Source organism: Acipenser ruthenus, chromosome 3 (genome assembly GCF_902713425.1).
Source record: "Acipenser ruthenus chromosome 3, fAciRut3.2 maternal haplotype, whole genome shotgun sequence".
NCBI lineage: Eukaryota > Metazoa > Chordata > Actinopteri > Acipenseriformes > Acipenseridae > Acipenser > Acipenser ruthenus.
The window spans coordinates 12,382,506-12,670,863 of NC_081191.1; the positions used below are offsets into that span (position 1 = coordinate 12,382,506).

Here is a 288,358-nt window from a genome sequence, read left to right on the forward strand (position 1 = left end):
CCTTTCTGCTCCCTCCTATCTCCAGACTATAATTTCTCCTTACACCCCCTCTCGCCCCCTCCGCTCCTCCACCACTGGCAGATTAGCTGTACCCTCCCCACCCCCGGCTCCCCTGCTTCCAGAGCCTGCTCCTTCTCCACCCTTGCCCCTCAGTGGTGGAACGACCTACCCATAGAACAGCCTCAGGACTGCTAAGTCCCTGGCCACCTTCCGGCGCCTCCTTAAGGCACACCTGTTCAGACAGCATCTGTAAACCTCACAACTCTCGTATATACTGGACTATGGCACCCAGTACTTGCATCAGCTTGTACTTGCACTGAACTGCTCCATACCTTGCCGCATTCTACTACTGCTCTTAATTATAACTACTTCCTGTATCTTGTACTTGATTTTACTCTTATAGGTAACTATACTCATGTTTTTTTGTAATTGCTCTTATTTGAAATCATTCTCATCCATTCATTGTACTTACTACGTGCTCATATTGTACTTTACTCGTCTAAGCAAGTAGTTAGAACTACTGCACTAACAGTTAAACTACAATGTGATAGGTGTTACAGAAACTTGGTTATCTGAGATTGATGGAGACATATATAACATTAGTGGGTATACACTGTATAAGAAAGACAGGCAGGACAGAAGAGGCAGAGGGGTAGCGCTATACATAAAAAATAGTCTTGCAGCCCAGGTGTTAAATCTGAACGAAGAAAACAACGTAGAATCAATATGGGTCAGAATAATGGACAAAAATTCAAAGGGCATAATAGTAGGAGCATGCTATAGACCGCCAAATTCAGACGCCAAGCAAAATAATCTGTCATACAATGACATTAGAAATGCGTGTAGCAAAGGAGAAGCCATACTAATGGGGGATTTCAACTCGGTGGGGAGCACGACGGACGAAATTGAAATGGTGGAAATGACAAATGACTGCTTCCTAACGCTATTTGTCAAAACAGAATTACTAAAACAGAGGTCAGAGAACCATTGTTGAAGTGCTTTTTAAAACCCCAAAAGTAATGGCTAAAGCTAAGGTTTACAATTTTAGAAAGGCAAACTGTGAAGATATGAAACAGAGACTAACAGAAATAGATTGGAGTAAAATAGAGAAAACATCCACAGAAAAAGGATGGCTGTTTTTTTTTTTTTTAATGTAGTACTAGAGGCACAAAACAATTACATCCCAAAAGTAGACAAATCTAAATCTAAAACAAAATGGCCTTTAAAAGGGACCAAAATCAAAGTACACAGAAAGAGTACTTGGAACTGCAGCGCTAGTCAAAAAGGAAGGCCAAGAGAGAGATAGAAATGAACATTGCTAAGGGGACCAATTCCAAAAAGTTTTTTCAATATTGTAACAGCAAGAGAACATTCAAAGAGGAGGTTAATTGTCTAAGAGATGCAAATTGCAACATCACAGACGAAGAGAAAAAAAATAGCAAATATATTAAATGATTACTTTTCACAAGTTTTTACAAAGGAGGATATGGACCGCATGCCCCACATGTCAACCTGTTCCTATCCTGTTTTAAATAACTTTAGCATAACCGAGGCAGAAGTGTTAAAGGGACTAGGAGCTCTTAAAATAAACAAATCCCCTGGGCCGGATGAGATCCTCCCAATAGTACTCAAAGAAATGAAAGCATTTATTTACAAACTGCTAACCAAGATCATGCAACAGTCTCTTGACACAGGGGTTGTATAACAAACTGGAGAATTGCAAACGTAATACCGATCCACAAAAAGGGAAACAAAACCGAACCAGGTAACTACAGACCAATAAGCCTGACTTCTATTATATGTAAACTTATGGAAACTATAATAAGATCCAAAATGGAAAATTACCTATATGGTAACAGTATCCTGAGAGACAGTCAGCATGGTTTTAGGAAAGGGAGATTGTGTCTAACTAACCTGCTTGATTTTTTTGAGGATGCGACATCGACAATGGATAATTGCAAAGCAAATTACATGGTTTATTTAGATTTCCAGAAAGCTCCTGCATAAAAGATTAATTCTCAAACTGAACGCAGTAGGGATTCAAGGAAATGCATGCACATGGATTAGGGAGTGGTTAACATGTAGAAAACAGAAAGTACTGATTAGAGGAGAAACCTCAAAATGGAGCTAAGGTAACCAGTGGTGTACCACAGGGATCTGTATTAGGTCCTCTGCTATTCCTAATCTACATTAATGACTTCGATTCTGATATAGTAAGCAAACTTTTTAAATTTGCAGACAACGCCAAAATAGGAGGAGTGGCAAACACTGATGCAGCAGCAAAGGTCATCCAAAATGATCTAGACAGCATTCAGAACTGGGCAGACACATGGCAAATGACATTTAATAGAGTAAAGTGTAAGGTACTGCATACAGGCAATAAAAATGTGCATTATAAATACCATATGGGAGATACTGAAATTGAAGAAGGAATCTATGAAAAAGACCTAGGAGTTTATGTTGACTCAGAAATGTCTTCATCTAGACAATGTGGGGAAGCTATAAAAAAGGCCAACAAGATGCTCAGATATATTGTGAAAAGTGTTGAATTTAAATCAAGGGAAGTAATGTTAAAACTTTACAATGCATTAGTAAGACCTCACCTAGAATATTGTGTTCAGTTCAGGTCACCTCGTTACAAAAAGGATATTGCTGCTCTAGAAAGAGTGCAAAGAAGAACAACCAGAATTATTCCCAGTTTAAAAGGCATGTCATATACAGACAGGCTTAAATAACTGAATCTATTCAGTCTTGAACAAAGAAGACTACGCGGCAATCTGATTCAAGCAATCAAAATTCTAAAAGGTATTCAAATGTTGACCCAAGGGACAGCTGCTACTGTTGGAGCAGGGCATTGGAGAGATTGAGAGGACCCTTCTGGGTGGTGCACTGGTCGCAGCAACGGACAAAGGTCTCTAAGGTCTTGACGATGCTGAAGTGCTTTGTAGTTGGTCCCCCATGCACGGTCCTCTGACCCGTCACCATCCCTTGCTAGGCACTGCCCCACCACTAAACAGTGAAGCAGTGGTGCCAGCTCGGCATCCAGATCCTGCAGGCACTGGAGCTCACCCTCAGGTAGCTCAAGCTAGGGCTCCATGCACACAGCAGCAGAACTTAGCCGCTCATTAGGGGTCTGCTGTGCTTCTTGCTCCTCCAGCTGTGCACAGTGTCAGCTCGGTGCTGTAAGGAGTAGTTGTACCCTTGCACTCACTGTGGCTCTTTCAGCCCATTGTTATCCAGGACCTTCTTCAATCAGTTTCCTAATTACTTCATTGCACATCTAGGTTCAATTAAATAATAAAAGTCCATGTTGGAACAAGGCTCTTGGCTATCAATTCAATATTTAGGTGCATGGCTGGAAAAAGGTCTTTACCTTGAATGGTTTGAGTTACAAGTGAGTATTTCCAGGACCAGGGTTTGGAACCACTGGCTTAGAGGATCCTGGTATATTCTACAGTTTAGAAATGTTTATGAAATATAATTTTAATCACATCGATACCGAATGTCTTAATATTTTCAGCAAGCTGACCACATAAGACTTGTTTAGAAACATTATATTTAGGGGTTCTGTTTTTCTGTTTTTCTGAATTTCATTTTTCGGTGCTTATTTTTTATGTAAATCGGCTTTTTTCAAGGCTTTCGCTTTTTATATACCGTATGAAATTTGTGTTTTCGGTTACTTTCCAAAATGTTTGGGCTGATTTTTCTGTCAAAATATGTATAGTAGTAGCTCGACAGTACTTGCACACTTAGTTGTACCTTCTTTCCTTTGCTGTCTTCCACAACGAAATCCCTATGGTCATGGGCACATTCTTCTGTGGTTTTTGTGTGTAGGCATTTTTTTATATTTCGCCACAATTTGCAATTCTGTTTTAAATCTTCAGTATCTTAACTGTAATACAGCTTTAAGTCCCGGGAACAAGCCTCCATTCCTAATTGTAATCTTGTTTTAAATCTCACAAGCGGTCTCCATTAGAAATGTAGGAATGTACTGCCACTCAGTAGTTGGGGTGGGTTTAAAGTATTCAGAACAAATCAATGATAGATTACAAGTCAGGAAGGAGGAACAATGCCCAGCTGCACTGGGAAATGTAGTGTAGCTTGCAGACCTATAGAACGTTACAGGATATTGATTGATATGCAAGGGTCCTATGGGGGGTTTCGCAGGTTTTATTTGGATTGTGATAGGCTGACTCCCAAGTGGGTGAGATAAGGGAAGGATTAAGTAAGCACACTTAGGGTTCTCCTGGGCAGAGTTAGTTAGGTAGTGATGAGTATAGACTGGTACGCTATTTGTAAAAACCAATAAGGAATTAAACAGATCCTGATACTCACAATGTTCTCGTTTGAGTCATTCCTCCCGAGCACCCGGGGTAATGTTACACTGGTGTGGGAATAACTTTGCTTGGCCTGATGTCTGATTAATCCGGGTGAGATTCCACCCAACCCACGGTTTGGAGAAGGTAATTCGTCGATGTTCTGAGCACCTCTGACAGGAGCAAGACCACGGGCACCCCAGGCCGAGCAGCCAGAGAACGCAAGGCAGAGAGAGGTCCAACAGCCAGTTACCAAGAGAGCACAGGATGAGATAGCTAAGGATAAATTTATAGAAGCACTCGGTGAAACCCATTTTAGGATGCAGGTTAAATTGAGAAATCCCCTGACTTTGAAGCAAGCCGTGGGGTGTGCCAGTCGAGCGTTTTCGATGTTTCAGAGCGACATGGAGAGAAAGAAAATTTCTAGGCAGCAACGTGTAAATGAAGAGGCGGTCCCTATCGGTGGTCAGAGTGTGGTGGCCATCTTTGAGAAGGGCAATGATGACATCAGTTTCCAGCTTCAGCAACCCTCCAACACCATCCTTGTGAAGGGCAAACCAGAAAAACAGCCTGATACAATAATACAGCCTACTTTTATGCCAGTTAACCCCACATTTACCAGCAATACTGCAATGCATTACAATCACCAAGTACCTCCAATTATTTTAATGCAAAATAATAACCAGAAAATGGGTGGGAATAACTTTGCATGGTCTGATGTCATGAAGATTAACCCCTCGTATGCCAGCGATCTGACAGTTCAGAAAACCCAAAAGATGGCGCCCTTGCCCGTATCGCCCATCTTTCAGCAAGGCCTTTGGGGAAATTGTTTTGCTGGCCTTGAGTCCATGGTACCCCAGCTTAATCCTGAAGTGAATGCCATGTCTAGCAGCTGTGGCCCTGATGCTAGAAGCCTTGCATGGATGATGTTGGCAACATGACTGTTGCAAACATGGCCAGTATTGTGGAAGCCTTGAGGGATGAACAGTGATTTTGTGGTCCCCGCCCACGTGTGCCAATCTCCTGCTGGACATGTGGGAGGCCTGGGCATCTCAGTCGTAACTGCCCGACAAAGCACGCTGGACCCCAATGTGGGGAAACTAAAGAGGACCAGGCTAGAGGGGCAATGCCTGGTTCATGAAAATCCATAGGCCCGGAGTTAGAAAAGAAAACTAAACCGCAGCGAATGACAGCGAAGTTCCCTGCAGGGCCTCTTCCTCCAGGCCAACAACAGTCAGCTGGACATGACCACAGACAAGCTGACATTAGGGAGTGTAGGGCAGCATTTTTATGTGGGGCTGATGTGCAACAGAAAAAGGGACAATGCCGGCATTATGGGGATGGAGGATATAGAGAGAGGGGGGCTGTTGCCAGAGGACCTGAGGAGTGGGTATTGCAGGTAGAGCTGGTAAAAGCATGTTTACAACTGGGCATGGCCTGTGGCAGTTCACAATAATGCCATTTGGCCTCTGCAATGCTCCAGCGACCTTTGAACGATTAATGGAGCGGGTCCTGGATGGGCTGCCCTTGTCTTCCTGCCTGGTGTAGGACGACATCCTGGTGCATGCACCTACAACGAGTTGTGTGCCATGAGAGCAATCAGTGATGAGAGTGGTTATCTCCGAGTGGTCGGCAGAGCAGAAACAGGAAATGCAGGAAGCCGACAGTAACATTGCGCATCTTCTGCAATGAAAAGGAGTTGGTCAGCGACCATCATGGGAAGAAATTGCCACATATGGAGAGCGGGTGAAGGCGCGGTGGGATCAGTGGGACTGCCTTGAGCTGAGAGAGGGAATCCTGTCGCGAAGATGGAAGACGCTGACGGGGGACCGTGTTGTGTTGCAGTTAGTGGCTCCTGCTGCTGGTTCCCTCATTCCTCCAGACAGCACATAACTTGCTCTCATCAGGTCATTTTGGAGTGACGAAGACACAGGCTCAGGTAAGACAGCATTTCTACTGGGCCCGGTGTCACCAGGACGTGGATCAGTGGCGCCATTGCTGTGATGCCTGTACAGCATGCAAGGGTCCCCGACAGCGGGGTCACGCCACTATACACCAGTACAACGCTGGTTCCCCAATGGAGAGGGTGGCCATTGATGTGTTGGGACCCCTGCCAATGTCAGAGAAAGGTAATCGCTACATTTTAATTGCCATGGATTACTTTTCCAAGTGGCCTGAGGCCTACGCTGTACCAAACCAGGAGGCGACCATCATTGCTGAGGTCCTGGTTAATAACTTCTTCTCCCGATTTGGTGTGCCAGGAGATTTGTATAGCTACCAGGGGCTAAATTTTGAGGCGGAAGAGTTTCTAAAGGCCTGCAAGCTATTGCGCATCCAGAAGACACGCACCACCCTGTTCCATCCCCAGAGCGACGAAATGGATGAGTACTATAACAGGACCCTGGAGACACAGCTGTCAGTAGTTGTGGAGGTTCATCAGAAAGACTCGGATGTCCATTTGCCACTCCTCCTGACGGCATACAGAACTGCCGTTCACCATACGAGCTGCCATTATGTTTGGGAGGGAACTTCGGACACCCATTGAGTTTTAATGCATTCGGGGATGAATGTATCTGAGATGGGGGCAGTGTAGCATGCTATCACACCCATAGAGGTTATAGAGAAAAGCAGACCTATGGCACGTTACGGGGTATTGATTGATATGCGAGGGTCCTATGGGGGGTTTCGTGGGTTTTATTGGGCTATGATAGGAGGCTGACTCCCAAGTGGGTGGGATAAGGGAAGGATTAAGTAGGCACGCTTAGGGTTCGTCTGGGCAGTGATGAGTTTAGACTGGTATGCTATTAGAGCGGGCCAGTGTGTAAAAACCAGTAAGGCATTAAACAGATCCTGATACTCACAATGTTCTCGTTCGAGTCAATCCTCCCGAGCACTCGGGGCAACGTTACGCTATTTTTTATAATTTTTTTTTTTTTTTTAGTACAGTGTAGCAGGTTTTTTTTTTTTAATGGGAAAGTGGTGGTCAACGTGAATTGATTAATCATTTACACTGTCAAGTGTTTATTGGTTATACAGATTTCATTTTTTTAAATCAAAATCAGAAATCCCTAATTACATATTTAAAAATAAAAAATACACTATATATATATTGAAGTGTGTGAAAGTATTGTTTTTTTTTTTTTTTACTGTCTCTAGGGCAGTTAGCATCTGTTGCCAGTTCCTTTGCAAAGTGAGGTTGGAACCTATTTAAGCTGAGTGAATCTACTAGTGGTCAGTCTACAGGTAACCAGTGTCTGAGGCAGATAGGTAAGTTTCTGCTTCAATTAATTTTAAATTAACTACATTCAGTAACATTGTAAGGTGGTGTTTGAATTAGGTGAGGTAGTGTGTGATTAGTACCAGGTGAGTGTGGTTAAATTGAATAGAGGTTTATTTGCTATTTGATTGGTTTCCACACAGTTTCGTTTTTTTTTTCCCCACCCAGTTGTTATATTAGTCAGGCAGGCTATTTGTGTGCCAGCACGAAGCACCAACAAACCGAAGCGCCTCAACAAAAGAGCCGGGAGTCTAGCTGTGGGAGTCCAGCAAGGGGAGGCCTGTGCCGAGACGCTGTTGGAATAGATCCGAACCTAGCAGCGCCCTGGAAGATGCCATCTACTAGTCAGGTCTGTACCCTCCACCCCATCGCTCCCACTGTGCCTATTTGTGTTGCCTGTCCTGCTATGTCTCTCACATCCCTGTTCTGTCCTCTTGCCCTCGTCCTCTGCCCTCTCTCCGCCGCTGCTCCTCCAACCCCTCTAACCTCATCCCTCTGCCTCCCCCCCCCTCACTCTCTCCCCTCCCGCACTCTCTCTGGTGCACTCTGGAACTGTCACTCTTCTGCTAACAAAGATGATTTCATTTCTGCCTTTGCCTCCCTCCTCTCTCTCGATTTCCGTGCTCTCAATGAAACCTGGCTGTCCCCTGATAACACTGTAACTCCTGCCGCCCTGTCCTCTCTCTACGTCCTGTCCCATACCCTGCGTCTCACTGGACGGGGAGGTGGGACGGGTCTTCTCCTCTCTCCCTCCTTACTCTTTTCTGTCCCCTCCGACCTCTCCTCACTCTCTGTTAACACCTTTGAATTTCATGCTGTCCAACTAACTTCTCCCTGTCAACTCCTGCTAATTGTACTGTACCGTCCCCCTGGACCTCTTTCTCACTTTCTTGATGAACTCGACTATCTACTCTCCTCCCTCCCCTCTCTGTCTACCCCAACTGTCCTGTTAGGTGACTTCAATATCCATCTCTCCAACCCCAGCCACTCTGCCGGATTCCTCCCTCTCCTTCACTCCTTCGACTTCTGTCTCTCTCCATCCCCCCTACCCACAAAGCTGGCCGTCAACTGGACCTCACCTTCTCCAGGGCCTGCTGCCCCTCCACCCTCTCTGCCACCCCCCTGGACCTCTCTGATCACTATTTCATCTATTCTTCTCTGTCTCTCCCCTCTCTCCCTGCTCCTCCTACCCCCACTGTCACCTCTCACCGTAACCTCCGCTCTCTTTCCCCCTCTGTCCTTGCCTCCACCGCTCTCTCACCTCCCTCCTATCGACTCCTTCTCCCAACTCTCTGTAGACTCTGCTACCTCCACCATCTTCTCCTCCCTCGACTCCCTCTGTCCCCTCACCTTCCGACCTGCTCGCCCCTCCCCTCCCCAACCCTGGCTCTCCTCTGTGCTTTGCTCAGCAAGAACCACACTGCGATCTGCTGAAAAGAAATGGAAGAGAACCAAACTCCCTGCTACCCTAGACCTCTACCGCACTCTCCTCTCCTCCTTCTCCTCTGCTCTCTCCTCTGCTAAATGTACTTATTTCCAATCTGTAATCCAAGCCTCCACCAACAACCCCCGTAAACTATTCTCTACCTTCTCGTCCCTCCTAAACCACCCTCCTCCTCCCTCCTCTATCTTCTCTGATGACTTTGTCTCTTTCTTCTCTTCTAAAATCTCAGCTATCCGCAAACCCTTTAACACCTCTCCCCCCCATCCCTTCCCGTTCCAACACCTACACCCACTGCATCCTCTACTAACTCACCCTCCTTCTCCACCTTCTCTCCCCTCTCAGACTCTGTCCTCTCCTCCCTGCTCCAGGGTCACAAACTCACCGTGTGCCCTGGACCCCCTCCCCACTCACCTCTTTCAAGTTGCTGCACCTGCTCTACTTCCCTTCATCTCCTCCCTTCTCGACCCCACCTCCCTCCAGAGCTACCGTCCTGCTCCCTCATACCCTTCATCTCCAAAACCCGCGAGCGGACTGTTCACTGCCAGCTCTCTGCTTTCCTGTCCAACCACTCTCTGCTCAACCCTCTCCAATCTGGCTTCCGTTCTGCTCACTCCACTGAAACCGCCCTCCTGTCTGTCACCAACTCACTAAACTCTGCCCGAGCTGGCTCTCTCTCCACTGTCCTAATTCTCCTCGACCTCTCTGCTGCCTTTGACACTGTCGATCACTCTATTCTACTATCCTCTCTTGCTGACCTGGGGATCCTGGCACTGCTCTGGCCTGGTTCTCCTCCTACCTCTCCAACTGCACTTACCAGGTAACCTGGCGTGGAGCAACCTCCACACCTTGCCCTCTCTCAACAGGAGTCCCCCAAGGGTCAGTCTTGGGTCCCCTCCTGTTCTCTCTCTACACCCACTCCCTTGGCCCCCTCATCGCATCCTATGGTTTCTCATACCATTTCTATGCTGATGATGCTTAGATTTTCCTCTCATTCCCCACCTCTGACTCCACCATCCCCTCCTGTATCTCTACCTGTCTGTCTGGTATCTCCTCCTGGATGCACTCGCATCACCTCAAACTCAACCTCTCTAAATCTAACCTCCTTTTCTTTCCCTCCTCCCCTCCTCTGATATCTCTATCTCCGTTCCTCAGGAATCTACCACACTCTCTCCCTCCTCCTCCTCAGCTAAGAAACTCGGAGTAACCCTGGACTCCTGCCTCTCTTATTCCCAGCACATCTCTCTGGCACGCACTTGCCGATTCTTCCTGAGCAACATACGAAGAATCCGACCCTTCCTCACCAACTACGCAACCCAGCTCCTGGTCCAGGCCCTGGTACTATCCCGCCTAGACTACTGCAACTCCCTCCTGGCTGGCCTCCCTGCGTCCGCCACCTGTCCGCTCCAGCTCATCCAGAACTCCGCTGCTCGTCTGGTGTTCTCTCTGCCTTGCTTCTCCCACGCAACTCCACTGCTCCGCTCACTCCACTGGCTCCCGATCACCGCTCGCATCCAGTTCAAGACTCTTGTACTAGCCTACAGATGCCTTGACCAGACTGCACCCAGCTACCTCCAGACCCTCATCTCTCCCTACACCCCCACTCGACCTCTCCACTCCTCCTGCACTAGAAGACTGGCTCTACCTCCTCTACGCTCCCCTGCCTCCAGAGCCCGCTCCTTCTCCAACCTCGCTCCGCAGTGGTGGAATGACCTTCCTACAGATGTCAGGACTGCCCAGTCCCTAACCACCTTCCGGCACCTCCTCAAGACTCACCTCTTCAGACAGCACCTGTAGAACTCCTCTTTTCCCTCTGGACACTTATTACTCTTCCTTAAATGTGCTTTACTTGCTCTTATCTGCCCCCTATTTTGCTGCATGTAATCCTGTACTTTAGAGTACTGTAGTATTTTGTATTTAATTATATCCTGATGTAAATATCACTGACACTGTTATCTGCTCCGGTATTGAATCATATTTTGTTATACTTGTACTTGCTAGAACCAAAGTAATTGTATTTTTATCTTGCTCTTAATTGTATTATTACTTGGACTGTGATTCTTGAAATGTATTTTTGTAAGTCGCCCTGGATAAGGGCATCTGCTAAGAAATAAATTATATATACAGACATGCTCAAATTTGTTGGTACCCTTACAGCTCATTGAAATAATGCTTCATTCCTCCTGAAAAGTGATGAAATTAAAAGCTATTTTATCATGTATACTTGCATGCCTTTGGTATGTCATAGAATAAAGCAAAGAAGCTGTGAAAAGAGATGAATTATTGCTTATTCTACAAAGATATTCTAAAATGGCCTGGACACATTTGTTGGTACCCCTTAGAAAAGATAATAAATAATTGGATTATAGTGATATTTCAAACTAATTAGTTTCTTTAATTAGTATCACACATGTCTCCAATCTTGTAATCAGTCATTCAGCCTATGCCTGTGCTGTTTGGTATCATTGTGTGCACCACACTGAACATGGACCAGAGAAAGCAAAGGAGAGAGTTGTCTGAGGAGATCAGAAAGAAAATAATAGACAAGCATGGTAAAGGTAAAGGCTACAAGACCATCTCCAAGCAGCTTGATTTTCCTGTGACAGTTGCAAATATTATTAAGAAGTTTAAGGTCCATGGAACTGTAGCCAACCTCCCTGGGCGCGGCGGCAAGAGGAAAATCGACCCCAGATTGAACAGAAGGATAGTGCGAATGGTAGAAAAAGAACCAAGGATAACTGCCAAAGAGATACAAGCTGAACTCCAAGGTGAAGGTACGTCAGTTTCTGATCGCACCATCCGTTGCTTTTTGAGCGAAAGTGGGCTCCATGGAAGAAGACCCAGGAGGACTCCATTTTTGACAGAAAAACATAAAAAAGCCAGACTGGAATTTGCTAAAATGCATATTGGCAAGCCACAATCCTTCTGGGAGAATGTCCTTTGGACAGATGAGTCAAAACTGGAGCTTTTTGGCAAGTCACATCAGCTCTATGTTCACAGACGAAAAAATGAAGCTTTCAAAGAAAAGGACACCATACCTACAGTGAAACATGGAGGAGGCTCGGTTATGTTTTGGGGCTGCTTTGCTGAGCCTGGCACAGGGTGCCTTGAATCTGTGCAGGGCACAATGAAATCTCAAGACTATCAAGGCATTCTGGAGCGAAACGTACTGCCCAGTGTCAGAAAGCTCTGTCTCAGTCGCAGGTCATGGGTCATCCAACAGGATAATGACTCAAAACACACAGCTAAAAGCACCCAAGAATGGATAAGAACAAAACATTGGGCTATTCTGAAGTGGCCTTCTATGAGTCCTGATCTGAATCCTATCGAACATCTATGGAAAGAGCTGAAACTTGCAGTCTGGAGAAGGCACCCATCAAACCTCAGACAGCTGGAGCAGTTTGCTCAGGAAGAGTGGGCCAAACGACCTGTTAACAGGTGCAGAAGTCTCATTGAGAGCTACAGGAAACGCTTGATTGCAGTGATTGCCTCTAAATGTTGTGCAACAAAATATTAGGTTAGAGGTTCCATCATTTTTGTCCATGCCATTTTCATTTGTTTTATTATTTACAATATTATGTTGAATAAAAAATCAAAAGCAAAGTCTGATTTCTATTAAATATGGAATAAACAATGGTGGATGCCAATTACTTTTGTCAGTTTCAAGTTATTTCAGAGAAAATTGTGCATTCTTCGTTTTTTGTGGAGGGGTACCAACAAATTTGATCACGTCTGTATATACCGTAGTTGTGTCATTGTGCTGCCCCCACGAGGAACAATGATATATTACATTTTATTACCTCACTTTAAAACAAACAAAGATCGTTCAAAAGTCAATGTTGACCAGATATGGTGGCTTCTCATTCTCCCTGCTTTAACGCTGCAGAATGTTTTTCATATATTCACTGTTTTTGCTATTATATACTGTGTATACTAGTACGGCAACACAACAGCATTTATAACGTGACGTGCTTAATATATAACCTCGCAGTATTTTTCAAATAGAATTAAAGACAATAATGTTCAAAATAATGTAGTCTAACAGGAATTATACACACACACACACACACACACACACACACACACACACACACACACACACGCACACACACACACACACACACACACATATATATATATATATCGTTTTCAGCAGTGGACACTCAAAACTGAGTATATTTGAAGCGCAGGCTAGTGGGTTGGTTCGGCGTGTGACAAAGGACAATAAAAAGAAGGATCGGACAAACTCCCATAATTTTTTAGTCTTAAACATTTTAAATGTATGATCATTTCTAGCGCTTGACACAAACCTGTAACTTAACAGTGTAAAATTGTGTAGTTTTATTGCCTTGCTTTAAAGTTAGTTGTGTTCCTACTGCCGCCTACCATACCAGATCTGTAAATGTATTGCGTAAGGGAAGCGTACTGTTGAATATTTCGCCCAGTAGAAAATAAAAAAACTAGCGTTGTTCTCATACTGCAAGGTGTCCCTTCGTTTTTGTTTATTTCAATTTCAGGTCGCGAGGATACACATATAGCTAGCTATATAAACTGGGTGTCGTAAACATTAAATACTTTCTGTACTGATGATTATAACTAATTATACGTTACATACACGCATTAGACTAAATTATTGTAAAAGTAATGACCACATTTGAAATGCTTCAACATCCAACCAGTTCAGATCAGTGACAGAATTTATGAAATCCTCAATGATTTTGGACGTACCCAAAGCCTGCGCTGTAAAGCAGATGCTTCAACATCTGTCCCAAGAGTTAGCTCCCATCTAAGCCCCGCCCACTATGTCCGATCCCTTCTATTATCCTTGCATGTGACCCGGAAATGTTAAATCACACAATACCCTGAACGTCAGACGCAAAGAGCAAAGAAGGATGGGACGGTTGTTGGAAGGCTGAAACTTTTTATTTCATACGGTTGTTATCTTTCTTTGTGTTTTGTTTTTTCAAGATGTAGCCGTTTTATGTATATTGTTTCCAGCTAAATGCTTCCTGCGTCTACTTTTACTGTAAGTACTCTGTTTTGTTATTTGAAAATGTTGTTTATATTTGTAAACAATGCTAGTCTGTTTAGAGAGGTTAAGAGTTAATTTCTGCAAATGTGTAACCAACACCCATACTGTGTAACAAGAACCTTATTTTAAATTGGCGTACTGTTCATCCTGCTGTTTAATCCTAAATAGAGGGAAATGTTGTGTGCAAGGCATTTTGGCATTGATCCGTGTTGACAGCTGTATATACAGTAGCGGACGGATACTTTTTATAGAAATATATTTATATTCCCTTCGTAAATAATTGTAAAAACTCCTCTAAATGAAAAATGCATTTTTCTGATGCATTTAAGAAGTGTGCATGCCATTCATATCCCTAAAATCCTTGCTGCAGTTATGAAAACAAAATAATACAAAATTAATAGGATGAAGTACCACTGTGTGGGGGTGGGGGGCGTAATATGTAACATAAACAAAATCCCTAAAGGATTTTAGACTTTTTAAATCAAGCACTAAATTGCAGTGTCTAGGGCTGACTTATTGCCATATTGGTTGGCTAGTCAAGGGGGAATGGTTGGATCTTCTCAGAACCCTTGTTACAGTTCTCTCCTTAGTCTGAGGGTGTGCTGTTGGGAAGGGCCTTTGCTTTTCATTTCAGAGCTGATTCACTAAACTTTTGTAAATGAATGTGCAAACATAAATAATTACATCTGATATGTGTTTGTTTTTTTTTGTCCCGTGCTGTTGCTTGGGAATTTGTTGATGGTTTGTTATATTTGTATTTTCATCAGCACCACATATAATGGGGTTTATCAGCAATGGTACAGCATTATGCAAGTACTTGCACTAAGGCAAAGCCAAAAGACTGGAGGCAACTGTTCCATAATCAGAATCATTTCCAATGTTGAGCATATTAAAGTGATGTTAGTATTTCCTTTTATTTAACAATTTTGGTCTATCTTAAGTTTTTATTCATCCACTAGACCCGATGTGTGTGCGGCAGTTATGACAATATACAGCACCCTAGTGCAATGTAGATGATTTACAGTACACACATTGAGTAGTTAATGTTACTAAACATCAGTACACAGAAATGTTTGAATGATGGCACCCCTAGATCATTACATCCACAAATGTTGGATTTAAAACCTTATAACCTTCAATTTACATGAAGCCGGGTTCTTAGGGTTGTACCAGGACAATTCTTTTTAATTTTGAGTGTACCTTTTACTTAAAACTGTTTGTATTTTTTTATTGCACGTTATAATTACCCAATTCAAAGTTTTTGTCCTTTTGACTACTGACATTGGGATAACAAATAAAAAATATGAAAAAATTTCCATTGAAAGGTCAGTGTGTCTGCCTCACATCTCCAACATTATAGGAAGCTATGAACAAACTAAAGTCTTTTTGAGATCTTGTTTCTGCAATGTAGCCTCTTGTGGAAGATTAAAGGAGACTTGAAGGGGTGACATTGCTTCATTGCTTTTCAAATTAAATGGATTTTATATACAGGATTAGTGCAAATCATGGTCTGTGAAAATCATCAATCAGTTTGGTGTACATCGGGGGTGTTTGGTGATTCTACATCTTATTAAAACAGGAGAATCCTATTCTTGACTATTCAGTGAGAAATAGAATGTGTTGGTTGTAAATACTATTGTTTTGAAAACTGGTCTTGCAGTGTAACATTATTTGTTTTAGTTTATTTATTTAGGTGTGGTGAACCTCAGTAAACACAGTCTTAATGATGCCTAAAGGGAACTGAATCCACTCGAGCACCATGGGCAACAAGGATAACCTGGAGGACGTGTTTGTTGTTGTGATTCGACCAAAGAATACTGCAAGTCTCAGCTCCAAGGAATATAGAGCAAAGGCTTATGAAGTAAGCTTCTAAGAACAAAGTTTCCCCAATGTTGTTTTTAGCTTTGCTGTTTTTCACTATAATACTGTTGTAGATTTTATATTAAACTACTCATTCTGCACAAGTATGTGAAATAACTTATTATAACTTAACAGTACTGAAACCTGATTGGCTGAGTTATTGAATCTCTGGAACCACTTGTTCAGTCTTGATGATGACAGTTTGACAAAGGTTTCAACTTCAGGTAAAAGCCCTTAATAACCGTATCTTATTAACTTTACTGCCAGTTTAAACAGTTAAATAAGTATAATATAAAAGCAAATTGATTTAAAGAGAAGTTGGAGCATAAAAAAGTCTGTAAAAACTGTGGAAAGTTTTATCAAAATACACTTGAGCTGTACATTTTGAAACAGGAAACTGCAATATGTGATAGGATGCGCCTTAATGGGTTTCATCTGGCTAAGGTTGTAAATGAGTAACAAGATTGTCAAGAGCATGAAGACTCTTAATAAAAATGAAATGGATAAATCTGTAATTGTCTAGGTATAGTGTGCCCTTGCTCTGTGTAAGAAGGTCTCTTTAATAAGACCTGTTGGGTGCTTTACTCCTGTTCAGGCACCCCTCACCTATGGTATATTATTCAAGATATTACTAGTTAAACCGCTAGTCAACTGTATCACATTGTAATGTACATTACACTGTAGCGTTATGTGATCCAGTTCTTGGATTTCTGGGAGCCAGAAAATCCTGGAATCAAAGCCCAGTGTCCTTGCACTTCAGGCTATCCACATTGAAAAATTAGGTAAAAGCAGTGAAACATCCTGGTTAAATAACTGCCTCCTATACACACTCCCTACCCCTGTGTGTACTGGTAGATATTTTACAGACTAGAATACAACATGGAGATTATTGTTTCTGTATGGAAAAACAAGGGAGTGGTTTCATCTTTTATGAGGAAAGTCACCCCATGGGAAACACAACAGTGATCTTGGCTTTAAGGGAAGGCAACATGAATGTCATGATATTAAAAGTGACGGATATGTATTTTTGTGTCCTATAAAATACATATATGTTTGGGTTAAATTGTGTTCTTAAAATGTGTTTTTTTTAGGTGGTCTACGTTAAGGGCTTCTTCAGTGTTAAGAGTTTGAATTAGATTGTTGTATTCTGATATAAACAACCTCCCCTGGTAAAAGAAAACATACAAAAAACGAAAATGTGCATGACTCTTTGTGATTTGTAAGGGCTACCCCCAATCTACAGAGATAATTGTGGTACTTTGTTAGATTCTTCTGTTAGAAGTTCCATTAGTAGGAAAGGAAAAGAAAAGGAAGAAAGTGCTACTAGGAACCAAAATTCATGGGGATGGAGATACCTCTGGGTCCATTTTGGAGTATGTGTATGAGATAACCAAACCCATATCCACGAACAACCAAGGGTTCAAAGGCAAGTGTTATCTTTTTTAATGGTTTTAAATAACGTACTATAATCAGCAAGGTATTGAACTATGCAAAAACTATTTTCTAATTCCTTCTGTTTACTGGTTATGAATTGTATTTCATCACAATTATTCTAATCCATGTCTGCTGTAATGTGTAAGGCCCTGTGAAAATCGCGAAAATTCTTTAAAATTCACAGCAGTGTCATGGGTAAAGTATTGTATTTTGCGGAATGTGCACAGAACTATTTTATAAATTATGTGTACAGATTATTATTTTTTTAAACATCAAATATAGAGATAATTGCACTGACATCATCAAAATCAACGTCAAAGTTATTCAAGCATTTTACAATAGCTTGTGAAACGATGTTGTAAATTAACAGCCTGTAGGTAAAGTGTATCTGCAAGGACAGCTTTCAGTTCTAGTACATCAGATGCATGTTCACCATTTAGGTCTTGCAAAATAAATACAATGTGTAAACCATACTGATCTTGGGCATCAGTCGACTCGTCAGTGACCTCTGACAAGCAACCAGACCTTTTTTCCAATTCCTTAATGTGATACTCTGCAACTTTTAGGTAAGTATTCAAGTCTCAGCTGGGCTGATGAAGGAATCGCTTCACCATTTGCTACACTCAGTCTGAAGAATCTGTGGAAATTTTGGTTGTACAATTTTTCAAGAGGGATATTTGTGCAAACAAATGCCTCTGCCAGTGCAAAATGTACTGTTTCGTGCTTCAGTTTTCAGTGGACTTTTGGAACATGTGAAGTCAGTTTTTTGTTTTTTTTGCAAGTAAAGCAGTCTCAGTACTGCTCTGGATTTCCGCCTTTCTCTTTCGATGAGTACTTGAATCTAAATGCCTGTCAACGGTAGCGATCTACAGTAACGTTGCAGGACGTACAGAACAGCTTACCTCCATCACTGTGTAAAACTCCTGCTGGATACTGCTTTACGTGATCTGCTGCAGACACATTTTTTGCCTTTTTATAGACATCCATTTTCGCAGTATTGGGCTAATTTCACGATTTCCGCTCAGCCCGCAAAATCGCGATTTACACAGGGCCAAAGCTGCACTGCACCGTGAAATAAAGCTGTCCATTTACTTCAGTCTATTTTATTTATAAGAATTTCACACACAGTAGAAGTTATGCAAAAATGAGCTAGCATAATGACGTTCATTAGCAAAATCATCACAATTTAGTGATGTTGAAGATGCAGTTGCATTCTCATTAGGATGGAGTGTTTTATTAGAAGTTCTAAACACCACCCTAGGATTTCTGCATCTTTCTGTAGATATACTTGAATAGCAGCTCATCCTGACAGATAAGAGCATGTTTTATAGGTAAAACAATTTAGTTTCCAGATCTTCTTGCGAACAGTGAGACCAGAAGACCTCCACTTCCGCTTAAATCTGTGCGCAGTTTGTTTCAAATCTCTCAGCTGATCTGTATACCAGGGAGAGGAATGGCCATGAGATATTGCCTGAGTTCTAAGAGGGGAAGCATGATCAGTAGTCGCAGACAAATAGGAATTATAGTCTGCCTCCTCAATCAGTCAGGCAGACTTGGAGAAAACAGTTAGGTTATTCAACACACGTAAAGATTCTGAGATAGGTACAGCTTTATAATTTTCTGGTGAAGTAATAAATGTGTTATTTAATTATAAAACTTTATCAACCAAGCTATTTCCAACAGAATTACACCAAAATCATGTCTCTATCTCAAATGGGTCCAGAGATGCAACAATTTGGACCCTATGATCTACTTTTTCATAATTCTTACTGAGTGCTTGTTGATGCCCTATTCATATCCCTCTAGGTAAACGTGTGGTGCACATAAAGAAGTTCTCTCTTGGAGAGAATGCAGGAAAAGAAGCATCACTTTTCATTGTACCAATTACCATTAAAGGTGAGGAACTGTATTTTGGTGTTTTCGGGTTATACATTTTGGCGCAGTCCCGATAAATAAAATAAGACTGGTAAATAAAACACATTTTTAATTAAGTTTAAAAAAAAAAAAAAAGTAATTTTAATCCTTTTGATTTGCAGACAACATTAAGAGTGTTTATTGCCCTGGAAGTCCACGTTTTTACTGCTTACAAGACATCATGCGAGTCTGCAGTGAAACCAGCACTCACTTCTCAACCATTACTGCCAGAATGTTAATCGCTTTGGATAAGTAAGATTCAATTGAAGTGGCATTGGGGGGGATGTTGACTTTACTTGAATTTGATCAAAATAAGTCTTTCTGTAATAAAAATGGTTAGTTTAATGAGAATTGCACAGTCAGTATGGTGAGAGACTGTCCTTGGCAGATTAGCGATATTTTATGAATACCTAATAGGGGATTTAACAGCATTGTTGCGAAGCTGAAAATAAAGTATTACATGCCAATGGAACCAGCAATAAGTAATACAGATATTAATGACCGCAAGGGGCAGTTATATTGACCAGTTAATTTCTGTACTGTATGTAGACCCTCTTGTATCTCATCTTTACCATTTGTTGATCATTTACAAGTCAAAACCAAAAAACAATTAAAATAGATGGCTTTATTTAATTGCTCAATTTTGTAAACCTGCTTCCTCACAGATGGCTTGCAGAACAGCACAATGTATCCCTTGCTATACCAGCTCTCTTCAGACCGGCCCCTGCAGAGAGGATCAAAACCAATGTTAGCAACCCTGCTTACACAAACGAGACCAGCCAGTCAGAAGACACGCAGCACGTGGGCTACACTGCTCTAGAGATCAAGAGTAAAATGATGGCGTTGGAGAAAGCAGACATGTGCATTTACAATCCACTTTACGGCTCCGATCTTCAGTACACAAATCGGGTAGGTAGCTGAAATAATAAGTTTAAATAACCCTACATATCCAAAAGAGCATGCATCCTGGTGTGTAGAGGGTAACATGTTTCAGTCATGGCTTAGGCATTCATTTGACTAGATACAAATTATTATTATTTTCTTTTTTTGCAGGCAGTTGTTTTTCATGTTTATGCTGTGCATGTTTTCTAACCATTAATATTCATGATCCAATATGTGCTATATAATGAAATCCCAATCAAATTTGACAGTCTTGATGTACACTCTGATTGAGTAACTTATGTATTTACAGGTGGACAAGGTGGTCATAAACCCATACTTTGGTCTTGGAGCTCCAGACTATTCTAAGATCCAGATTCCAAAGAGGGAGAAATGGCAGCACAGTATGAGCAGTGTCACAGAAGACAAGTGAGTGATTGACTGAATTTGCAGCACAGGTAACCAAACTCCACACTCTTTATCCACAATAGCAGTGGCAATGAGAGCTACACATAGCCTGACCAACATGCATAAGCATGCCTGAAGGGACTTACCTCTTGGGAGGTGAAGGAGAATCTTTGGACTTTGAGAGGTTCCAGTGCCAGTAATGCCTAATTTGTGTTTTTTATTTGTTTTTTTTTCCGGTGGTTTATACTATTATTTAACCTGCCAAAGGACCTGGATTTAAATCCACTTTTTTTTTAATAGTTATGGACTTTTCTATTATAATTTTGTCTACAATGCAACACTGTTGGAAAGACTTGCTTTAGTCTACTCTTCAGCTGGCTGTATTATAGGTTTAATTATTTAGAATTAAAAAAACAAAAACTGAAGTGCATTTATACTTGGTAAATCGGAGGCATTCTCTCTGAAAAGCACTGTTTTCTTTGATTATATCCAGAGAGCATCAGTGGGTTGATGATTTCCCACTTCACCGTAGTGCTTGTGAAGGAGATACTGAATTACTCAGCAAGCTCCTGGACAGCGAGTTTTCAGTCAATAAGCTGGATAGTGATCACTGGGCTCCTATTCATTATGCCTGTTGGTAAGTACATGAAAATATTACATGCATTTACAGAAACATTCACAGTATTCATTACTGTAACCTCAGAATTATACACCATCATTTTTAGCAATGTTGGATAAACAATATTATTGCATTGCATAATTATAGTGCGTAGCACAACCAGCACTCATTTAAGTTATTTAATGAAGATTAATTTATTAATATCATGTTTTGTGCTTGTATTCAGCATTTGTTTGGTTTGTTATTGATTTTCTGCAGGTACGGAAAGGTGGAGGCTACAAGGTTGATACTAGAGAAAGGGAAATGCAACCCTAACCTCCTGAATGGTCAGCTCAGCTCCCCCCTCCACTTTGCTGCTGGAGGAGGACACTCTGAAATAGTCCAACTTCTTTTACGGCATCCTGAAATTGACAGAGTAAGTTACAAATCAGTTTCTCTTTCAGTGTAAAATAACAATGTTTAACAAGCAGGTAACATATTAACACATATGAGTGTATTGTCCGTGACCAATGTATTTTAGTTGTTGCATAGCATCTAGCATACCATTTAACAGAGTGGTTGCCATATTTTGAATGCCTCTTTAGTTCACTACTAAAACTATACACTATAAACATTGACCAGCCGACTACTAGCCTTGTTTCACGTAAAGTGCTGGTAGATCTGTGTAGCATGTCTCAGCTGAAGAACTGCAACCTCTACACAGCACTACAAACTACTTTTATGATAAATGACTGAAAGTTTTGAAGATTCATATTTAAAATAAATAAATAAATAAATAAATAAATAAATAAATAAAAGTTTTCCATAATATTTGTTTTGCAAAATAGGGTTATCTTGAGATTTATTCAGCATCACCACTGCTTATAAAATTAAATAAACCCTGTTAAATCTGGCCTTTGCTATTTTTGGTTATTGTACATATTTATTGACTGTCCTTATCACAAATTCTGTAGATTTGTATACTCTTTCTGACAGTTTTCAAACTTGCTCTTGTTTCCATTTGCAGCACATTATCGATCAGCAAGGAAGATCGCCTTTACAACTGTGTGAAGAGAATAAGCAGAATGAGTGGGAGGGAACAGCTGAGCTACTCCAGCAAGCCATGAGCAAACCAGTAAGGACACTTTTGACATTAGGTCTGTCTTAGCAAGTGTGGTTTACAGTGCATGAAAAAACAAACAAATGTAATCCTTTTTTTATTTTATTTTTTAAAGTATGAAAAGGTTAGAATTTACCGCATGGATGGGTCATACCGGTCTGTGGAGCTGAAACATGGAAATAACACCACTGTTCAACAGATAATGGAGGGTATGAGGCTGTCCCAGGAGACCCAGCAGTACTTCACTATCTGGATATGCTCTGAAAACCTTAGTAAGCAAAACACATACTGCATTTTGTAAACTTTAACTTTTTAAATTGTAAAAAGATATTTTAGGCCAGTCAGGGGTGTAGTGGGGCGTTGCTCTATTCCTTTATTTTTTTAATTTTTTTTGTGGTGAGGCTCTGCTAAGCCACTTCTTACCTAAAGTCAATACAGTATTTTATTTTGGTATTTACATGTAATAAATAGACACTTTTCCTGAATCCTGGCCTCTTTGTTGCATAATGTTAACTACTGTCATTCAGTGTCAGACCGCTCCGTCTCACAGTACAGGTATCTCCTAGTGATGTAAATGAATAGCAGAGTTGACGTTATCGGGAGTTAATCAGTAACCTAACAAACCAAACAACCACGTTATAAGTTCTCTTCCAATTCCTGATACTTTTCTGTACGTATTCTTTTGTAGTAGAAGCCACTGGAGAGTTGTGATAGGCGTCCAAAATTACATTCTTGTTTTTGCACTGAAAACTAGTCTTGTTTGCATCCATCTAACAATCCTGGAAGGTGCAGTATTAAAGTATTACGTATTTGAATAAATGAACATTACAAATTTGCCACAGTATCTACTATTAGACCCATGTAAATCATGTGTCCTCTTGCTTAGTTCAGAAAGTTGATATTGAAAATACTTCTCATTGAAACATTTCTCTAAGATTTGACTTTGTTTATTTTATACTATACAGTGTCTGTATTGTGTAATGTATGACGTGTGTGATGTTTCTGCCACCAGGTCTTCAGTTGAAGCCATACCACAAGCCGCTCCAGCATGTGCGAGACTGGGGAGAGATCGTCACTGAATTAACACTCCTGGATTCCCACCGGGAAACACCACAGCTCTTTTTACGTAGAGATGTGAGGCTCCGGCTGGACATTGAGAAAAAGGTTTGAAAATAGAAAAAAAACATTTTGTGTGTGCGTGCGTGTGTGTGTGTATATATATATATATATATATATATATATATATATATATATATATATATATATATATATATATATATATATATATATATATGTATATATATATATGTATATATATATATATATATATATGTATGTATGTAATTATATATATATAATTACATACATACACACACACACACACACACACACACATACCCCTCGTTATATTGCCTCGTTAATATCATACTGTTATATACACACGCATTGCACAATATCACAAAACAAATTAAATATCTATGCTGAAGCGGTGTTTATTTTAGCCAACAAGGTGTTAACTTGTGGCAGCAATGCACACATTTATTAAATGTGTACGGATGAATCTACCGGTTAAACTAATGATCAACTAATGCATAATCAACTAATGCACATACAACTGATCAAAAATTTGAATCGAGCGACAGCCCTAATTTCAATATATACTTTGTGTGTACGTTGTTCTGTGTTTTTTTTTTTTGTTTTTTTTTTACTTTGTAGTTAAGTCTTTACGATGTTAAAACGTTATTTGCTAATTTAGGGTTTCTTTGCTTAGAAAATGCTAACCAGGGCTGTCACTGTACATCATAATGTAATATAAATAGTATGTGTGTATGCAGATATGGTTTAGAAGTTTCAACACTGACACCTGCATAGCATTTAAACGTTCATAAAAATGTACCAAAAGCACATGCCTAATATACACTGTTGTAAGAGGTTTGATTTCTTCTAAAAAATAATTAACCTTCTTCAGATAAAGTCAATCAAAAATAGTTTATTCAGGAATCAAAATGCAAACCGGAACAAAGCAAATCAAATGTGATACATCAGTGATCTCACATACATCAGTGATCTCAGCTGATGGTGTTCTGAGCTGGCATCAGTGTAGATGTTGTTTACTTCTGAGCTGAGCTTTCATGGCATCAGAGATGTTGGCTTTTTCCTGAGCTGGCATTCCACAGAGATGTTAGTTTCTAAGCTGGCATCAGTGTAGATCTTAGTTTCTGAGCTGAGCCATAAAAATACTTCGTACAGCACAGATGGACAGCTAGCTTACGTAATTTCCTTATTTCCCTAGCATGATGCATGGTGTGAGACAAAGCACATTAAAAGGTAACGTTTGTTTCTTCTTTACCAATGTCAGCAGATAACAAGAAGTTACATTTAACAACAATGACATGAATTGTGCTCGATTCTCACAGTCAGTATAACACTGTACCCATGCATCACAAGGTTGAATGACAGGGCTGGTGATCGCAAACTACTGATGTGCACCAGCTATGTACAGCTTAATTAAGAGTTCATTAACCCTGCCTTGATTCAGATATTACATTAAACACAGGAAAATCACACACTCTTTACAGACAGTTTCAATGATTTATTTACTATTTAAATGGGAAGCATAGTGGAAAGGAACAAAGGCTGATGAAACAATGGAACGATGTGTACACTGCCCCACATAAGGTGCGTGTTTATCAGAAAAGGCCTACGTGTTCCAATAGTGTGTTGTTATGCGTTCTGTGAAACTGGCCTAAAGTTATAGAGTGTCACTTTTAACAAAAGTAAGTTAGAACCAGTTTTAATTGGTTTGATTATGGTTTGCATATAAGCTCAAAACAGCTTATTAAGCAGAAACAAAGGTTTTATCATCCCTCGGAGGTCACAGCTGCACTCCAAGTTCTGAAAAGCCAGTTACTCCATACATGGGTGTATTTCGGGTCATGTGCCAAGCAACAGAGCTACAAAGTCGGCAATACATAGGCAAAATTCTATATATTTAAAACGTATTTATGACTCGTAGTTTTACTGCCTTCAAGCTGTTTGTGTGCAGTCCATGTTGCTCAATAACATACAGTTCAGCAGAAAAAGTGTCATTTTGAAATGTCACTGCAAGATATGGAATGTATTCTGCTGATCCAGGAAGTCCATTCAGGTGTATGAATGGATGAACAATGCTTGAAAAATGGGTTACATTTTCATCCTCTCCTCCTTTTTTCCACATTTATAATAAATAAAAAGCAATCTGTTTGGTTTAAGAACAAATACTTCAATTCAAATTATATGTCTCTACTGTAAAAAGTTTATATTAAATAGGTCTGTGTCTTTTTTCATTCCAAAGGTGGAAGATCCACTTTCTATTCTTATCCTGTTTGATGAAGCCCGACACAGCCTGCTGAAAGGGTTCTTTCCATCACCAGACAGCAAGCTAATTACACTGGCCAGCCTTCTGTTGCAGATCGTCTATGGAAACTATGAGAGCAAAAAGCACAAGCAAGGATTCCTCAAGTACGTACTGTTTAAAGACAGTGCCAACATGGCCAATTTACACTCAAATATACAGTAATTGACTGGTGTCCATTAGCCCTCCTATGTACTTTTAATTTATTGAAAGCAAACCTTGTTGTTCAATCCCATTGTTTTCAATTCCCAAAAGTAGTTTTAGCTGTAGGGACTAGGGATGCAAGTTGGTTATAATCGGTTCGATTTTTTTGTATCAACTATTTATTCTGTTTTTGACATCCAATCGGTTTTCAGTAAAACTGAAAAACCGAACCGTTTGTGCAGCCAAGGGAGCAGGACATACCATTATTACACACATGTTGTTTTAACTGACAGATAAGCTTAATAGTGTTATTGCATCTCTCTTACCAATTTATTATACAACTAGACACCATGTAGAAAGAATAAAATAATGTATTAATAGACATTAAACTTTTTATTTCATATTTTCATTGTCACTGCAGTCGGTTGAAAGTGGCAAATCACGTGCCAGCTCACAATTGCATATATAAAAATTCCAGCTTCAGCTTTTCACGTCTTAGGATGCATTTTTTAACAAAAGGTTTTAGTTAGGGTATGCAGGCTGTTTGCTTGTGAAAACAGCCCTAGATATCTGAATACGAGACTATGAAGCAGCGGTTATCCCTACCGAGGGCCATTAGAATCTATCAGGTAAAATTATTAAGGTATTGTATTTTAATATGACAATCTATATGCAGCAAAGTGTGTGATGAGGGTGTCCGACAACTAACAAACATCTTTTGAGATCCGAAAGGATGAAAACAGGCTTGAATATGCGTGCCTCACATATAATGAGGACACAAACTCGCCTCAAGATCCGGCTTCAGCATCCATTGCAGCTGCTCTGCTGCCTTCCTCAGTGTTATTTGAAACTCACTATAAATGTAGATGTGTAATTTATTTAATAAGTGAACAATACATTTAAATTAAATTAAATGTGGAACTATATTACACTGCAGATGTAGCCACAATAAAGTTTCTGATTTTGTCTTGATTTAAAAGGTGTTTATTATTTTTATTCCCCCCAAATGACAGGTAGCCGTGTTTATAAGCAGTATAAACGAGGGATGGGAATTTCAAATAGTTTCCTATTCGAAATCATGGGGGCAACATTTCCGTGTATTCGAATACCCGAAATACTGACCCATCCCTAGTGTAAACCACTTCGGGCTGTGCGGTTCCGATGGTATATACCACTTCTGGGGTGGTTAAAGGCCCTTGGGGTGATTATATATCATGGGAACCGCACAGCCTGTTGTGGTTTTATTTATATATATAATATAAAAATCAGGATTCGGTCAGTCACAAACAAAAATATCCATTTTGTGATTTTGAGCATTTAGCCTACAAATTATCAAAGAACGAAATGAAAGGTTATTGACCGAATCCTGACTGAGTGTTATATATAATATATATTTTTTTATTTTAACAGTGAAGAAAATCTCAAATCTATTGTGCCAATCACCAAACTAAAAAGCAAAGCACCCCATTGGACAAATAAGATCCTTCTTGAATACAAGGTTAGTTTTTTAAAGAATGTTATTATGCTTGTTAATAGATTAATACGATCTAAAAAACAACACAAGTCAGTAAAATATCTAAGAACAATAGTGATCTGAATACTCTACATTTCAAACTGTAGATTTGCATATTTTATTTTTTAATGATGATGGGATAGGACAAATGATGTCTGTGAGTTGCTATAGCACTGATGTGAATTAGTATGGCTCAACCAAATGTGTCTTAACAGTAATGTTAATTAAAGCAAAGAGTATTTTCTGTGCTATAGCAGTCCACATTACTGCTATTAAAAAAAAAAAAAAAAAAAAATCTGTTTCACTAGTAGATATATTTTTTTGTTTGTTTCAGAGCCTCAGTACCAGTGAGGGTGTCAGTAAGGAGATGCACCACCTGCAACGCCTCTTCCTACAGAACTGCTGGGATATTCCCACATACGGAGCAGCCTTCTTTACAGGGCAGGTGTTCACCAAAGCCAGCTCCAGCAATCACAAAGTCATCCGAGTGTACGTGGGGGTCAATACGAAAGGACTACTCCTTATGAACATGGAAACCAAGGTATCTGGGGGGAAAAATAACAAAACTTCAGACAACCTACAATTATAACTTCTTTTTTTCTATTTAAATTATATATATATATATATTTATATATATATATATATATTTTTTTTTAAACACTCCTGTATATGCTATTAAATGCTATTAAACACGTACCGTAACACAGCATATTAAACTGACAACGTATTGGACTACAGATAATCTAAAGTTGTTGATATAGATACATTTAAGAAGTATAAACTTCAGTGTGTTTTATTTCTTGTATTTATTGTCATCCCCAGGCTTTGCTTATTAGTCTGAAGTACGGCTCCTTTATGTGGCAGTTGGGGGAGGCAGATCATTATTTTCAAGTACACAGCTTGGAAAATAAAATGAGTTTCATAGTGCACACCAAACAGGTAAAAACACAGCGGTTGTTTTAATCTAAACATTATGTACATAACAACACTGTCAACAACACTGCTTACAACGGAATTGCATGTCAAAAAATAGAAACAACCAGCATAAAAGTGGCTATGATTGCAACGACGACCCCGAAGGGAAGGTTCTTTTCAAGAATTTGGGAAATGGGGGCTCCCGAGTGGCGCATCCAGTAAAGGCGCTCCTCGCAGGATGTGCTCTATAGCCTGGAGATCGCTGGTTCGAATCCAGGCTATGTCACAGCTGACCGTGACCGAGAGTTCCTAGGGGGCGGCGCACAATTGGCTGAGCGCTGCCCGGGTAGGGAGGGCTTAGGTCGGCAGGGGAATCCACGGCTCACCGCGCATCAGCAACCCCTGTGGCCGATAGGGCGCCTGTGGCTCTGCAGCGGAGCCGCCAGATCTGTGTTGTCCTCCGGCACTATAGGTCTGGTAGCATTGCTGTGGATCTGCAGTGCGAAAAATGACGGCTTGGAAGGAGCACGTTTCGGAGGACGCGTGTTCCAGCCTCCGTTTCCTGAGTCGGCGGGGGGGTTGCGAGCGGTGAGCCGGGGATACAGATAATAATTGGGCATGCTAAATTGGGGTGAAAACCGGGGTAAAAATAATTGGCGACGACTAAATTTATAAAAAAAAATAAAAAAATAAAAAAAAAAAGAATTTGGGAAATGTATGTTCCAAGTGTGGAATGCATGGTAGGGGAAGGAAAGTGCCAGTTTGCCTCAATTAACACTGTACCTGGGTCAAACTGTCTCAAATTCCAGCAGCAAATTGAAGAATCACAGTTTTACTGAGAATGAAGTGAACTTCTGTAATCCTGTTGCAAATATTATGTTAAGAAAAGCTGTCGCACAACATCAAAATAACAAGGGCCAATAAAAAATAAAGAAAAATGTATGTCAACTACAGAAAAGGTACAGAGCAGCAAGCAGAACTCTCATTGTAGCTCAATCAATAATGTCTTTGCTTAAGATTATGGCATCAAATCCTGCTGTCAAAGTACTGTAAGTACTTTCAGTGTAGTAGTAATAGCCTTTCATTAAAAATGCCTTGGTTAGCAGTTAAGAATTGTAAATTGTTTATCAGACACATTTTGTTTTAATTTGAAGTTCGTATTGCAGTAAAGCTATGATATTGATGTTTGCATTGTCTGAGTGAGGAGGGGCAATCCTAAAACAAAAAGCATAAAAGGTATGTGATTAAAAAAAGAAACAGTTAACCATCCTCAGAGATAGGAAAAAACAAGGTCAAGTAGACTGCTCCAGTAACATCTGCTGTAAACCTGGTTCTTCATTGAGTTGGTCAAATAAGAACGTTTTCATAATATCATTCTACCTTTTTAATGCAATATGCATTTCATTCGTGGTATGGTTCTTGTGATGCATAGTGCAAAGTAAGCATTCCTTTAGATTTGTTCTATAACACAATCTTGTCTGATATGGATATGATGCTCAAATTCCACAGCTAATTTATGACCCATATAATATATAAATAATTATGTAGTTGTGTGGGACTGTGTTTTCAAAAATATATTGCTGATATGGGCAACATACAGTAGGATACAACAAAGGTAAAGTAATGTGTTTTATGTAAACTCTCCAGGGTGTTCTGTAATTCTTTACTAAAAAAATAAATTAGAACAAAAAGGCAGAGGCAAGCGGGAACAAGTGGAGCCAGTAAACAATTAAGAGTTCCAGAAAACAGATAACGTGTAGCTAAATATAAATAAGCTATGGCCAGCAATACGTTATTGCTACGATGTGAATATGTACCGAGCATCAAAAGAAACTTATCTTATTAAATGATGGACATTGACTGAATGTTTTTGGTTTCTTTTTAATCACTTGATCATTCATCCTTGACCATGACACACTTGAGTGACTATTACTGAAGCATATGCATTTAATCACCTAATTAGTGAGACAGTTGGACACTGGATAGGGAGTGATTTCAGCTGTTGAATTGCAAGCTTGAATAAAAGCAATAAAGAAAATCACAGAACAAAAACAATGTGCCACGTGTGTCAAGAGAGCAGCACCTTCGTGCAATCGGCATGTTAAAGGCTGGACTAGGGCAGCGTACTGTGGCTCGCCGTCTTGGGTGCTCGAGACGGTATAACCAGACACACTCTGTCAATGACCGTCCACGAATTGGGAGATCAAGAGTCACAAAACCTGCCCAAGATCGACAGGTCATTTTGCAGCATCTTCGTGATGTCAGTTGTTAATCAGCACAATAAAAAGTCACTGCACCTGCTCTAAAACAGAGTTTGTCATTTTTCGATCACATCTAGTGAATTTTATCCAAATATAAGTAAGTTTCTTTTGATGCTCAAATATAAGTGATACGTTTCTTTTGATGCTCAGTGTATTTTCTTTTTTCTTTTTCAGAGCTGCTTGCTGGTAATATAAAGTTTTGCAGCTTTGCTACCTATCATAAGATAATTTATAATTTAACTGTTGTAAGTGTGATGTTTAACAGCATTGGATCTAATAAACATGTGGATATTGCTGGAAATATGTACTGCATCACATTTAAAAACCTTAGATTTTTGAGCCCTGAATTTAAAATGAAAACTGTATAAACCACTCATTGTCCTCTGTTTTTTTTAACAGGCAGGACTTGTTGTCAAGCTGATCATGAAGTTAAGTGGACAGATGATACCAAACGAAAGAAGTATATCAGAAAAATATGCATTTGGATAAAAATGTCAGCAAGAAGTGTAGAAAGATCTAGTGATGAATAACCTTTCAACGCTGCAGAATGAATAACCTTTCAATGCTGCAGAATGAATACATTTTTGGTCATATCTCATGTTGGAATCCATCATTGTAATTATTGGAAGAATGACTGACTGGAATCGCACTGTTCCAGATTCCACTGTATTGCTAAGTGGAGCTTGATTTAAGGAAAGTTATGCAGTTATTTAAATTAGTTTTAAACATGTTTTGTTTTCCATATACTTGTTATATAAACGGAATATTCACATTACAGTATAGAGTTATTCAGACATCCTCATTTGTGGAATATCTAAAGTACTCTGAAAGTTAATGGAATATCCTCGATATAACTTTATTATTATTTTGTGTTTGTTGCCTATCATTTGAACATGTTCTTAAAACAGTGAGAAGCCTGTAAATATGTAAGTACATTTTTTTTTTCTTTTCATGTATTTGTTAATTCGATTTTATTAATTCAATTTTACTTAAATTCAAAAGGATTTTGTCTTTATCAAAACTATTTATTTTCTGTTGTAATTTTTAGAATTATTGTAAACTGTATTTAAGGTAATTCCAGTGTTTTCTTATAAGGATCATACTTGGTTTTTACATTTCTTGTAAATAAATGTTGCCTATAGTATGTTCACAGTGTCTTTTTGTTTTATTGTTTCTTTTATAAAACAAATGAACTCTTGATTGTAGTAATGCAGAGTATACTTTTGTCACATGTATTTTTAATGGGGAGGATAGGTATATTTTAAGATTTCATTTTAGTTGTCTCGGAAGATTAAAGTCCTACACAGTTACTATTTCAGTTAAATATTGTATCTTAATAAGGCAGAATCAAAGGTTCCCAATTCAATGTAAATAAATTGAATTAAAATACACAGATTAAAGCTTCACTTAATATATTTAATATATCTGTTTGTCAAATATGCTAATGTTAGTGCTCCAAGTATCAGATAAAAAAATAAAAAAAAAACACTTTTTGAAAAGTAAATGAGTTTGTTTATTCAGAAGTTACAAAATTCAATAAAAAAAAAATGAGCATTATCAGAACGGCATGCAAAGAACATTTTAAATTCAATAAACTGTATAATTAACATATCTGTTGAAGACTTACGTCATATGATGATCGTCCAGATTTTATAGAAATTAATTAGAAGTTTTCCTAGACACGGCTTAGCTGTTTCGAACAATTGTACTTAAAGTTGTCTTAATTCAAGCAGATAAAGGATTATTTTCCCAGTGATTTACGGGTTTAGTTGCAATTTTAAGCAATGGCTTACAATTACCAAAACGTTTACCTCAGATCTGCTATTAAACACAGTTGATGTTCGTCCGTTTTTCTTGGAATGTTCCGATTTAAAGTTGCTTACAATAGATTGAGTTTTTAATACATAGCGTTTTTGGCAATAAATCGATCTTAACAGCATTCAATGTTAAAAATGAACAGGAAAAAAACGATGACATAATTGAAACTATATAAAATAGGTGATTTGCTTAAATATATTTGCACTACATCACATATTAAAAAAAAAAAAAAGAAGAAAAAAAAACGCGTCTAATATATCCTGGTTTATATTTTTTATATTGGTGGGTTAGTCCTCATGATCAGCCTACGGTCACTTGCTCACTAAACTAATTACCTGAATAGTTAGTACTTGGGACTGGTGTTGTTCAATTCCCGGGGATATTCTAGTCCCGAAATGACTCTTCTGCAAGTGGATTAAACCACTGACTGAAATAGGACCGTTTGCATACTGCTGGTTTGTCAACAGAATCGTTCAAATTTAGACAATTTCACTGCGCAGCGAGCAGGTCTATAAAGCCTTTCATTATTAACAACGCGTACGTTAAAGGTTTTCTTACATCAAGTTTAGCACTACAGTGAACAGTACTTGTGTATTTAAATTTCGAACACTTGTCTGAACTACTTGCGCGAGGTATGACACAGGCCCGGTTTTTGGGATGGAACCGCATAACAGTCTCGCGTTTTGATTGGTCCATGTCTGTCACATGAATATGTCGTCACACGAGTGGAAAAGCGTGCAGGCATTTTTAACATTGTAACCAGAGAGAGAGAGAGTGATCTGCTTTCCACAACCTTACCATTAAAATATAATGTGGTATTACACTGTACTGATATTACAAACTATGAGGAATTACTTTATATAAATTATCATGTTATGCACGAATGTAAGAATTGGCTTTCTGTGGTGGTGTAATTTTTTCTTTCAAGTAGCATATATCTATAATCGTTTTTGCGATATATTTTAATATAAAACATATACGCTATTGCAGTTTTGTTACAGGATACATTAGTTTATCTCTAATGTAATCACAGTTTTACATATAGACTGCCCCTGTTTTCATTTACGTCCCAAATTCTGGGCCGCTTTGGTTTTTAGATAACGTCCCAAATTCTGGGCCGCTTTGGTTTTTAGATAACGTCCCAAATTCTGGGCAGCCTTGGTTTTTAGATAACATCCCAAATTCTGGGCCGTTTTGCATTTCCGAATTCAGCCCAGTTTTGGGGAATCAGCTGACAGCCGAGTTTCTAAGTCATGCATGCACAGTTTACCATAAACTGGATCGTGAATTCATTTGAGAGTAACCCTTAGTACATTAATCAAAGTTCATGTATTTTTTACTCTCCCCAGAAATATATATTTTTTTTTTTTAATGAAAAAAACAAAAATGTAAATGTTAAAAAACGTATTTCTTATTACATGAAGAAACTACATTGCACTGAAATAGATACATGAAAATTAATTTAAGCAGTCGTTTTCCTTTATTAAAGGCTAATATTAAAACACATTTTTGGGAAGGAACATGGTATTCCGAAAAAAGGACATCTCGTTTTCTTATGTAACGTCCATCAATATATTGTAGTGTTTCAGGTTCTTTTTGGACAGAAATGAGACTGCAACTGTGAGTAGATGAAGGCCGTTTATTTTGACAATAATTAAATAATCACAAAATAAAATCATAAAGTGAGGGAAAGGAGACTGGGAGTCGAAAGTGAAAATAAATGATTGTAGTAATTTTTCTTTTACCCTACCCTTCCCAGTCTTTTCCCCGCCCCTCTTGTGCGCAAAACCTGAACTCCAATTCCCCTCCACACACGTGTACCACCATGCAACCCTGGCACGCACACACCACCATGGAACCCCTGCACGCATACACCCACCATGCAACCCCTGCACGCACACACCACCATGCAACCCCTGCACGCATACACCCACCGTAGCAATTCTTTGCAAAATATATTTTCGGGTATTCAGCCCCATTCATGTCTATGGCAGTGTTATAAAACACATTTTCAGGCATATCTCTCGAACCGAGCACGTAGAACCACCATTCAAAGTGATATAGACTCAGGGGAGCACCCCAAACCACCCCCTAAAAAGGTGTGGTGGTTCACCCAAAAACTCATGTCATGACGAAAAAATTCACTTTGCCAAGCCTTCAAACTTTTACAAAAGGCCGTCAAAGTTACAAAAAAATAGGTGTGCTCCTAACCCAATACTTGTCTTTTTAATTCTGTGCATCCAAATACTTGTAGTTAAAAGTTTTAAGAATTAAGCTTACTGTTTGTTGTTCTGTCCTAAACCAGCAGTTTGTCACCCAGATTTATTAAATAAACGGGGTGGGTCATCAGATTATTCTCCATTTTATTGTAACTGAGGTACCGTTCAGTTGCGCGAAAATTGTAAAGGGGTACTCGAGCTAAAACCTCCAGATAGAAGGGGTACAGTTTCAAAAAAGGTTGAAAACCCCTGACCTACAGTATAAATGATCAGTAATAGATAAGGGAAATGCTGACTAATACAATACAATAGGATTTATTTGAAGTTCTTGAAGGGCACTGGTCTCTTAAACCCCGAAGTTCTGATAAACCCCTATGCCTCACTATATATTGATGGACATTACATAAGCAAATGAGATGACCTTTTTTTTTTGGTATACCATGTTCCTAAATGTTTTCTGAGGAGAGTAAAAAATACATTAACTTTGATTCATGTACTCTTAAATGAATTAACGGTCCAGTTTATGGTAAACTGTGCATGCATGACTTAGAAACTCGGCTGTCAGCTAAGCAGAATATCTCAAAAACTGGCCTGAATTCGAAAATGCAGAATTCGGAACGTTATCTGAAAACCAGAGCAGCCCAGAAATTGGATGTTATCAAAGCGGCCCAGAATTTGGGACGTTATCTAAAAACCAAAGCGGCCCAGAATTTGGGATGTTATCTGCAAACCAAATCGGCCCAGAATTTGGGACATTATCTGAAAAGTAAAGCGGCCCAGAATTTGCGACGTAAATGAAAACAGGGGCAGTCTATATGTAAAACTGTGATTACATTAGAGATAAACTAATGTATCCTGTAACAAAACTGCAATAGCGTATATGTTTTATATTAAAATATATCGCAAAAACGATTATAGATATATGCTACTTGAAAGAAAAATGTACACCACCACAGAAAGCCAATTCTTACATTCGTGCATAACATGATAATTTATATAAAGTAATTCCTCATAGTTTGTAATATCAGTACAGTGTAATACCACATTATATTTTAATGGTAAGGTTGTGGAAAGCAGATCACTCTCTCTATCTGATCACAATGTTAAAAATGCCTGCACGCTTTTCCACTCGTGTGACGACATATTCATGTGACAGACATGGACCAATCAAAACGCAAGACTGTTATGCGGTTAACCGGGCCTGTGTCATACCTCACTTGCGTGTAACGTTTCCTAGAGACCTTCTTCTTCCTGTTTACCTGCAACCATAGCAACGATTTACACAGGATTAGGAAACTCAAAACGAGTGTTGGGATAATACTCAGTACAGTAAGTGTTTATAACTTCTAAGTAAAATACGTTAGAAATACATTTTCAAAGAGATTGTCTGTTTTACCTTTACTTACATTTTGTCCATTTCATTTAGCAATAACTAGCTACCAGTGGCTTACTCGGCTGTACACTTCTGGGATCAGCTTTTTGTCTAATATTTCAGATGTAGGTGTAGATTACTACAGTACAATTAAATAAAGTCAGAGATTTCCACTGCAGTATAGTAGCCTATTGCTTTTGAGTGAACCATAGCTGTAATGCAACGTTTGTGTCTAGAAATTACTAAACTATTTTAAGAGGCACTTAGTAGTAAGTACATCCATCGATTTTCAATGTAACTTCTGTTTGGGTGAATAATACAACTAATCGCCTTGGTTTCTGTGAAAATGATTTAATGTAGCAGCATATTTTCATTATGATAAACGTGTTAACAATGGGTTCCTTGTAAAAAAAATAAAAATAAAAAAAAAGCCACCAAAAAATAAATGACATACAAATAGTGGATATAGTCTTTTGTAACATGTAGCTGGCACTCATGAAAAACACAACACAGATTTTAATTTAAAATTTAAAATTGTACTTTTTGTATATAATAAAGAAGGCTTTCTGGACCAAATATAAGAAGTACAACATGCATTTGTTATAGCTACTTCTCGTTTTATTTCAAAAGAATATAAACAGTTCCGTCAACATTAGCAGCTGTACTGGGCCTTTACACCACCCTTTTACCTGGAGTAGTGAAAGAGCGCAGCAAATAATTTATGGTGTTGTATTGGCTGTCGTAAGCACTATTTACAATGCCAGATACGATACAAAATAAACTTCCTAGATAGGGCCTTAAGGTAATATAAAACAGTCTGCATGAGTGCACAGTATCCCACATGCTCAACACTTCCCACAGAATTAGTAGTTTGTATAAATAAAGAAACACTATTAATGTCTAAGAGAACGTTAAAATAATGAGTTGCAGAATAATTTAATAATACCTACAGATTTTGCACCAGTCATGTATAGAGATACATATTATATTTACACCTGAACTGAACACATTCAAGTAGGTGTAAACACATGTCTGTCTGTTAACATCATTTTTATTTTTTGTCAGGGGCAACTGATGTTTGACAGCAAAATGCTACCTGAAGTGTTCAACAATGGCATACTGAATTTTGATGACAGTGGGCTCAAATGGATCCCCAATGAAATCTTGCTGATGCAAAATGTGAGGGGCCTCTCTTTAGTAAATAATGACATTAAAACATTGCCTGAAGAACTAGGAAATCTTACTGACCTGGAAATGTTATCAGTGCAGGGTAACAAACTCACCTCAATTCCAACCAATATCCAGTTCCTACACAACCTCAAAGCTTTAGACATCAGCAATAACCACATTGCCAGGCTTCCTGATGAAATGTGCCTCCTTAAGGGCATAAAACAACTATTTGCTAATCAGAACAACCTTGAACGACTGCCTGTGTTATTTGGAGGTCTACTGTCATTAGAGGTTCTCGGTCTGAGTGCAAATAGATTGACCTGTTTGCCGCAGTCTATGTTAAACCTGGAAAACCTTCATGTAATAAATATGAACTGCAACAACTTCACATCACTTCCGCAGGTTATCTGCCACCTCCCAAAGCTCATCAAGCTCAGCCTTTCAGGAAATCAAATTCAGAGCTTGCCAAAAGAAATTTCAGAGCTGGCAAGTTTAAGAGAGCTTTCACTGAATAATAACAAGCTTACCTTTTTACCTGTGCAGCTTTTTCGCTTGTCTAACTTGGAAGAGCTCCGCTTGTGTGGGAACCGCTTGACAGCGATTTCAAATGAAGTGGGAAAATTACAGGAGCTTCGGGTTCTGCAACTCAATGATAATAACATTAGGACCATGCCGGAAAAGATCTGTGAGTGTACTAATTTGCAGCATCTTGCTCTCAGTGGAAACCTGATAACTCAACTTCCCAGGAACATAGGCACATTGGCCAGTCTCCAAGAACTATTAGTCAGCAAAAATCAACTACAGTCTTTACCTGAGGGGCTCTCCCATCTGAAAGACCTCTCTGTGTTAGAGTCTGCAGGGAATGTACTCATGCGCATTCCTATTGAAATAAGTACCTGCATTCTCATAACCAGGGTGGACTTGAGCAATAATCATCTCTATGACTTTCCTGAAGTCCTGTGCTTGATCCCTTCTCTAAAACATCTGAATTTGAACAACAATGTAATCTCTGAGATATGTGCGGATATAGCTGGCATTGAAAACTTGCAGCACCTTGAGCTCAGCGGAAATAAGTTTTCTTCCTTCCCCGTCCACATTTGCAAGTTGCGCAGCCTCTCTTACTTAGATTTGAGCAGAAATTCAATAGATAGTGTTCCGGCTGATATTCGTGCCATGGTGACTATCCAGGTGCTCTTGTTACAGAGAAACAGGTTTGCTGTTTTCCCAGTTGAGTTGTGCAGCCTTAAGAGCCTGCAGGTGCTTGACCTTTCTGTAAATCAAATACAGAATATTCCTGTGGAAATAAACAGTATCGAGAACCTTACAGAACTCAACCTTTCAAACAATCATTTCAGAGCCTTCCCAGTTCAAACGTGTCAGCTCAAATCTTTACAAAAACTTTACATTTGCCAAAGCAACAGTTTCAAGGTAAGATCAAAATTTTCATAATAAGAATATGTTTGACTGAGAATTGCTGCACCTCGTAGTAACAGCAATAGCATTTCTAGTGTCCAAAAAACTGAAATTGTATACCCCCCAACTCCCCCACGGCTGCTCCTTGATTAACATATTGGCAAGCAGATATCTGTATTTGTATCTACAGTATCTACAGTTAATACAGCTTTTGTGGATTATAATAAAATTACAAATACTTTCAGTAAACGAACACCAGTGCACTTTGCAGCTTGATGATTACTAAAATGTATATCATACTAATTAATTAATGTTTACAATGAGTAATTGTCACATTTCAAAACTATTTTTTTTTAATGTTTTGCAGATTACATCACTTCCAGAAGAACTGTCAGAACTCCCTAACCTCAGGGAACTTGATGTGTCTGACAACGCCTTAAGTGCTATGCCACACAGTTTTGGAGACCTCCAGAATCTGGTCAAGCTGACAGTCAATAACAATCGCCTCAGCCAGCTGCCAAGATCTATTGTTTCTATTAAAAGTTTACAACAGTGCAGTGTAAAAGGTGTGCTTCTGTCACTATTTTGCAGTCTGAAATACATAACAAAAGAAAATTAATATACTTGTTTTACATCACTGTGGGTATATTAAAACTGTAAGCAAAAACAAAAAAACGAAAATAAGAAACTAAAATGTTATGTTTCCTTACAAAAGAGTTTGTATTGCCACCATTACTAGGTCATTAGATTATCAAATATTCTAATCTAATATCTGAAGAAGGTATAGTCGAAGGTAAAGTCGACTGTATTTTGTGTCTAATCAAGTTTAGGTTGTTAATGTGTTAAAAAACAATCAAGTAACATTATGAATGAATCACAATGTTACCTGTTTACAGGGAATCAGCTGCAGTCATTACCTTGTGATCTGGGACAGATGCGGTCGTTAAGAGAGCTAGAACTTGATGGGAACCCCCTTACCAGGCCACCTGGGGGGGTCTATGATGGAAAGCAGCTATATCCCATTGTACAGTACCTGAGAAGTGCTGTCGTAAGGGATGGTATGTGTACATCAATAGGAAATACAGGACATCAGACATAATACAGCAAAGTTTTAAAATATAGCTAGTTAATATATATATATATATATATATATATATATATATATATATATATATATATATATATATATACACTGCTGTGCAAATACACCTTTATGAAAAAGAAAATCTCATTCAAATAACCAAATTTATACATAATATACCTTGAAATAAATTAATAGCGAGTATACCCACCATTTTCCTTCAAAACCATTGAAATTCTTCTAGGAACATTTTCAAATCATTTTGTTATAAACCTTCCAAAGATCATCTAAATTGCAGGGATTTGTTTTTACTTTTCTTTGTCCAAATAGTCCCATACAGCTTCAATGATATTGAGATCTGGGCTTTGAGGGGGCCATTCCATGTGCTGAAGAACTCCAGGTTCCTCTTTCTTTTGCAAATAAGTTTTAATTATTCCAGCTAAGTGTTTTGGATCATTATCTTGCTGTAAGATGAAGTTTGGGAATAGCATGATGGATTAAAATTTGTTTGTACCTTGCTGCAGTCAATATACCATCAGTTTTCAGCAATTTTCCAACACCACTTGAGGATATGCACCCCCAAACTTGAACTGAACCTCCTCCATGCTTAATTGTTGGCTTCAAGCAAGGCTCTTTATTAATTTCAGTTGTTTGTCGTCTCACATGCTGTCTTCAATTAGATCCAAATAACTGAAACTTAGACTCGTCAAAGCACCTCACCTTGAAAATTGAGTGATGCAAGCTATTTCACTCTGTTTTTCTTTCATTATGCAGAAACACAATTCTATGGCGATCTTCTACTGAAATTTTAGCCATTTTGTTTTAAGCTAACAGTTAATCCTGATAGATCTGTATTCTGCAGTATGAAAAGTGATCTTTTAGCTTCACGGATGTGTAGAGAGGAACACCTGACAATGAGTCATCAATTAGATTTGATTGGTAAATGTGATGGATTAGCTACTACAACACTTCATATTAGCTGCTCATGTATAGTTTACTTTGTTGGGATCACACGCTTTTGAAGATTCTGATCAATGTGCATTAAAGATTGCTAAATGACAAGCTTGGTTTCTTCTCACCCAAACTAAGCTGTATTAATAACAGTCAAAGTTGTTATAAAACAGTAGTGGAGGCTTTGAGTAAATTGTTGATGCTCATAACATCCATATATTGTAACTCCTGAATGTGTCTAAGACTTTGCACAGCAGTGTGTGTGTATATTATATATATATATATATATATATATATATATATATGTATGTGTTTCTATGGAGGGAGGACGGCCATTGTTTGCTTGAAATATGTTTGTTTTTGTGTTTTTAATAATTATTTGAATTTGCTTCTTTGATAAGTACGGACATCCGATGTGAGAGAAATATAGTTTATTGTTGTGAAGTCAACGCACTGGCTTTTGGATTTTATAAAGAAACTTGCTGTGAAGTGAATTGAGCACAAGGGGTAAAGAACAAACATTCTGTGGAGGGACACATTGAAGGAAATATTTTTTTGGTTCTATTAACATATTTATAAATATTGCTCCACTTTCTATCAGTTGATTGTAGGAATTAAACATTTCCCTCCACAATTTCCTCAATATGAAATTTGTGATATTGTGTTATTTTTCCTTTTAGAAAAAATATTACAGAAGATCTTCATATCTGTTGGAAATAACATCGCAGATGAGGATTTTAAATACTTCTGTATGAAACTGAGAGTGCCCGAGAGTGAAATTGAATCAAAAATACGGTTAGTATTCTTTAAACATTTGTGAAGTGCAGTAACACAGATGGCTGCTTTGAGTGCCTCTATCATTTGTTTTAGCCACTTTAAAAAAGATTTGTTCTGAACAGAGTATAATCATTTTGTATTCCCAACGAGAAACTGGTCTATTATATTTGATTGACTTTCTCTTTACCAGGGGCACAGATATATGTATAGCACAAGACTGATATGAAAAGCGCTTCAAAATGTGAAATACACATTTACGCTATAATAAGCCATCATAAAAACTGGTGCTTTTTATTTTCGTCAAAAGAAATAAAAATAAAAACAGTTTGTGTTTCTTTATTCAATTCTGTTTTTCCAGGACCATGTTGCTGAGGGAGAAGACACTGCAGGTTCTGAGCCAATGGAGACAAAGACGCCAGGAAGGCATAGGAGCTGCTGAAGTGGCACACAATTTACTGAGAATACTGATCATGGCTGATTTACACTACCTTACAACAAGGGTCAAGGCCATAATCATTTATGCAAAAGCAATCAAACTCTGAATAATCTGCCTTTATTGATTTGGCACTTTTGATTTGTTCTTTCTGATCATAGTTAGTATGTAACTGATATATTTCACAATAAATAATAAATGATATGATTATAATTGAATCTTGTAATAAATGTCTGCTCACAAACAAATCAAACCAAAATGAGTGCTGTGATTTAAAAGCAAGTTGAGCCCTGATTTAAAAGGATTGATATATATATATATATATATATATATATATATATATATATATATATATATATCAGTCATATTTAGGGTTAGGGTTTCTTTTATATTATTTATTTATTTCTTAGCAGACGCCCTTTATTATCCTCATACTTGAATATCAATGTGATTTCTATAGTAAATTGTCGATATAACCCATACACCGATGTTCACCGTCCTATAATTCATATTGCATTATTATTAACACACAAGTAAAAAAAAAAAGGCTGATGAAGAGAGTACCGTTAAATGGCTGAGCTACGCGACCGATTGTGATGTTACCGTTTTTAATTCACTTTGCAGTAGAATGGAATTCCGAGCTGTCCCTCAGGTATGTTTTTTTAGAGCAGGTGATGTCAACAGTGTTGCTATGGAGAATATAGAAACATCAAAACTAAAACTGGCACGAGTGATGTCATGAATATGGTTTCTTCCTGATGTGTCGTGGTTGGAATACAGAAGGCAAAACATGTGCTCTTATTGGCAGAAAGAACCTGAGCAGTCTATAGTAAATGGTATAATTTAATAATACTCAGGGTTAGCACTCATAAGAGCTTTTAACATTTGCCTGTTCACATTGCCAGTTTCAACCCGGGGCGAAACAGGTTGAAAAATTAAATGTGAATGCAACAGGGTTACACTTGAGTCGGGTTGAATATATATATATATGTATATATATATATATATATATATATATATATATATATATATATATATATATATATATATATATATATATATAGTGCTTAATCATAGTTTTTCGAGGAAGATGGAGTGGAAGAAAGGGAGCAGAGGCTGGGAGAGGAGGGTAACATTCGAGGGAAAAGAAATCAAAATGAAAATTGTGAGAGATGTCTTATTTATATGGGGCGCCATTTCTGCCAAAACAATCAATTAATTCATCAATTTGTGCAGAATAAATTAATTGGCGTGATTGAAACGCCTTTTCTAGTAAGTAGCAAGGTTATTGGGTGTAGCAGTTTTGCTTGAGACTGGATTCTCATTGGTTTAAATTTGAGTACCTGCTCCAATTGGCTAGAAATGGTTATGCCTTTTTGGCACAATGCGAGACTGACAGTTGGTAATTCATCTTTGAATTTGTAAATTCACAGGTCAATCGTGGAACAATCGATTCACCCAGAAGCCCGTTTAGCCTCGTATGGATGAATTGACTAATTAATTTATGAATTGCTGCACACATTGATTAATTAATTGATGAACTGACAGACAAATTGACAAATAAATGTATTAATTTCTGCACAAATAGATGCATTAATTGATTAATTGACAAATGAACTGATGAATGAATTGTTTTGGTACTGGTGCTCCATATATTAGCGGGTTGGCACTGGCCCCAGCAGCCAGCAGATGAGAGGCCTGAGAAAAGACCCATTTGTTGGTTTTGATCCAAAACTGGGGAAGGTAGCTGTAACTATTAAGACTTAAGACTTAACTATTATGGTTTGGTTAATCTCCATATTCCAATCCACTGTTTCATTTTTTTTTTTAATAGAATTGTACATTTCATTCTTGATATCATAGACAAAAATCACACATCTGTGTTTGAACTGTAGTGTAACTTATGCATTCAAATATGAAGTTACTGCAATTACTGTAATTTAATATGTTTTAATATATTACCTACCAATTGATATGTTGCATACTGGTACATTGGCTGTGATCAGTTATGAATATTTAATTCATTACCATACTTATTTACTTATTTTGGACAGCATTGTTTTTGATTTTAGTAGTTTAGTAATAATTATGTGTGTTGGTACCACATCTCATCTCCAGCATTATTAAAACAAACAAACAAACAAACAAATAAAAGCTTACTGTGTTCTTACAAATGTGCCAATTTGAAAGGCAACATTTATGTACCATGTTTTAAAAAACAGCATTTAACCTTTGCTAACGTGGAATTAATTCTAGTTTTTTTTAAGTCCTTTAGAAATTCTGTATTTTTGGCCATAGCCTCCAATGATAAGCTACTGTTTACATGCAAGATTGTATTTTTTTCACAATGTTTCTTTGAAAAATGTTAGCCTGCTCAGAGTTGAAACACAAGCACACTATGGGGAAATACTAGAAAATGTGGTAAAATTATGAAAAAAAGATTTATCACCAGCTGCATGTACTCATCCTCATAATTGTAATTCTCTCTTGAGAGAATTACAATTGATAAACAGCAGTAACTGTATGTTATATTGTCTTTAACAGTAACTTAGTAGCAGCAACACACCTTGGACTTCTGCATTACGTTACATTACTAGAGATATTTAAATACTTAGCTGGAAAAATAAGGCATCAGGTCACAAATTGGTTATTTTTCTTTTAAACGTACTAATTTGGCCAACCAGTCACCGAAAATTAAATAAGAGCCAACCAATTTAAAGAAAATAGTACGTGTAATAAAGTATTCCATTAAAAGTCGCTTTATATTTGCCATTTCCGCCCTCCTTGTTAATAACCGCGTCAACGTCAACATTGCTTGACCCAAATGTTCTTCTATACTGCGCTGTCCTCTTAACAACCAACAGCATCCCCTATGACATCATATAGTCAGACATCAGTTCAGGTACTGTTAACCAATCACAGCGCAAAGCTGCAGACACAGAACCATCACACCGCCCAATCATCTGACCGTAAATTTATAGTGATACGGGAGTAGCCTGACACTTTCACATTGTCGTTTTACAGAGGTAACTGAATGTAATGTACTCGTTGCTTATAGTACAGTTTTTTTTTTTTTTGTTAATTCATGGTTTATTTCGCTGGGATACTAGTTATTTTGTTTGGGTGGCGAGATTCTGAGTGTGTTTCTGCAAAGTGAAGCTGCTCGCTGCTCGCTGCAGACACACTGTGTATAACACATCTTATATTTGAAATTGTTTTTTGTTATCTTTCTTACTAGGTGCTGTTGAATAGCCGGTGAATTATAGCAAAGATGTTACTGACGCTCTTCGAGGCTGGCAGTTCTCTCATAGATAATGCGGTGGAAAAAGTCGGTGACAATTTGACATCTATGGTCCTTGTGACCACCGCTTTTATTCTGAGCATGGGGTATCTTTCAAAAGCGGTTTTCAAACAGTTCCAACCACATGACAAAGAATTGGTATGTATAGAAATGTTTTCTGTTGATGCGATTGCAATCCTACTGTGCTCTTTTTTGTGTCGGTATAAAACCATTGACTGTCCAATATTAATATACAGGGCTCCATACAAACATTTTGCCTTAAGAGCCAATGGCTGCTGCCATATTGAACTGCTTTAAATACAACAACTTGCTAAGACGCGAATGGGATATTAAAACAGTAACTTAGTGTCTGTACTCATTTGTTTGTTGCCTAATTCTGCTCAATGGTTAATCTACGCAGCTGGTGATTGCAATGAACTGGGCATCAGCGCTCCAGATAAGGTTTTGGGTCCTTGAGTAATTTACTCTCCAGTTTAGATGCAATGTAATATGAGTAAAATGCATCATTTCCTTAGTCATGAGTACTTTCAATAAATACTGTAGATACTTTAATAATAACGTATGGGGTATGCATTAACTACAGCCTTACATTTGAACTGTAATGTTACTTTGAGCTACTGTACACAAACTTGGTCTTGTAATAAAAACGAAAACAACAATTATTCTTATTTGCTTTATTTACCAAACAATATGGCTGTGAAGCAAATAAACACAGAAATTCTCAAAAGGCCTACATGCACATGCTATAGATTTCTAATATATCTTTTGAACTGTACCGATGCACTAATGAATAAAGAAACAAGAATATTGTATTCCTTATTGATTGCCTTGCTGTAGCAATATAAAGCACCCCGACTCTCTCCAAACACAGAGTATTGTTTTTTATTATATAGATTTACCAGAAATTCGGTTGACTGATAGGTAAATTGGTAGGTTAGGTTGAGGGAGACTAGGGTCTATTCCCACCGGACGCGATGCGATTTGTCTTGCGATCAAATTCTACTTTAGCTGTGCGTGCAATGTGATAGGACTCTCGTCTGATTGTGTTCTCTACGGAAGAGGAATATCACTTTAGTGTCTTAGCAAGTTGTTGTGTTTTAAGCAGCTGAAATATGGTAGCAACCAAATTGCTCCTAAAGTGGCTCCTAGCAATTGGATTTGGCAACCCATTTTTTCTGGCCTAGTAGCCATTAGCTCCAAGGCAAAAACATTTGTCTGGAGCCCTGCTTCAAATGTGTGCAGTTATCATAACCTCAGGTCACATGCGATTTTGATGCCAACAAAATAACCTTTATATCATTTTTTCCCCTCTTATACAGAAATACCCGCCATATATCCCATCAAGTATCCCTTTTCTCGGTCATGCTATAGCATTTGGAAAGAGTCCGATTGAATTTCTTGAAAATGCATATGAAAAGGTAAGACTTTTAACCAGCAATAGCACATTTACAAATCATATAATAGTCCATCAGTGATGAGGCTATTGTTCATAATGACATTTGATTGATGTAATAACGTTTGTACTAAAAGGTTATCTATATATTTGTTTTATTACAGTATGGGCCTGTTTTCAGTTTTACAATGGTGGGCAAGACATTTACATACCTATTAGGCAGTGATGCAGCAACATTGATTTTTAACAGCAAAAATGAAGAATTAAATGCAGAAGATGTGTATTCCCGGCTTACAACACCTGTTTTTGGCAAAGGAGTTGCTTACGATGTGCCTAACCCAGTAAGTGGATACAGATGTTATCATTTGTGGATATTTATACAGGCAAAATGTAGAATATTAGTGTCACATATAATGCATGTTTACATAGCTAATCCATTCATTATATGGGTTAATATCAAATAGAGATTCACTACAACATGACAGGCCTTCAGTTTGACTAAGCATCCCTGTTCTGCCTTGTTTTTGATCACAACTTTATCATTTATTTAGTCAAATAGTGCATTTCTATTTGATATTAACCCACAGAATTATGACATCAAAAAAAATGTTTCTGTGTGAAATATAATTCCCTGCTCATAAGTGGAAATGACATATTCAAATGTCAATAACTTAGTGTATAGAGATAGCTAGGACCCGCTGTGATGTTGCAGTTCTGCCTGTTTTGGGAACCCTATTCTCATTGAGACCCAAACACATCAGCAACGTCGACAGATACCAAGCCCACCAAGAATCAGATGTAAACCCAAGTCTGTGGAAGCTGGGGTAGCATACAGCTTTGAAGTACAGTGGGAATAAGTGCAAAAATATTTTTTATAATAAATGTTACAGATTTAAATGTTCATTTTTCACTTACCTTTTAGATCTTTTTGGAGCAGAAAAAAATGTTAAAGACAGGATTGAACATTTCCCAGTTTAAACAACACATTCCTATGATTGAAGAGGAAACCAAGGACTATTTGAAACGCTGGGGGGACAGTGGGGAAAAAAGTAAGTACTTTCAACAGAACAGACCAGTTTGAATATGCCAAAAAAGGGTTGACTGGGAAGACCACACTTACTGTTGTGGAGAAGTTGATTCCTAGGAACTATTGTCAGATTATCAGTATTCAGTGTGGTGCAGAATCTTTTCATCTTTTCATTACTGCACAGAAGGACTGTTTCTGATCTGGGATTTGAAGCCAGGTTCTTACTGAGAAGCATGCTACTAAATAGCAGCCGTAAACACATTACAACAAAGTCAGCGCATTGAGTGTCAGCAGTGTGATTTTAATTCTGAGGTGTTTCTTTGTTATATAGACCTATTCGAGGCCTTGTCTGAGCTCATTATCCTGACGGCTAGCCGCTGTTTGCACGGTAAGGAGATCCGGGACATGCTGGATGAGAAGGTTGCTCAGCTGTATGCAGACTTGGATGGAGGCTTTTCTCACGCTGCATGGCTTCTCCCAGGATGGCTTCCCCTGCCAAGTTTCAGGTAACAAAGACATTTGCATTTAGTCAAATTATTTTAATCTTTAATCTGCCACAACTTTTAGAACAGGAAAAAAAAAAAGTATTTCTTCTTGTTGTTTTATTGATGAAACAACAAACGGAAATTAGAATTTTAGAATGTTTTGGGTAGTATTCTGCATCCTAATTTTTTAACAAATATATTTATTTTTACCTTTCTTTTAAGGCGGAGGGATAGAGCACACCTGGAAATCAAAAACATATTTTACAAGGTTATTCAGAAGCGCAGACAGACCGAGGAGAAAGAGGATGACATTCTGCAGACTCTAATAGATGCTACCTACAAGTAAGCTACAGAGAAGCGTTTCTTAATTACTCCATGCCCATTGGGTTATGTGGCAGTTGTTTTTATACAGTAGTTCTGTATTTTTGTTTGTTTTACATATATTAAAATAGGGATAAAATCTGTAAAAAATTGTCTTTGAAACATCGGTAAAAATCAGAGGAAAAAATTCACAGTATACACACTTTACATGTGGAATATGATGCGTAGCAGTTCTGGTTTCTGATTTAAGTTTAATGTCCCTGGCATGTATGATGATGCAGAATCTGTGCAAGTCGAAGCCACATTTTTCCAAGTTAGCTGATACTTTGCAAACTTTTGGGCAATCGCTGTGCTGACGGAAATAGTATCTGCAGAAGGTATGAACATGACATCAGCACAAAACAAGCCAGGTTTATTTGCCTTGAAATCATAAAAAGAAAATGGACAGAACTGGACGGTGCAAGCCATCGGGAGGCATGTCAAAAATCCCACCTGACAGTTCCATCAATGCGTTCCAGAAGTTTAGCAACTAAAGCATCACCATTTTCTGTCAAATATTTGATTAAGATTGTCGGTGTTAGGCAGTGTTTTAGTTGATGGACAGTATTGTCGCACAGTCACCTATACATACCTCTCTGCAGTAAACAGTGACTGTCCAGCAAAGCACAAAGCTCTAACTCATTAACACAGTCTTTGTGGCTCTCTTTTATTAAAGCGTGTGTAAAAGCCGCATAAATGGATTGCTGGTCTCTCAGTTCACTTGTTTTAGTTGAATGTGCTGCTTATTTTTCAGTATGTTCTTTTATTGTCAGCACGAACATGTACCTCAGTGCAGCAGTATTTGACCCACTTCTGCTGTTTTTGCTTTTTGTATACTTCGAAACATTTGTTTTCTTTTGTATATTCATAAATGGATTTATGTTTTTTCCTCATTCCTCATCCACTAAAAATGTTATGTAGTATTTCAATTTAGTTTTTGATCAAGCTAGTACTTACTGCACCCAGCAATTGCCACAATAATCAGAATTTGATTGGCCAGCATAATCAGGTGATAATGTGTTTGTGAACAGAGAACCACGTTTGAATGTTATTTGGTCCTCTGAAGTCTAAACATACCTGCTGTATCCTAGAATGCAATGTTTATTACAACGTCAGAGTCAAAATAAAAAGACAATATTTTAATTAAATGTGGATTTTCGAGAAAATAGTACCGGAAAAATATTGAATAGTAGACAAAGAATTGGGTATAAATCAGTAAAAACTGACATCAGTTAACAAAAAAATCCTGTCATTTTTTGGTAAAATAATTAAGTTTCTTATTGTATTTCTAAATTTAGCCTCAATATATCAATATACACAATGCTCTGCCTATCCCTTAATCCAATATTTAGTAAGTTATACAAGTAAACCAGATGAGATGCAAGAGCTGCATTCATGTTGTTAGGGTCGCAGGCTGCTAATCTGTGCACATTCTTGTGATGTCTTTACAGGGATGGGAGGCCCCTGAATGATGATGAGATTGCTGGAATGCTGATTGGGCTGCTGCTGGCTGGACAGCACACCTCCTCCACCACTAGTGCTTGGCTGGGCTTCTTCCTGGCCAAAGACAAGCCTCTGCAGGATAGCTGCTACGCAGAACAGAAAGCAGTGTGTGGGGAAGAGCTGTCACCACTCGAGTATGACCAGGTGTGCTCTTCTAGATTCCTCTTGGTGTGTCTGACCATGTTAATCAGCACTAATCAGAGACAGAAAACATACCAATGCCTTGAATAAATCAGTCAGCCTTGTTAAAATGAAATCCCTTCTTGAGCATCTTATATTTTTATTTTTCATTTATTAATTTCTTAGGGGTGACTTACAATTGTTACAAGATATCCCATTATTTTTTACATAACCTTAAAGGTTTTGACAGTGCCCTAAACAGAAAAAAAACCTGCTTTTTTCCCTACAGATTAAGGATCTAACCCTACTGGATCGCTGCTTAAAAGAAACATTAAGACTTCGCCCTCCCATCATGACCATGATGAGAATGGCGAGGACTCCTCAAGTGAGTTTATAGGAACCCATTCCCAACTATAGCCATGCTATGACAAGACCCCTAAACACTGGAATCTGTACCATTCTGTTTCTACCTCTGGGGAATACTTATTTCTCCCCTGGGATATCCGTGAACTCTTGTTATTGTGTCATTTTAAACAGCCTGTGTCTCTTTCTCATCAGTTCTGTTTGGTTTTCTTCTTGCAGAAGGTCGCAGGTTACACAATCCCTCCCGGTCATCAAGTGTGCGTGTCTCCTACTGTTAACCACAGACTGCAAGACACCTGGCTCCAGAGATTGGATTTCAACCCTGATCGCTACCTACATGAGAACCCAGCAGCAGGCGAGAAGTTTGCATACATACCATTTGGGGCTGGTAAGTTAGGACCAAGATGTGCATTAGAAACCACAAGAAGTAGTTCTAATTTTAAAGATAATAAATTCAAGAAAGTAAATATAACCACACTTCCTGTTTCTTTATTCTAGGTCGCCATCGTTGTATTGGTGAGAACTTTGCCTATGTACAGATCAAGACAATTTGGTCCACAATGCTGCGTTTGTATGAATTTGATCTTATGGAAGGATACTTTCCAACAGTAAACTACACAACCATGATTCACACTCCAAATAACCCTATTATAAGATATAAGAGGCGTGTACACTGACCAGCTCAGTGAAAGGCAGTTCCCAAATGACTCATTTATCTACACATGAAAGGATTTTTGGTGTACAGGTATACATAGTGAAATTAAAAAGTGTTTTTTTTTTTTTTCAACTAATATGTCATTACTTGAATTAATTTGTTTCCATATAGTAGTTTGAAATTTGTCTGGCTGCAGTTCTGTGACACACAAAAATAATCTTCAAGATAAATCGTTCTATTTGTATGTTGTTTAATATTTGATTTATATAAATACGGTTTATATAGGCAAATTAATGCTCTAAATAAATAAGATGCCTGCAAAAATCTATCTTGACTGTGAATCATAACAATTATACATTTACATTGAAATTAGTCATTTCTGTTTTTTTCTGTGTCTTACACTTATGTGAAATGAGTATCAAATCTTTTGTGGATGCTCTTTTCAAACAGGTGCCATAGCAAAAGGCCCAACTATAGGGACAGCAATTAACAAATACTAGAACCGCAGAGTTACAAACACCTTGGGAATGGAGGTTGTTCGTAAGTCTGAAATGTCTAACTCTGAAATAGTTTTCAATGGTTAAAAGTGTATACCTGCCATCTACTGCCTTAAACTGGCAAATAATACAAAGGTACAGCACAGTATAGCAGTACTTGTATTGATATGGCTTGAAAGGCTTTAAAATTGTACTATAAGGGGGGAAATGCAAAATTGAATGTACTATTCAAATTGCAACTGTATCATAAACACAGATTTAAATGTCCAGGAAAAGCTGGGTTAATGTAGTGCTTGTTTTTACATTATTTTAAACAAAATGCATTCGTGCAGCTTGCTCAGTCATAGCCCTTTTGCTTTGTATAAAACTAAAATGTTCCTAGTAAAATTCAAAGCCTCATCATCTGCAGGTTTGCGTAAGATACATTTGTTTTTCCTGCTCTACTGTCTTTCATCTCCTTTTGCACTGTTGGATTTTTTTTTTCTTCACCTGGTATAATATTGCTGACAATTCCAAACATTGTATTCTCCTTGCTGACATGATACCATGATTTTTTTAGGTTTTCTTTCAATTGAAAGTGTAAAACATTTACTTACAGTACCAGTAGGTCGATGTTGTGCTTTTTTAAATGATTTTGCTTGCACTGTAGGCATGTTTGAGTGATTGCATACTTCCAGCTCAGACTGGTCAGTTCTTAAGGTTTGTATTTCGTAACTTTTAGGTTCGACTGTATTATGATTTATATGCCAAAATCTGTATGTAAACATGCATGGCAGGATGCATTAGTGTAAGGAAAGAGATAATGAAAAGATTATAATTACAGAACAATGATTCAGGGTGCAAGCTGTGCAAACCTGCTGTTATGTGGACAGTCTGTGCTGCTAGAATGTTGTATTGCCTTAGAAAGGGGCAATAAAATGACCTCGACCTGACCTGGTGCAAGCAATACATTGCTGACACCCCCAGATTAGCCTGCAACCTGCTTTGCACTTAGGAGTATAGACTATAAAACAGCAGGCACTTGGAGGTGCATTTAAGATCCATGAACACACTCAAGCACTGTGTCTGATGCTTCCCAGAAATTAGTAACATATCAGTGATTGCTTAATTTCTGCTAATAACTAGTAGCCTCACTGTTGTATCTTGTGATGGTGATTAAGCTGTACAAATGTGACTTTTGATTATTGGAATCAATAAAGGAAAAATCCATTCTACTGAAACCCTTGTTGTGTGTGTGTGTGACTTTACACAGAAATACATACATAATTTAGTTCCCTTTCAATTTGAAGACAACCACCAACAATACTTTTGAGCTGTGCCTGCCACAGGTCAGGTATTCACTGAGCATTTTAGATCAGAGTTGCTGAGAGGTGTGTATTAAACTTGTTCCCAATTGCAACAAACCTGTACTAAAGGACTTGTGCCCCTAGAGGAGACTAAATACCATACTAACGCAGTCCAGCAACCTCTTTAGACTAAGGGCTGTTCCATCGTATTAACTCAAGCAAGAATGAAGAAATGTCAAATGTATTCTTAAGTATTCAAATTATGTTTATATATATATATATATATACATATACATATGTGTATATATATATATATATATATATATATATATATATATATATATATATATACATATATATATATATATATATATATATATACAGTGCCTTGCAAAAGTATTCAGACCCCTGACCAATTCTCTCATATTACTGAATTACAAATGGTACATTGAAATTTCGTTCTGTTTGATATTTTATTTTAAAACACTGAAACTCAAAATCAATTATTGTAAGGTGACATTGGTTTTATGTTGGGAAATATTTTTAAGAAAAATAAACTGAAATATCTTGCTTGCTTAAGTATTCAACCCCCACACATTAATATTTGGTAGAGCCACCTTTCACTGCAATAACAGCTTTAAGTCTTTTGGGGTAAGTATGTACCAGCTTTGCACACAGTGTCGGAGTGATTTTGGCCCATTCTTGGCAGATTTGCCCCAGGTTGTTCAGGTTGGTTGGACGACGCTTGTGGACCGCAATTTTCAAATAGTGCCACAGATTCTTAATGGGATTGAGATCAGGACTTTGACTGGGCCACTGTAGGACATTCACCTTTTTGTTCTTGAGCCACTCCAATGTTGCTTTGGCCTTGTGCTTGGGATCATTGTCCTGCTGAAAGGTGAATTTCCTCCCAAGCTTCAGTTTTTAAGTGGACTGAAGCAGGTTCTCTTGCAGTATTTCCCTGTATTTTGCTCCATCCATTCTTCCTTCAATTTTAACAAGATGCCCAGTCCCTGCTGATGAGAAGCATCCCCACAGCATGATGCTGCCACCACCATACTTCACTGTAGGGATGGTGTGTCTTGAGGCATGGGCAGTGTTAGGTTTGTGCCACACATAGCGCTTTGAGTTGTGGCCAAAAAGCTCTAGCTTGGTCTCATCTGACCACAAAACCTTTTCCCACATCGCAGCTGGGTCACTCTCATGCTTTCTGGCAAACTCCAGATGTGCTTTCAGATGGTACTTTTTGAGTAATGGCTTCTTTCTTGCCACCCTCCCATACAGGCCAGTGTTATGCAGAGCTCTTGATATGGTTGACTGGTGCACCATTTCTCCACCCCCAGCCACTGAACTCTGTAGCTCCTTCAAAGTGATTGTTGGCCTCTCTGTGGCTTCTCTCACAAGTCTCCTTCTTGTTTGAGCGCTGAGTTTTGAGGGACAGCCTTTTCTTGGCAGTGCCTGGGTGGTGTGATGCAGCTTCCACTTCCTGATTATTGATCCAACTGTGCTCACTGGGATATCCAAACACTTGGATATTATTTTGTACCCTTTCCCTAATCTATGCATTTGTATTACTTTATCTCTAACTTCTGTAGAATGCTCTTCGGTCTTCATTTTCCTTCAGATTCACAGTGGGGTTTTTATCCAGAAAATGTGACAGCAACTTTAATGGTTCACAGGTGGAGGCCAATGATAAGGTAATTGTGTCCTCGTTAGGGCAATTTCTTTCATCGGTGTAAACTGGGAGCTTCCACAGCACAGGGGTTGAATACTTATGCAAGCAAGATATTTCAGTTTTTTATTTTTCTTAAAAATATTTCCCAACATAAAACCAATGTCCCCTTACAATAATTGATTTTGAGTTTCAGTGTTTTAAAATAAAATATCAAACAGAACGAAATTTCAATGTACCATTTGTAATTCAGTAAAATGAGGGAATTGGTCAGGGGTCATATATATATATATATATATATATATATATATATATATATATATATATTGAACCACTTTGTAACAATGACCGTGTATTCCTAAAATGAAAATGTTAATGTTACGTATATACAAAGCAGGGATGGGAAGTGGACATATTACTTGGCTGTGGGACGCAGTGTTCTTCCTTCCTCATGCTTCCTTGTGTCTTGTGCTGAACCTGTTGAAAATAAACATAATTGTTGCTGCACACTATTTAAGTATTATATTCATTCTGTTGTGCAATAATTCCTGTGAATGATGTACCTGATGTTCCAGGGACAGACTGTTGTATATCAAACCAACACTTGCAAGCAGATTTAGAACAATGTCTTTTATTACGCTGTAAATGTCGGGTAGAGGTTGTTCAGGCACCCCAGACCTACGATCCCAGCACTGCTTTGTAACAGCATTGCGTGCCTCTATTTTCAACCTTTTCCAAAGATTTCTTAAATTGGCGGCTGTTCCTGGCTGCCTGTCAGGGAAAGCACTACTGAATGTGCTTGTAAGTGCTGCCCATACCAATGTCCGCTGCAGAGTTGTCGTCGAATCCTTTCTACTATCATCCACAGTTTCAATATATTCTTTCATACACTCCACCAAAAAAGAGCATTTGCTCTAATGTGTAATTTTGAACACGATTACTAGTTATGACTGCTTTGGTACAGACATCAGGGGAAAACAATGATTTGTTTTATACTTTGCAGTTTGTAATTAGTCATTAAATTTGTTTGCACCTTTTCATGATTACCCCTGTATTGTTTGAATGTAATAATCGGCTAATATTGCATTTTTCTTTAAACACGATCCTAAGTAAGCTTATTGCTGCCACGAGAAAAAAAAAGAAAAAAAAAGTTTTATTCCCCCCTCCTTAATAATGGCAGCATTTTTCTGTTTTAAAGAGGAAAAAAATAAATCTGTATTTTTGTTTTTCTTGTGGCACCAATATGCTTCTGTACAATCCAATCATTTTCACCCCTCGGTTTTGATTTTAAGGCAATAACATCGCTGTTCCGTACAAACGCCGTGATTGGATGATCCCCAACGTTGTTCTTGATCTTTTTTGTTGCAAATTGAGACTGACTTGTAACGCAGATGGTGATGACCATGCCTAGATTAGGCGCAAGGGTCCTTGAGGTTACATGCTGTCACCACTAACCAAGCTTTTGTGGTCTCGAGTCATCCCTCATCTGCTGTCTCCGCTCAGACTCCCTCGCGATGGTTTTGGTATATTTTTCATAAAAGTTGTTGGTGGTCGAATTGAAAGGGAACGTTCCCTGAAAGAGAAGACGACCACTAACCTGCAAGGTCACATCGGTCGCATTCACGGGCTCGATGCAAAAGACAAAGTGAGCTCCGTGGAGTGACTATTGTTCCCTTGGAAGGCGGGACGGAGGACGTCACTCCCTGGAGGGGCCTATCGACAGCTTTCATATAATATGCTCAGTGAATACTTGAACCTATGGCAGGCACATACCAATAGTATTGTTGGTGGTCGTCTTCTCTTTCAGGGAACCAAGGTTACACCCGTAACCTAATGTTTCCTTACATTAGGAAACAGTAAAGATAATTTGCTAAAAGCCTTATGCAAGATGTAGAGAAATCTCCTAATCTAGTATATTCAAAAGTATTTCCCTGTATGTGAACTTAATAAAAATACTTTGTAGCCAAAGCAACAAATATTACATTTCAGAACATTAAAATCACTGCAATTTCAATGTTCAGTTTCAATTATATCTGTAGAATTTTGATTGATTAGCAGAATGCAGAAGTCAGCCAACAAATGTCAATATTTAACTTGAATTTGTATGGTCAAATTTTTACAGACGCACACAACAAACTGATTAAAATAAAGAAGTGTCTATTTTATATTTGTTTTCTCAAGGCAGTTCTACTATTGTAGCATATACGTTTAAAGTGATCAAGTGAGTTCATTTGTGTAGTTTCCTTGTTTTTCTGTGATTGATAAGAAGTAAAATACACACATTCCATGTTTTGCTTGTATAATAACATTGTAAAATGAAAACGTTAGGTTATTATCATAACCCTGGTTCCCTGAAATAGAAATGTAACCATTACTGCATGAGTATTTACCACCCAAAGACCCAAAACCTGAATAAGATATATCAAAGCCACTCTATGAGCCTGTGACGCAGCCATGGCTCACCCCTGAGGACATAAAAACACTGCAGTCACAGACCTCAACATAATTTTTCCTTCAAGTCTGCTGCAATCATGGAAGTGGTGACCTTGAAGGTTAATGGTTACATTTCTATTTCAGGGAACCAGGGTTAAGATGATAATAATAATAATAATAATAATAATAATAATAATAATAATATCTTAATTTTTATATAGAAAACACTGCAGTTACAAATTAGTTCCAACACCAGGGTTTTGAGGATTCACAACATTAAGTCTGTAGAACCTAGTAAAGATATGGGGAGTAGCCCATACCACTGCATTGCAAATGTCCTTGACAGATGCACCCTGGTGGAATGGGCAGTGAGCTTTTCTGTAGGGGGCCAACTTGACCAGATCATAGGCAGTCCTGACCGTGTCTGCTATCCATTTGGACAGCCTGTACTTAGACAGGGCTAGACCATGGGACTCGCCCCATAGTACACAAAAAGTTGTTCGGACTACCTTCAACTTTTCGTCCTGTCAACATTGTTCACCAGAGCCCGTGCTAGGCAGACCGTATGGAGCTGCCATTCTCTCCGTCAGTGGAAAGGAGGTGGATGGAAAGCCTTCAATTCCACAGACTGGTTGACATGGAATGCTGAAATCGTCTTTGACAAAAAGGCAGGATTGGTACAGAGCGTAACCTTTGTCCTGACCTCTGTAAAAATTAAGAACGCTTTGCAATGGTGAATGCCTGCATCTCACTCACCCGCTTTACAGATGCGATAACCTGCAAGAAAGCCGCTTTGAGTGATAAATAGCTCTCCTGTCAGGTCAGTTCTTGAAAGGAAACATTGCGTTGAGTTCTGTGACTGCACTGTTTTTACATCCTCGGGGGCGGGCCATGACTTTGTCACAGGCTCGTCGAGCGACTTTGATGCATCTTATTCAGGTTTTGGGTCTTTAGGTAATGGTTACATTTTGTACTTGAAAGGGAACTAATTTTGTACTCAAATCCTTAATGCGTATGCTGAAATATCCAGAAAACATATGTATTATTCTGCAGATCCCATTTAAGATATCCCTACAGATATCCCTTTGGTTACATATGATACACAATGGTGTGCATTTAGTTCAAACTTTCATCAAGCTAGGACAAGACCTTTCATAAACTACTTGTACCTCCTTGTAACTTCTTGTGAACTGCAGGCTGTTCCACCTTAAATGAATGTAGCATGGTTTTAAAAGAGAAAGTCTACTTTAATTTGGTGTTGGAGGCACCCTAATGTACATACTGTACAGTACATATGTCCACATATACATTTTTACTAACATACGAATCTAGGGTGAAATGATGAAAGATTGCATGAATATTTGTTATTGCACAAAATTTTAAATAATATTAACACAGATTAATTTAGCTGCTGAAGGCTGTGATGTAACAAATCATTTAAAATACTGAAATTCTTAAATTATAAAAAAAGAATGTAATCTGCATTTGCTAAAGTAATGAGATAAATAGTTATTCAAAATGTATTGCAAAATTAAAAACAGATTTTGCTACCTCTAATACAAATCACAGTATAACAGAATATGTTTTCAAATGTTAGAATAGTCTTTATTTTTAAACTTTGACAAAATACCCATAAAATTCAAAGCTTTCTACCGTTACAAAAATATGTCTGTCTCTACAAGCTGTTTCCTCTGTCCACAATGCCAGTAATTAATAAAGGACAGCATAGTAAAAACTTTGCAGCCTTCTCACAGATGTGCACTTCAGGCAACATTCCCTACTTTTTCTTCCACCCATACAACATTATAAATAAATCAGTTTAAATTAGCATTCCACAAATATACATTTAAACCATCTCTGATTGTATTATGCACAACAAAAAAGCAGACTAATATACATAAAAGCTATTTCCTCTTATATACTGGCAAGAAAACCAGGTACAGTATTACACTCAAGTTTATTTTGGTCCCACAAATATAAACAAAATAGTGATACAAAAACACAGCAGCTCATCTTTAGAAAAGGCAATTCAGTTTCAAGTCAATTTGTGTGTATAACCACAGGGCTTTATCTCCTTGAAGTGGAGCCTGTAAAGGGGAGGAAAAAAGAACATTAGTATCTTTTCAAAACACAAATCCCACAGCATCTATATAGCTATTGTTCCAGAGAACTGACCTCCAAGAATGCTGGAGCTTTGGTTTCATGTCACAAAGAAAGACTCGGTAGCGTGCAAAATGTTTTGTTCTGCATTACCTGACTGTACGCTCCCAAGTCTCCTTTGCAGTGCATCCAGTCTGTGTATATAATCTGTAAGTGCTCTGTCAGGATCGTAATTCTGGAGGTGAGAACAAGCGAGTGAACCTGCACTTGACTCAGCTGGCTGATACCTACAGTAGAACACAAACAAACAAACTCTTATTATAGCTTCCACAGGGTATTAAAAAATAAATAAATAAAATAAAGACTTAAGGACCACCCATCTGTACGACACCCTGGTCAGTACCATCTATAGCGTAACGTGGTTGTTCTTCAGGATTCCAAAGTTAACATTTAAGCATGCTTGCAATATATTAAAACTAAAGAGATGCTGAAGAATACAAAGTGCATGTCCTACTTCTGCTGCAGTGAGAGAGCTGACCTTGGGGATTCCAGTCCTGATCTCGCTCTGCTGGAGGTTCTGCGGTCTCTATATGCCTCAACACCCCCAGGATGGAACGGGGAGCCTGTTCTTGCCTCATTACCTGAAACAATTGAAAAGTCATTAGTACCAAAATTATAAGGACCTAATGTTGTTTTGTTTTACACAGGGATGAGAAATATTTTAACAAAGATACATTCTAACTTGAAACCAAGTTTGTGTAAATACAAATACCTTTTTCGTTAACTATCCAAGAAAAATGCTGTTAAAATAAAAGTTCCATTGTTACTCATTGCAACTGATCTCTTACCTGTTATCTGCCCAAATCCATTTCTGTTAATACTGGATGATGGGCTTGACCCTGAACCTGCAGCTCTCTGCCACCTTCTGACCAGAAACTTCATTCTGAAATACAAAGTGACTTTGTTCTAACAAGGTAATAAAGAAGACATACGATTTTAGCTACCTACACAGCAAAAATGATGATCATACATATATCCTTAAGGCACCCGATTGACTGAAAGACAATAAAGCTCATACTGTATGGGAGAAAAATAAATATATCTAGATGACACTTCAGAAGGCTTACCTGGAAATGGCTATAGTAACTCTGACAGCGGATCTGAACCTGGTAAAACCTCTGCAGCGATGTGTTATTATCTCAAGGTTGTGAGACGGCCGTCCACCCATTTTAGCAATAAGGGAGAGGGTAGCCTCTTCACATTCCTGAAAGCCTCCCAGTAACAGCAGCAGGTACTTCTTCTGGTAAATAAGAGCCTTGCGGAAACTTTCTGCTCGCAGGTATTTGCCATAGATCCTCTGGGGATACAAACACAAGACTGGCTATTAAAATCTAAGTAAGGTTAACTGCAAACTACAGCACATCACAACTGATGTGAACTGATTGTACAAACTACAGGCATGGTCATTTTAACACTACAAGGTTTGAAGGTGGCAATGGCAGAAGTGTCTTCTTGTGAGCATGTTAGGGTGGGCAAGAGGACAAAATGCAAAAGCAATGCATAAATGAATGTTAAAAGTAACATACCTTTAATGTTACATTGTCCACATCAGACCCTGTCATATCTCTGTACAACGCATCGCTTCTGAGCTCTGCCCTTAGTTTGTTCACTTCTGTTTCCGCCTGGTGGAGTGATTTTTCAAGGTTGTCTTTTTCCCTACTCCAGGTCTCTTGATCAGATGTGAGAACATCAATGGTATCCTGGTTATCCAGGGGCTTCCTGTTGGACTTTACAAAACAGGACATGTTTAATTTTCCACTGTCATTGTAAAAATAAAAAACGGAGTTCGATAAAAAAAAAAAAAGTATATGTATAGATAGATAGATAGATAGATAGATAGATAGATAGATAGATAGATAGATATGACATTGGTTTTATGTTGGGAAATATTTTTAAGAAAAATAAAAAACTGAAATATCTTGCTTGCATAAGAATTCAACCCCTGTGCTGTGGAAGCTCCCAGTTTACACCGATGAAAGAAATTGCCCTAACGAAGACACAATTACCTTACCATTGGCCTCCACTTGTGAACCATTAAAGTTGCTGTCACATTTTCTGGATAAAAACCCCACTGTGAATCTGAAGGAAAATGAAGACCGAAGAGCATTCTACAGAAGTTAGAGATAAAGTAATACAAATGCATAGATTAGGGAAAGGGTACAAAATAATATCCAAGTGTTTGGATATCCCAGTGAGCACAGTTGGATCAATAATCAGGAAGTGGAAGCTGCATCACACCACCCAGGCACTGCCAAGAAAAGGCCGTCCCTCAAAACTCAGCGCTCAAACAAGAAGGAGACTTGTGAGAGAAGCCACAGGGAGGCCAACAATCACTTTGAAGGAGCTACAGAGTTCAGTGGCTGGGAGTGGCGTAATGGTGCACCAGTCAACCATATCAAGAGCTCTGCATAACACTGGCCTGTATGGGAGGGTGGCAAGAAAGAAGCCATTACTCAAAAAGTACCATCTGAAAGCACGTCTGGAGTTTGCCAGAAAGCATGAGAGTAACCCAGCTGCGATGTGGGAAAAGGTTTTGTGGTCAGATGAGACCAAGATAGAGCTTTTTGGCCAAAACTCAAAGCACTATGTGTGGTGCAAACCTAACACTGCCCATGCCTCATGACACACCATCCCTACAGTGAAGTATGGTGGTGGCAGCATCATGTTAAAATTGAAGGAAGAATGAATGGAGCAAAATACAGGGAAATACTGCAAGAGAACCTGCTTCAGTCCGCTAAAAAACTGAAGCTTGGGAGGAAATTCACCTTTCAGCAGGACAATGATCCCAAGCACAAGGCCAAAGCAACACTGGCGTGGCTCAAGAACAAAAAGGTGAATGTCCTACAGTGGCCCAGTCAAAGTCCTGATCTCAATCCCATTGAGAATCTGTGGCACTATTTGAAAACTGCGGTCCACAAGCATCGTCCAATCAACCTGAACAACCTGGAGCAAACCTGCCAAGAAGAATGGGCCAAAATCACTCCGACACTGTGTGCAAAGCCGGTACATACTTACCCCAAAAGACTTAAAGCTGTTATTGCAGCGAAAGGTGGCTCTACCAAATATTAATGTGTGGAGGTTGAATACTTATGCAAGCAAGATATTTCAGTTTTTTATTTTTCTTAAAAATATTTCCCAACATAAAACCAATGTCACCTTACAATAATTGATTTGGCGTTTCAGTGTTTTAAAATAAAATATCAAAACAGAAAGAAATTTCAATGTACCATTTGTAATTCAGTAATATGAGAGAATTGGTCAGGGGTCTGAATACTTTTGCAAGGCACTGTATATATATTACTTGCTAACTGATAAAATATATCATTACAATAAATAATTGTACAATTATGACTGACAATTCAGTGAGAAAGCTTACATTAGGTGGAATTATGGAGCTGGCTGCTGTAGAATGGCTTAGTTTTTTCCACAGTTTTTTGAAGAATTTAATTAACTACTACAAGGACGATCACAGAGAGATGTGAAACACCTGTTTTTATGTTCATTGCTAATTCATGTTCCCTTGCAATTAAGAAGCAGTGATGGCTTTAAATCAGTAAATGTATGGAATACAGTGAATTCCCCAAATTATGATCACCAACAGACTAAAAGCATCTTTTTAGTGACACAATATACTTTAAAAACAAATAATAATAATCTGATTTTGTACTATATAATTCATATATCATTGGTGCCTCTGAATCTGCTTTTAGACAATTGTTGGCATGAAACTGAAGTTTAAAACTCAGCACTTCAATACTTTGCTATTTTACGAAGGAGAGAACCCACTGAAGTTTAAATTTCATTTCATTTTCTTTTCTTTTTTTTTTGTTAGTAGTCGCCAATTGATTTTACCCGTTTTTATTCTCCCAATTTGATACACCCAATTGTATTTTAAGCTCAGCTCACCACTACCACCCCTGCGCTGACTTCACGCCGTCTTCCGAAGCATGTGCCGTCAGCCGACTGCTTTTTTTCACTCTGCCCGGCCAGTCTACAGGGGTCGCTGGTGCGTGGTGAGCTGAGGACACCCTGGCCGACCTAAGCCCCCCCCCCTGGGTGGGAACTCCAGGCTACAGGGGCAGCAGTGTGGAGTAGTGGTTAGGGCTCTGGAATCTTGACTGGAGGGTCGTGGGTTCAATCCCAGATGGGGGACACTGCTGCTGTACTCTTGAGCAAGGTACTTTACCTAGATTGCTCCAGTAAAAAAACCAACTGTATGGGCTCCCGAGTGGCGCATCCAGTAAAAGCACTCGCTAGAGTGCAGGATGCGCTCTATAGCCTGGACGTCGCCGGTTCGAGTCCAGGCTATTCCACAGCCGAACGTGGACGTGAGCTCCCAGGGGGCGGCGCTCAATTGGCCGAGCGTCGTCCGGGGGGAGGGAGGGTTAGGTCGGCCAGGGTGTCCTCGGCTCACCGCGCACCAGCGAACCCCTGTAGTCTGGCCGGGCGCCTGCGGGCTTGCCTGTAAGCTGCCCAGAGCTGCGTTGTCCTCCAACGCTGTAGCTCTGAGGCGGCTGCATGGTGAGTCTGCAGAGTGTAAAGAAGCGGGCGGCTGACGGCACACACTTCGGAGGACAGCGCAGAGGTGGTAGCGGTGAGCTGAGCCTAAAAATATTTGGGCATTTCAAATTGGGGAGAAAATAATAAAAACTAATTGGCAACGACTAAATTTTAACAAAAAAAACAACTGTATAAATGGGTAATTGTATGTAAAAAATAATGTGTAAAAAATAATGTAATTGTATGTAAAAATAATGTGATATCTTGTAACAATTGTAAGTCGCCCTGGATAAGGGCGTCTGCCAAGAAATAAATAATAATACAGGGTGCATCCTGCACTCCATGTGGAGTGCCTTTACCGTATGCGCCACTTGGGAGCCCCTTTAAATTTCATTTTCAATGGTGCACACTCCATTGCTATCTCCTGTTACCAACCTGAGAAGCTGAACCGATTTAGTTTTCAGCCGACGGATCATTAAGCAAGGAGACCAGACGACAGATGTTTATAAAAGTCGTATTTGACCACTTACATAATGAAGTCCCCCAAGGCCTCGTTGGCGGAAGCGCCGGACCTCCTCCTCCAGTTTGATCAGAGAGTTGCGCAGGTCGTTCTTCTCCTCGGTGAGGCGGCTCACAAACCCTGTGAGCTCTGCGTTCTGCCTTAGCAACCGCTCTGTCAGGGAGCTGGAAGAACTACTGCCTGTGGGTAGCAGCACACTCTGCTGGAGAAACACGGTTATGTTAGTTGCTGGCCAAATGGAATGAAATTGGTAGACAAAATTACCCCTCATCATGTGACCAATAGGCAAACACAGCAACCATTACAGCTCACAGGTATCCCACATTTCATACTGTAAACCATTCATATTTACAGCCTTATTTGTTTTACTCAAAATCACCATACATTTTAACAAGGAAGTTGAAATTAAAACAGTGTCTCAGTACATTGCATGATTAGCAGTCAATCAAATAAGCAATAAAAAGAACACCATGAAATTGTCAGTCACACAAACTCAGCAAAGCGATTAAAGACGTTTCAAGTGAAAGAACTTTAAGTCATTGTACATACAACTGAGATTCAAAATAACATGAAGTCAAATTTAGCAGGCTGTATAGCAGACACACAACTCCCAGTGTTGTAAAAAAAAAACAGTGACTGGGTTATCCACCTATTCCTATTCAGTAATTAAATTGTTAATTCTCCATGTGTAACCAGGTCTGACTGTGTTAGGTTGACAAGTTTGTGAAATGCATCCCCACACTGACATTTATGATAACAGTAAGTCACACTAATTCTCTTATTTACCTCTACTTTAGGACGGATTGCTGGTAGCTGCTGAAGCTGAGACACAATGTCCTGAATGCTGTTCTGTAACCAAATAAGATTTTCATCATCTGCTGCTTCGAACGGGATCCTAACACAATGCAAAAAACAAAAAATCAATAAATGGAAAAAACAACAACAAAAAACAACGGTTTTATCCATTTTACTCACTATGGTTTTAATTTATTCCTATTTTTTTAAGTCTCCAAATCTCCTTAGTGCAAACATCATTAATAATGTAGTCGGTAACATAATCAGAGAACACCATCAGTCAGTTTCTTAACTGGTTGATCACAAATCTTGAATTCTAAATTCAGTCAATTATCTTACCTGCTGGATGCTTTGCTTGCCAGCGTTTTCAGCTTAGAAGCAATTAACTGAAGTCTCTGGATGATGCCGTCAAGATGCTTTATGTCTGCTGGTGCAGCTATTCCTCCATTGGCTTCATTTAGAGAGTGACCGCTGGAGCCTACTGTCAGGACATCAGAAATCTTCTGCTGCAACACCCAATCTCTCGTTCTGTCGACAGGTATATCTGCTCTACAGAGACTCTGCATTGTCACAAAGATGTTTAAAAAAAAGTATTCAATAAAGACATTAAGTAAATATTATTTCATTATAGTTGGAATTTTCATCATAAGATTGTCTGGCTGACTAATTTGGTACATACTTTTCTGTATCACAAAAATGTAAATGATATCCCTGGTAAAATTTCTAATCACTGGTCCTAGCTACTGTTTGCTTATCAGACAGCTTACCGTTTGAGGATCAGGCTGATCAGCGTTCTCTCTCTGGTTCTCCTGGTCCTGCAGCTCACTGACACTCTCCTGGAGCCGCTCCCTCTCCTGTTGAAGTCTGACGACAAGCTGCCTCTCCCTGTCCAGCAGCCTCTGGAGATCTTCATCCTTCAGCTGCAGCTGCTCCAGTTTGTCCTGCACCAGCCTGTAGGCCTCCTGCTCCTTCTGCAGGGCCTTGCGGTGGAGCTGCCTCTCCTCATCTAGCTGCTGCCTCACCTGCACCACCTCCAGCTTGTGTCTCTCCATGTCCTCCAGCAGCTGCACGATACGGGTGTGCTTCTCATCCAGCTGGCCTTGGAGGTCACCAAGCAGCTCTTTCATGGTCCGGACACCATCCTCCATCTGACTACACCCAGCATCGGCTGTCGAGTCTCCTGCCTCCAGTCGCCGCTGTGGACTCAGATTCAGCTGGCTACGCAGCTCTTTCTCCTGTTCCAGGGCGCTGTTCAGCTCCAGTGCTCTGGCCTTTTCTGAATCCAGCAGCACCTGCAGCTCCGATATGCGGCTCAGCTCGTGGGAGAGCTGGGCTTGGTGAAGGGTCTTTTCTGTCTCTGTCTGCTGCTTCAGATTGGCTGCTGCCTGTCGCTCCTGCTCCAGGAGGGTTGAAATCTGGCAGTTTTTACGTTTCTGGTCCTCAAGTGTGAACTTCAAGTCCTTATTTTAAAGGGGGCAAAAGTATGTACAAGTATTTAAAAATAAGTAAATACACTATTGCCAATGTGCCTTTCAGACCTTGAATGAAATGCTTTGCTTTCTTGGATTATAATTAGTAAAACAATTTTTGGAAATAGCTTTTTAATAGGTTAACTGTTTAATTCATGTTGTCATATAAACTACATGGCCACATAATACCCAATACACATTTGCTATAACTACCTCAAATTCTTCCTTTTCTCTCTCTTGTTTTCGTTCTGATTTACACTTCTCGTTTTCAAATGCCCATTGAAGCTCTCTGGATTTCTTTTGCTCATTTGCCAGAGCATCATTTAACATGTCCATTTCAGCAGTCTTTTCCGAAACTTCAGTCCTGTTAAGAGAACGATCGGTAATTAGTACAAATGTTTTTTGATATGTTTTTGGAGAAATTACTCAAATAAATAAGGAACCATTGGCACCCTCTAGTAATAAAATTAGTTTTTATCCAAACAAAATAGACAGGCTTGATGAATGAATGTAACTTGCTTTGGTTGCTTGCTTTGCAGGATCTATTAAATGATAACATGGTTGTTTATGAATGACTTGGTTAACATTTTCTCCATTCTGTAAGAAATATCAGCGGTCTGTTAAAGGTTCCATTACTGCAAGCTAACCTTAACACTGTAAAGCTGACAAAAAGTCACATGGTTCAGTAACATAGATAAGCAGCACACCAGATAAATGAACACACTGGTGAGTCACACTGGGGAGCACACTGTTTCATGGCTGCTGTGAACACACTGGCAGCTACTTCAGCCCTGCCTCTTAGCAGATGCTCTTTTATTGAATCCTTTATTAATATTTTGTCAACACAATAGTCAACAAAATAGAATTTTAGAAAAAAAAAAAAAAAACCTATATGAACATAATTTAGATCTTTTATTTAGCATCATGTAATCACAGAAACTACAAAATGATATCGCAAAAGTGTGCTGGAAGCCATAATAGTAGTACAGTATTTCATGTTAGATTTCCAAAATGTCAGATTTTTACATTTGTGTCCATTTTTTTGTTAAGTAAAAAATTATGGAAAACTACAAAGCTGTGTGTAATTCAATATGCTATCATAACATTATTCGCCAGGTTTCATTCGACTTTATGAAGCAAAATCTGTTCATTCTATAGGGTAATGCAAAACGTTTGTATACAGTTGTACAAGCTCATTGATTCCATATATTAATCTACTGCTTGGTATGTTAGTGTTTAAAATCAGTACAATATTGTAGAAGGAAAAAAATAATAATTCACCTGAGAGCTTCCAGCTCTTTCAAATGTTTGTGTTGTGCTTTAAGGGTTGTCTCGAGTTCCAGTTTTGTTTGCGCAAGCTCATTCTTAAGTTCAGCTATCACCATCTTCTCAGAGTGGAAACGATCCTTCAGCTCATTTCCACTTTCCTTCACACGATTCACCTCCAGTTCTACAACACTAGCCTGATTGTCTTGCAATGTATAGTCCTGATGTCCATCTAAGGGAGATATAAAAATGTAGTTACTACAAAGTACATTAGTCCATAGTTATGAGACTTGATCTTATATGAGAAAGAAACCACAAACCAAGGTATGCAAAAACAAATCCACTTTTTTTCTTAGCATCTGTGATAGCGTACTCTGTAGAACTCTTCCAGCTGTGACATCAGGCAGATGGCAGTCTAACTCTGTCTTTACAATGACTTTTCAGAAGTGTTTTGGCTAGATTTAACAGATCAACACCATTTTATGGAATGTTTCAGGATAAAAATACTGTATAGGATTTTTGCATAGTTTCCTTATTATGAGCTGGAATATGACACTAAACAAGGACTGATAACATATTAAGGGTAATCTTTTTTGTATACCAAGCATCTTTAAAAAAAATAATAAATAAATAAATAAAAGCACCAGAGACAGCTACAGTGCCGTGAAAAAAGTATTTGCCCCCTGTCTGATTTTCTGCAATTTTGCATATTTTTGACACTGAATGTTATCAGATCTTCAACCAAAACCTAATATTAGATAAAAGGGACCCTGAGTGAACAAATAACACAAAAATTTGATACACATTTCATTTATTTATTAAAGAAAGTTATGCAACACCCAATGCCCCCATGTGAAAAAGTAATCGCCCCCTTAGACTCAGTATTATTATTATTATTTGTTTATTTAGCAGATGCCTTTATCCAAGGCGACTTACAGAGACTAGGGTGTGTGAACTATGCATCAACTGCAGAGTCACTTACAATTACATCTCACCCGAAAGACGGAGCACAAGGAGGTTAAGTGACTTGCTCAGGGTCACACAATGAGTCAGTGGTTGAGGTGAGATTTGAACTGGGAACCTCCTGGTTACAAGACCTTTTCTTTAACCACTGGACCACACAACCAATAACTGGTTACGCCACCTTTAGCAGCAATAACTGCAACCAAACGCTTCCTGTAGTTATTGATTATTCTCTCACAGCACCGTGGAGGAATTTTGGCCCACTCCTCCATGCAGAACTGCTTCAACTCGGTGACATTTGTGGGTTTTCAAGCATGAACTGCCCGTTTCAGGTCCTGTCACAACATCTCAATGGGGTTTAGGTCTGGACTTTGACTAGGCCATTCCAAAACTTTAAATTTCTTGTTATTCAACCATTCTGATGTAGACTTGCTTGTGTGTTTCGGATCATTGTCTTGCTGCATGACCAAGCTGCGCTTCAGCTTCAGCTCACGGATGGATGGCCTGACATTCTCCTGTAGAATTCTCCGATACAGAGCAGAATTCATGGTTCCTTCAATGATGGAAAGGCGTCCAGGTCCTGATGCAGCAAACCATCCCCAAACCATGACACTACCACCACCACCATGCTTGACCGTTGGTATGAGGTTCTTACTGTGGAATGCAGCGTTTGGTTTTCGCCAGACATAACGGGGCCCGTGTCGGCCAAAAAGTTCCACTTTTGACACATCTGTCCTTAGAACATTGTTCCAGAACTCCTGAGGATCATCCAGGTGCTTTTTGGCAAACTTGAGATGAGCATTCATGTTCTTCTTAGTGAGCAATGGTTTCCGCCTTGCTACTCTGCCATGAATCCCATTTTTGCCCAGTGTCTTTCTGCTGGTGGAGTCATGAACACTGACCTTAGCCAAGGCGAGAGAGGCCTGCAGATCCCTGGATGTTGTTCTAGGGTTCTTTGTGACTTCCTGGACGATTTTACGCCTTGCTCTTGGAGAGATTTTGGCAGGACGGCCACTCCTGGGAAGATTCACTACTGTCCCAAACTTTTTCCAATTGGACAATATGGCTCTGACTGTGGTTCGGTGGAGCCCCAGAGCCTTAGCAATGGCTTTGTAACCCCCTATCCAGACTGATAGGCATCAACAACTTTTTTCCGGAGGTCTTCAGGAATTTCTTTTGTTCGTGGCATGATGTGCCTCTAGAACATGTGTGCTGACAACTTCACTCTGATGGTAAGGGCCAAAGTTAGTCAGATTTATATTGGGCAGGGCTGGCCCAAATCAGGCCTGGTTGTTAACCAAAGTACTCAAACAGCTGAGCCTAATTATCCCTTTAATTGGGTTGAGTTAACTAGGGGGGGCAATAACTTTTTCACACCTGAAGATTGCACACCAGACAAATGAAAGAAGCACCAAACTTTGGTGTCATTTTTTCTTTGACTTCCTCTATACACTACTACAACACACAAAAACATCTGACCAAATACAATGTGAAAAATGTGCAAAAATGCAGAAAATCAGACAGGGGGCAAATACTTTTTCATGACACTGTATCTATCAAGGCAACATTGTATTGTGAACAAATTAAAAATGTGAAATTACTTTCTCCAAATGAATTATGCACATTTCTGTTCTAAACCATATACATCTCTGTGAACACTGTGTTTTGAACCAGTTTGTTCTATGAAACTGTACTATAAACATTAGCTACCAACTGCAAGGAGAAGTTGAGTGTGCACTAGGCTTGTACAGGTTAAAATGGAAACCTTGCCATTCAGTTTTGTATGATTCTAGTGTTAACTTCAGCATTAACCCAAATCCCCTTTAGAAGTTTCACTAATGTCAATCTTATTTAAATAAAATGTGTTGTGTATTGTGAAAAGGGTCCTGTATGTGTATTGTGTATATTATATACATTATTAAGTATATTATGCCATTATACCGTATGAATGATGCCCTGGAATTATTGAAATGCTTCCTACTGTCACTTTATACTGCACAACAAAATTAATAAAGTAACAGTTTGAATGAATTGTATCCTGTTCCATAGAAATTGTGAATCATGTATAGTACTAAAAGCCTGTACCTGAGCTTGTCTGCAGTGCCAGCTGTGCTGAAGCCCTGTCACCCCTGCTATCACCTTGCTGAGCCCTTTGCAGCTGTGCTTGCAGCTGCCCAATCTCCATCAGCAGACTATTCCTGTCAGCATCCTGAAGGATCTCCATGGCATCCCTGTTCCGAGCATCCTGGCAAGGCAAAACATTGTTGGAGTTTGGATTTTGTAAAAAACATTTCCATGGGGCATAATACAAGAGGAAAAACATTAGGTTATTATCATAATCAATCAATATATATTTTATATAGAGCCTTTCATAGTGGACCACCATCACAAAAAATAACCCTGGTTCCCTGAAACAGAAATGTAACCATTACCGAATGGGTATTTACTAAGGCTGAAGCGATGCATCGATATATCAATGCATCGTATCATTTGACAACTATCGATAGTCAAGCCTGTGCATCGTTTTTGTGTAAAAGGGTTAGAGGCAGACACCGCGTGTGGAAGACAGCCCACTTATACCCGTACTGGAAATGCGTGGACGCTGCTCTGGCATGGGTGTCAATGACCCTATTGGAAAGCCCTAGACAGCTGAAAGGCAGAACCTATAAAAGCCTCCGAGGTGAGCAGCCGTGGGCCGGTTCCGAACATCCCCTCTGGTAGCGGGCGCAGCCGGATGTGCCGGTCTTTGAGGCTGCTGTGGCCAAGGGCTGCTGGTTTACATACTGAAGGGGGTTGCTTAGGAAGCAGGCGAACCAGCTCCTTAGTGGGGCATCTCGTCTTCTGGAGTGATCGGGGCGTCCAACAGCGGCGCTTTGTCCCCATCAGGCACACGTGCCTGGGCAAGCCAAAGCTGCCTATGTGCAGCTACCAGCGCAGCTAGGTTTCTACAACCAGCCTGTCCGTTGAGCTGTAGCAGGTTCTTGTTAACCAGGCGCAGCTTATCCAGCTGTTGTGGTGAGGGCCTGTGGTTCTCATAAAGGGACTGCAGCAAATTTGACTGGTAGGCTATGCAGCCACCTTTCAAAGACAGGGTGATGAGGAAGAGTGCTGAGCAGGAGTAAGGGATGCACAGCGCTCCTTAGAGCTGTGGGATAACCATTTCTCAAGCGTGCATTTGGAGAAAGGGCCAGAAAACTTGCAGAAGCTGCAATTAGCCAGTGCCTCTCTGGCATGCTCTGGCCCCTGGCAGACTTCAGCACCAGGTCGGTACAGGTACGGTACCCAATCAGAACCTGGTTGGTACCGGGTTGGTGACTTTAGCACCCAGATGGTACTGAGTCGGTACCAGTAGTGGTGTGGTAACCTCGGGAGAGCACAAAGTCAACTGACTTATGTTGCTGGATCCCTGGCAAGGAGCGACTCTGGATAAGGGCATCTGCTAAATTAATAAAAATAATAATAATAATAATAATAATAATAATAATAATAATAATAATAATAATGCACACAATAAGTGTAATTAGTAAAAACTATTACAGCGATTAGCTTAATATCACATATGTGTAAAAACACAATAAAAGCGAATATATACAGATAGAAGCAATAAGTAAGGTCAATCTTGAAAAGAAAAATGTGCTGGGCCTTTTGTGCCCTCAGGGGCGGGGCCATGACTGTGTCACAGGCTCAAAGAGCAGCTTTGGTATACAAATTTTCAGGATTCAGCATTCGGTAGTGGTTACATTTCGTACTTGAAAGGGAAACTATTCTGCCCACAGAACTGTAATTATTATTATTATTATATTTCAACATTCAGGGTTCTTCCTAGACTCCTTATCATAGATAACTGGTCAAAACTTTACATCGATTTTTCACCTGTTCACGCAGCCGGTTTTCCAGCTGGTTCAGATGTACAAATATGTCACTAGTCTCCAGTGATGCCATATGCGTTTCAAGTGCACTCTTAAGAACACTGCGCTCCTTCAAAAAGACTTGCTGGATAGCTTGGAGGAGTTCTCCACGCCAGTCTGCAACACCTTCAGCTGATGCAAAATTCAAAGATATCTAAAGGGCAATAAAAACATGTCTTTGTCATTGCTTACATGTTGTCTTTGGCCAGATCATTACAAAAATATTGCTTATTTTACCATTATGTTTTGAATAAGTTTTCATTACTACTATACACATCAAATTCTTGAATATATTTTTGTTTTGATTAATATGTATTTACCTCAGTATCTCTGTGAACTTGCATCTTGGTAATCAAAACCCTGAGTGACTCAACCGTAGCCAGGAGTGCCTGCTTCTCCTTCTGCCAGCATTCAGAATACTGCTCTGATGTTCCCATCTTCCCTTCAATGCAAGGGACCTCGGACAGGGAGAGCACCTGAATTCCTTCCTGAAGTACTTCTCGCAACAAGTACTATGGAAAGAACATCAATTATTTAATTAAGTGTTCTCTTTTAAAAACAACTGTGCTGGCAGCCAAGTGCAGGTAGAGGAGAACGCAGGGTCATAGTCTAAAGATATTATGCTAAGATTTCACATTGCTTTGACCAACTGTTTGTGTCACTAACTACAGTCATTCCACGTGATACTGTACTCAATTCTGTATTTATTGCTCTAGTATCCAGTGTTGTACAATGTATACTTTAAAATTCTGTTAATGATTTGGAAGTCTGCCAATGGTCTGGCCCAATCTCTGTATACCGTATTCCTTCGAATTTAAGACGCCATCAAATTAAAGACGCAGACCAAATTTACCACCCTCAATTTGAAGAAAAAATAAAACATCAAATAAACATGCATTTACAAACATACAACCGCAATTAAGCTGTTGTATCGAACAAAACCGACATGAAACAGTGTTGTTGTAGATTAACCACGTAGCTCGTTTATTGTGCTGTGTAGTGAATAATACTTAATATGGCATATCTGTCAGACGCATACCACTCACTCACGGCATCACGCATCCTGGCAACAGCAAGCACAACATCAGGCAACACATAACCCAGCAACCACAACAGCACTGACAACATTGCAAACACAACAGTTAGAACCTGTTTTTCTCACAATTTGTGAACTGTGGTATTGCTTGTCATGTCGAAAAATACGGTGGTCTGATCAGCATTCCCGATCTATCCAAGCTGATACTGTTAGTTAGATATTATGAAATTGGGGGCTCTCGAGTGGCGCATCCAGTAAAGGCGCTCTGCGAGGAGTGCAGGATGTGCCCTATAGTCTAAACGTCGTGAGTTCAAGTCCAGGCTATTCCTTTGCCGACCGAGGACGGGAGCTTCCAGGGGGCGGCGCTCAATTGGCCGAGCACCGCCCGGGGGGAGGGAGCGCTAGGTCGGCCAGGGTGTCCTTGGCTCACCACGCACCAGCGACCCCTGTAGTCTGGCTGGGCGTCTGCGGGCTTCCTGTAAGCTGCCCGAGAACTGTGTTGTCCTCCGACGCTGTAGCTCTTGGGTGGCTGCATGGTGAGTCCGCAGTGTGAAAAAAAGCAGTCGGCTGACAGCACACGCTTCGGAGGACAACGTGCGTTTGTCTTCGCCCTCCTGAGTCAGCGCAGGGGTGGTAGCGGTGAGCTGAGCATAATAAAATAATTGGCCATTCCAAATTGGGAGAAAATAATAAAAAAAAAAAATTGGCAACGACTAAATTAAAAAAAAAAAAAAGAAATGATAAAATTGTAAAAGCTTCTCTTGGTATTCCTCAGGAAGCTAATACCGCTTCTTTGTGAAAAGCTGAAATCAGGCATACATCTTTGTTGTCTTTTCTCAGCAGTAAGTCACTTTGCTGCTTGTGTATTTGGGCAGCTGTTTGTGTTGTCTTTTCTTGGCAGTCAGTCACATTGCTGTTTGTGTACTTGGATATTCACGTCTTTTGTTGCTGATTTTAATACACACATCACTATACTGTACTAGAATTTAAGACGCAGGATATTTTTAAAAAGCAAAAATGGTTAAAAAAAAGTGTGTCAAATTCGAAGGAATATGGTACTTTAAATCTTAATTGTTTAGAAAGAATACAGGTGTAAGGTAATTCATTTGGGACAGACTGCAGATTGTAAACATTTGACTGTTGTACATTCCCCTCCTTACCTTTATTTTGTCAGGTAGTACCTCTGATGAAGTCTGAGGCATTTCATTGTCTCTCCTGGCTTCCTCTGGAGTGATTCTGTACTCCTGGTTTTGAGTGGAAATGTCATAATACATTCTCTGACTCCAGTCTGAACTGCTGTCTGAAAGGGGTTGACAAAATGTTAATGAGAATTTAACAAATAAATTGCAGTAAATTATATAACCTAGTTTAGTACTTTAAGTATATACAAAAGCATATATCACGTTCACCTGAAAAAGAAATGTAACCAATATTGAATGGGTGTTTACCCCCTAAAGCGCCGAATCCTGAATATTTTATACCAAAACTGTCTTTGAGCCTGTGACGCAGTCATGACCCCGCCCCCCCAGGGATCAAAAAGTACTGTGCTCACAGATCAGTGTCATTTTTCCTTCAAGCCTGCTGCAATTATGGACATAACGACATTGAAGGTTAATGGTTACATTTCTATTTCAGGGAACCAGGGTTATGATAATAACCTAACTTTCCCTTTCAAGTACGAAATGTAACCAATACCGAATGGGTGTGTATCAAAGCAGTTGCAAGGGTAAGATTGCCGAACGATTGAAATGCTACGAGGCTAAGCCAAAGGCTGACCTGTGCGTTACCATTCAGCACCCCAGTAACAAGTACCTGGGGTAAGAAAATTGAGGGAACATTTCACCTCTATGTCTGCGTTGTAAGGGTCGACTGAGAAGCCGCCATTAAAACTAGTTACAAAATCAGGGTTTTGAGGATCCACGACATTCAGTCTGTAGAACCTAGTGAAGCTAAAGGGAATAGCCCACACTGCTGCTTTGCATATGCCCTTGACAGATGCACCCTGGAATAAAGCCCACAATGTTGCAAGGCCCCTGGTGGAATGGGCAGCGAGCTTTTCTGGATGGGGCAAGTTGGCCAGTTCAGTTCATAGGCAGTCTGACCGTGTATGTTCTCCACTTGGACAGCTGCTACTTAGACAGGGCTTGACCATGGGACTTTGCCCCATAGCAAACAAAAAATAGTTCGAACTGCCTCCAACTTTTCGTCCTGCCAACATAGTATGCCAGGGCCCGAACTGGGAAGAGCATATGGAGCTCAAGTCAGACTGGAAAGGAGGTGGCTGGAAAGCCTCCAACTCCACAGGCTGGTTGACATGGAATGCTGCTGCACAAGGATTGTTCCCTAATGGACAATTTCAGCGATGCACTTAATATCATAAATGGCGCAGAGATATGCGAGCAAAGTACTTTTGATCCCTTGGGGGCGGGGTCACGACTGCGTTACAGGCTCAAAGAGCAGCTTTGGTATACAATATTCAGGATTCTGGTCTTTATGAGGTAGACACCCATTTGGTAATGTTTACATTTTTGTACTTTTGAAAGGGAACATAATATTATTTCTGTACCCACTTCCCTGTGGCTTTGAACTAAAACATAAAATCACACATTAGAACATAAACATTTGTAGTAAAATGTGTGTGTATATAACAAATCACAATCTGACAAATGGTTCAAAATATAAATAACTTACCACTAGTGTATCCATCTCTAAACTGGGAAGAACCAGGCTGTTCCAAAACGGAAGCAGGGATTCCCTAATATAACATTTACAAAGTGTGGTTAGATGCATTTTAATACAGGCACAAAATAAATAAATATAAAAAAGGTAGAGCACTGTATGAATAAATTACACAAACTAACCCCGGTAGCTCTCATCTTCTCTAAAAACGCATTTAAGGCTTTGCACTGCTCCCTCAGAATCTGAGAATCACTCTTCAGTGTGTCACTCTCACAAATGTGTCGTGTCTCCATGTCCATTATTTCAGCAGCATGAAGTTCCTGCATCTGCCCAATCTTCTCTTTGTACTGTCTGATTACTTCTGTCAGCTGCTCTGAAGAGCTGCTATTCTGTTTAATGAGATCAATTTGGATTTCAGCATCTTTACACAAAACATTTGGGGTCTGGAAGCTCCTGTCCACGTTTGCAGGCTTATCGGTTTGAGATGCAGAGTTCTTCCTCACCAGTGAAGGTTTCTCTTTGGTTGAAGTGTGTTTCGTTTTATCGCAAACAATGTCAGGTTTTCCCTCAAAGAGTTTGGTGTCTTTTTTCTGATGATGATGGCCCAGCGCCTCCTCTGCTTTCGCCAAAGCTTCCTTTACTTGTTTAAGATCTTCCTGAAGCTGTGCAATTGTCAAATCCCTCATCTAAACAAAAGTAATTTGTAATTAAAAACATTTCACAAGTTTCTTTGCTTTTGTGTTAAACTACTAACCTTTCCAAGCTTAATCATACACCGTTCCATTGAGCGAACATTCTTCTCGTATTTTCAACCACTTTTAGTGGCCCCCTTTTGTTTGAAAAATCAGTATATAGTATGTTTCTATATTTGTGATTACTGCTTAGTAGAATAAACAAAGTATATATGTTAATGTGTGTAGCTATTCATGTTACTTTTTAGTGTAATTGTAATTACACGATGAACCCACTTTATATCACATGATATAAACTGGGTTTCAAGTTTGCCTAGGACAGCACATTACAAGTGCGAGAAAAAAAAAGAAAGAAAAACTAGCGGTGAATTAAAGAGCAGTGTTTTAATACTGTATATTTAGTCGTTCTTTACATTTAAACAAATGCATATAGTTTACAAGCCAAAGTGTTTTGTTTTGTGCATTTGTATAAAGCCCAGGACACACGAGTGGCGCGAAGCAATACCGCTTTGCTTGGTGGACACACATTAACGGTTTTGAAGCGGCGATAAACAAAAAAAGAAAGACTGCCCACCATCTCCCAGTACTGTACAACATTTCTCCTAATTTCCTCAGAATTTCTTAGCATAACCCCTTTCATGATAAGCCCATATACCTTGACAGTCTGGAAGTTTCTATTGGTTGCAGGTATATACTTTAATTGTGCTGCTTATATACTAGGCTATATATAAAATATATTGTGAATAATACCTACCTGGCATCCCTACAGCCTGTGCAACTGTGCACCAGATGATAATCTTCATATTAACGTCCATGAAATTCTTAGTTTTATAATCAAATAGCTTGGGATGCTGAGAAACTTCAGCTATCAGTAGCTCCTCCATGTTGATGGATATTCGAGTTCATCAAGACATGACGTATCCCACAGCATGGACCTGATTGGCTAGACCCAGATTTGCCACTGCAGGAAAATGTTTGAGCAGCAAAATATTGCTCGCCGAGGGATATTTTGCCGTTCTAAAATTCTGCCACTGCGACAGTTTTCTGCAACGTCATTTTTTCATCAATGTGTGTTCACTCTAATTGAAATAAAAGGCGAGCGATATGTGCTGCATTTTGCCGCTCCCTGCTAGCGGTGCCGTGCCGCTCATGTGTGTCCTAGGCTTAAGACTGACTATGTGAAAGAAGAAAAATTTGGCGATGTTGGTGTTTTGTAACTGAACTGTATCCCGTTAAGACCGTCCACACAGCATTTGAGAGGCTACACAAAATGTCAGTTTATCAGCAGAGATGATTATTGGTTTTTGGTTGCACTGAAAATTAATTATACCCTGTGGTTACTTAGTACAGCCCGCATTTGACAGGCTGCACAAAACGTGACAATAAGAGCGTTTTTGAAAAAATCGTGATAATAAACAGGGTACGATAGTAAGCTAGGTGATATAAAACTGATTCATGTGTAATTGCAATTACTGCAACATAACTAACTGTAATTGAAAAAAAAAAAACATTGTAATTGTAATTTCAGCAAACAATTATGCTGTAATTGTAATTATAACCAACCCCAGGTCTGCAACCAACACTGTGTGTTTTGCTAATTTATGTTCAGCTATAAGGAAGTCAGAATTAATAACCCTTTATATCTCATATAAAACACACAACTGTGTACTGATCCTTACTTGTAAGCCCTCCTTAAGTTTTTCTGCACATTCCCTGTAGCTGTTCAATTCTTCTTTTGTGACAGCAGCTTCGGAATTAACCTGCTCAAGCTCCAAAACCAGTTTAGATATAGCAGCAGGTTCATTACTTTGTGGTATGTGTTTTGTAGCCTGATAAAAGATTTAAACAAGAAGATAAAATTACATCATACTGCTATTTGTGGTAAGTCAAAAAAGCTAACCAATATCCTGCATTAAAATGGAATTAATAAAGTCTGAAGAAAAAAAAAATATATATATCTATTAGTACATCATGAGCTACAGAACAAAATGACATCACAAACTCTTGACATTGTGTTAAAACCCTCTTCAAAATAAATAAACAAACAGGTATTGTGGCATATTAGAAATGACAGCATATCATTAATTGTAATTCATCGTTATGCTTACATTTTTAAATGCTAAAATGTTATTTTGCAACAACTTCACATTTGCCATCTTCAGCTCCAAAACAATTTTAGATACATCAGTTTGTTTGGAAAACACACAAAACTTAAGTGAAAAAGTTGAGTTGGAATTAATTTGATCGACAATCATCTCTGATTATGCTGTAGCAGCTTTATAAATATAAGAGCATAAGAAAGAGAGAGGAGGCCATTTGGCCCATTTGCTCTTTTGGTTGTTAGTAGCTTATTGATCCCAGAATCTCATCAAGCAGCTTCTTAAAGGATCCCAGGGTGTCAGCTTCAACAACATTACTGGGGAGTTGGTTCCAGACCCTCACAATTCTCTGTGTAAAAAAGTGCCTCCTATTTTCTGTTCTGAATTCCCCTTTATCTAATCTCCATTTGTGACCCCTGATCCTTGTTTCTTTTTTCAGGTCGAAAAAGTCCACTGGGTCGACATTGTCAATACCTTTTAGAATTTTGAATGCTTGAATCAGATCACAGCGTAGTCTTCTTTGTTCAAGACTGAATAGATTCAATTCTTTTAGACTGCCTGCATATGACATGCCTTTTAAACCCAGGATAATTCTGGTCGCTCTTCTTTGCACTCTTTCTAGAGAAGCAATATCCTTTTTGTAACGAGGTGACCAGAACTGAACACAATATTCTAGGTGAGGTCTTACTAATGCATTGTAAAGTTTTAACATTACTTCCCTTGATTTAAATTCAACACTTTTCACAATATATCTGAGCATCTTGTTGGCCTTTTTTATAGCTTCCCCACATTGTCTAGATGAAGACATTTCTGAGTCATAGATTCCTTCTTCAATTTCAGTATCTCCCATATGATATTTATAATGCACATTTTTATTGCCTGCGTGCAGTACCTTACACTTTTCTCTATTAAATGTCATTTGCCATGTGTCTGCCCAGTTCTGAATGCTGTCTAGATCATTTGGAATGACCTTTGCTGTTGCGTTTGTGTTTGCCACTCCTCCTATTTTTGTGTCATCTGCAAATTTAACAAGTTTGCTTACTATACCAGAATCTAAATCATTAAATGTAGATTAGGAATAGCAGAGGACCTAATACTGATCCCTGTGGTACACCACTGGTTACCTCGGTCCATTTTGAGGTTTCTCCTCAAATCAGTACTCTGTTTTCTACATGTTAACCACTCCCTAATCCATGTGCATGCATTACCCTGAATCCCTACTGCGTTCAGTTTGAGGATTAATCTTTTATGCGGGACTTTGTCAAAAGCTTTCTGGAAATATACTTGCTTTATGGTATGTATGTATGTATGAAGCATAAATTTATTAAATCCATTGTTTTCTATCATTAAATATAAGAATTGGTATTTTCTATTTACCTGTTGAAGATCGTCTTGAAGATTTGCAATAGTCAATTCTCTTTCCTAAACAAAAGAAATGTCAAATATAATTCAATTTATGCCATTGGTCATAAAACCAGTATCCTGTATCAAAGCTGCTTGAGAGATGGAAATAACATCACTTTGCTTGTAAAGGGGTATATTTTGATCATATGCCAATAAATAGTTACTACATTTGACTGAATTAAATCTATTTTTATTTAATTACATTTTTTTAATTTAGAAACTAGGAAACATTTTTTTGCAAAATTGAGGAGCTCTTTTAAAGATGTGTTAATGCGAGAGTAACAAAACAAATGGTTTTCTGATTCTTACTTGCAACTCATCTTTATGCTTTTCTGCACACTTCCTGTAGCTGTTCAATTCTTCTTTCATTGAAGCAGCTTCAGACTTGACCGCCTCCAGCTCCAAAACCAGCTTTGATACATCAGCGGGTTCATCCCTTTCAAGCTTTGATTCTTTTGCCTATGTAAGTACATTTAATATATCCAATTAAAACACTTAGTTATGGCAGCACCTTGACTTGGCATACAGTACATGTCTACCTATGCTTTACCTGCTGTACTACAGTAGGTGTTTCCACTGTACTAATCACAAAAACAACAATGAACTGTAGCCTTCTTTGCACTATAATAGTGAACAGCTTCCTGACATATTACTTAAAATATGAAAAGACATGTGCAATACTTGATGCTATATATGTGAAACAGAAAGCTATCAATTCTATTTTATTTTAGGTAGCCAATGGAAGGTTTTGCTAAAGCATCATTTACCTGTTGAAGATCCTCTTGAAGCTGTGTAATAGCCAATTCTCTAACCTAAACAAAAGTACATTAAAATGAAATACAATTCAAATGTCAATAAGATTTAAAACAACTATATTATTATTATTATTATTATTATTATTATTATTATTATTATTATTATTATTATTATTATTATTATTATTATTAATAATACTACTACTACTACTACTAATAATAATAATAAAATGTTATAACTTTCTAAAGCTAAATGTTTTAGCTGACACAGTCAGTACTATCAATTACTAATCATTGAAGATCGAAGAGGCTGTGTGGTCCAGTGGTGAGGCTGTGTGGTCCAGTGGTTAAAGAAACAGGCTTGTAACCAGAAGGTCCCCGGTTCAAATCCCACCTCAACCACTGACTCATTGTGCGACCCTGAGCAAGTCACTTAACCTCCTTGTGCTCCGTCTTTCGGGTGAGATGTAATTGTAAGTGACTCTGCAGCTGATGCATAGTTCACACACCCTAGTCTCTTTAAGTCGCCTTGGATAAAGGCGTCTGCTGAATAAACAAATAATAATAATAATTACTTGCAACAAATCCTTAAGCTTTTCTGTCTGTTCCTTGTAGCTGTTCAATTCTTCATTCATTGAAGGAGCTTCAGACTTGACCTCCTCCAGCTCCAAAACCAGTTCAGACACAGCAGTGGGTTCATCACTTTCAAGCTTTGATTTTGGTGCCTGGTAAGGAATTGAAATTAAGATATGATATTCTTTGATATAGCTCCAGCGCATCCAAAACTCTGCTGCTCACCTTGTCTTTTCCCTTCCTCGTTTCTCCCATGCTACTCCGCTCCCTCCACTCTTGCAAAAACTCTTGTACTCGCCTATCGCTATCGCAACCTTTCTGCTCCCTCCCATCTCAAGACTATTATATATCCCTACACTCCCTCTTGCCCCCTCCGTTCCTCCGCCACCGTCAGATTAGCTGTACCCCCCCCTCCTATTTTCTGTATCTTGTACTTGATTTTACTCTTAAAGGGAACCGTATTCATGTTTTTTGTAATTCCTCTTATTTTAAATCGTTCTTACCCATTTATTGTACTTATTACTTGCTCTTAACGGAATCACTCTTAAACGTAATTATTTACTGTATTTTCTGTTTGCTCTTATTTGAATTTGCTCTTATTTACTGCTGAATGTATTGTATTTTATAACTCTTATCTGTAATGTGATATTTTGTAACAACTGTAATTCGCCCTGGATAAGGGCTTCTGCACAAAATAATAATAATAATAATAATAATAATAATAATAATAATAATAATAATATATAACAAAATACTAGACCAAATATAATTCTTGAGGGATTAAATAATAAAAAGCAGACCTCCTAAACAAACACATCATCAATGCATCTACATAGGCATTTTAATAAATCACAAAAACAATACTGAATTTGCACAGGAAATCTAAATACCTCAAACTCGCCCTACCAAAATAAACATCCAGAACACATTTTCTTTTTTAAAACACATTTGTATTGGCACAAAACAAACAGCAGCATGTCCTTACCTGCAACTCATCCTTCAGCTTTTCTGCCTGCATACTGTAGCTGTTCAATTCTTCTTTTGCAATGGCAGCTTCAGACTTGCCCTCCTCCACCTCCAAAACCAGTTTAGATACAGCAGCGGGTTCATCACTTTCAAGCTTTGATTTTGTTGCCTATGTATAGAAGTTTTATTTTTAATTTTAATTTTAAAATTAATGAAATGACCACTTACAGTACATTAAATCGATCAAACAATTTTTATATAGCGTCTTTCACATTTATACTATAGTACTATAGTTGCCATGTCACAGGAAATGTAAATACCTCTACATTTCTCTATCAAAATATAATTTGCAAATTACTATTATTTTAAACACATTTATATTGGCATAACACAAACAACTGCACGTCCTTACTTGCAACTCATCCTTGTGCTTTCTTGCCCGTTCCTCGTAGCTGTTCAATTCTTCTTGCGTGGCAGCAGCTTCAGATTTGGCTTCCTTCTGACCGGAAGCCAGTTTAGATGCAGCAGTCGGTTCATCCATTTCAGGCTTTGTTTTCGTTGCCTGTAAGTGCAAACCATTAAAATAATGTAATAAAAACACGTATTCAAATGGCAAGACTTGGTATACTGTATGTTTCTAAATGTACATGCATCCTTTACCTGTTGAAGATTCTCTTGGAGCTGTGTAATAGTTAGTTCTCTTACCTAAACAAAAGGAATTTGAAATTAAATAGATTTAACAGTTAATATAACAGATTACAACACTGCACCTGCTTTAAAGTATTTATTTTAATAAGATCTTAATATACTTCAAAGAACCATATTACTTTGGTATATACAGGCTTATTACCTATTTTCTGCAACCCTTACAATAAGCAAAACGTTATACTGTACTTTATACAAATAATTATCATTGAGTTAAATTTTGGTTAAATCTAGTGGATACAAATAACTGTCCAGTCCAATAACACTTTTAAAAAATAATTTGAGTATAGTGAATAAACAATCAGTCAGTGATCCTTACTTGCAACTCATCCTTAAGCTTTTCTGCACGTTCCCTGTAGCTGTTCAATTCTTCTTTTGTGGCGGCAGCTTCAGATTTTACCTGCTCCAGTTCCAAAGCCATTTCAGATGCAGAAACAGTTTTGTCAATTTTTGGCTTTGTTGTCCTGGCCTAATAATGGGATTTAAAGAAGATAATGTTATTTCAACATGCTATTATTTGTTATTAGTTTTATAGCACTTTTCACAGTGACATTCTGTCAATTCTTACACTTACGAGTACATTTTGCAGTTTGTGCTCACTGTACCTCTACACTAGCCATTATCTGGCACTGAATACTGTTTAGGTATAATACTGTAGTGTCCACTGATTTACTTCTGGCCCTATTACCTCCAGAACAGATCTTATTGACTGGTAATATTCTCCAAGTAAGGATGAATACTAAATGATGTTAAACATTTACGAAGGAGTAATTCATATATCTTTTCCAGTTTTCTGACACCATCAACTTCTTGGAGTGAGTATACAAAACTATATACACACATTTTGGAGTTTAACTATATTTTACATGTTCAGATGCAACAGCTTAGGTAAGACTAGTAAAACTTTTTTTTTAAAACACATGAGGTATTTTTAGTGTTGTTTTTATTTTACCTTAGGAAAACAGGCAATATTTGTTACAAGGCTAGTGTGACCTACAATACTGAACTGAAGGACATTCTTATTGTTCTGGATTTTCTCATCAGTCAAGATTGTGATTGATAGGATACAGCAGTCCTCTAGTATCCAGTATTATTCAAGGTAGAGATGGGCTGTACTGTAGAAAGCTTGTCACTAAGAAAGTAATCCGCTGTCACATCTACAGAAAGTCAAGTAACTTGTATAACGATAGACAACAATGGACAGACAATAATAGAATAATAAATGCTGATGAGTGGGATGACTTTAAGATAACATTAGAAAAAATACATTTCAAAAAATATTTTGGGGAAAGTACAGAACTTCATCAAGACATTGTTCTTGTGCATCAACACACAAGTGGATTAATCTGTAATTAACTACAGACAGGAGCTTTTTCTCTTCTACCACTCATCCAAGTGTTCTAAAGCCTGATTAACTACATTTAAAAGTCATTTGTAATTCTGTAGTTACACAATCAACTGGCTAAGTGGAAAATTGGCTTGTACTTCTTAACATGCTTTGTAGGATTTATTTAGATTGAAAAGTACCACAACAAACTTTCAAGGCTTTAGGTGTCTCTTAATGATGTGTGAAACTGAAATAATATGGCAGTGTCCATTCACTTCTAAGTCACTCAAACCAGCATCCGAGTATTTTGTGTGATTTTCTTTGACTTATCCAGGTAAATTCACGATTAGGAATCACGTAAATTACGGCCTATTGCAGGGGTTTCCAACTCTTGGCATCCTAACTTAGGACCTCCCCCCGAGATTTAGATTTTGATCCCATTAATGACAGAGGTTGTTCTTTTGTACCAATAGAAGTACTACTGTATTCATTATGTTCAGGGTCATTTCTCTGACATTTGAGAAACTCTTCCATATTTACTGCACTCAGTGATAACATATATTTTGCTATTTGGTTTTATTTATTTTATTGGCATATTTGTATACACCTCAATAGTGGAGGAAGACCAACTATTACACATGTGGGTACTGACTCCACACTTTCCTTGTCTATGCTGCAATGCCTAGGTAAGTTTTTAATTTAGTAAATCGCCAATTATTTTATTATTTTCTCCCAATTTGGCATATCCAATTATTTTTAGGCTCAGCTCACCGCTACCACCCCCGCGCTGACTCAGGAGCAGCCAAGATGAACACATACTGCCCTCCGAAGCGTGTGCCATCAGCCGATCGCTTTTTTTTCCCACACTGCAGACTCACCGTGCAGCCACCTCAGAGCTACAGCATTGGAGGACAATGCAGCTCTGGGCAGCTTACAGGCAAGCCCACAGGCGCCTGGCCAGACTACATGGGTCACTGGTGCACGGTGAGCCGAGGACACCCTGGCCGAACTAAGCCCTCCCCCTGTGCGGCGCTCAGCCAATTGTGCGCCGCCCCCTGGGAGCTCCCGTCTATGGTCAGCAATAGAATAGCCTGGACTCGAACCGGCGACCTCCAGGCTATAGGGTGCATCCTGCACTCCACTGCCTTTATCAGATGCCCCACTCGGGAGCGCATTTGTAAAAACTTAACCCAATATCCTTAGTTTCGTGTGTATGTTTTGCAAACTTACTGTTAAAAGTAGTTTTTTGGAATTAATAATTGTAAAGGTGCATCAACATAGTTCTCATTACAATCACCCTGTTTTGTTTTCTAATGATACATACTGTTAGCACAGCTACGAGCTGACGTCAGTGTTACATTTGAAATAACCCCCAGCACCTTACAGCAGCATCTAACGTAATTTGAGGAGAGAACATTTTTGTATGTGCTGCAGTGAAACCATCTCACAGCTCCCAGGGGTCCCCGGCCACCAGTTTGGGAACCCTCAGCCTATTGAATTTTGGTAATGTAAAATACATGTTTAATATGTTTTGTTTTTGATGCAACAAAGTTTTTACTAATGAACGATTCATAAAACAGGTAAAATTATTAGCAAATATGTTTGAAAGATTTTATGATGGGTCTGAAAGCAAGGAAAACGAGTCAACATACTAAACATTTAAAATGTAGTTACATTTACTTGCCTTAGATGTTTGCACATCCTGTTTTTCTGCAATAGGCTTCTTCATTTGGTCCAACCGAGCCAATAACTGTGCTAGCTTCTTCTCATACTCAACCACACCCTCTTCTGTGCTGTGGACCAGCTGCCTTTGTAGCTCTCTGTCCTTCTGCAGCTCAGCTAGCTCTTTCTCTAACTCTGTGAGCTTCAGTGTTAAAACAGATAATTTGTTTTTAGGGTGATCTTCTGTTTTTCTGTCCTGCTTTTCATTATCCAGTTCTGTAAAACCGTGGGTGACTGCTATGGCTTCAGCGACTGTCTCTGCCACTTCTGCCGTTTCTCTCAGCCCAACACCTGTAACAGAATGTCCCTGCAGTTCTTTAATTTGACTGTGAAGCTCTTTGGTATGTACTTTAGACTGCTCCTGCACTGCGCCAAGTTGTGCTTGGCTTACTAGAGCAGCAGCGACCTTCTCCCTGAGTTCGTCTTCCAGCTCAATAATCTTTTGCTTCAGGAGTTCAGTTTTGGCCTGAGCTTGCACTTCTTGAGAATGACACAAGTCCAGCTCTGCGTTCTTCTCTCGGACAAAAGCTTCCAGTTCTTCCTGTTTAGCTTCCAGGGTGGTTATCTTAACATTAGCACTTTCTTCCAGTGCTTTTATTTCAGCCTGAATGACTAACACAGTAGTTGTCTTTTCTCGTAAGGCTTCCTCCAACTCAGCTGTCGTGTTGGAGATTTTTTCCACAGAGATAACTGATCCCTCCTCTTGTAAACATTTGTATTTCTGCAATAGGCGGAGGTGATCAGCCTTTAGGGTTTCCAGTTCTTGGTTTGTCTGCTGTATTTTAACCTTCATGCCTTCAAATTCTTCCTTGGTCAGGCTAACCTCTTTGCAGCTCTTCTCTTGTAACATTGGAGCTTCCTTCTCTTCTACCATCATTTCCAGAGGGTGCTTTAAACTTGAAGGCTCCTCAGGGTCATCATCCTGTGTTTTATGCTCAATCTTTGCCAACTCCTGCTGTAGTGTTTCTATTACTTCATTCAGTTGCTCAATTTCATCTTCACTTTTCCTTTTCAAGCGCTCTTGCTCACTCTTTAGACATTCAATTTGAGATTCAAGCTCTCTCATCTGTTCATTCTTTTCTTCTATCACCTAATACGCAATAGGCAAAGAGAAATGGATACCAAATCCTAAATCATTCTTTACATTAATTCACACTACAGATAGCTATGTTAAAGCTTGCCATGTTTTGTTCAGCTACAGACAAGACAAATTGAAGAGATGCATTTTGTGGAGTAGTGGTTAGTGCTCTGGACTCTTGACTGGAGGGTCGTGGGTTCAATCCCAGGTGGGGAACACTGCTGCTGTACCCTTGAGCAAGGTACTTTACCTAGATTGCTCCAGTAAAAACCCAACTGTATAAATGGGTAATTGTATGTAAAAATAATGTGATATCTTGTAACAATTGTAAGTCGCCCTGGATAAGGGCGTCTGCTAATAAATAAATAATAATAATAATAATAATAATAATAATAATAATAATAATAATAATAATAATAATAATCTGAAAAACATAGATACCTTGTTGTCAGATGCAAACTCCAGTTGCTGTTGGCATATATGAAGCTGTTCATTTAGATGCTCAATTTCTTTATCTTTTTCTTGCATGACCTGAGAGAACTTCCCAATTACAATTCGATGGTCCTCAATCGAAACATCATCAGAGTCATTTAGAGACTTCTGCAAATCTTCGACTTGATGCTAAAAACACAAAAGAAAGGATTTGTTCAATTGTGTGACACATTCTCATGTTAAGTGAATTCCCTGTGGCTATACATGGGAAGCTGGTAATAAAACAATATTGAAAAAGGGCGCTCATAAGCAACACATGTGTTGTAAGGACAGCCATCCCCTGCATATGTAGGTCTTTTAGATGTTTTGCTCTGTAGTTGAATAGAAATGAAAGGTCACGGCTGTTTACCTTTAACATTGTATTCTGGTGGTTGAGCTCTTGATGCTGGGTGCTTAATTCCTTTCTTTGGATTTCCATTTGCATGTGTAATTGCTGGACCTCCTCGTTCTTATTCTCAAGTTCCTCTCTGAACTGCTCCAACTGCTCTTCCAAGTTTGAGATCTGAAAGCACAAAGAAACCAAAGCTGCTTTTACAGACGCAAACACAAATCTTATGTAGCCGCAACCATAATATATTTACTGTCAGGCAGGAGCAAAAACACCAAACTGCATTAAAGTGCATATGCAGTATATAAAAACTAACTAACTAAATATATAATTAAATACATTTAGGAAGTAGGCAATTGCTAATTGGTGACAGGGATTCTGCATCATCTTTTCTGGAGAAAACTTAATATTGTGCAATATGGTTGTCAAAACACAAACCATTACATGTCCGAAGAAACCAGATGCCTGACACAAGATAACTGCTTGCACAACGTATGCAACTGTTGGTAATTACTTTCTAGATAAACTTTATGGTTTTAAAGAAGAGGATGGAAAAACATTGAAGGCCATGGTTCATGAAGTGATAAACAGCAGCTATCTGGTAGAAATGGTTAACGCTTAGGCTGTTAAGACTGTATACCTCTTTTTCCTTCCTGTCCAAGGCTTCACGTTCAGTCTGCAGTTGAGCTTCCAGGGTTATCTCTCCTTTAAACACAACTGGTGTATAATGCTTTCTTTCTTCCACCTTAAAAATTAGATTATTAGGTGCTTGTCTGTTCCATAAGGGGGTTGTATTAAAAGCTTGGTAACTCTTGAGTAAATCTTTGTAAAAGTTCTGGAAAGGCAAATGTTGTACCAGATCTTGTTGTACCCAAAAACAAACTTCTGCCCTCATTAATACTTTTATATGATCAAAAATGCATAACTGTAAATGCAAGCCAAAAAAGTCATACCTTTTGTAACCTGTCTGAGCTGCTTATTAGTGCTTGTTCCAGCTCTCTTATCCGATTCTCCAGCTTTTCAATCTCTTCATTGCGCTCCTGTACATCTCTCTGTAGCTGCTCCTTCCCTAGTACAAGCTCACTGCACCCATCTGTTTTATCTTTTAGCTGATTGATCAGAACTTCCACCTGGAAAGAACGGTTTTAAAAGAGAACCATAAAAGAAAAAAATAATAAATAATGAACAAATAACTAAATAAATACTTTAAAATATTCAGAATGTAAATTAATTGTGTGAATAATATTTAGCTTTCGAATTATAAAGTCTGAGCAATTATAATTATAAAGTCTGTGCCTTTTCCTTTCAGCAATCAAAAATGAAAAACTCTAGAGCAGAAGAATGATAGTCATTTTAAAAGCTTTTAATTTCCTTTTAATTTTTTTTTTTTAATAAAATAACTTTTGTATGCACAGTGCTGGTTTTGGTTTCCTCCCCACAAACAAAACAAAACATGTCATAATGCCAATAGGTCTGTTTGATCAAAAGATCCTGTAATACAGGTTCAGGATTAAGTTATTGTAAATAATTCCCAAAAAACATCTCAAATATAGTGCTGTGTCACCTGCCAATGGTAATGTAAATAGTTTTGTAAGCAAACATGAGTTCAGAAAAATAGTTTTAACTGATACAAAAATATGATTAAAAACAGTTTACAGAATTGTTGTACCTCTTTGTTCCTTTGTTCTGTGCTGGACTGCAATTTTTGCGGATACTTGAGCTGCTGTTCTAATTTCTGTATCTCCTGTTGGAATACATCCCTTTCATGCTCTCTGTCAATAGCCTGCTCCTGTGAATCAATTATGACAATAATATGCACGTCATGCTACTTTTATATGCATGGGAACCACATGAACCAACTTTTATTAAAATGTTCACTCTCTGCATCCATCGCCTGTATTGGTTCAAAGTTAGTAATACACTGCTGACCATATTAATATAATTATATAGTTATAAACCGCAGAGTGTTGGTTTCCATGTTTGTGCATTGCTAATAATTTTGCTGTTTAAGGGTTACCCCAGTGGTTAAACAGTATGTGTATAATTGTTCTGCTCTGGCCCTTGGGGCCTATGTGATTGAGTTATCAGGTCCCTAAATCTGCTTTATTAGAGTAATAGGACAGAAAGGTAACATTTGTTACATTTACTAAAAGAAAAATCATAATAAAAATAGTTTTAAAAAGTCCAAATTCCCATTGGGCATATTCTACTGATTTAAGTACTATGCAGGATAGCCGCTATACGATCGTTACCTTTATTAAAAATGTGCACGGATTAATCTACCGATTAATCAACTACAGTCCATAAATTTACAGATCAGTTTTTAATCGAATGACAGCCCTAATAAAATAAATAAATAAATTATATTATATATATATATATATATATAGACACACACACACACACACACACACACACACACATATCTGCAGTGTACAAAACTGAAGGCAAATTAAAGAAAAGGTTTTTAAAAAATGTACACAAAAGTCTTTTATTTGTTTCGGGCAAAAGCCCTTCTTCAGCTGTTTAAAAGAAGTCAACAGTGCAGTAAACTCCAACAGATATCGAAAACAAAGATTTATAAGAAAAATCTTTTGGTCGCAAAAGTTTTGCTTTTGTGGATGAGGAAAAAAACATTAAAGAAATAGATGTCTACAATTATATATTTCAGAAAATGAAGCTGATGCCAACTGAAAAATATCTGGGAGAATAAACATAATTTGTAAAACAGTTCCTTAGGATGTCCCAAGACCGTCTTGTCTTGATTTCGAACACCACATCTCGGCAGTCTCTGATATAAAACAACTTGTGGTGTAAGTTGCTGCAAGATTCAAATACTGTCCAATATATTGTTTTTGATGTTTCTGGACTGATGCAACATTGAAAAAGTAGGTTATCGTTACCTACATTCACAGTATGTACACTCACTGACACAAATATATAGCAAGTAATGTGGAGTAATAAAACTTCAAGAACTATAAAGAGTTGTTCTCAACAAAACACAATGTAAAAATAAAGCACGTATGAGCATCATGCTGTTGGGAAATCAATACATCTTAAATGAACAAAAAAAATAACCCTGAATGCTTACATCGAGAAATTTTCTGTTCTTCTCCAGCTGTTTCTCAAGAGCCTGGATCTGCTGCCTCAAGTCCATGATCTCAGCCTTATTCTCCTGCTCAATCTCTATGACTCTGTTCACCTCCTCCTCCAGCTCAGATTCCAGCTTCTTTACCTGCTTCAGGAGCTCACTGTTCTCTTTTTCTGCCTGCCGCTGCACCTCCACCTTCTCCTTCATGAGCTTCTCTGTCTCCTCCAGCAGGTCTGAATTTGAATGAAGAACATTAAGCCACCAGTTTTTTGAGATGATCATAAAAGCGAGCCCTTAGACTTAATTGCTTTTCTTATGCAAAGGCATAGGGACATTGAAACATTTCCAGTTTCCTTGCTAGTTGTCAGAGTGCTTTCAGAAAGAATGATATCTTATCAAATTATGACCATAATTTATATAAAGAAATATAGCTTCTTACTTGCATTTAGATTTACATAGCAAATACGTGTTTTCTGATCACAGAGCATTGGGCTTAAACCTTGAGACCTGGAAATGATGGGAGCCATTAGAGGACTGAGTCTAGATGTATTTTAATAATTCACTCCATGCTTTGAGTAAAATAAGTTTAAAGGTGTGACGGGTTTTTTTTGTTAGTGCATGGCACTCTGATAATCTTGTAGTGACAAAGAACAAGGCAGATCTTGTGGAAGTGTTTATTTGGGCAGCTGACAGCATCAAGGTAAACTCAAATTGTTCCTTTCTCTATTGATAAATGCAGCGGTAAACTAACTACCAAATGCTTTCCCCATTATATACCAGATTTAAGAATGAAACCAATCTTACCCATACCAGCATTAACCTTGTATTGTTTGGTGTGAGAGTAAAATTCACAGTAAGTGTTAGCTAAAAACCAAAGGGTGAGAAAGTGAAGGGGGAAAAAAAAACTTTGGCTAAATTACTGTTTCTGTAACCATATGCATTTCAAGCAGGGAAGTATTCAAACAACAGCAATCACCTTCTTAAAAAGTTCATATAGCCCGAGCAAACAAATGACAAAGATTGATCTCTGTTTATAAAAGCACTGGGAGGATTGATAATGCTTTTATATACTAAAAATAAAAAGGACTTCTCACTTCTTTTTATTAATATCTTCATGGTGTCAAGGGCCAGTGAAGATGATTGCGGTTTAGGATACTTAAACAATTATTGATTAGTGTTTTTTCATGCTTACTAAATCTGTATTGATAATAGCTGGTATTGAAGTTAGAAAAAGGAAGGAAATCAGAAGCCAAAGCAGTAGGTTAGTAAAGTAAGCAAGTACAAGGCAAGCAAGCTTGACGCTCATAGCACTTGATTCATAAATGTCTATTTTCTGTAAGTGTGCCATCCGATTGAAAATTGGCCATGCTCAGTAAAAACACACCTGCTTCAGGTGCTGCATCAACTGCAGCTTCAACTAGGCCTAGAATAGAAAAGCAAAATAATTCAGCCATTTTTACAACAGGACTTCAGAAAAAAGGCAAGAGGTGAAAATTAAAGAAGTGGTCATACAGTTTATTAGAACATTTTTGTTAAAAGATTCTGTAGAAAATGAAGCTGATGCCAACTGAAAAATATCTGGGAGAATAAACATACTTTGTAAAACAGTTCCTTAGGATGTCCCAAGACCATACATATTTACAACATTACTTACAATCTCTCTTGCCTCGATTTTGAACACCACATCTCGACAGTCTCTGATATAAAACAACTTGTGGTGTAAGTTGCTGCAACATTCAAATACTGTCCAATATATTGTTTTTGATGTTTTTGGACTGATGCAACATTGAAAAAGTAGGTTATCGTTACCTACATTCACAGTATGTACAATCACTGACACAAATATATAGCGAGTAATGTGTATTAATAAATCTTCAAGAAGTATAAAGAGTTGTTCTCAACAAAACTCAATGTAAAAATAAAGCATGTATGGGTAGCATGCTGTTGGGAAATCAATATATCTATATATATATATATCTCTATATATATCTATATATATATATATTGGTATTTAAGATTTTTTTTCTTCTCTATTCTTGAAGTAAGTCTAAGGTAAAGATGTTTCTTTCTTTTAGCTGAGAACCTTTTTTCTTAATAAAATCATCAAATGACTGGTCACACACTATTTCAAACTGTGTTTAAAGATGTGTGGGAGTTACTACAAAGGGTGCAGCTCAATAACAAAAGACTCTGAGCTCTTGTAAGCCTTCAGCAAACATATTGTGCCTATTCACTGAAAGAAACTAAAAAACTAAATTATACTGTAATGTATAAACCAATTCCATACAAAACATACAACTCTGTAATAGTTGCCAAAACAATGATATGGTAGTATCTCACATTTTTTTCACACAATGCTAATCAGTTATTTATAAATAACATTGTTTTTTAGTTAAAAAAACAAAACAAAACAAAGATCACTGAAGATTAAAGATCACTACAGATTTTTGACACTACCTTGTGACAAATTATAAAGCTAAAAACAGTAATAAATGACTGATTCCTACGTAGATTTCAAATACAATTACATACTGTCATGTTTTTAATGCTATAGTTTCTATTAATTAAGCTTGATTATAACGTGCATATTAGTAGCAGAATATCAAGTAGTAACACGGTTGTTAAGTGCAATAGAGAAACCTACGTTCTTGATCTAATAAAAACACACATATTCCCAATATGACGTTTTAAAATGAATAAATAAAAACATTCAGATTATGTCTACCCTGAAAATTTAATATGATATAAAGTTACTGCCGCTTTAACAGAACCTAGTCCCCCTTCTTAAATTGATCTACAAAAAAACAGACCTACTATGTAAAAATAACCTATTTCTTAAAGAAGTTCAGTTCAGTCGTGCAGGTTGGCAATGTGCACAGTGCAGATCTGGGTGGTTATGCAGCTCTGTGGATCCTGCAGTATCTCTCATGTACTTATGCAGCTCTGTGGATCCTGCAGTGTCTCTCATGTACAATGCAGTGAAAAAGTATTTGCCCGTCTGATTTTCTGCATTTTTGCACATTTTTCACATTGTATTTGGTCAGATTTTTTGTGGGTTGTAGTAGTATATAGAAAAAAAATGACACCAAAGTTTGGTGCTTCTTTCATTTGTTTGGTGTGCAAGGTAATCAAACATGCAATCTTCAGGTGTGAAAAAGTTATTGGCCCCCCAGTTAACTCAACCTAATTAAAGGGATAATTAGGGTCAGCTGTTTGAGTACTTTGATTAACAACCAGGCCTGATTTGGGCCAGCCCTGCCCAATATAAATCTGACTATCTTTGGCCCTTACCATCAGAGTGAAGTTGTCAGCACATCTAGAGGCACATCATGCCACGAACAAAAGAAATTCCTGAAGACCTCTGGATAAAAGTTGTTGATGCCTATCAGTCTGGAAAGGGTTACAAAGCCATTTCTAAGGCTCTGGGGCTCCACCGATCCACAGTCAGAGCCATATTGTCCAAATGGAGAAAGTTTGGGACAGTAGTGAATCTTCCCAGGAGTGGCCGTCCTGCCAAAATCTCTCTAAGAGCAAGGTGTAAAATCATCCAGGAAGTCACAAAGAACCCTAGAACAACATCCAGGGATCTGCAGGCCTCTCTCGCCTCGGCTAAGGTTAGTGTTCATGACTCCACCATCAGAAAGACACTGGGCAAAAATGGGATTCATGGCAGAGTAGCAAGGCGGAAACCTAAGAAGAACATGAATGCTCATCTCAAGTTTGCTAAAAAGCACCTGGATGATCCTCAAGAGTTCTGGAACAATGTTCTATGGACAGATGAGTCAAAAGTGGAACTTTTTGGCTAACATGGGCCCTGTTATGTCTGGCGAAAACCAAACACTGCATTCCACAGTAAGAACCTCATACCAACAGTCAAGCATGGTGGTGGTAGTGTCATGGTTTGAGGATGCTTTGCTGCATCAGGACCTGGACGCCTTGCCATCATTGAACTATGAATTCTGCTCTGTATCAGAGAATTCTACAGGAGAATGTCAGGCCATCCGTCCGTAAGCTGAAGCTGAAGCGCAGCAAGACAATGATCCAAAACACACAAGCAAGTCTACATCAGAATGGTTGAAGAACAAGAAATTTAAAGTTTTGGAATGGCCTAGTCAAAGTCCAGACCTAAACCCCATTGAGATGTTGTGGCAGGACCTGAAACGAGCAGTTCATGCTCGAAAACCCACAAATGTCACTGAGTTGAGGCAGTTCTGCATGGAGGAGTGGGCCAAAATTCCTCCACAGAGCTTTGAGAGACTCAAGAAGTACAGGAATTGTTTGGTTGCAGTTATTGCTGCTAAAGGTGGCGTAACCAGTTATTGAGTCTAAGGGGGCGATTACTTTTTCACACGGGGGCATTGGGTGTTGCATAACTTTCTTTAATAAATAAATATGTATCAAATTTCTGTGTGATTTATTCACTCAGGGTCCCTTTTATCTAATATTAGGTTTTGGTTGAAGATCTGATAACATTCAGTGTCAAAAATATGCAAAAATACAGAAAATCAGACAGGGGGCAAATACTTTTTCACAGCACTGTACTTACGCAGCTCTTTGGATCCTGCAGTGTCTCTCATGTACTTACACAGCTCTATGGATCCTGCAGTGTCTCTCATGTACTTAAACAGCTCTATGGATCATGCAGTGTCTCTCATGTACTTACACAGCTCTGTGGATCCTGTAGTGTCTCTCATGTACTTATGCAGCTCTGCCCGAGGGGGCTGTGTGGTCCAGTGGTTAAAGAAAAGGGCTTATAACCAGGAGGTCCCCGGTTCAAATCCCACCTAAGCCACTGACTCGTTGTGTGACCCTGAGCAAGTCACTTAACCTCCTTGTGCTCCGTCTTTCAGGTGAGACATATTTGTAAGTGACTCTGCAGCTGATGCATAGTTCACACACCCTAGTCTCTGTAAGTCGCCTTGGATAAAGGCGTCTGCTAAATAAACAAATAATAATAATAACAATAATAATGATAATAATAATAATAATAATAATAATAATCTGTGGATCCTGCAGTGTCTCTCATGTACTTACGCAGCTCTTTGGATCCTGCAGTGTCTCTCATGGCATCTTGCTGCCTGGACAGCAGCTCCCTTTCCTGACGCATTATCTGTTGCTCCTCCTCCAGCTCCCGCAAATGGCTGCCTGTCAGTTGGAGCTCCTGCTCCAAGTGCTGCTGGATCTCTGCCTTCTGCTTGACCTGCTCCTCCAGTGCCACTCTCTCATCTGCGTAGCCATCGAGGATGCCTACAGCACAAACACTGTTTCAGTGAGAAAACTACATCAAAGCTGAGGCACAGTTGACATCTGTTTTTTCCTTCAATTTGTAAAATCCATAGTGATCAAAGCGATATCATAATATTTTTTTTTAGTATACTGCAATGTGATAACAGACATTTAAGTACTACTGTTAGATTAAAACAATAAAACAGTAAGTCAGCAACAATAAAAACTAAATGCGACAGGAGATGCCTCCTGACATCTAAACTGTTTTTAATTCTGTACTGCACAACTTGAATTACCATACAGAGATTCATATTTGAATACTTGCTTTATGTTGTTTGCATGTAAACAACAACAGATCTGCCTCATCATCATACATTGAACAACAAATTGCACACTTACATCAACATCATAAAAGTACAATTGGCTGAAAAACATAATGTAGTTAAAAAATTAAGCTGACAAATGGTTTTTCATTAAAAAACACTTTATATACAACAAAGGTATGCCTCCAATACAATCAAATAAGCACAAGTTTCAAACTGACTTTGGACAAGGCCTCAGTACAGCTCAGTGCATATGTTTGTATCAGAAAGCATGGATATTCATGGAGTCAATTTGAAACAGATGGAAAGACTAACAAACTTTTACAAGATTTGATATTTATACCTTCATAAGCAACTGGTGATTCCACTCCCATTTGTCTTACTTCTACACCCCTTTTCAAATTTTTCACCTTTTGTTGCCTTATAGCCTGGAATTAAAATGCATTAAAATATTTTTTTTCATTTATCTACACATCCTACCCCACAACTTCCAAGTGAAAAAAATATTCTAGAAATTTGTAGAAAATTAATTAAAAATAAAAACTGAAATAGCTTGGTTGGATAGGTGTCCACCCCCCCTTGTAATAGCAATCCTAAATTAGCTCAGGTGTAACCAATCGCCTTCAAAATCACACACCAAGTTAAGTGTCCTCCACCTGTGTTAAATTGTAGTGATTCACATGATTTCAGGGTAAATTCTGCAGTTCCTGTAGGTTCCCTCTGCTGGGTAGTGCATTTCAAAGCAAAGACTCAACCATGAGCACCAAGGCGCTTTCAAAATAACTCCGGGACAAAGTTGTTGAAAGGCACAAATCAGGGGATGGGTATAAAAAAATATCAAAGGCCTTGAATATCCCTTGGAGCACGGTCAAGACGATTATTAGGTTTGTAGCCAAGTTAAATGAGTACTACAGGTACAATCTAGCACAGCCACCTAGGTTCAAACAACCTGCTGCTTACTTTTTAAACGCAGTTAGAATTTTAGACCCGAATTAAGCATGTTTTCCTTCTTTTGACACAGTACCATTAAAATAAATTCCTGGATGGGACAAACAACATGACAATGAATGTGCTGCATATATGGCCTTTATTAAAGGTAACCGAGTTTTGGCACTGTTTCTATTTCCACATCTGTATAACTTGGCAAAGCTTTGAATTATACTTCCAACCAATTCAGTGGATGCAAAAACATGCAATCTCAATGTATGGGCAAGTCTTCACAACACAGACACAGAGAATGTCGTCAGTAACTGCTGGGGGACGTTGCATGCTTGCTTTAACAAATGAAAGCACTCTGTTTTAGTAAGGAACAAAGTACCACTATTTTTAGACTTTTTTTTTTTTTTTAGTGATCTGAAACATTATCTACTTAGGTTTATTTAATGTTTAAACAGGTCAGCGAAATCCTAATTTTATTCCATAACCTACCCAGGAAAATATGTAATTTCTCTGCAATTTAAGTAGAGCCCTAATTATAATGTATAATAAGCACAGCCCATGTGGTTTTTATTAAGCATTATCTTATGTCAGTGCACAACCCTGACTCATCTTTTCCAATGCTATCTGTTGTATGCCATAGAGATAAAAGCATCTGCCTGTCAAGCTAAATTATTTCACTAAACATAAAACACCCCTAAGGTTTAGCAGCATCTTACAGGAAAGGTCATAGATAGAGGTAAACTTCTATATATATATCATCAAAAAGTAGGTTGGAATTTGTGTCTAGAATATTAATTTGGAAACTATGGAGTCACCCATTACATTGTCTAAACAAGCCTCACTTGGCGATTTCTTTCAAGTGATCATAACCCCACTGCTTACCTGTTCCTCTGAAATTCAAAAGCACACAAGAGTCAATACCCCACAGATTGTCATTGGAAACTTTCCTTTGCGATGAACAAAATAGTATTTATTTATAAAAGAACAGGAAAGTAAGAAATTGTCTATCCACCCTCAGAATGAAACAAACGTGAATCCCTTTTGTGACCTTGCCTCTAACTCATATATATTTTCTATATTGTATTCTTTTCTCTCAATCTCTCTCCCTCCACTGTTTCTGTGGGTCTATTTAGTCTTCACTTTGTCTGACTTATCCTGCTTCTCAGTCTCTGTCTCAGACTACTCCTCCCTGGGAAAATGAGAAAGATCATCACATGGACCTCCTGTAAAAATAACATGCATTTACTAACTATAGAATATGCAATAATGTAAATGAACATGTCTTCCAGTTATAGATTACATATAAGGTTCATTGTGTTATACGTTTATGGTAAGAAACTTTATACACAAGTAATATGAGGCTTGTTGATACATGTTCATCACTTTAAAAACCCTGGCTAAACTCCCAAGAAAACAAAATACTGGCAACTGTAAAATAAGATTATAGTACTTTCAAATAATGATGTGCACCCCATAAATCTGTTGCTTTTTAGTTGGATAGAACACTGAAATAGCCTAAAGCTATTTTAATTAAACGTTTGGATTATAGTGGATTCTGAGGGAATGTGTAAGTGTGTATGCACTTCTTTTGGCATGTTCTGAAAATACAGAATTTGAATGGTGCCAAATAGAAATAGCTAAGTAAAACAGTTCTGTGGGCAGAAATTGCAACATTGCCTTTTATCAGGCATGAAAGTATCTCTGGAATTAACAGTTTCTTCAACACCCCGCTGGAATTTAGCCCTCAAACATAGTTATTGTAATGAACTTGAATGGACAACATGGAATAAACAGCATCTCTATCAAAGATTAACACAAACTTAATGAAGTACAACGACATAAGTGGACAGAGATACTACAGCAAATAAATCAATGGAATGCAGGCCTAGACATGCAATGAATACTCTAATTTGATGTTTAAAGAGTAAGTAGTGGGTTCTGAAAAATATAGTGTTATACGTCCCCATGTGTTGCTTCAACTGTTTAAATAATGTACCTGTAATTTTTCTTTTCATAGTTAACATCCTGACAACTTTTTACACTAATAAACTTTAAAAGCATTTTTCAAAGCGCTTTTCAAAATGTCAGCTCTAGTGCATTGGGGTATGAGATCTGTCCTCAAACAGTGGTGCACGCAGAGAGTGAGTAAGGGGGGCATGACTATGAAAGGTGAAGTTCTATATAATTATTTTTTAAAAGGATAGAACAATTTTAACAAATACACAAATGACAGCGAACTAGTCCAAGTTCTTACCTTTTAAATGCGCAGTTGAAGAATCTGAGAAATTATGTTTTAAGTGGTGAGTGAAACTGCAGTGAACAAAGCTGAAATGGCAGGTTCCATGTATGGGGCGCCAAGTGTAGTAAAAAAAAAAAAAAAGGCACTAATATTTTAACAGGTGTTTTTTTCCAGGATTTAATGTAAAAATTGCATATTTTTTCCTAGATTTAACCAAAAAAGTCCAGATTTAGCTAAATACATAAATGTTAAACACATTCTTAAAAGTTTTGAAATTTATAAAAAATAAACTGGCACTGTATGTAGAGGAGATGGGGAAGCGGAGGGTTTGGCTCTTGGAGTGTAAGGGCAGCTCTGCAGCATACAATGCCAAGTCAAACATTTCAATGGGCGGGGGCTCATTTGCTTGTTAGCTTCAGATTTAGCTGACAAAACAAATATTTTGAAATAACACCTGAAAAAATATGAAAAATTGCATTCCCTGCCTGATGGCTTTCCATGTAACTACATGGACCTCTTAAAACGACATTTCCCATCATCCTCCTGCTCACATATGTAACAGATGGATTTACCAGTGAGCAGGAGGATGATGGGAAATGTAGTTCTGACAGGTCCATGCGGGTACATGAGAAGCCTTGAGGCAGGGAATGCAATTTAAAAGTTTAAAAAAGTGGTAAAAATGTAAAAAAAAAAAAAAAACACACTACACACACCTTACATAAACAGCAACACATGGTAACATGTAACACAATAAAATACAAAGGTCCTTATGTACCCTTTAAGGTAGCTTCCACCCTTTTACCTCTACTTTAGAATATTAAAAGGTCATGTAACAGTCTGCAACACACATTTCCCAAGTTTGTTGTACCGTATATCACAACATTGAAACATCACTATTGATACACTTTTTCTTTTGAAACACTTACCACATGCAAACATGTTTGCAAGAGATTATGGCTGATTATGTGCTCTGGGCTTCTGGAGTTAGGCGTATCAAGGTTAAAATTCCTTATGTGGACAGATTAAAGGAATTTATGCCGCACAAATCCTACAATGGCACAAACAGACTTGGATGATTTATACACGTTTAGAATTAAACTAAAAGTGAACAGGAGTCGCTGGTGTGTGGTAAACCGAGGATTACCCTGACAACCTGAACTCTCCCCACTTGGGTGGTGCTTGGCCAATTGTGTGCCACCCCCTGGAAACTCCCAGCCACAAATCGGCAATGGCATAACCTGGACTCGAACCAGCGCTCTCCAGGCTATAGGGCACATCCTGCCCTCCACACGGAGCGCCTTTATTGGATGCGTCACTCGGGAACCCGAATTAAACTTTTCTATTGCACAAATATAATATCCTGGAATATCACATGGGCTAGACGGCTCGTAGAAAAATAGAGACTAATAAACATTCTTCAAATGCCTGCGTGCTGGATCTTTAATTTGAGATTTAACTTTACTCTAAATGCAATGTTTTATTTGTTTTGCTTTTTTTTAATACATGCATGCTATTTTAGCTACATTTAATTGCTAAGAGACATGACTCCACTTTTCACATGACTACATAACATTTTCAGTAATACTGTTAAACATAGGCGGCGTGTACAAGAGGCTTGGGGAGGCTAAGCCTCCCCAAAATAAATTGCCCAAACCCTCACAAGAAATTGTTCTGACCAACACAAAAAATAATTTGTGAAAGAAGATAGATTTTTTTTTTTCCCGCAAGCGTGCAAAGCAGGTCTAACAAACATATTTGTCGTTTTCTTACTGCACAACTGCAAGACCGCTAGGGCAGCTGGGATATCAAAATCAACACTGTAGTACAGATACTTTTTAGCTGCATTTCAATATCATTGGAGGAGACAGTGCTTGGCTGATTTAATGTCAATTCTTCCCACCAATCTGAGCCTCCCATAACGCTGCAGGAGGCAGCCGACGAAAACTCTGAATCCTTTTCGCTCATTCCCTTGCCTGGAACATCCTCTTCACAATTTCTACATTTATTCGAATTTCTGTTATCTATACAAACAGTTTGATCTGAATCTGATTTTAAAGAACTTGTTGCAAAATATTTTCGTAGCATACTGTCTGTTTTCACGCACCACCGTTTTGTGAGAATTTAACTGTGACGCTACAGTCAGAACATACTTCCTTCGACTGTTTGAACAAATGTCACCTTTCAGAACACCGTTTGTGGTGCCAGATTATGAATGTTTCTGAATTCTTTTCTTTACATTTTTCCAGGCTCAATCCATTTTCAGTGAAAAGCAGGGACTATTGAACTTCTGAAAAACTTTCTGCAAGGAAAGTAGAAAACTGCAGCTGCCTCCTTACTGTACTCTAAATATGAAAACATATTTTAATATTCTGATGAAAATGAATGGTTTTGCTTAACATATACACAGGTAAACAAGGTTATGATGGTCCTGTTGCAGTATCACCAAGGTCCAAAATACAGGACTTGATTGCATTTCAATGTCATTCAAGGAGACAATGCTTGGCTGGTTTAATGTCCATTCTTCCCGCCAATCTGAGCCCCATATAGATATTCGAAAGTTTACTGTAAGAGTGCTTTTTTTTTTTTTTTTGCAAATATACCTTATGAAATATGTTGAATGCCCCTTGATTATAAGTACAATAGCAAGCACATGTTTAGAAGCTTAATAGTCAATATTAATAATTGATTTAAATTGGTGTGAAGTGATGGAAATGGTGTTTTGAAATTGGTGTAGTTACTGTAGGACTGCAGAACGGGTTAACGGATTTAAAGGTTTTAAAAAACAATGCCACTTGTTATCCTTACTGTTTTTCTAATTTGCTTAAATAGGCAAAACATGTTTTAAAGTACAAGCTAGTGCTGTTAAACTTCATTTATTTGGCCGCCTTGTTGGAAAGAAAACCAGTATTTCTACACCACACCTGTGCAGTAAGCCTGTTAGAAATAGCTATTGAAGGTGTAGGCACAGTACATCTGACAAAAATAAATATGACATAAAATGATTAAGTAATATGAAACAATGTATGAATATTATACATAGATATCATTCCTAATTCTTCTTAGGTTGTTATAGATTTAAAGGGATCTACGGTACATTAGGTCCTTTACTCCTTTCATTATTCAAAAACGATCCGCTTCCTACAATACAAATATAGCTCAGGCAAATTAGGTGAACAATCTCCTAACATGACCCCTACAGCAGTGCTCCACTGAAAATCCATAATACAGATTTAAAATAGTTCTTGTATTAATTAATTTCAAATGGTCACTAGGATTCATTTACCTGCCTATATATATATATATATATATATATATATATATATATATATATATATATATATACACACACACATACATACACATATACAGTATATATATATTAGACTTGGTCGAACAGCTTGTTAAGGTTTGTGACAGTGATGACCGAACCACTGACCAATAATTTGGCCCTGGGAGGGAGGTCTTTGTTATACCTAATATCAAGCTTATGAGTGGCCAGCCCAAGAGAATTTTAAGGTACCTGTTGTGAACAAGGAAGTAAAGAAAGGGCTTTTTTTATTATTATTGAGCTCCAAGGAATGTACATGATGGACTTTGAGGACTTTAAAGAAAATAATCTTAATCGTTTAAACAACATGCAATTGTGGATAGACGTGTTTTATAATTGCAGTGTTGTTTTGTATAAATACAGTATTTGTGATATCACTTGTCCTTCAAGGGACATGTAGAAAGTAATATTGGGTAATATATGTGGTTCACCACTTAAGTCAATTTTCCATTAAATACATTTCACAAATACAAACTATTTTCTTTGCTATCACCTAGGTTTCCTTGCCTCTTACACTCTACATGTATCAGAAATACTTGAACTAAAACTCAGTTGGTGTATAGTAAGAAAAAAACAGTGCTGTGTTCTCGTTTTAATTATCCTGGTATGCATTTTTTACTTTAACTCACTGGAGCAGAAAGAACAAAAACAATTAACCCTACTTCACGTGACATTCTCTCCTGACAGCAATAGCTGGTTATACTGTACTGCATTTTGTGTCCTCCTACACAGGAGCACTATGTTGATACGCTACATCAGTTAGTCTCTTCACAACTTGCAAAAAAGACATATTAAGTTTCTTAGGATGATCAATTATTTATATCCAGAAAGGATTTTATTTTCCATGTTCTAAAATTAACTTGGTTTAAAACTTGTATTTATTTAGATGATTTCCATTTGTTTCATAAAGCTCAGACTTATAAAGGCAAATGAGTGTACAGTATTAACTGGGTATATGTCATACAAACCTTCAGCTTTGTGGAGCTCCAATGCCAACAGCTCCCTGGCCTTGGTCTCTTCACTGAGCCTCTCCTGCAGCTCCTCCTGACGTTTCACAAGTTCGTTGATCTCAGCATTGCGCCTAAATGACTTGCGCGTGAGCTCTGTCTGGGTGATTCTGGCATGTTCAAGCTGAAAAAAGCAAACATTATTTGTTCAATTTATTTACAGTTACCTTGTGACTGAACTTACCTGTTCAAGGAATCGATTCCCAAATAAAACACACACACACACACACACATATATACAGTGTGTGTGTGTATATATATATATATATATACACACACACATACTGTATATATATACACATATATACACACACACATACATATACACTTATATATATATATATATATATATATACACACACACACATATATATATAAGTTTTGCATGTAAAATCTGTACATTTATTTATGGTGTGTGGTAAACCGAGGATTACCCTGACAACCTGAACTCTCCCCACTTGGGTGGTGCTTGGCCAATTGTGTGCCACCCCCTGGAAACTCCCAGCCACAAATCGGCAATGGCATAACCTGGACTCGAACCAGCGCTCTCCAGGCTATAGGGCACATCCTGCCCTCCACACGGAGCGCCTTTATTGGATGCGTCACTCGGGAACCCGAATTAAACTTTTCTATTGCACAAATATAATATCCTGGAATATCACATGGGCTAGACGGCTCGTAGAAAAATAGAGACTAATAAACATTCTTCAAATGCCTGAGTGCTGGATCTTTAATTTGAGGTTTAACTTTACTCTAAATGCAATGTTTTATTTGTTTTGCTTTTTTTTAATACATGCATGCTATTTTAGCTACATTTAATTGCTAAGAGACATGACTCCACTTTTCACATGACTACATAACATTTTCAGTAATACTGTTAAACATAGGCGGCGTGTACATTTATTTATTGGATTCCTTGTGCACATCCACACACCTTATCTGTCAATCAGCTCAAGCTCTAGTCCCTCTCGACTGCCCTAATCCTATTTCTGCAGGCTAATGACGACTCTTCTCTCAAGCTCATCATCATCATCATCATCATCATCATCATCATCATCATCATCATCATTATTTCATTAAATGTTTTGTTTGTTAAAACAAATATTTTCAAGTACAGCACGTCACCAGTTTGAGAACAGTCCCATACGTAGCAACCTCACAAACTGAAGGGCAATTCAAATCTTGATGCCAGGGAAATAGCCTAATAACAACGTTAATTCAATAGTGCTACTAGTACTAAATGAAGCAACACTTACATTTCCTATTTTCAACAAATACACTTTAAAATGAAAAATGCTTACAATACTTGCATAACCCCCGATACTCCTGTAATATTAAAGAACCAGCAGGGTGAAATACTACCCGTGCCTATTATCTTGGTCAATAGTCAACGGTTACACAACACAACAGCTGGTAGACTGAAGACACACAACCATCTTAATATTAAAAATAAGCATGGTTGAAGATTCTTCGTATTAATATGCATATGATCTGTGATAAAATATTTTGTGATGTCGACTTCTAAACATCAAAGCAAGTTATTAAAGTTTGTCATAATAAAATGTGGATTTTTGTATTGTGAACCACACAGTGTATCAATTTAGACCTAGCTATATACTTTAATTTTCCTGATTTTTTATTTTTATTTTTAATGAAAGGGACAACAATCAAACTAGCATTTGTAAGAACGATTTTAAAATAAGAGACAGTAAATGATCATTCCAAAATGTATACCAGAGTTCTTGTCTAAACCTGAAACTCTCAATATAAAAACATATTAAATTGCAATACATTTAAACAGCTCTTCTAAATTCATAAACAGGTTTAGGCATGTGTTAAACAGAATAGCAAATATTCTTGGTTATTTTATATTGTTTGGTACAAAACTGATTTACAGTGCAGGTAGAAAGCACATTTTTTAAAGGAAATTACTTCTTCATAAAGAAATTAATTTAAGAGGAACACTCAAATCCTTATACTTACAGAGTAAGGTGGAGTAGGTAAAGATATTTTAGAGATAACTTTAAGAAGATGCCCATTGCTTCTGTGATTGACATGAGTTATATGTGTCTGCACTAGCACTGCATTTTTCTCATTTAAGCTGGTTGGAATTGGAAATGGTCTTGGCAAAGGCACACAAGTTTCAACTTCATATACATCTTCATCTTGGCCCTCCACCCACAAGCCTCCCACTGTTTGTGATTTCCAATATGTCCGATAAGAATCCATTCCATAAGGCACTGCTGGAACCCTATGCTACTCTTCTGCTTCAATGCCTGTTGTAGAGGCAATTGCCATTTGTGAAAGTGACTTTTAGTACGAAGGTGCCTAAGGCTAGTCACGCTGAAAAGAGTTAACTTTGCAGAGCTAAGCCACTGTCTCTACAGAACTGCCAGGAAGAGCCTTCAGTAAACAGTACGCAGTCACATAGGCAAATCACAAGGTGCAGCAGTACCCAGGTAAATACAGAGACTAAAAGATCCAAGTCATCCAAGTTTGACAAAATGAAAACTTTCCTTATTGGAAAATATGCTTCCAGACCTTCCGCTCACCAAGTTTCTCAATGAACTGGGTTAAAAGAGCAATCAGAATTATTTCAATTTGGAAGCAAGGTAAGTCAGTGAATTAGATCATAAACACAGCACAGAGATCAATTGCAGTTCCCAGGCACTGCATGTAACAGCCAGTCTCTGGGAGTCCAAAAGTAATCGTGTTAATAATTCCAGGTCTCCATAAGAGCAGCAGCTCAAAGAAAAAACAAAACACACTGGCTATTAACTACTTCACACAACAACCAACAGAGTGTGAAAATGACAACATAGAGGTTATTTTCCAAAGTAGATTTTCTCACCAAAGCAAGGTAAACACAGCCTATCACTTCCTGCAATGAGTAGTTACAGGATATAGGTCACTAGGGAAGGAAGGCGTGGCCTAGTCTGCACCTTTAGGCAGGTCGAACTGCAAACAGCAGTCCACCCTTTGAAAAAAGCCTGTCAGGCAGGAATCAGATTCCACATTACTGAAGATAAAACCCTGCGTAGTGTTCTGGCAGGTTTGCATCTCCCCGTGTAGGACTCAGTATAGTAAATAGCCCTTCTCAGTAACACGCAAATAAGCTAACCAACACCAATTTAGAAAATAATGGCAGTACTGTTTGCTGTCATTTGGTCATATGAACAGTTTTGAAAAGCCTGTTGTAGCCATTTTATGTAAAATCAATAAGGCATTTTTCACATTTCAATATTTAGCATGACGATTAAATACATTCCTGCACCAGCAGGGGAGTTACTTGCATGAAGTTAGGACATTTGTGATCTATAATCATCGCCTTTGTTTTTATAACTACATAATCAGTACACATAACAGACATGATACAAAAGTTATTATGCTTTTATACATGTTCTTGTTTAGATGTTTGTTTCTATAAAAAGTTTGTAAGGCTTACAACTTCTGAATTACTTGTCTGTAAATGTGTACACAGCTTCATTATGGTGGGGGAACAAAACAGTCATTCATACTGTATTTTATAACACTCCGTTCCCCCAAAATACAAAAAATAACCCACTAGCTATTAATAGATCTGAGCATATTCATTAGCAAGCACAGAGCTGTGTTAGGTAAGCCTTCTAGTTTTGTCAATTCATTGAGAAGGCAGATGTTCCTTTATAATGGTATTTTTAAGGATGACTTAAAAACATGCAGTATCCTGGACGTCGCCGGTTCGAGTCCAGGCTATTCCACAGCCGACCGTGGACGGGAGCTCCCAGGGGGCAGCGCTCAATTGGCTGAGCGTCGTCCAGGGGGAGGGAGGGTTAGGTCGGCCAGGGTGTCCTCGGCTCACCGCGCACCAGCGACCCCTGTAGTCTGGCCGGGTGCCTGCGGGCTTGCCTGTAAGCTGCTCAGAGCTGCGTTGTCCTCCGACGCTGTAGCTCTGAGGCAGCTGCACGGTGAGTCTGCAGAGTATAAAAAAAAGAGTGCGGCTGACGACACACATTTCGGAGGACAGCGTGTGTTCATCCTCGCCCCTCCTGAGTCAGCGCAGGGGTGGTAGCGGTGAGCTGAGCCTAAAAATAATTGGGCATTTCAAATTGGGGAGAAAATAATAAAAACTAATTGGCAACGACTAAATTTTTTTTAAAAAAAAACAAAAAAAACCCCCAAAAAACAAACAAAAAAAACATGCAGTATAATTGGGGCTTCTGATTTTCGGTTTTAACCGATAAACCAGTACAACACCCCTGATTTAAAAAAAAGAAATCAGCGTATAGCCAATAAACACCGGAAAAACAGTGAAAATGGTTACTTAATTCACGTTGACCACCCCTTTCCCATAAAAAAATAAATAAAAAACACCTTTACCAGTGCAGCTGGGCAATGTCCCTCCTACCTGAATTGTATCTATCATTGTTGTTCTAAATACTTTAAAACTAGTGCTGGGACAAACACAGGATTTTCATGTTCAGATATTCACTCAATTTAAATATTCGTTCGGATATTCATTAGTTTTCAAAAAGTAATACAAGCCATTATATTGCTCAGAACACAGGTAGAGACAGCATACTGTCTGTGTGTCACTGTGTGTGTGCCTTTATTTTACAGCAAGATGTTACAACATGTAACACATTAAAGTAGAAAAATATCCCAGGAGTAAAGAATACATTGTGTAGGCCTTACTTTACCCCAGTGAATTGACTACAAAACAAAGGATATCAAATACCAGTTCAAGTTAAATGCTGTTTTGTTTATTCCCGAAATAAATAGTACATAAAGTTGACACTGCATTTTATTTACTTACATTTTTTTTCTTTTCTTGCCATTGCCATTTCTTCATAGTAAACAGTGGCCATCAACACATTTTCATAAAGTAATAACATGAGGTTTACGTGTGCCTTTTTGTAGCTGAACAAGCAAATAAAAACTGAAATGTAACTTTAAACACTTCAAATAAAACAAAACATGGAAATGGCGTTGTAAAATGAAGGGGAAAAAAAACCTCACCATTTTGGTTCTCGTTACATTCGACGTAACAGAAAGTCGCAACAAAAATATATAATATATACATCTATATAAAAATCACTACACAACATTTCCAGCAAGTTGGACACTGTTTAAGCGATGCATTTCAGAATGACGTGCTTGCCTTTTTTCTCTCTGAGATCACTATGCGTGAGCACGCATAATCTGGTTTCTTTACTTTCTGTTGTCTAAAGCTTTTAAACAGAGGCTCAAGAGCTGCTGTGTTGATCCAGTGTTTGTTTTTTCAATATTAATCTCACATATCACAGAGCTCTTTTTTATTTGCCATTTTTTAAACTGTCGTGCAACTTCTGGTGAGACGGTAAATGTGCAAGGCATTTTTGTCATTTCTAGTGAATACGAAAATCTGATTTTTGTATCCGAATACATGGATATTTGTCCCAGCACTACTTTAAACCCACCCCAACTACTGAGTGGCAGCCCATTCCAACTTTTCTATTGGAGACTCCGCTTGCAAGATTTAAAACAAGATTACAATTAGGAATGGAGGCTTGTTCGCAGGATTTAAAGCTGCATTACAGATACAGAGGATTTAATGCAAATTGTGGAGAAATGTAAAAAAAAAAAAAAAAAAAGCCTACACACAAAAAAAACAGAAGAATGTACCTGTGACCATAAGTATTTCGTTGTGGAAGACAGCAAAGGAAAGAAGGTATAACTTAAGTGTGCAAGTACTGTCGAGTTACTTTGACAGAAAAAAACGCCTACGCATTTTGGAAAGTAATAGAGAACAATAATTTCATATAGTATATAAAAAGCGAAAGCCCTGAAAAAATAAAAACAAATTTACATAACTTGAAAATAGCTAAAAAAAAAAAATAGGCAACGAAAAATTAAATTAATAAAAACAGAAGCCTTAATTATAATCATACACCAGCTGTAAAAAGCAGGTGTCCTTGAACATTAAGACACCTCTGGCACTTTAACAGAAACATCTCTAAACTGCTTCTTTCACATCAAGGTAACTGGTAACTACCAATTAAGAATATTAAAATATATCAAAAGTTTTTAAAAAAAAAAAAGTTCCAAACCCTACAACTCTGCATAAGAGAAGAGTTCTGGGATACAAATATGGACAATTTTGCACTTACAGCTGTTTTGTTTCCAGTTGTAATTTTGTTTATAGTTGCTTTTATATTGATAATATTAAATTTAATGTTAACAAAACATTGGTACGGTATGATGAGTACTCGGAAATACCCCATTAAGATTTACATCCTGTTTCAATTTGCCCTAAGGGGTTAGAGGCAGACAAAATACAAGACAACCAACTTTATTACTACTGTACGTGGGCCAGAGAACAAAACAGATTTCCATGACCTTCCAATATGTTTTCTAGTATGCAGGCTGTACAACTGGTACAGTAGCAGTGAGAGTTATTATCTTTCGATTAAAGCATGGCATACAACACACTGAGAGCCTTATTTTTCTTTTTACGGGAGACTGACTAAGGAAATGATTTCCAGAAATCATTAAGGCTGTGAGTTAATGATTTCTAGGTTCTTGAGCTCAAATCACAACTGAACAATCCCCACCAAGTAAAACCAGGGCCAGAATTTCAAGATAACAAGATAACACGATAACACATTATTTTTACATACAATTACCCATTTATACAGTTGGGTTTTTTACTGGAGCAATCTAGGTAAAGTACCTTGCTCAAGGGTACAACAGCAGTGTCCCCGACCGGGGATTGAACCCATGACCCTCCAGACAAGAGTCCAGAGCCCTAACCACTACTCCACACTGCTGCCCTATGGGGGAATGGCAATGGAAAAAAAAGGTGCTTTTCTTTTAAACCAGCGCTCCATTTCTTTTTTTTAACTCTTTATACTCAGCCCTATTTCCGCCTGTTTTTCACCGTTTTCATTTATGTATGTTTAGCTACTGGATAGTTTGTACTGCATGCATGTAACATATCAAATGAAAGACCATAACATTTCCAGGATCAGGCATACTATGTGGTAGAGATGGTAGAGATATGTTAATATAAAAAACAATATTATAATATAATATAAAAAAACACTGCACCATTGAACTTCAAAATGAAATTAACAGCTTCTAAGCTTTCCCTTTCAGTCTAGCTCAGGGGTGGGCAATTCCGGTCCTGGAGGGGGCAGTGTCCCTCCTGGCTTTTGTTCCAACTGTGCTCTAAATTACTTAATTAGTAATGAATGGGGCTGAGTTTTAAGAGTTAAAGTGAAAGTCACCGCTTGCAAAACAACACCTAGATAGACTTAATATCTTCCTTTTTTTATCAAAACTGTTTACTTACTGCAGTGTCCTGAGTTTCTGTAATGCTTAAAGATAGTGGCCGAAAATCACATACAAGAGAATAAAGTCTTGCGGCACTTAAAATATCCAGCACTACTTTTATTTATTTATTTATTTTAACCAGAAATACTCAGAATGCAGCTCATAGTGCTTTCGTCACTGACACCCACTGCCTTAGACTGTTGTAGCGTTTCAGGCATTCTAAATTGGGTGAAAAATACAGTAGCTTGGTGTCTTAAAATATCTCTGCAGGATTTTCCCGCACTGAAAGTTGCATGAGAGAGCAACTTGGAAAATGCGTGATTCCTGTGATGCCGCACTGAAATTCAAGTGCAAGGTATTTTTGTCATTTGTAGTGAATACGAACGTTTGATTTTTATATCCAAATACATGTCAAAAAATATTAGTTCGAATATTCAGATATTTGTCCCAGCAGTACTTTTAACCCCTGGTCAAGTCAGGCAAAGGCTGATTTACCTGATTTGTAGTTTCAGTGATGGCTTCCAACAGTTTTTCTACTGCCGCTTGAAGCCGGGTGCTGATGTTCACCATAAACTCCTCATTCTCAAGGTCAAGTTCGGCCCCAGTGAACATCCCTTCAGCGAGCCTCTGCGACATCTCCAGCCCCTCATCCGTCTCTCTGGACCAAACATTAGCATCACCTCCACCGGCATCGCTGCCTTGGCAAGACTCGGAGGAAACATCTGGAATGCAGTAAATATAGATTATTTTTTAATAAACTGCGTTTACATTTTTTGGTGATAAGAACTACTTGCATTTTTTATTATTGTTATGTTGATGATAATAATAATAATAATAATAATAATAATAATAATAATAATAATAATTTTTGTTGTTATTTTCACCCTGCATGCTGATTTTTTGCAAGACCCATGCTTTGAAACTGTAGATCTGGAAGAAAATATTGACAAGTGCAATAACAAAAACACAGCTGCATCTTTAACTTCCACAGACCTTCAAATTATCATCACTACTAAACACAATTACAGGGTGCTGGGGGGCATTTTACAAAAAGCAGGAGGCAAAGGTGCTACACACCCAATTGGAAAAATACAACTTAAACCATACAATGTTTAAAGTCTATCCCTTTCTAGTAATTTACATCTATAATTATTCCTTTGAGGTACTAAAAAAATTACTTTATCAAACGTCATATTTAATGGTAACAGATCACAGCCTGCTGTTTAAAACCTGTCATTGCATGCTAAACTCATTCTGAGAAATGTCACGCCCATCCAGATCTTTATAACTGCATATTGTAAAATTTATCAAGAAATAATCATACAATGGTACACAAACTTTATCGGAATGCTCTACTCCCTGAACACATGTACTATATGTTGAGAACAAATATAAACTGCACACATAACATTGTTAGTTTAAACATCTAACTTAAATAGCCAAAGCAAAATATGTAAACAAAACAAGTTTGGTCTTGCAGGGTTGACCCTTTTAACTATATCACTGTTGTTCACTTTAATCTTATGATAAACCTGGCATTTCATCAACTACTTTCCAACAAATTAAACACTTAAAAGGGTGTACATGTCTAAGAATGCCACCAGCATGGTATGAACAATCAGACAGTAGCTGCCTTTACTGTACATTTCCACCTGTGCTTGTAAGGGCCGTAATCAAGCAGTTTTCAAAAGCTTTGTTTACAGTAATAATTCCCTAAAACACTCCTATTCATGTAAAATTAGGCTGTTGCCATACAGCACATACTACAAAACAGCAACAAGCTGTACTACTGTACAGAAATGTTTATTTTTTGTCATATGAGACTGAGTTCAAAAGTCAAGTTAAAAATAAAAATAAAACAAAAACAAATAAAATAGAAAGGTATGGTAATTGTTTGACTAAGTATAGGCTACAAGGAAAAACCCTTATCACATAAAACTCAACTTTTATTGCCGCTTGAGTTAATATGCTTATTAGTTTGATCAACCATAACATAGAGTTACTGGTAGTAAAATCTACATCTACTTTTCTAAAACAAAAAAATATCTGCATTCCAGAACAAACCACCTTTGTCCTACTGTTAAAAGTAGGAATTAAAAGCTATTTCTTCAGATTAATATAAAGGATAATTTCATCTGAATAGAGAAAATGAGGATGCTGGAATGTCACTGATTCCTGGCTATAGAAGAAATGTATTTTATTTTTAAAATACATTATTTAGCTTTACCAGGGACTAAAACCGCTCCAAATTTTGAGGGTATGGTCTTGGAAACCATAGGGTCAAGAAAGTTAAAAGCTTGACAATCATAGCATTCCAGGACCCAGGTCTCTGGGAAATTCAACATTAAACAAGCTGTCCCCTGTGATCAGCAGCATGTAAGTTCCAATTAGTCAAATCACAGGTGGCGAGGAGCTTTGCTCTTGAATTCCTACATTTGGAGCGCTTTACTTTCTTGTTCTTATAAAACCGAGCAATCTCTAGACCAGGGGTAAGCAACTCTGGTCCTGGAGTGCCACAATCCTGTATGTAAAAAAAATAATGTAATTGTATGTAAAAATAACGTGATATCTTGTAACAATTGTAAGTCGCCCTGGATAAGGGTGTCTGCTAAGAAATAAATAATAATAATAATTCTGACCAATTAAGCCAATCATTGAATCAATTAGGGCTTGGGTAAAACAAAATCCAGAAGTGTCTGTAGCACTCGAGGTCCAGGGTTGCTACCCCTGCTCTAGACATCAGTCATCCCCAATTGTGGTAGCCACATTGGACAGCATGGGATCATCCCCTAGCTGTCTTGGGAAATGCATCGTCTCTGTTATTAGCCACCTAAACCTCTTTCCTGGACATAAGCATATTACAAATATCTGTTCTCAGTCTTTATTGGGTTTAATCTGTCTGAAACAGCTTGACTGGGTAACGAGCCACTGCTAGCTTTGTGCTATGATGGAAATCTGATTATTGATACACTTGAAAACACCTCAGGGACAGTGACACAGATCAGCTATTAAGCAACTTGGCAAGTAAGACCATTTATCCCTGTGCAGTGGATGTGTTGCTTGCTCGGGTTTTAAGTAAACTTAAGAGCACAGATTTCCATGTCAAGGTCACGGTTATCTAATAATATATTGTAATACACCAGTGTGAACACATTGCAGGAAAAAGGAAGGAAGCACAGCTCAGATGGCTGAAGAAGCCCAAGGTGTGGCAAAGTAAATACTGGTAATGTATATGTTGGCACAAACTGTACACACCTCCTCCTGCTCCGTGACCTTGGACAATGTGTGGTTTTAGGGGGTCCTCTGCTGCTTGTTCCCATGCAGCTCTTTGTGGATAATGTGCCCCTTTACTTGATGCAACCAGCAACCCCTCAACATGGCGACCTATCGTCTCCTCAGCAGCAGCAGTTGTCTTCAGCACTTCTGATAAAACAATTCTGAGCCTTTCATTAACCTTCTTCAAGATATTCCTATTTTATGTGAAGACAAAACATTAAGAAAATAAAGTTAACTTTTTTTTCAAATGCTTTATTTACTCTAAAGGATGAAATGCCTTTTATAGTGCTATTTTATTTTATGATATTCAATTTACAAAAAGGCAAGCATCAGAGACCCATCTTGATTAAGTGTGGCAGCAGTGTGGAGTAGTGGTTAGGGCTCTGGACTCTTGACCGTGGGTCGTGGGTTCAATCCCAGGTGAGGTACACTGCTGCTGTACCCTTGAGCAAGGTACTTTACCTTGCTCAGTAAAAACCCAACTGTATAAATGGGTAATTGTATGTAAAATAATATTGTGATATCTGTATAATGTGAAATAATGTATAATGTGTATAATGTGATACCTTGTAACAATTGTAAGTCGCCCTGGATAAGGGCGTCTACTAAGAAATAAATAATAATACTAATAATTAAAATAAATAATTGTCCCAAAGTCCATTCCTATGTCAGACTGCTGCAAATGTATTTGCTTTGAAAAATACAAACACATTTTAATAATATATATTATGATCATATTATTTTTATTCATGTAAATTATAATTGGTACTTGTAAATTCAAGGCTTGCGAAATGTTACAGAACCATATTTGGGCTATGAAATATCTACTGGAAGCATCTTGTGACCTGCTAGATTTTAACCTGGGCCTATAGAAATAATTTAAAGACCAGCACATATATAACTTAGTTTAAATGTTTAGGCAGATTGACACCCAGCAGCTAGATGATAAACTGATGATGATCTGCTTATAAAGATACTGTGGCGTTTACATCAGAACAGAAGCCGAAATGTTTTTGTTCCTAAAAGGTACAGATATGCTGTCAGAATTGCATCAAGTTCAAAAGGTTACATCACTTGCTACAGAATTTCTGTAGGAAACAATTATCTGCTTCACCCTCCAGGTTAAGTGACACTCCGTTCACCTGCAAACTATGACCATTTATTCTGAGCTGCATGTTGAAAAGTGGATATTTCAGTATATGTAATAAGAGCAGGAAGTCATAATTGTAAAAAATAAATAAATAAGAAAACTGGATTTGCTTGATCCCAATTTTTGTTTTAAAATTAACACAACATCTTAGTACATAGCTAAACAAACTTCAAAGTAGTGTGTAACTGACATACACCAGTGTGTTTCCTGGTATTCAAGTTGTAGGTTCTGTTAACTATATATGCTACATTTATCAAGAGACCTTGGTTTTTTTAAGCTTTCCAATATATAACTGAAAATACTGATCTAGCCTTTATTTATTTTATATTTATAACCTTCAAATATATTTCTGTTCAGTTTCCTCTAAATGCATGCATAAATTCAGTACCGGTATTGTCAATCTGAAAGCTTCACAATTCCAAAACAACAACATGCTAACCTTTCAACAGTGAGATCATCAGAGGCTGGCTTTTCTGCATGCTGTGCTGAAGCTTCAGGGTGAGGGGATGCCTCTTGAGGTACCTCTTTATTGTCTCCTTCATTCTGTGCCATGTTCCGAAGTGGCAGCAGTGACATAAAAGACAATAAACCGGTCATGTTTGTCACTTCCTACTTCCTATAACCATACCTGTGCATTAACAACATGGCTTGTCCAAAATACAGCACAAAAGCGAATCACTGGGCATTAATTAAGATAAACAATTCAGCAAAACGCTCCCCGAGTAAAACACAGTCCTTTCAGAAAATATAATTCAAGATAAATCTAAGCCAGGGTCAATAGCTAGGAAGTTTTCCCGAAAGGCTCAGGAGGATACACATTCTCCTTTGCATGATGCTACGGCAACAGTAACACCTGTAGCATATCACAGTACAACTAGGCCCCTCCTTGTCATTAGGTATTGTTACAGGGCAGAGTGTTTTGTGGCTGCCTTTGCATAGCAACATAATGTAAATAGATCATTGTTTAATTGATTCATAGAAAAAGTGTGGATGTGGCCAGGTGGGAATTGAATGATTGTAAATTACCCCTGGCCACACCCTATATAAAAATGTCTGCAATTTTTGTAGTCGGGCTGCCTCTGTGTAAGGCCTGGAGGAAGCTTGTGGGGACAAACCTTTGGGGGGGGGGGGGGGGGGGGTTAGGGTTAGGGTTAGGGTTATAACAGGTATTGTGGTATTTCTAGGTTTGGTACACAGCTTAGCAATCCGGTTTTTGTAAATTAATAAATATACCTGTTTTACTCTGAACATTGTTGAGAACATTTATTCTTACACTAGATTACAGTGTTAAAGGTCTCGAAAGTGGCAAAACATACCCCGACTTGCCACAGTACACACAGGTAGGTATATTACATGTCAAACAGATTTGTAGTAATATTCTATAAAAACATATTATGCAAAAACATTTTTAGTTTGTGTGTATTAGCTAAATCACTTTATCAAATGGTGACATTTAAGGATCAGTTTTGCTCTTATCTGCCCCCTATTTTACTGCATTTAATCCTGTACTTCAGAATACTGTCTGCCAAGTGTTTAACCTGTAGTATTTTGTATTTAATCATATCCTGATGTAACTATCACTACTTAATCATATCCTGATGTAACTATCACTATTATCTACTGTATTATTGAATTGTGTTTTATCACACTTGTACTTTGCTTGAACAAAAGTTATTGTATTTCTTGCTCTTATTGTATTACTTGTATTGTAACACTTGAAATGTATTTGCTTACGATTGTAAGTCGCCCTGGATAAGGGCGTCTGCTAAGAAATAAATAATAATAATAATAATAATAATAATAATAATCAGTTTCACTTTATTTTTAAGGTGTTAAGTTACCTGTTCAGTTTGTGTGCTGCTGTTTTGCATTTTTGGAGGGAGTTTTCCTTTTCCACCTGAAACTGAAGTGTTTATTGTATCTTGGTTTTCTATGTTTATCCTTTCTTCACCAACTGAGACATCATTGACTGAGGAATTCTATGAATAAAGTAAAACACATCAAAATTGTAGTGTGCTAAGATACTGTTTGCAAAACCTAAACAAGTGTTGAACTAAATATTTATTTGTTCAGGTTTTTAAGTATTTAGTGTTTTAAGTTACTCAGCACCGCCATGGAAGGGCTGGTAAATATATAAATAAAACTGCTTTTAAATATGATAAAAATCAATGGTTTTGTAATTTGGTTTTGAAATACAATATGTAATTGAGCTGTATTGACTGGCCAATAGTTTTTTACTTCTTTATTGCAAAGCGCCCTGGGATGCTCCGCATGAAGAGCACTACATAAAAGCAAACTGCACTGCCCTGTGTTGTATAAAAAAGTACATATTAAGTCAGATACATTCTGTATATACTCCACCTAGAATTCCAACAGCAGCATTACTTTTTTTCAACATCATTCAATGGCTACATTTACAGCTAAAATAGAGGTACAACAGCACACAGTGATTGTTGTGCTATTGTTCCTGAAAAAAAAAAAATCCCTTGACCCAGTTTTTTTATTTTGACAAGGGTTTACAACAAACTTAAGTGCCACACCAGTGGGTGTCATTTTACGGTAATTAAGGAGGGACTATGCCAACATTTCACATAGTATGCATCATAAGAAAGAACCAATAACGAAATGTGCACTGCATTAAAAAAGGTGTTTACAACGACTAAGATTTTAGAATGATTTTACTTGCCTAATTGTGACCAGCCAGGAGTATTTTACTTGTCATCTCTGTTTTTTCTTTTTTTTTTTTATATGTCCAATGATGGCTAAATGTAATTATTTGTTAAACGTTTGTATTAAGATAGCCCCTCATAGCACAAAAGGGATTCCTGTACTAATAATTAAATTAAGTTTATTTTTTTTAAACTACAAAAGTTGATATGTTTTTTGGTTACTCAGCGTTACAACTATCAGAATCACTAGACTGTAACATTAATGTCAAAGTGTCCGGTAAAAGACGATTCTTAACTTCAAATCAATACATTTTCAAAGAAAGAAGTTAACAGGCAGTATATAGAGCAATGCTTTGGATTCAATAAACACTATAAACAATACAAATAACTACTATTATTATAATAATGTTAGTATTTTGTATTAAAATATTTTTCAAAAGCAGGATTCAATTCTATGATCTTAAGTTTAGGGTTTACTGCTTGATTTAAACAGAGACTTTAGCTCGTTGTTGAGATTTCAGGGATTTATCAGCCACAGTCTGAAGGTATGTTTTTACATTATTCACAGAGAATGTACTTTTGACAATCGTGGAGATGCACTGATGTACCTCTGTGCCCTGTCCCTGGCTGGCATTTTATTTTTAAAAAAATGTTTATACTGAGTTTTATTGGCCCTTGCTTTATTAGTTTTGATGTAATGTGATATGTATTTTTTAACACATGATTTACAACAGGGTTACAGGAGATAAGGAAGAGTATTTGTCTCAGTAAGATGACGATTCTTCAATTTGTCCTTTAACCAGACATACCCCCTCCAGATATTCCACGCTTGTAATGTGCATTTCCAAAATCTAGAAAACTATAGTACGATGACATCAACATTCAAGAAAAAGAATGTTTCATTCTGGGTGCCAGAAATCATTGTGAACATAACTACGGTCACAAGTAAATAAGACTTGACAACACATTGGGATTTTTGTGTACATTTTACCAGACTGGATCAAAATCATCAATTCCTATTCCTGGTTACCAATGACAGGACTTGAATATTAAAATACAATAACCTACAAAATGAGTTTCTCAGTAACTTTTTAAAAAATGTTACTGAACTCCATTTACAAACAATTAATCTAATGTTGTTTCCCCTGTGTTTTTTCGGGTTACAAACCTGAGCAAGCTGTGCTCTCAAGCTGTGCTGCTCTTCCGACTGCCTCTCCTGCTGCTCCTTGTGGGAGTGTCTCAGAGGCTCCACAATCTGCTCCTCATCCAGGTGAAACAGCTCATGACAGATGTCTTCCTGATGCTCCTTGTCCAAATGTCCAGCGCTTGAAAGGGCCTCTGCTGAAGTGCCTTCTTTATAAACCTGAAATAAATTCAGTCTATTATAGGTAGCTTTTCACAATGCAAAACTGATATCTCTGTGCTGTTGTACATTAGTAAAAAATATATATTCCTTTAATTTCCTAATGTTACTAAAGCACTGCTATTCATGGTAAACTACATTGTATTGAAAATATCTTAACAGGTTTATAGAATACAAACTCGACAAGAGGGCCATCACCATCTAATGACTGGAGTCAGGCCTTGAATCCACAAATTTTTGCAGTGCAACACTAACCAGAAATATTTTTCCTGCTTGATTTCTAAATTCATTTACTGTATTTCCCTCTGCTCACCATTGATTCTTGTAGCACGATCTCCTTCTCTGTTGCAAGTTCAATAGATAACTCAATGTTAATTTCAGGAAACTGACACTCCTTGTCCAATGTACAGCTAGTCTGATGAATTTGATTTCTGAGTAAAAATATCTCCTCAGTCTTTTCTTTCAGTTGTTTCTCAAAAATCTTCCTCTCCAGTTCTTGCCGATTTGACTCAAAAACAAGTCCAGCTGCTTCTGTTTTGCTCTCCGCTTCTCTCTCTGGGTCTTCAGAAACCGTCTGCATCTCAGACGTGGTCTCTCTTGCTTGCTTAGTAATTCTTGCCAGTTCAGTCTGCTGAGCAAATTCTACAGATATCTGCACAATTACCTACATACACAAAACAAACACAAACATGTGCATGCTAATCAACTCAAATGGTTTTGCCTATTTTAAATTAAACAGACATAAAACTACTTTTTGTCCTGTCGTTGACTTATAACTTTCAATACATTGATAACATGTAATATATAAAACATTGCAAGTACAGAAACAAATCAATGTGAACCAGTTTATTAAATGGCAAATGCTACTTATAATAGCAGTCTCTTCTGTAATATATTTTGTGCAGAGACTGAAATAGTGGACGCTGCTCTACAGCTTGTAATAATCACCTCTCTGCTAACTAAGGAGTAACATTTCTCACACATGCAAGCTGCCATGATGAGCGAATGAGGCAATACCTTGGCTATTTCTTCCTCTATCTTTTTCTTGTACCATTTCTCCAATGTGTCAATTGTTTGCATGGCATCCTTTCCTGTGACTTCACTTGATTCAGGCTCTTTGATAGACCTGCAGCCTCCATTCATGTCTTCTTGGTCCTGCTTAGCAGATTCTGTGATTCCCTGCGACAGGGCTTCTGTCTCCAGGCTGTGCTGCTCCCTCAGTCTGGAGGCCAGCATGTCCAGTTCTGCCTTGTGCTGCTCCTTCAGGGCAGTGACCTCTTGGAGGTATGTGGCGTACAGGGCCCTCCTCAAGGTCTGCAGCTGCTCAGTCAGTCGCATTGACTTTATTGGGTATTGGAGTTCTGCTTCTAAACCATCCTCAAGCTCAAAATAAAATATATATATTTTTTTAATTGCTATATTTTATTCCATAATATGCACATTGGATACATATAAAAGTGGTTACTGTATCTCTAAATGCTCATTTTACAATTTGCACTGTAAAAAGATAAATAGCAATAGTATTTCTTAATTGGAGGTAACATGCTTCCTAATTTACGGATATATTTCATATGGAAACTTACATTGTCCGTCTCCCTAGTTAAACTGAACTTGTCCTGATAACTCAGCCATCACTTAAAGTACAGAGCATGCAAAAGTAATGGGATATGCCAGTATTTTGAAACTAAGTCAGATTTTCATAGCCATGAACAGGTAATATTGTGCCTTGCATGTGGAACAAAAATCAAAGAGTAATTGCTGCTTTAAAGAAAACAGCCAACATACTGTTCGGATTTGAAATTATAGATTGTCATTTCATACTTTTACTGATCCAGGAATGAAAACCTATGTTATACACAGTAATTAAAGGCATATTAAGGCACACTCCATGTAAAGAAATGAAAATGCCACTACAGTACTTTTTAGAAAAGCATACCTTTATTTCTTCAGTACACTGTTGCTCCAGACCATTATCCTTTTGCACAGCAAACTGTGATTCACTGGGAAAAAAATAAAAAAATAAGAAGTTAAAAAAAATCTGACATAGCAAGCTTATGCTAACCTCTCATTGTATTACTACAGTACTATTAATTAAATATTATGCAACTCACAGTAAACGTTTAAATGTTTGCAACACCAAGAATCATTTACTAGGTGTCTGAAGCTCTGAGAAATATTACAGTGCTCACTACATTATACACACTTCATTATACAGTGCTGTGAAAAGGCACTCAGTTTTAAAACTAAATGTAATCATTAAAATGTACTGTGCAGCTGATTGCAATACATAAAAATCAATACTGAAAAATGAAATAAATAAAACACATTGGCTCTTAATTCCATTGCTTTTGGCAGAAAACCACATGTTGACATGGTATTTTATTGCCAGCAGGTGGCAGTCTAGCATTATCATGCTGCATCTCTATTGAACATGTTTACAATAAAAATGTCTTCAATACATCCGGTAGCATCCATATACTGTAAATCCAATGTCTATATTTAACAAACAACTGGTTGGCAAAAATATTATCATAAGCCACACAAATAGGCGTTTAACAGTTATATAAAACAAATTAAAAAATCATAAGAGTTTTTACTTTACAAAAGAAATGTTGACTCTCTATGCAACAAAATATCTCTGTATAGAAAATCATAATTTTCAGGTTTATACAAAATGATTCTATTAACCAGGCCTAATCAAAAAACAACTGTGTTATAGCAAGACAGAATTCTACTTGACTAGTTAACGAAGTAATCACTACCATGAATGCAATGGCCGATGATTCAGCTCACAAAAGGTGAAAATAAAATTCTCTATTCATGCACCTACTAAACAGAATGTGTATGGTCTTTGTATAGACAGTTAATTTAATGCTTTGTTCCGTAAAGGAGTAGTGTACACTCTGAATCTGCATAATATGCATCTGTTTATTATCCTATTGCATATTTGAAACTAAGCTGATTAGAAATTGCAGTCAATATATTGGGAGATTTTTGAATACCGTCCCGACTGTTAGCTCCGTGGTGTGCAATGTTGTGCTATGCTATTTATTTTTCTGTGCTGTGTCATCCACTTACATTAAATCATCAACATGATAGTAATTTAACATTTTAAAAGGTGATCTTAAACATTTATTTTTAAAAGATTATAAAAGTCATATTGTTGTGGAGGCCCTCAAAAGCTCAGACAGAACAGAATAATTGAAATGCACTTTAACATTACGAATGAGTCTGCTAATGGCATTCCCATTACTCTTCCTGAATTATTATTATTATTATTATTATTATTATTATTATTATTATTATTATTATTATTATTATTATTATTTCTTAGCAGACGCCCTTATCCAGGGTGACTTACAATTGTTACAAGACATCATATTATTTTTACATACAATTACATTATTTTTTACACATTATTTTTTACATACAATTACCCATTTATACAGTTGGGTTTTTACTGGAGCAATCTAGGTAAAGTACCTTGCTCAAGGGTACAGAGCGGCTGAGAGCCGTCATGGGCCCCAGGGAAGGATTGGTATGTCCCGCTGCCGGACCCCCCCCATTAATTGGAAGTTTACTTAACATACTTAACATCAAATAACATCAAATAACATACATTTTAAGCATAAACTACATTAACGGTGTTGCTATACAGTATTTTATTTATCCCGTGCCAAAAATAAACCACTCATCTCTGCTCTTAACTAATAGCCTGTATTGGTAAATATATTTGTATTTTAAGCAATATAACCGATCATTCTCTAATTGTGTTTACCAGCTGAAGAAAGTACTTTATTTATTTTACACAATACAATTTTTCTAACAAACTGCTGCACCACGTTGTTTTGAGCAAATTATAGTTCTTAATAATAGAATTATTCATACTGTGGTATATATTGTGCAACTTTAAAGTTTTTAACTTTTAAGTTTTTAAAAGTCTGTAAAAAAAAATACATAAAATTGCTATGCCTTTTTTCAGCTTTTTGGTGTAGTAAAATATGAAATGCGAAACTTGAAATCACTGTGTGAAAGGAAGTGTTTGACAGCGCCTGGATACACAATCATTACACAACAGAAGCACATCGGCTCGGTGTGCAGTACGGGAGTTTTTCTTTTTAATGTGGTGGTGGGAACGCAAAGGGTCTTTTGCAGGGCTAGTTGTTTTAAAATAATTTATATATATATTTAAAAAAAAAAAAAAGTTCCCCCTTCATCAGGGCCCCGCTTCGGGGCGTTGGGCCCCCTTCGAGGCGTTGGGCCCCGGGGAAATTTCCCCGTCCTCTCGGTGGGCCTGCAAGGGTACAGCAGCAGTGTCCCCCACCTGGGATTGAACCCACAACCCTCTGGTCAAGAGTCCAGAGCCCTAACCAGTACTCCACACTGCTGAATGACATCTAGTATTTCCTCCTGCTTTGGTGTCAGGTCACTCAGATATCCACTCATGCTCTGCCATGACAGCTTTCAGGCAGAGACAGCAGAACACTGCAGTTCATAAATGTTTCACAAGTAAGAAAATCAACAATAAACCCCTCACTTTTTAACCAAATGATGAAAAAACATGACACATGGTAAATGTCTGTTAATGCCAATTAATTTAGTTTTTCTTGTCTCAAATGATTCAGTGTAAAGCTAATAAATACAATATTACTGAAAATAAATAATTCACTCTAGTCACAAAGAATGTGTGTTATTCCACAGGACCCACTATATGAAATATATTTTTAACATAAATTAAATTTATATATTATATATATATATATATATATATATATATATATATATATATATATATATATATATAAAATCACTAAAGCACAACCTTCCAGAGAATACAATTTTATTTTGCATGGATGTAAAATCCTTCTACCCAAGTGTCCCTCGTAAAGAAACTTTAGAAGCTTGTCAAAAAGCACTAGATAATAGACTAGATAAATCAATACCAACAGCAGAGATGCTGAATATGATTAACGTAGTTTTAGAAAACAGTTATTTTACATTTGTTGATACGAATTACAAACAAAAACGATGGTACAGCAATAGGATCTACATTAGGAATGGATTTTGCCAGTACATACATGGGGAAATGGGAAGAACAATTACTTAGAAAATTGGAAAGAGAACCTTTAGAATACATTCGATTTGTAGATGATATTTTGGGGGTTTGGAAACATGGAAAAACAATCTCTTTTCCAGTTTCATAAAATGGCAAATGAAATACACAGTAATATTAAGGTGGACCTTCGATGGACAAGAAAAGAAATAAAATTTTTAGATACCATAGTAAAACCTGAAGGTTCAATTGAGACTGACCTCTTCTGTAAACCTACTGACATGCACCAGTATTTACACATGACCTCTACACATCCAATACACAATAAAAGGGCAATCCCAAAGGGTCTAGGAATAAGAATACAAAGAATATGCTCAAAAGAAAGTGACTATGTAAAACAAAGAAATGTATTAAAAACAATTCTTAAAAAAAGAGAATACAAAGAAAGAATTATAGAGACGGAGTTAAGAAAAGTGGATAAACTAAAGAGATCATCTACTAGATTATAAAAATAGAGATAAAAAGGTCAAGAGTCCCATTAGTAATGACTTACTCTAAACTTGTGCCCAATATTTCTAAGATAGTTTGGAAACATTTACGGATTCTACATAATTCAGAAAAAGTATTTCTTAAGGCCCCAGTTGTAGCATTCAAAAGAGAAGCTAATTTAGATGATATTTTAGTTCACAGTAAACATAAAAGAATAATTGACAGAATAGGTTGTACAAATACTTGCACTAGTACATGTAAAGTGTGTAAATACATGGACAAAAGTAAAAATATAATTAAACATAAGAACAACAGATATCCACTAAAAACTAATACCTACTGTAAAAATAGCAATGTTGTTTATGGAATAGCCTGTGAAAAATGTGATGAAATAAAATGTTGGAGAGACTGGAACAACTTTATATAAAAGAATTCAGAACCACCTTTTATTAATTAGAAATAAAAAAATGAATGAACCAATAGTGCAGCACTTCACCAGTCAAGGACATGACATAAGTGATGTAAAGTTTGTAGTATTAGAACAGCTAAAATTAGACAATGCGAAATATAGAAGAATAAAAGAAAGTAAATGGATAAATAGACTTAACACGATTATGCCAGTGGGATTCAACAACTAATTAACAAAAAATATATAACATTTAAATAAATAAACAAAATTCATTCACAAGTTGTGCATGCTGATGTGCTGGGGAGGCCAAATCAAGGCTGAGCCAGCATTGCATAATAACATAAATATAAGTTTATACAAAATAATGTTAATTAAAATTAATACATATTTAAAGATAAAATTAAAAATAATGTCACAATATATAGAACACCATTACATCATGTAAGAATAATTCATGGATTCGAACATAAACAATAACAAGTAGTTGTCATGCCGTCAAAAACCTATAAATACCTCCAATGTTCTGATTCAAACACATGCTCCCTTGAGAAAGATATGAACAACATATCGAAACGTTGGGCAGCTGGTTCTTTGAGCTAAATGTATATTATATATAAACAAATAATGTAACTGTACATACCTAAACTGTGCTTCTGAGCCAGTAACATCCTGAAGCCTCTGTTGTAGTATAATCATCTCTGTTGTGTATCTCTCCTCCGTTTCCTTGATCTGTTGCTGGTAATACATCCGGAGACGTTCAATCTCTTGTGTATGCTGGTCCTCAAATTGATTCCTTTGCAGATTAAACTCGGACTTCAGCTTTTCAATCTCTTCGAGGCGTGCTGACCTGACTTTCAATTGCTCTTTGAGATCTAAAGGTTAAAAGAAGACTACTGTGAGATAATGCACTAAACGTAGTGCAATGTATTTGTTGAGAATAAAGCTTTCTTTAAAACCAAATTATCAAAGATAGAATCATAGAATACATATGTGTACCAAATGTGAAGGCACTATCTCAGTCTGTGGTCTGCATCACTGATATGACAGAAACCTGTTAATTTGTTGTGGACAACATCTGTAATGGAACTAGACAGAAAGTACTAGAACACAGCTATACCAAAATGTGTATACAAAAATAAATGTCTGTTACCATGTAAATCCTCAGTACTAGCACGGGCACTCTCAATCTGCATTCGAAGACTAGTCATCTCTTCCTGGCTGCTGCATCTGAATTCATCATAGGCTTTCTGCAATTCCTCCAGCTGCATGTTAGTTATTATTGGAACATAGACAATGCATCAGATAACTTTGATGTGGCTTTTATACTGCAATAGTGTTGACATTTTGGTTTTATATTTTAAAAAAATATATGAGAATTACATTTTCAATCACATGGATTGGGATACAAAATAATCAGTGTATTTTTCTTTACTGAATAATTAAATTGCACTGCGTACCTTGTGGCTGTCACTTTTCAATAGTGTTTGAAGTCCTGTAAGACTATTATACTCTTGCAAAATCTTATCCTTCAGCTTCTGCAGCTCTGTGTGCAATTCTACAATTTAAAAAGAACGATTGTCACCTTTCAGTGTGTTAAGCAATGCATTTTTCAACATTGCATCACTATAGGAGCAATATTACCTTTTGCTTCATGTAAAAGTGAACTGGGATCCCCAGTTTGCTCTTTAGTACCAGCAATGGACTCGTCGCTGCTTCTCTTTGCTTCTGCTGGTTCTTTGTAATGAAGTGCTTCTAGTTCCTTCTCCCCAAAAACACTTCCAAATGACTACAAAAAAATAAGAATTATTCCCAAGAACCAAGAAATGTACTATTGTTACTAACCAAGTATACACTGTTCTCATGAATGGAGAGGATCAAGCTCTTACTATTCTTGTTTTGTGGTCTTTTTAGCACAAGGTTCAAAATAAAGAAATCATGTTGTAGGGGATGCTCCATGGTGTATTTTGAGAGATTGATGAGTAACATGACATTTAAATCAGTGAATGTGAAACTTAAGCTAGAAAATAAATGACCGGTATTAAATCAACTGTATGAGAATGAAGAAAAAAAAAAAAGAAATCCAACATTCTTAGATTTATGAAATAGGACAGAAAAAGGAAGTTCCGTTTTACCAAAATCAGTTGCTTGCATTCTTCAGACACCAGTTTGATAAGTTTTTGAATCTGCTGCTGTGAAGACATTCGTTCATCGCTCTCATCTAAAAATACATGGACATTTCTCTTAATTATATATGCAACAAAAACACGTATCATACCACAGTACAGTATAAGGGGGGAGTTTGGCTAATGGATCTAAAACCAGAACATCTCCAAAAGCTTAGTATTGTACAGAATTAGAGATATTGCAACAACAAATGCTGTCGACGACTGTGTAGGACAGTACATGAACCTGTGTACATGCTCAAATAGAAGTGTGACATATGGCATATATGGCACAATCAATCAATTAGTGATTAACAGGAGCCTTAGCGGCTATGCTTTTTTTGTTGTTGTTGTAACTGCATTTAAATTTCAGGTTCCTGCATTAAGAAGTCAACATCACTTCTTTGCTAATTTGCAAAAAACGCAAATAATACCTTAAATTTAAAAGATTAGTCTGTACATTGCCAGAGGCTCTCTTGGCAGCCATTTCTGGGTTTCTTTGTAACCACTAGAAGGTCAGCTTTCCCCACAGCTAGCCAATCAGAAGTGATAGGGGTGGGCTGTAAACACTTTTTAAAATGTTTGTCTGTAGGCGCTAGACTTCTGCAATTCAGTTTTCGGAAACTTGCGTGGCTCTCTAAAATATACCCAGAGTATCTAGCAACAGAATGAGCACAGGAAAAATTAATAAATAAAAACTACTTGTCCGACAGGCAAGTATAACAGCAAAACTTATTGACCCTCACGCAAATCTTGTTGTCCGGGGTGTCGGGTGATGCGAATTTCACACCCGATATGGTCATATGGTATACCCACCATTCTGATACTCTCAACAGCATGTGATTAAGACTGTAGTAAAAAAAACTTATCACATAGATGTAGGAATGTTTGTATATGCTGTACATGAATCTCCACAATATCTCCATCCACAGGGGCATGGAAATTAAGAGTAATTATGAATATTATGAAGCGTGAGCAAGTATTGTTTAATTTTAGGTTCCCAAGCCTTGACTGTACATGGCCCCAATCAACATGCATTACTGGGAAACACTGACATTGTGAACAAAAGGGGGAAAAGCACCTCTGATAGAATTTTTGTATACATGAAGCAAAATGCATATGTAGAAAATTTTTAATGGTTGTGAAAGTATATAAAGTATGTATTAGTCATGATTTCTGACTATATACTACAATGTTACTGATTAGTATTTGATAGCCACTTGTGCCAACAGTCATCAAGAGGTTTTGAAATTACATTAGCTGCTTCTAGATCTTTTTAAACCAGAGCCTTTTATGAACAATTCACTTTGGGCAGACATTCTGCAAATGCCACAGATTATCACGATGCTAAAAGGCTGTACCCGTGCAAAACAAGAACCTGCTAAATGTATTTGCCTGTTTATTGTGATGGCTTTCATTCATTTTTCATCAAAGAGAATTCAACCGTTGTGATGTTTTCCTATAATAGAAACTCTTAAGCTTTTGCACTTCCTACCTGTTTTTTGTTCTTTCAAGTCCTTTAGCTCCTGCTGGTATTTTTTATGAAGCCTGTCTACCTCCTGCCTGTGTCTAGTAGTGAGGTCCTCTTTTAGCAGAGACAGGCACTGCTTTTTATCAGTCTGTAGTTTCTCCTGAACCAACTCGCGCTGTGCAGCATAGATCTGAGTGAGACTAATTCGCTGGGCTTCCATCTGCAGCCTAAACTCAGCCTATGGTGATAAACACATGAAACCAACTTTATTAACACCATTTGTATGCAAAAAACTAGTTATTTTAAACTTGTCTTAAATCAGGGTATTGGTCGCTCAGAATACTCCTCCTTGACACAGAGAAGTATAACATTGTGATGTGATTACAGTATTTACTTGAATAATTAATATTCAAAACACTCCTACCATCATCCTTTAAGGGGCAGAGAGCCACTGATGTTAAATATCCTGTTGCAACTGACAAAAACCACATTTGCCAGTATCATCTATCCAATTTTCCCACTTCTCCACCCTGTGTAGGGAGTTTGATCCCATTTAAAATTAGGGCAGAGATTTTACCTATACGGTTCCACAGGGTCCTCCCTAGACTCCAAGTCACGGTGCTTTATAACAGCTGTATACCAGTTTTGCTAGTAAGCTAATCAGACTCACTATAGTGAATAGCACACCTTTAAATCAACATCTAGGGAGAACCCTGATTTTTGTAAGCAAATTAAAATTAAAATAACATATGGAACCTCAAACTTACTTCAGCCAGTTGCTGCTTATTCTCCATTTCAGGCCAGTTTTCTGTTATTAGTTGTGTGCGATTCATGTGATCTACAATATCCTTTTCATCCTAAAATACAATATAATAATAAATTGTTACAAATTATGAGGTCATATGTTATATTATTGGTATACAGTATTACTACTACACAATACTGTACAGCATGATCTGAGAATGTGTGTGTGTGTGTGTGTGTGTGCGCATTGCCTTCTCTTGCTGAATGGCTGTTCCTCTTAAATCCTTCTTTTGCATGCAGTGCAGTGCCTTCACAAGCCCACAGCCAATGTAAATGTATGAGACAAATAGTACCTAGATTGTTCTGTTTCATTCGAAAGTGCTTCAAAGCACTGCCTTTAGAGACACAACCTTCCAAGCAGAATGTAATTAGAATTCAGTCAATTGCTGAAAGCAGTACACATCCAGGCTCCGAAACACACTTGTCAATTTAAGGTTAATGAACCACAATACACTGAAACAATATTAAAATAAACACAGCACTGGTATTTTAAACTGAACAGGCTATTTACTGCATTGCTCATTTTATTCAACATAATCAAGACTGCTATTGCAAATATCTTTTTTGATATGATACTTCATTTTTTTTTTTTATCAGCTTTGAAAAGTTATTTTTTGATGCCACACATCTGATTTTTGTATCCAATCAGGAAAAATGCCATTGGTTTCCGACATATGGATTTATAAAAAAAAATATATTATTTTATCTGTACCTTATGACAGGAAAATAAAAATGATCGAAACACTCAAATATTGTAGGCAGGAGATAGCAACGGTAAGTTTTGTAAACCCTACAGCCTGTTAAGTAACACAAATTAAACATCAATATTTAAAAAAAATAATTAAAGTCCTACTGGTATCATTAGATTTGTTCGACAAAAATATCAATCTGTCTAAAAGTACTCTGCAGATAGATACAGTAGAAATAATTGCGTTAATGCAGTTTTTAGCTTTAAGGATCTTATTAAATGCTCTTAAAAAGCAAATTAGTTGTCAAATGTAATTGCTAATCTCACATCTGTCCGTAGCATACACTTAAACAAAGCTTTCTGCTGAAATAATGTTTTAACACACTAACAAACAACAATAAGAACCACAACCACAGTATGATCATTCATATTTACCTGTTCTATCCCACTGCATTCCACCTTCTCTTCGTGCTTTTCTACAAAACGCTCATCAGCACAGTCTCTTTGGTACAGTTTATTCAGTCTCTCGTGTAAATTGAACATCTCCTTCTCTGCAGCAATCAATGCTTTTTCCTTTTCCTCTAGCTTCTTGTGCAGGGATTCTTCTACCAAGGCTTTCTGCTGCATAAGCTTTGCTAAGCCCAGCTGCTCAGTCTTGAACGTATCCAGCTGCTGCTGCAGTTGGTCCCTGTCAGGTTGTACTGTGGCCACTGCAGGGCTTTCAGTAACAGCTTTACCCTTTAGCTCCTGAAGCCTGGCTAACAGTGATTCCTTCTCATGAATCAGACTTTTCTCCTTTTCTTGAAACTGGTTTCGCTCCAAGGTTGCGTTCTGCAATGAAGTTTGTAGTGCAATTACTTTCTCCTCTAACAGTGCTATTTGGTGATAATGATTCTCAAGTGTGCACGACCCTGTGTCAACAATTTCAGTAGCTGTGATTCCAGATGAATATTCCAGTGACTGGTATTCTAATGTTTTTACCCGTGTCTCCTGTGTTACATTCAGTTCTTTGTGCTTTCCCACATGTTGTCTGTATTCATCTTTCAGTGACCCCATTTCTTTTTTTAGCTGCTCAATCTCATTTTGCTTTAAATTTAATTTATCAGAAACCTCAGACAATCTCAAGGACAACTCTTTCTTCTCCCGTTGGGCAACCTCAAGCTTTTCCATCAGCTCTGTTGTATCTTTCTCAACAATTTCCCCACCATCAATACAGTCCCGCACAGTTTTGCCTACTTTACTGGTTTCTACTGCCAAAACACCTGAGCCAGCCAATTTTTCTTTCTCACTCTGAAGAATCTGTGTGTGCAGGCTATTCATTTTAGCCTCATATTGGACTCTTTCCTTTATGATCCTCTCCTCTAAGCCAGCTTTCACCTTCAAAAGGCAAGTGTACTCATCATTTAGCTCCTGATAATTTACCTCAAAGTTTTTCTCTGCAAAAGAAAATGTATTTCTCTGTCTCTTAATTTCCTCCTTCAGCTGAACCTGTTCATTTTTAAGCTGTTCATTTTCTGAAGCGAGTCTCTCTATTTGCAGCTGTTCATTAGAGGTCTGGGTTTCCATGCCAACAGCACACGTCGCTGCTGAATTCTCTGAAGCCGACATGCCACTATCCAAATTGCTGGCCTGCAACTTCTGTTTCAGTACCTCTCTTGATTTATTTAGCCTTCCATTCTCATCTTCCAGTTCTTTTATTTTTCTGTCCATGTCATCCTCTTTCTTTTTAATCTGCTTCTCTAGCAATTCATTTTTTGCCAGCAACTGTTGAATCTTGTTTTCGAGTGCACCATTTTCTTCCTCTACTTTTTGTAGTGCTTTGATCTCGGTATGAAGTTCCTTTATTTGAAGAGTCATTTCTTCAGTTTTAGAGCTTTCCAGTGATTGATTTAAATCTTCTTTCATCTTCGAGATATCTGCTATCAGTGCCTCTTTTTCAGTGACTAAACTATCCCTTTCAATTTTTACAGACTCGAGTTGTTCATTAAAGCTCTTCTGCAATCCTTCTAGCTTCTGCTTGTACTTCAAGGCCAAATCATCTTTCAGATTCTCAATATTTATCTGGCTTCCTCTTTGTAGGTCTTCTTTCAACTTAATTATCTCTTCTTCATGGCTAAACAAAAGCTGTGTCCTCAACCTTTCCAACTCAGCTTCTTGGGATTCAGCCATCCTATCTAGCACAGCATCTTTCTCTCTCTCTAACATTTCCAGTTTGATCTTATAATTAGTAACTTCTGATTCATGCTTCAACTCCAATTCTTTGGTGGATTCTGCTGCTGCAACCAGTTGGTCTTTAAGATCGCTAATAGTGGCTTGCAGGTTTCCTACCTCGCCTAGTTTCTGCTCCTGTTCAGATATGCTCCGAGAAGCTCTCTGGGCTTTTTCCCTAGCAAACCTGAGGTCCTCCAAGAGATCCTCCACCTGGGTTTGCAAGCTGGATTTTTCTTCTGTAACTTTGGCAAGTTGCCGAGACAGCTCTTGTTTTACTTGATCTTTCTGAAACTGAGCCTCCTGGAGCTTAACATTAAGTTCATTTTTAGCCATATTCATTAGGTTTACTTGATCTTCATTAGCTACACTGCCAGAGTGGTGCACTTGTCTCAGCTCTAGTTCAGATCTGTGCTGAGCAATTAGTTTGTCCATTTCTGTCATATGCTGCTTTCGAAGTTCTTGTTTCATTTGCACTATCTGCTCACCATACATCTCATCCAGTTCTGCTCGGAGCTGATCCATTTTTTGTTGCGTGTCCACCTCCATCTTTTGAATGATCTCGCTTTCTGAAAGGTTTCCTTTATGAAAATGTTTTTGCAGTTCTTCCACAGTCCCCATCAACTGCTTTATCTCACTCGATGACTGTCTTTCCCTCTGTTTTGAGTTGTTTAATTCAGTTTTAAGAGTTTCTATATCTTGACTTCTCTCCTTGCTTAAATCTTCTAATAACATATCAGAAGCCAAAAGCTTTTCCTTCAACTCTGTTTCAGTGTTCATGTGTTCAGTTATTGTGTTCTCTTGCTGTTTAATTAACTGCTCTTTCTCTTGTAACCTCTGTGAAACAGATCCCTCTTGCTCATTTGCAAACTGTATTAAAACAAAACAAAATGAATACATTTTATTTTTTGAAACAATACTTGTATTTAATGCACAATCAGTTCATATTCTGACTTTAATACTATTTCAATACATATCAATTTACTAAGATTATGGTACCATAATTCTGAAATTTCTTGACTGAGTGATGCTTTACCGTTTCAAACTCCTTCGCTCTGTCCTGAAGAAGATTTATCTGTAGCTGGTACTCTTCACTCTTGCTCTGGTAGCTCTTCAGCTGAAGCTCTTGTTCCTCAATCTGTTGCTGATATTTCAGAATCTGCTGTTTGGCTTGTAGCAAGTCTGCGGCATTGCTGCTGTGACTAGTGTTTCTCAACGTTTCATTGGCCTGCAAACAAAGAGCAGGGCAATGTTCAGTTTCAGTATGTTTTATACAGAATATAACAGCTTAATAATAGCATAACGTACAGGGAATAGCATGAGCATGAAGTAAAATGGATATGAGATATGGCTGGGAATTAAAACAGCATGGCAGCAAAACAGTTATATAATGAAAATGTATTGAGAGAATTATACTGATGTTTAACAAATGTGTAGATGTAATCTCAAAGAATGTCTGTACCATTATGGTCCAAAAATGCGATAGTTTTGATGCAACAGAATCACTGAATACAACTCTATACAAAATTTGCTCTAGGGAATTAAGAGAATATCTCGAAGCGTTTCCTCAAAAGGTATTTATCATCTTGACCACAACCTGCTAGCTATATTAGGTCATGGGTAAAAGTGATGGATGGTTACGGTTTGCATGAGAAGTTGCCAAAACACTGAAAATATAAAAGTTGGCATCTCAAACATTTTGATATACACTGTATGAGCAAAAGATTTTCTAAATCATTTCTAAAATGGCAAGAATAGATGGAGCAATCTCATTGCCTAACAAGTGCCCCAGCCTGTGCAGATATGTCAGCATACCAGCACAGCTTGGAACTTTGGCAAATTCCCTTGACATCCAATTCACTTTGGAAGGGGTGGGATTGGGTGGGGGTGGCATTTTTAAAATGCAATAACACCACACACGGGTGTTCAAATATGGTCCAATATCCACAGGCTTAGGTTAATGTCACGGCTTCACCTTCTGATAAACAATGCCCCTAGGCACGCGGATATTGGACCATATTCATAAGCTTTTTTCATAAGCTTCCTTCATGGGGATAGATATTTATTGGACATTGGTATTTTAACTACATCACAATTTATACTTAAATTATAGTACCATAATTCTGAAATTTCTTGACTGAGTGATGCTTTACCGTTTTAAACTCCTTCGCTCTTTCCTGAAGAAGATTTATCTGTAGCTGGTACTCTTCACTCTTGCTCTGGTAGCTCTTCAGCTGGAGCTTTTGTTCCTCAATCTGTTGCTGATATTTCAGAATCTGCTGCTTGGCTTGTAGGAAGTCAGCAGCAGTGCTGCTGTGACTAGTGTTTCTTAATGTTTCACCGGCTTGCAACTGACAAACAAGACCATGTTCAGTATTATTATTATTATTACACCGTGTAACAATTTTTTTTTTTTTTTTGGTTCCTGGGTAGTAAGTGTTATTTCCTAATTGCTTATGCCTCAAAAGTATAGAAAATGGCTATTATTCCCCACAAACTTTGCTTTTGTGACCAGGACAGTGATATTTTGAAATTTACCTATTTCCAATGAGAAAACGGGTGAATTTGTGTCTTTTCGTTCACATAAAGTCAGAAAAAAACAACATATGAATCCAAATTAACATGTATTTATACTAAAGTAATACAAAGTTTCCCTGCTATCTTTGCCTTTGGGACAGCAGGGACACCAAGGTGCACTACCACAGGCGTGACTGGCCACAGCGGACCGAGTTCTCTGTGGGGAGGAACAACGTCAAGTGGGAGCCACTGGTGGACCCCCGGAAGGTGCTGATGCCACCACTGCATATCAAATTGGTCCTTATGAAACAATTTGTCAGAGCTCTAGATAAGGAGTCGGCAGCCTTCAAGTACCTTCAAGACTTCTTCCCTAAGCTGTCTGAGGCAAAGGTCAAAGCCGGTGTCTTCGTCGGACCACAGATAAAGAAGATCCTGGAGTGCAATGAATTTCCCAAGAAGCTCACTAGTAAGGAGAAAGTGGCTTGGAACAGCTTTGTCGCAGTGGTTAGGGGCTTCCTGGGCAATCACAAGGCCGAAAACTATGTGGAGCTAGTTGAGGCTCTGGTGAAGAACTACGGCACAATGGGCTGTAGGATGTCCCTCAAAGTCCATATCCTTGATGCTCATCTTGATAAATTCAAGAAGAACATGGGAGCGTACTCGGAGGAGCAAGGCAAGCGCTTCCACCAGGATATACTGGACTTTGAACGCCGCTACCAAGGACAGTATAACGAGAACATGATGGGAGATTACATTTGGGGGCTGATGCGTGAAAGTGATTTACAGTATAATCGTAAATCTCGAAAAACTACTAACTTCTAAATCTTTTGTAGTCATTTTTGTATTACTTTAGTATAAATACATGTTAATTTGGATTCATATGTTGTTTTTTTCTGACTTTATGTGAACGAAAAGACACAAATTCGCCCGTTTTCTCATTGGAAATAGGTCAATTTCAAAATATCACTGTCCTGGTCACAAAAGCAAAGTTTGTGGGGAATAATAGCCATTTTCTATACTTTTGAGGCATAAGCAATTAGGAAATAACACTTAATACCCAGGAACAAAAATTGTGTTACATAGTGTTATTATTATATAAAACTGCAGTATTGCTATTTTACCATGAAATACATCATCAACAAATCATATAATTGAGGGAATTATATAAAGTCATATTATGAATCAACCTATCACGTATATCAGCAAATGTAAGCATTTGACACATATTAACAGAATCCTCTATCTCAATAACATGTCCATCCCAAAGTTCATTACAAAAAGGGAAGTGGTACATTGATATATGACATGCCTGTATACATTTCATCTGTATTTGCATAGCTACATTGAATGTCTTCCAATATGCTTGTTACATTTGTTTTCCTTTTTTTTCCTGATCTGAACTCAATTTGCAACAACATGTCAATTTGAGGGACAACCAGGCTTGGTGCTGATTTACCTGCTGAAACTGAATCTGCAGTTTCTGACTCTGTTCTGTCAATTCCAAGAACTCTCTCATGATCTCGTCTTTTTCCTTCCGGGCCTGCTGCAGGTTAGCTGTGAGCTGTGTGATGATTCCATCTCTTTGCTTGACTGCAGCTTCGAAGTCTTGGAGCTGTTAATAAAAAAAAAAAAAAAACAACTGTAATCAGAAAGCTCACCACTGGGTCAAAGCCCTTAGTAGTAGTTTTATCTAAACGAAGGAAATGAGTTTACAGCAGATAGTACTAATGATTTGTAGTTATACCTCAAGCTATGATGTGCTTGCAGACAATAGTATTGGCACCTGTAGCAAGGTGATGTTACATACTGAATAATACCGAATCAGACACTGAGTATTGGGTGTTGATACGCCACACATGCGCGCAGATTTAACATCAACACAAATGCTGCCACTCTGTAGCAATGGCCGTGCAGTAGCCTCGAGCTGTGGCGCAGACACTTTTTTCAGCTGTGCGCGGCCTCACCGTGCACGCCCCCCGGTCAATCCGGACCTCCCGATCAGCTCAGCACCAGGTGAGCTTAACTGCTTAATTGGTTGCCTAGCAACGAGTCTCCTGTTCCGCGTCCCAGCTGCACACATTTGAACAGGAACCATAATGACCTTCTACTCTGTGTGTGGAGGCAGAAATTCCATCACTTTCATGTACTGCCCCTCTTTTCTGACTGTTTTCTTGCCCTGTCACGCTTCTTTCTCTGATATGACGTCTCCAGGTTAGGCCATTGTTTCTTTACTTCCTCGACTACAATTGAAATAAAAAGTATATGCTTGTAATAACCTATACTGCACAAAATCCACGTGTTTATGTATGTTATCAGGTCAAAATGTCATGTTTTCTAATACATATCATTCACGCACAAGTCCATGGCAATGCCTTTCCATATGTTTTATTTTTTTTTCCCCTGCAAGAACTGCAAGAATCCACGTGTCTTCCCAGTCATTTTTCATTGGTCAATGTATTTAACGCACGTCAAATCGGATCAAATCGAACTTGTTTCGATTCCAAAATTGACGCATCACTGTCGTACAACAATTACGGACTCAGTGTGCAAGGAGCAATAGGGAATGCACATGATCATTTTTTTCAGTTTAGACGTACGTTAAATTAGGATCCAGTATGCAATGGCCTTTAGGCAAAACAAACTTAATTTAACAATCACTGTTCCAAGTAGGGATGTGACGGTATCAAATTTTGACGGTATGGTAACCATCAAAAAATATACGACAGTTAATGTCGTACCACGGTATAAAGTCATTTTTTTGTAATCTGTTTTTAAATGGCTATTTAAAGAAATACACTCAAGTCAAGTAATTTTTTTAACAAGAAAAATAATTTTAATTTAAAGTTTTAAAACAAATACAACACACTGGTACTACAGTTCTATCAGGCACTACCTAACTGAAAGTAGTGTTCACTCCAGCTCACACAGGCTCAGCAAAATAATGATGCTTTTTTTTTCAAATTACTGTGGAAAAACACCAAAATATTAACATTTTTTGGCCTCAGTCTGGAATGATAAGGGGAAAGGATGTGACCACTGCAACGGAATACCCTCTTCATCTTTATCAGTTTGGACAGCATCCTATTAGTTAAGACAGGGGTTTTCAACCGGGGGTACGCAGGACGACTCAGAAATGCACAAATAAAAATGAAAGTAAGAGAAAATAATGATCTTTAATTTTTTAACGGTATTATATATTCTGTAAACCAACATGTTTACTTATTTAATCTTTGTTTAGCAGCTCAAAGTGAATGACTAATGAAAAGACAAAAAATAATCACCAGTCTTGATATCTCTGATGAACAGATTCAATTTGGATTCATTCATAACATCTCAAATTGAGTCAGTCTGCCAGTCTCGATGTCTCTGATGAACAGATTCCATTTGGATTCAAATGCAAAAACTGCCTGCTGTAGAGACAGGACGTTGTTGCCTTGCCCTTGAACTTTAACATTAAGTTGATTCAAATGACCTGTAATGTCCACAAGACAATAAAAGCTTCCTGGTGCCTAATACAGTGAAAGTTTAAAATGGGATGTTTCTGTTGTTCTGACAAAAGAGCAACAAGTCGACGGCCTAGGGCTCCGCACCTAAGGTGGCCCAGCAAGAGTCACAAATTGTATGACGTCTTCAGAGTCAAAAAAGTCTCGAGAGTATTATGTCGGCCCCTCCAAAGTATGAGTTGGCCCATTGTAAAAGGAAAATAAAAAATATAAAAAAATTCAAGTCAAGTGGCAACAATGAGCTCTGTTGCCATATCTAGACAAACCGCCAAATAAAAATCTGCTTCGGGAAGCAAATGAATCTGATTCAGACTCTTCACAATAATCACCTTCAACATATTGATTTCTGCTTACCAATGTAACCTTACCAGATTTGCACTTTCTGACTGACAAAGTGGACGTCCTCATGTGAGTGTACTCGACCATAAGAAATTTAGGCAACGCTTTATATTGCGTGGCATAAATTAATATTAAATAGATATGCAATTGCATATTACATTTACGTTAAATTAATATTAAATAGATATGCAATTGCATATTAAATTAATGTTAAATTATTCCTTGTTACTTTCCATTAACATTTAAGTCAGATTAACTGTATTTTCAATAAGGACATGTAAACAATGGGAAATTATTATATATTTTCAAGGGTAACAAAATGTAATATAAAGGGACGTGATATGCAATTACTTTTTCAATCGACATTTGGTTAACATTTAGCAAGAGACCAGCTATTTTATATTTATTAAATATTAATTTAACATTAAATTTAATATGCAGTTGCATATCTATTTAAGATTAATTTATGCCACGCAATATAAAGCGTTACCGAAACGTATTTAAAAAAATGCAACATCTAAGGATTAGCTTTCTGATAGGCTAATCAACAACCTGTCCCTCTTTGCATTCCACTGAAGAAAACCAAGACACGGCACAGGACAGTGCAGCGTTGTCTTTTAAAGTTTTACTGGAGACTTTTCTTAAAAGTGAGTAGGTTACTATTAATCGATAATGAAATCGAGATTGAGTGTATAAAGTAAGACGGACCACCACACCAACGGTCTGAATAGGTATCTGCTACAAATTAAATGTTTGGAAGTACACTCATAAATGCCCCAACCTAGGGCCCCACACAGACTAAGGCCAGCCCTGCCCACCCCAACAACTGAGTGGCAGCAAATTATACATTTCTCTCCTTGCGAGTTTTAAAACGAGATTACAATTAGAGTAGAAGAATTGTTCGCAGGATTTAAAACTATACAGTAATCCGTCACGTATCCGCCCGTCACATAACCACTCTAATAGTTTATCCGCTATGATCAACCTCTTCAGCAATGTTAGTTTATTATTGAGCAGAGAAGATTAGTTCAGATATTGTAGATCCTACCAAAGTTTTCGTACACTGTGTTGTATGTGCTCTGTGTGCTACCATTGCTGGTAGTGTCACGTGAGCTGTTCAGTGTGTTGATATGTAAATAAATCCTGTTCACCTGCAGGGCATATCATCTTCAACCTCCGTCTCAATCTCCTGCCTGTCACTCAGCTGCGAATGCACACACCCACACGGCAGATGACTACTCTGTCACAAGCATTAATACCCTGTATCTTTCTAAACAAGGGATTTAGGGGAGCTCCCTTATAAACGCTGAATCTCAAAACAATAATTGTGTGAATATAGTAATTGTTACAGCTGTGTATAATGGTATTTTAAACTGGATTCATTCATCCGACTTTTTACATATCCACCCTTACTCTGGTTCCACCGCAGTCAGATATGCAGTGGATTACTGTATTACAGTTAGATAGTGAGAATTTAAAACAGAATTGCAAATTGTGGCAACATTTAAAAAAATGCCAAGAAACACAAAACCCCCAGAAGAATGTGCCCGTGACCATAAGGAGTTTGTTGTGGAAGACAGCAAAGGAAAGAAGGTACAACTAACAGTGCGCAATTCGTACCGCCCGAGGCCCGGGACAACAAGATTTGTGTGACGGACAACAAGTTTTGCCGTTATACTTTGCCCGTTGGACAAGTAGTTTTTATTTATTTATTTTTCTTATGTTGTATTCTTAGTATGTGACACTTCATTTTCAAACTGCACTGAAAGGAACACTTCCTGAAAGTATATTGTACATTTGTTGAGGTGAGATGGGGTCACAGAACCTTTTGTGAATCGTGAGGAATTTAGTGAACCTGTCAAGCTAGATCCGCCCCTTTTAATCACTAATTGATTGACTGTGTTCATTGTTACATAAAACCAAAATCCTACAAGTTATATTCTACTTTTTGTGTGTGTTTTGTGCAACAGGGAGGGGGCAGGTATATTTTTAAGAAGTAGATTGTTCTAGCATGTTGTCCAAGGGACAACAAGTGTTTTTCAAAAATTGCACACCCCTGAACTAAGCGTGCAAGTACTGTCGAGTTATTGCTATTGGTGACAGAAAAAAAATGCCCAAGCATTTTGGAAAGTAACCGAAAACAATAATTTCATACAGTACAGGGGCAGCAGTGTGGAGTAGTGGTTAGGGCTCTGGGCTCTTGACCGGAGGGTTGTGGGTTCAATCCCTGGTAGGGGACACTGCTGCTGTACCCTTGAGCAAGGTACTTTACCTAGATTGCTCCAGTAAAAACCCAACTGTATAAATGGGTAACTGTATGTAAAAATAATGTGATATCTTGTAACAATTGTAAGTCGCCCTGGATAAGGGCGTCTGCTAAGAAATAAATAATAATAATAATAATACATAAAAAGTGAAAGCCCAGAAAAAAAAATATTGACATAAAACTCAAAAATAGCACTGAAAAATTAAATTAATAAAAACCAAAAAACAGAAGCCCTGATTATAATGATTCATATACACAATCACCAACTTTCATAACACCGTGTAACACTTTTTTTTTTTTTTGGTTCCTGGGTAGTAAGTGTTATTTCCTAATTGCTTATGCCTCAAAAGTATAGAAAATGGCTATTATTCCCCACAAACTTTGCTTTTGTGACCAGGACAGTGATATTTTGAAATTTACCTATTTCCAATGAGAAAACGGGCGAATTTGTGTCTTTTCGTTCACATAAAGTCAGAAAAAAACATATGAATCCAAATTAACATGTATTTATACTAAAGAAATACAAAAATGACTACAAAAGGAAATAACACTGTCCTGGTCACAAAAGCAAAGTTTGTGGGGAATAATAGCCATTTTCTATACTTTTGAGGCATAAGCAATTAGGAAATAACACTTACTACCCAGGAACAAAAATTGTGTTACATAGTGTAATCTAACTATGTTTCGAGGTGGTTTTTGGATCTCTACTGAAAAAATTTACATGATTAGCCAAATCTTGCAAACAATCATGTCTGGGTTCAAAGGTAAGTTTGGAACATTTAGTAGACTCACACATCTTATATATATATATATAAATGTTGGCTTATTTATTTTACCAAACAAGCTTGAGATTAACAAATTGGTAGAATAGTGTGCATTATAAAAAAATCAACAATTTTTTTTTCTGTTAGGAATTTTTCCCAGATGCAATAAATTCAGTACAAAGAAATTTAAGTAATATTACAGATCTAAGAGAGTAGGAATGAAGTGACAGTGGAAAAACTTTGATTAATTAAGAATTCATGTGGTAGTCCTACCTGTTGCAAGCCTTCAGTCCCAATTGCACTTCTCATGACCTCTAGCTCCCGATTCAGCTCTTCAATTGCCCGTTGTTTTCCTGCAAGCTCATCCTCCATCATCTCAAGCCGTGTCTGAGAGCTCTGTGCTTGGTGCTCAGAATGAGTTTCAGAGACGTGCACGTCTTCCTCCTAAAGCAATCAGTCTTAATTAACAGCCAACCTAATTCTAACACATTCGACACACATACAAAACAATACAATTATAAAATGATTAATCCAAAAAGCATGATCTGCAATAATAAATCAGCAGTGTATTAGTTTCAGCTGTGTTGATTTGCACCTATGATTTGCAACAAGCCTTCTCTGACAATGCAAAATGCAGTGCCGTTAACAGACACTGCTCCACACTACCAAGATACAGTAAATGCCAAAAGCAGCAACAGCCTAACTACCATGTTCTCTGTTAATAGAATACAGCAAGTGTGAGTAACAGTCATGCCTCAAGAAAGCAGTTGTATATTGTATTATCTTACTGTACCCTGATCACATCTTCAGAAGATGGCTTGATTTTCAAAACAGCAGAGCACCCATTTACCTGTTAATTCACAACACTGGTTATGCAACTGTCACTAGGGCTCTACTTCAAAAAAGCACTGAGATGACATCGCTATTTAAAAAAAAAAAAAACTAAAGAATGTCTGTTGAAAAATACACTAGTCAAACATTATTTAAGAAAAGTTTCTATAGGTGCACAATAGCACACTGACTTTCAGTTATCTCTTAGGTCTTGGCTTTGTCTACACTGGATATCCCAAATAGTATAAAATATTTATAAAAACATGCAGGTACAGTATTGAACCTAAATAGTATACTATGATTCATATAGTAGTACATAGTACAAATGTAGTAACTAAGCAGTAATGTAATCATACTTTTTGTTAGGGTTAAAGTGTTACAGACAATGTATTTCATGGCTAACGTTCGCAAGTTAAAAGTTAAAAATGTAATTTCATAGTTGATTTACTGATGATGTGTGAATACACGGTCAAAACAAATCAGGAATATGTTGGGGGGGGGGAGGGGGGGGGGGGGGGGGGAGGAATAAAAAATAAAAAAAATTTTTACCATAAGGACAACTTGGTGTAAAGTCTGAAAATCTAACCCCCTCCCACATTATCACTGGGCACCAGTATTATGTCCTATAATATACTTTAGAATATATTGTACAGTAATATACTGTAGAATATATTTAAATATAGCAAAGAAAATGTATTTATAAATGTATTTAACATTTAGTTAAAATGTGTTGTAGTGTATATTTAAAATATACCTAAAATATAGTATATTGTAAATATACTGTAGAATATATTTACATTATCGTGGGGAAAAGGTATTAAATATATGAACATATAAATATAAAGAAAAAACTGAAGGCAATATATCTAACAATTTACAGGGCAGTTATATATACATATATACACATAGATATACATGAAAAATAATTCTAATGTGGGTACTGAACCCCAAAAAACTATGTTTAAACTTGTGGAAAACCTCTAACAATATTTACTCCACCAATTAACCAATTAAGAGAAGATGAGCAGAAAATGTAAAATGTGTAACTGCAAATTAATAAATAAACAAGTAAATAAATAAATAAAATGAATAAAGTATTATTCAAGATGCATTTTATTTAGGGAATTTAAAAACAAACTATTATATTATTATGCTATCTCACAATAATTCATACAACAATATCACTTATGTGTTACTGTTTAATCACTTATGTGTTACTGTTTAATAATATTTCCTCCTTATAGGTGGGGTAAATTCTGGGAGGAGGGGGTAGATACTGGAAGATATCAGAATCTACCCCGGGGTAGATTCCAGAAACTAGGGGGTATAATATGGGAGGTTACACTGGGATACAGCTAAGGTAAAGTAATGTGCGTCTTGTAAACACTGCAGCATGTTCTGTAACACTTCAGACGTTCTATTATGCATCATTCAATATATTTTATCATCTAATACCTTCAAATGAAATCATTGATATTTGTTGTAAAAATATGCCCAAATAAAACCAGCACTGACCCTTTTTTTGGCTTTTTTAAATGGCTGATCTTTTTTATGGGTGTTTTTTTACATATGCCGTAAATTGTTTTGGTCACATAAATGAAACAAACAGACAGCTGGAAGAATTTCTCCAAACTTGCATTTCCAAATCTGTACCTACGCAAGATCTGAGGACACCGTTATCTGACTACAAGACTGTGGTGAGGCCAGCACAGTTGCTTTTGGACAGGAACCAGCCTTAGGTAAAAACAACATGACTGACACATTCTGTACCATCAGTTCCAGACACGGGATATAAAGAATAAGGAAGCAGCAGAGTACAATATTGTTCTATTGAGCTGGGGCTTTAATGCCCATAAAAAAGGTGATATAATTACCTTGTATAAACTGGCATATATGAAACTAAATCTGGAATGTTTATTAGTGTTTATTTTATTATAGTCCAGCCTTTATAGGTAGTCCTTTTTATTTAAAGACATCTACGGTACTGCATAAGAGTCATAAGTGTTCTCAATGCTTTATGAACCCATTACTCTTATTACCACATTTACGAAGCTCGTTTAGAATAGTAATGTATTTCATATTTAAAAGAGAGAGAAATGTTTGAAGACAAAGTCTACATGCCAAACATTAGAACCAAAACACAACCGTGAATCATGCCTGTACAAACAAAGAGTAGACTATACAGATAATTGTCTTCACACAATCTTAAGTAAATGACCCTATACAAGAGCAAAAGTAGGATAATAAAGAGACGATGTAAAATTATTTTTTTAACAACAACAAATATAAGTGTGCCCTTTTTAACATTAAACATCTGCTTCGCTATCCTGGTTCAATAATTTAACATTACTAAAATATAGTATTATATAAATAGTATTAAATAAAAATAGTATGATTACATTAGTTTTATTTATTATTTAATTATCTTAACCTTTACCTTATCAATACTAACAGTTATTATTGAAAAACCAAAATTACAACTAACATTAATTACTAAGTATGGTAATTCCAGTAAAATGATTGCACAGAAAGCATGACCAAATGAAGCTCATCTAAACCTAAATATCTGCTTTAATGTAATCTAATGTTGTTGAAGCGGACACTCTGGGATCCTTCAAGAAGCTGCTTGATGAGATTCTGGGATCAATAAGCTACTAACAACCAAACGAGCAAGATGGGCTGAATGGCCTCCTCTCGTTTGTAAACTTTCTTATGTTCTTCTTCTTATGTTCTTATGTAATTTCTTACCTCAGACGTGTAGTCATCTGCTGTAGTAGAAACTTCACTTTCAGGCTAAAATATAAAAAGAAGAAAAGAAGAGTCACATGCATGGTATAAAAAAATCATTATCGGCAATTTGATGTGGGAAAACACATAACTACAATGTTAGGGGCTGTGCAGTGGCTTGTAGAAGAATAGATCAATTATGTCAATGTCGAATGATGTCTGCAGAACTGACCTACATAATGAAGATACTTCTAAGAATGCTTTTCTGTGTAACCAAGTAATATTGTTTCTGTTTTCTACAGCTAGTTATTGTCCAATTTCTACGCAATTGCCCACAAGACCACTTTTTTTTTTTTACAAAACACATCAACATCCCAACGTGAGTACCAGTATTTGGTCTAGATGGGTAAGCTAAATTATAAAATGTTTTTGGCTGGCTTATTCCAATAGAGAATTACAAGCAAACACAAAACTGTGGGTTTGAAAGAATCAGGTAACTTCATAAATACTTCTAGTGGTTGCTCATAACATGCCAAAATAAGTTATCTGTAAATCCACCTTTTTGTTCTCTAAAGAACATGATTCAAGTGGATAATAGTCCAGTTTTAAGGAGTTCATCGACCTCGTTACCTTGTGAATATCACTAGAGCACATTTCATCAAACCCCAATCACTGATCTGCCCTGGACTCAAACTTGCCTGTCAAATCAGAACTCAAAGATACACCATCACAATCAAGTCAGTTTCATTTTCTATCTATTATACTGTATTAAAATAAAATTAATTCATTTGATTCCAAATCTGGACCTCACCCTCCACCATTATTATCCTCTCAAGCAATATTATGTAGGCTTGATTACAAACATTACTGTAGACGTTCTTCATCAATGACTATTTTATTTATCAGCCAATAGACCTACTCTTTTATATTACAGCACAATCCACGATTGTTGCCTAAAATGATTCTTAAGGGACAGCTGCTGGAAGAGTATTTTTTTTCCTGATGTGTTTGGTGTGCATTTTGTACCATGTCAGTAAACTTGCATTTTGTTTCTAATGAGCTGTGTAATATCCAGTGGTGTAGTCATAAATCTTGAAGTACCAGAACACCACTTAAAATATAGATTTTTCTAAAACAAATTATATAGGTAATGCATGTGTCTCGCATGCAACTTTTAGGCTACTCCCCCAGTCAGTGCTGCCAGATTGGCGTTTTTCCAGCCAAATTTGGCTTGTTTTGAAAGCATCCATTGGGTTAATGTTGTCTTTGATGGTTTGGTTATTTTTTTCGCTATTCTTATCATGCATATTTTTTTTCCTCTATTCCTTTCGATTAAGTCATCACCAGCGCAGAACTTCAAATCACCACAATGCCCTGTAGTATTAGTATTTCATATCCTCCTCCTGTCTTTTTTCTGTAGCTCTGCACCCAATAAAATTACGAATTGCACAAACGCTCAGTTATTTTTTTATACGTCACCAATTTAAGAACTGTATCAGTACAATTAATTGTTTTTGTTTTTGAAAAGTATTTTTAAAAGACTATCTGCTGACAGTTCTGGACAATTTCATTGTAAGCTACATTCTGAATATTTTTTTTCCTGGATCAGATCAGATTTTTCCTGCAAGTTGTGAGAAAAAAACAAGCAAAGCATTACTTGTTTTATAACAGTATAGCACTACTTGTCAGTGTTTTTTTTTTTTTTTTAAATAAATGTGTAACACTTATTTATGCTTTTGTAATGTATATTAAATTATTATTATTATTATTTATTTCTTAGCAGACGCCCTTATCCAGGGCGACTTACAATTGTTACAAGATATCACATTATTTTTACATACAATTACCCATTTATACAGTTGGGTTTTTACTGGAGCAATCTAGGTAAAGTACCTTGCTCAAGGGTACAGCAGCAGTGTCCCCCCACCTGGGATTGAACCCACGACCCTCCGGTCAAGAGTCCAGAGCCCTAACCACTACTCCACACTGCTGCCCTTAAATGTTAAAAGCAAGGGCAGAATGAACGACTGCAATCCCCAGGTCTCTGTGACCGATGTACAAAGCAGCTTTAACCCATGTTTATGGCCACAGTCGTAGGATGCACTTTTGCTGTCTTCGTCAGCATTTTTACTAAAAGAATTGTTAACCTTCTTATAGTCCCATAGTTTGTAATGGAAGTCCCTAATGTTCTCTTCATTGCATCACAAGGACGACTAACTGAATCAGACGTTTGTGCCGGAGATTTGACTCTGCAAACATTGAAAATATGAGCTGGTTATAACTTAGAGACTCAGATTCCGAGTGTACCATCAAAACTGGTATGCAAGGAATCAGACACTGATTCTTTTGTTACTAGTGCATATTCAATGGAAAGACTAATTTGATTTCCTGACAGAAAATAGATTGCTTCAATGATGCCCAAGCACCAACATCAGAGCAGTCAGGCACTATATAAGCATTTTCATAACAACATTTTCATAAATGTCCTTAGTTAATTCTTAAGTCAAGGTTTTGCCTATAGAAAAAAGTACCAAAACGGTGTTCCGGCTCAACTACACCACTGGTAATATCCTTCTAAACAAGACACAGCTATAATCTAAAAACCTTGAAAAACAGGTCAATTAAAAACAGATATTTAGAAGAATCTTGTAGAATTTGTTCAACTTGCATTCAAGTGCCTTACAATGGAGCATTTTAATGCGCCTCCCCAGCAACCTGCACAGCAATTGGCAAAATACAGCGGAATTCAATTTCAGGCCTTGACCGATTCAACATTTTATATGCTCTCTTTATAAAATGCTATTGAGACACTAATGCTTTGTAATACAACATAAAACATGAAACAGCATCCATTACCAACATATCATGTTTATTTCACAGATTCCCAGAGTCCTAATTGCTGCAGTTCAAAAAGGTTAATTAAAATGTACCTAAAGGCATGCCCCTAACAAAAAAAAAACCTGCTAAATCATAAACACAATCCAAGGGTAAAATAATCAAAGCCCTTTCAATGTGTAAGCAGCAGGGAGTATGTAACACAGCAGGGAGTAATGTATGTAGTACAGTAACTAAGCGACAACCATTGGTATGTTCTGCTCTACCCATTTTCTATGTTGCCTCGATGTTTTCCCTTGTTTGGAAAAGATGTGTTTGTTGTAAAAGACAAACCACTTTCACTCTCTATTTCCATGAGTCCTCAGTGCATTTCCAACCCCCCCCCCCCCCCCCCATTTACCACATGTTTTATGCAGATAACATTTTATAGTAAAGATCTTAGGTTCCTATACATTGATCATAAGCTTCATAAGGTAAAAATACATGAAAACATTTTTTAAACCTGAAATGATTCCTGTCTTAAAAAAAAAAAAGGCAAAAACAGAAAATCCTAATCTGTGATTTACAGAACATACTATAATCTTCACCCATTAGCTTTCTCAAGTTTTCACACTTTGCCAAAATGGAACCTCAAATGATGTAGCAGTAGATGCGTTCTTTTTTCCCCCCAATCCTGGCAATGTATATAGTATGAGATCATTAAGAAGAAAAAAAAAAAGATGATTTCAACCACTAAGCGATCCAAAAACAGTGGATTCTTTGACTTTGCTGGACCATATCCCTCAGTTTTCAAGACAGCAAATATAATTAATTCCCTATGTGTATTAAGGTTAACAAAAAAGCTCTAGCGTATGTCTCGACAATAAAATCAAAACAAACAGTAAGTGAAATATTCAGCATTTTCTATTTGTTTTAATCTGCAATAGTCTGGTCCTTTTCCTGAAACCTTTACAAAAGTAGCTATTAGCAACAGCATAATTTTCCTCTAATTTTGCATCCTGTTTTACTTTAAACATACCCTTTGATGTTGTAAAGCAAGTGAAGTTGTTGTTCTTTGTAGCATATAAATATTAATCTGTTTAATACAAGTTGCAAAAAAATACATTTGTATTTATCTGTTTTGGTAAGCAATTAGCCTCTATATTCTAAAATGTTATATGAATTATTCAGGATAAATATTTAGCCACAGAACCTTGTATTTCCAAATAATAATAATAATAATAATAATAATAATAATAATAATAATAATAATAATAATAATAACACTATGTAACACAATTTTTGTTCCTGGGTAGTAAGTGTTATTTCTTATTGCTTATGCCTCAAAAGTATAGAAAATGGCTATTATTCCCCACAAACTTTGCTTTTGTGACCAGGACAGTGATATTTTGAAATTGACCTATTTCCAATGAGAAAACGGGCGAATTTGTGTCTTTTCGTTCACATAAAGTCAGAAAAAAACAACATATGAATCCAAATTAACATGTATTTATACTAAAGTAATACAAAAATGACTACAAAAGATTTAGAAGTGAGTAGTTTTTCGAGATTTACGATTATACTGTAAATCACTTTCACGAATCAGCCCCCAAATGTAGTCTCCCATCATGTTCTCGTTATACTGTCCTTGGTAGCGGCATTCAAAGTCCAGTATATCCTGGTGGAAACGCTCGCCTTGCTCCTCCGAGTACGCTCCCATGTTCTCCTTGAATTTATCAAGATGAGCATCAAGGATATGGACTTTGAGGGACATCCTACAGCCCATTGTGCCGTAGTTCTTCACCCGAGTCTCAACCAGCTCCACATAGTTCTTGGCCTTGTGATTGCCCAGGAAGCCCCGAACCACTGCGACAAAGCTGTTCCAAGCTGCTTTCCCCTTACTAGTGAGCTTCTTGGGGAATTCATTGCACTCCAGGATCTTCTTTATCTGTGGTCTGACGAAGACACCGGCTTTGACCTTTGCCTCAGACAGCTTAGGGAAGAAGTCTTGAAGGTACTTGAAGGCTGCCGACTCCTTATCTAGAGCTCTGACAAATTGTTTCATAAGGCCCAATTTGATGTGCAGTGGTGGCATCAGCACCTTCCGGGGGTCCCAGCCGTACTCATCATACTTCAAGGCGTCCAGCAAGGTCTTGATGCTGTTGTAATCCTGTTTGAGGTGCACCGAGTGAGCCAGGGGAAGAGACAGGTACTTGTTACCATTATGCAGCAGCACGGCTTTGAGGCTCCTGGATGAGCTGTCAATGAAGGACAGTATAACGAGAACATGATGGGAGACTACATTTGGGGGCTGATTCGTGAAAGTGATTTACAGTATAATCGTAAATCTCGAAAACCTACTCACTTCTAAATCTTTTGTAGTCATTTTTGTATTTCTTTAGTATAAATACATGTTAATTTGGATTCATATGTTGTTTTTTTCTGACTTTATGTGAACGAAGACACACAAATTTGCCCGTTTTCTCATTGGAAATAGGTAAATTTCAAAATATATCTGTCCTGGTCACAAAAGCAAAGTTTGTGGGGAATAATAGCCATTTTCTATACTTTTGAGGCATAAGCAATTAGGAAATAACACTTACTACCCAGGAACCAAAAAAAAAAAAAAAAATGTGTTACACAGTGTAATAATAATAATACAGTGACCGTTGCTGAATAGTTGCGCTGTTTGAGTTGTGAGTAATTTTCTCCACTCGTGTAACACATATGGGGCTGCGCGTTCATGTACCTTTATTATTCTACTTTATTATTTTTATTTACCAGTCCACAATGTGTTTAGCTGTAATTAGATTAGTCTCTACTCTCTGCCTGAGTGAATGACTGACAGTCTATTGTTTTCAATCAGCCTTTTGAAGGTTGGCACCTGCTTGCCAGCTGCGCTGCTTTGGTCAGTCAATTAACATCGGGACTAGTGAAAATAAATACCAGAGACCGTGGAGTTTTACAACGCAACAAAATATGGAGTTGATGTTTTGGATCAGATGGCATGGAAGTATTCTGTGAAAGCTGGCTCCCGCTGGTTGCCTGTTCAGGTGTTTTACAATGTATTGGACCTAGCAGCCGTCAACTCCTGGGTACTTTACAAAGAATGCACGGAGAAGAATTTAACAAGGAGAGATTATATTTTACAGTTAGCACAGGAACTTTGCAAGATGCTCTTGGAACACAGGGAGACTGCCAATCGTGTACCCACAGCTGAAGCTGGCAACCCCGCCGAGAGCCGCAAGAGATGCCAATGCCAGGTTGGCAAGTGCAACAAAAATAAAACTTCGGACATCTGTGCCCTGTGCAGAACGGCGGTGTGTGGAAAGTGCACTGCACGTGTGGAGAAGCGAATTATCTGTGTTGATTGTGAACAATCTTAGACTCAAGGTACAGGAATACCCTTTTGTCCAAAAAAAGCAGAAAAGAAGAAAAATAAATCAGACTTTTTTTATAACTTCTTGTGCAGCTGCGCTTCTGTAAAAAGTTTTCTTCTAAGTTTATTTATCTACATAAGTTGCTTTTGCGCATCTGATAAACCGATTTCTGTTGAAAAGGTAAAAATGTATTGCCATCGTTTCAGTTTTATAAATATGTTTGTGTAAACCGATGTCTGTTCAGATGTTTATTTATTTACATTTTATTGTTTTGATTTGTAAAATAAACATATATATATATATATATATATATATATATATATATATATATATATATATATATATATATATATATATATATAATGTGCTTCGGTTGTTCAGATGTTTAAGTGACGTACGCAATAAAAAAAAACAAAAAAAAAACAACTAATTACATCCGACTGTTTCTCCTATCGTTATACTATTTACAGTGTTTGGAATACGAGTATATCTCTGGGTCTTCTAGTGTTAAAAATAAATTAACCATACTGTTCGGAAATTAACCAATTAATTATTTCCTGAACGGCGCCTCATAGGTCTGCCTTTCAAACTTGTATTCAATTTTAATGATCTATTCTACTTCTGATTATTTTCTGAAGATTTTTTTTTGGCTAAATAATTAACAGCCTCTGCAGAGCCATTAGTGGAGGGATTAAAAGTCAGGGCATGTATAAAATCCAAACAATAAACGAGACAGCAAATCAAACTCTTAAACGGTTTCTTTTTCATTTAGCCACTAAATGTCTGCATTTCAAGAACTATTGCTGTTCTGGCTATAACAGCTATGTATTTAAGAAAAAAGTCTACTGACAACAGTCTTCAATTAAAATATGTACCTAAGAAAATGTGGTATTTAAAAGCCATGTCCTGTCCACTTGGAATGTTCTGTCTCAACAACTACAAGGTCTTTATTTATTCCAGTATGACATTTGATTTGTATTTTTACTATAGCTAAACAGCTTTGTTTTAAAGGCTTTTGTTTTCCATCTAGAATGTCCTTGTTGCTGATTTATGAAAGTTATTAAACAGCACAAATATCTTTTTTCCAAGGACAGAGGAAATAGGTTTGTTATTACATTTTTTGGAAAATTAACATTCACTGGCTAACAGAATTAAAATAAAGGACTTAAAAAGGGGATCATGACACACACTAAACAATGCTCCAACAGAAATCAAAAAATAAAAACCAGTGCAATAATATTTCAATCACTATATTGCTGTACATTGTACTTCCTATTGCTTTTAGCAAATACCAGATCTTAAAGCTACTGTATTAAATATCAAGAAGTGAAAAATGATGCAACACTGCAGTATGACTTAGATAGACAAAAGTATGCATTTCAGTTTCCATTTGAAAAAGCTTGGCTTTTGATTGTTCATTGTTAACAATAACCAATACACATAAGGAGCCTACCTCTATGGTATAGGTCTGATCCTGCTTGATGGTGTCCCCACTTCGTAACGTCCTGGATATGGTGAATTCAGCAGAATTCGCAGAGGCTCCCCTCCCTGTGCTCTGTTCGGTTGGATCCTCACCCACTGATTGGTCATGATCCGGCCCATCTTGTGCATTCACCCCTTCTCTAGTGCCTGGTGACTTTTTTTTCTTTTTCTGTTTTTTCTGCCCATCTGCCTGTGCCTTCCTCTGCCTGTATTCAGCCAGCTGTAAAACACACACATTCATTGCAAGTGCACTATTTTATTATAAAAGGATTGAAGCAGCTACTTCTAAAATAATTCCAACCAAAAAAAAACCAAAAAAAAACTTACTACTCTGCTATTTCTAGATAATATAAACAGGGAAAAACAATGTAGCATCTTACACCCAGAGGGATGATCCCTATTATTTTCAAAAGTGAGAACAAGTACAGTACACTTAAAACCTTCACTCATTAAACTCTGCTGTATTCCTCTCTCTCTCTCTCATATATATATATATATATATATATATATATATATATATATATATATATATATATATATACACAGTACTGTGCAAAAGTTTTAGGCAGGTGTGAAAAAAAACTGTAAAGTAAGAATGCTTTCAAAAATAGACATGTTAATAGTTTATATTTATCAATTAACAAAATGCAAAGTGAGTGAACAGAAGAAAAATCTACATCAAATCAATATTTGGTGTGACCACCCTTTGCCTTCAAAACAGCATCAATTCTTCTAGGTACACTTGCACACAGTTTTTGAAGGAACTCGGCAGGTAGGTTGGCCCAAACATCTTGGAGAACTAACCACAGTTCTTCTGTGGATTTAGGCAGCCTCAGTTGCTTCTCTCTCTTCATGTAATCCCAGACAGACTCGATGATGTTGAGATCAGGGCTCTGTGGGGGCCATACCATCACTTCCAGGACTCCTTGTTCTTCTTTACGCTGAAGATAGTTCTTAATGACTTTCGCTGTATGTTTGGGGTCGTTGTCATGCTGCAGAATAAATTTGGGGCCAATCAGATGCCTCCCTGATGGTATTGCATGATGGATAAGTATCTGCCTGTACTTCTCAGCATTGAGGAGACCATTAATTCTGACCAAATCCCCAACTCCATTTGCAGAAATGCAACCCCAAACTTGCAAGGAACCTCCACCATGCTTCACTGTTGCCTGCAGACACTCATTCGTGTACCGCTCTCCAGCCCTTCGGCAAACAAACTGCCTTCTGCTACAGCAAAATATTTCAAATTTTGACTCATCAGTCCAGAGCACCTGCTGCCATTTTACTGCACCCCAGTTCCTGTGTTTTCGTGCATAGTTGAGTCGCTTGGCCTTGTTTCCACGTCGGAGGTATGGCTTTTTGGCCGCAAGTCTTCCATGAAGGCCACTTCTGACCAGACTTCTCCGGACAGTAGATGGGTGTACCAGGGTCCCACTGTTTTCTGCCAATTCTGAGCTGATGGCACTGCTGGACATCTTCCGATTGCAAAGGGAAGTAAGCATGATGTGTCTTTCATCTGCTGCAGTAAGTTTCCTTGGCCGACCACTGCGTCTACGGTCCTCAACGTTGCCCGTTTCTTTGTGCTTCTTCAAAAGAGCTTGGTCAGCACATCTGGAAACCCCTATCTGCCTTGAAATTTCTGCCTGGGAGAGACCTTGCTGATGCAGTATAACTACCTTGTGTCTTGTTGCTGTGCTCAGTCTTGCCATGGTGTATGACTTTTGACAGTAAACTGTCTTCAGCAACCTCACCTTGTTAGCTGAGTTTGGCTGTTCCTCATCCAGTTTTATTCCTCCTACAGAGCTGTTTCTGTTTCAGTTAATGATTGTGTTTCAACCTACATATTGAATTGATGATCATTAGCACCTGTTTGATATAATTGTTTAATCATACACCTGACTATATGCCTACAAAATCCCTGACTTTGTGCAAGTGTACCTAGAAGAATTGATGCAGTTTTGAAGGCAAAGGGTGGTCACACCAGATATGGATTTGATTTAGATTTTTCTTCTGTTCACTCACTTTGCATTTAGTTAATTGATAAATATAATCTATTAACATGTCTATTTTTGAAAGCATTCTTACTTTACAGCATTTTTTCACACCTGCCTAAACTTTTGCACAGTACTGTGTGTATATATATATATATATATATATATATATATATATAAATCACACACAATTTTGCTGCTTCTGAAAGGACACACAAATTATAAAAAACGTAAATAGTAAAATCATGATAATGAAAGCCAGTTATGAAAAAGAATACTTACTGTTACGCTACACAATTTTGTAAAATTCATACGAAACATTGCTAGTCGCTTTTAAGACGCTCATTATATCTGCCTAAATGTCTCCTTCCCACTGTATCCCACACTAATCTTTTAAACACCACTAAAGGGATTAATTTTAAAACTTTTAGGCCCAAATATCCACTTACTGCAGTGTACTGCAAATTGTAGTTAGTTAAAACTCTCTGGTGGTAATTTCCGGCCATTAAAAAGAAAAAAAGTTACCGGGCAGTATTTAACATTTATAAAACTACTGCCTGGTTATTTTACCGGCCAGTAATGGGTTTAGATGCGATTTACCGTCACGGATTGTTAGAGAGATTTTATCTAGCAAATTGTCAGAGGTATACAAATGAGCTGTGTCCCCTACTTAAGACATCAATGGCATATACTGTCTGTTTACACCGTCACGTTGTGGCTATGAGACATGTCTGAAGACAGACAGGTTGTCCGAAATATCAAGATTAAGAAAAATAAATGAATAAATAAATAAATAATTTAATAAAATAAATAATACATTACGCACACACACACATTTACAGTGCTTAGTTTATTTTACATGTTAAGTAATTGTGCTGAAAAAGCACCAATGTATTATCTGTACACATTCCAGAATGTAAAAATATAAATCTGTACAGTAAGTATATACATCACAGTAGTAAAATCAAATGACTACCTAGCACATTATTTTACTTTAGCCTATAGGCTATCAGTAAAACAAAATAAATAAGTCAATAAAACATTGTTAAATTGAAACTAAATGATTTTAGCGAATTCTTTTACCGTAGCCTACCCAGTACACAATAAACACAAAACAGATCACGGTGCTGCATTGACACGTTATGCTGTTATACAGTACCTCACACATTCTGCATGCACTTTACAGAAATAAATCATTTTTAAATGTACATAGAAGACTTTGCAGTGTAGGGGTGGTTACAAGTAAAACACATAGCATACCTTCTACTTTTGTCTTCTGTTGGAGTCAAACTCTCTTTTCTTTGCAAAAAGCAATGAAAGACTTCAAATTCAGAATACTGTAGTCCACATCTTGCGTTTCAAACCACTGGAGTCCAGCAGTATTTCTGAAAGCCTATTGCCCTTTTCCAACCGATCAATCGCAGATCGTTTAAACTCTGTAGAGTATGAGTTTATGTGCCCTCTATTAATCATGTTCTTAATTGTAGCGATTTAATAGCTACTTGTATCAGTTCTTGGGTTTATTTTCATCCAATCTTTGGTGTCAGTACAACAGCAATTTTTTTTCAGTGGGTCTCTCTTTGGATCATGCAGTTCCTAGTGTTATACTAAATTAGTTATGATTGGGGGACATATGTTGTATCAGGAATATCAGAACACACAGCAAAACGGTGAAAACTTACATTCACTCCCCTGTCATCAGCAGTATTCAAAGTAATTGTCAATGCAGATCAGCTGTTTGGAAATACAAGGTTCTGTGGCTAAAAATATTTTGCAGGAGATAGCTGATCAGGTTAATGCGGTTGGTCCTTTAAAAAGGGCGATCTAGAGGGGTAAACTTCTTGAAACGTACCAATATCAAGTCCCTGTGTCCCAAATATAAAATCTATCAGACTATAAGCCTTTGCAAAGCACTCCAAGCACGGAGTGTGCAGCTGATCCAATTTACATTAACACCCGCCTACAATATTCAGGTTCACATGCAATAAATAACTTTTAAATCGCACTGCCGTGATTTACAACCTTACACAAGCGGTATCTTGCTATGTTGGTTTGACGGCTACTGTTAGGGACAGCACTGGGTTCTCAAACAATGTTGAACAATGCTATGACGAGGATCCTTTGTCATGTTTCAGTTTATTGTGGACGTCATATGGCAATTTATGTTCTTTGTAATTCTGTGTTTAATATACAGAAACCACAGTGTCAGTCATAGCAGTGATGTCAAGGTAGAAAATAAAAATATATTCATCCTTTAGTCCAATATACAGTATATCTATCTATCTATCTAATCGATCTATCTATATATACACACAGTATACACACAGACGCACAAACAATATCACACAGAAATAGTATGTTCGTTACATTTGAAGGGCATGGTATATGTGTGCATAGTGTATTAAATATATATGTTGCAGTACATGTATTGCAAACGTGCATCCCAAATAATTGCACGCCATCTTCATTATAAGGCAACGCTCTGTTAGAAAAATCTCTGTTGACAGGCTAATACACTGTTACTATTGTACACAGTAATACAGTATGTGTTGTCTCCCAGCCAAAGGAACTCTAACCTTCTAACATAATTGCTTGAACTAATCCGGTAATGTGTTGACTCCTGCACAAGAATACCCCAGCCTTTCCAAATGAGGATGGATTCTTTAATCTTTTGGAGGGGTGACAAAATTATAGATCTAATTATTGTGCATTGCAATAGGATCAGTCTCCCATCCAGTTACTCTCATCAATTAAATGTTTTTTTTGCATAAATAAACAGTATAGTTTTCTTTTATTTCTTTCAAGACCTAAATAATGTGAGTTGGAACCCCAGTACATATTGGAAACATTAACAAACCCTTAAAATCCATTAGCTGTACTGCAGCAATCCTACTGTATTATGCAACTTGTACTGTTTTAGGGATACACTGCACCATTCAAAAATTGTGCATCAAATTTCGTCAGGCTGCACTGTGTTGTGATCACAATATATTCTGTATGAAGCAGGTTTAATCTGAAATTATACAGTACAGATTTTAAATTCACATCCTAGCAACTGGAGCTGTCAAACCCACAGTCACAAATCACTGAATATTGTACCAAAAACACTTGATATAAACATTTGCCCATCAAGGTAAATACCTTTTAAAAGTTTTTGTTCATGAAAGTGAACATTCAGTGGCATCCGTTACTTCACAGCTGTCCTAGCAATCAGCAACTAGGGTACCTGCCGTCATATAGCCTAAACACATAGGGTAGTCCCTTGCCAGCATCAAAATATAACATGTAAAGCTAGCCCTCCTTCTGTATGTGTACATTATCTGTCTGCAATGCTCAGTGATGTGTGTCCCCCAACCCACCTACCTCCAACTAAAATAGAGAGCAATGCTTACACAGTTAAAAAATGGATGCAAAGCATGCAACAACAATTCACAAAGGGACAATACTGTATTGCCTGTGTAATTATAAGGTTTTATGTAACTGTATGCAAATCCACAGAATTTCCAGGAGAAATGTAGGTTGCCTTTTGGAAATGATGGATACAACGCATACAACTCGGAGACAACTTTGAAATTATATATCTTGACACGCAAAACAATACAGAATATAGTATCAGTACCTTTGGTGTTAATACAGTACTTTTCAATTAAAATGTATATGCATGTTGTGAATCAAGACAATGGAGTCTACATTGTTAATGACCTCTGTGTCAGTCCTTTACACCCTACAGTGATAATGACCTCTGTGTCAATCCTTTACACCCTACAGTGATAATGACCTCTGTGTCAATCCTTTACTGGTAGAATCAGATGGTTATTACTTCACCAATTGTAAAAAAAGGGAGAAGGCAAGTTCTATGTGGCCATTTATAGCCTGTTTTACAATACATCAGTCCATTAGCTAACAAAATACTCCATCAATAAAACTGTATTCCTGAAGAGATAATAATCACTTCTTCCAAAACAGGCAAAATATTTCTCATAAGCAAGACATCTAACAAGTTCAGTACAACTAAAATGTATCCATTTTTATGCTCTTTATCTTCACCCCGCAATAAAATGACCATAGTTACAGTAAGAATATGACTGCAATATACAGTACTGTAGAGTCATTCCGTGACAAATCACCCAACAGGTAACACCCTAGCCCCTCCAATTTACACCAAACCAGGTGCTCAAGGTTGTTCCTGGCAAAAAAAAAATATTTTATGAACGCCTCCTCCACATTATCCAAAAACAACTTATACCATGACCAAGTTAACCGTATACCTTCTACTGCAGTGTCATACATGTTTAATACAAATACTTTTTAATCTCCTTAAAAAAAAAAAAAAAAAACATAACATGGTTATCTATCATATTTTTACTTTTTATAAATAATAACATAATCCTCCACTTTAGGAAATAATGAAGACCTCAAGTGTAGTTTATAAACAGAGAGAGAGAGAGAGAGAGAGAGAGAGATTATTGTTTTTTGTTTATTTTAGAGTGTACTTCTACATACCACGTTGCTACTTCAACAAAGAAACACTGATTCTTGAACAGAAAACCTGCAAGTGCTAAAAAGGCCATTCATACTTCACTGCAATGGCAGATCCCGTCAAAACCTTGTTCTGCAGGTATGTCAACGTGTTTCTTTTTTCCTTTTGTGTTTCACTGGTAACTCATTTATGTAATTGGTTTGTATGTTCTCTTTCACTGACCACTGTACATTAAGTCTTGATGCTAACTAAACTGCCTACGTTTAACCGTGTCTAAAAATATTAATAATACAATTAAAAAAACAAACAAAAAAAAACGGTCATTAAATAATCAGTGTATAAGTTATCCACTGACACTTGGCAGGAGCTGCCGAATACAAAGTAACTAGACGTGGCCTAAACAATATCCCCTATTTTAAATGTGACTGAATGCCTCACACTAACAGTAACGTCAGACTGCAGCATGGAGATCAAACCATTTCGATACAACTACATATTTAATTTAAACATATAATCTATTGACAGTTTCATCTGTCAGATTCATACCTTAGCTTTACCGGCCTCCAGCTTTTTCTGTCTCTCGTCGTCTTCCATGGCTGTTGCGTCTAAACTCGGAGACAAAAAAACGGATTGTCAATCAAAATGTGTCTACATAAAAATGTACTATATCGGCATATAAGCCTTTATTTTCCTACATGTACTGAAGCTGCGGTTGACAAATGTGGAGAACATTCTTTCCTACTGCTTTACTGAAGTCGCCATATTCATATCGACGTAAACACAAGGACGGGTTGATGACGTCAAGTAGGTAGTTACGCCTCCAAAATAGTCTTGAGGTGGATCATTTACGTGACAGGGTGAAGGAATGTTCCAGACAAATATGTATTCCAACAGTTAATTTCAACATGCAGTGTGTTTGTAAGTTGCAGTTATAATTTAAGAACATCACCCAGATGCATATACTACGAATTGCTTTAAAATAATCAGTGATTTGTTTAGGTTGGTGAAATGCATAGCAAGCAATAAACAAACAAACAAACAAACAAACAAACAAACAAACAAACAAACAAACAAACAAACAAGCAAGCAAGCAAACAATATTTATACAATTTACACAACTAAATGAAAAAGAAAATAGGCATTTAATTAGGCATATTTAATAGCACAACATGGGCGTACATTATATACAAAGTCAGACTAAATAAAACATGGATGTCAGTGTACGGAAAAGTCTGCAAACTGATTTCAAAGGTATAGACATTTCATGTTTTCAGGCAAGAGGGTGAAAGTGCAGGTAGATTAAATTACTACCCACAGCACTTGCTTGCTTAAACTTGTACTTCCTAACAACAAAGATAACAACACAATTTCAATTTCAATTTACATCTGGATGTGGAATGAGGGTCTGGCAGTGCTCCCATCACACCTCAGCTGCTAAGCATAAAACTGTAGTAGTTTCATAATAATAATAATAATAATAATAATAATAATAACAATAATAATAATAATAACAATAATAATAATAATAATAATAATAATAATAATAATAATAAATGACCATGCTCGTAAAATATGGGGTATATCAGAAAGCACACACACAAAAAGATTCTGTCCTGTACAATCCACAACATTTATTTGTTCTTTAAATTAATTAATAATCAGTATTTGGTCCCAGTCACAAAGCTTTACCTCATTCAAACCTTATTCAAACCTTGTATAAGTTATCTTCTTTAACAACAGTCTTCAACAAAATTAGGAAATTGCTTTGTGAATAAGACTCATTATGTTAAAAGAAATAACACAAAATGTTAAAAGCAATATAAAATGTATGCATTCCTAGAAATATATTTTATATAAATGCCTGGTATAATTTATACATATTTAATAAAAATATGATCTTTAAAAAAAAGCATCTGCTAGAATACTATATAAAATACATTAATTCTTCTATGCGCATTATCTGAAAACAGAGCAGGAATACAGACATTTTGCTATATATATGTTGTATAGAAAGTGATACTGGGGTAACAGCTACACTGTGTAACTTGATAGAATGCATTGGTAAGACACCGGGGGTCTTACCGGCAGCAGGGGATGGAGGCCGTTGTCTCCTGGACACTGGGGTTGTGCAGCTGATAGTCTGGCAAATCTTTAATTCCACCCATCTTCTTCTGGACATTCTTCAAGCTAGCTTTGTCTTACCCTGCCTCTGCTTGTTGCTACTTTGAGAACAGCTAAAAAGCTGTTTCCAGACCATCTGAAAGTTTAGATGAATAATTCATACCAGAGGAGTAATATGTCAGACACAGTAACCTAAGTACCTACGGCTCAAGTCATTAATAAAGTGATCCAGGCCACGCATTTTTAATGATTACAATATTCCTTACAGAGCACAGTGTGGCCATACTGGCCCTTTTATACAGATACTGTACAATATATAACAGCATAGGAACTGAGTGTTATAAAAGGAGCGAGAACAAAGATTAAGCGCTAGCAACATTATTACTGTTCAAATACAATGTTATACAGCCTACAATTTGCTGCTGTATCGTGGTACCTCATCATGTGTTGTGCGTCATGTCAATTTTACTTCAATGATCTTCCATCAGACATGAATTAAAGCATAGGTACTAGGAAACAGCAGTTTAATATATATCTCATCATGGCAGCTGGAGAATCCGTCCAGGCCAACAACATATCCAGGCATCATTAATTTACCATGGCTTTGTGGTTGCCTCCGGGAGATTAAACCTTCTTTTTACTTCAATGTGCAATTTGCATTCAAAAGTTCACCCAGAGAGACACAGTCCCACCAAGAAAGGTGGGCAGAGCAGAAGCAACCTTGGTGAAAAAAATAACTATACATTTTTGGCTTTTTTGTTTATTGTTTCTTTTTCTATAAACATTATACCATTATATCAAACAAAATAATATAGTGAAACAAAAGCTCTTAAGGTTAAGGTGAATTTGAATTTTTTCCAATTAAAGCAAATGCATAAAATCCCACATCTAGTGAACATACTGTATGAGAGGGGGGCAGCCTGGTTCCAACCAACATACAATAAAGCACCTGGCCAAAGGGGTATAAGGCCAGATTGGGGCACAACAGTGCATGTGGATGAGAAGCAAGTGCTTGTTTGCATCTTTCACAGAATGCAACAGTATCCAGCTAAACATTGAAATGAGAAGAAGGGACCAGGTCACAGTTTAAGAACCTCAACACTGTAAACATCAATCATATAGTTTTCCTTTTGAAGCTACACTATCTATAGAGGTTATGAGATATCCATCATCTGAAGGTATTGTACCTCTTACAGCACAGTGCTGCTTGGGTATTGGTGATGTTCTAGCCCTTACTGGAGAAAGTCTCCTTGCTGAGGCACCAACAGGACTTCCTGCAGCAATTACTGCTTTTAGGTCTCCTGGTACTGACCAGGTCTGATCTTCCTTTGCTTCAGAATCGTTGGGTTTATCCAGGGGCGGACTGGGACCAAAAATTGGCCCGGGAAGTTCGGGTCCACCGGCCCACATTTATGTCAAAATCAACATACCGAAATAATAATGAAGTCAGCGCACGCAGAGCGCCATCATGATGAAGTATTGGTAAAAAAAATAGAGTTTTAAATTGTTAGGGTAAAACTTCTTTGTACATTGTAGGCTATAGCTACTACCAGGTTTTCAAACATATTAGGGGCGATTTAGGTATGGCAAAGTATAGGCTATGGCAGTTGCCATACCATGGCTTCATGATATAGAAGTCACAAATAATAGGCTATCCTATTGAAAATATCATAGATTTTTTCGTCTACGAAATATGTTTCTATTCGTTATTCTTTGTCTCTGCACGTCTCTGTCTGCCGCCGCTTTGTGGTCAGTGAATGCAACACGTAGAAAGAAACCATTCTCTGCACACCAAAACCAACCTCAGTAGGCCTAATAACAAACTGTAAAGTATAAACACATATCACACAGATTGTGGTCTCTCAATAGGCCTAATTAAAAAAAAAAAATTCTGAACACATCGGCTGATATTTAGCAATTCTAGAAACCATTAGCAGCACTCAGCGCCAATAGCAACCCAAAATTACAATAGGGTTTCAGAACCCCTAATTATATCTCAAAATACAGTCAACTACTTCACCCAAATACAAGTAAACGAGACTGTCCTACCTTACGTCGCCAGCAGACGTCGCAGCAGTGCACACTTCTCTGCAATCCTGTCAATAACTCCATCACTGTCTAGGGCCATCAGTATCTCTTTCTCTGTATACATTGGCATGAACCCTTCCAAGTGGTTACTGACAAAGTCAGTAGGAATTTGTAGCCCAAACCAATTACATGATAGGCATCAGTCAATAAATTGTATCGGGATAGAATCAAATAGCAACACATTGCACAGTTTTTGCATGAAGTGCAAGTTTTGTTCTCTAGCTCCATCTCTTCTTCACATGCTCCACTGTTTCCATCCTCCTCAGGCACCTCACTTGTTGTGTTGACCCTGTATCTATCCAAAGCTGACATCTTCAGTCTGTCCCACTGTGTTAGGGTGATAACAAAAATGTGTCCAGCTCTTTGGACTGAGGGCGTGTGAAGTAATCAAAGATACCAGCTGACCCCCCTGCATTCACTTCATATGCCTGCATCTTGTCTCTCTCTCTCCTTCTCTTTCCTCAGCTGTTGTTCTCTCTGCACTGGACTCTGCAACAGCATCCATTCTGTCCCTTTCTCGCTCCTCAAGCTCAGCTGCATCTGCTTTAATATGCACAAAAGAACAACAGCAATCCATTTAATTAATACCTTTAGCAAAATTTATTATAATTTGGAAGAATACTCATAAGAACATAGCTTGTTTAATTTATAAAACGGATAGTTCCGGTCCTCCTCTCTGATTGGTCAGCGATCCAGCCATGCTATATTCAACCATAGGCCGCTGTTAGGCCTTCTCACTGTTCCATAAATTATATTTTTGCACAACAACCTAATCAACATCGACCAAAGTATCAAACCCAATCAAATTCATGTGAACGAATGCTTTAAAATTTGGGATTTTGTTAGTGTGATACAATACATGCAATGTGAAATCTACACTGCGAGTGTCCAGTAGGGGGCAATACTATAGCCAAATGGCATGTCATGCTATAGTTTTACAAATAAAAATGGGCTAATACCACCATCAGCTCGGCTTGCCATGATTTTGTTTCAGTTTATATCAGGGGTAGCCAGCTAAATGGTGGAGTGAGAGAGAGACGCAACCTGGGAAATGTTTGAGCTAATGTTTTTTTTTAGTAACCCAGCTAGCTAGCTAGCTAGCATAGGACGGCTAGTCGATTTGCTAGCGGAGTTTAGCATAACTATACATAGCTGACTAGATCTCAAAAAGTGACTAACGTTACAAATATTGGTGTAGCCGTTTTATAAAAGCGATAAGGTAGGAGAGGCTGTGATATATCGTGTATATCAGGGGTGGGCAATCCTGGTCCTGGAGGGCCGGTGTCCCTCCTGGCTTTTGTTCCAACTGTGCTCTAAATTACTTAATTGTACTGATTATTACCAATTATTGGTCTAATTAAGTAATTTAGAGCAGAGTTGGAACAAAAGCCAGGAGGGACACCGGCCCTCCAGGACCAGGATTGCCCACCCCTGGTGTATAGTCACAGCCAAGGTGTTATTAGGTATGAGGTGCAGCCGAGTCTTTAATCTATTTTAATGCAACCATAAACTCTACTGCTTGTACCTGCTGTGCTCGACCTTGCCACAGCGTCATCTTCTTCAGTGGGCTCCCTAGGCCAGGGGTGCACAATTCCAGTCCTGGAGGGCCGGTGTCCCTCCTGGCTTTTGTTCCAACCTTGCCCTAAATTACTTAATTGGACCAATTATTACCAAAAACAAAAGCCAGGAGGGATCCGGCCCTCCAGGACCGGAATTGTGCACCCCTGCCCTAGGCTGAGTCGGCTGATTAATACTGGCATCCTGACGTCCCTCGCTCTCCCTACTACCAGCTGGCCGACGGAACATGTCAGTTATTTTTGTGCACTTTGCAGCATCTGCCTCGAGAGACCGTTGCCGTTTGTCTCTAATCTTTTCTGTCCCACCTTTTCTTTTTCTCTCCATTTTTTACACTGACACTCATCCACTATCAATACAAGAGGTTCAAACGAAAGACGAAATCTGGTTGACCAATCCCGTCCTAAGAAAATCCGGGCAAGTCCAGTCAGGGAGTGGCCACTCCTCGCCCCCCCTTAGATATTGCGATATTGGATCTACCCAAGAGATGACTGGTGTGGTAATGTGTGCGCGCGACAGAACGAGACTGCCAAGTTAATACCAGTGTAATTCTCAGCATGTAATGGGGGAAAAAAATATTAATAATAATTATAAATCAAACGTAGACTAGCGGCCCACGCAGGTCCAAACAGACCGGCCCACGGGGGATTCTCCCGCACTTCCCGATGGCCAGTCCGCGCCTGGGTTTATCTGCAGGCAGGCAACACATTTCAGGTTGTCATGGTATTTGTTTTGTTTTGTTTGCTTTTGCAGAAAAAAATATATAAAAAGTAGTGATAAAAAGTGTTTTTTTTACAAATCAGAAATGTACGCATGTATTGCGTTCAAGTTATTGTGAATAGATTATATATTAAATACAAAATATGAAAAAAAGGAACTAGTGAGACACAAAGACATTGGGTAATATATAGCACTCAATATTCCTGATTGTATAACTAACTGTAGTTTCAACAACAAGGATCCACAAGGTCAACCCATTATCAAAAATAAATAATTGAAATGAAAGCAAGATTACCCAAGGCTAAAAAACACAGGGCCCTATTCACAAAGTAAAATATACTTTAAAAGGATGTGCACTATTGTACTACCATTCACTGGAAAGTCTGTTTTGATTGATTACATTAATTTCATGTAACTATTTGTATTTATTTATTTATTTAAACCATGTCTACTGAAAGTCAATATTTGTTTTTTAATGTACTTTTTAATCTTTAGCGTACTAAACAGGTTATTCATGGAGTTTCAGAGGCCAATACTCATTGACAAGATATGAAGCTGTATTAAAGTATATGTGAATGTGATTGTTGTTACACAGGGCAGCCTGACAGCATGCATTAATTGAGAACAGGCAAACAAAGCATAATTAACTTGAGACAGTGGAAGCTTTGCCATGGCAGATCCTAAAATGATGACCACATTTAAATAATAAAGCAGCTAGATAACTGAATATAGATATTTAAATGAGTTAAAATAAATGGGCAAAGAGAAAAAGCTATATAATGTATTTAAATACCTGTATGAGTGACTTAGCTCAGCCTTAAACACGTGGATAGTATGCAATAAAAATAAAGTGAACAGCTGAACACTAAGGCCAAGGGTAACGTGTGACCTATTGGGATTCTGAAAGAGAGTTCATTGCACAAGTCATATTAAAAATATAGATTACTCTAGTACCGGGAAAAAAAATACTATAATTTCCTTATTTGCAAAGATGTATGCATCATATTTTGTGAATACTAAAGTAGTCTTTATATTATTAAAAATGTTGGCGTGTTAGTGTGTGATGTGGGTGGGGATGAAGTAAAAGCTTTATACCAATAGCCCTCTTAATTGGCTCTGTATTCTTTGATCCTGCTCCAACAGCTGCAGCAATATGCCTCAAGACTGCATCTGCTTCTCTCACAAGCTGTTTCTACTGGCAACCTAGACTGCACAGGAATAGTAATGATACCAAACTTACAACCCACCTTAATAGCATTGGGCTAATTGAGCACTTAACTAGCAAAATGCAGACTTATACATTTCTTAGGAAAAGAAGAGCATCGGAATCCCATAGGAAAGGGCCCCCTTCCTCTTTGTCTGATTGCTACTGCTACTTTTTGAAATGGGTTGAACCATGTCTGAATCATGGAGTCCTCCTCCCCATTTCTGGATCTATTGTCTGCACAGCTACTCCGGACATGTGAATGGTACTCAGAACATCATGAATAGGTATAACCTTCAGTAGAATTGTGGCTGTGCTGGACTGAGTGTAACATAGGAGGCTGTGTGGTCCAGTGGTTAAAGAAAAGGGCTTATAACTAGGAGGTCCCTGGTTCAAATCCCACCTCAGCCACTGACTCATTGTGTGACCCTGAGCAAGTCACTTAACCTCCTTGTGCTCTGTCTTTCGGGTGAGACGTAGTTGTAAGTGACTCTGCAGCTGATGCATAGTTCACACACCCTAGTCTCTGAAAGTCGCCTTGGATAAAGGCGTCTGCTAAATAAACAAATAATAATAATAAGTTTACAAACTGAAGACTGTACCTTTAAAACATATTTGGTATTCCCTGTTTGACTTTCTTCATGGAGATTATGCTTTAAATGGACATCAAACAATCCAATAATTCATGTTTTGATTCATTTGAATGCCACTAAAGAAACATTCAAGTTACAAAGGTGGCAACATAATGCATATAAGCATTATTTGATTAAATAGAGGCCTAATAATAATAATAATAATAATAATAATAATAATAATAATAATAATAATAATGTTGCACTCAATCACTGCTGACTCTATTGATGGCAAATAAGCAGCAATCAATATTCACCACAAAAACACTCAGACAACAAAAAAAGCAGTAAATCCTAACTGGAATATTAATTTATAACAACCAAGTATTGTACTGCCATCTACTGGTTACTTATCAGATCACTTCTTTTAAGTGCAACATGGTGAAACATCCAGTACTACAGAGGGCACCACGGAGCAGAGAACGTGCTTGATGATAACACCATTTGATATAGATGAGCTACCTCATTATTTCACAATCGCTGGTTACCCGAGACCTTCCTGGAAATGTGCAATGTGAAAAGGCAAGTGAAATACAATTGTGATGTACGGTAGTTTAATAACTAGAGCATTAAGATGCGTAGTTATCAAGAATTAAACGATTTACTTTGCCTTACGTTATCTCGGCTGTAATGTACAGTAAGGCTATTTTGAAGAAAACGTTTTTGTATTGAGCCGGTATGGTGAAATTTTCACTCAAAAAAAAAACTGGAACTGTAAAACTGAAGTCTGCTTGACTTTATAAAAAAAAAAAAAAAGTATTTCTTTGTAAAATATGTTGAAGAGAAAATAGATATTTAGATATTTGGTGGTAATGCAGCCGTAAATAAAATAAAATAAATGAAAACATTGTTTTATGCATATTAATTCGCGGGTTATATAGTATTCAGTAAACTAAAATCATTTCTGGTCTGATTTAAGTCATTAAGCATTGTATTAACGCACACTCTATGAAACTATTTTCAAAGACGTAACAGTAAATTGCTGAATTAATTCAAAATATATATATTGTTAAAAATAAAATAAAAAAAATCTAGTGTTTATTTTAAGGGAGTTAGGCCTACTAGTGTATCCCACTGTTAGGTGTTCAGTAAGATTTGCGTTTCTTTTTGTAATTGCTGTGTTTCTCCTTGTTGGTTTAGGGTCTGTCTTGAACTCAGGTGTTAAGGTGCAGGCAGCCTCAATTTCCACCAGACACAAGGGAGCTCCTTCTATTGATGCAAGCTGTATATCTGAGGCAAAAGATGGTCAGGCGAACTGCTCAATTGCTGTTGCTGTTGGCGTTGCTTTGCATTTCTGGTTTGCAGTTTCAGCCTTTTCCACAAATTTTTTAAACGTGATGTTGTTCCTGGACGCCTTTCAGGAAACGCAGCATTAAATCTGGTTGCAATTTCACTCCAGACATTTCAGCGTTGCAAAACTGCTGTGGCGTGTTTTCTACCATTTTGATACAATTTTTTATGCACTGAACGAAATAAAGTTTCTGCTCCGTCGAGTAATTCTGAGTAGGACTTCCAGCTATGACTTCTTTTATATGAATACAATAAATATAACACCTTTATATACTTGGATGATTCGATTTGCATATGTATTTAAATTGACAGATTTGATACTTTCTCTGATTAACGGTCTTTGTTAATAAAATTACTCAAATAAATACGTTTTGTTTATACTACACAAAACTTTTAGGCTAGTTGAAAATGTTTTTACACAGAATTGTGGGATCTGGAACCAACTCCCCAGTAATGTTGTTGGAGCTGACACCCTGGGATCCTTCAAGAAGCTGCTTGATGAGATTCTGGGATCAATAAGCTACTAACAACCAAACGAGCAAGATGGGCTGAATGGCCGCCTCTCGTTTGTAACCTTTCTTATGTTCTTATAACTGAGCAATGTGGTGCCAGAAACATCAACCATCTAAGGTGCAAAAATGTGCTCAGACAAGCTTTCGACAGGGTCTGTAATTTACCATTGCAGCAGATTTGTTTTAACCATGCCATATAATACCTCATTTATTTAAAATGCATAAAAAGCTTTGGGGGGGGGGGGGGGGGGGGTCTATTTAAATAATTGACTTATCTGAACGAGAGCAAGGACCAAGTTACCTCTCTTGTCTTCATAGTTCTCATGCAACTTGTATTATCATTTACTGAAACATTTTTAGTCCACTAACCATTGTTGATATGTTATAGGGCTTTTTGCATTATAACGTATTCATCATAATGCAAAAAAATACTAATTTCAAAGTGACATGTTTGTTACTACATAAATACACAACATACAGTGCTTTTAATAACAAAACAGCGAGTTTAGCTAGAATCCCACACTGCAGCTCCGTAAAATGTAGCTACATACAATAAAGTATACATTTACGCTGCTCAAGCGAACAAGAGAACAAACAATTAAATTTAAAGCTGATTGCATGCTTTGTGTGCATTACTTATTTAAGTGTAATCCTGTATTTTTACTTGACTTATGTAGTAGTGTATATGACAGAAATATCAATAACAATGTGTCAATACAACAACACTGTTATCCAAATAGCCACCCAGGTAAAGAGGAGATTGTGATAATAAGCGCTCGGGCACTATTTCGAGCAAATTAGTGATTTATTTATTTATATAATTTATTTTTTATTAAGTGTGTAACATCTTAGCATTTTAGAATTTACATCAACCGTTTTTTAGTGATTTGCACTTTTGAATATAATAATGTTGACCGTAAAGGCTTTCATTCTGTTGTAGTATTAATAAACAAAACTGTTCCCTAGGGTTGTTATTTTAAAATATGATGACATTATGACTTTCTGTCAACCGTAATGTCTTATCAGGTTCTTGGATTCCAGATGAAGACTTGAAGGATGACTCTGTCTCGAATCACAGGCCTGCTGTACTACACCACAGGAAAGTTCCTGCTGAATCTCTCTGCTGCTCGACAATTTCACCCAGCTTACTTGAGGCTATACAGCGTACAGTCCCAAAAGGCTAGAAAAAGCCCAGTAAAGGAGAATGACTCTCTGCTGGAGAACCTGGTCAACCTTGGGGTAGACATTAAAATGGTGAGGAGAAGACAACCGGGGGTCCTGAGGAAGTTGATCACCAACGAGCATGGTCTGGCGCGCTTCCTGCAGGGCAAAGGGGCGGCCAAGGAGACAGTGGCCAGCATTATTTCCCGGTACCCACGTGCCATCACCCGCTCCCATGACCACCTGGAAGAGCGTTGGAGGCTGTGGAGGAACATCTTCAAGGCCGACAGCGAGATTGTGAAGATTGTAGAGCGCTCACCAGAGTCCTTCTTCCGTTCTAGCGACAATGACAATCTGGAGAAGAACATAGCCTTCCTGAGCTCCCTGGGCTTGACCGCTAAGGATCTCCATAGGCTGCTGACCACCGCTCCCAGGACCTTTGCCAACAGCGTGGAGCTCAACCAGCAGATGGTGGAGCTCCTGCAGGACATCTGCTTCAGCCTGGGCGGCAAGCAGCCAGACCACTTTGTGAAGCAGATTATCTCAAGAAATGTTTACATTCTCATTCGCAGCACCAAACGGGTGAGAACTAACATTGAATTTCTCCAGAAGGCTTTCAACTTGACCGATGAGGAGCTTCTCAATCTGCTGCAGGGCCACGGGGCTGAGATTTTAGACCTATCCAATGAGTATGTCAAGAGAAACTTCAAGAGTGCAGAGCAGAAACTGCAGTCGCTCGGATGCACCCAGAAGGATGTCAAAAACTTCATCCTCTTCTATCCTCCATCTCTCTATGCCTCGCCTGAGACTTTAAAAAATAAAATAGATTGTTTGCTGGGTGCTAATGTTGATATCAGACAGATACTGGATAAACCAAGGGTGTTGGACTTTAGCATTGACACTGTAAGGAGCCGGATAAAGGAACTAGAGAAGGCAGGTTATGATTTTAAAAAGAATGGGATCGCTATTTTAGACTCCAGTAGAAAACGATTTGAAGCCAAGTTAGAAAGGCTGTCTGTAGTGCCTGAAGAGTAAGTTACCTTTTGAACATTGTTTTTTTTTTTTTTTTTAGCAAACGCCTTTATCCAGGGCGACTTACAGAGACTAGGGTGTGTGAACTATGCATCAGCTCCAGAGTCACTTACAACTACATATCACAAGGAGCACAAGGAGGTCAAGTGACTTGCTCAGGGTCACACAATGACTCAGTGGCTGAGGTGGGATTTGAACCGGGGACCTCCTGGTTACAAGCCCTTTTCTTTAACCACTGGACCACACAGTTGTAAAATAAACTGCAAAAACAAATTGCTTGTTCAATCATTTAAACTAATTCTGATCTTTATACTTCCTACCTGTCATGAAATGGCATTATTTGGTTTGAACCAGTATGTTTTAAGTAAAACAGGTAGTCAAGAATCTCACATAAATAGAGGGTACCCCATGGACATTAATTGATAACTGTATTTTAAAATGGGAAAGACTAAATATTAGGGCAGGGGTATCCAGTCCTGGTCCTGGAGGGCCAGTGTCCCTCCTGGTTTTTGTTCCAACTGTGTCCTTAATTAATTGGACCAATTATTACCAATTGTTCTAATTAAGTAATTTAGGGCACAGTTGGAACAAAAACCAAGAGGGACACCGGCCCTCCAGGACTAAGATTGGGCACCCCTGTATTAGGGAGATGTAACAACGGGCAACTGTCATGCAACTTTTTGAAGTAAAATAAGTAGAAAAAGCCATAGACTTTTATCCTATCCTCTTGATAATACTAAGACAATCTTTTCATTTTCAAATTAACACTTTTTACAGACAACAGTGGATGTAATTGGTAAACGTGCCACTGTGAAGAAGAAGAAGGACCCATTCTAGATATGTTCAAATATTCATTTATGTCCATGTTGGCATATTCTATCCAAAACAGCAATAAAAATATAATATCCTTATATACTGAGCATTAAAAGAAACTCACGTCTGTCAAGAGAGCAGCGCCTTCGTGCAATCGGCATGTTGGAGGCTGGACTAGGGCAGCGTACTGTGGCTCGCCGTCTTGGGTGCTCACAGCCAGCAATTTCAAACCTGGCGAGGAGGTATTACCAGACACGCTCTCTCAATGACAGGCCACGAACTGGGAGACCAAGAGTCACAACACCTGCCCAAGATCGACAGATTATTTTGCAGCATCTTCGTGATGTCCATTGTTAATCACCACAATAAAAAGTCACTGCACCTGCTCTAAAACAGGTTGTCATTTTTCGATCACATCTAGTGAATTTTATCCAAATATAAGTGATAAGTTTCTTTTGATGCCCAAATATGATAAGTTTCTTTTGATGCTCAGTATATATAAACAGGTAACTCTGGAACAGATTTCCAATGACATCTTCTTTTGTTAATGTGCAATAGATAATAACGGTCTGATTGCTTGACATTTAGTAAACAGAAGAAACTTTTCATCTGCAGCATTGTCTTTGAATTCTACTCCAAATATGAATATGAAATTATATTTATTTAAAATATAAGCAAAGAAACAAAAGCTTTGCAACAGAAGAAATCTGGTGAATGCAGGTGTAAGTTAAGAGAATAGACTTTCAAAAACAGCACTCCGACATCTGTAAGTGGCTAAGTGACGTTTTATCCAGGAGGTGGCAGTGTGGTTCTGAAATACGTGGGCTTCCACACTTCCCTTGTATGTGGTCTTTTATCCAGGAGGTGGCACTGTGGTTCTGAAATACGTGGGTTTCCACACTTCCCTTGTATGTGGTGCTTGTCTGTAGCTGATAGTTCACCTCTGTTATTCAGGCCATCTTTATATTTTTGGTCCCATAATATGTAGGTAAAACAGTAGCAGCAGAATCAGTTGTCACACTTTACCAGTTTAGTAAATGCAACTGTGATGCAGTTTTAAATGTTTGATGTATAAGGACATACAGGTGAATACTTCTTGTTTACTTTTTTGTAAACTCCGGAAAATACCCAGATAATGCATAAACCCAGTGACCTACGATAAAAATCACTTTATTTGAAGTTTAACCCATTAGTAGTGCTTGTGTAATTTGTATTATTGTTGTAATTGTCACACAGAAAGGTGTCAAATGTATTTTCCTCCGATCTCTCACAAGCTGGGAGATTCAAGCATCCTCTGAGGGACAGAAGGTGAGCACCAAACTGTTGTTCTTATCAGAGACTAACAAAAAAACTAGGTAGTCTTAATGCACTTCTTATATATCCAAGCATACTTCCTGCCAATAAGTATTATATGTATCCGTACAGGGATGCAGACACTGAATGGTAATCAAAAGTAGCCCTTCTAATATGGTGGCTTATGTAAGGCCAGACTTTATTTAATCTGTTTACTGAATTGTGACATTGTTGTTTTCAGGGCTTGTTATCGTTTCATACTCTACAGGCCTTGTTTATCTGGTTTAGCAACAGGTATCCATTTTAATTAGTTAACAATTAAATTATATATATATATAATATATTAGTGGCAGGGCAACTATCCCTGCGCAGGGAAAATATGTGCGTGTGGCAGGGAGAGAGTTAAAATCTCCCTGCCAAACTAAATTGTTAATTATTTTATTGTTTAATTATCACCCACACCTGGTAATTATTGTAAATTAGTGCCAGGTGCAGGGTTTAAAAAGGGTGCAGCGAGTTTATTCTGGGCTGCTGTGTGGATAAGCCTGACTGTGCTTGTGTGTGTTTAACAGAGCCGTAGTGAAAAGAAAGGTAGTGAAAAACTGTTTTTTGTTTGTTTGTCAGGTAAACAGCTTAGCCATCCTGCAAGAAAGTTTAGGTTCCTGACGTGTTTAGTCAGCGCTCCAAAAACTGAGTTAGTTGAGTTTTTGTTTTTGTTTATTTTGTTTATTAAAAATAGCAAGTAAGCAAGCCATTTTATAAATATTTAAAGTGCTGTGATTGGCTTAACAAGATCACATGACCGTGTGGTAAGAATTGTCTTACTGCACAGCTATGACATCATAGACTAACATACTTACCTCATCTATTAATATTACTATGCCTTAAAAGTAAAAATTATCTAAAGAGTGTTTCTGTAGGTAAAAATGTCAACATACAACTGAAACAGCATTTAAATCACCCAACAATGTTTTTTTTTTTCATCTGTCACCTATGACTTACAGAAAAATTGGCAAATATACTGGGGTATTTAGTCAGAGAACAGAACAAAGAAATCTCTGAGGTAAGCAGTAGCAGTAACACTTTATTCAAAAGCCATCTGAGAAATCACCACGCAAGTCTCACTCAGCATGTAATATATACAATTAAACTAAATATATCGCCTTATAAAACTGACCGGTGAGTATGCAATGTTTAAATTAGACACAACAGATACATCTCGCCACTACCCTCCCGATTTCAGAAACATATTTAAAACAAAATTAAAATCTCCTGCTCTCTGCTTACACAACCGTTGGCCTTTTAAACATGGTCGGGTTCAAAATAGAATTCTATTGTGCTCACCACGGACGGGAAGGACTGTGGTACTGCGCAAACTGACACGGAAGTCGTTTAGTCCGCATATCATCTAATGCTGGTTTACAATCTAGGGAAATTATGCTGGTTACCAGCCATTGGTGTGAAAACAGCCTCTGAAATTATTGGTCAGTTTCTCTTGAAGACCGCAAAACCTAAGTAGGATCATTTCCTACACAAAAAAAAAAAAAAAAAAAACTCGGAAGCTCCTCCCTCGATGGCAAATGCACCAGTTCAGTGTTTGGCTGTTCCATGAATCCTCCCTCAGATGTGGAATGTCTGCTTTCAATTCCCAAATGCTATTTCATCTCGAAAATGTTAACTGTAAATGGCAATGTTCAATGTAATGTTTATGGCAAATAAAGTACAAAATATATGTATTCAGGGACTATTTTTTTTTTCTCAGTGGAAGGATACATAATACATTTCAAATTCTTTCCTTAAAAAAGTTTGTGTAATTATTTTTATTTTCCAAAAAAAAAAATGTAGCCATTTTATAAGCGAAATAACCCACTTCAGAGTGTGCGGTAAGACAATGCTTACCGCATGCCCTGGGTGCGTTGTGAGGCACGAGGCCGCAGGAAGTCCTTACCGCACACTCTGAAGTGGGTTATTTCTTTATATATATATATATATATATATATATATATATATATATATTATATATATATATATATATATATATATATATATATATTATAATTTTACTGTATGTGAATTTCTTTGGTATGATTGGCAAAAAAAAAGATTGACCTCAAAAGTGTGTGTTAGCCCTTGTACCATAAATAGAAAAAACATTTTCAGTTTTTACAGCATCGGAAAAAATATATTCATGAAAAAGAAACGCCAACTGTTTTTCCTGGCAGCGCTGGAATGTATAGTAAAGAAGCGTCTCTTGTGCAGTGTGCTGGCTGCCAATTCTCAAAAATGTGGCACGTGACTGAAAAAAGAATTACAGAAAATGGTTGTATACTAAAAAGCAGCCTTTTCCCCAGTACAAAAAACAGTAATAGATCTTTAGGGAAAAAACAGCAAAATGAAAGACCACTGTGGGAGTATAAAGTCATTGTTTCATGCTATTTAATGTCTGACATAAAGGACAGCAGTGAGACTTCATAATCTTACATAATCTTAATGTTACATTGGAAATAAATGACTGCTGTCGGTTTATTTAATAGCCTTATGATATTAAAGAATAGAGTGTGTACTGTTTCACATTAAAAGCACATGCTCCTTTCTGCAGTGAAGGCCCTTCTCCCTGTGACACTCTGTTCATATTACTGTACACCCACAGCAAACCAGAAACATATTGTGCTTATGATAACACTTGAACTGACAGTAAATGAGGGAGCATTTTTTATGATAATTTATTGTCATGCTTTCTACTTAACTATTTCTACTGATAATATTATCTGCTATTTACTGATGTAACTGCTGTTAAAATTTTCAACTGAGCGTCCAAACAGGCTGCTGTTTAAGTGTACTTTATCGCATATTGTTGCTTGTTGTATTTAAAAAACAAATCAGCAGTTTAAAAAAGTTAACATTAAAATGAATGTCATCGTTTTTGGACAGTATATGTCATTTTATTTATTTATTTTTTTTAAACACAGTCCAGAAAATACTTTTTGTGGAATTTCATTATTTCATAAAAATCATTGCCTCTGCATTACTACTTATGCAAATATTTGGCTAGCAGACCGAGATCAAGGGTGAGGTTTACATGCTGCATGAAAATCAAGTTTCTCATTCACTGGAAACTGAAGTTCCATTACCAAAAACAAAAATGCAACTAAATAAATACCAGATTGCATTTGTAGCTTTGAAATACATTCTTAAACTTGGCCTAGGTTACTGTGTATTTCTATCGATACAATAAAATTAAAACCTGTATGTAAATCCTTTTTACGAACACAATAGAGCACTGGAACCGGCTATTCATCACATTAACGGTTAACAACCTAACAAAACATTACAATTATGCACACAAGTTAACCTAACCTAAACATGCCTGAAAAATAAACATGTTCAGATTGCCCTGTGCTAAACGGTATTAAAGGTACAGCAGGGATTCACTTCATGTTATTCCTTTACACCAAGGTGTATTAAACGCAGAAATGGGTCAACCTCAAATGTGTGCTTATATTATATTTTGTTTTATTTTACTATTTGGAGCAGTGTATGACAAGATTTTGAGGACACAGACTCCTCTTCACAGCATATTATGTGACAGTATGCATCTCCGGTTTAACATTCCCATCTCCAGATTCCTAAACTTAGCAGCCAGGATCAAGAAACTGGCAACACAACACAACTAAATAATGCATAATCAGTCAGCAATTGTTCAGGTTCTTAATTTGTCTTGAAATCACAGCTTCCTCCTACAAAACTAGATTGGCTAATGAATGACGAGGCCATCATTCCAGTTAGAGAATGTAAATGTACACGTTGTTTATTTTAGAAATGGCTTGGCAGATCAGGCTGCAGATTTATAAAGCAGGCGCGTTTCATTCACTACATCACAACACATGTTTTTAAAAGTGTATACAGTAATGTTTAATGTTACATTTCCTAACGATTCACCCTTTTTTCTAGCACCTTTATACTTGTAGTAATTATTATCTTCACTTGCATGCTAATGGCGTGCCTTGCCCTGGAGAAGATTAGACATAACCAGTCCATTTAATTATGTAGAAGTACTTGAAAAATAAAGGCTATCCACAGATGTTCATTAATATGTATCATGTTAACAATGTGCCCTTCATTTTTCCTAATCCTCTGTGTCAGGAAATGACAATACCATGTGCCCTTGAGTGATTTGTATATTACACATGTCAATCAAGAAAGTGCTTGCATTGCATATTTAAGTAGGCTTGTTAAAATATATTATTGTGCTGTTTGTTGTCTTTCAACACATGGATGCTGCTTGTGGTAAAGGGTACACAGTTAACAGCTGAAGGTTGTTGCCAATTTAACTGCTGAGATAAGAATATAGACCTTAAAGGTCACATCTAGATCCAATTTGTAGGGAATTGTGTTAAATCGATATCCCTGACAAGTAAACTCCCTTTGGGTCATTCCACGCCAGCTCAACCAGAAAAGGGACATTTCGTTGCCCGTCCGTCTCGGATTTTCCTAGAAAAATTCACCTGGGGGGGTTTCAGACACGCCGAGTTCAGAAATGAGAGCCATTATTATTTTTTTTTAAATGTCCCCTTCAACCTGTGTCCTTGCAAAGGTCAACCTAAAGTGAGAAAGGGACCTTGACCAGAAAAATCACCCTGGGTGCAATTTAGATGCTACCATCATGTGTAGCACCTTGTTCTACTCGTATTGAAAAGGGCTTTTCAGAACAAAATAGTTTTATTTGAAACTGTCTCTGCTCTTTATTCAGCTTAACCCTTTACCCTGTAGGGGATGTGGGTCCTAAAATGTAAGTATTGCTGTAAGACCCTTAGGTACCAGTCTTCCAAATTCTGTGAAAAACATTTGGTTTCAAGTCCCACCACTGGTCATTAAACCCGCTTGAAATTTGAATTTTTGCTATTTGTACCAAGTTTCATTGAAAAGCCCTATTCAATACGAGTAGAACGAGGTGCTGCACAGGGTGATTTTTCTGGTCAAGGTCCCTTTCTCACTTTAGGCTGACCTTTGCAAGGTCACAGGTCGAAGGGGAAATTAAAAAAAAATAATAATAATGGCTGTCATTGAAACCCCCCAGGTGAATTTTTCTAGGAAAATCTGAGATGGACGGGCAATGACAGTGGTTGAGTTGGCATAGAATGACCCCTTTGTTAAACATGGATACTTACACAAATATACCTGAGTTAGTTAGAAAAACTTGACATGCATAGCTTTCCAACCTGATTTCTTTTTTTTTAAATGGCTGTTTGCTTAGAAATAATTGGTCTAGTTGAGAGGAGCTAAGGAATTACAAGAAAAGCAAAATGTGTAACTCCAGAGCATTTACATTGTTTAATTTAATTACTGTATCATTTCAATGGATACCAGATAAAAGCCAGTTTGGCTAAAACATTGTATTACTCTATTAGTAACAGGAAGGCATTAAATGATATAATCCTTGTCTAAACATAGAAACCCCTTATAATGATTATGGTGTCCAAAGCGCTCCATCGTAGCCAGTTGAAAATACTTTAAATTGCATGCTTTAGCAGCTTTTTTCATTTACTAGAAAATACATGTGGCAAAATACAAGAAAAGAAGCTGCAATAAAAATCTAACAAAAAAACGAATTGTCCCAAAATACTGACCATCAGTGATTCTTAATGTTTGCAATTATCATTTTGCTAATCTTACACAACAGCCAGTATTTTCTCTGGGAATACTTGGTTATACAGGGTTGGGATTAGGTCAATTAAAAGAAACATTGCTTAGTTATGGTTTACAACAATCCTTTTCTTACTGATAATTAATAACATTTGTGACTTATTTATCTAGTATTTTCATGTTATTAACTTAAGCAAACAGAAATGCTAACCATTTATAGTGTTTAAAAAAAAAAAGGCAATTTTTAGAGGAAAAAAAATATTAATAGCCAATTTATCCATGGAACTCTGACAGATGACTTAAGAAGTGATTTCTGCGTCAGACTTCTGACTGTGGAAAATTATATTAAATTGATGGATTATACAATGACTAATTTATACTGATTTCATTAAACTTTCATCACAGTCACCTAATCCCATAAATTACTTATTAACTTCATTCACATGGCTACTCACCTATCAACACTCCAAATGATCCAGATATTAGATCAGAGTATGGATCATTTCTTTATTCGCTTTCATAAAGTTATCATGTACCCAGGTACACAGTTATCCTCAATCTTAAACTATTCTCATTTACTGGGAATAAAGGAAAGTTTTGCTCTTTTTCTTATGAACTTCCCCAGTCCAGCCGAGCAGACAGAACAATGTGAATGTCTCTCCTCTGTAGCCTGATCATATTGAACGTAAAACACTGATAACACTAACAGAACTTAACACTTCTGAATTAGGCAGTTATTACACCTGCACTCCAATTACCGTACTATAAAATACTGCTAATTTAATTTACTGGATTTGCTAGAGAGTACTGTACTGGCCAACTCATGAAGTGTCCCCTATAATTGGTTTATGTTTTTTTTTCTGAGGATAAGTAGCTATGAGCTATCTTTCTTATTTCTACTGACAAAAATATAAATTTCTCCAATGGCAATCTTAAGCAGGGATTTGAAAGAAACTGTTTTTTTCAAAGATGTCTGCTGAAAATAAACCAAATAATATGAATGGCTTATTAAGATCTCACAGTGCAATCAGAAGCAATGCTCTGCAGTAGTTGGCCAGAGAAGAAGTGAGGCAATTTAGACCAGACTGTTGGATCAAACAGCAGGCCTGTGAGATTTGTAAAGTCTTTGGGGGAACCCAACACAAAAGATTGCCTTGAGTTAGTTACACTTGGATGGGCAGAGCTGTCCATCCTTTATTTTTAAGTCATGCTACAGGAAATCAACTCTCACCCCTTATCTCCATTGCTTGTGCCTTTTGCAAGATAGCACCGCTCAGCAGGGCAGAAATTTAAACCAGAGAAAAAGAAGGAGAAATAAATAAGATTGTGAGGGCAGTTCTCAAAAGCTTGACTGTCTGACCTCGAAGGAAATGTAGTTTAACAGTTATCTGCAAGTCTAAAGAGATTTGTGTTTAATGTGGCATGCCCATATGGACAGCTGTGTAATGTAAAAGCGCATTTGTGTGCTCAGCGCCTTGAACGAGTAGCTTGTTTGATCTTTTTAAAATATATTTTAGAAAGTTAAACAGATTTAATTGGTTTGCTAAAAAAAAAGTTTTTATTTGAGCATAAACATAATTTTATTCACAACCCTTAATCAGATCACTCTTTTTATAGCCACTCATACCAAAGAGAGGCCCGAAACAGTATAATAAAGTCAGAAAGAACTTAGGCGGCTGAAGCTGCCTAGCCCCTTTCAAAAACTGCCCGCCAGGAAGTGAGCTCCTGGGGAGACTGAGTCAATCTTAACATGGCAAGCTGAACTAGCTGTTAGATAGATCTTTAATGTGGAGGGGGATTTCCCCTCGTCAAATAGGTCCTGCAAAAATTGAAGTATTACTGCCATGGGACAAGTTGTGGGGTTGAACTCACGAGGCAGACACCACGTCGGAAAGACACCCCACTTGTACCCATACTGGGAATGCATGGACGCTGCTCTGGCATTTTGTAGGGTATCAATAACCCTGCTGGACAGACCCAGATGACTTAAATGCAACCGTTCAGGGGCCAGACCCAGAGCTGCAGGTCCCCCGTGCCTGACTGAGCAGGTAGTGGCGTGTTGGCAGTCTCCACGACTAGCAGCTAAGGGTTGGGCCAAAATGGGTCTACTAGGAGCACCTTGGTCCGGTCCTGCCTGATTTTCTCCAGACACATGGCGAGCGGGTCCCCACCTCCTATTATGGAGAACCAGAGGGGACAGTGAGTTGGTTCCTAGAAGGCAAAGAGGTCTATCTCTGCTCTCACAAACCTCTCCCATATGAGGCTCACCACCTTGGGGTGAAGCCTCCACTCTGAGCTGCTGGGGACTCCCCTTGAGATGAGGTCTGCCGCCCAGTTTGTCACCCTGGGCAGATGCATTGCCCGCAGTGAGAGGAGGTTCTTGTGCGCCCACAGCAAAAGCTTGCAGGCCACATGATGGAGACTGGCCGACCTGAGGCTGGCCTGGGGGTTGATGTAAGCCACCACTATTATGCTGTCTGTACAGATATGCACATGTCTCCCTCAAACCTCTTGTGGTGGTGGTGGTGGTGGTGGTGGGGGGGGCACCGTGCTTGAACTGCAGCGATCAACCGGTCTGAACTATAGTAAGCACCCAGATTTCTGTGGTGCACTGATGCCAATAGTCCAGATGGCTCCCAGAGAAGGGGCCCTGGGCCTGTGGCAGCAAATTCCTAGGACAGCTGCTTAGCCTGTGGCTTGGCCAGTGGCTTCTTTCTCTGTGCAGGACGACGGAACCTATTAAAGCCTCCACGGTGAGCAGCCACGCATGTGGTACAGGTCTTTGAGGCTACTAGGACCTAGGGCACCAGTTTGCCGCTGGTTTACAAACTGAAGTTGGTCGCTTGGGAAGCAGGCGAACCAGCTCCTTAGTGGACTCCCACGCGTGGTGTGAGCGCTGTAGCATCTTGTCCAATGCGTGACCAAACGTATGCCCTGGAGTGATCAGGGTGTCCAACAGTTATGCTTTGTCCCCATCAGGCACACGTGCTTGGGGAAGCCAAAGCTGCCTGCAAGCAGCTACCAGCGCATCCAGGTTTCTACCTACAGCCTGTCCGTTGAGCTTGAACACACAGAGCAGGTTTTTGTTAACCAGACGGTAGCTCATCCAGGTGTTGTGGTGAAGGCCTGTGGTTCTCAGAGAGGGACCGTAGCAAATGCGACTGGTAGGATGCTATTGTAGTTCCCTACCTGTGTGGCGAAGGACCCGGCTGAATAGGCTCTTTTGAGGATCACCTCAGAAACCCAGCACTGCTTGTTAGGGCAGGCAGCTTCATTGGATAGGAGCGTCAAATTAGGTGCCTGGACCAAGGCAGCAATGAAAGCCTCAACAGGCAGAAAATGGGCCAGCTTTTCCTCATCATGCACCCTACACAGGGCGTCCATCAACCTGGAAACAGCAGGCGGTAGAAGCAACCATGTACTTATCTGAACAAGGCACTCTGATCAGGTCAGGAAAAATGGCACTGTACTCTGTGAGCGCAGTCATTTGGTGCCATGACTGCGTCACAGGCTCAAAGAGCAGCTTTGATATACAATTTTCAGAATTTGGATCTTTAGCAGGTAAATACCCATTCGGTAATGGTTACATTTTGTACTTGAAAAGGAACTTTAAAAAAAATAATAATAATATAAAGCCCATATTTCATGCCTTTTCTTTGTGTCAGGTTTGAAACGTATGCAGTGTGACGGGGTAGAGGAAAAGCCCTGCACATAATTAGAGGGGGCAGGGCAAAGCACTGCATATAAATAAAATGTATAGTTTGGTGTTTATTGGTGACGGGAGAATGTATTATTATTTGAACAAATGTATTGTTTGGAAATGGGTGAATTTGTGTGTATTTAAAAGAATGGTTTGTGGATTGTTTTAGTTAGGATTTGGATGCATTTTGTATTGATTTAAAAAAAAAAACGTGTGGCAGCGTGGATGGGGTTAAAAGCCCATCCACTAAACTCATGCAGAATGCGACACATCTCCAAACTGATTCATTTATTGTTAATCTGGAGATGGTAACTTGTATAAAAACCCTGCAGCTTCTGTGCTCAGGGTGGGTGTTCAGAGGAGATAATGAGAGTGAGCAGAGAAGGTCTAAAATGAAAGTAAAAAGAAAAGAAAAAGATAACAATTGCTACTTGTGCTGGGAAGCACCAGCACTATACTTGTTAGAATTATTATTTGTCTGTTTGTTTTGGCACTCAAGCCATTTTGTTTGTGTCTTTATTTAAAACCTTTTGTTTATTAATTAATAAATGCACCGCAGCGCTTCCCTACCCCAGTGTACTTCCTGGCCTGACGTCACCACCCTCAGCTACTCTGTGACATGCAGATATTTGGAGGATGAAAAGCAAAAATAAGTGCATATTCAAATTAAGGAAATGGTGGACTAAATTACTTCAGGAAGTATGATGTAGAGTGTCCTATTAAAAAACGTGTGGTCCAGTGGTTAAAGAAAAGGGCTTGTAACCAGGTGGTCCCCAGTTCAAATCCCACCTCAGCCACTGACTCATTGTGTGACCCTGAGCAAGTCACTTAACCTCCTTGTGCTCCGTCTTTCGTGTGAGACCTAATTGTAAGTGACTCTGCAGCTGATGCATAGTTCACACACTCTAGTCTCTGTAAGTCGCCTTGGATAAAGGCATCTGCTAAATAAACAAACAAATCTTTATTTTTCACAGTAGCACTAAAGTTAATGAAGCCATGTTCCAAATCACAGCTCCCCTAACAAGCTCTATGTTGCAAAGGCTGGAAGTATAACAAATAATTAATGTTTATGAATATCACAAGACTCTGCATTCACAGTAGCCAAAATTTTTCTATGAATGTAAATATTTGTAAACATTGAATTACCTAATGGTGCTATGGCAGTAAAGAGCAGCTTTTTGTTATTAGAATTGCAGCAAAGGCAATCACAAGGGCTATTGTTTTCTTAATGCGAATGTCAGTTGCTCCTGATTTTCACTCTTTCTTAATTGGTCAGCACTAACAGAATTCTGCCAGTGCTCAGCTCAAACCCCCTTCAAAATCACAACATGAAGGGGACGGCCACAATCCAGTGTAATCGTTTTACTGCGTTTCCTCAAAATCGGGCCTTTCATTTTTTTTAAAAAGTGAATGCACAAAGAGAAGGCTGTAGCATTGATAAGTGACTAAAGGGGCAAATATATTTAATGGATTGTGTAGAAAGGATACAACTACAAACAATGTTTAATTTCAATGACTCCACAAAAGGGAAAACAAATATTTTAATGTTAAAATAAAAAGTTATTTTCAGTTTTCTTACAGTTGCTTCAATCTGTATGCATGCACGGGAAGGTACATATCCTTCATCCAAGGGCACAACAGTATATATATATATATATATATATATATATATATATTTTTTCTTTTACCTCAGCTGTAGCTCCCATTTTGAATCCAATAATGAGAACTGAGCAGCATACATGTGCTGGATGTTGGATTCTGTGTATAATGGATTTTGAAAACTGATGTCTGCCATCAAACAAACCCTGGCAGTCAACAGAAGCAGATCTCTCCAACTATTCTTTCAGTCCAAATACAAAGACAGCTGAGGTTCAGCATTGTAAATAAACCACCTTTCAATTGTTATGTGCCCAGGGTAGTTTGGGGTATTGGAAGGAATACATATGAGAGAATCACCAAAGACTTCTGCTCATAAATCAGTAATGTTTTATTTTGATAATGTAGCAGCTTCTCAATATTTCGGTGTATTCTTCCTGAAATCATCCCACTGTCTCTTCTTGCAGCTCATCAGAAAAGCACTCCTGAGCATTATGGAACGGAATGTTTTGGGAGTTCCACACCAATATCAAATTCTATAAGTATGCCAATGTAGAATTGGACGAGCCAGTGCAGAGGCTCCTATCAGATTCACACATTTTCAATCTAAATAACACTGCAACCTACCAGAGTTCACTTTTTCTGATGCAGAGAAAAAAGCTGTTGTAGGTTTTCGTACGCCAGTCTTTTGTGGGCCCTGTAACCATTAGTGGTTTAATTTAAAAGTTAGGGGAGAGTACTGGGTATTTTCCCTATGAATTATGCATTCTGGAGGTTGAACATGCAGAATCTTTGAGGGATATCATATTTTAGAACCGCATACACTATATATACCAGAATCTCATGGTAATCACACATATTACTGACAGAACACATAATTACTTATAATAAGTGTAAATATAGTTATTCAATTAGTTTATGAATAACTAACTTCAATTAAAGAAAGTAATCAGACTTTAATAAAGGTACTTATTATAAATGCACCGAATACAGGTTTACAATTTTAAAAAATATAAATGTATACTATTTAGCATACCCACAGTACAGTCCAGAGAATATTGCCAGGAACCATATTTAACATGTAATAGTACAACCCATCTATTGGTAAATTATTTTCAAATGAACAATTTATATATATATATAGGATGGCAGACGCTGAATAATAACCACAACATTGAACAAAACAATGTGTTTATTTACACAAAACAGGGCCCCCACTGGTCTGAGAGATTCAACACAAAAGTTCAGGTAAGGATGCAGTCTGCATCACAAATACAAACAATCCACAGGAATGAAAAAATTGGGAAAATTAATAATGACACGAAGGGGAAAAACCCTGTCCAGGCAAACAAATCCCAAAGGGCGTGGCAGGTCCAGCCGTTCTTCAGTTCTGTGTCGTTGTCGTGTATCAGTCCAGTCTAGCAAACTAGTCACATCCATTTCAGCAAAACCAAAGTTCACAGATAAACAAAGTTCGGTATAAAACAAGCAATGTCAAAGACATCTCAAACACTTGCTTCGGGTCAAGATCAGACAACTCAGGTATCCCAATTGTGGCTCTTTTATAGAGCACTCAATGAGAAACCAATTGGTTTTTCGGATAGGCTATAGATGCTGGCCAATGAGGCACTGATTAACCTTTCCTAACAGCACCTGCAGCCTATAACCACAAATAACTCATAGTTATCATGGCAGGCTGGTTCCAAGCCCACCACAAATTCCCCCAGTGGTCTGTTATGATCCCTTCGGGCTGGATCCCAGCTTGCCATGAGCGCCCCCTGTTACGATCCCAGCCTGCCATGAGCACCCCTTGTCGGAGTAGCAGTGAGCTGGCTCACAATATATATATATATATATATACAGTGCCTTGCAAAAGTATTCAGACCTCTCATACTACTGAATTACAAATGGTACATTGAAATTTCGTTCTGTTTGATATTTTATTTTAAAACACTGAAACTCAAATCAATTATTGTAAGGTGACATTGGTTTTATGTTGGGAAATATTTAAAAAAAAAATAAAAAAACTGAAATATCTTGCTTGCATAAGTATTCAACCCCTGTGCTGTGGAAGCTCCCACCGATGAAAGAAATTGCCCTAACGAGGACACAATTACCTTACCATTGGCCTCCACCTGTGAACCATTAAAGTTGCTGTCACATTTTCTGGATAAAAACCCCACTGTTGAAGGATCATTGGTCAGGCTGTGAATCTGAAGGAAAATGAAGACCAAAGAGCATTCTACAGAAGTTAGAGATAAAGTAATACAAATGCATAGATTAGGGAAAGGGTACAAAATAATATCCAAGTGTTTGGATATCCTAGTGAGCACAGCTGGATCAATAATCAGGAAGTGGAAGCTGCATCACACCACCCAGGCACTGCCAAGAAAAGGCCGTCCCTCAAAACTCAGCGCTCAAACAAGAAGGAGACTTGTGAGAGAAGCCACAGAGAGGCCAACAATCACTTGAAGGAGCTACAAAGTTCAGTGGCTGGGAGTGGAGTAATAGTGCACCAGTCAACCATATCAAGAGCTCTGCATAACACTGGCCTGTATGGGAGGATGGCAAGAAAGAAGCCATTACTCAAAAAGTACCATCTGAAAGCACGTCTGGAGTTTGACAGAAAGCATGAGAGTGACCCAACTGCGATGTGGGAAAAGGTTTTGTGGTCAGATGAGACCAAGATAGAGCTTTGTGGCCAAAACTCAAAGCGCTATGTGTGGCGCAAACCTAACACTGCCCATGCCTCAAGACACACCATCCCTACAGTGAAGTATGGTGGTGGCAGCATCATGCTGTGGGGATTCTTCTCATCAGCAGGGACTGGGCATCTTGTTAAAATTGAAGGAAGAATGGATGGAGCAAAATACAGGGAAATACTGCAAGAGAACCTTCTTCAGTCTGCTAAAAAACTGAAGCTTGGGAGGAAATTCACCTTTCAGCAGGACAATGATCCCAAGCACAAGGCCAAAGCAACATTGGAGTGGCTCGGGAACAAAAATGTGAATGTCCTACAGTGGCCCAGTCAAAGTCCTGATCTCAATCCCATTGAGAATCTGTGGCACTATTTGAAAATTGCGGTCCACAAGCGTCGTCCAACCAACCTGAACAACCTGGAGCAAATCTGCCAAGAAGAATGGGCCAAAATCACTCCGACACTGTGTGCAAAGCTGGTACATACTTACCCCAAAAGACTTAAAGCTGTTATTGCAGCGAAAGGTGGCTCTACCAAATATTAATGTGTGGGGGTTGAATACTTATGCAAGCAAGATATTTCAGTTTTTTATTTTTCTTAAAAATATTTCCCAACATAAAACCAGTGTCACCTTACAATAATTGATTTTGAGTTTCTGTGTTTTAAAATAAAATATCAAACAGAATGAAATTTCAATGTACCATTTGTAATTCAGTAATATGAGAGAATTGGTCAGGGGTCTGAATACTTTTCCAAGGCACTGTATATATATATAATTTTTCTGTTTAACTTTTCCAAAGACACAGCTAACGTTACTGTTTTCTTTCTAGCAAATGAATAGCTGCTCAATCGGCTACAGGAACACTTTATTCATGTTGTCTATCGAGCTCTAATCCAAGAAGCCTCAGTACATCATAGTATGAGCAGATCTAAGGGTGATTCACTGAGTCTTTTCAAGACCTGTTGCTTCAAGCAAAAGCTCCCTGTGAAACCAAAGACGCCTCTCAGTCTCCCACTGCTCACTGTATAGAAAACACCCAAATAGTGAACGTTAAGGGAGTGTTTGTTGTGAAACAAGGCAACAGCAAGACATGTACTGTAACAAGGCATTTCAGTAGCATACAACAAGTATACCCCCTCTCAAAGATATACTGTAACAAGGCATTTCAGTAGCATACAACAAGCATGCCACCTCTCAAAGATATACTGTAACAACAAGGCGTTTCAGTAGCATACAGAAAAATATTATTACTAATTTTACAAGGAAAGTGAAAAAAAAAAAACTGGAAGGTTCTGGTGTGTAAACCACAGTGATGCCATGTGTTAATACATTTATACTATCTCAGTTTGCTATGAAATGAATTATTGCGTTTTGTGAATTGATTTTTCTCAACAAAATCAGCTGTGTTTCAGCTGGTTTCAATCAGATTCGAGCCTCCTGGGGACATACTAGCTATTGCAGAGGACACTGGCTGTACTTGAGTGAATGTGGAAATAATGTCTAAAAATAAAACAAAATGATAAGGGACTGAGGTGAGAAAATGTTATTAAAAAGATTGGTTATCCCTATAAGCACTAACAAGAAAATACACCTGTTACTAAAAATACACACATCAAGTTATTTGATTTAGTTAGCTACAGTAATGTATATGATATATGTAAACTTCAAGTGAGTTTGAAATAACGTCCGCAGTGTTTTCACCTTGTTATTTAGAAAATACAGTTTGAGGAAAAAACTAACAATTAAAAATTGATTGTTTTATTCATATTATACACAGTATTTAAACTGCAAAATTAAATGTCAATCCATGTTTGTCTAATAATTGTTTTTTAAGGGAAAGAAAGAAAGAAAGAAAGAAAGAAAGAAAGAAAGAAAGAAAGTATGCTTATTAAAACGTCTAATATTCTCAGAAATATCATAGGAAGGGGTGAACTACCACTTTTTAGACAACAGGGTTTGCAGACCAAGATCAGCACCAGATTTTGGAATAAAGACGGATACTGCTTTTTAACAACAAGAAACCTTCTTCAATATTTTAATTTTAGATGATGAACATTTTGGTAAATTAACATTTTCAAAGGAAACCATAATGAGAGCTTATAGTAATTAAAGAAAATCACAATTTAGATTTAGAAACCTACAAATCCCTGTATTTGGATTTGTTTTTGCAAGGCTTGCTGCTGTGGCATTTAAAATTGCACTGAGCGCCCTTACGCACACAGAGGCACGGCGTTGTTTGACAAGAATGAATCCTTGCATAGCCCAAAAATCAGTTGCTGCTGTATGTAGACAACATTTGTTTTCTTTGGGTACTTCGTCCAAATTAGGAATGAACTATTGGTCAATTGAAATACATTCCGACTGTGAAGGCGCTCCAGCAGACCGAAGACCAAAGAAGCTGTCTCTTCTTTTATGTTTGGTTCTTTACTCGTTTGGTATTTTCCATTTTGCAATTTGAGAAAAATAATTTGCTCAAAGACCGAAATAAACTTTCATTTCGTTCTTTGATCATTTTTAAATGCTCAAATCGCGAAATGGTTATTTTTGTCAGTGATTGACCGAATCCTGACTGAGTGTAACATATACACTCCTTCACACACAATTTTTCAACACATGGTTGTGCATTCATCACTAAACCTCACAGATTTTGTAAACATATTTCTGTTAATAGTGATATTAGTTTTTTTTGTTTTTTTAAATAAATCTGTACTCCCTTTGCAGTTGAGTTATTTTATGGTTGACTATATTTGCTACAGGGAATGAGGAACAGGAGAAACAATTTGCAATAATGAAAGTCTTTTTTTCACATTCTAGCTGTTATATTTTAGCTTGAGGAAATAATCACAGTAAACTAAGAGAAAGCAGTAAGGAATCAATCTCATAGTGTAATTTCCAAGAGAAGATATTATTTTTTCATGTAATTATTGTAATGGTAGCCTGTGGCAAAGTGGTTAGCAGTGTGCAGGTGCAGGTGATCAATAAACAGACAGACAATTATAATCCAGGTGCAATGTTGTTTAATGGTTTTTTAAATCCAATGTCCTGATGGCAAAACAACAGTAAATAATAACAATGGTAATGAAGCAGTACAGCGGCATGTATTGCTTATTTGTAATCTGTGGGTTGGCCCCGAAATAATAACAGTCCTGTTTTTATGTTCACCCACACGTAACACACACACACACACACCAGTCCACAGTGCGTGCTCTAGTGCTCATGGTAAATACAGTTCTTTAGTGTTAAACAAAAGTGCAGTGTTGTTGATCTGGGTTTAATGCTGGCCTTTGGAGACAGCTCCGGATCGTGTTAGCCGTTCAAATAATTACAAACAGTATTATTAATGACAAACAAAAACACTCACGTTTCACAATACAGGTTATCCTTCTGGTCCTTTAATATAACCATTCACAAAGGAACAGATCACATCACTATGTCCCCATTTTTATAACGTCACCCATGACCCCTTGGTCAACGAGCGCATCCGCTCCTCCAATCCGCGGATGCCATGCCATTTCCCATCCGGGTCATTGAGTTCGTACACCGTAGCTTTGCCCCCTTTCTAGATGGCCGACTTCCACCTAACCCTGGGAATAAACTGTCGTGCTATTTAGTCCAGGGCATTCTGTTCCCTTTATGCAGCTGTGTGACAAAGTGGCTGAGTGAGAACAGGTGCAGAAGTGATGCAGTGAGGTAATTAAACAGACAGAGCCTTGTAATCCAGTTTGGAAAAGTGAGGTTTATTTTTTATTCCAGGTCTGGTGGCCAAACAATAATTCTCCCAGCAATACACAACAATGTGTACTGCATGGGGTAAACAATAACGGGATTGCAGTCCTAACTAATAAACACAATATCTGACCCACAATAATACATACACGGTCACCAATCCTGGGTGCGTGCAGTAGTGCTCGTGGTGTGATACAGGTTAATTAGTGACTGTTGGTGAAGTGCCGTTCCGGCTTAGTGCTGGCGACAGCTCCGGAACTGTGCTAGCTGTCTGGTAACATGCAAGACAAAACAAACAAAACACTCACTGTACTTTTCTGATTAGGAACTGGTCTCTCAGTTTATTTACACAAACCATAAACGAAGGAACAGATTGCGATTCTCCGCCGCCTTTTATACCATCACACATGACCCCTTAGTAAACGAGTGCAACCGCCTCTCCAAATCTGTGGCTGCCACGTCGTTTCCCTTCCGGGTCAATGCGTTCTTGCAATGGTGTCTCGCCTTCATCCAGACTGTCCGACTTCCCGACCCTGGGAAAGAACTGTCAGACCAGCGCATCCAAAGAATTCTGTTCTTGCTGCTTAGCGCCCTCACAGGATGGGAGGGAGATTTACAACCAAGAATCAATGTATTTCTGTCACAAGCTGCCTCGAAGGTTGGGAGGGAGATCTAACACCAAGAATCATTCGATCTCTGTCACATAGCCACATTTCAAATTACATCTGAAATTGGGCCTGAATTCAGTCTCAGTTGTGGGGTTTTGTGTCTGCAGGCATTGTGAATAGATCTGTATGGGGCAAGCCTTAAACAAATTAGAGCTGTTTGTACAATAAGTGATTGCATGTGCAGTATGTTTTAAGCCATTGCTGTTTGAGATTTACACAAGTGAATTAAAATGTGATTCAGGAGGTGGATTTTAACCTGGTCCAGTCCAACATAATTGACCAAGATTATGTGCTGTTAACTTTATTTTGATTGAAAATGAAATCATTCCATTAGTTTTCTCCGCTGAAATTTCATAAATAACTTTATCAACTGCAAGAGATGCATGAAAATATTTTTTTAGAGCCACAGTACAGTATATAGTTATGTTATCTAAATCCTGATGTAATTGTATTTTTTTAAATTGACAGTAATCACACCCTGTGTTATCATCTACTGCACTTTCCTGTTTTTCTACTTACTGGTGCTCTTGTATTTTTTTCTTCACTTGCTCTTGCAGTCCCTCTTGCTCTTTCTTTTCCATCCTTCTCTTCATCTCCTTTTCCCGACGTTTTCGCTCCACTTCCAAGCGGCGCCACTCAGCCTGCTGCACTCGCTTCAGGTCCTGCTTTTCTCTGGCTTGTCTCCAGTTCTCCTCTGCGTTCTGGGAGAAGCAAGTCCAGAGTAAACAAACGTGAAAGCTAAACAAGCTTGTCTTTGGCATTTCACTTTTTAAAACATGTATATGTTTATATGGTTATTTTAAATATAACCTTTTAGTATATTTGCCTATATTGGGACACCAACAGATGAAGCGATTTTTAATAAACAGAGTATAAGTCTGCTAGGTTAGGTAGTACCAAAAATGAGAACAGCATGATATGATGTATAAAATATTATAATCTATCCATCACAAGTTCAGTTTGGCCATTGGTATGTTGTACATTTTTAGGTAATGTTTGAATTTTATGGCTTTATCGTGTGAAATATGTTTTTTCACAACAGGAACACAAAACAAAAAGCTACTGATTCTGTTTTATTTGGTTCCATTTTATTTAAGCTGATCCTTTCACAAATCTGACAACCTATGCACGCTGGCTGTGGATACTCAAACAAAAACGAAGGGCTGTTTTTTAAATACTGCAGCATGGGAAAAGGGACACTGTACCGAAGGAGATCATATTTACACAGGTTTCAAGGGATGCTGGCAACTTGGATTTCATGAATCCACAACCAAGCTGCACAAAACACTCCAGAAAAAATAATAAATGAATCATTGCTCCAGTAAGAGCTGCAATTTTTTACAGAAACAAGACCAACAAAAACGCATTGCTGGATATAAAAGATATGTGTGTGTGGATTGAAATACTGTGTCAGAATGAAGAGACAGATTTAAATCTGTTATTGCTCAATCAATGCAGACAACCTGTAAAGGTTAAGTACAAAATTATATAAAAACGCTTAGGTTAAAAACTTCTGCACGGACAAGGGGCAGTGTGTCCGTGTCTCAAATTGGGACTTCAATATACAGTACATATAACTCTCTATCAATTGACCAATTGGGTACTTCGTTAAAATTCGCTCCAACTTATTTCCTTTGGCATTAATTATCATCATATGAAAAGCCGGATATTCCAACCTGCTGGGTAGAGGTATCAATGTTTTATTGAAACATCTGGTGTGCTGCTTTTTCATTTTTTTTTAAGACTTTTGTATGGGTGTTTTACAAATCTGTTGCTTCGATTATGTAACAGCTGCTATGGAAAAAGTATTTCCACAGTGTTAGTACATTAAGGTTAGTATCTGGGAATTACGCATATGCACAAATATTACTAATTGAACATTATTTATAACTTTTTATCCTATAAATCAGACACTATATACAGCAGTGAAATGCTTTTCTGGAATGATGTATTGACTTTTTTAAGGTCTGTCACAGGTGGCTGCTGGTGGACATCAGACCAGGAAGTTGACACAGGCACTGCGGGTTGAGATGCAAATGCGCTCTTATTTATTAAACAAAATAACAAATACAAAAAACACACAAAACAAAACGGCACGGTGGTCAAACTAAACACCACAAAAAGTAAAACAAGTAACGTGCTGGTCTAAATCCAGCACGAGTAGCAATTGTTTTAGTTATTTCTCTTACTTTCTCACCGTCTCTTTCTCCTCTACTCGACCAAAAACCAACCCCGGTCAGCAAAAGCTGCTGGTTTATATAGTGGTCGAGGGATTAACTGGTTATCAATTACCTCGTTTATCCCTCGACCACATTCTGCACAGGTTCTCTCATAAGAGTGGTCGACAGCCAATTTGTCAATAAATTAGTAGCTGCCAACCACGTATTCTCACGGGATGTATTTTGGCAGAGACAAATCCCTGCAAACATCGTCCCTGCCAACTACATTTAACTATAATAATAATAATAATAATAATAATAATAACTAGAGTTGCCAGCAACTTTACGGCTTCCAGTACCAGTACCAGACACTTTAGCAAATAGTGCAGAATGCATACATGGGTTACTTTATGTGTTCCATAGTAACCATGACCCTATCTGCACTCTCTCAGGAGTTATAAGCCAGTTTTACATTTTACCTTTAGGAGAGGTCAAAGGTCATGGGCAATGACATTTTTTTGATACAGCATACATGAGTTACTATATGTGTTCCATATGTAGCGTCAGAGAGAGTCATAATATCATTCTGTGTATGAAAATAACAGAATTGACATACACAGAGGGGGATTTTAAGCCATTCTCTGTGTCTACTTGGTTTCTGACAAAGAATGCTTTTAAAAAGAGTCGTGAACTAAATACTGGACAAATAGCTTATCTTCACGATCGTTGAATGACTCCTTTGGCGCTACAAGCCAGACAGTTCTGGGTGCATTGACACCTAGGACAGAAAACAGTCCATCTCATAAATCCAGCCGACAGGGGGCAGAATAGCAGACCAATTGAGAACAAGGGGCCACTTCGGAATGAGAACAACCAATGGGAAATACTCCACGTGGACTTGGGTACAGCCCAAAATAATCAAACTGACCAATCACAGGTTGGAAGTGAGAATCATAAACGTAGCCGCGCGACTTTCAAAGGATGTGCTGCCCATGCACGCTCTCCACAAACGAAGAGTTTTTCCACACAAAGCAAGTTCCCCACAGAAGGAACAGCGCTCCAGGCAAGACAGAGAGCTCCCCACACTGAGAGCTTCCCATACGTGCTGCCCATGAGCTCCCCACACTGAGATCTTCCCATACATGCTGCCCATGAGCTCCCCAGACTGAGAGCTTCCCATATGTGCTGCCCATGAGCTCCCCTCACTGAGATCTTCCCATACATGCTGCCCATGAGCTCCCCACACTGAGATCTTCCCACACGTGCTGCCCATGAGCTCCCCACACTGAGAGCTTCCCATACGTGCTGCCCATGAGCTCCCCACACTGAGAGCTTCCCATACGTGCTGCCCATGAGCTCCCCACACTCGAAGTGTGCCCCACAGAAAGGACAGTGCTCCAGGCAAGAGAGAGCGCTCTCCACACAAGGAACAAGTCTGACAACCAGAAGGAGTGCTGAGGGAGAAATGGAAGCTGAACTGTTCTGAAGAAAGTTACTGAAGTCATGGGAGCATAATTGCTCAAATTCACGGAAGGCAAGGAAGAACCAATGTTCTGCAGAATGGCTAAAATCATCTTTTGAGGAAGGGCCCTGCCATCTGTCCTACGAGAGACTGAATCAGTAAACGGGATACTGCATTAATCAGAAAGTGGGTCTTTGTTTCCACGTAGATGCACGAAGCGAACTGAAGCGAAGCCATCAGTTATGCTTTTGGAAGATCCAGAGAGAATTGCAACAAGAACACTTCTACAAACGCATTATCTGAACTGAGTTACGTCTGATCAACGGAACTATTCCCAGTTAGAAAACTGTCGACAAAAAAGATAATGTTGCAAGACTTGGAGATCAACAAGCTGATCTCCATTTGAAAATAACTATTTGTTTATTGCGAGCCTACGCAATACAATGAGTACAGCAAAGTACCGTCTTCTTTCATTGGAATTTCAGATCCATAGAGCTGCAGTGTTCATCTACAAAGAGTGACTTCTTTATATGGAAATTGATAAGCATTCAACATATCTAATATTAAATACTTTATGACTGGAGAAAGTAGCTGTAGAAAATGCTATCAAGTTAGTGGATAAACTGTTCTAGAAATAGAATATAACTTCCTGTTTTAGAGTGTATATTTTGTTTGTTGAAATGTACATCTCAAAGGAGTTGCCTCATAACTGCAGAGAATTTGATCATTGCCCCATTTCTGAGTTAATTTCAATATATAATCAACTGAGGTTGATAACATATTATTAGTTTAGTACATCACGTCTAAACTAAATTAACACAGTAAAACTAATTTGCTAAATTATGTACTGGAATGTTGGATTCCGTTCTGAATGGGAAGTTGAATTAATTCTTGTGCATATTGACATGATCGATTACAACGAGAAACGGGTATTGAAAATACTAATGCAAAGTAGACACTGTGTGATAAGCCATATTTAATATTAGTCTTTTAACCATGTATGCTAATGATGTTATGGTGGTTGTAATCGTTTGACTATGCAATCAATGTATACTATTCACGCATATCTCTAACCAATAGCCTTTCCGTAATATTAGATTAGTTGTGCACCTCTGTTTATTCTTAAATAAACTATTGTTTTATATTTCTGATGTTGTGTGAATGTCAGTTATTGTCCAAGGAAATCCGAGTTCTCCAGAACTTAAATATGGTATGTCTCATTTCTTATATTTTGACGTTCTTAAACAGGGCGACTAGAGACTAATTTATATTTAAATAAATTGTATACCTAATTCACTACACATCGTAACCATTACCCTATCTGCACTCTCTCAGGAGTTATAAGCCAGTTTTACATTTGACCTTTAGGAGATGTCAAAGGACATTTTTTGATAGAGCATACATGGGTTACTATTTGTGTTCCATAGTAACCATGGCCCGATCTGAACTCTACAAGGAGTTATTAGCCAGTTTTGTAAGTTGATGATGTCATTCATCGTGGCCGCCATGTTTCTTTTATTGTAGCAACTTCCCTTGAACAACATTTAAAGACAACCACACTAGGATCATCTGTGCCATTTTTTGGTTCAATCAGACTAGTAGTTTGGGAGAAGATCTTTGTAGTGTGTGATTATGGCGTCTGTACCATGTGATTATGATGTCATACAGCATGGCCGCCATACCGCACAACCTATCAGCTTCTTATGAACACCAGTTATCCCTCAACAACTATACCAACTTTCAGCACATTTTTATATTTAGGCAAAATGTTTTTTTTCAATCCAATATGGCAGCCAAACCATGTGACCTACGACATATGTTCAATTAACATTTACCAACTTCCCATTAGCATCTACCATCCTATCGATTTTCATTGGGCCTGGAAGCCTAATAATACACAATAACAATAATACAAAACAACACAAATAAACATAGGGGCGGGCTTACCCCGTAACAATGGCTTAATGGTTAAAGGGCATGGTTTTAAATTACAGTTTCAGGTGAGCCTTTTTATACATATTAATTTCAAAACTCACTTAATAATGTTTCCAACAGGACTAAACAGAGAACCAAACCGACATATCCATCTTTTTGATGGTACAGTCTAAATGCAGTGGGTTTTTTTGTTCTTTTTTCTGCCAAAATCGGTTCAATTTTAGTCTGTTTTTGTTTGTCAGTGGGTCTTTCTGCTAGGAGAAACTATGATACTACATTCTGAAATTAAAAAGAGCAATTAAGACAAGTAAGAAAAGTCCAATACCTTAAAAGTAAAGGTTCCCTTGTTTCCCATACTACAGTATCTGTATCAGTGCTCTGTGTACCTGCTCTGGTCTCAAAGCAAATAGCAAAAAAAAAAAAACTTATCCTGGATCAAACAAAGCTGTAAAAGCAACATCACTGACTCACGCCTTTGTTCTGAAGATATTGAGTGCTGAGAGGAGGCTAGTCTCTTTTCTTCCCGCTGGAGCTCAGCTGGGCACTCTGGGAGATCTACAGGCTTTTCCAAGTCTCAGGATCAGCAGGAAACACTTTCTCTGGGGCTTTCCGGAAAGATTCACTCTGTTGTTTTGCTCTGGGCTTGCCTGAAACAGCACAACACATGATATAAAGTGAAATACATTTTGAATTACATAAGAGATCCAACTTCTGTGTTCAACTCACTCTGGGTATCGTACTGGTACATCTCATACATACTATGATAGTTATGCAGTTTGCTTTTTGAAACACATTTATAAATCATAAAGCTATGTTGGTTCTTATCTACTATTTATAGGATAAGTTGATAGAGAAGGTAACCCACAAATGCCTTTACCCCAAGTGTCAACATTGGTATAATCCATAGGATGTGTGTTCCTGTGAGTGTGTGGGGAGGTGGTGCTTTGCTAATTCTCGTCTGCTCTGCAGATCATGTGTTCATTATGAAAGAAGAAAGGGGTACTCTTTGTAAACTAGTATTTCTGCGTAATGCTGATGGAGGACGAAGTTCCTAGATTCACATTAGAGAGTGACATGGGATTGAATATAAACAATGTACTGTATATTTCCTTTCAATAATTTTGAATTATGAAGAGAAAATCATACAAATGTTAGAATTAAATAAAACCAGAAATAGCAAATCAACAATAACAACAACAAAAAAAGTCTTTAGAAAAACTAACTGTATGGTGATAAAGCAGTAAACGTAAAAATGATGGGGTGATGCAATAAACGTGGCCACCACTGTGTAAGCAAACAAACAAATAAATACATAAAAGTGGTACATACAATCAAGTAAGCCTCATCTCAGTCTTGTCTTATTAAACTTCAAAACACGCGGTGCTAGATGTGCTTCCTGTGTATCATGAAAATTGGCATGTAGAAATACGCATTTTGTTCTAGTGCCTAGCCTTATTCAATGACAATGCTCAGAAACTGATTTGATTGCCCCACGGCTTATTACTGCCGTGAGACATCCTGGAAGAGAGATTGCATCATTGGTGCTGAGGCACTGACATTAGATCAGTCTGGCACGTTAGGGGTTATAAAAGAAAAGACCACCAATGTAAGTGTACAACAGAGAACAGGCAACAAGACAAACTTGTTTCTTTTTTGTGGAAAGTAACTGTAATATTATTATTCAGATTAAAAATCGAACGGGTTATATTACCTCCTTACTGACAAAAGTCATATTATTACAGTAATGTGTTACTTAAGTAGTGAGTAATATCAACTCTGCAAATAACATTACATCAGCCCCTGTTGTCAACTGCTTGATGTCATAAAGTTGTGCAAAAACATATCTAAAACCAGAGACTGCATAGACCTCTTCATTTAGTCTGTGTAGAAAGTCTTCTTCAGCTTTCTGATTTCTGTTTTAATGATCATGAAACTTTGCCAAAGTTTAGGATTAACGGCAGTGTTCTAGTTTGCATGGGTTATAAAGTCAGACAATAAGAACCAGTCAGGATTTATGGAGGAGCCACATGAAAGCTTGCGGCAAAGGGTTGTCACACTTTTATAAGTCTGACATAACACCAAAGGTATATGTAGACCAGAGCATACGATTAAATTAAATAAAACACTGCATTGTTTCTCCATGGATTCTGGGACTTAAATCTGGGAATGTATTCAGTGTCACCTAATTCACAATGCACGTGAAAATTAAAACACAAACCTTTTAAGTTTAAAAAAACACATCATTGCTTTACAGTGACGTAAGCGCTATTTATATATTTAAGTAAATTGTATTCCAGACCAAGAGATATATGTTTTGAATTTGAGCTTAGCCCACAAATGCTATATTCTGTACTTTACATTACTGACAATAATATTTTATAGCCCAAATAGGCTATCTGTATATATATCTTTTTGACTAGGCTACCAACAGAACGGTAGCCCCATCCTCTTGCTCTGGGACTGATTCATAAAAAAAAAGGAAAAACAGAAATAGCATGGTGGTAAGGGAAACCTAAGATATGAAATTCTCTGGTTTAAGCAAAGATTATAGGCAAAGGCACAGTATCTGTTGTTACACAATATCATCTGCCTGCAGTAAACTGAATGTAATATGCCTTCCAACAATGCATGCTTCCTTCTTTGTGCTTGTAGTTTTGGCACCTCCATTTGCAGTACTGTTTTTCGCGCCTTCTCTTCTTTCTTACTCTGATAATGTAAATTAAAAAAAAAAGGTTTTAATGCCTAGTTATATGTTGTTTTCTATTCGCAGATATCAATGTCTAAGGAGCTGTGTGACCAAGAGAAAAGGGATTTGAGCTCCCAACCAGAAAGGGCGCTATGTAAGGTTGGTGGTATGCTTCCGCATAGACGGGCTTACTTGAAGGTATGCGGAAACCGGAGTTCGGCCATCTTGGGGTAAGCGCGTAGCTGCAATTGCTCTGAATGACTCCACTGTGATCAGCTGCGGGGCAGGCAGCGATTGGACAGACCAGTGCACCTGGCTGATCGCAGGGAGGAGTTTGGTAGTACAAAGGGGACACAGCTACGTGAGTACATCCCTCACGCTGACACGTGATCAGGAAGCCGGGGCTTGTGTTTTGTTATTGTTTCGTGTTTTGCCATAGTTGTGGAGGATTGGGGAGCCAGAGAGCTGCAGCCAGACAGCCAGCATCACCACCCAGAGCACGACTCACCACTGCATGGACACACACAACCCTGCCCAGCAGCAGCCAGGTTATGGCACACGGAGCACTTTCGCGTACACAACTGCAGTACAACATTGTATTGTTGTTTTATTTTTGGGACTGTAACCCGCCGTATAGCCCGCCGATACCATAGCTGGTAGAGTGGCAGATTTATTGTTTAAAGAATTAATAAATACAGACTGTTTCTGGGATATCTAAGTCTGGTCATTGGCTTTATTCAGCACACCACTCGCCTCACCTCACTTCAAACTGTTAATGGGCTTTATAGCAATGTACACCACTTTCATGATTTAATTATTTGATTGGCTAATTATTATTATTATTATTAATATTTATTTCTTAGCAGACGCCCTTATCCAAGGCGACTTACAATTGTTACAAGATATCACATTATACATTATTTCACATTTCAATTGTCTATGAATTGAAATTGACACATTGAAATCAGGCCCTGAAAGCAATGCTTGTATCCAAATCGACTAATCGACGTCCGAAGGACAAAAACACAAACTCAAAAAGCTTTTGCTGTATGGAAGTTAATACAAAATATGGCACACAGTGCACCATCTAGGCGCACTGCTAATAACATAACTGGGTCAAAATTATACATTTTATTTCCTTTGTAAGATGCAAAAAATGCATAAACTCTCTTGAAATTAAGCCTGTTGTATATCATAATATCATTTTAGCCCTGAATCAGAGCCAAGTGTCTTTTTCAGGAAATGATATAATTGCACCTCAATTTGATTGCTGCAGACACAAGGATAAATGACTGGCCAGGCATTCTTTGGTATGAACGGGTTTAGTTTCAACCAACAAAGATTAGATCATGAATGAAACTGAGGCCTGGGAGAAAATCATTAATTGCAAAGCCTCTAGTTAACAACAGTTAAAGCATCTGTTTTCTGTTTTGAAACAACATTGTGGTAATTCTGGGGTGTATTTTGATTATAAAAGAATGGACATAAAATGATAAACACCTGAGGTGCATGTTTGTGTAAATAACTGATTTGTTTAAAAATATGTATCTCTATGTTGCAAGTCTGTTGGCAGGTGCTTCCATATCCAAGACTTCATAGCGTTTCATGGAAAACACCCTGAAGGCTTTAGAGGCAAATGACAAGCAAGTCCTTCAAGATCAATTTAAAACCATTGCAGCCAACAAGAATGGAGCGCTTTTTTTTCATACCGTCTCATACTATACTTTTCTAGATTTTGGAAATGCGCGTTCAAAGTGTGGAACACCTGGAGGAGCAGGCCAGTGTCAGTTTGGTATGATTGACATTGTTCCATGGGTTAAAATGCATCAAATTCAAAAGACAAATTGAATAATCACTTTCCTTATCTATTGTAATCCTGTTTATCGCACAGCTTCAAAACATATTATGCGGCGCCAATAAAACTCATAGTATGATTAAAAAAAAATAAAAAATCTCATTACAGCTTAATGTGTTTTTACTGTACTTTTTTTTTTTATAAATATAAATTATCAGTGCACTATAGTTGAGATATACACAGCTCCAGAATGTCACTGATAAAGCCATTGAAATGTCAGCACCAAGCACAACTCTCAGTGTAGCTTAGTCAGTAAAAATTACCTTACGGTTTTAATGACCATAACATCAAATCCCGCTGTTGGAAAGTATTTTAATACAAAGGTACTTCTCTTACTATAATTACTATAACTAGGCTTGCTACTTTTCGATTGTAATAGGGCAGCAGTGTGGAGTAGTGGTTAGGGCTCTGGACTCTTGACCGGAGGGTTGTGGGTTCAATCCCTGGTGGGGGACACTGCTGCTGTACCCTTGAGCAAGGTACTTTACCTAGATTGCTCCAGTAAAAAAAAAAAAACCCAACTGTATAAATGGGTAATTGTATGTAAAAATAATGTGATATCTTGTAACAATTGTAAGTCGCCCTGGATAAGGGCGTCTGCTAAGAAATTAATAATAATAATAATAATAATAATAATCAGTAAAGCTCGTTAAATGTCGAATTCCCCAAAAATATGAATTTGGCTGATATAAATTTACATAGGGTAAACGTCGGTAAAACCACTCGCTATTATTTATTTTCTTACCAAAAATAATCATTTAGAAATCATCTCTAGTTTGTGTAGTTTTTATACTTGCTGTCTGTCCCGCCTCCATTCCGCTCTGAATGGCTAGATGTTGCTGTCAGTCAACTAAGTGGTCTAATAAGCTACTGTAGTTTCACTGTCAATCATTTCATCCTGTTCTGACAGATCTCATGACTGTCAATCATCAAGACCTACACCGACTGCGCACTTTCATTTGCCAGCTACAGCGCCTGTCATTCAAAGCGCCTATTTTTAAATTAGCAGATTAAGGTGTAGGCTTTTGCTATAGGTATACAGTGACTGTTTCTAGTGTGATTTGAAAATGGGGCGCACGAGGAAAACACTTAATGAATATTGTGCACAATACCTTGACAGATGGCTGAAGTCTCTGTGGCAGGACAAAGCGGGCCCATCTGCCGAGTCCAGCTGTGTTGGGGGAGCTCAGACTCTGAATAATAAGTGCAAGTTAGTTCTGTTCAACTATCTAATGTTTTGTTCCAAGCATATTATTTTTACTTGTAAATTCATGCTATAATCTGTGTAATACACTTTTATATGCTGCGGTTTCTGCGGTTTATTTGTTTGTTTTTTTTAAAGCATAAAGGTCGATTTCACCCATTCTCTGCTTGAATGGAAAAATAAAGATGGAAAAAAATGGTAATTCAATATTAATCGTCAATTCGGCCAAAAAATAAAAACCGAATAGTAGCAAGCCCAGTTATAACCTCTCGTTGAAAATTGAATTGCTTTGGAGTTCTGAATATTATTTCTTTTACCAGACATATTTTGTTTTACCGAAAGCTGCCTGTTCGTCGCCGCCCGTGGATTCCTGTTGATCATCTCCTGGGGGTCCGTTGCTGCTGACCCCCGGAGATATGTTGTTGCCGCTGCTAGCGCGGCCTCTGGAGGGGGGCCTCGCACCGCTGTCAGCATTTCCGCTGCTAGTGTGGCCACTGTCAGAGGGCCTCACACCGTGGCCACCAGAACTGCCACCAGAGCTGCTGTTGCCGCCTCCGCAGGTAGGAGGCATGCTATTGCCGCCTCCACAGGCTGGTTCCCATTGCCTGTTGTCCTTTGCTGCTGACCCCTGGGGATTTGTTGTCGCCTCTGTTCCTGTGCGAGGACAATGACAGGGACTTTTAAGGGGGAAGGTGGTTGTTAAGGCCATATGTGCTATGCACAAGAGGGGGGGGGGGAGGGGGGGGGTTGTGTGCGGGGTACACCCCGCCCCTGTGTTTATTTGTATTAATATTATGGAACTTTCATGAAAGTGGTGGCATGATGTTGTGTACAGCATGTAATGTTCATGTGGATTACAATCGAAAAGAAAAGCAAGCTGCAGTAAACATGTTGAAAGTGCTTCACATAAAACATTAGCTGTTTTCTGTAAAGACAGAAGAACAAATGCATCGGACTTACTTTACAAGTCCGATGCATTTACAACATGCTGTTTCAGAGTCATGAAAAACTCTGACTGTAACTTTTGTACTCTAAAGAAAAACTTGTCAGTAGTCAAAAGCAATAGTCTTTATGTTTTTGGTTTTGGTGTACTATTTAAAAGCTCTGTGTATGTTGATAGCTAAAACTAATTTCTTTGGTGACCTTTCTGCAAATTCTTGTTTTTTGCCACACCTCGCCCATGAAATTTACTAAAAATTACCCTGCCAAAATCTTAGCCTTAATAATGGCCCATTAGAAATACATACCTTGACACTATTTGTGTACTGCATTAGCTGCTGCAAAAGTTGATCTTCATCCGTCAGCTGTTGGGGAGGGTTAACTTCGGTAGCTGTCTGCACCCAAGAGGGGCTGGAATTCTGCTTCATATCCTGTTTTGTTCCCATCTGAGCTGGAGCCCTTTCATTGCCTTCGCTGGAGGTCTGCAGCTTATCAGCTGTGGGTATCTGCAAATCAGCTCTGCAAATCTGTTTATCAGGCTGGAGGCTGTTCGTATTGCTTTAAAGCAAATTACAAAGGAATGACTCCATTTTAATGAGCCAGGGTTGTCTTGACTTATGCCCTTGTTATTTGTTAGATCTTTATTTCTCAAGATCTTGAAATAATCTGGAAAGAGGAAACCTCTGGCTGGGCCTGACCTGCGAGTTTGAAATGGCCTCGAGGGGCTGCAGGAATGTTAACTTGGATTTGCAAAGGAGACTGTAACTCATGACTTGGTATAATTCAAATAAGGTAACATATACAAGGTAAAGTTAATTTTCTTAGAAATTCAGCTTATGTTCCCAGGTCATTGCCAGAACCAGCAGGTGCCCGGTCCTCTTGTGGGGACTTGAATGATGTTTCCGCTTCTGCAACTGACAGAGTTTAGACTTCAAACTTCCAAGTTTGTTTTTTCTTTTTCTTTTTTTTTTACACTTAACAGTATATCCTGTTGTTGCAAAATGGAGGTGAAAGTTAATTCTGCTGACATTATATCAATTGAATACATACTGTATATATGTAGAGACTGAACTTTTGTCCAAACTATTAAGCATACATAAGTCTAAGTGCTTAGTGTGCAAGTATTTTATGCTTTTGAAAAGCACTTTTTACACTAGACCATGTCTACATGTCTAAAAGCATGAATTACACTGGTCTAAGTCCATAGTCACCTTTGAAAATGTGCTCCTTTTTTGGCTTGGGGTCAGCTATATATTCTCTTCAACTGCCTTCAAGAGGCACTGTGGAGAAACTAAGGGTAAGTAAGACTTTCTAAGCAGCAACACGGTTCACAAAAAGTGGGGCATTGAACAGACAAGAAGAAGCATTACCAAACATATTGTACAGTTTAGGATAAACATAATATCATTATTGCCATACCCTATTATTAATCAACTGAACAGATACAGTTCCCCTGATTATGTTTGTAGTAATTGGCACAAACCATTTAGCCACTACATTTTTAAAAATGGGATCACTTAATGAGCAAAGCCACCAGATTTGTATTAGAATGTCACCCTCAAACCTGCCACTACCAGTTACTGGCTGCTTTAAAATGGATGTCACTAAAGGAAGCTTGGTGGTCCAGTGGTTAAAGAAAGGGGCTTGTTAGGAGCAGGTTCCAGGTTCAATCCCAGCTCAGTCACTGACTCATTGTGTGTGACCCTGAGCAAGTCACTTAACCTCCTTGTGCTCAGTCCTTCGGATGAGGTCCTATTGTAAGTGTCACAACAACCTCTTAGTGGGGAACCTCGCATAGCATCACTTTGCTCTATTTTCAGATATACAGACATTAAACTTGTGCCAAGTTACTACTGTGAAATCCTTTACATTAAAAAGCTATAAAAGGCTTATGTACAATACATTATATATTAAACCAATACTGTTATAATAGTAAGTGTCGTAGTGTACTTTATTCTATAAAATAACACTATGTATATACAAAAGTATGGTTCTATATTAGTTATTGTAGTCTCTGCTAAAATACAGCCCTACAGTGTATAATTTAATAAAGTGCTATATTTTGTACTGTTGTGTGTACTACTATACAACCCTACAATATACTATAGTACAAACTATAGTATATACTACACTGTATAATACAGTACAGTACTATATTACACACTGTAGTATATACTATAGTGCAGTACTATAGTACACACTAATAGCTGCTGTAATACAACAGTTTTGCAGTATACTACAACACTATGGTTCTTCAGTATGTACCATAGAATTCTATAGGTTCTGCAAAAATACCATAGGTACTTACTATAGTAAATACTACAGCATATTCTATGGATGTTTTTATATGGGTAGGCTCGATGTTACAGGTTAAAATACTTTATTAAAAGTACAGTTTTGGATCTCGTCGTACACTTACTTACCAAGTGACTTAGAGAAGGTTCTGCGTTGGCCGATCAGCATTTAGCTACAGCGCCCCTATGGCATTGAATAGTCTAGACCAGAGTGTCTGGGATATGATAGTGTATTAGATTTAAAAAATAAATAAAAATGTATCAACTAAATGTAGAATAATGACTACGATTGCATTTACTTTAATGAGTCAGTTACAAGAACTATTGAAGTATAAGTGTTTCTGATCCCAGATTGAATGTATGATTATTGTTTTCAGAGTGATGTTTTTTAATGTTGTGAAATTACTGCTGACTGTTGCTGCTCATCATGCTACAGCACCCTTGAAATGAGGCCTCAGTCTCAATAGGTTTATTTCTGGTTAAAGAATGAATGAGTAATACAAAATAAATAAACACATTTGCTTGTGGGTGTGAACTTGACAATAGGAAAAGTTTGTAAAAGTTTGCAAACAACTTCGACAAATAGAGAGTTAGGCATCTGGGAATTGGAGTTTTAAATAATGCGTTGCTGTTTGTAGAAATGCGAAAAACATGGTGTCAGATTTGCACATACTTCTTGTATTGCTCTGAGCACACTCAAACTCAGGGGAGACGTTTAAGGAGGACAGAGATGTTTGAAACTCCTGTAAGTGGATTGTTCGTGCACTAGGCTTACAATATGTCCAGACAACTTTTTAATAATCAAGAAAATCACACAGACTCATTTAATTTGAAGTTTTAATGAATCAGAGCAGTAATAGTGCTCCTTCAGTTTATTCAATGCTTAAAAGTGGATTGTGGGGGGTTACAGGCCACTGTAAATCCCAAGTAATAGGCAGTCTGGGCGTTTCCAGTGCCTTTACAGGTTTAACAGCATTAATACTTCAATACGGTAATACAGGTATGGTTATCATATGCTTAGCCCTTAAGCTAGCCATTCAGAACGCTAAAGCGCCCACTGCTAAATCCTAAAATATTCAATATATCACTCTCCAAAGCCAAAATATAATTCCTATACCTTATAAGAATGCATCAATATAAATGAGATACAAATTCAAAATGGTTCTTACCTTCCAATATATGGAAGTGTAGTTGTAGAATATAACGTAAAAACAAGAGCTGTCTTCAAAAGGCAGAGACTTCTGAACACGATGAATCAGCAGTCAGCTTTTCAGAGGTCCTCAGAGCATGGATCCGGTCAGCTTGTAGTACCAAGTCGAGTGATACTTGACTAGGATTTTACCTCAGTTTTTGCTTTGCTTCTTACATCAGAAGAACCAATTAAATAGAATTATGTTTTACAACTCTTATCTTTTAAGTGAATAATATATTTAAAAAGTACCGGTGACTCCTTTTCAAAATTAATTGAATGTGAGCTCATGGTTCACTATCTTCCACCCCTCCTTTCCCTAAAAATTAGGTGAACTGTAGTTCACAGGGTCCTTGCTACCAAATACAATACAAGTATATGTGTATATATGAGATATATATATATATATATATATATATATATATATATATATATATATATATATGGCTATAGATAGTACATGTCGAGAGATGTTTTCCAATATACAACACCCACTCTGTTTAATCATTCCAACCCAGGGTTAAAATGTATTTCCCTCAATAGGTAGGATTTGCTTCATGTATAGATATGTGTCAACAAAACAATATTGGATAAAGACTGTTAAAAGGTTCATGACAAACATCCAAGCCTGCAATTGTTGATCCAATTGTTTTCATTTAAATTCAGGATATAATGAACGTGTTAAATATAATAGTCTCATGTTAACTGTACCATACTTGGACTAAGCCTGACCTCTCTCCGTTTCTAAAAAATCCCCTGTGCAAGCAGGTTTCACACACCCTGTTTACCTGCCAAGACTATTTTTTAATTAATATAAAACTTTACTGTAAGCGCTTTTCCAAATTCACAGCATGAAGTCATTTTTTGGCAGAATTCAAAAGACGGCTTAGACGGTATCTTTTCGGATAAGTAAAAGCTTACATCCTCATTTTTATAACTAAGATCTCATTATTTACTTAATATAATTTGGTACATACGCCTGTTTTTCTTAACACTAGAACCGCCAGATTTTCGAACATTATCTAGAACAGCCACGTGGGTCATTTTGACCCATACATTTTGAAACTACTTCGTTATGAAAATGAAAGACTTACTATTGGATACAACTCAAAAGTTTTATTCATGAACATCATTTCTAACATTTGCATCGCAGGAAAACACTGTATTTAAATGGAAAATTAAACACAAAAGGCATTATTTTCTAAATGAGCGCATATACAGCACAACTACAACCAGTAAAAAAATATAATAAAATATACATTTCAAAAGAAAGGGGTATGTACATATACCCGTTTACAGGTGTAAACGTCATAGAAATTTGTTTTCAAGGCTTGTAAGTACACCCTGACTAGTGAAAATTAGGTACTTGGTGTTATGTATTGGATTTAAGAGTGTTAGTTATTTGCTGCCACCTACTGGTAGTATTAGCTTAGCTCACTGAGCAGGCGCAGTCTTCCGTGTATGTGATGCGGGAACAATAAAGAAACTTTTGTTGAACCAGAGCACCGTGTCCGTATATATATATAGATATATGTATAACTAAATAATAATATTAATGTTATTAGACATAACATAAAGTGGCGACGAGGATTCGTTTTAAGTTACTGGACAGCTGCCGGCAATAATTGATTCGCTACAGTTTGTCTAAATAACTTTCAATACCCAGACGAGTGACGACGGCTACATACAGAAGGAAGAAATGGCGGCAATCATAGGACGACTCGACTGCTTCGATGAAAATACAGAAGACTGGAACACTTACATCGAACGTTTTGAACACTTCCTCACAGCAAACGACATACCAGCAGAAAGGCGAGTAGCGGCTTTATTAAGTGTGATTGGGGGTAAGACATACAGCCTGTTAAGGAGTTTAATAGCGCCCGAAAAGCCTGGTGCTAAAAGCTATAATGAAATAGTACAAACACTGCAGGAACATTTTTCCCCTAAACCTCTGGTAATAGCCGAAAGGTTTCGTTTTCACAGACGTAATCAAGAAGAGGGTGAGTCTGTGGTGCAGTATATAGCAGTGCTAAAAAAATTAACAGAGCACTGTGAGTTTGGCACACATCTTAATGATACATTAAGAGATAGATTGGTATGTGGCTTGAGAAAGGAAGCGATCCAGAAACGTCTTTTATCTGAAGCTGAATTGACGTTCAAAAAAGCAGCAGAGATTGCTGTATCAATGGAGACGGCTGCTAGAGAATCTCAACAACTAAACGCTCCGCCTAATATAAATAAGCTCACGTTGACACGGAGAAGCAAGTCGGTTAATAATTGCTGGCGTTGCGGGAAGGATACCCACAGCGAAATGGAGTGCTGGTTTAAAGAAAAGGATTGTCGTTGTTGTGGCAAGAAGGGTCACATAGAACGCGTTTGTAGAATGAAAAAGCATGAAAAGGGGAACGCGCATAGTAGCAAGCTGAGGAAGAAAAGTGTGCAGTACGTGGAAGTAAATGAGTCAAGTGATGATGCTGATACAGATACCGAATTGGCTTTGAATGTGCTTACTCTTAAAGGTGAAACGGCCAATATTTGGGTCACACCAGAAATTGAGGGAAACCCTTTGAAAATGGAACTGGATACTGGTGCTGCAGTGTCCTTGATATCAAAGAAAATGTATGAAGACAAGTTAAGTAATTTTCCCTTGCAACATACGAACCTAGTGTTGAAAACTTATACTGGAGAAGCAGTTTTGCCCAGTGGAAAAATTAATGTACAGGTGAAACTCAATGGTCAGATGGAGCTACTGCAGCTATATGTTGTTGAGGGTGATTACCCACCTTTGTTTGGTAGGGAATGGATTAAGAAAATGAATCTTAACTGGCAGGAAATAAAATCCTTAACTCAGCCAAGCAATTTGGAAGCAGTTCTGATTAAGCATAGCTCTGTATTCAGAAAGGAACTTGGCACAATGAAGGGAATTGAGGCAAAGATAATTGTGAAACCTGACAGCAAACCAAAGTTTTGCCAAAAACGCACGGTACCATATGCAATCAAACCCAAAGTGGATGCTGAATTGACCCGATTGCTAGAAAATGGAGTAGTGTCACCAGTGCAATTCAGTGATTGGGCAACACCGATTGTACCTGTTATCAAGAAGGATGGCACCGTGAGGCTATGTGGTGACTTCAAGGTTACGGTAAACCCTGCTCTGTGTATTGAACAGTACCCAATCCCACGCATCGAAGATTTGTTTGCTTCTCTAGCGGGAGGTCAGTGCTTCAGTAAGTTGGATTTGTCCAACGCCTACTTGCAAATGACGGTGGAAGAGCAATCTAGAAAGTACCTGACTATTACAACACAGAAAGGTCTGTACTGTTACAACCGCTTACCTTTTGGTATTGCTTCAGCTCCTGCATTGTTCCAGAGGGCCATGGACCAAATATTACAGGGACTGTCTGGTGTTCATTGCTACCTTGATGATATACTGGTCACAGGTAGAAATGAGATTGAACATCTTAACAATCTGGATGCTGTTTTGCAACACCTGGAAGAGTATGGCCTGCGTGTTCAGAAGGACAAGTGTGAGTTTTTTAAACAATCATTGGAGTATCTGGGACACATCATTGATGCTACGGGCTTACACAAGTCACCTGGAAAGGTTAAAGCTATCGTGGATGCGCCTGCACCAGAAAATGTAAGCCAGTTGCGATCATTTCTAGGACTGTTAAACTATTACAGTAGGTTTATACCTAACCTAGCAACCATTCTGAGTCCACTAAATGCGTTATTGTGTCAAGGAAAGCAATGGCAGTGGACTAAGGACTGTGAAAAGTCATTTAAGATGGCTAAGGAACAGTTAGTGTCATCAGAGGTTTTAACTCACTTTGATGGAAACCTTCCAATTACCCTTGCTTGCGATGCTTCACCATATGGAGTGGGGGCGGTTATTTCTCATGTCCTTCCTGGTGGAGAAGAAAGACCAATTGCGTTTGCATCCAGGACTCTCAGTAAGGCTGAGCAGAAGTATGCACAAATCGAGAAGGAGGCTCTTGGAATAGTATTCGGTGTACGGAAATTCCACCAATACTTATATGGCAGGAAGTTCACATTATTCACAGACCACCGACCCCTCACAACCATTTTTGGTCCAAAGAAGGGAATTCCATCATTAGCAGCAGCCAGACTGCAACGTTGGGCTTTACTGTTATCTGCCCATACATACGACATTGAATACAGGAAAGGCTCCGATATTGGGAATGCTGATGGACTGTCAAGATTACCATTGAAGGTGACACATAAAGACAAACCTGACACAGTCGACGTGTTTTATTGCAACCAAATGGAACAGCTACCAGTGAAATGTGCTGAAGTGAGAAAAGAAACTAGAACTGACCCTACACTGTCTCAGATTCTAGAGCAAGTCTTAAAAGGCGGGCTAGAAGCCAACCCTGCTGTAAAGACGCCATTCTATGCAAGGCGCCATGAACTGTCTGTGTACCAAGGGTGCTTAATGTGGGGTATCCGTGTTGTCATACCTGCAAAGTTAAGAAGCAGAGTATTGGATATGCTACATGAAGGACATTCTGGAGTAGTCAGAATGAAGGCCATAGCAAGGAGTTACATCTGGTGGCCTGGAATAGACACACAAATTGAGGAGAAGGCAAAATCTTGTACATCATGTCAACGTGTCCAGAATATGCCAAGTCGTGCACCACTCCACCCATGGGTATGGCCAGGTAGACCATGGCAACGTATTCACATTGATTTTGCAGGTCCTTTTAACGGACAAATGTTTCTCATCGTGGTGGATGCTCACTCGAAGTGGCCTGAAGTTTTCATACTGGAATCCACCACTGCGGCGAAGACTATTCAGGTTCTGAGAGGACTATTCAGTCACTACGGTATTCCAGAGCAGCTTGTAAGTGACAATGGCCCACAGTTCATCTCTAGCGAATTTGAAGCATTCTTGAAAACGAATGGCGTAAAACATATCAGGTCTACCCCATACCATCCAGCAACGAATGGTTTGGCTGAACGCTTTGTTCAAACCATGAAGCATGCACTCAAGTCAGCGAAGGAAAGTGCAACTACTAGTAAAAAACTAGATAATTTTTTACTTGTGTATAGAAATACTCCTCATGCAACAACAGATGAATCTCCAGCAATGTTGTTTTTGAAACGCAAGCTGCGCACACGATTGGATCTGCTAAAACCAGACATGTCTTTACATGTTGAAAAGAATCAGGGGTTGCAAATAGCACAACGACAAAACAGTGCGAAGGACAGACAATTTCAAGTCGGTCAGGCAGTGCTGGCACGGGAATATCGTAAGGGAGATAAATGGATTCCAGGAGTTGTTACTGCCAAAACTGGACCTGTCTCATACACTGTGGATGTTGGACCTGGAATGTCTTGGAGACGTCATGCTGACCAGCTACTGGATTGTGTTGGCACCCATCTGAATGAAGATCCTGCAGCAGAAATATTACCAACCCTGACAGAGCCTATTGAGGTTTACACAGCATGTTCACCAACTGCAAACACAACTTCCAAGGGGGTCATTGAGGCTGAAACCAATGCTAAAGAACCTTTGTTTCCACCTTCAACGAACCAAGATGTACACATGGCAGAACCGTCACCAAATGCTGTCGAGAGACGCTATCCTGTTCGGAGTAGGAAAGCTCCCAACCGTTTGACTTTTTAATTATCGGTACAGCGTAAATAAATAAATAGTAAAACAACAAAGGCTTGCATGTTAAAATAGTTCAGTAGTGTATAGAGAGCAAGCCAGAAGAAGGGGGCAGAATAATCCCCTGGCTAGCTTGAGGCATGAGGCAGTCCACCCTCTACCTCTAGTTATGTAGATGATTCAATTTGTGACAACAACATTTAACAGGAAGGAAATGTTATGTATTGGATTTAAGAGTGTTAGTTATTTGCTGCCACCTACTGGTAGTATTAGCTTAGCTCACTGAGCAGGCGCAGTCTTCCGTGTATGTGATGCGGGAACAATAAAGAAACTTTTGTTGAACCAGAGCACCGTGTCCGTATATATATATAGATATATGTATAACTAAATAATAATATTAATGTTATTAGACATAACACTTGGGTGTTCAACCTAAATACATTGAGCACAACTGCAACACACAAGAAAACGCGGACTGGGAAATGCCAGCAACAATTGCGACTGTTTAAAACATGCTTTCAAAAGTTGTTAACAAATTGATGCAATTGTAAGTGTCGCAATTGCCCGCAGCTTTACATCTCATTACAATATTTTTGTGAATTTCTGCAGACGCGCCCAGAATTACATCTTCATTTAAGGCTAAAGCGCAAATAAGAACTGCGGCTGCAAAGCATTCGTTAAAATGATGCTAACAGCGTTGCGTTAGTTTAGTACATTTCACGCTACACTTCCGACTGGTTTGCATGTGGTTTGCAAAGATTGCGACAGATGCAACACTTTAGTACATCTACTCTTATACTAGATTGAAATACATGTGTTTAGCTACATGTATTTCTAAATAAGAAACTTGACTATGAATATACTCTGAAGCAAAGTAGATACTCGGTTCCTTTCTTTACCGTTTTTACTTGTTACAATAAAACTCAGATAGATGCAATACGTTTTAGTTTCAAATATAATCATGTCAAAAGGGCTGCTTTTTTCTATACTATACTAAAAGGCTCTGTGTTTAGTTGTTTAAAAGCTATGACTTCATCTTCAAGTTAATTAAATGAGATGCCTGCTTCGACCAAGGTTACAGCCTATTTTTAAGTCTGACCAGCTTCCAAGAGTGTATGCACTCTAATAACAAAGGCGCACAAACAAGCTTTTTTTTCTAACATTAACATTTGTTCAGTTTTCTTAATTCAAATTCTCTTATCCTGCTCATAATCTGCTACAATAGTATTTCTACTGGCTGAATATTGTTTAAAACACAGTTCAGTTATTACAATGTTTTGACATTGTCAGCTGGTAGTGATCTCTCTATTTTTAACTGTAATATGTTCTTTCAACAATAATAATGTTATTTGTGTAACAGTTTAATGTTAGATTATTTTATAACATGTATTTCTGATTTAGATACTTCAATATAGCAGTCTCTTATAAATTGTAATTTTATTTCACTCCATTGATATACACAGAAGGCAAGAGGTTAATTTTAATTAGGCACCTGGTTGGCAGCAAATGCAACCTTGAATATTAAAACTTAGGACTGCTATTCTTTGACACAGACTAATATCCTCATGCATTCACTTAAGGTTATTATATTAGGTTTCTTATTTTTAAAATCTCACCGTTTTCTTATTTATTTAAATACTTTTTTTTTCTTACTATAGTAGAACCACAAACCTATTTTAGTTCAATTGTTTCTGGCATATTAACTGTGCTTCATAGTTTGCCATTCTGTTCTCATCGGATCAGAATGTTTTGAGGCTCTGAGTCTAATTAAAAAATATGTTTTTGCCTGATAAGGGAGGTTTGGAACTTTCAGCAGGTTGACCTGACCTTACACATTCACTAATAATATTGTTCTACTGGTATACTAGAATATAGAATCCTACAATATTCTCATAGACTAATACAGAGTACATAATATATTTTTTTCTGAATAGTGTGTTTTAACAATGTGTTTAATATTTCTGCTGACTTTATATTCTTTAAAATACATTACAGCCATTACAATATTTGTTGCAGTTTCACAAATGTTAAATTTGTATCCCAAAGATCAGCCTGCTTCCAGTAGCTGTGAGAGTCTTGGGTCAGTTTCTGCTCTCAGTGAGTCTGTCAAAGCCACCACAGGTCTTTGACAGTCTTTAAAAGCACTGATACCTGCAAAAAACTTAAATCTTGTTAGCAAGGCTCCCATCTCTACATTGTCATTCCCATCATCAGTGGGAAGACTTCAAATAAATTAAGCTGGTTCTATCAAAGAGCCATCCATCTCTGCCGCATACATCTTTCACTCAAAAAAGGTGCTTGCACCTTGTACAAGGGAAGATGGGTTTTAGGATAACTCCTGACAATGGGTAGTATTGTATAGGGATGATTATTAACGACAGAGCACTAATGTAGCTTAATCCCCACCTGACCTGCAAAGAATGAATTCCATGCAGGCCAGACCTAAAGTTGAGTCCCCAGTGGTAACAGGCAGTGCATTAATCATCTCCTTCAACATGCCCCCTGAAGGCATGACGTCACGGCCAGGGAAAATAAAACATTTAGCACACAGATTCGTCATGATCAAAAACAATAAGGGGGTTCACACCACACTCCCTTATGACTGCAATTGATTCTAGTCATGGGTTTTCATAAATCTACATGTCTAGACACATGTAGGTTTATGTTACTCACTGCGTCAGGATGGCTCTATTTACTGACGTTATTGATGTGATTTAACCTGGTGGATTCAGATGCTTGTAACCTCTCGCTGCTTTGCCTAGTTAGTGTCTGCGCTAAATCCCGCCAGAACTCAACAGCTACGAAATTACCGTATTACACATAATTGTAGATTCATATTGAATATAAACTAAATGAAAACACACGGTGCACTGAGGAATAAGCGAGTATGTTTGTGCTTATCACTTTATAAAAAGAATGTTCTTGATTACCCTAGTACATTTTTTATTTTATTTTGTTTTCACTGCAGGTGCCATACACTAAGTTATATAGAAATCGGTTGTTTACGTTATTTTGACAAAAGGTATTTGGAGTGTGTTGCACTACAGGAAGTGGCTGAAACTGGGACTTTTTAAAGATTTTGAGAAAAATGTCAGGATACCGGGACCTTTGATAGAGAACTGGGACGTCTGGTCATCCTAATTATGTGCTCATCATTATGGTTGGCACCCTGTTTCTTGTTTTAATTCTTTGAATCTACCACTTGCTTTTCATTTCCCAAAAATGTTTCAAATCTTACCAGCAGCCCTTTCCATTGCGTGCTTCAACATCATTAGAGATTCCATGGAAACCTGAAATGAACCAATGTATATTCATTTACAGGGCTACTAGGCATAAGCTCCTTCCATAAATTTACATATCTTTCTTCATGAATTAAGATACATTTGGCCTATTTTTCAAAGTTGTTATTGGTCTGCAACTTGAACGTGTGTACATATGCTGAGTTTACACTTGATGTGACACACTGTGTGAAAAGAACAGGAGGCCTTTTTACTGAGACACGTTTGTTCAACCCCTTCCAGTGAGCAGACAGTCGCTCTCTTTCCTCTATACATCAGTGGAAGAAGTCTGTTTCAGTCCACAGAACCAACCACATGATATGAATGAGGATATTTTGCTGGAAGTTTTTTTAGGAAATGGCTATTTATCTAGCTGCGGCGTTAATGAAATGTGCTCATTCTTATTCTTAAGTCTAACTCTTCTTTTGCAGTAATAGAAATATAAGCACTAATATCAGAAAATGATTTTATCTATGATATTAGTAATCAAGTAGACATATTAACATATTGAGTGTACAGCTATGGCTAAAGATTTTGCATCACCCCATAGAATTAACTTATTTTTGCTTCATAAAATTGAAAAATATAATTTTGTAGTTTCTTTGATTACATGATTCAAACTTTAATTAAAAAAAAAATGTTTTGTCAATAAAAATATGTAGCCCTAAAGACAAGACATGAAAAAGAAGACCACGGAATCAAGCATCCAGGAAACGGCACTGCTCGCAAAGCAACACTGATAACAGGACCAGTTTGTCGTTCCTTGCGATGTAAAGCAGTTCTGAGGTATCTTACTGTACCTTGTGTAATTTTTTTTAAAAAACTGTGTGGAGTCACCGGTGACCGTATATCCATTGTATATACAGCCAATCAGATTAGCATTCACTTAATTGGCAAGTGGGTGGAACTATTTTTAAGGAATTATATTTTACAGTGTACGGTTTCCCTGGCTGAGACAGGGATATCCAGCCAATGGGATCACTGCTATCCCGACCCCTCCTCCCCCACAAAATCTCACAGGCCCCTGGCAAAAGTAAATAAATACATAAATAATTAAAAAATATATATAATTGCATGACTCATCCTGATGTGGCAACAGCCCCAGTTGGCCACAGTGTAGCTACGCTAGTGATCATGAGCTACATTGGTAAATATTGAATTGCCCTTTTTATCAATCAGCATTTATTTCTACATAGTTTAGTCATTCAGAGACATAACATACCTAAATGTTTATTATTAAACGAATGTGAGTTTAAATTATTAGTAAGTATACACGTTTCGATATGAAAGCTGAACAGGAACAACTAAGTTACACGTTTTTAATGAAAAAAACAATTGTAGCCAACGTTTTCACTAAAGTAAAATCAGGCTTGTGTGATTGTAAAATGCCACTTTTTGATATATTTGCTACTGCTTAATCTAAGTTAATAAATAAAAGATTTTGGTGGGAATTGAACTTGTTCATGGCCCCACGGCAACATTAGCATATCTTTTATTCTAAAACCCAACATTATTTAATTTTTAATAACGGGTTGATACTCTCTCTTGCTTCAGATATTATTGCGAGTAATAAATATAAAATATATGCCTATATTTAAGTATTAATATTTCGTCTCTCCTGACCGCTTGCCAAGTTCACATTCACTTAACGACGTTTTTTCTTACTGTTAGCTAACGTTAGCCATGGTGCAGACTTTGGGTCAAACCAACGTGTTTGTGTGTGTGTGTAGGGATAATTTATTGTGATTGTTTATAAATGTGGCCAACCCTCTGAATACTTTTCAGAATAAAGCAAACCAATGCAAAACACAACAAGGTATAATACATAAATAATGAACGACAAAAGTGTGTGTGTGGGGGGGGGGCAAAATATATAGTTTGACCCCCCATATTCAAGCTGGGGGGGCACATGCCCCTTCTGCCCCATGGGTTAGGCACCTATGCTATTGGGACTTATCCAGCTTCAGTTTAAAAACACTTCACTTCATTGTTATGAAATACCATTTTACATTCCCATAGCAACCATGCGTTAATCCAAGTAGTAGGGCAGTTTAATACTATAGGCCTTCCACACAGAAATCCAGCACTATACTAGACCAACTTTATGGCCTTAAACAGATAAAAAAAAGAAATGTAGCTGAACTGCTAATTTGTTTATTAATCTGATCTTGCTAACTCTTTTTTGCTTTTGTATCTGAACCAATGACGGAGTCTTGATTCTGAGATGTCAATAAAAGCAGCAGGAAACACTATTCCAACATGTGTCTCAATAAAAGAATATGACCAAAATGCTACAGATGGAGAGCACATGTTTCACCCATTACTCATAGCTGTGTGTCTTTCCAGGAAAAGTGCAAAGTGTGTGGCACGGTGTATATCCAAATGTACTGCATCCTGTGCTTTAATGGATCCCCAGCCTTTCTGTGTTGTATACATTGTTTAAAGGTTTATTTTAACAAGTAGAAGAGGCAGGAGCACAGCAAAACAGGTGGCTGCTTTTCAAGACTGATTAGCTCAGAAAAGCATTAAGTCTGTTAACAATTCTCTCTCCCTCATTGCTGAGACATAAACTACCAAAGGACAAGACTGATCTACTGCCAATGATGAATTCATATAAGTGTGATATCTTCAAGGGTTTTGGTGCACCAGGATTAAGATTGTTTGGCACACAGTGGATATGCTTCTTGAACCACAAGAAACCATGCTGTTTTTTGTTTTTCTTACACATTAGCTTTCTGTATTAGGTGTTTTCAGCATATGTACGAAATCCTTTAACAGCGCACACACAAAGTAGACTAATACCTGTGTAATTGTGTAACTGATGACTGTTTGTGTGTAGAATTGCCATGATAAATGCATTTGTTTATTTCAATGAATGATGTTCAAGAACAATTATGTTAAACCACTACTCCACAGCAGTGTGGAGTAGTGGTTAGGGCTCTGGATGATTGTGGGTTCAATCCCAGGTGGGGGACACTGCTGCTGAACAAGGTACTTTACCTAGATTGCTCCAGTAAAAACCCAACTGTATAAATGGGTAATTGTATGTAAAAAATGTGATATCTTGTAACAATTGTAAGTCGTCCTGGATAAGGGCATCTGCTAAGAAATAAATAATAATAATAATAATAATAATAATAATAATAATAATAATAAATAACACAACGTCCTTGTTAAAATAGGTTCAATTAAATATACTGCAGCCGGTTTTGATAATATGTAGTTATTACAGCACAATCAAGTCCATCCTAAAGCACCACATTTCACTGCATACAGTGATATTAAAAGTGCGATGTACTGGCAAAGCTATTACGATTCACCATGCCATCTGAACATGGGCACAGAACCTCTTACTGTGGTAAATAAGTTCAAACAAGCACAAAAACACATTGTCAAATTTCACATTTACATTTCCCTTCAAATGGCTTTACAACACCTTTTCTAAAGAGGAAGGGTTAAACCGTATTTGTATGTACAGTATGTTCTGTATTCACTTAATGTCATTCACACTCACATGAACAGAAAGTATGTTAGGCATTAACATCCCATGGTCCTTTTCATGTAAAAGGAAGGGAAGCAATAAAGCACACTGCTCCTGAAAATGATGGGCCCATTTCATCTACAGAAGAACTAGCACTAGATGAACAGATATTGTTGCTAATTGATGTGTTTCCCATGTGGTGAGATTTTCATAATTAATTCCACTTGGCATTTAACAAAGTCTTTGGAGTAAGAAAGTAAACAAACTGTGTGCTGGAGAAAAAAAAAGAATCCTCCCAAAATGAAATAACTATTCCTACTTCAAATAAACTTTCCACATGGCAGATTCTATTGCACACAAACTGGGTGGAGTAAACCATGACTGAAACTCATCTGGAAATGTTTCCGATTGAAATCATAATCAAAACAGAAATGTTTCAACAGCAGTCCTGTAATGGAGTCACTGTTTTATACAGAAAGCTGGCTGGAGTATGTTTATGTAGCGGAGACCACACTGAACTTAGAACTGTAAAATATTTTCAATGGGACCCTAATTCTGTGAAGTTCACATAGACATGAATTACTTCATTGTTAAGTGGCAAAAGGTCCAGGTTGTCAGACATGTAAGTTATCTAAGAGGGGAAACATGTCAATGAACTATGTCAGTTTACTATGCCTTCCATATCATTCACATACATTTTTGTATAGTAAACAGATACTGTATTCCTGCACTATATTATTGGTTGAAATGGGTATTTTAGCTACAGATGGAACAATTCAATTATTTTGTTGTGAAATGTTAGTAAGGTAGTCAGGTAGTGCTGAATGATTACTGCACAGCTTAGTTTAACACCTTTTTTTTTTTCGGTCCTCTTTGAACCGTACTGCAGCACTACAGTATACATTATAATTAGCATTGATCTGGGCCAAGTGAAAGAAAGAAGACAATTGCCTCTGGAGCAGTGAAAGAAGGCTCTCAGTTTGCCAAATCTGATGGAATGTGTGGAAAGAAGTGTGGCTGAGCAGTAGAAGCCAAACTGTGGGAGGCCTGTGAGGATCAACAAATACTAGAGCCAGATATATTTATTTGAAAATGAGGAACAAAATGAAGGTACTCTGGAGGCAATAACATGAATGTACTGAGAATAAAAAATACAAATGTAGGCTTGTGTTTTACTGTGTGTCACTGGGCGGTGTGCGTCAGTGGGAATGTAGCATTCTCAGCTGTGTTAAATGTTATCCTAAGGAGCGGAAAAAAACTTGAAGGACTGCTAACAAACACTGTAAATCCTTTTTTTTTAATCTGCTATTAGTTTTAGCAAAAATTAATGGTTCTCTTATCGTGCTAAACATCTTTAAGTTATTTGCTTAAATTAAGGATGTTCCACACTATAGGTTGTTGTTTCCTGGTACCGTGCCACTTCCTGTGCGGCTTTTGGATTTAAGAGGCATGTGCACTGCTGTGGGTTTGCTTTGCAACAAGCCTACAAACTGCTAGGTTTTGAGACCTGTTTGCCACTGACCTAGTGAAAAGCTTCCATAGGCTGGGTTTCGGCAAGGTGCTCTGGAAAGTAGGAAAATACACTGGATGTATTTTCATCTTTCACCGATATTTCTTATTACATGTGCAGAACCCATGTTCTACAATTTTTATAATGAGGGAAAAAGTGTGGTATACCGGTAGCACTACAGCACCAGTCACAAGTGCACCTGACAGCATGTATTGCCGGTACATTGTATACTGTTGCCTCCCTCTAGACGTTGACTGCAGTACCTCCTGTGTTGATGATGACAGTCCCAGAATAGTGTTGCTTTTTGCCTCCAAACTGACATTGCTCTGTTATGATTCCAATTGTTGATGAATAATGCATTTGTGTATCTGTTCATCTATAACTTCAATACATAATAAAGCATTTCTTTGGGGAGTTATCACTCATCACTCATTCACTATTACCTCAGTCTCTATATAGATCAATTGGGACAACCGCCCTGATGCAACAGCATGAAACTAGAAATTGGCATTTTTTGCTAAAGCTTTTAGTTCCTTCAACCACATGCAGGTTTTTCCTAGATAAAAAGAGCAACACTGCTGAGTCCAGTGCTACCATGTGCAGGCTCTGTCAATCAGTATGAAGACTTGTACAGTGCATCCACACACACACACAAACCTATTATAGCAATATTCTATTAAATTCATATAAATGGAACAATAATTTAATCATTTACCTTGGAAAATGAGTTTGTTTCAACCTCCTTGGATGTACCTAGAAGTGACAAAGATAAGGGGTTTATTTTAATTTGTTATTCCAGGAGACAGATAAACTACATGAAAGCAGATTTTTAAAAGTCAGCAAAAAAATTAAACTCCTTATCAAGGTATCTCATTTAGTAAAATGCCAAGCAAAGACAAGGGAAAGGAACAAATAAACACACATTCCAACTTCTAGTTTCTCTCTTTGTGCATTCAGTGCAGGCTGGAATTGGTTCAGCATCAGATAATACAAACCATCTCTGGCAAACATAACAAACTACAGAAAAAACCCACAGCTGCAGAGCCTGGGGTTTATGATATGAAAACAGACATTTAGGATTCAATTCTATCTCTGTTCTCACATTCCATTAGTCACCTTACAGTCTGTGTGATGGGTGAAATTGATAGGCAGCCACTGTTAACTGCTCCAGGCATTCTACGAAGATAGCAACAGGAAATATTTGCTTGCTGAGTTAAAGTCACAATTTGTTGCCACCCAAGACAAGCTACATTAATCCTTTATAGCACAAAAATACCCAGCATTTTGCTGCATGCATGTGTGAGGTGCGGCCTGGGAAAATACAGTCGCTTAGAACAGGAGCGTTTGTGTTGACGTGACTCACGGAGTAAGCGATGGACGGTATAAACTCCCACACAATAACCTGACATTCAAAATGTCCCCCAATCACCAGTAGGCTACAGTAATCAAGAAAAACAAGCATATATGTGTTTAAATTTTTTTTATTAAGACACTCATTACACTAATAAATGTTTTAAAACCTATGAATCGGTCCCGCCCACCGAGGGGATAAAACTATCATCCGAAGGAAGCCATTTCTCTTTTTCCTTCTCAAGATGGTAAGGTAAGACCTCTATGTCTAGCTGAGCGTGTTGTTAGTAAAGAGCTTCTCGAGTCGAATCGAGTCGATTGTATTTCCCTTGCATTTGTGCTGAAAGCTGGCTCGCTGCTTTCCCAGAATAAACGACTTTGAAAAGACCGAGCCTTTTGCTTTTCTGTCTTTCAGCGGCCTCCTCACCTGCGTGGTAGGCCGCTCTTTGTTATCTGTCTGTCGTGTGTGAGCGACTGCCTGTGCAGTCACCCGCGAGTGGTTGTCTATTTCTTCCTGAGAGTACACAGCTCCTCCACGGGGCTAGGCCTTGCCTTATCCCCGCTGTTGAGTGACTCTTCCAATTGTGCTCTCCTCCACGGGGCTAAGCCTTGCCGCATCCCCGCTGTCGAGTAGATCTCGCCGGCTGCGTAGGCCCGCCCACCTCATTGAATCGGGTCTTGTAAACAAACAGTGTGCTCTTCCCTATACAATCTTTCTACCGTGTTTTTGCTGTCTGCTCAACTCGCCCACCGCGGCTTCAGCCCTTGTGTTCCCCCGATGCACGTTACAATTGCGTTGCGCCCCCCCCCCGGTGCTTCGGTACTGCGGCGCATAGCCCTTGGTACTTAAGTATCTCAGTGCACAAGTGCTCAGTGCATATGGCACACGGTGCCCAGTGCCACAGCGTCAGTGCACAGTCACAGCGTACTCGGTGCACGCGGTGCTTGGTATGCACAGTGCTTGGCACCCACTGCTATAGCGCTAGTGCACGAACGCACGGTGCTGCATGTTACGCGGTGCGCACGGCACTCAGTACGCACAGTGCATGCGGTGCACACGGTGCTTGGCCACTATCACAGAACTAGCGCAAGAGCTCCTCCTTCCTTCAAAAGCAGCCCCTACCTCCCCTGACCATTGCTTTTGACCAGCGGTTGAGGAATTGCTGCAGCGCTCTCACCGAGAACGCAAGGCTTCTCGGCAGGTAGCCTCATTGCTCCCCTCCTGTACTCTGGTACGGGAGAGAATGAGACACTGGTGTCCACCATACTCGCCAGGCTGTCTGGCCGGGCGAATGGTTTATCACACTGGACCGAAAGAACACGGATTCCACGTTCCTATTCGTCCAGTGTACAGGAAGTATCTCCACTTTGCCTTTGAGTTTTCCGTGCTGTGATTCGACCTCTCCTTAGCCCCTTGCACATTTTCAAAGTGCATGGATGCCATCCTAGCTCCCTTGTGGCTGCAAGTGATCAGGCTGATGAACTACCTGGATGACTAGTTGATCTGCCCCAGTCGCAGGAAGGAGCAGTGGCCCACAACGATTTGTGATGATCTGTTGAGGCTTGATCAAGCCTCTCACCTGAGCGAAGGTGTAAGGATAGGAGTGATACACAACCATCAATTGGTGATGACAGATGCACCTAACTCTGGTTGGGGGGCGGTCTGGGCAGGCAGAGGAGTTCACGGACCCTAGTCGGATCGCTGGACATCCCTGCACATAAATGTGTGGGAGCTGAGAGCAGCCCACAAGTGGCACAAAGCGTTTTATACCGCTGCTCCCGGCCTGAATATACCGCTGCTCCCGGCCTTTCTCGAAAAGGTCCGGTTAAAGGAAGCGTCAGTTCTCCTAGTGGCCCCCAAGTGGCCCAGGAGAATCTGGTTTTCGACCCTGTGCCAGCAGTTGGACGACCAGCCCTGGGAGTTTCCACTGCGCATGAATCTACTCATTCAGGTGAAAGGCTCTCTTTGGCACCCGGAACCTCACAGGTTCCGGCTATGGGTCTGGCCCCTGAAAGGGACCGCTTGCTAGCCCTAGGGCTATCAGATGCGGTTGTTGGTACATTGCAGAGCGCTAGGGCAGACTCCACTAGGTCCTTGTACACCTATAAGTGGAGGTCTTTCCAGGCTTGGTGTCTGGCTAGAAGCCATGACTCCATATCTTGCCCTTTGCCAGTCATCTTACAGTTTCTGCAAGAACTGCTTGATGCTGGTAGGTCACCTTCCACTTTGAAGGTGTATTTAGCGGCTATCTCTACTTGCCATGCCCCCGTAGGTTCAGTGTCTCCGGGTGCGCATTCTTGGCTACCCGATTTCTTAAAGGTGCTCGGCGATTATGCCCTCCCAGGAGGACTGTTCTCCCCGAATGGAGCCTTAATATTGTACTGGAGGGTCTCATGAAGGCCCTGTTTGAGCCCATACACTCCATAGAGCTGAAGTACCTGTCTATGAAGACAGCCTTCCTCTTGGCTATCACCTCCGCTAAGTGGGTCAGTGAGCATGCGTATTTGGGAGGATGGCAGCAGGGTGTCTCTGCGCACCAACCCTGCTTTCCTCCCCAAGGTGATCACAGCCTTCCATGTTAATCAGTCTGTGGAACTGGAGTCCTTCCATCCACCTCTGTTTGCTTCAACAGAGGATGAGAGATTGAATTTCCTCTGCCCAGTGCGAGCATTGCGATGCTAGGTGCATAGGACAAGATCTCTGCGTCAATCTGACCAGCTCGTCTGTCACAGGACATGGACCCTAGGACAGCCCCTCTCTAAGCAGCGTCTGTCACATTGGATTGTGGATACAGTCTCGACTGCGTATAATGGTGCTGGCTTGCCCCCACCTGGTAGCTGCACACTCCACTAGAGGGTTGGCTACATCTTGGGCCCTCTTCAGAGGTGCCTCGATGTCTGATATTTGTACTGCGGCTAGCTGGGCTACGCCGCATACTTTCTCAAGCTTCTACCGTCTTAATGTGGTAGACCCTGCCTTGCCTTCTGTAGGCACAAGGGTCCTTGAGGGTGCAAGTTCACACCGCTAACCTCTGGGTTAGACAGTGCTTGTGCGTCCCTCATATGTTGCCGTTCCTTCTCCCTCGCGATGGCTCTGGTATACATTATCCCATTCGTAATGTCATTGGTGGTCGTCTTCGAATTGAAAGGGAATGTTAGGTTACTTCCGTAACCCTGGTTCCCTGAAAGAGAAGATGACCACCAACCGCAAGGTTCGCATCAGTCACCCTCACAGGTTCGATGGAAAAAGAGAAATGGCTTCCTTTGGATGATAGTTTTATCCCCTCGGTGGCCGGGACCGAGTGCATCATCAGCTCTGGTATAGAGAGCTCAGCAAGACCTACCCAATGGGCAGGCATATCCCATACGTAATGTCATTGGTGGTCGTCTTCTCTTTCAGGGAACCAGGTTTACGGAAGTAACCTAACGTTCTGTATTCTGTTACATTTTTGTGATGCCTTTCACTTGAGACATTGGGTTATGCGGGTCTACAGTACCTTGCACTGAGCATAAATCTGTAGGACCCCAACGGATGCACATTTTAACACAACCCTCCAGGCAAAAATATATAGTGGTTTTGTAAAATCAATTCATAACACAGAAAGTAAAAAAGATGTGGTCTTGGACTTAGATCAAGGTAGCGTAACTGCATAGTATAGAACATGTCAAAATGCTCTTTTAAACTTAGATCAAAATCTCTGCTCAAATCATTAGTCCACAGTAATAAAATAATGTTCAAAAGACAATTCCGGTTTCCTCTTAATCAGTTTTTTAGGAGCCTGGTAGTTCTGGGAAAGCACTGCACTGATGTCTGGATCTAGATTTGCAACAGTTATTCCCAAAGCCCCTTGAAGACCTTCATCTGTTAAGCAGCCTCTGAGCTGAGGGAGAAAGAGCACACTCACAGGTGGTCAATGTTTTAACAATTTAGTTTCAGAGAGAGTTGGATTAGTTTTATTTTTTAACACATGAGCATGCTGGGTATTTACCTATATGTACCTAATACCATGGGAATGCAGTGGGATTGTTTACAATGACTTTCTTCTGAATATTTTAAACACCCATTTTAAACACCGATTGGGCAGCAGTGTAAAGTAGTGGTTAGGGCTCTGGACTCTTGACTGGAGGGTCATGGGTTCAATCCCAGGTGGGGACACTGCTGCTGTACCCTTGAGCAAGGTACTTTACCTAGATTGCTCCAGTAAAAACCCAACTGTATAAAATGGGTAATTGTATGTAAAAATTAATGTGATATCTTGTAACAATTGTACGTTGCCCTGGATAAGGGTGCCTGCTAGGAAATAAATAATAATTTAAAATTATAAATGTATGCTGCTGTGCAAACTGACTTCAAAAAGCTCGGTCTAAGCATTTCAGGTCGTAATTTCACTAGCACATTGTATTAACATGATTAAAAAAAAAGTAATGGAGTTTGGTTTCACTGGAGCCGGATCATGAAGTTTGATTATATAAAGCGAATCAGGCTCGGATTCCACTCACCCGTCATTGTCATCCAACAGTAGTGCTCAAAATGTTCTGTCCATTGTTGTGAGAATGTGACGTAGCACACACATTCCTCACGCTATAGGGAGTGTGTCAGAAAGCCGTACCTTGTGCACACGAGACTTCAGCAATGAAGATCCTGTTTGTGATGTAACCTCACACAACTTTCTACTGTAACTAAAGGCCATACCAAGCAATTCTTTATTAACAACTGAGATCTGCTGGAAGTAGCTCATAAAATGATAGATGAGTTTATAAGCAAAGTTATAAAAAATACTGAAGCTACTAGAAATGTTATAAAAATGCAGCCCTTTGCAATAAATACATAAATATATAAAAAGAGAAATAAGAAAGCCCTTTGCAAAGCACAGAAGTTTTATCCTTACACTTTTGTTATCTTCGTGTTTGGTCATTGGATAGCTTGCTGTAAGTCTAGACTTTTCAGTCCCTTAGCAATAAGATGCAATTCATTGTAACAAGGACAAAAAAAAATCATGTTTGTACCCCAAAATGTCTTAAATTAGCATATCTCAGAATTGGTGCCAGTGGTCTCCTGTATTATTGCTGCGGGCTACCAACTGCACCAGGCTTGAGCAACCACCTAGAGTAGAGAAAATCTCTTAAGCCTAATTCATTGAGCAAGATTTGTTATTCGAAGAACAAAAACATTTTAAAAAATCCACTGATTTGTTCTGAAGGGTTAAAATGAACATAATGGTGGTTCTGTATAAAAGAGGCTAGGGGAGGAAAAAGATGTTATTTTATGCCATCTTAATATAGGGTGATCAGCTGCTGAGAAACAGGAGGGTGGAAGATAGTCAAAGCACTGCAGCCAATTAGTCACGTGAGGGTATCACCCTAATTAAGATGCATATATAAACTGGACCAGGATGCAATTCTTTGGGCTATTTGGGAGATTCAAGATGACATCCTCCACACCTGTTCCTGAAAGAATGGACCTATACTGTAACTGTTAAACTAGCTGACTACATATATCGGGTCTAAAAAAATATGTTGCAATATCTGTTAACGCTTAATTTGATTATTAACATTTATCATTGTTCAAGACTTGTCATTGGTGATGAATAATTCACATTATATAACTAGGCCTATTACTTAATACTGTACAAAGCTTAGTGTATTTGATCTAAATATAATTATAATGAATACCACAACCCTACAGTTCAACAAGACAATTACAAGGCTTAACATCAGCTTGCTGCATGACTTACATAACAAAGTTCTAGAAAGTCCCAGGTGGATTAGCATCTAGTGAGAAATGTGTTGAACTTGTATGGACTACCTGTATACTGGATCCCCAATAACAACAACAACAACAACATATAAACATATATAACCATATTCTACTGGTGAGAGCCTTGCACTATCCCTGCGGAATTCTGATTTAAGTATTTTATTATTATTATTATTATTATTATTATTATTAGTTGTCATAGTTAAAAAAATTACTTTACTAAACATTTTGACTGGATAAGTTTTATATCATCAACATAAAGTGCTGGTATTTTAGCTCCATTTGTAGACTACCTTAAGGATCCAAATTGCTGAAGCTGCGGTTCTGCAGGAAAACGTGTATATATTATATATGTACGTGTATAATAGGTTTATAATAAATATATATATATATATATATATGTACGTGTATAATAGGTTTATAATAAATATATATATATATATATATGTACGTGTATAATAGGTTTATAATAAATATATATATATATTATATATGTACGTGTATAATAGGTTTATAATAAATATATATATATATATATGTACGTGTATAATAGGTTTATAATAAATATATATATATATATATGTACGTGTATAATAGGTTTATAATAAATATATATATATGCAGTCCAAAAAAAAAAGCAAATAATACAAGGATAATAAACAGCGCTTTCTTATGGAATTGTTTTATTATTTTACATTTTTTGTGTATTTGTGTAACGCTATGTGTGGATTTTGTTTTGTTTCCAATGCTGCCAAATGAGGCAGGCTGTACTTGCGGTGCTTCAACACAAACTAAAATCTTAATGTAAACCCAGTTGAAGAAAGCTGTACAATATCAAACATTTAAATATACCGTCCTGTATATTTTAATATTAATTAGGCTTTGCATTTGGAAGGAGAATCTCTTTACCTAAAAGAAAACTACATGGAAATCCAATTACCCAAATTATATAATACCGTTTTTATTTTTCCATGGAAACCCGTCTACTGGTCCAAAATCCATTGATCAATAGGAAGGTAGTTTAAAAAAAAAAAAAAAAAAAACTTGTAAAGCTCTGTTCTTCCATGTGGAGAATTTAACTACTTGTACACAACACATCTGTGCTTCACATCCTCCCCATTAACCATGGAGATATGTTATATGTGAAGTTTAGCCAATTAAAAGAAAAACAAAGTACAACAAAGGGCATAAGATAGTCTTACAACAGAAGTTTTATTATTATTATTATTATTATTTTATTGAAAGTTAAGAAATAAATTAAATAAGACACATGCAGTAAAACCCTTAAGGTTTGTATTACCAGTAATGTGAGAGTTACTATTAGTATCTTTGCATTCAAATATTGTTCAAGCAGAATAAAGAATAAAGAATTGGAATGCCTGTATGAGGTGAAGTTTAAATTTCTTAGGGGGCATGAGGCTGTACAATGGTATAGGAATTAAAAAAGACACATACATCTCAAGCTTTCCAACTGCAGTTTTTTCACTTGCAAATCGCATTATTGGGTATCCTTTTGTTGAATTAATATCTATAGCATATTGTAATTTACGTAGTAAAAATTTTAATTGAACCAGTAATTACGATCCGTAATTTATGAAAGCAAATCGTCAGCAGTCAGCCACAGTGAATATGGTTAACAGCTGTCAGACAAATGCTTTCATAGTCACTGATCTGTATAATTATATCTTGCATTTTGCATTCCACCAACCCCTGACAGACATAACACACTGGTTTGTTCGGTAATAAATGTAAGCATGTGAAAATGGATTGTCCTTTTGACCCAACCTAACACTCAGATGCTGCTGTGCTGAAAATAGTACCAAGACGAAACAGGGCAATCAAAAGAGGAGTATTTTGTTTCTCAAAAGAAAGATTTATTTAAAACAGTTAACAGTTAACATTTCCCCTGTGTACAATATGAATTCTAATGTCATTTTTCAGCAGACATAGAGAAATAACTGTAATAACTACAGCTATGGTACTCAGCGCCAAGGTAGCGGTCTTTGCTGACCTAATTTCCTGCAGTGGTTTGAATATGATTGGATTTGTAGTTTTGAAGTTATTTAAACTTTATATGTCAAGTTTTGTCATGTGTAAATTCAAGTGTGTGAGAGGTGGTGGTTTTCCACCTGGTCCGCTCAGAAAGATGGGCGCACTTACACAAGGCGCTATGTGAGACTGCTGCCTGCGCCGCTACTATGGAAGGCCATCTGAATAAAAAATGTGTTATTTAGGGGGTCCCCAAGTGGATCATCCAGTTAAAGCGCTGTTGCTGGGAGTGCAGGATGAGTCACATTGCTTGTATGGCGCCAGCTCCCGTCCGTGTTGTGCAAAGAGGCCAAACTTTGCTTGCGACTCCGAAGCGGGCGTCACATTGGCTCTGACGCTCCCGGGATGGGGGATGGGAAACCGGCAGGGATTGCTTCTCCTCATCACACAACAGCGAACCCTACCGACCACACCGAGCACATTCAGAGTGGATAAAAAGTAGGACTGATCTCTGGGATCGGTAGCTCACCCACCTCTGCTCTGGATTGCTCAGTGTAATAGCTATTCTGGCTTTAGGCTTGTGAGATCAGAGGACGCTCACACGCCCTCAGAACGTCCGTGCTGTGTGGGAACTCGCTGCGGTGAGGAGAAAAAACATAATTGGACACTTCAAATTGGGGGAAAATAAATAAAAATATTAATTGGATACCATAGAGAAAAAAACAATCAGAAAATAGTACCCCAGATATTCCAGATAGTGGCCCAGATATTCGAAAGGTTTGAACACCGCGCAGTTATGCGCAAATGCGCAAAATGTGCCATATTCTAAACTTCTTTATGCGTGCCACAACACGTTTTGTGCTGTGCACAAATATAACATATTTATAGTGCAATTTGGCATGAGTGGCCGACAATTTACAAGATTCTGCCATGTTCTAAATTATGTGCCAAGCACAAAACCAGTTTTGCGAGGCACAAAATAACACTTTTAAAAAGCAAGCCTTAACTCCGCGCACATCACTCCACCCAATCACTGAAGTGAAATGCAGCAATGGAAAACACCCAGCGATCATACAAGGTTCCGTCCACATCTATATAATGATTATATTCAAAAGCACTCTTTTTTGGTGCTGAAAGAATAACTCCCAAAACAGAATCAAGAGTACAGCACAGTATCATAGTACATACCGTCTGTGTGTAACATAGACCGAGCCAGCAGATACTAAACAACTACCTTTACAATGCAGGAAAGCTTTACTTTAATAGACACATACAGCAGTATATCAACCCTAGATTGATCAAGCAACAGTTTGCACCTCCTTATCTTGCATTCACATAGATTTCAGTATCAAAGACACTGCTTATACAGTAGTAGGCTAGGCTACTGATTACTGTATTGGTAAATTCTGTCGGTGTTTTGAATGTAAAGTTAATGTTCGAAAAGTGCTCCTTTCTTATTCCACTGCCCGTTCAGCCCGTTTTATTTAAGTTGAATTAATTGCCCCCCAGGTTTGTCAAGCAAGTTATATATATATAGGCTAAAAAAACTGGTGATTCCACCTGGATTATTAATATTATTAATTATTGTTGTTGTCGTTAATGTATGTATGTATTTTCTTATAACAGATGCCCTTATCCAGGGCGACTGACAGTTCTTACAAAAAAAACACATTACAAAAATCAGATCAGTCCAGACAGGGGGCGATAGTGGTTTGATAAGCAGGATCACGGCTAATACTGAGAAAGAAAAAAGAAAATGGAAGGTCCTGTAGCAGAAAACAAGAAAGCCAAAAAATGTAAATGTATTAGAAAAGGTAACATGTACTCATATTTGTGTGACACCTGTCAAAATTATGGAGACAGAAGTAGAGAAATCATAAACTCACTTCCCAGCAAACAGCACAGCATAGATGTTTGAATGGCTCTTTAAATATTTAGCTAATTAGCCATGCTTATGTCTGTGATAATGATAAACATTAGATACAAATGTATGCATGTGCGCACATTTCATATGCACAAAATAATTTGAATTGCTCTGAATGAAAAAAGCTCATTTTTGCGATAAGCGTGACAGGCTTGCAATGCGCAGAATGTTTCCATTACATGCAAAAATTAGTGCTTTTGCACAAAATTTTATATTTTACAACACGGCACAAAACAGTTGCGCGAAGTTGGAAAATAGCAGTTTTTTGCTCAATTTGCAAATGTGTTTGTGCCTCGCAAAACTACCTGCGCATTCAATACCAATAGGACAGAAATGCACAAGAGCTACGCATGAATGTTCAGAATTGGAATACTACACGACAATGGATTGTTAACAATACCCTGCCAAGCAGCTATCATAGGTGTACAGTACATACCAATTTTCCTCAGATGAGTCTACACTCAACTGTAACCTGCACTTGGAATGCAGAATCAAAGCTCAACACACATCGGTAGCATTGGCACCCCCGAAGTTACATGCCCACCCCCACAAATATATAAATAAGCTACTAAATGGAGAAATTAAACAATGGACCACAGGATAGTGTATGCTAATCAACATATAACTTAAATAAAAATATATCATAGTGACTTGCTAACTGGATAAGTGTCAACTTGAAGGAGTGACAAAATATCTCTGTAGCATCAAACTCTTTATTTTACAGAAAAGCGCCTGTCAGCTGGTGTTCTGAGTGGCTCTGACCGGTGCTCCTTACATGCTTCTGATATCGCCATGCTTGTGATATCAATGAGAAATAAATAACAATACTTCAAAAAAGTCAGCTGTGTCCTTATACCAAAGGGTGGAATTACTGGGTGAGTGGCATGAAAAGGAAAGGGAGCCTACAGGGATATTTTATGGATTGATCCCTTGGGCACTGCGGCCTTTGCCAATGTTGCTGAGGATAGGGCACTTAGCTAAACGCAAAATTTGGCCTTCAGAGCAATTCAAATAATTTTGTGCTGAAGCATATGAAATTTGCACGCATGCATACATTTGTATCTAATGTTTACCATTATCACAGGCATTAGCATGGCTAATAAGCTACATATTTAAAGGGCCATGTGACAGAGACAGATTGATTCTTGGTGATAAATCTCCCTCCCGACCTGTGAGGGTGCTGTGTAAAGGGAACAGAGTGCCCTGGACTGGATGGCCAAACAATTCATTCCCAGAGTTAGTTGGAAGTTGGCCATCTTGAAAGGGGGCGGAGCTACGGTACACCAAGTCATCAACTAGGAAGGGAAGTGATGTGGCAGCCGCAGATTGGAGGAGCGGTTGCAATCATTTACCAAGGGGGCGTAATTGACGTTACATAAGGGGACGTAGCGAGGTGATCTGTTCCTTTGTTATGGTTGTGAAAGAACCGTTAAAGGACCGTGTATTTGTATCGTGAGTGTTTCGTGTTTTGTTTATTTACCGTATTAATTGTACTGTTTGTATATTATAGACGGCTAACACATCCGGGAGCTGTCGCTAAAGACCAGCACTCAACCCGGATTTCACTGCACTCGTATTCACTGATAACGGGTATTGCACCACTAAAATCACTGCGCTCACTCTGGACTTGTGATCGTGTTTGTGTTTGGTGTCGTGTTTGTATCGTGTGTATTATTTTGGGACTGACTGTTTATTTAAACTGCGCAATACACCAGGGGTGTAGAGCCAGTTCTCATTGTGATTATTTACTGTTGGATTACAAAAATAAACCAGTACTTTGTTGTCTGTCATTGTATCCAACCCCGCATCAACTCTACACGTGTACTATCTACCACTTTGTCACAGGCCATCACAGATTCTACAGAATTCAAACAGATGTAACTATGCTGTGCTGTTTGTCTACTTCTGTCTCCATAATTTTGACAGGTGTCACACAAATATGAGTACATGTTACCTTTTCTAATACATTTACATTTTTTGACTTTCTTGTTTTCTGTTACAGTACCATCGTTTTTTTTTTCCTTTCTCAGTATTAGCCGTGATCCTGCTCATCAAACCGCTATCGCTCCCTGTCTGGACTGATCTGATTTTTGTAATGTATTTTTTTTTTGTAAGAACTGTCAGTCGCCCTGGATAAGGGCATCTGTTATAAGAAGATACACACATACATTAAAAGCAACAACAATAATTAATAATCCAGCTGGAATCACCTGTTTTTATATATATATATATATATAACTTGCTTCATACACCTGTTGGGCAATTAATTCAACTTAAATAAAACGGGCTGAACGGGCAGTGGAATAAGAAAGGAGCACTTTTCGAACATTAACTTTACATTCAAAACACAGACAAAATTTACCAATACAATAATCAGTAGCCTAGTCTACTACTGTATAAGTAGTGTCTTTGATATTGAAATGTATGTGAATGCAAGGTAAGGAGGTGCAAACTGTTGCTTGATCGATCTAGGGTTGATATACTGCTGTATGCGTCTATTAAAGTAAAGCTTTCCTGCATTATACAGGTAGTTGTTTAGTATCTGCCGGCTCGGTCTATGTTACACACAGACGGTATGTACTATGATACTGTGCTGTACTCTTGATTCTGTTTTGGGAGTTATTCTTTCAGTACCAAGAAAGCGTGCTTGGAAAAGTGATTAGTTTTGTTTCAGGCCAAAAGAACGATCATGATTGCAGCTTCCCTGTTTATTTTTTAAACATGTATTAAAACTAGTGATGCTGCTATCACAATCGTTCTTTTGAATATAATCATCGTATAGATGTTGACGGACCCTTGTATGATTGCTGGGTGCTTTCCATTGTTGTAGTACCTCGGAAAACGCCTGCATTTCACCAGTGATTGGGTGAGAGTGCTGGAGTGATATGCGTGGAGTTAAGGCTTGCTTTTTAAAAGCGTTATTTTGTACCTCGCAAAACTGTTTTTGTGTTTGCCGTATAATTTAGATCATTGCAGGATCTCGCAAATTGTCGGCCACTCCCGCCAAAGTGCTCTATGTATACATTATATTTGTGCACAGCATAAAACGGATTGTGGCCCACATAAAGAAGTTTCGAATATGGCACATTTTGCGCATTTGCGCAGAATGGCCATTTGCGACACACATAACCCTCTGCGCAGTGCGCAAACCTTTCGAATATCTGGGCCCTGATGTGTAATAATTACATCTGATATTTAACTTTAAAATTATTATTAGGATATACAGTGCCTTGCATAAGTATTAACCCCCCTTGGACTTTTCCACATTTTGTAGTGTTACAACCTGGAATTAAAATGGATTTAATTGGGATTTTTACCATTTGATTTACACAACATACTTAATACTTTGAAGGTGCAAAATATTTTTTATTGTGACACAAAAGTTAATTAAACAAAAAAAAGACATTTGTTGGTTGCATAAGTATTCACCCTTTTGAGTCAATACTTGGTAGAAGCACCTTTGGCAGCAATTACAGCTGTGAGTCTTTTTGGGTAAGTCTCTACCAGCATTGCACATCTGGATCCTGCATTTTTTGCCCATTCTTCTTGGCAAAATTGCTCAAGCAATTTGGATGGGGACCGTTGGTGAACAGCAATTTTCAAGTCTTGCCACACATTCTCAATCGGATTGAGGTCTGGGCTTTGACTGGGCCATTCTAAGACATTCAGGTTCTTGTTTTTAAACCACTCCAGTGTAGCTTTGGCTGTGTGTTTAGGGTCATTGTCCTGCTGGAAGGTGAACCTCCGCCCCAGTCCCAGGTCTCTTGCAGACTGAAACAGGTTTTCCTTTAGAATTTCCCTGTATTTGGCTCCATCCATCTTGCCCTCAATCCTGACCAGTTTCCCAGTCCCTGCCGATGAAAAGCATCCCCATAACATGATGCTTTTGTGAAGCATGAGAACACCATGCTTCACCGTGGGGATGGTGTTCTCAGGGTGATGAGCAGTGTTGGCTTTGCGCCACACATAGCGTTTTGCGCTAAGGCCAAAAAGTTCAATTTTGGTCTCACCAGACCACAGAACCTTTTTCCACATGTTTGCTGTGTCTCCCACATGCCTTTTGGGAAAATCCAAACGGGATTTGATATGGGTTTTTTTTCAGCAATGGCTTTCTTCTCACCACTCTTCCATAAAGCCCAGCTTTGTGGAGCATCCGGGTTATAGTTGTCCCATGGACGGTTTCTCCCATCTCAGCTGTGGATCTCTCCAGCTCCTTCAGAGTTACCATTGGCCTCTTGGTTGCTTCTCTGACTAATGCCCTCCTTACCTGGTCACTGAGTTTTGGTGGACGACCTTCTCTAGGCAGAGTCGCGGTTGTGCCATATTCTTTCCATTTTTTAATAATGGATTTAACGGTGCTCTGGGGGATGTTCAAAGTTTGGGATATTTTTTATAACCCAACCCTGATTGGTGCTTCTCCAGAACTTTATCCCTGACGTGTTTTGATAGCTCCTTGGTCTTCATGATGCTGTTTGTTTAGATATGCTCTCTAACAAACTCTGGGTCCTTCCAGAAACAGGTGTATTTAATCTGAGATCATGTGACACTAATTGCACACAGGTGGACTCCATTCAACTAATTATGTGACTTCTGAAGGCAATTGGTTGCACCAGAGCTTATTTTGGGGTGTCACAGCAAAGGGGGTGAATACTTATGCAATCAAGACTTTTCGGTTTTTTATTTGTAAATAATTTTGAAAAATATGTAGATTTTTTTCCCCACTTCGACATTATGGACTATTCTGTGTAGATCAGTGACAAAAAATCCTAATTAAATCCATTTTAATTCCAGGTTGTAACACTACAAAATGTGGAAAAGTCCAAGGGGGGTGAATACTTATGCAAGGCACTGTATACAGTTATTTTATAACTGCTTCAGAGTTGTTATGGAGTCAATGAATTGAAGAAAAAAAAAAAAGACCCGGTTTTTCACTCTGGAGCTGACACTGACAATGTTGACCGTGGCAGGATGCAATTTGTATTAACAAGGTACCCAGCTGTTTTTACTTTTTGTTTTTCAATTATATTTATGTACCGCCACAAATTGGGTTGAAATGGCAAATTTAAGGTGACTTTTAATTGGACAATTTATTACACAGATTATTTTCTTTAAATTAATCTACTCTTATTTAATCTTCAGTGACTGATTGGCCAAATTAGTATGTGTGATAATTAGAATTACAACACATACTAAATTCAAATTAAAATGTGTATTAAATATTTAAAACATGTACTAAATAATGTTTTTGACCTGGGTGGCCTTCTATACCCTATTTTCTCCGTCTCTATTCAGTGAAGCAGATTGGCGCCTGACTCTCTCTCTTTCTCTCTCGCCTTTAAGTATTTTGTGAGTAGATCAGTATTACTGTTCTGTTGCTCAGCTAGAGAATAATGGGTACTGCATATTGGCAGCAGCTTTGATGGAACAAGCATTGCACATTGAGGTTGCCTTCTACCCATGATACCTTGCTTCACATTTCTGCACCACATATGAGAAAACCAAAAACCTACAAGGCATCCGGCTCTGCTATCATGCTAATTTATTTCTCTGGCCTGAGAACAAGTACACCACACTCATCAGTTTCAGAGAAGGCAAAACACATGTGCATTGCTGCTGCTTTGTGCCAGCAGACTCAGTGTTGAAGTCAAACGGCGGCACTGACTTTAACTTGACTGACTTTATTGTGGTTGCATTGAAACCAGAATACCTTCCCAAATCTATAATATTTGCACAGGGCAGGATATCATTATAAGCACCAGTGGAGGCTCCTTAGAGGTACCGCATATGGAGACTCCTCAAAATTTCAAAGTGAAAAAAATATATATATATATAGGGTATGCTCCGAATCCAAGCTTTTGGGATTCGGCCGAATACTGAATCCATCTCAAAAGATTTGTCCGAATTCCAAATCGAATACAGAATCTACAAAAACTGTCAAGAAAACTGAAGGAAACTGTTGAATGAAAAACAGACTGGCAGCTACTAACAAGGGACGCACACAATCTATAGTTTTGAGACTTTTAGTTCATAGTGTTTTTATTACCGAATGGAAATATATCCCTGAATAAGATTTCAGTTTGAAACTTACACAATTTACCGCTAGCCCCCTCCCCCCACAACAGAAACATCAAAATACAGAACAGTTTACTTTACCTTTACAAGGAGAGCTGCATCATTGCCTAACCCTCTATTTTCTTTAATGACATTTTAACCTGTCACCTAATCTGAAAGCTATGAGGAAAGAATTACCGTGATGAGTAACGTAAATCTCCCTGCAAAATAAAACCCACGTTGATTTAAATGCACTGTGTGTGTAACACATATCAAATAGGCTACGAAATAGTTTAAAACATACTTTAATAAATCACAGCAAATGGTTCAACTTGTATTGGCATGTTACAATAAAGTAATTGCACATCAGTTGTAAAGTTGTAAAGTTATAAAAATGTATTTCTGTGCACCGATTTTTTTGTATTTTTTTTCTCAGTATGATCTCTAGAACACGTCTCAGACAAAGCAACAAAGCACAAAAGTCTACAACAGTTTGCCATTACTATACATTACAGGGTTACTGCATAACTTTACTCCATGAAAAGTGTGATGTGAATGTGCTGTTGCATACGGGGGTATGTTTGCATCCAGCAGCTGCATGACGTGTTTAGTGCGTGCGCCACCAGGAGGCAGTGTGGTCCAGTGGATAAAGAAACAGCCTTGTAACCAGGCGGTCCCCGGTTCAAATCCCACCTCAGCCACTGACTCATTGTGTGACCCTGAGCAAGTCACTTAACCTCCTTGTGCTCCGTCTTTCAGGTGAGATGTAATTGTAAGTGACTCTGCAGCTGATGCATAGTTCACACACCCTAGTCTCTGTAAGTCGCCTTGGATAAAGGCGTCTGCTAAATAAACAAATAATAATAATAATAATTTAGGGAGTTGAGAGCTGCGACAGCTGCGAGTTCATCAAACGTATTCTTGATAATAAATACAACAGTTACATTCAATACCGGATTTGTGTCTTTTATTTAAAGAACTGCACACATTGGGAGGATGTATTAAAAGCGATGTGCATCTGGGCAGATATAGGATTCGGATTCAGAACCCTGTTCAAAAAGTAGGTACTCGGGCCGAATCCGAAACCAAATCCTATATAAAATGTTGTGCAGCATTACAATATTATAATGTTCAATAAAACAAAAACAAAAATATTGTCGAAAACAGTGCCCCCCTTCCTCTTGTCTGTCGTACTTTGGCTGGTATTAAATTCGGCGAATTTGCTACGTTGGGCGACTTTATTTCACAGCACGTTCACAAAAAAGTCACAGTTTTGCATTTATACTTTTAATTTCAAAAACATTTAAATTAGTGTTTACTTAATTTAATATGTCTGCTAAAACAATATCTCATTTAAAGTAACTCGCTATAACTAACTGTAACTGCAGCAACTTGAAGAACAACAAAGAAGGCCGTCTAATCAGTTACAGTACAGTATTATCATTCTTATACAGTGCCTTGCATAAGTATTCACCCCCACTTGGACTTTTCCACATTTTGTACTGTTACAACCTGGAATTAAAATGGATTTAATTGGGATGTTTACCATTTGATTTACACAACATACTTAACGATTTATACAAAAGTTAATTAAACAAAAAAAAAAGACATTTCTTGCTTGCATAAATATTGAGCCCCCTGAGTCAATACTTGGTAGAAGCACCTTTGGCAGCAATTACAGCTGTGAGTCTTTTTGGGTAAGTCTCTACCAGCTTTGCATATCTGGATCCTGCAATTTTTGAGCATTCTTCTTGGCAAAATTGCTCAAGCTCTGTCAAGTTGGATGGGGACCGTTGGTGAACAGCAATTTTCAAGTCTTGCCACACATTCTCAATCGGACTGAGGTCTGGGCTTTGACTGGGCCATTCTAAGACATTCAGGTTCTTGTTTTAAACCACTCCAGTGTAGCTTTGGCTGTGTGTTTAGGGTCATTGTCCTGCTGGAAGGTGATCCTCCGCCCCAGTCCCAGGTCTCTTGCAGACTGAAACAGGTTTTCCTCTAGAATTTCCCTGTATTTGGCTCCATCTATCTTGCCCTCAATCCTGACCAGTTTCCCAGTCCCTGCTGATGAAAAGCATCCCCATAACATGATGCTGCCACCACCATGCTTCACCGTGGGGATGGTGTTCTTAGGGTGATGAGCAGTGTTGGCTTTGCGCCACACATAGCGTTTTGCGCTAAGGCCAAAAAGTTCAGTTTCGGTCTCATCAGACCAGAGAACCTTTTTCCACGTTTGCTGTGTCTCCCACACGCCTTTTGGCAAAATCCGAACAGGATTTGATATGGGTTTTTTTCAGCAATGGCTTTCTTCTCACCACTCTTCCATAAAGCCCAGATTTGTGGAGCGTCCGGGTTATAGTTGTCCCATGGACGGTTTCTCCCATCTCAGCTGTGGATCTCTCCAGCTCCTTCAGAGTTACCATTGGCCTCTTGGTTGCTTCTCTGACTAATGCCCTCCTTACCTGGTCACTGAGTTTTGGTGGACGGCCTTCTCTAGGCAGAGTCGCGGTTGTGCCATATTCTTTCCATTTTTTAATAATGGATTTAACGGTGCTCCGGGGGATGTTCAAAGTTTGGGATATTTTTTTATAACCCAACCCTGATTGGTGCTTCTCCAGAACTTTATCCCGGACTTGTTTTGATAGCTCCTTGGTCTTCATGATGCTGTTTGTTTAGATATGCTCTCTAACAAACTCTGGGGCCTTCCAGAAACAGGTGTATTTAATCTGAGATCATGTGACACTTTAATTGCACACAGGTGGACTCCATGCAACTAATTATGTGACTTCTGAAGGCAATTGGTTGCACCAGAGCTTATTTAGGGGTGTCACAGCAAAGGGGGTGAATACTTATGCAATCAAGACTTTTCGGTTTTTTATATGTAAATAATTTTGAAAAATATGTAGATTTTTTTCCCCACTTCGACATTACGGACTATTTTGTGTAGATCAGTGACAAAAAATCCTAATTAAATCCATTTTAATTCCAGGTTGTAACACTACAAAATGTGGAAAAGTCCAAGGGGGGTGAATACTTATGCAAGGCACTGTATATCCTAATAATAATTTTAAAGTTAAATATCAGATGTAATTATTACACATCAGGGCCCAGATATTCGAAAGGTTTGCGCACTGCGCAGAGGGTTACAGTGTAACAGTCACAGTACTACCATGCAGTAATTGTAGGGCACGTATTGCCACATGTGAAATCTTTAACAATAAAGCTGAAATGAAAATGCTTTTATTTGCTTCAAAATCATTTCAAACTGGTTAATAGACTAGCAAGCACTAGCAAAATCAGCTCAGTTTTATACGGTGCAAAATGTTTTAACATTTTGTTTTGTTTCTGGACTTTGCGATAACTGCACGATGCCTGCATTAATAGTTGTATCGGCAAGAGCAATCAACCATTTTGTTACAGACTTTCAACAAGTGTGACACAAACAATTTTGGCTGTTACCTAATTTAAACCCATGTAAAAAAAATGCTTATTTATTATTATTTGTTTATTTAGCAGACGCTTTTATCCAAGGCGACTTACATCCGCATTTCTACGTTTGGAAACACTTTTTAGCGTTTTCAAGATAAACTTCTATTCCCAGAAGACACTGCGCACCCATATGCTTATTGTATTGTGACACCAGGAGCATATGTAAAGTGAGATATATTTTCAAAGTTTCATCTGATACCACTTAATTTCTCTGGGAACAAATCTAGTTAGTGTTGGAGTTGTATTTGTATTATTGTAGCCCTTCCCTAGCAGTGTATATCGAGGGTTTCCAAAGGACAGGGCTTTTCCATGGAAAATTAAAGGAAAAAGTTTTTTCAATGCAAAAGTTAGGACAGAAGGTCCCTTTCCATTGAAAAAAAAACCCTGCCCTTCACACTTTTCCGTTGAAAACCCCTGTCCTTTCCACTTTTCCATTAAAATATCCTGTCCTTCACAGTTTTCCATTGAAAAACCCTGTCCACACTTTTTTATTGAATAACCCTTTCCTTCACACTTTTCCATTGAAAACCCTGTCCTTCACTTTTTTTTTTACTCAGAAAATCCTGTCCTTCAGACTTTAAAAACAGTTTATATAAATTAATGTTAAATGTTAATATGCTTACTAATTTGTTAACAAATGTAATTATTATTTCTTAATGGTAAGTAACTATGGCGTGACCAAACTAAATTGTATGATTCCATGGAAACCCGGTTTGAAACCCTAAATAATCTCAATCAACCGCATACACATGGGAAAGCTACAGAAAATTTTACAACAAACACCACATGCGTGCAAAACAAGATTACTGTAACATTCTACAGGGTCTTGCCATGTGCACAGTGGTTGGCAGATAGGTCAAGAATTATTTCTACATCAAGTCTAGGATCTAAAAGCGGCTTCCAAACACTGCAGGAACAATTTAAAATGGAAAGAGAGAAAGCAGTTGTGGTTCATGATGTGACCACCACAGTCCGCAAAGCTGTCCTCTGGGGTGTACTGGATAGGACTGCAAAACCAAGGCTTCAAACAGTGTGGTCCAGCTCAATATCTGTCAGAACAGCATCCACACTGACATGGATTGCATCTTTGGGGAAGATTCTGGAGAGATTGATACATCTCTTGTTTTGTGTTTGTCTGCAGAGCCAAAGGGGGACTATTTTATTGCAAGCCAGCTTTAAACAATGGTTAATCTCACTCCCATTTTCAACTTTTAAATTACTTCAAAGCAACATGACTACAGATGATTTAGTATGGTGTATATGAGAACAACTGGTTGAGAAACGTACATTACTGGTGGCTTATTTTATTCATCAACACAGTGGTTTCTGAATGACCATTGACTGTAAACTTAGACTTTTAGAGCAGGATTTGCCGAGCTTGTGACTCGTTGACAGCTATAAAGCTCCATTCCTTACAGAAATCTGATAACAATATATTATAAAATATCAAAGGCTGAAAAATTGGAAAAATATTTGTAAATGCTGGTATCCTGCTTGACCGAAGAAGCACCAGAAACAATAAATAATATCCCTAAGCATCTCAGATGAATGAAACATTTAATTACTGATGTTGGGTCAGTTATTATTGTTCAAAATGATTTCTTCATTGGAGAATTTCTGATAGTTAGAATTTGTGTTTGAAAGACAAACTGTTTTCCCCCAAGTGTTAAATGACTGAGTTTTTGCCAGGCTTCAGTGTTGCCATGGCACAAATCCAGACCAAGGAAGCATATTAGTTCCAGAATCCAAAAAATAAGAGTTAGAAACATAAGGATTATAATATGATACAGTATCTAACAAGTTCATAATTAATAATTTGCTTTTTCTTCAGCTTTCATTCCTCCATGTTTTAATTTTCCAAAATGTTAAATATTTCAAATAATTATATACACTCTCACATGATCTCCATCGGTAGGCCAATGCAAACATTTGTTCATTCCTTTTAAATATAATAATAAATAATCTTTATTTTTATATAGCGCCTTTCATAGTGGACCACCATCACAAAGCGCTTTACAAGATACGAGACTACGGTGTGTGAACTATGCATCAGCTGCAGAGTCACTTACAACTACGTCTCACCCAAAAGACGGAGCACAAGGAGGTTAAGTGACTTGCTCATGGTCACACAATGAGTCTCACAATGGGACTTGAACCAGGGACCTCCTGGGTACAAGTCTGTTTCTTTAATAACTGGACCACCCAGCCTCCTATGAAATTTTTCAGGATTTCAGGTACTGCACTTGCCTTAGTTTCTGTACCTAGGCAGAAATGTCAAGTCACACATTTAGTGTACAAAACACTTATTAAATTGTTGTCTCACTCTCTTATGCATAGGCTTGTTTATCTCACCAAGATAAACTTAGCCTAAAAAAAACAAACATCATATTTTTTTACATGCATTTACAAATTAAAATGTGGCTTAGATATGTTGCTGCACAATATGATTAGAGAACGATTACATCCTAACAATAAGTCTTTAATAGATTCTTCAGTAGTCTCTATGCTAACGCTTGCGGTTTGTGCTTCCACCAACCTTTCTACCTCAGATGAGGAGTCTGAAGAGGAGGCTGCTTTTGGACAGCCTCAAATTATCTTCCCCTGCTCTTGACAACATTTTTATTTATTTATTTATTTATTTATTTATTATTCATTTTTTTAGGAATCATGCATCTGCAGTTTCTCCTTTTCATTCATCAGCTCCGCCTGCTTTTTCAACAAGCAAAGATTCTCATGGAAGACCCATCAAACATTCCAACGGCAGACAGCTGTGCAATAATTTCAGTTCCTCATTCTGCATTTCCAAAGGATGCCGTTTTTTACTTATGTGCAGTTTTGTGGCAATGCTCATTCAGGTTCCATCTGCCCTCTTTCATCTAATGACATTCACTTTCTCCTTATATCTCCTCCATCAGCCTCTCCAGCTGAAGCAGTCTAGAACTCATGTCACACACATCGTAATGTACGTTAAAATGTCTATATAAAACTGTATGTAGGCCAATATACTCAAATACTACTTTGCACAAATCACACTAACTAGAAGCAGCTTTCCTAGCACACCATAAATGTAATACCATAAATGTAATATAATGGAGGAAATAGAAGAGTATTTTACTTTCAATGGAAATCTCAAACAGTACAAAAAGATGTCAGTATATAACGCTAAGTCTCAATATTTATCTTATATTCCAAAATATAACATTTTTAACAGCACTGAAAAAAAAATGATACTGACAAGCTGTTAAAATGTGAAATAGTAAACAGTACCACCAGAAATGTACCTTTTTCTGACTTCGGACACTTGATAACAATGCTCATTACGTGTTCAAATTCTGCAACTTCTCCACATAATGCCTGTTGAACCCAGTGTAAGAAAATAGTTACTTCTGCATTTCTTTCTGAAATCTTTTCCAGCACTCTGCTGCAGTGCTAGCCAATCCACTCTTTGCTCAGTCATGATGCACCCTGTTAATTTCTTCCAAGGTAATTCTGCACTTTCCATGGCTTCTTGAAGTTAAAAAATCCTTTCCTTTCGTTGACGCTCCATAGCTTTTTAAATTTCCAGTAAACTCAAAATACGTTGCTTTGTGCAGCGTTTCATAGTGACTTTGTATGGTATAATCTTTCATAAATGCAACCGCTGAACTGCAAATCAGACATATTGTCTTGCCATTAAAATTATTCATTAAAAAAATTAACTATTTTGGAATCACCTGTGTTCCGCCGACACCTTTTGCTTCCGTGACCTCTCCAATTACATTTTTGCTACTGATTTTAAATTGTACACAAAGTAAAATAAATCGTTTAGACAAGCCTTCGCTTTTAAACTATGTCATTCAGCTTTAACTGCAACCTATTTAATAAACTGCGATTTACACAAAAAAATCTCATCAATCAATATTTCTCGAGTAAGCAGAAAAATAAGCCAATGCACAGCATTACTTTTATTGTATATTGTCCTCTGTGGGAAATTTTATATAATTCCCCGTGACCTTTAGCAGGGCTTTTTTTGTGTAAATCGCAGTTTATTAAATAGGTTGCAGTTAAAGCTGAATGACATAGTTTAAAATAAATAGTTCATACTATAAAGCAGGGGTGTCAAACATACGGCCCGCGGGGCAATTTTTGGCGGCCCGCCCATTACTTTATAAAATTGCATTGATGTACTGTATCGTTTTTAGAATTCTTTAAAACAACCCGCCTCTTTAATACAACACTCGTATTCAACATGTGCATTCTGCATTGTATGAGCGACTTCCATTTAGCCAATCACAGCTCTCAGAGGTAGTAAAAATAGCCAATCAAATAGCACACAGGATCCATTTCCTCACGCACATAATTTTGATTAAGCGAAGGCTTGTTTAGAGACGCGAGAATGAATTTCAAACTGGGGCTGCGTCCCAAACCATTCCCTTGTACCCTACACCCTTCGACAAGTGTACACTTTGCATGACCTTTTACTGACGTCACAGAGTGTGCACTTGGGTGAGCAAGGGAGTAGGGTGCAGGGTTGAACTAAAAGTGTTAAATGGGATGCACTTCAGCATTATCATTCAGCGCCTTTACCTTTGATTGAGCTAGAAGCTACGCAATCTTTTGTTGTCAGATTGTAGTTTGGAAGAATGGCTGTAGCATTTGCACTATTCCTGTTCCAAAGAACTGTGGCAAGGATTTCGACAAGTAGGAGACATCTTCACCGAGCTATTGCCCTACTGAGCGAACAAGAGGTATTTAGAACATTTTACATGTATATGGTTATTTTAAAACTTTGAGATCATTTGAAAAACTTTGATATTGGTTAATAAAATAAAATCTTTGCCACATCTTACAAACATGTACTTCATAATGTAGCCTAATATTTTTTATTTGTTTTAAATAATAAGATGTCTATTTTATTTTAAATCCAATAGGTAATATATTTTGCTTTATGTTCAGTATCACTATGAAATGGCTAAAGGTTCTACACTAATTTATTAATCACTGCGAAAACATATAATGGAAATGCTAAAAGTGTGCAGGCTACATAAAAGTTTCAAATGTCACTCCTAGCCCAGCTTCGCGGCATTTCTTTTCCCCATGAAGAGGACATTGTTTGCCCCATGCAGCTGGATCAGTTTTAGGGTCTCTTCCTCTGTCCCTCTATTTCGTAAAATAATAATAATAATAATTTTGAAATATATTGCTTGCTCATATCACCTGCTAGTTTTGTAGCTACCTATCTAGTTCATTAATTAATTAATTAATTGATAGATAATAAATTCCAGCAATCGATATATACTGAAAAGATTTTTCGCTGTACTTTCTAATCATATATTTAAATTGTGATCATAGATTTAAAAAGATTCATTTTATTAGCTAAGCGACTCAATACAACATACATGTCACAAATAATTTGCTTGTTAAATAACTTAACAATGTCTACAATGTCCTAGCTAACTACAGTTGCATTATATTTATGTGCAGCAGCATCTGCCATATTTGCAAATTGTTCCCACTTGTCTCTGCCTTTAACGCAAAGAGTTCTGGGACTTCAGCACAAAAACACTTCCACAGAAGTCAACTGTTTTGTACACTAAGTTGACGGGTGCAGTGAAGGGCACATAAAACACCCTTCACTCATTCCCTAAGGAATTGGAACAACCCTTAAGATGGCGAACATAGTACTTCTGCCCCTCAAGGGTAGGAGTGCGCAAGGGTGCAGTTTGGGACACAACCTGGGGGTGGTGGAAATGAAAGGGTGGGAGGCACCTTTGGGCAATATTTAAATACGTACAAAATTGTCATTTTTTGTGCATTTCACAATCAAAATATGCATTGACCAAGTGAGTTTCATAAGGAATGAGACACAGCGGCACAAAGTGAAAAAATCAGAAACACGTACATTTTATGTAAGATTCAAAGCAACAAGACAACATATTAAATACAGTGGCTCTCAAAGGTATTCACCCCCCCTTGGACTTTTCCACATTTTATTGTGTTACAACATGGAATCAAAATGGATTTAATTAGGAGTTTTTGCCACTGATCAACACAAAAAAGTCCATAATGTCAAAGTGAAAAATAACATCTACAAATTGTTCTAAATTAATTACAAACATAAAACAGAAAATAATTGATTGTATAAGTATTCACCCCCTTTGCTATGACACACCTAAATAAGCTCTGGTGCAACCAATTGTCTTTAGAAGTCACATAATTAGTTGAATGGAGTCCACCTGTGTGCAATTAAGGTGTTTCACATGATTTCAGCTTAAATATACCTATCTCTGGGAGGTCCCTCAGTTGGTTAGTACATTTCCTAACAAAAACTACATCATGAAGACGAAGGAACATTCAAAGCAAATCCAGAATAAGGTTCTTCAAAAGCACCAATCAGGTGTAGGATATAAGAACATTTCCAAGGCACTGAATATCCCCCGGAGCACAGTAAAGTCCATTATTAAGAAATGGAGAGAATATGGCACAAATGTGAATCTGTCTACACCAGGCCGTCCTCAAAAGCGGGTGAGAAGGGCACTAGTCAGGGAGGCCACCAAGAGGCCTATGGCAACTCTAAAGGAGTTACAGTCTTCTACGGCTGAGCTGGGAGACACTGTGCATATGGCAACAATAGCCCGGGTGCTTCACAAAACTGGCCTTTATGGGAGAGTGGCAAAAAGAAAGCCATTGTTTAAAAAAACTCACATAAAATCTCGGCTAGAGTTTGCCAGAAGGCATGTGGGAGACTCTGAGACCAAGTGGAAGAAGATTATATGGTCTGATGAAACCAAAATAGAGATTTTTGGCCTCAACGCTAAGCGCTATGTTTGGCGCAAGCCTAACACCGCGCATCATCCTGAGAACACCATCCCTACCGTGAAGCATGGTGGTGGCAGCATCATGCTATGGGGATGCTTCTCTGCGTCAGGGCCTGGAAAGCTTGTGAATATAGAGGGCAAAATGGATGCAACAAAGTACAGAGAAATCCTGGAGGAAAACCTGCTGAAGTCTGCAAGAGACCTGGGACTTGGGAGAAGATTCATCTTCCAGCAGGACAATGACCCCAAACATACAGCCAAAGCCATACTGGAGTAGCTTAAAAACAAAAAGGTCAATGTCCTGGAGTGGCCCAGTCAAAGCCCGGACCTCAATCCAATTGAGAATATGTGGAAAGAGTTGAAAATTGCTGTTCACCAAAGGTCCCCATCCAACTTGATGGAGCTTGAGCAATTTTGCAAAGAAGAATGGGCAAAAATTGTAGTGTCCAGATGTGCAAAGCTGGTAGAGACTTATCCAAATAGAATCATGGCTGTAATTGCTGCCAAAGGTGCCTCTACCAAATATTGACTCAAGGGGGTAAACACTTATGCAATCAATTATTTTCTATTTGTAATTAATTTAGAACAATTTGTAGATTTTATTTTTCACTTTGACATTATGGACTTTTTTTTGTGTTGATCAGTGGCAAAAACTCTTAATTAAATCCATTTTGATTCCATGTTGTAATGCAATAAAATGTGGAAAAGTCCAAGGGGGGTGAATACTTTTGAGAGCCACTGTATGTTGCATAAATAAAATGCAACGACATACTAAACACATAGCCTAGATGTCTTTTTAAAATACAAATAAAATACATTCTATAAGCTTCAGCACTAAAATGCTTTCATTATATTCGACACGTTTTAATATATACGTCGGTCTATTCACAAACTGAACAGCTGTATAAATGCCATTGCAGTCTACTATTAAAAAATGACAAACTTTGAAATGTTTACAACAACTATGTATAAAAACAATATCCCAAAAGCTTACATTCTGATTTCAAACATACTTTTAAAAACACCGGAACGAGACAGCTGTGTCATGTCGGAAATAAAACATCAACCCATCCTTAACTGTACATAAACTAGTTATAGGAAGTAAAGTATTCAAATAACGAAGGACATAAACATTAGGCCTATACATTGTGCTAGTCTCTACTGTAAACTTGAAGACATGCTACAGACACCTGCTGATCAGGAAGGTTCTGCCTTCTGTACAAGTGAAATGTGTTCTGTAGAAAGTTTAAAGGCTAGTACAAAAGCAGGGCACTACTGTTTAGAGGCATTTGGTAGCAACTGTTATTAATACAGGGTTGGTATATTTTGACATTTATTTCTGTTCTCTACCTGTCTTTAAAGCTGTAATTAGCACTGTTAAGCCTGATTAAATCGAGCTCAAATACTTTGTAGCTCTACATTCCTTAATGAAAACGGATGGCTTTCCTCTCACTGTCAGGAGGCTTTAGTCACTACACTACACACCACTGATTTTGCAAAATACAGATATTATGTCTGGATACACACAGCTTGTTAAACTTTACAAATAACAAACATGTAGAATTAATATTAGCTGTTGTGTTTGCATTAAAAGTTTTTATTTGAATGGTTTTATCTCTTAGTAGTTTCACATATCCCTCCTATAAATGTCTTGCATCCCTCCCTGCCTTCCTTTATAAACATCTTGCATTTTTTATTTTTTACATTTTGGAGCTCTCCCATTACCTTGCTATAAATTACAAAATATAACAATCAAAATGTAACAATCAACAATGGCCAATGGAAAAACTATTTACTACTGGAGGCTAAAAATGAACATGGCAGTTTGTCACGCCTGGCAAGAAACACAGACGTAAGCTTACCTTGTTAATCTGCCTTCCTTAACGACTGAATGTCTCTTCTGAGTTCTTACCGAAAACATAAAATGTCACTTTCTACTTGAAGCCATTGCTAAAAAAATCATGAATTCCAAATACAGTACTAGTAAGAGCCTACCGGAAATTATTGTGCCTCACTTGCCTGGGCTGTTGCAACAGTTACAAAAAGGCACAGTGAATAAAAAAAAGAACATAACAGAGAAGACAGCAGGAATACAGAGTTAGAGTACGATTTATTTGATTTAATTAAATTAAGTGGCATACAGAACATGGATTGGTCCTTACTACTAGTAAAAAGAAACACAGGAAGGTTATGGTTTGTTTCTTGAGAAATATATTGACATGTGTTAACTGTTAAATATCCTTTATTCTCGACTGTTTTAAATGTGGTTCTGGAAGTTACAGAGATTCATTTTTAATGTTTTGCCACCCGACATTGTTAAACACACAGTTATCATATCGAAACCAGCTGCTAGGTCAGGACACATTTGTAAGTAAACGCTGTCTCTCGCAGCAGCGGAAAGGAATATCCACTAGAAACTGTCCTCGGGGCATCAGATGATTCTAGGGCATTTGCCAAGCACTCCCACCTTTCACTTCCCGAGCTCGGCACCCTTACGAGATCAACCTGCCCTGACCCTAACCCAACTCCAACTCTAACCTTAAGCAACCCCAGCCCTAAAACCTAACCCTAACCCAATACCTAACCCTAAACCTAACCCTTAAGAACCATCTGATGCCCTCAGGACACTTTCTAGTGGATATTCCTTTGTACTGCTCTCTCGCATGACAATGCTTGGTGCTGATACTACTATCACATGTCTGATTTGCAGTGTAACGGTTGCAGTTATGAAAGATTATACCCCCATACAACGTCACTATGCTATGCTGCACAAAGCAACGTATATTGAGCTTACTGGAAATTAAAGAAGCGATGGAGTCTCAACGAAAGGAAAGGACTTTTTTAACTTCAAGAAGCCATGGAAAGTGCAGAATTAACTCTCGGGGGATTACAACAGAGGGTGCACCATATATGACTGAGCAAAAGAGTGGATTGGCTAGTAGCAGAGTGCTGGAAAAAATTAAAGAAACAAATGCAGAAGTACCCATTTTTTACACTGGATTCTGCATCAACCACATTATGTGGAAAAGTTGCAGAAACAGAATAAGTAATGAGCATTGTTATCAAGTGTGCGAGAAAATAAGTCAAGTGTCCCGACACAGAAGTCATAAAAAGGTAGATTTCAAAATGGTACTGTTTACTATTTTGCATTTTCACAGCTTATCAGTATCTTTTTTTTTCAGTGCTGTTAAAAATGTTATATTTTGGAATACAAGTTATATATTGAGACTTAGCATTATATACTCTGACATTTTTTTATTTTTTTTACTGTTTGAGATTTCCATTGAAAGTAAATTACTCTATTTCCTTGATTTTATATTACATTTGTAATATTGAGGGTTTTTTTTGGTCGGTGTTCTAGGAAAGCTGCTTCTAGTTAATGTGTTTTGTGTAAAGTAGTATATTTGAGTATATTGGCCTACATACAATGTATATAGACATTTTCCCGTACATTAAGTTGTATATATTTTTTACAGTATGTAACTTATATGGCCTTTGCTGCAAGATCTTTCCATTTAAACACATTTTTATAACCAAGTAATTCAGCAAGTTGCATTTATTTCGCGTAAGTGAATCAGTGAATCAAACGAACAAATCTGTTGAATTGATTAACTGAATGAATCAAACGAGTCGAGTCAGTAAAAAGAATCAAACTGCACATCACTAGTTTTCAGACCAGGAAAATAGGTTTAAACAGCGCACCTATCAGTGGTTAAAGCCTGGTGTCCAAATTAACTAATTATCGCTCACTTTAATGTGCACAATACAATTATCGGCCTTCAGTAAATATGGTGTGAATGAAGCTCATCTCATTATTCAGAGCGGGGTGTTCCATTTAAATACATTATCATGCGTTGCCATACCAATCGCATATTCATTCTGATTACCATAGTATCATACAGGAAAATTAGTGTGCACCATAATATGCCCACTATTTCGCGCAATAATGAATAAAATTGCAATAGTAAATATGGAAATCATTAACAAGACCTTGGTGCCCTTTCGTAAATTAGGCCCTTTGTGTGCAGAAAGTGTGCTGAAAGCACTGACCAAAGTGACACAAGTCAACTTATTATTTACAATTGTTTTTTAACCTAAATATCTGGAGGCTGTAATGCAGAAAATATAAGTGCAGCCATATTTAGTTGTTTGGAAAATTAACAAAATGATGATCCAGTACAGTGCTTCAGTAATGCTATCACAGGATTATGAGGTATGTTTATTTTATACTATAATTAAATGTATGTAATACTAACGGACAAAATATATGATCATGCCCTAGTGAGGTCAATATTTTGTAAGGTGTCTGTCATGTAACATATCTGTGCTGACCCCTGCATATGATATGTGTTATTTAAGTAAGGTGACCAGATTTTTAAGTCCTTAAACTGGGACAGTATGGAAACACTGTGAATAACTTCCAACTTCCAAACTACGGGGAAGCTCTAGGGTTTTTATTTTTATGTTTGATCTAATATCATATTGAAAGTGAATGCAGAGACTCATGGTGATATTTAGAGGAATCTGCATCTTCTCTCTTTGATTTCCACTTTCCATCTCGCTTTCTCTCTATCTCTCTGCTATCCTCCAGTGTCCAACTTCCTGTATGAAAACATTACATATCTAAATATTTCTATTTATTAAATGGTTACTTCATAGAATTGATTTTTTCCCCCAAAATATTTAATTTCTTACGGAATATCGTGTTGACTATTTTTTTCTTATACTTTGCAGGATAAAATACACTTCTATAATACATTTAACACAGAAATAACACAGAAATCAAATAAAAAAAAATTGTGTTAAATGATGACAGAGATGACGGAGCTTTTGTGACTTGGCAGGGCTTATTTGAGTTTAATGTCTTACCATTTGAACTCTGTAATGCCCCGGGAACGTTCCAGCGCTTGATGGAGTTGGTGCTGGCTGACCTCCTGTGGACCTTGACGACATCATTGTTTTTGGCCATTTGAATAACTCCTCTCCCAGCTGGGTGAGGTGTTGACCAAGCTACTAAATACCAATTTACCAAGAGCAGTATACATGGAAAAGGTTAATGTGTCATGTCCAACATCCTAAAAGATTCTCAAACCTTTTCTTGTTTTACTGACGTGTAAGACTTTTGAAGTCTGGTGCTTGTATGGGAAGGGTGCCTTATTTTAAAATTTGTGGGCATAGAGTAACTGAAGCCTCTTTTATAGTACTACAGTACAGTGGTAAATTATAGCCCAGAGGATACAAGTTATGCCTTACAATTTAAATTATTAAACTGCATGACCAAAGTGTGGCCTCTGGTATCATTACAGGTCATCTAACTATTAAGAAAATAATCAAATGATAATACATTTATTCTGACAGGAAGAAGCTTTTTAGATTCTTCTTTCTACCCATTTCAGAAGTACCTTTCAGCCTTGGAATTCTTTTTCTAGTTCTTTAAATCAGAAGAGTATAGCGTCTGCCTTCTGGGCTTCAAAGTATATTAGGAGGAGAAACTACTTTCATTGCATCTTTGAGTTTGAGAATTATGGAAACATACATTTTATGACCTGTCTGCACAACTTCTCAACCATTCCAAAAATAAATGTAGCCATTTAATCACATGCAACAGATTGTCATTTTTTTGTTTTTATAATTTTAGATTTTTTCTAAAACACACATTTTACTTTTTTGCATCCTGTAGTTCTGCTCAAAGTTCAGATATTTAAACAGAAGATTGAGCATCTACAGCTCATCTACCTTTTTTTGTCAACCACTTTGGCAACAAACATGAGTTTCTATTTTATTCTGCCTAATAAGAAAGTTGAAAAACATAATGTGATTCCATCACGGCACACCTAGCTTTGTTTCCCTGGCTCGGCACTGGTGGCAGCTTCATCGGTCAGCATGGTGAAGCATAGCCTTGGCTGGAGCGAAGAGTTGCTTTTTTTAATGGTCATATTTTCTCCTTGAAGGTAGTGTCCTGTCACATAACTTCCTGACTTTCAAACTGGTTATAACATTTACCAGAAGTTGTTTTTCTTCAGATATGTGGGTGATTTGATCACCTCCAAGAGCAATTTCAAAATGGCTGGGTATTTCAATAGATTTTGTATAATGATTTCATAACGATTGCACCATGATTTGTTTAAGGTAAATAGAGGAATGTGAATATTTAACGCAGACACACAGTCAGATTCAGTCCAGGTTTGAAGCTTACAGAATGCCAAACTAGTAAGAGGGGTGACGCCAGGAAGGCAAATAAATGTCAACTGAGTGTGTCCTTCAGTTGCTCACTGGAAACGGATTCACAGTTCAAACAATCTGTGATCAGAAGCAGCAGATAGATTACTTCCAGATTTCAGTACACACGCTACACTGAGACTTCCTTTTAGCACATTTGAACTGGAGAGGAATTTACATCTTGAAATGGTCTATCTCATTCCCAGTTGTAAGATGATTTCTATTGGAAAGTAAGCGCCTCTTTGACATGCAGACTATATTAATAGCACGTCTCTTATCATAAGAATTGAATCTATTCAGTCTTGAACAAAGAAGACAATGCGGTGATCTGATTCAAGCATTCAAAATTCTAAAAGGTATTGACAGTGTCGACCCAGGGGACTTTTTCGACCTGAAAAAAGAAACAAGGACCAGGGGTCACAAATGGAGATTAGATAAAGGGGCATTCAGAACAGAAAATAGGAGGCACTTTTTTACATAGAGAATTGTGAGGGTCTGGAACCAACTCCCCAGTAATGTTATTGAAGCTGACACCGGATCCTTCAAGAAGCTGCTTGATGAGATTCTGGGATCAATAAGCTACTAACAACCAAATGATCAAGATGGGCTGAATGGCCTCCTCTCGTTTGTAAACTTTCTTATGTTCTTCTTATGTTCTTATATCCATCCATTTGGCTTGGCAAATATGCCAGCATAGATAAATCCTAGTTATCACAATTACACTATTAATATGTATTTGTATGTAATTATTGTTTTGCTTAAGGACTGAATGAACCACATATTATCTGTAAGTCTAACCTACAATATTAAAAAATACATAAATAAAAGATGCTGTGCCTATGAGTTCTGTCTGGTGAGTGCACGATCCACTAAACAGTTTTCAGCCAGCACCCCGGGAGACAAGTATTTTTAATTCATCTTTTTATTGGCCCTAGTGATGCCATTTGCTGCTACAAACAGTCATCAAGCACATCACAAGAAAGATCTGGTACATTTAATATGAATCTCTCAGGGCAGAAAAAAAGTATAATCATGTGTTTTGCAAGTGCAACCACCATAACATTTAACAGCTTGTCGCTGGTAGAACATCAATCTTGTTATTTAAGAAACTGCCAGGTTTCCTTCTGAAACCCTGAGCCCAGCAGGCAGGTACTTTTCATCCAAATCAATTGCAGAATCGTTAGTTTAACTGTACGTGTTGTTGGAAAATTGATTCAAAGTGGTCTCATACCCTCTGTGGTACACGAATGAGCCAGGGATTTATTCATTTTGTATCCACATCATTCAGATTCCCGAATAAGAGCCTTTTTTTTTTGCTTATGCTGAATGACCCACAGTTTCAATGGAACTGTATGACTAGAATGGACATCTCTGTGCCCCTGCGACAACTACAGCGTCTTAAAAATGATGAATTTTAAATAATGAAATAATGACTCTGTTATACCATAAGAAACAGGATTAACAATAAACTACTTACTAGCTAAAGTTCCCTTCAGAAGTTTAGAAAACACATGCTAGTGATGGGGATTTGCCACTTACAAGAAGAAGCTTCTTCAGACTGGCAGCTCCCAGCACGTGTCACTACCAGGCAGTATGTTTGAAGACTTCTAGTAATGTATGTTAGTTTATTTTGTTCTGAAGCCTGACCCGTGGTTATAAATGGCACATTTCCTAACCTGCAGTTTACTTTTGTCAGTCTACCCTTGCGCAGATTGGCCTGTGCTCGCGTGCCCTGACCTCATCCTACATTTACTTATGAATCAACAGGATAATAATAACTCATTATTTTCTTACAAAAAAAAGGTAAAACCTAGATTTACCTTGAGCTTGTAATGATTTGTTGGGTACCCTTCCCCTGAGAAATGTTTTAGGAAAATAGTCCTGAAAATGTTCATAAAGGATCACACACACAATTAGAGAGATAATAACTTTATTAAACAAATAATCTTTTGCTTTTGAAAGTTGCTTATAGTTTATCTGGACAGTGCCAGATATCTGAATGGAGCAAAGCTACAGAAGTGTCCAAGTTTGTTGTTGTTGTAGAATGATGCTAAACTCAAGTCACACTGCCAGGCTGTAATTGGCTGATTCTGCAGTTTCGGAGTACAGGACTGGTTGCAAAGTACTGATTGGCTGGTTTTGGTGGCTAATAAAATAAACCTGGACCAACTGTGTCTTTATTTGATATTTGCTGTCCAATAGATGTGAACTTAGCTTTCACTCTAACACATAGTCAGTCTGAATTTTGAAAATCCTAGTCCATTCTTAACGAGTTCTAGCAAAAGAACAGTTTTATTTTTTATTTCTAAAGTGTTTTACTAGCCAATATTGAGATAATAACATCAAACTCAGATCAGAAGTATCTTTGTACTTGTTTATTCATATTTAAGTACTGTAATACAACCAAGCCAAAACATAAGTCACAACCAATGTATTGCTAGAATATATTATATCTAATATATATATATATATATATATATATATATATAATTATCTGTTTAATGAAATGTATTTGCAAGCTTCACCAAATGTATTCTTTGAATAATCTATAAAAGTAATCTCCCAGAATACACTAGACTGCTCCATTTATAAGCATACCTTTCAAAAATATAGGGAGGGGTACAAGCCTCCTTTACCCACCTTCACAATGAGTTATGAACTAAGCGAACTGCAATGATTTCAACTGTATAACAGCACTAAAATAAAGACAGTAGATAAAAAGACTAACTGCTCAAAACGCAGCTGATGTAAACATTTGTCTGCCCTTAGTATCAACAGTGTGTGACAGCTTTGAAAATGATTTATGACCCTCAGAATAAATAAACAACAATGTTCTTTTTTCAACTCCCTTTTCCTACCCAAAATATACTACCAAGGAGTGCAAGAATGTGCATATTATCATACCTATTTAAATGATGGACTTTTAATGAGAACACATAGAGACACTTATTTTCCACTAAGTACTTCTTTGGTGAGTGAGTTCCAGGGAAGTGAAAAGGGTTAGGGGGAATGTATTATGCATAGGTAGTAAATGTGCAAGTTCTCTGCTGTATTAGTATTTCATTTCAAAATACACTAACTCAAGAACACATTGTTCATACTAATTACATGGCTTGTTATGTATATCCTGCAATATTGATTTAGTTTTCTGTGTGTGCGTGTATGTGTGTGTGTGTGTGTAACATCTTCCTGCTGAGGAAACACACTCAAGCAATATGGACTGCATGACACATTTTAACTCTGTTTGGCTAGTAAATTAAAGCACAGCTCTTGATGATTAATTTTTATGCTGATTGGGTTGCAGAAACCAAGTGGGACTTCAAGGAACCTTGGCCTCACTTGAAATGTAATTTCCATGATAACTAATTGACCGCACCTGCATTGTGCATTGCTTTCAGAAGTTTGATCCAACTTTGCAAAGAAGCATTCATATGTGTGCTCCTAGTGCCTTGCTTACAGTAAGGTTTGACCAATCATAAATTATAAATATAATGCACATACAGTGTATAACACGCATTGAATGAGCTTTCTTGAGTTATATCCCTTCTATACATATTCTGCATAGAATGCTATCACCCAAGTGCATATGCTGTACACCTCATATATAACGTGCAACCTTTCTATAACATGCAGGGATTCGTAAAAGGATGCATGCTATATAATAAAAATGATGGTAATCGTAACATAAACCAAATCCAAACCTAAAACTGCAAATTTACCATAAACTTTAATTTTAACCTGAGAGTCAATTGTAGATTCCAATATTGCTATTCAGTTCCCCAGCGGGTCAATCGAAATATTCTCTATACAACAGATGTTAAGTGTGGATGCTCCAGGAGCATTTAGTATTGAAATAACCAACAACCTGCATTGTGAGCTTGTACGTTCCCTATATGCTTAATTGTGAAGGTGAGACAGATGAACACTTTAACACAAATTGAACTATTTTTCTACTGATTTTTGTCCCACTGTTGTGCTCGATTAGCTGTTTCACTGGGGTGTGCACGGTAATTGACTTGCTGGAACAGTGAGTTTTTCAGGTGCGAAAGCAATTTGCAGTAAAAAAAATAAAAGAACAATAAAAAACTATTAATGATTTGAAGTAAAAAAAATAATAATAATAATTTAAATATAGCCCATGCTTTTTTAGACCATCAGAGTACCTCAAAATATTTATTGAAGCAAAATAAAGACATGCATTTAAATATGGACATACAAAAATAATGCAACATGAAATAAGTGTGTTCCACCTGTCATGCATGTATTGGTTTATAGGCTCCTGTCACTGTTGTTGGTTGTGACTTGTCACTCCTGTACAGGTCCTAAAGTGGGCAGGTGCAAATGTGATGGACACTGCGTCTTGCCTTTGCATTTGCGGCCATTTATAAAAAGCCTTTTCTGAGAACTTAGTGCATTGCTTGCCTGATGCTGGATCTCAGTTTAACAGGCAATTGGAAAACACATGGTTTCACTATGGTAGTTTGTTGAGCACATGCTCTGCTTCCAATAGTAGCTCTTTAAAAGTAGTCCTCTCTTCCTGTCATTGTTAAGAAGCAGTGACCCACTGCAAGAAGAGAAAGAAAACAAAACCCAATCACTTCCTAACAGGAACCTTTGGAAATGTGAGGCCCTTCCTAGGGTTTGGCAGAGTGCTGATGGATACTTCTGTAGTACAAAGGATGTGAAGTTGGGCCATGGAAGCTTGATGTGTAGCTGGCACTTTGAAAAAAAAGCAATATTTTGAGAATTCCTCCTGCATTTTGCATAATATGAAGAACTGCATAATTTAGCCAATTTCATCAAGAATTTACTTTCATGCAAAGTATGCAGCGGTTTATTTAGGAACCCTTTAAATGAATATATTCAATGTATAACTTTATGTGTTTGTAACATGGATTTTTCATAAAAATGTAATAAAAGCTTAGGTAATCAGGCCCATAGAGGTTGGAAAGCAACTATAGTAGAATGTCAGATATGCAAATGGTTTGGAAATCAGCTTTTGGAATGCGTTATACACTATGTGTAAAGTGCTATAACGTTCGGTGAAACAAACTAAAATGTGTTGCTTCTTGTAATGAACTCATAAGGATGCTGTGTGTCTTTCCAGCAGTCCCTTACAGCATGTGTTAGATTTGCTTTACCTTTCCCTAAAAAGCAAATACAAATACAAAAAATGTAATAAATATGTATGTCTAAAATCTTATCTTTTTACAAATCAGTAGTGGCCACAGTCCCAGTTACTTTTTGTTACATTTTACTTAAGTTGATAAAGAATAATACCAGCCACTCTAAAGACCAACACTAATGTTTGGCCTGGACCTAGAGATGTTACTGTGGCTGATTCACTGAAATCAGAGAAAAGACTTATCTTTTCAAAATTCATTTGTAGAATTAAGTTCCATGTACAGCTTAGAACAATCACTGAGAGCAAGGCAATGCTTTAGTACTCTATAGAGATTTTATAACATTTCTATTGGAAATTGATGACTTTCACATTTTGCCTTATTTGATTCCTTTCTTTTGCACATTGGTAATTGTAAATCCAATATAACATTCTGAGGCAATATACCGTATGCTACTGGGAAGTTCATCTGCTTGTATGAACAAAAAAAAAAAAAAATCAGTTAATGCCTTTACATTGCACAGTGCCTTACTGTTGAGACGCCAAGCAGCCATGTACGTTATATTAATTTAAAGCACACCACCTTTCATTCACTGTGTAATCCCTGTGACACTGAATAAGCAAATATAAAGTCAAGAGCTGTCTGTCTAATTCACCTTAGAACATTTCTGCTGACTTTCGGAACTATGGTTCAAGCTAATAAGACCCTATATAAACAAACAGAAACTACATGATGCATCCTATTTTAATCAGCACTCACAAAAGTATCATGGGGAATGTGTTTAGGTGACTAAAAATAGCAAGACATTTTTTTTTTACTTTGCTATCAGTGCCCGAAACAGACGCATTGATAAAAATAACAACAATGGCAATTGTGTTTGACAAATAGAAATTTGTAACAGCACAGTATGCAGGAGCATTATGTAGTGACCTGTTAACATTGTAAAAGTCAAGGAGTTTTTAGTATACACATTAAAGTGACATAAATAGCTTGGGCTTTTTATAGCTGTACGCTGCACAGTGCCCTACTCATGAGAAATTAAGCCTCCTTCTACATCATTATATTGATTTGGAGGACACCACCTTTCACTCGCCATTGTACTGTGAGTTGCTACAAACAACATGAAAACCTACTACTGCTCAGAAGTGTGAAAAGATTTCCCACCTGAACATTACAAAAAAATAATAAATAAATAAATAAATAAATAAATAAATAAATAAAATAAAAATAGCTGGCAATACGGTTATGGAGAGCAGTGCTTAGAATGGATCCCCCACTGTGGCAGATGCCATATCTGGTGCCAGTGTCGGGGGCAATATGCAAAAAAAAAAAGAAAATGAGTATTGGTAAGTTTTGATGTCAATGTTGGATGTGAACCCATAGGTTTGCTAGAGAATGTATTTATTTGTTTAACATTTAACCAGACTAAAAACACATTGAACAATGTCATCACAACGACTGCCAGTTGAATCAGCAAATAGTGCTCCCACCTGGCTTCTGATTTATTTCCTCACATAATACAGAGCACAGAAATATTTGGAAAACTTCAACCTGTTAGTGTTACAATGGGAACAAACAACCACAATCAGCCTTCAGCAAAAAAAAAAAAAATGGCTAGCTTTAATGAGTAGCGTATGGGAACACAGGAAGACATGTAAACCCATAAGCAGGCGTATGCCTTTACTTTTAATTAAGATGAATGCAGATGGTCAAGGGTGTAACTGCAGGCAAAGCATTTCATTTTTACAAAACAAATATATATATATATATATATACTAATTACAAGGCTCATAAATCACATATCTCCCCTTCTAAATAAAAAGCCAATATATAGTTTCCCCACTTACTGACCCATCAAATATAATCATGTGTCTGGAAAGGTGCAGTCTCTATGGATGATAAGGAGAAGACCCAAAAGAAGAACCCTTATAGACGTTTACCATAGTTATATTTTTTTTATGACCAGTTACAAATATTGCTGTAGGTCTCTCTGTTCAGTCTGTTAAGGTAGCATTGTGGTCAAGGCTAGCCAGTGACAGAAATAGCAAACACAGAAACGGAATTTGCTATTTGACTGGTTTCCACACAGTTTAGTTGGTTCTTTTGCCAAGCAGGTGTAACATTTAATCAAGCAGCTTATCTCGGCGCCAGCAAGAAGCGCCAGCAAACAGAAGAGCCTCAACAAAAGAGCCGGGAGTCTAGCTGTGGGAGTCTACAGGTAACCAGCGTCTGAAGCAAGATAGGTGTAACATTTAATCAAGCAGCTTATCTCGGCGCCAGCAAGAAGCGCAAGCAAACAGAAGAGCCTCAACAAAAGAGCCGGGAGTCTAGCTGTGGGAGTCTAGCTGTGGGAGTCCAGCGAGGGGAGGCCTGCGCTGTGACGCTGTTCGACTACATCCGAACCTAACGGGGCTCTAGAAGAAGCTATCTACTAGTCAGGTCTGTACCCTCCACCCCACTGCTCCTACTGTGCCTTTTGTCCTGCCTGTCCTGCTATGACTGTCTCTCACATCCCTGTTCTGTCCTCCCGTCCTCGTCCTCTGCCCTCCCTCCGCTGCTGCTCCTCCAACCCCTCTAACCTCATTTCTCTGCCTCTCCCCCCCCTCCCGCACACTCTCTGGTGCACTCTGGAACTGTCACTCTTCTGCTAACAAAGCTGATTTCATATCTGCCTTTGCCTCCCACCTCTCGCTCGATTTCCTTGCTCTCACTGAAACCTGGCTGTCCCCTGATAACACTGTTACTCCTGCTGCCCTGTCCTCTCTCTACGTCCTGTCCCATACCCCGCGTCTCACTGGACGGGGAGGTGGGACGGGTCTTCTCCTCTCTCCCTCCTTACTCTTTTCTGTCCCCTCTGATCTCTCCTTACTCTCTGTCAATACCTTTGAATTTCATGCAGTCCAACTAACCCTCTCCCTGTCAACTCCTGCTCATTATTCTGTATTCTCCTCACTCACCTCCTCCCTTGACTCCCTCTGTCCCCTCACCTCCCGACCTGCTTGCCCCTCTGCTTGCCACCTTTACCACACTCTCCTCTCCTCCTTCTCCTCTACTCTCTCCTCTGCTAAATGTGCTTATTTCCAATCTGTAATCCAAGCCTCCACTAACAACCCTCGTAAACTATTCTCTACCTTCTCCTCCCTCCTAAACCCTCCCCCCTCCTCCTCCCTCCTCTAGCTCCCCTGATGACTTTGCCTCCTTCTTCTAAAATCTCAGATATACGCAAACTCTTTAACACCTCTCCCTCCCCCGCACCCCCTCCTGCTCCAACCCCTACACCCACTACATCCCCTACTAACTCGCCCTCCTTCTCCACCTTCTTGCCCCTCTCAGACACTGACCTCTCCTCCCTGCTCCAGGGTCACAAACTCACCATGTGTGCCTTGGACCCCCTCCCCACTCACCTCTTTCAAGCTGCTGCTCCTGCTCTACTCCCCTTCATCTCCTCCCTCCTCAACACCTCTCTACTTTCTGGTATCTTTCCCTCTGCCTTCAAAAAAGCCTCCATCACTCCCCTCCTCAAAAAACCTACCCTCGACCCCACATCCCTCCAGAGCTACCGTCCTGTCTCCCTCCTACCCTTCCTCTCCAAAACCCTCGAGCGGACTGTACACCGCCAGCTCTCTGCTTTCCTGTCCAACCACTCTCTGCTCGACCCTCTCCAATCTGGCTTCCGCTCTGCTCACTCCACTGAAACCGCCCTCCTGTCTGTCACCAACTCACTAAAGTGTGCCCGAGCTGCCTCTCTCTCCTCTGTCCTAATTCTCTTCGACCTCTCTGCTGCCTTTGACACTGTTGATCACTCTATTCTACTATCATCTCTCGCTGACCTGGGGATCTCTGGCACTGCTCTGGCCTGGTTCTCCTCCTACCTCTCCAACCGCACTTACCAGGTAACCTGACGTGGAGCAACCTCCACACCTCACCCTCTCTTAACTGGAGTCCCCCAAGGGTCAGTCTTGGGTCCTCTCCTATTCTCTCTCTACACCCGCTCCCTGGGCCCCCTCATCGCATCCTATGGTTTCTCATACCATTTCTATGCTGATGATGCTCAGATTTTCCTCTCCTTCCCCACCTCTGACTCCACCATCTCCTCCCGTATCTCTACCTGTCTATCTGCTATTTCCTCCTGGATGCACTCGCATCACCTCAAACTCAACCTCTCTAAATCTGACCTCCTTTTCTTTCCCTCCTCCTCCCCCTCCTCTGATCTCTCTATCTCTGTTCCTCTGGAATCTACCACACTCTCTCCCTCTTCCTCTGCTAAGAACCTCTGAGTCACCCTGGACCCCTGCCTCTCTTATTCCCAGCACATCGCCACTCTGGCACGCACTTGCCGATTCTTCCTGAGCAACATCCAAAGAATCCGACCCTTCCTCATCAACTACGCTACCCAGCTCCTGGTCCAGGCCCTGGTACTCTCCCGCCTAGACTACTGCAACTCCCTCCTGGCTGGCCTCCCTGCGTCCGCCACCCGTCCGCTCCAGCTCATCCAGAACTCTGCTGCCCGCCTGGTGTTCTCTCTGCCTCGCTTCGCCCACGCTACTCCACTACTCCGCTCGCTCCACTGGCTCCCGATCACCGCTCGCATCCAGTTCAAGACTCTTGTACTAGCCTACAGATGCCTTGACCAGACTGCACCCAGCTACCTCCAGACCCTCATCTCTCCCTACACCCCCACTCGACCTCTCTGCTCCGCCTGCACTAGAAGACTGGCTCTACCTCCGCTACGCTCCCCTGCCTCCAGACCCCGCTTCTTCTCCACCCTTGCTCCGCAGTGGTGGAATGACCTTCCTACAGATGTCAGGACTGCCCAGTCCCTGACCACATTCCGGTGCCTCCTTAAGACTCACCTCTTCAAACAGCACCTGTAGAACTCCTCTGTTGTATCCTGGGACACTATCACCCTTCATTTAAATGTGCTTTATTTTGCTCTTATCTGCCCCCTATTTTACTGCATTTAATCCTGTACTTCAGAATACTGTAATCTGCCAAGTGTTTAACCTGTAGTATTTTGTATTTAATCATATCCTGATGTAACTATCACTATTATCTGCTGTATTATTGAATTGTGGTTTGCCACACTTGTACTTTGCTTGAACAAAAGTTATTGTTTTTCTTGCTCTTATTGTATTACTTGTATTGTAAGGGCGTCTGCTAAGAAATAAATAATAATAAAACTGCAGTTCAGCTCTTTTTACCTACTTGTTTTAAAAGTCAAAACAAACAAAAAGTTTAAATAAACACACAAATCAAGAACAGACCCCAGGCTGTGCTATCACGGTGCACAGACAAGGAGCACAACCTGTTGCAACCAGTCTTCTCTCTAAACTAATCTCCACAGAACAAAGGCGCTTCTTTTAAAGCAGGGGGCCGGGCTTCATTGTCCTCAATTAATCAATTAAGCCCCAGCCACATTCTGCACATGGTTTTGACAGGGATGAGATTTTAACCCCATCCCTGCCAAACTTAAAAAAAAAAAATGTAATCTTTATTTATACAATCATTATTTACATGGGCCATACTTCTGTCCTGTCACATATCCTCACCCTCATGTGCACAGCACATACGGGCCATTCCAAGTACAACCCCCCCCCCCCCCCCCATGTTTCTGTTTGTGTGTACATTGTGTTATTTATGCCATATTTAATGTTTGCACCTTTAATTTGTTTTGAGTTGTGTATTATATACTCTTCTCTGTCTACTGTACGATCCTTCCTAGGTCCCCTTCTGTTCTCACTCTGTTCCCACTCATTAGGTACTCTTCTCCTTGTTTGGCTTCTCATATCATCTATATGTTGATGATATTCAGATCTTTCTCTCTTTTCCTTCCTTTGACTCCCACATCTCTTCTCACATTTCAGATTGTTTCTTAGCAATCTCATCTTAGACACATCACCTCAAACTCAACCTTTCTAAATCCAACCTCCTCTACTTTCCTTCTACTTCTCCTCTCTCCTCTGTCCTCTCTACCTCAGTATCCCTTGATGCTATCAATCTTTTTCCTTCTCCTTCTGGAAGAAAGCTAAGTGTTATATTGGACCCTTCCCTCTCCTATTCTCAGCAGATCTCTTCACTAACACACACTTGTTGTTTCTTTCTTAACAACATATATATATATTATATATATATATATTCCACTCTTTTCTATCTACCTATTCCACTCCTAGTGCAAGCTCTTATTCTTTCTGGATTGGATTATTGTAACTCTTTCCTCACTGGTCTCCCTGCTTCGGCTTCAACTTATTCAAAATTTGGCTGCTTGTCTGCTATTTTCCCAACCCCTCTACCACTCTGCTTCACACTCTCCACTGGCTAACTATCTCTGCTCGCATCCAATTTAAGACCCTTGCTCTTGCTTATTGCTCTATTCATCATACTGCCCTATTTGCAATCCCTCGTGTCTCCTCGCCTCATCCTCTACTGGCCGACTTGTTATGCCTTCTCTTCACTCTCCTTCCTCCCATGTTCGCTCCTTCTCTTCCCTTGTCCGCCTGCGGTGGAACCAGCTACCGGTTATCCTCAGGACTGTTCAGTCTTTTTACTGCTTTCTGCAATCTCCTCAAAACTCACTTATTATTATTATTTATTTCTTAGCAGACGCACTTATTCATTCTTTATTTGTAAATTCCTATTTATATATCTTTTTGTATTTTTTTCCCTTTATTTACATTTATTGTGTATATATATATATATATATATATATATATATATATATATATATATATATATATATATATATATATATATATATGTGTGTGTGTGTGTTTGTTTTGCATTTTTATTGCCTGTAATTTATATACTTTTATATTTTGTTTGATGTTCTGTAAATTGCTTTGGATAAAGGTATCTGCTAAATAATTAAATAATAATAATAATAATGTCTGTCCCTGGCAATAATAAACATTTTACCTAACCTCGAGCTTCAGCTTACAACAAATGATGAGCACCTTTAGCTATTTATAATCTTTCCATAATTATAAAACCTATATGTTTAATATTTACCACATACCTTCAGGGTATGTTCTCATCGCAATTACCATTTTATGATTTTCTATTTCTTTAGAATGAATTAATATTAAATAGATATGCAATTGCATATTAAATGAATATTTAATAGATATGCAATTTTATATTAAATTTACGTTCAATTATTTCTTGTTACTTTCCATTAACTTTTAAGTCAGATTAACTGTATTTTCAATTAAAAACATGCAAACAATGGGAAATTATTACATATTTTCAAGGGAAACAAAACATAATATAAATGGACGTGATGTGCAATTACATTTTCAATCGACATTTGGTTAACATTTAGCAAGAAACCCGCTATTGCATATTTGTTAAATATTAATTTAATATTCAATTGCATATCTATTTAATATTAATTTATGCCATGCAATACAAAGCGTTACCAAAAAGTCAAAAGCTGGTAAAAAGTAGACAATGTAGATTTTTTTTTTTTTTTTTTTTTTTTTGGAAACACTGCAATACACAAGGTTGGTACAAACCAGCCTCATCTAGAATTAGTCAGACCTGCATTTGGATGATAAAATAAATGAGAGTCTGGCTGAATATGACCAACAAAACTTAATTAAACCTGCTTGTGGAGACGGCATGGCAGTTCAATGGACTTAAGCAGCTATGCCTCAGCTGTGAGATAGAATCCCAGCAGGGGGCCTCTGCTTGTGATAAGCAAGCAGCCAGCAAGGTTTTGGATCTCCACCACGCTGCCCTCGGGCTATCTTTCACTGTGATAAATAGGGAACTTATTCCATGTAAAACTGGAGTAAGAGATATCACACACAAGTCACAGCTCTGCACATATCTAGACACTGAGCAGGCATCGACAACCAGTAGCTAAGGTGAGTGAACTCCATCTGCCCTGGGTCTTTTAGCAGTTTCTGCTACAAATTAGGTGACATGGTGTTCAATTATCACATGTTTTTTTTTTTTTTTTCTGGCATTGGGTGTTATTTATGCCACACCAATGTAAGTGTACCAGCTTTGACCTGGAAACTGGCTGTTACATTTTGGTCAGTAGGAAGATTTTAGCCAGGGTTTTTATTACTGTATAAAAGCAAACAAGTATTAAGCTCATTTCAGCAGGGTTGGCATGAAAAGGTATTCAAAGTAAAAAAGCTATGGTAATACCAAGCCACTTGGCCATAAATATACCTCGCGAGCAGCTTTCTTGAACGTTGTTGAGATTCAGAACATACCTACAAACACATGCATAATATGCTCATACTTAAATCATTTGCCGTTGAATGTTATTACAAGTACCCACAAGTGTACACTTAAATTACTTAAGATTTATATTTATAGCATCAACCATTTATATTCTATTAACAGTACAGCGGGACCACAGAAAAAAAAAGGAAAATAGAAGTCTATCTGTGATTTATAGTTTGAAAACCTGATTCGGAAAATGTGTCTCAGTGAAGCCTATAGAAGGTTTAAGAATTGGCAGGACAAAAAAATGGCACCAGGACCCAGACTCCACCAATACCCCAACAGTTTTTACAGCCTTCATCCGGCTAATGAGCTGATGAGTGCTGAACAAGCATCTGAGAGGGTACACACAGTGTTAGCTTCATTCCTGTGTCAGCGTGGAAATCATGTCTGTCTGTGTTGTGTTGTGTGTGTATTATATATATGTGTGTGTGTGGTTATAAACCAAACCGTGTTTACATTAAAAATCTCTGGATTTGCTTTTCAGTGCATTTTCTTCTAGTTAAAAGAGGTAGTGGGTGGGTGACTTAACACAGGTAGGATCAAAATACAAGGCTTATTAGGAAAACTGGCGTTACTTCAAAGCAGCACATTTTATAACTGCAACCATATGCTAAACATTAAAAATAATTGTGCTGTGTGTATCAATAATGGGCACAAGGAAAATGCTTTATTAAAAACATATACTATTACACAAACTTGACATTTTTGTATTAATGTTTACGATAACGTATGTGCCACAGCAGGAGTTCATTCTTTTACAGCAGATACAAAGTAAGACCCCGTTCACACTACTGGGCCGCTCCATATTTAGGTCTGCAACCCCGTTCACATTTGCGTTTTTAAGGTGCCTTTGCACATTCACATATGTGACTGAAAAGCAGGCCTAAAATGTGGCGAACTGCTTTTTTTATTTTTATGGAACGATAGCCTGCACTCAGAATGGAAGAGCTACCGGAATATACAGTAGTCCTTTTGTAGAAGATGTTTCTTATTAATATATATTTTTTCAATGCAGCACAGTAGCAACTCTATGGTATATATATAAAAAAAAAACAAAAAAAACATATTGACTATTTGGCTAACTGTTATGGTGTGTAACGGGGTGACGGTCCAAGCTTACCCCCACCCACAATCTCATTATTCTCTTAAGAACACAGAGGCATTTAGAATGCGGGAAACAGCAATTTGCTAGTGTTGACAGGTATACATATTTATACGGCTTCTGATTTTCGGTTTTAACCGATAAAAGCCGATAAAACACCCCCGATACAAAAAATGAAATTGGTGGATAGCCAATAAACACCAGAATAGACCAGAAAAACCGTGGAAATGGTTAATCAATTCACGTTGACTCTACCCTTTTCCCATTAAAAAATAAAACCTACTACAAATATAATAATAAATACATTTCCCAGTGCTGCTGGGCAATGTCCCACCTTCCTGACTTGACCCTGTCAGTGATTTGTTCTGAATACTTTAAACCCGCCCCAACTACTGAGTGACAACACATTCCTACATTTCTATTGGAGACTCCCCTCGCAAAATTTAAAATTAGATTACAATCAGGATTGGAGGCTTGTTAGCGGGATTTAAAAATGTACAAAAATGCCTACACACAAAAACCCCAGAAGAAAGTGCCCATGACCATAGGGATTTCGTTGTGGAAGACAACAAAGGAAAGAAGGTACAACTTAAGCGTGCAAGTACTGTAAAGTTAGTACTATACATATGTTGACAGAAAAAAAACAAAAAAACGCTCAAGCATTTTGGAAAGTAACCGAAAACACTAATTTCATACAGTATATCAAAAACGAAAGCCTTGAAAAATACAATTAATAAAAACTGAAGATGCCCTACATATTTATTTTGCAATGAATACTTCACTCAGATTGCCAATGACTATCAGGTTGTACACAATGACTGACATTCACAAGACAAACTCACGACTGACCACCTAATAGTACGACTGCTCCCTCCTAAGCAAATAACATTAAATAACATTAAATACATTACACATGTTTCTTCTCATTTATACATATTTGTTTGACATGCATGAATACCGTGTTTGTTTTGTTTACAAATACGATCGTTAAACTATTCTATCATTTACTCGTTATTTTATCATTATTATTATCTTAGAAGATTACTGAACATATGGCTATATAACAAAACCCTTGTCCCACATGTAAACGACAACTTCATTAAGGGAAGCGCTGTAATCTAAATACAGCAATACACCGTCACATACCAAATACACTTTGCTGAACAACATGCATGATACATAATAAACTACTGCTGTAGCACCAGTAGAAAAACATGAACAATAATAATCTCAATAACAGGCATTGAAATATTACAGAGAGGGTCTCATCCTCACATGGTGCATCATGGATGAGAACAGTGTTTTATGTGTGTGTAAAAGCAAGCAGCTAAAAGAAATGATCTGCATTTTAATGTAAAGAGGCACAGTTCTGTAGCAATGTATATCCTTGCGTGCAAAATAAACAACAGTGGCTGTATATGCCAAGTCGCCAGCACCATTATTGATCATTATTGAGGTCCACAATCCTGCAGTTTTTATATTTATCGCTTAGTTACTAAATAACAGGAAGAAAATGTAATTGTGACAAGTTAAGCATAATTATGATTGCACTGCAGCTCGTATATTATGTGAAAGAAACAACCTGAACGTTAACCCGCTAGATTTAATATATAGATTTTTTTTTTATTTAAGTTGTATGATGTAGAAATAATTACCATTCAACACTGAACCACTTCCATCTTGCCTAGCACAGAATTCAGCTTTCTATTTACCTTTCATGCGCGTCAAAGTGTCTACTGAGTTACGTAACCATGTGATACGAAAGGCCCGGATTGCAGGCCCTGGGCCGTATCGAAACAGCGGCCTAAATCTGGGCCGGCCCAGGACTGCCGTTCCTTTTTTGGAGCGTTCACATATAGGAAAAGGCCCTGGGCCGCCTCAAATCGCAAGCTGAACGGGGTCTAAGTCTCTCTTTTTTGGGGGGGGGGTTTATACAGGCTTTTACTGTGTTGAGTCATTTTTGACAAGTGTAACCCATTAGTTCAACAGACAGCTGCAACAATTCTTCTACCTTACATTTTCACGTGTCTTTATCACAAAGGGATGACAGATACTATGTGGTTTAAATGACACCAGAACATGAAGCTTAATTACACATATTTGGAAATGTGCTGCTTTCAAATTTAAATGGATGTGACAGGTTTGAAACATTGTCTTGTTCATTTCAGATCAAACAAATATGTAGGAACAGTTACAGTGGCACAGACCTTCCTTTTTTGTTTCTGTTCCCTGCAGTGTACCAGTGATACCTGCAGGGAGCTGTTGTCTTACACAGTAGTGGTTATGGTTGTATCTTGTAGTAAGTTAGTGGAACAGTGAAGCAGTTTTTCAGTTATTATTTTAATAAAAAGGCACTGCATTGTGTAAGGGATTGATTAATACATACTGCATTAAAGGCAATATAAAACTTAGAAGATCCTATAAACTTTCTGTAGGACTGTGACAGAGATCAAATGATTCTTGGTGTTAGATCTCCCTCATGACCTGTGAGGGTGCTGTGTAAAGGGAACAGAGTACCCTGGATTAAATGGCATGACAATTTATTCCTTGGGTTAGGTGGAAGTCGTCCATCTAGAAAAGGGGCGGAGCTACGGTACCCAAACTCAATGACCCGGACGGGAGACGCCGTGGCATCCGCGGATTGGAGGAGCGGATGCGCTCATTAACCTAGGGGTCATGGGGGAGGGTATATAGGAGTCGTAGTGTAAGCAATCTGTTCCTTTGTAAATGGTTAGAGCGAAAACCTAGAAGGAAACAAAAGCCTGTGAAATCAAAAAGAACGTGAGTGTTGTGTTTCGTTTGTCAAAGTAAAAACTGTCTGTTTGTTATTTTAGACTGCTAACATGATCCGGAGCTTCCGCTACTCAGCCGGCATCAAACACGGACACCAGCACTTCCCCTTGTTCACAGAGAACTGTCTTTGCACCACGAGCACTAATAATCACTCACTGTTAACTGTGTTTGTGTTTTGTGTTTCGTGTGGGTGTATAAAGAACGGGACTTTTTGGTTGCGGGTCAAACCTGGGGATTATAATTACACTCCGCTGTGTCACTCCAACATTATTATTTACAGGTGTTTGCCATAAGGCTCTGGACATTGTTAATCAATAAATACCCTTGCGCCTGAATATAATTGTCTGTCTGTTTTATTCTGCACTGCTGCATTACATTCACCTGCACGCACTTACCCACTTTGCCACAAGGACCCTATCTGTACTTTAATTACATGAAAAGATAACAACAACAATCTATCTTTTGATGCTATATTTGCTGTGTAATGCATTCACAGTGTTCAACAGTATTAGGTAATCTGATTTAAAACAATATCCATTATTACTCTTTATTTACCAACCACTACAGATGCCATTACAATAAAGCAGGTAAAAGATTAAAAGATGTAAACCAAGGCAGCTTTCCATCGTCTGCATCATTTTCTGTGGGTAAGTTGAAGGACGCTCATCTGCTGTAATGTATTTTCTTTTCTTATTTCTCAGATACTTGCATTTTCAACAAGATTGTGCAGCAGTTGCCTTAGCTGAAAACGAAACCTACAGCTATGGCCAAAAGGTTTCAATTAACTAGAAACAAATTTCTCAGTTGTGATTGAGATACATGAAAGGCTTAACATGTATCAATTGATTTTTTTAAAGGAGAGTAGAAAAGTTGGCGGAAAACACAGAAAATCAGAATCCCTAATTAAATCTCAATCCAAAAATTCTAGGTAATGGAAAACTTATAAGAAGTTACTATATTCAAGGCTACAAACATACTGACTATTCGTAGTACTATCTGTATCACTGTGTTACTGGAGGGGATAGACTATGAGACTGCATTGAGGAAACCAACCACAACTGTAATAATAACTGCATGGCTGGATTTCTTTGAAATTGCAACCAATACACATACTATTGGTTAAATGTTCAATGCACTAAATGAGATGTGTCTGTGAGCTAGAAGAACAGAATTTTCCTAGCCTTTATTTGTATGTGTACCAGACCAATTTTAGTTTTTTAAAGGGTTACATCTTCCGTAGGCTTCTAATTTCTAAAAATAATATAGTAAATACATTGGAAGGGGACCTACAATGATTATGTATGATTAAGGCCCTGTGAAAATCACAGATTTTTTTTCTTTTAATTCGCAGCAGTGTCAAGGGTAAAGTCTCATATTTCACGGAATGTGCATGGAACTATTTTACAAATTATGTGTACAGATTATTATTATTTTTTTAACAGCAAATAGAGAGATAAATGCACTGACACCGTCAAAATCAACATCAAAGTTATTCAAGCACTTTACCATAGCCTGCGAAACGGTGTTGTAATTAACAGCCTGTAGGTAAAGTGTATCTGCAAGGACCTCTTTCAGTTCTACCTCAGATGCTTGTTCACCTTGCTAAACAAATACAATGTGTAACACATACTGATCTTGGGCATCAGTTGACTCGCAGAGTATATCCTTTCCCTTCCTGTGTCAGCTCGGGGATATGTGGTGTATATCTCCCTTTTTTAACAATCTCCAAGTAATATTCATGTTTTGGGGTTGCTGTCAGAGCTTTGACTTTCCCATTGGTTGCTAAAGCAGGGCCTTCAAGTGAGGCAGAGAATACCCTGGGGGATTTTTGGCCCGCCTCTGCTCACTCCTGATTGGTTGCCTGTCTAAAAAAAAAAAGGACATTCTTCAACTCGCCTATTGGTTAAACTCACTCAAGACCTTCAACTGAAACGGAGAATACCCTCAACTGTTTTTTTTCTAGCATTTGGTCGTTGTTTTAGACGTATGCAGGGGAAATGCAGATCTCTTATTGGCTGATCACATCCCCTTCAGGAAACCCCTAGACTCTTAAAAAACCTCTAGTAAACCCTGTAAGTCATCTTGGATAAAGGCGTCAGACAAATTAACAAATAGTATGTTTCATAGTATAAGCAAGCACACTGTACGCAAGTGAGTGAGGCAACGTAATGTCATTTGACTGACGGTTTACTTGGCACTATCTGGTCAGCAGAGAATACCTTGAAGGTCCTGACCGCACGCCACTGCTTGGTGGAGATTGGTTTATTTTGTTGGTTTGGTTTTGTTCTGGTAAATAATAAAAAGTGTGCAGAAGTGCTTAAACTGCGAGTTCTTGTGTCTGGGTCATATTTAATGGGTCCAGACCAGTCTTGCTGGGTCATATTAAATGGGTGCAGACCAGCCTTGGCCAGGACACTACATCACTATATATATATATTAGAGAGAGAGAGAGAGAGAGAGAGAGAGAGAGAGAGAGAGAGAGAGAGAGAGAGAGAGAGAGAACACCATTACATCGTGTAAGAATAAATCATGGATTTGAATATAAATAATAAATAGTAGTTGTCTTGCAGTCAAAAACCTAAGTACTTCCAATGTTTTGATTCAAACACATGCTCCCTTGAGAAAGACATGTACAACACATTGGCACATAATAATATCGAAGTCATCCAAAACACAGAAAAATATAATAACACAATTGAAATATGAAACATATAGACATTAACATAAGAAAAGCAATAACTTACTTTAACTTAGTGGTGCTTTGCTTCACAATATCCATGGAGAGAAACGAGGTCTTGTTTTATTGTTTGACTATTCCATGCCATCATCAGCCACCTCAAAACCGAAATATTTATGTACTTTACTGCTAGCCAATCCGTATGCAAAACACATCTAAAAGTATTAAGTACGGTGTCATACTGAATGTTGCATTATTTTGAGATGTGTTTTGATGTTTTAAAAATACATCTCATTTATAATACCGAAAGTTCACATTTTTAAAAGTTCTCGTGCGCATATCTCACAATAATCCCAACAGTGCTTAATGCAGAATGCAAATAGCATTTAGTACCTTGCGAGCACGTTCTGAATGGAAGAAAAAAAAAAAGATACACACATATATAAAATTATTTAAGCCGATTTTCCTGTTTATTTTGTGTTTTGTGTTAAATTTGATTTTAGGTGTGTATCCCTTTAAAAAAGACGGGTCCTTGTTTCTTAATTAGTTGATGAACGCACTTTTTGAAAACAGGATATAGTTTCCGGTAAGGGATTGGCCGGTGAGAGGAAACAGGTGAAGAAACGGGAGTATTAGAGCACACATGAATGTGGACTTGTTGTTTTTCTTGATTTATAGCTATTGAATGTTTGAAATACATTTGTTAATCGGGTTCTTAGAAAAAGAAAAACGCCAATCAATGGAATAAAATGGTTAAATAATACGTTAATGTGTGGTGTTTGCCTAGGAGACTAACAATGATTGGTATGTATACGATTTGTTGTATCTTACTATAAAATAAACGTGATTATACTGCGTTTGTATTTTTAGCAGTATTAGCAATTACAATATGAGTGTTTTTTCAATGTTGCATTTCCTCTGTGTACTGTATGTGTAACTGATTAATGTTTGTAGTCCCATGAATAACCACATCCATAATATCTATGACACACACCTGGCACAGGCTGGAGAAAAGATTGATTGTGAGGTAATGATTTGATAATCAGATAATAAGAATAACATGAACAGCTTATAATGGAAATAGGGCAATTTTAGTTAACAGGAAACCTGCAATCCAGAATTAAATACATTTAATTGAATCCTGAAAGCCTCAAATAGAATCCTGTTCTCTTTGTTCTCTTCAAACAGATCTTGACATCAGCTGGAAAACGTTCAGCTCATAAAGTTGTAAAAGCTCTATATAGTGATGTTCTGTTATTTTGAAACGTGTCTAAAAGCTTCAACATTATAGAGCTGGCCTCAAGAGTATCTTTCCTGTTAGAACTCAATTAAAAACAAATTATAGGGGTGGTTTCACATACCTGGATTAGTACAGTTCTTGGACTAAGGTAATATTAGGTAGTCAAAGAAAAATGATAATCTCGGTTAGTGAAATGATTTCCTCTTGGCACAGAAAGCATAACTTTAACACATGTTGACCAACATGGAGGAATTTAAACGAAATGGTAAAGATGAATGAAATATGCCAGGAATAGAGCCCATATATAATAAAAAACACTCATTGTACGTAACATTCAGTGCTATATAATTTCTAGTAAGATCACAGGCAAGCCTTTAATTTCCATTACTTGTTTCCTGATTGGGTTTTGACTAATTTAAAGCTATACACCTTAAGCATTTAATTCACATTATGTTGCACAAAAAAATAAATAAATAAATAAATACTTGTTTTCCAGACAGAAAACCACTTTGGAGTTGGTGGTTGTTATGTTCAGTTTTAAAACTAATGCAGTAGTACAACACTGCTATTACGTTATGGACTGTCGTAATAGCTACCGTAAATTGAGCCACCTAGGTTTTGACGGCAGTCGTAAAATAGTTAGTGGGACATGTGTGTCCATTTGGTTGTAACAATAAAGTTCCTTTCCTGACCATAAATTCTGTCTTGTGAATACATGACATTTTGGCGAAGTGGATGGGATAATTTACCTTGCCTCCACCCGCTCCGTTCCTATCAGTCCCAGGCAAACCACCTGTTCTGTGCAGCCGCTGGATTGATTCTTTTCAGATGTACCTGTTTGCTCTGAATCTACAAGATGTTGTGGCCCCCAGAAGACAGGCCATCTTACTGCATTGTCTGGGCACTGAAGGCCAGTGCGTGTTTTCCACTTTGCAGCCCACGGATGATAGCTTTGAGGCAGCTATCGCAGCACAGTCAGACCACTCAGCTCCTGTCAGAGCGTGTCATGCATCGTTTCCAATTTCGGCAAAGAGCTCAGAGATAGGGTGAGTCAGTATGTCAATTTGTTTCATCGTTGTGGAAGATAGTAAAACACTGTAAATTTGGCGCTATAAAAGACAAGCTCATTAGAGATCAGCTTATTGAAAAAACATCCCGCACAACTGAGGGAAATACTTGTTAGAATCAGACGATTTGACATTAGAAAAAGCGTTAGCTATAGGGAAACAAGTGGAGGCTGCATTAGCAGAAGCCTGTAAATTAAAACTCTCCAGCCGTAGCATCACAGCAATATTGTCTCATGTGGAGGCCATTCTGAATCTCCCTGATCCCCAGTCTGTCCCCCAGATAGTTTCGTTCCTGATTGCCTTAATCAGTATCACTTCACCTTGGAGTTCAGCCCAGGACACCACAACACTGTTGCTGATCTCCTGTTGCGGGCTGTTTTACCACTACCACTAGTACATCAAGCAATAGATGAGGAACCAGAATTGGTGCAACTAGTGTAAGGCCCATTAAACACTGCTGTCTCCATGCAAGAGTTATGGCAAGCATCACAGGTGGATGAGCTGTTTGAGACCCTCCACTCTTATGTCAGAGAGGGTTGGCCCAGGTGGAAGGTAGGCTGCTTCCGTTCTTTAGGGTGTGAGATGAACCGTCCTGCTGGGAAGATGTGTGTATTGCTAGGGGCCATCGCACACAGATTCCTGAGACCCTGAGAACTCGGGTGCTACATATGGTGCACAAGTGACATGTGGGCATGGTAAAGCTTAAACAACCAGCATTGTAGAGATACCATCTGGTGGCCCAACCTCAACCTTGACAACAAGCTGTTAGTCAAGGACAGCACAGCTTGCCTCCTCAGCAGTCCCCAGTACAGTGGCCATGGGAGCATCTGCAAGTCTATATATGTGGAGAGCTACATGGGGCTCCAGATCATGCCCGTTACCTGCTGGTAGTTTATGACCTCCACTCCAAGTGGCCCGAAGCACTGCCCTTGACTTCAACCACCACCCAGGCCATTACCGTAGCCTTGACACTTTGCTCTTAAGGTGGGGTTTACTGAGCATAATCACTACAGACAACAGGCCCCAGTTCATCTCAGCGAAGTTCACCACCTATTTAAAGGAACATGCTATTAAGCACATCAGGATGTCTGTGTACCTCCCACAGGCCAACGGGGTAGTGGAAGGTTTTAACCAGACTCTTAAGAATGACATGCATGTATAACTGACTGAGGGCTGTCAGTTTGAAGCCGCCTTCCTTCACACTCTCCTGCATTTCCAAGTCACCAAACACACAACCACAGGGGTCTCGCCAGCTTTCCTTATGTTGGGAAGGAAATTTTAACTTTCTTTGGACTGCCTCAGCTTCACCACAAATCAGGCCACCCCTTCAGCAACATGGCCCCATGTACAGGCCCAGCAGCAGTGGATGAAGGTCCATTATGACCAATCTCACAGAGCGAAGTAGACAACTTTTGAAGGAATGCGACTAGGTGCACGTCAAGTACGACTGTTGCCACAGCAAACTGCAACCCCGTTCGTCCTCCCCGCTTCGGGTGGAGAACAAGTTAGGGCCAGCTACCTATTGCCTTCAGAATGGGTCTTGGTGGGATGCAAATCGTCTGCGCAAGTTTCCCACTCCAACCGCAACTTGGATGACCCTGACCCTCCTGTCCCACATCCGATGCCTGACCAACCTCAAAGGGTCAGAGACCCATTTGCTTGGATGAGAGACTATGTGACTGAGAACAACAAAAAAAACTGAGAAGGGGGGTGGAGGTGGTTATGTTCAGTTTTTGAACCTGCAGTAGTACATCACTGCTGTTACATTATGGACTGTCGCAATAGCTACCATAAATTGAGGCAGCTGGGTTTTGATGGCAGTCGTAAAGGAGTTAGAGAGACCTGTGGGTGTGTTTGGTTGTAACAATAAAGTTCTGTTCCTGATCACTAAATTCTGTCTTGTGAATGCATAACAGTGGTCATTTTTTATTTTTTTATTTCTATTTTGGCTAGTCAAGATTCAGCATGTAGTGCAGCTCACACATTATGTGTGATTTCAATTATGTGAGAAAATACATGAATTTCAACAAAGTAACTAGATTCTGAAAGGAAAATAAATTTAGCTGCCATTTTGAAAAGTTTTCAAACAGTTAATAATGCAAGCCTGCTTAATATAAACACAAAAGTTAATCTGGTTTCCATCTTCAGTGAAAAATAACTTGATTTAATTGAGGGTGTTTTTTTATCCACACCATTTTATTCTTTATACATTGTCTTCAGTTGCATGTGTCCTCAGCAAAGGCTTGCCCCAACAATTACCAACCATGATAAAACTATCCAACTCTTTTCTACTATCTCAGACTTATTCCATTTAGTAATAGAAATTTAGTAATAGTTCAGACAGCGGCAGTGTGGGTCTGCATGGGGAGAAGTGCTTCATGGAAAAGTGCAGAGCAGTTTAGAGTAAGTAAAGAGAAATGTAATCGTTAACTGCTTTAACCCTTTGTGGTCCTATGTCGGACCAGGTCCGACATTACAATATTCCCTTTCCGGTCTGATGTCTGATGTTGGATCGCGTTATTGAGGAGTTTGGTGATAAAACGAGTGATCAGGAGATGATTTATCAGTATGCACGACTATGAAGAGGTATGTGATAAATACAGCGAACAAGGGGTGGGGTGGGGCTGGAGATGCAGTACTGAGTGTCCTGTTGATATGCAGTGCCCTTTAAACCTGTTTTACTGTGAATAAAATTACTTTTAAACAGCGTGTGTAAAATAAACGGCACGTATGAAAATAAATTGGACCTGAGGCGCCTGACAGGTGCTGAATGGACCGCAAAGGGTTAATCAGAAAACACAGTAAATTGGGAAATTACTGCAGCTAAATTCAAACAGCTGCGTGTCTTTTTCTGATAACAAGCTGAAACTCAGACCAGCTGTTTACTTTCAGATTCAAACTCAGTGCTGTTCTGAGACAAGGTTGGGGAACTAACAAAGCACGAACAGGCACATACACAAAGGCAAGGCAGTTCAAACAGTGGCAGCGTGGAGAGCGGCTGCGTAGGGAGAAGTGTTTCGTGGAAAAGTGCAGAGCAGTTTAGAGGCAGTTTGAAAGCAGGTGGACAGCTGCAGAAACTAAACTTAAACCGACAAAAATATAATAATAATTAACATGGCCTTCAAGCCAGTAATCTGTGACACCTGCATGATGTGGGAAATCCGAGAAAACCCAGCAGAGCTAAACCAAGTGTGTGTGAAGTGCTGCAAGATCCAGGACTTGCTTCAACGAGTAATTATGATAGAAATGGAGCTGCACAAAATGACAGAGCAACAGGAGTTTGTGGAGCTGGCACACCCAAAATTCTTGGAAGTTTGCTCCCCTAACAGACAGAAAGCCACCAGGGAAATAGAAGAGGGTTGAAACAGCTGGGTTCTGATAGGCAGAGACAGGGAAAAAAGAAACGTATTCAAACACAAACACCTGAAATCAAAATGTCAAACAATTTGGACCCACTTCAAAATTTAGATGATCAAAACCAGCATCAAGAGAACGAAAGGAACAACATCCAGGACCCCATAAATGGTGCTGGCCAGGCAGCAAAAAAAAGGGAGGTCATTATTGTCGGGGACTCCATACTGAGAAACACAGCAAGTTCAGTACACAGTCTGAACCCACTAACAACAACAGTGTACTGCCTTCCGGGAGCCTTTGTCACGCACATCACCGAGAACGTGGACAGGCTCCTAGAACGAACAGGAGATGACCCGGTAGGAATCATCCACATCGGTACAAACAACATTGGAAGAGACAGATCAAGATCCCTGCAAAACAAATTCAGAGAGCTAGGAAGGAAATTAAAAGACAAGCCCAAAACTGTGGTCTTTTCTGGGATACTGCTGGCACCTTGCAAAGGACTATATGGACAGCTGGAAATAAATAATCTAAATGCATGGCTGAAATCGTGGTGCACACAGGAAGGCTTCACCTACAAGGACTATCTATATAGCGGGACGGACTGCACTTAAATAAAAAGGGACTCAATCTACTAGGAGAAAGGATCCTCAAGGAGGTTCAGAAGCATTTAAACTAGAAAGGAAGGGGGAGAAATAAACAAAAAAGAGAAAGGAGCCTGCATCAAAACAAGGGCAACAACTCAGGTAAGATAGCCATTAAATGTATTTGTCTAAATGCTATAAGTCTATGATAGGTGTTACAGAAACTTGGTTATCCGAGAGTGATGGAGACAAATATAATATTAGTGGGTATACACTGTATAGGAAAGATAGGCAGGACAGAAGAGGCGGAGGGGTAGGGCTATACATCAAAAATAGTCTTGAAGCCCACGTGTTAAATCTGGAAGAAAAAATCAACGCACAATCAATATGGGTCAGAATAATAGACACAAATTCAAAGGCCATAATAATAGGGGAATGCTATAGACCGCCAAATTCAGATACCGAGCAAAATAATCTGTTATACAATGACATTTGAAATGTGTGTAGAAAAGGAGAAGCCATACTAATGGGGGATTTCAACTTCCCCCATTTAAAATGGGAAAACCCAGTTGGGAGCACAATATTCAAAATTGAAATGGTAGAAATGACAAATGACTGCTTCCTTACGCAATTTGTCAAGACACCAACTAAGAGGGGGGGCATACCTTGATTTAGTCTTCGAAGACAGAAGACAGAGAACCATTGGCAAACTCAGATCACAACATGGTCTCATTTGAAGTTCTTTTTAAAACCCCAAAAAGTAATGACTAAAACTAAGGTTTACAATTTTAAAAAGGCAAACTATGAAGGAATGAAACAGAGACGAACAGAATTGGAGTAAAATAGTGCAAACATCCATAGAGAAAGGATGGCTATTTTTAAAAAATGTAGTACTAGAGATGCAAAACAAGTACATCCCAAAAGTAGGCAATGGTTTAATAGATCAATTAAAAAAAACATTCCGAGAAAAAAGGCACTTTACAGAGGGACCAAGAACAAAGCACACAGAAAGAGTACTTGAAACTGCAAGCGCACATCAAAAAGGAAGTTAAAAGTCCAAGAGAGAGATAGAAATGAACACCTCTAAAACGTTTTTCCAATATTATAACAGCAAAAGAACATTCAAGGAGGAAGTAAAATGTCTAAGAGATACAAATGGCAACATTATAGATGAGAAAAAAATAGCAAATATATTAAATTATTACTTTTCACAAGTTTTTACAAAGGAGGATACGGACATGCCCCACATGTCGACCTGTTTCTATCCAATTTTAAATAACTTTAGCATAACAGAGGCAGAAGTGTTAAAGGGACTAGGAGCTCTTAAAATAAACAAATCCCCTGGGCCGGATGAGATCCTCCCAATAGTACTCAAAGAAATTAAAGAAGTTATTTACAAACCGCTAACTAAGACCATGCAACAGTCTCTTGAGACATGGGTTGTACCGACAGACTGGAGAATTTCAAACATAATATCGATCCACAAAAAGGGAGACAAAACCTAACCAGGTAACTACAGACCAATAAGGCTGACTTCTATTATATGTAAAGTTAAGGAAACAGTATCCTTGGAGACAGTCAGCATGGTTTTAGGAAAGGGAGGTGTCTAACTAACCTGCTTGATTTTTTTGAGGATGCAACATCAACAATGGATAACTGCAAAGCATATGACATGGTTTATTCAGATTTCCAGGAAGCTTTTGACAAAGTCCTGCATAAAAGATTAATTCTCAAACTGACTGCAGTAGGGATTCAAGGAATACATGGATTAGGGAGTGGTTATCATGTAGAAAACAGAAAGTACTGATTAGTGGGGAAGCCTCAAAATGGAGTGAGGTAACCAGTGGAGTACCACAGGGATCAGTGTTAGGTCCTCTGCTCTTCCTAATCTACAATAATGACTTAGATTCTGGTATAGTAAGCTAACTTGTTAAATTTGCAGACAACACAAAAATAGGAGGAGTGGCAAACACCATCCTTCTTCAAAAACGACTAGAGACCTGTTTTTTGATGATTGGACCGGAAAGGGCAAATTGCAATGTCGGACCAGGGTTAACATTCTATAACATAGTTGTTAAGCATCTATGATATATTTATAAAACATTAATATGCAGCACCTTAATATAAAGTGTTACCACAAATACCATATGGGAGATACTGAAATTGAAGAAGGAATCTAAGATCTAGGAGTTTATGTTAACTCAGAAATGTCTTCATCTAGGCAATGTGGGGAAGCTATAAAAAAGACCAACAAAACGCTCAGATATATAGTGAAAAGTGTTGAATTTAAATCAAAGGAAGTAATGTTAAAACTTTACAATGCATTAGTAAGACCTAATCTAGAATACTGTGTTTAGTTCTGGTCACCTCGCTACAAAAAGGATATTGCTGCTCTAGAAAGAGTGCAAAGAGGAGCAACCAGAATTATTCTGGGTTTAAAAGGCATGTCACATGCAGACAGACTAAAAGAATTGAATCTATTCAGTCTTGAACAAAGAAGACTATGCGGTGTTCTGATTCAAGCATTCAAAATTCTAAAATGTATTGACAGTGTCGACCCAGGGGACTTTTTCGACCTGAAGGAAGACAAATGGAGATTAGACAAAGGGGCATTCAAAACAGAAAATAAGAGGCACTTTTTTACACAGAGAGTTGTGGGAGTCTGGAACCAGCTTCCCAGTAATGTTGTTGAAGCTGACACCCTGGGATCCTTCAAGAAGCTGCTTGATGAGGTTCTGGGATCAATAAGCTACTAACAACCAACTGTTACCCAATGCTATGCAAAGAAAAACTTCAAAGTGAACTAAGGTTTTTTTTTTTTTTTTACCGCAGTGCTGAATTCAAAAGTGTAAAAATACTTGAAAGGTATTTGCTTACGATTGTAAGTCGCCCTGGATAAGGGCATCTGCTAAGAAATAAATAATAAAAAGAGTGTTGGCTTTGCTTAAAGTGCTGGAGGAGAACAACCTTCAAGTTATAGAAATGCTTGCTTCTCAAAATAACCGAGGCCCGTTCCTCTACAAATTAGGTAGCTTTCATTTAACATGCTTATGGTGTTATTATGTACAACACACCTTTTAACTGAGCACAATATTAGTAAATTCTGAAAATAAATGTTGGTTTTAATATCCCAGACCCTCTAGTTTGTTAGGCTTCCAGTCGCCACTGTCAACAGTACTACCAGTAAGTGTAACAAGGACAGGCTGACAAACTTACAGGGAAGATGAATTAACAAAACGTGGGAAAAAATGATTTAGCATAAATCCCTTGGAGAATATAAATTGCGAACCTGATATGTTTAAGTCACTTTATAGTGAATAATGTGTGAAAAAAGACATATTTATAGTCAAATACTAATATTATTTGCTGTATTTCTGCTCCTGAAATAGTGTTAAACTTGTACTATGAGTACCATTTAGAAAAAAAAAAAAAATGATGATTTACTGTGGGTGGGTTTTGGGTTTGTGTACATCTCTCTGGTTAGTTTTCCCAAGCCAGAAAGGTTTGGTTTGAAAGCACACACGCAATAACATGATGATGGCCGAAGCAGCTTCCTGATATGGTTAACGTCATTGTGGTCTAAACATTGATGTGCATTTTAAGCAGCAACCAACAACAACAAAAATACTAAACAGACACCCAACATGGGAACACAGGACAAAGAAACCAAGTCATGGGGGTGAAGTGACAAGAAACACTAATGCCTCTGTAATGCAGATAAAGCAAAATTAACAAACAAAGTTTGAAAAGCAGTGATGTTGAAAACATAATTATAGAGTGCGCTTTTACAAGAACAGAGTTGGGATACCTATATATCTTGATTATACATAGTACTTCCATCTGCAAATAGATGGAACATCTTACTGTTTAATCTTCTTAGGGATTAATGAAACCCACATAAGTACTGCCACTGATCAAGGGGAATCCAGATTCAATCTTGCCTTGGGAACAGTGGCCATAAATATTTTCCATCTGCGGTGCTCTCAACACTTCCAGTTGCACAGTTCACATTCTTGGCTACCTTGGCTTACAGTGCCTGAAAAAGTCTGTTGAGAGTCAGTATCTTACCTGTAAAGGAATACATTGAGCATGCAAGGGCAGTGGAGGATTATTTGTACACTGTTACAGCATTCCTCTGGCTGCTGTGTATTTGACCCTGGGAAGCCCTAAATCCCATTACTATAGCACTGCAATACGGAGCCAAATGAATAGTATTGCAACATCTGTTCACACTGGAGTTGTTACCGGCGCCGTACTGGTATACCTGTATTGATACGAAATCCACACAAGAGCAAGGTTCATACTGGTACAGTTGTGATGTGTCTCTGAACAGATCAGTGTGGACAGGCAGATCGGTACAGCAATGGGATGGATGAGGCATACGCAGCACACTTACACCAAAGATAGTCAATATTATCAAGATTCTCAACTCCGCCTTTACTAAAGTCATGCTTGTTTAATTAATGTATTGTTGTTTTTATATTTACAGATAAGTTACCATGTGAAACGCTCATCTCTGTTTTCCGCGCATGGTACTGCGTTCAGAAACTTGCATTTTTCATATAGATTACGGTATGTCATCGTTACCACAGCTTAGAGTAAAATAAACTTCACACGTTTGTTATATGTTTTAAAAAGTGATAAAATAAAGCTCAAAGCAGCTCAATCTGACACCACTCCATTGACTGTCAATAGAAAATCCTCTCCCAATCTCTCTATATCCCACAACCCTTTGCGTGCTGCGTGACAGAGGTCCCCATAGAGAATCAGTGGAGTTGAGTATCTTGTGTATACAGAATATCTTTGATCGAAGTGTATCAATAAACGTGTTTAAACGTGGACATCTATATCGCAACAGTATCGGTCTTGTACTGGTGTTGAAAAGTGAGTTAGGACAGAAAGTGGTATCGTATCAGTATATTCGAAACCAAAAACTAATTTTACCAGTGTTGTTCCCATACAAGTGTGAACAGGGTATAACTTACCCGTTAAGATCATTGTAGTATTAAAACATTTGACCACTTGGTAGCACTATGCGATTAGATACAATTTCACTCAATGACAACGTGGTTATCAGTGACAATATACAAAAATCCTGTTAGTGTAGAAGCTATTATTTTAATATATATATATATTTTACACAACACCCTACCCTTCTTTTTTTATTGTATTATACATTATACAAATGATTTACATGCATTGAGTGCAAATAATGATTTACAAAAGCACCCATTGGTAAAATGTTGTCAACTTTGGCATAGGTTTAGATATGTTGAAATAGATATAGTACAAAAAAAAATATCCTTATAAAATTGTACTACAGCACCCCATGGTAAAAGTATAGCAAAATGTAATCATGGAAAAGAAAAACAAACATCTGATCCAGACAAACTATTTAATAATTTCCAACTCTCAAATTGATCGTATCAGGGAACAGGCAAATTCCAAAATAAAGCAACACAGAGAATGTGTTACCCTAAAATAATTTTTGATTTCACTAATGAAATTTTTCTCTCTAAAATACATATTTTAACAGACACTTCTTTTTATTACTGTATTAGTGTACCTGTAGTTTATCGGTGTTTTCAAAGCAAGCAGTACATTAACTTAAAATGGGAAAGCATACAGACAGATATACAGTATCCTATACCTATTTCAAATTAAATAATGTTCAATATGCATTGGATGGAAACTGTTGCAAGTTGTTAAATATTTTATCTTATTGTATTACTTGTATTGTAACACTTGAAATGTATTTGCTTACGATTGTAAGTCGCCCTGGATAAGGGCGTCTGCTAAGAAATAAATAATAATAATAATAATAATAATAATAATAATAATAATAAATACATAAAACTAATAAATTATTACACATAAGACCCAATTGTGAGCAAGTGCAAAGGCAAAAACAAATTTTCAGAGAGGAACAAAATGATTTAAATGGTAAAC

At 38.1% G+C, this 288,358-nt stretch overlaps 5 protein-coding genes across 15 annotated transcripts; 4 read left to right on the forward strand and 1 right to left on the reverse strand.

The window, feature by feature from the left end:
* Positions 1–13,893: 13,893 nt before the first annotated feature.
* LOC117394756 (krev interaction trapped protein 1-like) lies at positions 13,894–31,650 on the forward strand. Of its 2 annotated transcripts, XM_033993283.3 has the most exons (17): positions 13,894–14,060; positions 15,747–15,927; positions 17,193–17,352; positions 19,167–19,256; positions 19,397–19,526; positions 19,940–20,183; positions 20,467–20,582; positions 21,055–21,198; positions 21,439–21,595; positions 22,187–22,294; positions 22,395–22,551; positions 23,292–23,443; positions 25,614–25,780; positions 27,228–27,315; positions 27,665–27,871; positions 28,153–28,269; positions 30,906–31,650. In XM_033993283.3, the coding sequence occupies exons 2-17, from the start codon at positions 15,826–15,828 to the stop codon at positions 30,993–30,995; spliced, it is 2,229 nt and encodes a 742-aa protein (XP_033849174.3). In that variant the 5' UTR covers positions 13,894–14,060; positions 15,747–15,825; the 3' UTR covers positions 30,996–31,650. The 2 variants fall into 2 exon arrangements, with proteins under 2 accessions (XP_033849174.3, XP_058868532.1); XM_059012549.1 differs by lacking the exons at positions 13,894–14,060; positions 17,193–17,352 and having other exon boundaries at positions 15,824–15,927.
* A 4,089-nt stretch (positions 31,651–35,739) lies between these two features.
* On the forward strand, positions 35,740–41,918 carry LOC117435384 (leucine-rich repeat and death domain-containing protein 1-like). 2 transcript variants are annotated; one of them, XM_059012557.1, is made up of 6 exons: positions 35,740–35,872; positions 36,981–38,513; positions 38,866–39,064; positions 39,395–39,556; positions 41,211–41,325; positions 41,666–41,918. In XM_059012557.1, exons 2-6 carry the CDS (start codon positions 36,990–36,992, stop codon positions 41,847–41,849), a joined length of 2,184 nt encoding a protein of 727 aa, XP_058868540.1. In that variant the 5' UTR covers positions 35,740–35,872; positions 36,981–36,989; the 3' UTR covers positions 41,850–41,918. The 2 variants fall into 2 exon arrangements, with proteins under 2 accessions (XP_058868540.1, XP_033914376.1); XM_034058485.2 differs by having other exon boundaries at positions 36,981–37,094.
* Positions 41,919–44,694: 2,776 nt separating this feature from the next.
* LOC117435357 (lanosterol 14-alpha demethylase) lies at positions 44,695–52,664 on the forward strand. Of its 2 annotated transcripts, XM_059012560.1 has the most exons (11): positions 44,695–44,766; positions 44,979–45,179; positions 46,361–46,459; positions 46,599–46,775; positions 47,357–47,483; positions 47,793–47,967; positions 48,169–48,288; positions 49,758–49,953; positions 50,219–50,314; positions 50,512–50,680; positions 50,791–52,664. In XM_059012560.1, the coding sequence occupies exons 2-11, from the start codon at positions 45,012–45,014 to the stop codon at positions 50,967–50,969; spliced, it is 1,506 nt and encodes a 501-aa protein (XP_058868543.1). In that variant the 5' UTR covers positions 44,695–44,766; positions 44,979–45,011; the 3' UTR covers positions 50,970–52,664. The 2 variants fall into 2 exon arrangements, with proteins under 2 accessions (XP_058868543.1, XP_033914335.3); XM_034058444.3 differs by lacking the exon at positions 44,695–44,766 and having other exon boundaries at positions 44,787–45,179.
* A 5,752-nt stretch (positions 52,665–58,416) lies between these two features.
* On the reverse strand, positions 58,417–161,369 carry LOC117435622 (A-kinase anchor protein 9-like). Of its 7 annotated transcripts, none has more exons than XM_034920856.2 (62): positions 161,250–161,369; positions 161,101–161,159; positions 154,055–154,303; positions 146,429–146,473; positions 143,643–143,699; positions 143,123–143,293; positions 137,434–137,589; positions 135,614–135,811; positions 134,497–134,688; positions 131,688–134,330; positions 130,528–130,617; positions 129,785–129,998; positions 128,260–128,345; positions 127,769–127,913; positions 127,585–127,682; positions 127,278–127,389; positions 126,768–126,999; positions 122,113–122,176; positions 121,194–121,559; positions 120,490–120,840; positions 119,982–120,176; positions 117,986–118,123; positions 116,584–116,687; positions 114,974–115,188; positions 112,214–112,440; positions 104,387–104,549; positions 96,398–96,610; positions 92,748–92,786; positions 91,364–91,596; positions 89,942–90,061; positions 89,226–89,402; positions 88,913–89,017; positions 88,294–88,446; positions 87,894–88,073; positions 86,337–87,464; positions 83,645–83,794; positions 83,281–83,325; positions 83,033–83,182; positions 82,640–82,789; positions 81,657–81,806; positions 81,094–81,138; positions 80,636–80,785; positions 80,300–80,344; positions 78,503–78,652; positions 76,314–76,817; positions 76,144–76,207; positions 74,613–74,752; positions 72,737–72,928; positions 72,382–72,570; positions 70,594–70,753; positions 67,561–67,777; positions 66,493–66,643; positions 65,578–66,270; positions 65,150–65,370; positions 64,802–64,910; positions 64,026–64,214; positions 60,522–60,722; positions 60,063–60,292; positions 59,784–59,878; positions 59,450–59,576; positions 59,089–59,222; positions 58,417–58,922 (listed from the first exon to the last, which is right to left on the reverse strand). In XM_034920856.2, the coding sequence occupies exons 1-62, from the start codon at positions 161,284–161,286 to the stop codon at positions 58,903–58,905; spliced, it is 13,626 nt and encodes a 4,541-aa protein (XP_034776747.2). In that variant the 5' UTR covers positions 161,287–161,369; the 3' UTR covers positions 58,417–58,902. The 7 variants fall into 7 exon arrangements, with proteins under 7 accessions (XP_034776747.2, XP_058868544.1, XP_034776748.2 ...); XM_059012561.1 differs by having other exon boundaries at positions 64,026–64,217; XM_034920857.2 differs by having other exon boundaries at positions 59,474–59,576; positions 64,026–64,217; positions 161,250–161,368.
* Positions 160,670–176,576, forward strand: LOC117435825 (transcription termination factor 1, mitochondrial). 2 transcript variants are annotated; one of them, XM_059012565.1, is made up of 2 exons: positions 160,670–160,692; positions 171,723–176,576. In XM_059012565.1, exon 2 carries the CDS (start codon positions 171,753–171,755, stop codon positions 172,890–172,892), a length of 1,140 nt encoding a protein of 379 aa, XP_058868548.1. In that variant the 5' UTR covers positions 160,670–160,692; positions 171,723–171,752; the 3' UTR covers positions 172,893–176,576. The 2 variants fall into 2 exon arrangements, with proteins under 2 accessions (XP_058868548.1, XP_033915173.2); XM_034059282.3 differs by lacking the exon at positions 160,670–160,692 and adding an exon at positions 169,295–169,416.
* The last annotated feature ends 111,782 nt before the right edge of the window (positions 176,577–288,358 follow it).

Bases quoted from the DNA above. Each gene is read 5' to 3' on its own strand.
- LOC117394756 (XM_033993283.3), top strand. From the start codon at position 15,826: ATGGGCAACAAGGATAACCTGGAGGACGTGTTTGTTGTTGTGATTCGA. The intron at 19,257-19,396 runs GTGAGGAACTGT...TTTGATTTGCAG, and splicing joins TGTACCAATTACCATTAAAG to ACAACATTAAGAGTGTTTAT. The intron at 27,316-27,664 runs GTTAGTTTTTTA...TGTTTGTTTCAG, and splicing joins AGATCCTTCTTGAATACAAG to AGCCTCAGTACCAGTGAGGG.
- LOC117435384 (XM_059012557.1), top strand. From the start codon at position 36,990: ATGTTTGACAGCAAAATGCTACCTGAAGTGTTCAACAATGGCATACTG. The intron at 38,514-38,865 runs GTAAGATCAAAA...AATGTTTTGCAG, and splicing joins GCCAAAGCAACAGTTTCAAG to ATTACATCACTTCCAGAAGA. The intron at 41,326-41,665 runs GTTAGTATTCTT...CTGTTTTTCCAG, and splicing joins GAAATTGAATCAAAAATACG to GACCATGTTGCTGAGGGAGA.
- LOC117435357 (XM_059012560.1), top strand. From the start codon at position 45,012: ATGTTACTGACGCTCTTCGAGGCTGGCAGTTCTCTCATAGATAATGCG. The intron at 46,776-47,356 runs GTAAGTGGATAC...CTTACCTTTTAG, and splicing joins CTTACGATGTGCCTAACCCA to ATCTTTTTGGAGCAGAAAAA. The intron at 47,484-47,792 runs GTAAGTACTTTC...TTTGTTATATAG, and splicing joins GGGGGACAGTGGGGAAAAAA to ACCTATTCGAGGCCTTGTCT.
- LOC117435622 (XM_059012561.1), bottom strand. From the start codon at position 161,286: ATGTTCTCCACATTTGTCAACCGCAGCTTCAGTACAT. The intron at 127,390-127,584 runs GTACGCAGTGCA...ACTAACATGCAG, and splicing joins TGAAAAGTGACAGCCACAAG to CTGGAGGAATTGCAGAAAGC. The intron at 78,653-80,299 runs GTAAATAGAAAA...ATCTTTTATCAG, and splicing joins TTCAAGACGATCTTCAACAG to GCTACAAAACACATACCACA.
- LOC117435825 (XM_059012565.1), top strand. From the start codon at position 171,753: ATGACTCTGTCTCGAATCACAGGCCTGCTGTACTACACCACAGGAAAG.